This window comes from Eutrigla gurnardus (genome assembly GCF_963514095.1).
Source record: "Eutrigla gurnardus genome assembly, chromosome: 3".
NCBI classification, from domain to species: domain Eukaryota; kingdom Metazoa; phylum Chordata; class Actinopteri; order Perciformes; family Triglidae; genus Eutrigla; species Eutrigla gurnardus.
In genome coordinates, this window is record NC_139917.1 from 17104841 (window position 1) to 17334954 (window position 230114).

Sequence of the window (230114 nt, forward strand, 5' to 3'; positions counted from 1 at the left end):
CGGCTCATGTTAAATTGTGAGGTCTTTTTTTTCTTTTTTTCTTCTTGAATGTGTTCCACTTTTGAAAAGCCCATGTGCACTTTTACCAGCAGTGGGGTTTCTTGCCATGCTAGAAGACCACTTTGGTCTAGACTGAAAGTGTTCAACAGCTATGGGATGGGCGTTGATGACTTTCATGGTGCCCAGAGGATGAATCATTGATTACTTTGATGATCCCCTGATCTTTGCTCTATAGCATCACTGTGAGGTTGACATTTATTGGTTTAGGGTGAGATGTGTGAGGTATTTCTTGAATAGTGCTCCTTTGTTTTGCAACCAATTACCTTAAAAAATGCCTCAGCTGTACTCAGTGTTTAATCCTACTTAGCAATACATGCTAAACACTATGCCGGCTTAACACCTGCATATTCAGTCATTTTTAGCATGCTAAAAGCTCAGCAACCCATCAGTTAAATCTAGTACCTTGTATACATTCAAATCCACAAGCAACCATCATACTTTGGCCTCCAAGGCCCAACAAATGTCACACTCTTAACTAAACTCTACACTCAAAATCACTTTATGGATATTTCTGATATTATTTATGTCACGCTTGAGGAAGAAGTTTCCATGTGACACTGACAGCTATGAGAGAGCCTCATGGTGAAACGTTTTTAGAAGGATTCCTTTGCTGTTCCAGCTTCATACTGTAGTCCGTGGTCCATTGTTCAAACACACACTTTGTTTGGACAAAATGATTGTTGAACAAGATTATTATCTGGATCATTTTGTTCAAACAAAACTTAGTTTGAATTACTGTTCAATCAAATTGCCAGGGTGCTGAATTAAGGAAACTAGTGCAGTTAAAGGAAGTTAGTCGGAGAAGCAAACGCAATAACACATTTACACAGATGCAATGGAAACGATGCCATCGCCGCTGGGAGTGATATTCTGGTCTTCAGTGACACTATGTCATGGTGTTTGGTGCATGCAAATACAGCTTTCACATTACATTTATCGTGTCATTTGTTTCGTCTGAATACCAAGGATGGACCGTCTGACAGCACGAAGGATGATAGTGAGTATTTATTGTGAAAGCTGTGACATTGTAGTCATGTGACCAGGGACATTTAAATTCATTGACACATTAAAGTAGACCCGAGTGACTCGTTGTTAACAGTTAATTTGACGCTGCCACACTGCTGGGTAGCTGACTGATGTGGGATCAGTCCAACGGGTGTTTGTGTTAGCAATACTAAACTAACTTCCGACAGAGAGCCACTGTCAAATATTAATGTAGACACACACTCTTCTTCTGTGAATGAGATCTAATTTATTATTACAGAGATTATAACCAGATTTAATCATGGAGAACTATGAATATTCACATATATAACAGGCTGGGTTAGGGTTTTCTCCTTCCCCCTGCATTAAAAATACAACTAATAATAAATATCCACCATGCACTCTGCTCTGTCTGAGCAACACATTGAATTAAGGCGCCTCCTGGTGGCTTTTTCCAGTCACTGCAGGGGATAATTAACCAGCACTTTTATTTTATTCTTAATGGGGTTTTGGGCTAATGCGTGCTCACCCAGCTGTTACACATTTAATCATGTTTCTAATTCATACAATGCTGTTATGTATGAACAAATTAGCCTGCAATCATTTCTCCTAACCAGAGCTGTGTGTTATGAGGATGAGCTGTGCTTTTAATTTGCAATTGGTCCATATTTTCCAAAACACTATCTCTGCATTTTGCAGCTGAACAACTAAGTGATATGAATTATGTATTTCTTTTCAAAGACGTTTTCATCTGTAACGTCTGTGGCTTTAAAAAGGAGACCAAGCCTGTAGATTTTTCATTTTGTTCTTTACTCAGAAGAAATCACTCAAAAACGAATGACAATTACAAACAGACCTAAAGGAACAATGAAAATATTTCATTTTTACAGGAAATGCCCATGTGGTATGCAGCCGTGTTGAGGTAAGACTACAGTTCAGAGGGCTGAAAAGGCTGCGGTGACATTAAAGACACGCTTTAACAGAAAGCTACAGTTAAATGTTGTTTTGAGGAGAACACCGTGGTTGGATTCAGTCCATTCAGTCCTCAGTGCAGCATGGAGAAATGTTTCAATAAAATGTATTTCTATAATGAATGAAGATTTGTACAATAAAAGAAAAAAAATGACAGTACAGAATAGGGTAGTGCAGTACAGTACAGTGACTGAACATGGTTGAACCCTTATTTCTATTTGAATGTGCCACTATTTGAAAAATAAGCATCCTGACACGGCGACGATAACCTTTACAGGTTTAATTGTAAAAACACAGCACGGCAGTTTGAAATCTCAATCTTCAGACTTGAGTGGCAGCATTCACCGCATCACTACATCGGAGACATACAACCGCTGCCAGCATCTTCCTCTGAAGGAGAAACCTTGAATAAATAATGTACAAACTTGAAAACAGTGAGAAACAAGAAAACGTTAATCCTCACATTTCATTAACGTGGAAGGTGACATAGGAAATAGGCGTCTTGCAGACAGCAAATGGCTTCAGATGGAAAGTTGACTTCAAGCCTCTATTTGTGTCTACCTACCAGACCATAGTAAAAAAGAGAACAGCTTTGTTTTGACCCACCGAGAATGTGTCATATAGGACAATGTGTACCAGAGAACTGTTGTAAAACTAACCCATGTCTGCTTGGTACATCTTTGCACATTTTCAACTCTCTTCCCCTCATGCTCAGTCTCTCCCATACCCACTTCCCACGAAAATCGCCGCACTGAGGATTATGTCAGGAAACCCTCTGGCTGCTGCCGCCATCTGTCTCCTCTGTTCCTTCTCCTGAACCCCCTCGCCTCCATCTCACTGCCTCCTCCAGCGATTCTTGGGTTTCTCCTCACACCCGGGGCCCTCACAGGTGCCGGGGAGCGGAGGCGGAGGAGCGGGTGCAGCCTTCGCCGGGGCGGGCTTGTCTGCGGCCTTGCTGGTGCTGCTGAGCAGAGCCGGGAGCTCGTAGGAGATGGCCCTCTCTAGCTTCTCCAGCAGACATCCGCCAGTCCAGCTGCAGTGGGAGGAGAGCTGCTTGAAGCTGGAAACGGGGTTCACGCCGAAGAAGTCCTGGTAGGCCTCCTTGTTGGGCAGGTCGAACTTGCTGACGTTGGTTTTGGCCAGAATGGATTTGAAGATGTAATACTTGTCCGGGTCGTTGACGATGTCCTGGAACACCTCGGAGGGGTCACTGAACCAGCCCAGCTTGTCGTAGTAGGTCTGGAGGTAGCGGTCCACCAGCAGGGCGTGGATGCGCACACGGATGCCGTGCTGGCGGATGAACGCAATCTTGTTCTCCATCTGATTCTCAATCACCTGCAGGGAGAAGAGAGAGGAATGATAGGAGGTGTCGGGAGAGAGATAAATCATAGTGTCTTTTATTTAGTATTAAAAGAAACTCCATCGTCAATCTGTCAGAGACCTTAAGTGTTGTGAACTCTTTCAACTGTGGTTAGCATTCATGTAACTAATAAAGTCCCAAATCCACATCTGGGTGTCGAAGCGTCGTGAACAATAAAGGTCAAGAAGATATCAGTTTATACCTGGTTGAGGTCCTCCAGCAGAGAGGTCTCCTCCTTCATGAAGAGCTCTCGACTGGTGTCTGCAGTGTAGTCCTGAGGCCAGAAGGAGCTGACGTACACGCGAGGAGGCTCCGTGACGTTGATCAGGGGCGCCATGCTCCAGAACAGGGCCCCGTAGACCCTCATCAGGTTCTGGGTAGAAAGACTGTCGGCCTTGTTGAGGATGAGGCGGATCTGGGACTCGCGGCCCTTCATCTGCTTGAAGAGCATCTCCAGCTCCCCGCCCACGTCCAGCTTGGTGGGGTCGAACACTTGGAAGATCAGATCGGCTCGGTCGATGAACCACTGGCACACCTCATTGTAGGGGTAACCTGAGGAGGAACATGAAAAGGTGGAGGTTTTAGCTGCGTGGACCAAGTTTGCTTTATTTCCATATTTCACGTATTTTTTGGAACAGCAAAAGCTCATGTTGTAAATGTGTTTCTGGTTCAGGAAATGGGTCCCTACACACACTTTTGATTCATCTGCATCATTAAAAATGTGCCACTTTAATATCTGGTGGTCAGTGTCTCATCACCGTCTTGATCCTTAAGATGTTGTTCCGGAAAGTCTACAAGTCTGCTGGTCATCTGCAGCTTTGATACGAAGACGTCTCACCCACCTCTCTCCTGCTGCTTGCGGTTTTCGATGATGCCGGGCGTGTCGACGAAGGTGACCCTCTCCAGCAGCTTGTGGGGCATCTCGATGCCCACCAGCCGCTCCAGGAAGCCTTGGCCGAACTTCTCCAGGGGCGAGAAGGACCGCGAGCTGTCCGCTGCCATGACGATGCCCTCTACGGACCGATGCTTCTCCCCGTGCATTATGACGGTGTACTCTGAGGTGGTGGGCTCAGCACCTGGTGGAGGGATGAAGGGGGGATGATTTGATCTGATGCGTTATAGTACACTGTTGCCCATAAAGTTTGAATATTTTGTTTTCAGACACAATCCTCTGTTTATTCCTATTTAAATGCATCAGTTATCACTTTTGACCAGGTACAGTGATTACATTGGTTTGGCTATATAAGACAAGAAATTTGCAAAAATTCCAACTTTATGGACGGCCCTTTTACATAAGGTCATATTTTAAAATGTACTTTTATAAAATAATGCTACTAAATAATGAAGCATTCATTTACAATCATACATGCATATGTCCTCTGTAGTGGCAACAAATGTTTAGCTAATGTTTAAACACTATCAGTACATGAATTCAATAATGAACTGTCTGTCTTTACAGATAGATAAAGGTACAATTCATAAGAAGTAGTTATTACGGATCATTATTTTGTATTAATTTAAGATTAATATACATTTTTCTTGCATATTACTATGCATACATCACTACATTAGTCGCAGTCCAATAAGCCTTAAAGCAACACGATGTAACTTTTGAAAGGCGATAACACATCAGTTCTCCCATGTATACAAAGTTTAATTAATTAGCAATAGAACACACTTATGATGGATATTGCTGTGTAACTGACTGCATCATTTTGCCCACTTTAATATGTTTAAGCATGCCGTAGATGAACCTCACCAGGAGACATTTTTATTAATTGTTTCCTATTTGTGGTCCCTCAGTTACACACCTGTGGAGATACTGGAAATTTGCAATTGCCACTTTAGGACTTTCTGTTCATCAAATGTTACAGAGTCTCACTTTAAGCCGTTAATGAATAACCGTCTAGTTGTAATATATTCACATGATGATTCTTCATCCCTACTCTGGTTTACACTTGTAATAACAGGACAACTGGCCTACTGGGTCACAAACAGTCATCTTTTATCAGTGTGGACCTGTGTAGAGTTCGTGGGCGGTGCCGTGAAGACCCAGCAGGTAGTTGATCATGGAGGACTTGCCAACACTCCATGGTCCCAGGAACAAAACCATGGGCTTGGAGGTGATCTCGCCATCTGCAGAATTTGTGACCAAGACAAACAGAAAGAAAAGGTGTGAGAGAAAATTATTTAAATTCAACCACAGCTTGCCTATTAAGCATGAATATTCATGGTCCTCAGAAACGAAATGTCTTGCTCGCCCCTGATTTGTTTGTCTTGTGTCATCTGGAGGTTAAAATTTCCACTAGCAGACAGGAAACTACCAAATGAAACAGAGTGAAAGGAAATTTCCTGAACACATTCATGCTCCCGTGACACTGCTCAACACGTCTTTCCATTCTACACCACAAGGGGTCCCAGAGACACGCGCCACAGTTTGAAGACTTCATCCTGGTCCTCAGCATAAATAATACTCCCTGCCCTCAAGAGCAATGGAACAACGTTGTCGGGAGTCTGGCCCACACAAGGTTCCCTTTAATTTCCAGCAGACAGAGTCCTTATTGTGCTCCTCTGTGCGCCTGGTTTAAATAATGTCCGGTCCTGGCTCGATTTCCTCTTAATTATAACTGTATTTGTGCAACTCCAGTTTATTAAACCGTATACTGAGCGGTCTGTTGATCTGATAGAGGGGCTGTGAGGTGCCATGTTTCTGATGGTAACATTAAGTCGTGGCCGTGTGTGTGCCTACAACTCCACACTGTACACAGGGGGCAGCTATGGCTCAGGGGTAAGAGCGGGTCACCTGGCTCCTCCAGCCCACAAACCTTAGGGCCTCAAAATGTGAGGTGTGTGAATGGGTGAATGTTGACGTATCGTGTGAAGGTGGTGCTTAATAAAGGCAAGCGCAGGTGCTGCTGTTAACACGTCACATGACATGTTTTTTTTAATCTAGGTGTAATCTCCAACGGAAACAGGAAGCTGGTTTACCTGTGACTTCATGCTGCCTGAGCTCGTTGTACTTGTAGACTTGCTCCATCGGCTTGATGGCAGTGTGGTAGATGTTTAACAGCTTCTTCATGGCAGCTAAAGTGAGGGAGGGAGAGAGAGAGGGGGGGGGGGCAATCATTCGGATGTAATGGCGAGAAGACATTGTGGACAAGAATATTATTAATGCTCTTGCTACCATTACTGATTACAACAATTCCGTCGGCCGTGCATGATGAATTGCCCTCATAAAGTTTATTGAATCGAGCCGAGGTGATTAGAAGAGCGGCTCCGCTGCAGCACTTTGGCCTCTCTGAAACGAACCAATCTGGTTTAAGGGAACAGAGAGGCTTTCATGGCCGAGGACAGACTTACACATTTGCGCTGATTAATCACCTGCCTCGAGTCCTGTCTGCACCCTCACACGCGCACACACATGCATACTGTACACAACATACACACACACACACACACACACACACACACACACACACACACACACACACACACACACACACACACACACACACACACACTCTCTCCTGCTTAACAGGACCCAGGACCTTGACATCATGAAGCAATTAACCCGAATAGTTTCGACTGAAAATCCCCCCAAATTGTCTCAAACTTCCTTTCATTCACATGCAAACACATCTGTTTTCCTCTTCCACTGACGAGGTTGCTGTAAACAACCTTCATTTCAATACACAACTTCAGGCGTTTCCACAGCAAAGAGTCTGAACCACACTTGAAACAGTGGGCAGCGCAGCCCTGTGAGCTTCCTACTTTGGATCAGTGGGATGTGTGTTTCACTGTGTAGATGTTCACTTTGTGCATGTACGTGCGCTGGTGGGAGTGAGGTGCTTTATGCACTTTCATTGCGTTTCAGGCAGAGAGACGTCTTTGTTCCTCACCTGAGAACTCTGCCGAGGGTTCAGTCGTGCCCAGTCGCAGCGTGTCCTCGATGTGGGAGCGGTCCCTCAGACTCGCTGCCTTGGGCTCTGCTTTGGAGGATCAACAGTCAGCTGTTAAGGTCAACATCCATTTAGCTGTGACTGCAGGGACGTGCAATGTGACAGAGGATGCCTGGAACACAATGTTTCATACACTGCTAGTTGATGAACAATGACTGAAAACTGACGAGATAAAAGTGCTCGCCCAGGTTAATGTCTTCCTGAGTTGTGAGTGACCAGACCATCTGGTGAGAGGACATGACCAACTGTTATATCACACTGTTGTCCATCTAACTGACTATTCCTTTCCACTGCTATTTTGGTTTGTTTATTTTTGTACCAGGGGTTGTTGCTAATTCCCCTTTAGCTACACACTGTGTCATATTCGGGGGGCTCTGGATGCCCGAGATAGAAATATACCCAGATGCCCAGTCACGTAATATCATCATTTCTTCCACTTCCCAACAAGGCATACTAGAGCTTCATACATGGTTTTATATGAACAGTTTAGTCAGTAATTGGCCATTTGTAAAAACAACTTTTTGTGTTGACAGGTTGTGAAAAATCCTTTTGGCTTTAAGTTAAAGTGTTCTCTTAAAAGACAAAGCAAGTTGTGCTAGATGAGGATCAACACCAGCAGCCACATAGGGTTTTTACAATGTGACAACCCAAAACATGTCTGCATGAATGGCCTTTTATTGTGCTTTTAAACATTCATCAATGATTTATCAACCATTGATAAAGCCTTAGAACTTAGAAGTAACTTATGAAGTGTGCCTTATTAAACAGTAGATCCAAATCCCTAAACAACAGGTTCTTTTTTATTTCCCTGCCTCTTGATATTGAAGATTGTTGTTCTCTCATTTTTGTGCTCCACTGTTTCTCTTCTTCCTGTGAGGTATTATTCTTTATTAGCTTTGAATTAAGATTGCTATTGCAGTTTTTAGTGTTTTATTCCTTTTTGTTGGTATATCATTCCTATTACTTTACACTGTGCTTTCTTGATATGTATGTTCTTCCTTCAAAATATACAGTAAACATTTCAAAACTGCAAAGTTTAATAAAAAAAAATTGCTTCATCATCTCAAACTCAACAACATGCGCCATATATCACAGGCTTTCCCTGACTGTTGAAATCAATTACTGTCGACATCCAAAGAACGACCCGGTCAAAAAGATAACACACATTAAACCTCCAGTGACACCCACACAAGCGTAATGAATGAGATGATGAAGTGGGATCATAGTAAGAGATGGGAAACTCTTTTAAGACTCAGCCATCATCATTTATAGCAAGTGTCAACACCCAGACATCATATAATGGCGTGCTTCCTTAATTACTGAAGCAGCGACTGGATGGGCACAGCTCACCTGTAACAGGACCCCTGTAACAGGACCCCTCTAACAGGACCCCTGTAACAGGACCCCTCTAACAGGACCCCTCTAACAGGACCCCTGTAACAGGACCCCTGCTGCGCTACGTGTCACTGTCTTACGGAAAGAATGCAAGGTGTCTGCTTCCGATGTCCATAAAGATGTTATTTGATATTTTATGCTGCAGCGTCACTTGTGACATACTTAAAACCCGGATGATGCTATCTATTTTGTACCTTTGATTCGAGGCTGCACAGGCTCCTCTGAAGTCACCTCCTCCACTGTCACCTCCTCGACATCAACAGGTGACTCCTCCACCACAGGGGTCTCCTCAGCAACATCTACTGATGCAGCCTCCGCTGGTTCCCCTTCCACAGTGGCATCCTCTACAGATTCTGGTGCAACCTCCTCCACAACAGGCTCTGGCTCTACTTCAGGAACATCTGCTGGTTCTGGTTCAGGCTCTAGAATCGCCTCCGGCTCTGAAATGACTTCAGGCTCTGAAATGACTTCAGGCTCCGGCTCTGCAACCACTTCTATTTCAGGCTCTGCAGTCTCCTCTGGTTCTGGTTCAGGCTGTGCCGTCTCCTCTGGTTCTGGCTCTGCAGCCTCTTCTGGTTCTGGTTCAGGCTCTGCAGCCTCTTCTGGTTCTGGTTCAGGCTCTGCAGCCTCCTCTGGTTCCGGTTCAGGTTGTGCAGTCTCTTCTGGTTCAGCTTCAGCCTCAGATCCTGCTGTTTCCTCAGATTCAGAGTCTGTTGGAGGAAGCTCACCTGCTTCTGCCTCAGGTTCGGATTCAGCCATGGCTTCCTCTTCCTCAGCTGTGTCCTCCTCTTCCTCAGCTGCATCCTCAGCAGCTTCCTCCTCTACAGCCTTAGCATCTGCCTCCATATCCACCTGCGTGTCTTCCCCCTCTGATTCCTCAACTGCTTCTTCGGCAGCAGCATCTTCCTCCTCGGCAACGTCCTCCTGAGGCTCATTCACATCTCCTTCCTCATGGGATAATTCCTCCTCTGCTTCTTCCTCACCTTCCTCGATTCCCTCCTCCTCTTCCTCATCCTCAGCTACCTCCTCCTCCTCTTCAGATGATGCAACCTCCTCAGCTACTTCCTCCTCTTCCACACTTTGATCCTCAGCCTCCTCCTCTGGTGTCTCCTCCTCTTCTTCCTCCTCTTCCTGGGAAGCTGCGTCCTGCTGCTCTTCCTCTCCATCACTTGTTACCTCCTCAGTGGAAGCATTCACCCTTGCGGGAGTTGCCTCTGCCTCCTCCTCCTCTTCATGCTCTGAGGTGGACGCTGACTCTTCTTCAGCATCTACAGCTGGTGGGGGTTTGCAGGGCGGGCATATGGCCCTCTCTGGGGCCGGGGTGTCGTTGGAGGAGCTCTGGGTGGCGTGCTCCTCCGTTGTGTCACATCCACAGGAGAAGAGGTCTCCCTCTGGCTGCTGGAGCTGCAGATGCACCACGGGCTCCTCATCGTGGATGGAGGATGCCGTCAGGAGCTCTAAGAAGAGAAAACATGTGATTAGACCAGATAACTCCCTCTGCTGTTGTATCCTTCCAAAACCATTTTCAATGTATGACATTTTTGGATCGGAACCAATCAGGAGAGGTCATCGTTATCTTTCTAAAGGAAAACGTGGAGAAATAATCAGACTGCATGGTGCAAACTAGCTGGACCTCTGCAGACCAGTCACCTTTGTCTGCTGAGCTGAGCTCAGTCACTGGGCGAGAACAGAGCAGATCAGATGTTCAGCACCTCCCGGATGACTGACTCACATTTCAGCTCCTTGAATGGCGACACTAAAGCGTGGACTATTTGAAGTGCGGAGGACAGTTGTGTCGAGGATCTAAAAGAAGACAGCTGAGTGGACGGGGTGGCTTGGAATAGAGTCATGTATTTACGTCGTTGTGTACATTTGTTACTGTTGTGATGTTTTTGATCTAATTGAGAGGAGTTTTCTGGAGCCATTTCTGTGTTCAGGTACTGAAAGAAGTGGTCCAACATCAGAAAACACAACAACGCCACCAGCAATAATTCTAATAAATATACAACAGATGCCAGACATATGGACACTGAGTTTCCTCCAAGGCAAAGCCAAAGATGAACTCCTTCTTTCTCTCAATACAACACAGAACAAGACATTTACAAGCTGCTGGCGAACACAGTCCAGATCACATTCCTCAGCATCGTACATTAGGTTAGTTACTATGGCTTCAAAACAATCACAGCTCAAACAGGGCTCTTGCATAGCTGTACATTAGATACTCTTTACAGCCAGTGCGTACATGGTGACCTCTATCTAGTTAGGACTGCCTGTCAGTCTGAAGTGAGGGACACAAAGTGGTACACGGCGTGATTTTAAGCAGCTCGATGTATGTCCACAGTTCATGTTACTAGATGGGCTCAGCGTGTGGGATGAAGTTGTAGGCAGCTGTCACAGATTTTACACCTTTGTGAAGCTTCTGGATCAACACCCTCCATGAGCAGACAGGCTAATGCTAAGGAAGAAGCTAACATTCTGCGATATTACACTGTTAAAGCGGCAATCATTTTGGCCACTTGGGGGCAGCAGAAACAAGTTGTTGAACACATTGTCGTATCTCATTTATGATATGAGATCGGGAGCATTTTGATTGCATCTCAATGGCTCTCAACATGGTGACACCAGAGCTGGCGACTCGTAGCTAACGGTGCTAACGGTGCTAACGGTGCAAACTATGGCAAACGTGCTGGCAGAGCTGTAAACAGTGTTATTGCCAACCAGAGTGTGGTTGCTACGCTTTCACAGCACTTTCTTATTTTCATACTTTTGTTTTAGTTGATATGGCAAACTTTTAAACAAGATATGATTATTGCTTTATTATGACAGTTACAGCGTTATAGAGAGATTTTTACATTCGTTTTGAGTCGTGTTTCAGGTCGCCTGATGAGGTCCCACGTCATCAGGCGACCGTTTAGTTCGGTTCTTGGTTTTTTCAGCTGCTAAAAACGTCCTTATTTTCACCGTAGTCTCTATCCGTGTCTGTCTGTAGTTTGGAGTGTACAGTGACTTTTTTGAGAGCGGTTTCACTGAAAAAAGATGCAATTGGAGCAGCAAGAGTCAACAAAAACAGTGAAATCACAGCCGGACAGCTTAGCAACGAGCTAAACTCAATGTAAATCTCAGTAAAGCTGAGGGGAGCTGTGGATTTTTGCGATAATTCTCTGTAGGTCATCTCGGCGAGTGACTTATTAAACTGACAATAGTTACAAGTAATGATGTCTAACCAGTAATTTGACCAACCGATCCTGAACCTTCAAAGGCCCTGCAGACGCACACAGGTGTTTTCAATTACTCTGACTGGACAGGTCAAAGTTTATACTGGATATTACATTATAAAACACAAAAGGCTGTAAAAAAAAATAACAGACAACAAGATAAGTTGTTCGCCCTTACAGGTTTGATGTGGAAATGAGTGGATGTGGTAAAATGAATACAATAAACGATGACTAATTTGCATTAAGGTGCTTCAGTTCCACGGTTGTGCTATTGTGCATGCTGCCTCGCTGTCAAGGCATATATAACCATGCAAGACGAAAAGAGCCCGTACTACAATAGAAAAGTCTGCAGCAATGCATTACTTCAATCCAATTATCCGGCTACTATCATGGCGTCTTTTATTTGGAATGATGGCACCACAATCGGAAAACTATACGAATAATATGCTTATATGACAGGACAAGGTTGGACGTCACACGGACAGTAGTTTGACTATCAGCTGCTCTCTGTCTTAAGTGGGGATGTCAAAGTGCAAAGCCTTGAAGCTGCGTCCACAAAACCACGATCAGCTGCTTCTGATTCAAGATGCATTGATATTTTAGGCCAGACGGAAGGCTTGATGCTCATTTGGACATCCTAAAGGATGCTAGCAGGACGCCGTGCACTTTGCTTATCACGCACCCTCCTCCATGACGACTTTTTAAGCTCTATTTTAAGGGCCTGAATCACACATCAAACAATTTTATTCACATGATGTTGCTTGTCACCTCGTATATATGGAAGCTTTGTTAGCTTGTCACCTCCTGAGGGGATTGTCAGCATTAGCGACCAGAGAACATCACGTTTATATCCCCAGAGCATCCGTGCTGCGTGCAAACAGTGAGGACGAAGGCGTTTTGTTCCATAATGTTTCCGACATTGACATGACATTTTTTATTTTTTTTTTACAAAAGGTCTGGCCCCATTCACGTCAAAGGCCAAAGATAAGAATCTGGTCAGATCACTGTGTTCTTGTGTTATATGAACCCTGGGAAACTGCTTATCTGAGCCATCACTGATCATAACGCATTCTGATTTGCTAAACAGTTCTAGTCCCAAAAATCAAAATCATCCAAGAGAAGAATCCAGCACACCCATCAGCTCTATGACATTTGCAGTGTGGAGCTCTCGTGATCTTAAAGAGAGAGTAACGTGTTCATGGCGTAGGTCGAGGTTTCAGCCTCCACTGTTCTGATCGAGCCTCCGACGGCGTTGCAGAATCTCCAGCAGCCAAGATCCTGAAGTGTGTCGGCCAAGACATGCTGCCAAAGTTAAAGGTGTGATGTGTAACGTTTGTCGGTTGCTGTTAACAACAAGTCGGCCAAATCAGCTAAGAAAATGGCATTTAAAAAAAATGTCCAAAGAGAAAATGTAGGCAGCACCACCACACACTTAAATGGACCTGCATTTATATTGGGCCTTTTCAAGTCCTCCGACCCCTGGAAGCACTGGAGACACACATACACACACACACACACAATGTGTGTGCACTTTTGCATTCACACACCAATGGCACAGCCTTCAGGTCTAGTTTGGGGTTCAGTATCTGCATGCATGAACGTGCAGGCCGGAGGAGCCGGGAACCGCCGATCTTCTGATTAGAGGGACTCAATCATCACAAGTAGCTGGTGGTTGAGAGGTAGATACATATTACACCTTTAAGTGACATAACATAACAAGGTCGGTCACTATTCCCTAATGACCATTGGTTTGTTGAAACGAAGTGACTTAATCAAGTAAACGGTTCCCTGATTTTGTTCTCTGCTTTTGATCCATTAATTGCCTGGTTTACGTGAGAAGTACGTTAGTGTGAGGATTTAGATAAGACCATGACAAATAATGAAACCGTGAAGCCTCTACAATCACATGAGCTGAATGTAGTCGACTGGCTTTCCTCCACACCGAATGCCTTGAGATAGTTACAGAGATAAAGAGGAGAGATCATTTTCTGCTGCAGTGGCCAGCAATGACTAAATTCAATTAAAGTTAATATGGTTAGGAAGAGAAGGAGAGGAAAATATGAGAGACAGAAATATAAGGGAAGAGAAAATGGAGAGATCTTTGAGACATATATTATGTTACGCCTGACATTATAAAGAGGGGGAATTGTAGCAGACAAATGCACAGAACAATACATTACTGTATTATTTGGAAAAGTTCCCCAAGTAGGTTTTCTGTTTTAAATCACAAGCTCTGGAGATGTAGGGGTATGGATGGAGGGTCTGTTGGTTGGTTAGTCAATCACTTTGTTCCAGCCTGAAATATCTCCACAATTACTGGATTTATTGCCATGACATTTTGGACAGAAGGTCCAAAGAGGAAGATTGTTAATCCTTTTTTTAAGCAACACATGATTTATTGGCCGATACGCTGATAAATGCTCTTTCACGTTATAATTTAATTGAATTTAATGTGTTGTTAATATAACTATATATCACTGAAATGTGATATTTCATAGTATGTTTTAGTATCTGCAATGCCATGGTTATAATTGAAATTCCCTGAAGCAAAAAAAAAGTATGTTGAACATGCAGGAGAACTAAAGTGTGCACATACAAAAGACAGCACATCTAGAGTGGAGAGTGGTCTTTTGCTCGCTTCTACCACCATTAAAGTTCGGTGCAATGTGCCTCTGTGGTGGTTCCTCAGCCAGCTGTTGCTGCAATGAGGCCTGGGAAGAGCACAGTGTCCCAGGGACAGAGTGGGACAGGTGTCTGGGTGCTGGACGGTACATCTTTGAGACAGAAATAGCCCCACAATGAGTCAGAGGGTGAAAAGAAGGAGGGATAATTCCACTTCTATTTCCAGGAAGTGTGGCGCTCCTCTCCTGCCGGTGATTGTCATGAGCATGGCCCGTAACCCTGCTGCACTATTGCTCGCCTTCCCTGCAACAGTGTGCGGCTGCGTGTGACTCAGTATCTCTTTAAAGAGTGCATCAGCACTATAGCACTGATGACATGCGCCCTGCCTACTGTGTAACTCCGACCGCAGCCTCGATGAAAGGAGTTAAAATGCTCAAACACATGCAACATTCTGCTTCCTAAAGCCAGAATGCACAGGGACGTAAACATGCAGCCGACAGTGGCTTTGCATTTCTGGCTAATTTAAAAATAAATAAAACCTCAGTGTGTTTCCATTTACGTCTTTTAACCGTACTTGATTGTCTAGTTGTGTAACTTTAAACAGTCATACTGCTGGGCTACTGAACACCGGTCCTACATGCCCTCTGCTGTGCTCCCTCGTGCCTGTTTTAGCCGGGACATCCCCTGGACGTGGACCCTGCTGACTGGAATGACAGATTAGCAGCTCTGCAGACAGACCAGAGCAGGAGTGATGAGACATTTAATGCATCGCTGGCTTTAGCTGTAGACACGGAGTGCATTTGCACTAATGTACGACTCCCGATTGTCTTGTCATGTGTGCCTCAACAAGTGTCCACTGCGTATGATGGCATTGGTGTGGGTGCATTCCTGAAAGTCCTACGTGGGATGTGTATCGGTGAGGTGACCGCAGTATCTGGTGACTTCGTGTGACTGTCGCCTGACCACGGCAAATTGCAAAGGCCAAAATGAACCAGTGGAAGGACAGACAAGGGTATCTGTGCCTTTATGTATCACTAGTGCCTTCGCTGAAATCACATGTATTCATTAACTTGACGTGGAATGAAAGGTAAGCCTGCAAACATCATTTTGATGAAAAATGACAAAACAAATCCTCACTTGAGAGCCGACTGAGTTGCACACAAACATGCAACTGCTGTGAGGAGACAGTTAAACCAAAATAGATCCAGTGGGAAAACTAATCATTTCTGCCAGTTTTTGCTTTGGCCGCAGCAGAGAGTGTCTCTTTGTAGTGAGTCCAAGTCAGTCCGTCACTGCGTTTCTCTCCAGGCCAGAGAGAATAAGCAGCAGGAGGCAGGACAGTTTCCATCAGCTGGTGCCACCTTAGCCCCTGACTTTTTCACTCGTACAACCACGAAGCTGCACACTGCAGACAAGATCGCAGACAGTACACTCTTCCTGCCCAGTCAGCTGTGTTACACAAGCTGTGGTGTGTGTGTAGATGTTGGTCAAAACAGATTTCAATCCAACTCTTGCCAACCGAGGAGGCAAAATCTATTAATCCATAGATAACGAATGGAAAGCATTTAGCTGCATATGTATACTCATTCAATCAAACAACTCAATAATGATATTTTCAACATTTACTTCATTACTGACCTCGAAAAACATCGTCCAGCAATCACCAAGACATACAAAGCTCTGATGTGTTCGAAGACAGAGCCGTTGCTTATGCAGATATAAGACTGCAGTGCATTAGCATTTCCATTTTAAATACAACACCTGCTTGAATAACTCTAAAATGCATCCAGCAGCATTAAAACCCCTGACCATTTTAAATATATAATAGAAACGCATGCCCTTCACCATACCTGCAGCAGACAGGGCCAGCAGAGACAGCAAACAGCAGACAGACAGCAGAGACTTCATTTTGGCTGCCAGAGGCCTTCACTTCATCTTCCCTGGCTATATATACGGCTCTGGCTGAAGGTCAGAGGGCATGCCAGTGGAGGTGGTGCTCAGAAACTGCATCCATGTCAGCCATTGTGTGTCAGAGCAGCTGCTGGGCCCCATCAGGAATGCTGGGAGCAGAGAGAAGCAGGAAAAAAAACTGTCTGGGCACGCTGTAGTCTTGTAGTTTTATCTCTAACTGTGTAAGAATTGTTGATTTTAAATTAGCATATATATACACACACTCATATACACACACACACACCTTTTTTTCTCTAAAACATGCACACTTCTGACAGCTGATGATCTTCAATAATGGAATTTATCCTAAAAGGAGATTCATATGAGGCCTGTGTGCCACCTGTGTTTATCAGAAATGTTAACTTTTCTGCTGCCAAAATAGCTGCTCAATGTCACCTCCTGGTGGACTAAGGGGTTCATATCATGCATAATTGAGGTAGAGCTGAGGAAGCAGAGGGGTGTAATAAAAAAAGTACAAATTTTATTATTTTTTTTTTCATCTTTACAAAGGCCTGTTTACCCAAGTTTTTATAAACAAAATATAACAGCTTCTCATCGACCTGGACTGATGGGTAAAACGACAAAAACAAAAATCACAAAAATATATATAAAAAAATGCTTGTCACCAAAAACAGAAAACCGGACAAAAAAAAAAAAAAAAAAAAGACAGATGAAAAGACAAGAAAAGCAGAACACAATAAACAGCTGTAAAGTGTCACAGCACAGAGTTTACGAAAAAATAAATGCCAAAAAAATAATTCTTCCTCATCATCGATTCAGGCAGTACAGAACAGCAAGTGCTTCATATCAAATATCTCAAATTCCACCAAAAGACAGCAGTGCTGCAACACAATGTACAGAAACGTTTCAGGGGGGAAAAGGGTTCCGCTGACCAATCAGACCTCGGCCTGTGGATTACCATTTGTCAACAAAAACACCAAACCCTTAAGCAAAGTTTCACAAAGAAAATATGAAAATGTCCCACCGTGTTTGACGTGAGAAATACTAATCTAACCAGATATAAAACTGATGTCAGTTAGTGAATAGTGCCCACACATCTCACACAAGACGTTTTACACTGAATGCATCAGTCACATGTTCATGGAAAAAAAGGAAACCTGCGTTAAAAAAAAGAAAAAGAAAAGTCAAGCCTGCTTTAGACAAGAGAAAACAGCAATTAGTAACATGCATTCAATTGGCAACAGAACATATAAGAGATCAATAGACAGATACAAATCCAAATAAAAGGAATGTTTACAGCATCAAGTCAGCGTATCAAATTGATATAACAGGAGAGAGGCTCCAAACGGGGGTATCCAGTCAAATTCCAGAGGAACTATAAGCAACGCAACATGAGGTGGACAGACTTGGTGTGTTTAAGAGAGAGAAAGCGAAAGAGAGAGCGAGAGAGAGAGACTCTTTGTGGAATCTAACGCACTGAAAAACGTACATGGAACCACGGAGCGGCCTAGTTTTCTAACTAAAGCAGCCGATCTTCTAGAGTTCTCTTTGATTCATTATTTTCCAAAATTACGTTTGTTTTGGGGGTCGGAGTTCAGTAAGATGTGACCAACCTACATTTTCAGCAAATATCACAATGAGATAACACAAAATCTGCTGTCATTTGTAACCAGACACAACTCCCTCCCCCTACTCTCCGAGCGATGTGTAAATGACTCGTATCATTTCACAAAGGATTTCGGACATGTAATAAAAACATGACCAGATGTGAAGTTACGCAGAGGTTACGGGACTCGGCTCGCCGCTGGATGACAAAGAGCACCTTGCAAGCTGAGACTACATTCTGTGATACGAGCATGTTACGTTTCATACATGCTGTATACTGTAGGTGTAATGTACACACCCATCAACGGTGCATAGATAACTTCACCTCATGTATAAATGACACCAACAAATGGACTGATGATGGAATTGCATAAATACCAAAAACTAGTGCATAGTCACTGAAATCAACAAACCAAGACCAGAAGATAGACCGGAAGTCTTTGGAGGAAAACCGGAAGCCTTTGTGTAAATGGAGCTCGTGAATCACGTCAATCTGATTCACCGTTCCATATTTTCATATGCAAGGACGAAGTTTGATTAAGTACAACCGTCTTGGGATCGACTGAATATTAACAGCAGCCACTAAAATTCTGTTTGTTTTCTGGTAATGAACCAACATTTGGTTGCTTGTTTATTTCATCGTTTGTTACGTTGGGAGTGCGACAACCACTGCCAGTAGATAAGAAATGACAAAATTGAATTCAGATTTTCAGAATTCATCTCAAGGCCTCCGGGTTTCTGAGAAAACCTGACAAACCTCCAATGTTAAGTTGTTAATCTCAATATAACATAATGTTCACCTTCGACATTCAGTAACCCTGACAGGAAAAAAAAAAAAACTTAACAAAAACACGGAAAACATTTAAACCAAAAGACGATTCATTGTTCAACAGCTTATTTTTAAGGGCTTATTTAGATATGAAAAACAACCTTTCAAGTAAATCAGACAGAATTTCATTCAACATCTATCCTCAAATTAACTTTGCAATTAATTTAGAATTTGTTCCTACCTTTTTAATTTAGAAATGCCTTCTGTTGTAGTTTTAAGTTGGGTTTTGTGGCCACTGGCAATAGATTATCACCCAGCCAAGCAGGAAACGAGGAGAAACAAACCAATTAAGACTAGGGAAGAAATAACTGCAACTCCATATCCCTTTTCAGATTCAAGAGCTGCTTATTTGTGTCATTACATTCAACTCTCCACTATACTGGTTCCATCAGTTTGTAGCACACACAGTCAGCGTGCCGGTGACAGCAGTGACTGTGATACTGCGAGTGTACGTAGAGCACATAAACGCGTGTGAAGGACGGACCGATGCTGAGAGCTTTGTTACACGAGGAGACCCTCAAGTTTTCAAGTAGCCACAGACCGGCTCTGACACTGAAAAACAGCCTCTAGAAATCCCTCAGGGCCTCCTCTGCACACTGACCATTTTATGTTTTCAATCTTCAGAGACTTTACAGTACAAGACTGACACAGAGCTTAACCACTGGATTTAGGTTTGGATAATGCCAAAGAAAGATTTTTTAAAAGTAGTCAAGCTCCTGGAGGGAATCTTACAGTGAGTAGGTATTTTTATGTGTTTGTGTGTGTATGTGAGTTCATGGGGAAGGGGAGGGGGGGGGGTCAGTTCATCGAACAGTCCTCGCCCTCTGTGTCGGTGTCTGTGTCCGAGCAGGCGGTGTCCATGGCGACGTGAGCGGGGCTGACGATGACGGCTCGTCTCTGCTCCTCCTCGGCACTCGCTCTCCTCTCTTGAGCGCGTTCGATGTGCTGGATGGCCTGAAAGCAGAGGGTTGAGGAAACAAAAAAACTTGAGACCGGCGACTTAGAACTCACTCAACCAGGATTCTCCACGCAAAGTAAAACAAACTCCTACCTGCACAATAGTGTCCAGGTTCTGTCTGGATGTGGACACGGTGCTGGTCTGGACAGAAGGGCTCATGGTCACCACGGTGACGTGATGGGGGGGCTGCTGGGTTAGTGTCGGGGCCGGAACAATGACCGTCGGGTGGTGGGTTGGGGCAGGAGGAGTGGGAGGAGCCAGCACCTGTAGGACAGACAAACTATTACTACCTCTGTAGTTACTTTTAATGTTGAGTGCTGCACGACTTATAGCGATTTAAAGGGCCAGAATGCTTCACTTCACAGCCTTTTGTGCAAACTGCGGAAATGTCTACTCTATTTTCGGCGGGTGCGTGTCTCTGACCTGTGGACTGTGTGGTTGTCTGTCGGCTGCGTGGATCTGCTGCAGCCGTAACAGAGTCTGGCTCTGGATCAGCGCCTGCTCCTCCTCCACCTGCTGAGTGATCACCTTCAGACGCTCTGGCTGCAGCTGAGTGTTCAGAGAGCGGACCTGCACACAAACAGAAAGAGCATGCAGGTTAGCATGCAGGCAAATTACAGTAAGGCAACTCCAAATATAGCCACTGCCTTCACATTACCGTGGAAGTTTAGTATCGAAATCACAATTATATAAAAGAAACCATGAATGCTTATGTGTGTAATTGGCTTGATTTTAAGTCACTGCATCTCCCGACATAACACCACAGTTAGGGGGACTGTTGATGGTTTGAATCCCTGCTCTCTCAGACACCGTGATGCAAAACTCCACCCTGAGTGGAGTTATCTTTAATATGAAAGTCTTGATCGATATATCTTCATTGATAGATACTGTATATATGAGTATGTATGTTTAATGGTGTCAGAGTGGCTTCATGACACCATTAATGCCTGTTAATTGTAGAATAGCCAAAGCAATATTTGTTTCCAATTTCCTTATTAGACATTTTATGCAATATTTGCTTTTCTATTGTACTATATTATGCAGTATTGTGTTCAAAAGTCATTAAACAAAAGTACTGGATTACTGCCCAGCTATATCTCAACCCTACATCTCCCCTGTGGTTAACTTTTCTCTTTCACTGTCTAAGTTTGTTTGTCTCCACCACCTGTTCAGTCCCCATTGTCTTAACCTGCTGTTCAGGTAGATCCAGGATGTGAGTTTATCAAGAACTGGCCAGTAAATCTGCAAACACCACCAGCCACCACCTTGTTAAGGCCACTGATAATCCTGATAAAGGACCACAATACTGACACCCTTGCTGAATTGAGCGTGCTTCTGCTCCTGGCGAGTCCAGGCTTACGTATCCGTCTGAATCTAACTTTGCTTGAAGTCGATAGGATAAACTTAATGCCTGTGTTTTAAGAGTGGAGGGGAGCAAGTAGAAAGAGAAAGTTAAAAAACAGAACTAGCCTAAGATGCCATATATGTCAAATTAATTTGTTCATTAACAAATTCAGAACTATTATTCAGCAAAAGAGGGGCTATTAAGAGAATGATTTAGAGATGTCTGCGAAATTCTTCAATATAGACACGGGTCTTGACTGGGAAGATTTGTGTAAATGTGTTAAATTTTAAAAGGTAGAAGATTCTCAATGTAATGTAAAGAGGTGGCAGACACAAACGAGGAAGGCTGGAGAAGGTTAGAGAAGAGGGACCATGATACGGCAACAAAGACGCCATGAAAGAAGGAGCTATGCCAGAGTCTAAGCCCGTAGCAGTACGACGGGGGCCAATGAGACATTTGGTAGTTTAACCGATTTAGAACAGCCTCGATGGCAGCGCCAATGATTCTCGTCTTCATCAGTCTCTGTTGTTGTTGTTATTATAACTCCTCAGTTCCACAGACAGCTGACAACGCTTGACAGCAGGGTGACAATGACGTTCGTCCCACCCATGACGTTGATTGGCTAATTGTTAGTCCTCCCGTGGTTTGATGATAATAATAATAAAAAAAGCCAGACAAATCAGTTGATGTTAAATACTGTGGAGTGGGTGGATACCAATGCCTGGACCCAGGCAAAGCATCTGATTATACAAAACGGTTTTAAAAAAATACGTTTTACCACTGAAATCAATGTCGAGAACGTTTTCGGATAAAATAAACACAGCGACGATCAGGGAGATGTCCTTTTGTCTCACCTGCTCCTCCAGCTGCATACGAGCCGAGCGTTCTTTGTCCAGTTGCTGTCGCAGCTCTAACATCTCCCTCCTCACCTCCTCCACTTTCTCCTCCTCCAGCGTGTCTGGAGACCCAATCCCTTCATCCTTCTCCTCTGCTCGCCTCCTCTTCGGTGACGAGCCGCTGAACTCCTGGAATGACAAAGAGGTCACATAAGATTAAATGTAAAACATTACATTAAATAAAAACGTGTACGTCAGTGAAGCATTCCACCTTTTTTTTTTAAAAACAACACAAGCTGCTTGTGTCGATCCATACAAATGAAAAACAAAATGCCAGGTGGACCAACAGCGTGCTTAATAAAGGAAACGGGTAAACACATTTCTCACGTGGCAGTACGGAGAAAGTACTACACTGTCTGTGCCAACACGTGCAAGCTGTCCAAATATGACATTTTGGACAGTTTGGCTGAATGATACTTGCATAGGTTACAATAACCACACATGTCAAATAATGCCCACATTATATGTATGCCCTTCTGCTAGAATTCCGAAAGTGATCTGTTTATTTTTGTTTCTAAATGTATTTTCGTGCGCAGAGAAAAAAAATGCAAAGCAGAGATCTCATTGCAGTCGTTCACTGTAACTGTAACTAAAATCCAAAATCATCCCAAATATTAATTCTCATCCACCCCGATCCTACTCAACTTCAGCCGCAGAATGACAGAACAACTTTAAGTTTGAACGTGCACCACATTACCGTACTCTACATAACAAGCCACACGCATTACCTAGTGACGCACATTCTACAGAACAGGGATCATTTCTGGAGGAAAGCATGTGGCTCTATGGATCACAACAAACACGTCTATACCTCTTCTATAATATACTAAAAGGAAGGGAAAGCTATGGAGGCCTGAAAGATAGGAAACCATACATCTTGACATAGTGGACTGTTAGTGGTAATGTAAGGTATAAAAGTTCTATATAAAATGGCGTTGACATATTTGTTATGAAAAACAATGGCATGGGCTATTACCTGGATGAAGCGTTTGAGCTGGTTGTTCTGTGCCAGCAGCTGTGTCTTTTCCTGCTCCAAGGCAAAGATGTAGTCTGACGTCTGCTGCAAGATGGCCGCCTGGCAGACATGAACCGACGAAAAGTGAGACACGGGAAGAGCGCATGGGCAACATAACTCAACATTCACACAAAACGGTTGCACACAGATGGGCCCAAATTGCATTTTGTGCTGTAAAATCAAACAATCGGCCCAATCATTTAAAGCTCAATCACACTTTGTCAACATCAGAGTCTTCACAAGAGAGTTTTCTGCACCTTGCTGAGTTTTTCTCCGTCTGTGTGGGGCAGGAGTGTTTTTAGAGACTGGAAGCCAGCATTGATGCTCTGCATGCGCCGGCGTTCGTTGCTGTTGGCAATCTCCCGCCGGATTCGTCTCTCCTGGTCCTGGGCAGTCTCCGGACTGAGGGGAATGTTGGCCAGGCTAAGGGAGCAAGGTCAAAGAGAGACGATCATTATTCTGTCCGTAAGGGCTTTGTGTCCAATGACAAGGCTCCCTTCAGACGCACAATTCATCCTTCTTAGTCTGGTCTTAGGTTATATATAAAAAAGACGGAAGTTTTATATTTGCACAATCAGCGAACAACACACACCTCTTGAATGCATCTGCTCTTCTGGGCCAAAGTTTAAATAAACAGCAACGATACAATTAGCGATGAGCTGATCTCTGACACGGGGACCTTAAACCTTTAACCTGGCACCCTTTAAAGCCTTTAGAATCGACCCTACTACATTCCTCAGTCTAGCTGCTCGCTGATCTTTGAGTTTGGTGAGCCCGTTTACTCGAAAGGGCGGGTGGTAATACTGAACCGATTATGCTGCCAAGAGGACAACAACCTGAAGAGCCAGATCTGGGATGTTTATGAAAATGTAAGAGGTCAGACAGAGGTCACGGCCCACATGGCTCTACATAGTTATTTTCAACAAAGGATGAGTGTGTGTGTGTGACCATACTCTAATGCTCAGAGTTGAAGATAGTCTGATTTGATTTCAAACTGTGTTTACAAGGCAGAGCACAAACCGAAATAAAGAGCTGTGAAAACAAACCAAAAGAAAGAGCTTGATGATCTCATGATGTGTGCAGTTTCTTAATTTCATGCTTATTTTGAAACAACATCTTGAATATATCGTTTATCTACTGGCTTGATTTGATCCATTTGGATTAAATTATTCATATATTCAATAGTGATTTAGTGTACAAATGATTCATTTGAGATGTTAACAAGGCCTTTGAAGAATATAATGAGGGCACGTTGTCCGCAGCTGCTGTCTAACGTACCAAACGTGTCTGGTGAAACAATTACCTGCATAATAAAACACAGTCTTGTAAATGTCAATCAAAGACCGACTTCCTTCCGTTGTAATCACGCGAGAAAATCAAATAGTGCATCCAACTTAATGTATTACAGACCCGAGTAGTTACGATCATGTACGTTCAGCATGGCAGCAATATTTACTATTACCAATCGATCCGATCCCGGTCAGAGGACCGAGTACGTGTTTACCAACCAGCCGGAACGTGTCGGTGTTGTTAAAGTTTACAGAGATGAAATCAGCTGTTGTTGCCAGGAGCTGCGGACCTCCAACATGGCCGCCGGAGGGCGCGTCGGGTAGTCTGGACGGTAGCAACAGTGAAATGTGACTCCGCCAGCAGCAGCAGCAGCTGCAGCAGGCCCCCTGGCATGGAGAACAATGCTTTCTACCGTTAGCACCTAGCGAGCACGTACTCTTTCGTCTGCCGCTAAACGATGCAGATGCTCGGCCACCGTTACAATATATAAGACGACGTGTTTCAGTTCAACAACATAGCACATACGGGTTACGACGAGTCTGCACACACAACGCGCTCACGAAACGAGCGAGTTGTGGACAGCTAACACGTTAGCCGTGCTAAGCTAATTTTAGCACACGACGCAACCATGGCTACTGCGCAGAGTGTTATTCAACGTCGCACATAGCGTAGCCTAAGCCCCGAATTCAAGAGTCCAAGTTTGGCACATCAACAAAGAAATTATGATTACAAGTGCTTCAGCTAAAATAGTTACGGGAGTGAGAAACTATGTCCTTACAAACATGTGATTTTGGTGTGTAGCAGCGAGGCGGCGGGGAACACGTTAACTACCACGTGGTTGGCGTTCAACTGGGAGCAAATTTATCGATTTCATGTCGCTTATTTACATATTTCTGAGCCGAAGGACTGCAAACGCGCCCTCTGGGTTACTACATGTATTTAGACCAAGCGGCGTAGTAACAACAGGTTAAAATATCCCCCGTATCCTCAGCAACGAGCTGCAGCCTCTGGCCAGCAAGCTGCTAATTTCTACGACCACGCTCCTGCTTGCCAAGACATCGCTGCGAAGCTAGCAGCTAGCATGCTAAGTGAAGTGAGGCTGCATCTCTCACACACACATACACACCGCAGCGACACGAGGGGGGATTTGCGCGAACAGTTTCGCATCAACAAGAAAAATAGCTAGCTACACACCTGCAGAGACCCCCAATAACATCCTTCTCCGTCTTCTTGAAGTGCTGTAAGGACGGTATCTTGTCTGTCGGCATCATGAAATATTCCATGCTTTCAAAAGCCACCTTCTGTAGTCCGTGTTTCTGTTTTTTTCCTTCTTCTTCTTCTTCTTCTTCCTCAACCGCCGTCCTTGTTAAACAATAATGATGCACGTTGTTGTTGTTTAGCAACGAGCTCTGGCTGTATTCCTCAATGGCGCATGTCTAAAATACGCCTTAAAAAATCTGCCAATCTGAAGAATAGACTCAGAAAAATAAAAGTAAGTTCAGTCTGTGTTGCTCTCCACAGCTGATGGGGTTCCCTCCAATGTGTGTGTGTGACTCCTTGCCTCCGCCTACTACGTGTCCGTGTGTGTGTGTGCGTGTGTCTGCTGCCTCCGCCTACTGTGTGTGTGTGTGTGCGTGCGCGCGTGTGTGTGCGTGCAGCTGATCTGTGTGAGGCGGGAAACAGCTGGTTGGAATCAGAGCCCGTTTTCCGGAAAGCAGAACAAACAGAGCAGAAAAGAGAGTCACTCTGTGTAACTGCAGCGCGGCGAGCAAAGCCTCTCAGAGAAAACGAACAAATAGTAGAAGCATCACCAGCAACGGTGGATCACCCGTGGGTTAGATAGTTCTCTAGTTACCTTACATTAAAGATGTTCTCATTATGGTGAATTGTATTGTCATGCAGGTCTTGGTAATCCTTGAAACCTTTTCTTTATATTGCAGGAAACTGGACTTGCTAACTGAATAATGATATGTATATATATATATATATATATGTCATATATTTAGTAAACGAAAATAAAATAGTCATTTTCATGATGAAAATCATAATTAAAAAACACACTTCTTCTGTTATTTTAACTGTATAAAAATACAGTTTAATAAGACAAGAAGACCCTGACTATATGTCAGACACAAGCATCCAGACATCCAATGAATAAGACATATTTCTGTATGTAATCTACTATAATATAATACTAAGCAGCACTAAATCTCCATGGTCCATGAGGAAACAACCATTACAAGTTATTTACAAAGTTGTAAAGTAAATAATTGACAGGACATACGGATGGTTTCACCTACCAAGTTGGATAACAGTCAACTATGCAGGGAGATTATGACGTAAAAGTAAATGTATACATAACGTATCCAGTAAATAGTCCAACGTGGCACAGCAGGTGGCAGTAATGCACCGTTAGTTTCCAACTATTGAATAGAAAAGCAGAATGCTGCATTTACATGGAAAACATGAGTCAAAATGGTAGAGCTGTAAGCATGTAGATCTGTATAAATAAAGTAGCTTTGAATAGCTGTATAATAAGGAGAGGGTGGAATAAAATTGCATATTATGGAATAATGGAAAATGATAAAGCTTATGGATCCATAATTGACGATAAAATGATTGTGTTCGGTTGTCAAACGTTATGAGCAAATACCAGAGTTACATTTATACAAGTTATATTCTCAAGATGTATATCAAACTAGTCTTATATTCTCAAATGTGCCTCAAATAGAGAGTAGAGTCAAATCACCACATACAGTAGTGTTTCTTAGGTTTTTTATTTTTTCTGTGCAATAAAAGTTTGCAATACAGACCATAAAACAACAAAACATAACTTTAAATATTGTACAATGTCAAAGATAAATATTTGGTCCTTATTATGCCTGATAGTTAAAAAAGGCAGATCATCTCCCCTTTTCCCCAATATATCGCAAGTATGACTAACACTAACCCAAATGTACAACCATTCACCTTAAAATAGGATATATTATGTATTTTTTGAGGGGAATAATACAAACCTGTAGTGTTAGGGTACTCTTCATATAAGAAATACACCATATCCGACATTTTTATATTAGCGTATCTAGTGAGTTCAGTTACACATCTGCAGCAGAGGTCATCAACCAATGCTGAACATCACAGCTCTGCTTAAGCTATTCTTAATGATTCAAATGATTAAAAGATGTGCATCACTCAAGGGTATCAGGTAACATACAACAGAGCCAGTAGCACACATCGTAAATAGTAAGCGCATCTTTGTGATCTAATATAGCATTTCTTTTGTATATAATTCGTCTAAGTTTTGAAATTGAGAATGAAGTCGGGTTTACCGCTGCAGATGAGTAGCCCCAAACAGCAGATACTCTAAAGATTTGTAGATTCATGACATCTTTAACCCTGTAACTCCATTAAAAGCTGGACACTCTGAAGATATAAGACAGCATCATTACAAATATGGGCCTTCCCTTTGGCAAATACACATTTAGAATAAGCACAGACTTGACCTGATAGGCGAGTAAAAAGGAATGCAAGAGAAAACTCTGAAGCATGATTGTCAATCCCATGTAGAAGGGTCACGCACCCATGTTTGACCTTCAAATAAACAGTAACGATAAATAATTTCCACTTGAAGTCTTATATTATAAGCCTACAGTGTACATGTAGGCACGATTATCCTTCATCCGTACCATGATGCAAAATGTCATGTCAAATGGACTTAGTAAAACCCACAAGTCTGATAATGCAGCTTTGTCAAAGTTCAAACGTCACTGAGCTGATGGGGCGCCTCCTCCTCCTGCTGATGGTCTGGTTCTCTTGCTGGCAGATTCCTCGACGGCAAAAGTGTAGTTATACTGAAAAAACACAACGAAGTGAGTATATCCTTTGAGAGAACGTGTCATGTTCTTAATTGTAGAAGTGCACGGCTGAAAGTGAGAGTCAGATGTGGGCCCTACCTCATTTTCAATGTCTTGGAGAGACTTTATACGAATGTTGTTTAGTTGAAAGTTCAGTTGAAGGGCCTAAACGAGAGAGACATGGTAAAGAAAGGTGAATACATGTTTGTATTAGAGGCTTGGGGTTGTTGAAATCGCCAAACATACCTTGCCGTTTGCGTGGATATCAAACTTTGGGTGCAGGCTAAAGGGAACTCCATCCAGAGCTGCAGAGGGTGAAGGTAGATAATAGTTGAGTGAGCTTCCTGCAGTGAGAAATAGGACTTTGTTTTCTGTATATGAGACTCGGCGTACCTGTGATTACATGGAAACTGCTATCAGCAGGTTTGTCCGAGTTGTCCTTGGTGGGGAGGCTGTGGCGTCTCTGACTCAGTCTATTATGTGGCAGCGGAGGAGGGGGGTTGCTGCGGAGACAGATAGATAGGTATTCACGCCAAGGGTAAAACATCGGCAGAATACAAACTGTGTTATACTGTCGAGTTATAAAACAGCATCCTTTATTTTATTTATGAAGAGAAGCACAAAATGATGTCTCATCTATATGAAAACTAGTTTTCCAAATTGTTACGGTCATGTGAATTGGCTGTATTTACACACCCGTGTACCAGAAGAGCCACAACATGGCCCTGAATAAAGGACGTACCTGGGTCTGAGGGGCAGAGGAGCAGATGGCAGCTCCAGCGAGAGTCTGCGGATGTCCAGGCTGACACTGCGGGGCTTTGCTTGGGGCATGGGGCAGGAGAAATGACCCTTTCTGCACCACAGCACGTAGCCATGGACGTCCCTGGGGAAAAGAGACATTTGATGACACATGTACACACATGTAATTACCAATCCAGCAGTGAATTAAAATAATTCATGTCTAAATACAGACCACTGGTCATTGGATTTAAGAAATGCCTTGATAGAACAGGTGCAAATCAAAGGTTTGCCTGAGTGAATGCTACCAACCCCACGTATGTGTAGTGCTGCAGCATCATCTTGCTTTTGGCTGTCACTTTGATATCCAAAACAGCTGTGTCCACACTGCCCACTGGGACGACGCGAACACACACACGTTTCTTCTTCCAAACAGAGGCCTCTGGATGGATGGATGGATACACACACACACGCACACACAATACATCAAATATCAGGGATTTGTGTGGAAGTTGGTGGCGGGGAAAGACACAGTGGCTCCTTAGAAACACAATTTCGTTCCAATGAATGTATGCAGGATAGCTTGCATTGCTATCTTTGCAAGGACCAAGTTGAGCTTTCCATACACGAGCAATGCTCGGCCACTTTTCAGGTTAAGGTTAGAATTAAGCTTAAGGTCAGGGCGAAGGATGAGTTTAGGTATTTGGTTGAGTGGATTCGGGTTAGGTGCAGGAATAGAAAGACAAAAATGTGAGTGAGTGTGTATGTACTCACTTGCTTCGAGGTGCTCTGCTATATAGCAATAACCATGAGGAATAGATTCCTTGTCTGAAATAAGCCGGATATCAGACACCACCATGCCGCCTGCCAAGTCCTACGGAGAGGGACACAGTCCATTTATGGAAGACAGAGAACAAAGGGTTGGTGTGAAACATGCAGGAAGTACTGTGGTAATATGAATACACATGTAATAGAGTTATTATATCATTATTAAAAGTATGCAAGTGTCCGTGATCTGATATCCGTCCGTTACCTTGCTGTAACAGAGGTAATATCCAGACTTCATTGCAAAGCTGCGTGTAAAATTTGCAGCTGATCCGTCTTCTGTGATGCTGATCTGCAGAGTGACAGAGAGATTTGTGAGGTAAAGTAGCACATTTTATATATATATATACCACATCTGACAACACAAAGGTTAACACCTTGAGGAAAAATAGGCAAGTAAAGATAATATAAATAATATAGCAAGTTGAGGCATAAAGAGAGCGGATATTGTTAGCAGTGGCTTATGTTCAAAACCACACAATTAAGAGCTTTTTTGTTCAGTTGGTAGTTTACAGTATTTGACGTCACTTCTAAACCACTCTGTTTCTAACTGTTAGGTTTACCGCTCATAAAAACACTCAGTCAGCATTCAATTTTACTCTGATGCTGTAATTTGTGCCATTTTCTTGGTTTTGGACTCTATAGTCATACTGCACAGTGTAATGGGTTATCTGATGATAACTAGAAGGTATCCTTGCTGAACAGCTACTACTTTATTCAGATGAGGACCTAACACTTGTTTCTATTTTCCGCTCTTACTTTAACAACAATGATATGTTGTGGTTTCTTTCATTCGACAAAATGTACTTATTGTAAGTCACTATGGACAAAAGCGTCTGCTAAATGCCCTAAATGTAAATGTTAACAATATGGCTGCATACATACATGGTCCATCCATTTTTCCTCCCACTGATTGCATCGTGGATATACATTACATTTATACATTTAAATCTGAATATTGTTTGCAAACTACTGTAGACAAGACTAATGCAATATTATTTCCCTTAGAAATAATCCATGCATTGCTTTCAACTCACTGAGGCCAAGGAAAGAGATTGCTAAACCTTAAATCTACCCATAATAGGTTTGTATACCAGAGTGAAATTTTTGGGACAGGTGCCGGAGTTGGAGGTCCATGCCACGGCTGTAACTGGTCTGATGACCACGTGATCCATCAAAGACATCTGAGGAAGAGAGAAAGGAAAAAAATGACCACTGTGCATCTGGAGGAGAGGGTGGACATCATCATAAATGTGTCTTTTAATGGTGGAGGCAAACATAAAATCTTGTTGGTGCTCACTTGACTTATTTTTTATAGAAATTACACTATAATGTGTGTGTGTGTGTGTGTGTGTGTGTGTGTGTGTGTGTGTGTGTGTGTGTGTGTGTGTGTGTGTGTGAGAGAGAGAGAGAAAGACAGAAAGAGAGAGAATTTTATCTTGGACTGACTGGCACTGTGAACCAATGTTTTGTGTCCATGTGACTCCCATTCAGTCCAGTAATTTCGGTTATCCCTAGGCTACATTGTCTCAGGCAGAAAGTTCCTATTCAGTGCAAGAATGATGCAGAGATATTAATGGGAGCGCTACCACAGCATTCACAGCAGGGCAAAATCTCTGATTGTAGACACATTACTGTTGTCTCATGGTATGATATCATCATATTGCATACCCTTGGTACTCAGTCAGGAAGTCATCAAGCATGATGGTGATTTTTAACTGAACAAATGCCAGACTAATTCAGCTTCTAAGTGCGAAAACATAAAATGAGGACAAAGGTATTTATGTACTTACGTTACTAACAGCCCGCCTATGTACGTAAGAAACTGGTTATTGTTATTATGAAGAATATTTGGTATGAGGGCAGGACATCGATACCTGTTAACGTTTGAAATCAATCCAGGCTGAGATTTGACAGTTTAATTGCAACTTTGACACATTCGCAAAATGATCCCACTTCCTTGTCCTCTAACAAATCCACGTATATTGTAAAATAGTTACTAATGAGACAACCGTAGTACTGTTTTAATACATGTTCTAGTACAAGTACTTAGCGTTACCTACATGACAAGCCGAGCTTACCTCACAATAGTACCGACTGTTCCATAGACAAAACTTCGCTGTTTCTTGTTCAAAATTAGCTAATTTGCTGTTGTTTCGGGAGGCGACTGTTAACACCGTAAAAACACATACGTACTCTGTCTCTCTGTCTGTGTCCACTTCTGCCGGTTCGAGGGGAAACGCTTTGGCAGCCAAAACAACTTTTCAGTTTAACAGCCGGAGCTTCTTGGTCGTTCTCTTCAAAGCAGGAAGTGCCGAAGCCATTCCGACTCCAACTCCCGTCAGTCCACGGGGCACGACGTCACCGCTAAACGCTGACTCGAGTCTGGACACAAGATGGCAGCATTAGAACAATCAGAGAAACTGCTGGACGATTTCACACAATACACGCTGTGAGACGGGCTTTTCTTCTTTCTTCGCTAGACGTGTACACGTACTGTGGTATTTGATATTGCGTGGTTCTCGTCGGTTTGTCTTGCTTGTGTACCCAAATAACAGGAAGAAAACAAACACTTGGTCTATTTCAGCTCGTTCACAACAAACACACCGGCTACTGCGGATATAACTAGGTGTGGACGGAGGGGTGCAAAGAGAGGGATCGATTCTCATTTACATGAAAATGAGGGTGAGCAGGGCAGACTGAGGTGGAGGAGAGGAGAGAGTGAAGGGGGGATAATGAAAAAGGGTGACAGGAGGCGGGTGGCGGGGAGTGGGAGATAAAGAAGGGATGAATTGTAGGGAACAGAGGGGGGGTTTTCAAAGGGCAAGGAGACGCTGTGAGTCCAGACTATAGTGATGAAAACTACGCTTGGTTTAAAGGATAACATATTTATTGAACATTAGAGTATATTGAATCCATCTCACATACACTTCAGTAAATGTGTTGAAATAGCACCCAAAAAATGCATCATTTAGACAAATCCTCACTGATTTTTTATTTTTCTTTATTGCTATTTTAGGAAATTACTCTTTAAAAAAAGGAATGAAATCTTTGGGACCCTTTTTAAAAGATATTCATATTGGATGGAGCGGAGTATAGCAAGGCACACATTGTTTTCATAGTGACAATATGAAAAATATACAATAAAATCTGTCTTATCCTTGAAAGTGCTGTTTTAATGTAAAAACATGCACAAAATACTTTTCCCAACAGCAGCAGAGGTGGGGTCAAGTCCTTCCCATAACTCTGGGATGTTGAAATCTGTTTTGAGTAGTCAAGTGAGCCTAGATAATGTGAATAATCCAGCAAACAATACACAAACACCTAAATAACTCACTCTTAACCTTTGCTTAAAACGTGTGTGGCTTTTCAGCACATTTTTTTAATCTGAGCCTGAGCGTGATGGTCGTTTCTGTCCTGTGGAAGACATCATGCCTATTCCTGTGCCCTAGAAAAAGCAACCGCACACCCTCAGGGACTACAGGCTAGTGGCTTTCAAATGTGATGAATTACGGGAGACGCTGGTCCTGAAACACCTACGTTCATTAGTCGAGTTATCATTGGACCCACAGTTCGCCTGACAGCCCTGCATTGGGGTGGAAAACGCATTTTCTTTGTGCTGCACAGAGCTTATACTCACCTGGAAGAGGCAGGCAGCACTGTGAGAGTCATGCTCAGGACTACCTGACATGCAGGTGGATTCACTAGTAGATCACCAACTACTTCCGAGGTCGGCCACAGTATGTGTTCACACTCGTACTTCGTGGCTCGCAGTCCTGTGGGCTGTATCAGGGGGTGACAAGAGGCCGGGAACAGGAGTGTGGTGGGCAGCTTTATGGAGTAGTGTGGCGAGTGGTGCAGAAACACGCTACAGATGTTTTATTGCTCGGTAGTGGTCCGCGTCATCTTCTACACTGTGGCGGTGCTGGGGCAGCAGGGTGAAGGCAGCTGATACCAATACTCTCAATAAGCTCACCAGGAAAGCTGCTTCCATCCTGGGAGTTGAACTGGAGTCTTAGGTGGAGGCGCCAGAGACTAGAATGCTGCGGTGACTACTCAGTATTATGGACAATGTTTCTCATGCTGGAGTCACTTCACAGCACCTTCAGCCGTAGACTGAGACGACCTGGGCGCCACAGGAAGTCTTTTCTACCAGTGGCCATCAAAACTGCTTAAGTCCTCCCCCTTCCGCAGCAGTTGAAACATATTATTCTCAAAAATGTGCAATATTATATTACCTTTCAATATCATTGCTTATATTACTTTATGTGCAATATACATTATATTACTTTTCTACATCATTGACAATAATACTCTCAATAACATGCACAATATTACTCTTATATCTCTAATTTATTTTACTATTTGGCACTAGTGTTAGTACTTCTTATACACTGAATATATAGCATCATCTTATCGTATGCACCATGAAGGCACACGGTTTAGGAACAGCACAGCTACAGACAATAGACTCTCATAACAGGCAACGACACTTAATCAACTCGAATGTTGTGTGTACATGTGTGTAAATGAGAAAAAGACACTCCATTGGAGCAGCCAGAGGTGCTCAGGTCCCTGTTGGCATGGCAACATGCAGAGCAGACCACAGGGGGTGTTTGTAGAGGGGGGAGGGCTGGAGCGGGTGGACTGTTCCATCTTGGTGAAAATAGGAGATCAATGTTTATTCCGAGCATTTAGCTTTATTGGCTGATTGGCCAATTAATGAGAATGAGCCAGCTGTAATCTGCAGGGACTAAAACAATAGGGAGATGAGGCAAATTGCCAGCGAGTGCATCCATGTGTGTCTGAATGCCTGTACATCTGTGTGTCTGGTGGTTGGGGGGTGCATGCAGCTGCCGGTGTGTGAGCAGTAGTAAATAAAGAGAGTGATAGACTGAGTGAGAGAGTACGTTCAGACGCTCTGGTGCTTCTTACAATTCATTCATCTTTTCCATTAAGTCAGCCTCCTGTCCAGAGTGACAGCAGTAGACACGCGTGCAAACAAACACACACTGCAGTCTCAATCCACCCCCCACCCCCCCCCTCCACACACACACACACACACACACACACACACACACACACACACACACACACACACACACACACACACACACACACACACATGCACACGCACACACTGCTTCCCCACAGACAGGTGGTACGTGTATGGGGGTATTTTCGGACGTCTTTCGGACACACGCACGCACCCACACACAGTTTGCATGAGTATTGGCATCGTCATCATCATCGTCAACGTCAACAACAACATTGTTTCCATGGTGAGATGATGGCCTCCTCGCGGTTTCAAATCAAACTGCAGCATTCCCCGGAGCCCGCCGACATACTGATGGAGAGCTGCGTCAAGGGAACCAGAAAAAGCCAGAAAGAGGCCGGAATTGAATCATCGTTTCTTTCAAAATAAAAGTACTAAAACTCCTAAATTTGACCCCATTTTAATTCGTTTATGATAAAGTGATCTTGCAACGTAGCATCCCTAATGATGTTTCACAAATTTAAATTTTATCAATGTTCTGCAGCTTGTGACCGTATTATTCTGTTGGGACTGACATTAGATATTAAAAATAATTTCACAAGTCTACAGAAGACTACACACCTGCATTCTAGAAGCTCTGCTCTATTAGACATACAACATAACATTCACAATTACAGATTATAAAACTGGTGAAGTAGACCAGATGTGCATACAAATGTCCAGATTAATGTGATTACCCTGCCGGTATATATACACAGTCTAAATGGATCACTGACAAGTAGAAAATAAAGAAATCCAGAGGTAGACTCGCAGCAAATGTAAAAATGGTGTTACACAACAATGGGACCCTTTAGACAAACAATGCTTTTTTTCCACATAAGGTCTAACCCCCAAATGTAAGACCATAACACAGCATGACCACTGGTTGGACATTGTTTTTTTTAAATTTTGCATTGATGTGTATACTGTAAAAAAAAAAACATGGTCCATTGTTTCATCTCGGTCTTCATTAAACATACGCCGTTAACAGCGTTCTCGGCGTTAGGGTGCATTAGTGTGAAAAGTTTGGGCGGAAGTAGTCGGTTCTCGCGCTTTGTAGTTTGACGGAGGGCGGCTTTGCTCCATGGTGGCGTTTTTCTGGGAGGAGTTGGACAGCAGCCGTGCAGGGAAAGAAAACAGCAATAAGCAACAACTAAGGGTACAAACTTGACGGTGTGTGACTTGGACGGAACCGGATGGATGCGGTTCCTCGGGGGGAATACTTTTGCTCGACCGTCTTTTAGATTAACCGCGTCCGTTCTCACGTTTAATTACCGCAGTAGCCTTTACGGGACTCATGGATAGAAGGAGAGCAGGCGGAGACGACGACATCAAAGGGGCTCCCGGGTCACTACATACAGCCATAGCGCCGTTCAGACCGCTATTTAACAGGCGAGAGCCGAGCAGCCTCTCAAAGAAAGGAATGAGCGTCACAACAAGCCAGTTTTGGTAATTGTCTGGAGCCTCCTGGTCATCTGCTCAGGGGAAGAAAAGACGTCCGTACGTCGCGCCAGGCAACTCACAAAAACAACATTATCGTACGAAAGGCTGATTTATCGTTTAGCGTGCCCTCCCATGCCAAAGAAGAACCAGTTTCTACAGTTTTGTAGCGTTTTCTCCAGACAAGTTAATGCTACGGCTGCTGCACTTCGGTCTCTTTTGCTTTGTTAGTCGGACCAGGACAAGCAGGCAGCTCCAGCCGAGCCAACACTTCTCTCAGTTTTGAGCCCTGCTTTTTTTTTATGGGAAACTTTTCAACCTCTCGATTTTCTTAAGTGCTGAAAGTTGGAGAAGGAAACCCCTCTTGTAGTCCTCCTCCTCCTCCTCCTCCTCCTCCTCCCATCCCTCCCTCCACAATAAGAGCCACATTGTAAGTACTGAGGACCAGGCCCGCATGATGTTGGGTCATATTGGACTAACTGGACTGTCCCACGAGGATGTGAGTGATCCTGACAACATAAGGAAACATCACAACCTCGGTCAGCCGCAGCGGGACATTGGTGACATCCTCCAGCAGATCATGGTCATCACAGATGAGAGTCTGGATGAGGCCCAGGCCAGGTAATAACATGACCGGATAAGGCCTGGTAGAAGGCAGAACGTGTTTAAGATTTAGATTTTTGTGTGCAGGGGGGTGGGGGATCCTCATCACAGGATCCCCTCAAGAGTGCATGGTCTTACACACACACCACACATTGTAATACACTGTAATAACACCCCCGAAATCCAGAATACTGAAGGGGTTTGTGTGGCCCCTCTCCAGCTGTGCATCACCACCTTTCACCTCACACGCCTTATCAATATAATACACAGCTGAGTAACTCCTAGAGCAGATTGATGATTAAGTATTATTAAATATGTCATCATGTTAGCATCACACAAATTAGAAATAACAAAAATCAGTTGTACATATGAATACTTTATTTTACATGTGATTTTGCTTATATTTGTAATATTGTTGTATACACTTAAAGGGTAAAGTATCCTTATTAATATTGTGACGGTTTGAATCACATCAGCCAATTCTTGTAACTCACAATACAATATTACTGTGGTTTGCTCAAAATACTATCACAACACACAGACAATATAGTATAGCCAATGAATCTATGAGACATCTTATTATCTTTGTAGCTAAAATTAACGTAAATGTTAAAAAGACACATAAGCAAAGTTTAAATTTGCCCAGCCTCATATTTGTGCCCTTAATTCTTATTATTATTACTCTAATGCATGGATGAACTTTTCCCCTCTTGTGCTCATGGTTTCACACTGCTATCTAATTTTCACTTCTTTCCTTTGTTTTTTTTTGTATTTATTCACTGCCTTAAGAGTTTTAAAAAGCAACATGGACGTGCTTCAGATCTGAATAATCATAAACTGGTAAACAACTGCCAGAAAACAGCAAATCTTACATCACGCGTGCAGGAAAACAATGAAAAATTCCTGGCTCATACATATTATTTATCAATATCGTATGGTAGAAAACAGTATTCCTTTGTATTGCAATATTATTTGTGGAATCCCTGCTGCACGTGGATACAGACTTTAAGTTTCCGCATGATTGTACATTCAATCTCTTCCCTTGTCTTTCTTCACTAAGGAGTTAAGTCCAGGTGAATTAGACAACTATGTGCTCAGGCCTGTTTTCACTCAAAGGCTCTAACAGGTCTGGTTGCACACTCACTCATCTGAATCGAGTCTGTTCAGCACAGACTTGCAATGTGTCTACATGATCTATTGCTGATGGCTGTCAGTGCCTGTAACCAATAGAGTAGAACGTCTACCAAGGAGTGTTTAGTAATTCACAATCTCTCTCTCTCTGCCTTTCACTTTCCATAAAAGGAAACATGCTTTAAACTGTCACAGAATGAAGCCCGCCCTCTTCAGTGTCCTGTGTGAGATCAAAGAAAGGACAGGTAAGTTATCTTTTTGCTTCCTCCGTTTTTTTTTTTTTTTTTTTAACTTTATCCACACCAGCCAACAAAGAAATTATTCAATTTGCAATTGTAGTGGAAGTTAACCCCACAGTTCACAGACATTACTTGGAGCTTTAGGCTTATTGCATTTTTCATTCTGGGTCAAATAGAGAATATAAGGATATGGATTTTAATGGAGATATAAGCGTGTTTTCCAGCTACTTTCCCAAGCTTTCCTTCTTCATCTACCGCTACGTTATTAATATATTGTCTCACTTTCTTCCTCTCTTGCTCAGTGTGTCACACTCTTCCGTCTTCAGTTCATGATGGTCTTTTTCTAAAACTCATCCTCTGATAGATGGTCTCCTCCTAAAGGTCTACCACAGGTGGAGCGTCAACAGACGCTTTTGACTGAGAAATGTATGGAAGCAACAGGGCCGTCTAATCTGGCTTGTTAACATTAGGAATGTGCACCGGCTGCATAAAATGAGTAGTAGTGGGATGGTGGTAACAAAGATGTTATACCTAAATATTAGATCCTGACATTTAATCCCACACCACTGATGGAGCAGTTAATTTGTACAGTGAAGGGCCTGGGAAGAAATTAACCTTAGCTTTACTTTTGAGCGGAGAACTCCTTCCAGACACAAAACAGTGAGAAGTGTGAGCAACACAGCAGCCCTCGTTATTACCTCATTTCATTCACTTAGTTTGTAAACAGGAACCCTGAGGTTGGCAGCAGGCGGGCTGCAGAGTTTCCAAGGCAACTACTGTAGTTGTCTCACCTACTCACTGTCATTCAGCTTTCCCACACTGCTGACAGCTTCGGTGGTACATTTCTCACACCACAGCTCTGACTCAGAAGGAGCTGATCTTTGCCTTTGATGTGAATGGATCAAGATGGGTAATGTGCTCAGATCTGTCACCGATTTCAGTCAGTGCTTAGCTTTGTTACGAAAGTGGGAATGTTGACTGCTACCCCTCTCTGCCATAAATCTCTCAAGCCCATCTGTTTCTACCGAAGACATTAAAACAGGTCAGAAATGTATTGTTTAATTAAAAAAAAAAAAGGCTCAGTCATTTCCAACAACAGCAGGGCACTGTAGTGCTTGGCAAAAGTTACTCAGACAGAGGTAAACAGTGCATTTGTTAGGCACTTTTTTCAGTTTTGTATTAATAAACATTTGGTGCTCTAGAGTTTTTACAGCAGCATGCAGGATTGACTGGAAATAAACTCATAGTAAATACATTAATTGAAATGAAGGAACTCGTCACCCAGTACAACACTTAAGATATGCATAAGAATGGAGCTATAGCACAGAAGAATAAGGTTCATCAGGATTTGGCTCCAGATAATACTTGTTAGCAGGACTGATACATTATCGGTTTGGTCTTTTTGACAAAAGAAAACTCAAAACAATATCTTGAACCTTAATCTTTCAACATAATTGAATGTTATTGCATTGCCACCGACACAGTTATATATAACTATTATACATGCAGTTAGAAACCAGGCCTGTGTGAGTGATGATGGCCTATATTTACCCTTAAACAATAATCTGCTATGAATGGCCAGTGTGTTTTGAACCCTTGGTCAGTATCTTGATTAGAGCCCAACCGATAAAGGATTTTGAAGGCCGATAACGATACAAATGTTTGTTGATTTAAAAATCCGATATTCGGATATATCGGCCGATTCTTTTTTATTTTTTTTATTTCAGAAATATAACAAAACATTAACAGATTTCCCTAACATTAGTTATTTGTAGTTATTTATGAGTCTTGACTAAAATAATATGATAATGCAGTTTAAAAATAAACTTGTTTATTTTATTGTCACAACGGAACAGAGGAACATCAAAATATATTAAAGTTCTGATAAATAAAATGCATAAAAGTGCAAACTTAAGACATAAAACTTAAAGTCCTTTGAACAAAAACACAATAACAACAACAACCAAACACAAAGTTACCAGTATTAAAAGACTTGGAAAGCTTCATAAATATAACTTCGAACAAGACTGGAGACAAATTCTGTTAAGTTCTATAAGGGTGTTTCGTCCGTTTTTATTTTATTTTTAAAATATTCATTTATCGGCCATTATAAATGCTGATACCGATAGTTTGGAAAATGCCTAATGTGCCGATATATATCGGTCGGGCTCTAATCTTGATTCAAACACAGCATTTGCCAAATAGCTGATGGACAAATTAATTCTACTTTTCAATGGTGTGTTGTTACTCCGTCACACAGATTCAACCAATTCTACTATCCTCAATAACTGATGAACACGCTTAGAGAAACATTGCTTTGAACACATCTTTGTCTGTAAGTAGTTTTCTGGCCCTCCAGGCAGTCTCAGGATTATTGTGGACGTTTAGAACATATATATTACTCTTCTCTCTCCGTCTTTACTGAACTCATGCTGCCCTTCTATTTCTGCTGTCAGTGTTTCGTTCTCATCCTCTATATCCCAAGTTAGAAACATTAAAAATAACTCCTCACGCGACACAAACACTGCTGTTTTCTTGGGATAGCCTATGCACTCCTCTGAATATATATATCTGCTCACTTCTCTGTTATCCTATATGCTTGTTTTCCCTTCCATCATGCTATTTCCGATACAAAACTTTCCATCTTTATCATCCCTATTCTGTGGGAATCACAGCACACAAAATAGGACAGAGGCAAAGTAAGAAAACCGAACACATGACGAGAAGGGGGGTGGGGGGGACATATTGATGGATGAGTTGGAGAGAGAGAGGCAGTAACGCTTGTGTTTCATGGATTGGCAGATAGTTGATAATTTCCAGACCCCAGATTCCTCTCAGCCTTCACTAAAAAACAGATTCTCAGCGGGGGACAGTGTGCCACAACTGGGCTCACAAAGCTGGATTGTTTGAAAATAGATTATTTTTAGGGCTTTTATGAGAGCAGCTGGAGAATGACAGGAAAAGGGGAGAGAGAGGGGATGAGATGCAGCAGAGGGTCAGAATCAAACCCAGGCCGCTGCCAAGGACTACATGACGTGCACACTGTACCGCGTGAGCTAGAGGTCGCCCCAGATTCACTCACTCTGTTCCACAAGGCGTCATAAGTTGTAGCTCATCTATTTATCCTATGCACTGTGTGCACAGAGTCAATGGGCAATCTGCAAAGCTGGCCCAAACTGGACTCATTATTAAGCAATTACCAGTAATGAGACCTGAACACATTTCAATATGGTTTTGTCTTTTTCTCTTATCCACTCTGTCACTGTCTTTCCTGCTTTTACTCTTTTCTTATTCAGTTGTCGGTTTATTATAAACACCTAACTTATCCAACATCTAAGTCTAATACAATACAGTCCTGCAATATGTCCTACGTTATAATATTCAGCTCTGGTTGAAAGTTGTTTTTTTTCTTCAAAAAAGGTGCCGATTAAACTAAATGCTCATTTTGTTGGCCTCTACTCTAATATAAATGGCAGTTACAGTGAATTAAATTCCATTATCGAACCCACTTATCTTTCCAAATTAAAATGTTTGTATATATTTTTTTCAACTTTATATATCTCTCAGAATATTTCAGGATGAAAAAATGATTTATCAGAGTCGTGAAAGAGAGAAATTAAAATTGGAATGAGACAGGAAGAGAGAGAGAGAGAGAGGTTGGGATGTTGCGCATACATAAATAGGGGAAAAATGGAAAGGGGGGGGGGGGATGCAAATGTTGAGAAGGGTTCTCAACATTGATCAAACTGGTGATCATGCTTCTTTGTCCATACTTATTAGAAACAAGTAGACCCTCTTTAGTCTCACACGAGCATGCATGACTTCAGGAGCAGTTGGATTATTTTGTAATCTAGTTAATCTGGCACATCAGTGATTTAAATGCGGTATACTCATATTTGGATGTAATATTACATACATATTTCACTTGCTAATAATGTTACTGTACTGTAACATGGTTTGGGAAATTGCTAGCGTGTCCGATTGGCAAAACGGGGGGGCCATCGCCGATTGTTAGTGTTTATAGATGCGTGTCTAGATGCCGTTAGCCAGATGCAGGGGCTGTCATTGCCCTCGTTGCGGGATTATGAATGTGATCTCTGGAACTACCTTGTAATTGCCACCAAATTTGCATAGCTGTGCAAATTAACGACCTCTCAAATGAGCCTTAATTTTTCACTGGGTCTTTAGTTGCTCCTTAAGAGCTGGTGTTAATTAACAGCTGTGTGTGTCTGTGTGTGTGTGTGGGTGTGTGTGTGTGTGTGTAAGGATGCTCATGTATGTGTGTGTGTGTGGGTGTGTGTGTGTGTGTGTGTGTGTGTGTGTGTAAGGATGCTCGTGTATGTGTGGCTGTTTTTGTGTGTGTGTCTGTGTGGGTGTGGGTGTGTGTGTGTGTGTGTGTGTGTGTGTGTAAGGATGCTCGTGTATGTGTGGCTGTTTTTGTGTGCGTGTCTGTGTCTGGGTGTGTGTGTGTGTGTACGTGTGTAAGGATGCTCGTGTACGTGTGGCTGTTTTTGTGTGTGTGTCTGTGTCTGTGTCTGGGTGTGTGTGTGTGTGTGTGTGTGTGTGTATGTGTGTAAGGATGCTCGTGTACGTGTGGCTGTTTTTGTGTGTCTGTGTCTGGGTGTGTGTGTGTGTGTGTGTAAGGATGCTTGTGTATGTGTGGCTGTTTTTGTGTGTGTGTGTGTGAGGATGCTCGTGTATGTGTGGCTGTTTTTGTGTGTGTGTGTGTGTAAGGATGCTCGTGTATGTGTGGTTGTTTTTGTGTGTGTGTGTGTGTAAGGATGCTCGTGTATGTGTGGCTGTTTTTGTGTGTGTGGGGTGGAGAAAGAAAAAGGAAAGCTGGTATCACTATTATAGCAACAGCTACTGTATTTTTCATGAAAACCTCCTCCTGGCAGTGTTTTTTTGTTGTGCGTCTCCATTCCCCCGCCTCTTTTTCTCACTCTAGTTGCCCCATAATATTTGATATTTTTTAAGGAAAATGAGTTTTCACCCTTTTGGTGTAAGATATTCCATTGATAGGACAATTCAGGAAAAAATGTAAGGAGCACAAATGAAAGAATCTGAATATGGTGTGTAAACGTGCTTGTTTTGGGTCTTACATTGTGAGATAGTGCTCTCTGCTGGCTGAACCTTAGCTCTTCTGAAAAAGATGTTACAAATTGTGCTGCATACTGCATGAAAAATGCAAACTGATTACACAAAGAAAATAATATATTCAATGCGTACACCACATTAAAAAAACAAAATGGTCGTTGGTCTAACAACACCTTGTTTCTGGTGATTATTTACTTTAACATCGCATGGTTGCAAATCACAATACAGCATTTATTCAAAAATAATTATTCAAAAAACAGTAAGATATTAAGAAATTTAAAGTTGACATACTGAAACAGGCTAGAGATCGGAAGGAATTACAATTTGGAATTACAGTTTGGGAGCAGCTCCAGTTTGACTGAATGCCAGCAGGCTGTGTGCCTCGTGTCTGTCGAGGTCATGTAGTCGTTTGCTTTGTATTTGTAGTTCTACATAGCTGAGTCAGAAATTCTGAATGAACATTTCAGTGTTACATGAGCAGGCTATACAAACAATCAGTCATCGAGTATGGTAAATAGAAATCACAACTGTGTCTGTGACGGTTTGTAACCATCTCCACAGCCCTGAGCATCCGAGGCGTCCAAGAAGAAGACGGTCCAGACCCTCAGATCATGCGACTGGACAACATGCTGTTAGCAGAGGGAGTCGCGGGTCCGGAGAGGGGCGGGGCCTCTGCAGCGGCGGCAGTGGTCGCCGCGGCAGCCGGAGGATCCCCTAATGAGGGGAACGTAGAACACAGCGAGTACAAAGAGAAGCTCGCTCAGATACGACGGATGTACCATGCCGAGCTGGAGAAATACCAACAGGTGAGCAGTGATTTTATGAACAGGAAATGTTTGTTACTGTGACGCAGCATGATAATGAAAATTAAATTACATATTGCAGTTAAGTATTATGATGTCATGTTATAATGTCATCATAGGCTTTTGACATAAGTGCAGTGAGTGGCTCATAAAACCAGATTACGTTTAGGTTTAAGCGGATTTGATAGAGAGACAACATCTAATGTTTGAGTTTGTTTGAAATCCTCCCATACAGGCATGCAACGAATTCACCGACCATGTGATGAACCTGCTGAGGGAACAGTCCCGCACGCGACCCATCTCACCCAAAGAGATTGAGCGAATGGTGGGAATCATCCACCGCAAGTTCAGCACTATCCAGATGCAGTTAAAGCAGAGCACATGTGAAGCTGTCATGATCCTACGCTCCAGGTTCCTGGATGCCAGGTGCGTTTTACACTTGTTTATTTTGCTGCCTCCTCCTACAACATCATGAAGATGAGTATTTGCTGACTGTTGATTGTTGCAACTCACCCTTCTCTGTCAGGCGGAAACGAAGAAACTTCAGCAAGCAGGCGGCAGAGATTTTGAATACATATTTTTACTCCCATCTTGCCAACCCCTACCCCAGTGAGGAGGCCAAGGAGGACTTGGCCAGGAGGTGTTCCATCACTGTTTCTCAGGTCAGGAGGTCAAAGACACAATGGGCAAAAAGGCACTTTGGAACAAGTTATTGATAAAGCACTATTAACCTATAGTTCTTATGTATGGGTTGTCATAATGAAACCAGCTGAATTTCCTGGCTTGCTTTTGACATTATTTTCACCTCTCTAACCCTCTCAGGTGGCCAATTGGTTTGGAAACAAGAGGATTCGGTATAAGAGGAACATTGCAAAGTTACAGGAGGAAGCTAACCGGTATGCTGTGAAGGCAGCTGTGGACGCTGCCAGTGTATCTTCACAGGCAAGCCAGGCCAACTCCCCAGCCACACCAAACTCAGGTACACACAAACGTGCTTTTTGTCAATTCCCATCACTTGACTATCATTCCCATCATTTTGCCACGTGTAAACTTTAAGTTTAGTGGAGGAGGGGTTATGGTGTAGGGTTGTTCTTCAGGAGCTGGGCTTGGCCCCTTAGTTCCAGCGGAAGGAACTCTGAATGGTTCAACATGCCAAGAGATGTTGGACAATTCCATGCTCCCAACTTTGTGGAACAGTTTGGGGATGGCCCCTTCTTGTCCTCCTGATAGAACACTTTTGGGATGAATTAGAGCCGAGACTGAGAGCCAGGCCTTCCCGCCCAACATCAGGGCGTGACCTCACAAATACGCTTCTGGAAGAATGGTCAAAAATTCCCACACTCCTAAACATTGTGGAAAGCCTTCCTAGAAGAGTTGAAACTGTTGTAGCTGCAAAAGGGGGCTGACTGACATCATATTAAACCCTATGGATTAACAATTGGATGTTACTTAAGTTCATATGCGAGTCAAGGCAGGTGAGCAAATACTTTTGGCAATATAGTGCATCTCTGACTATAACATCTGTTGATGAAATAACTCTTCCAGAAGTTAAAGTACTCTATAGCCTCTAGTTGAACTGACTTTTAAAAGTTGATATGGTGACTGACCACCGGGCTCACATATGCATAAAAACAGCCATGCCTGGGAGGGTGAATATTAAAATGAGTGTTCCCTGCACGCCAACAGGAGGATACCCAGCCCAGTGTTACACTCCTGAGGGGAGGTTATGAGGACTTGCCTGGAGGAACTCTTCCTTCCCCTCCGTGTCCATGAGTGAGTAGCTTTGGTTACACACGGTTGCTATAGTTACACACTCTCCAACTGAGTAGTCATGGTAACAACCTTTCCCCGTGTCAGCCTATGGTATGGTGTGACACGTTTTGCAGACCCTATTGATGTAGTTCCTTTACTGACAGCACCAACTGAAGTTGGACACTAGATGTCACACTAAAATGTAATTTAGCAAAAAGAGAAAAGGGTAATTACAGTGCACCTTGCTTTTCAGTTGTTGGTTGGAGTGTTTTTGGTTATTGTTGTAGGGAAGTGGCCAAAATGAGTGCTATCACAATTTAATAAATATATTTCAAGGGAAGCTACTTTAGTGTTTCATAGCATAATGTTTAAAATATCTAGACATGTTAGAAAAGATCAAGTGTTAAGTAGTAGACTTAACAGTTTTTCAAATTTAGACTTTTTCACATTTACTTGACATTTCAAGATACATTAGAAATCTGTGAATAATCAGATTATGGGCAAACATAAAATGGGATAAAAGTGGATGTGAGTAAGTTGGCTTCTATAAATAGTTGAACTTCACAAATCCATATTAATCAACAGGGTCAGTGTGTCTGAGGGTTTTATTTTCCTTTAAATCCCACTGTGAATGTGTGTTACTCTGTAGGGTTATGACGACTGGCAGTACAGTGGTGATTCCTCCTCCCATCTCCCAACCCAGAACACCAGGGAGCAAGCACTACGTCACCTCCAGCTGATGCTCCACCTTCCCCCTCCACTCCCCATCCTGCTCCTCAGACTAATACAACCCAGACTGTAGGTTGACGTCCAGCCAAGCCACAAACAGAGCATTACCAAAACTCTGCAACTGTTTTCTTTTCTTTTGCCTTGTGATGCTGATCTTTTTGTAACATCTCTGCATGTTCTTTTTTTAACCCCACCACTTTACGAATGTGTTGACACATATATATTTTTTCTTTGTTTTACTATTACTCACATAATTCTTCTTCTATTTTTTTTAAGACAAATGATGAAAAGAACTTTTTTTTAATGTTCTACTTTACCTTCAGTGATTCATACACTGTATGAAGGTTTAGGGTCTGTATGTGGCCTTGAACCAGTCATCATTTTATTTCAAACAACTAAAAAAAAAAAAAAAAAAAAGACAAAAAGAAAGCATGTAATCATTTTAGATGTTGAGCTATCATTTTATTGTTTTTTCTTTGAAGTTTTTTATGAAAAATGTTGTCACTGAGACAATATATTGAAAGAGTCCTACAAAAAAAATCTAAATGTCAGAAATGACCAAAAATGAATAAAAACATTGTCACTTATTAAATTTTTCTTTGCTTCAGACAAGAACTGGTTTGAGTTTCTATTTCTGTGAATGTAAATACAAATTGCTTTAAACAGGTAATTATATTTCTTAAATGCTGTTAAAACAAACAAACCAAGGACAATTTAAAAGTCATATTGATAACATTTCTTTGTAGCTGAACAAACATATTAATAAAATACAATATTTCCCCAGAACTTTTAGAAAGGTGCAAATGAAAATATTGCTTTTCCTTAAAAAAAAAATACAAATAAATAATATTGTGAATTAACCATTGAAAAAATGTTGTAGGCTTGAAAATGTATGTTTTGATTATCTCTGTGGGAGATAACTGATAACTTTGATTGCCGCTTCTAACAAGGCTAGTGAGCATCAGTGATGAAGTTGCCAGTTTTCATCGGTCAGATTGTCAAAATGACAAAAAAAAACTAAATCTCTAAGGAGCTACTTTAGCATTAGTGACGGTTGCGTCCAGTCAATTAATGTATAACAAACATGTGCAATCGAAGGGATTTAGAAGTGGGTACCCAACTGAAAAATAAGTAGGAATATGCCGTGTACGCTCTGCACTACAGATGGGACTCTATAATTCTTATACTCACAATAAATTGATCTGGCAAATTTCCATTATCCGGATAATCATAAATATCGTCTCGAGTGTCTAGCTCACTATCATGGCAGAAAAGTAAAATATAGAGCCCAATTAAAAAAATATAGCATACAAAAATACATGTTTTCTTTTATTTATCTTTATTAATGCAGGGAGACCTTTGATGATGTATGATCATCTTATTTAATATTACTTGATTGTTTTGCGCTTAAAAGAATGTTCACTAAAAATAGATGTCTTATCTGTGTCAAATAAAAAATGTTCTTACCTAAAACTGCAGTAATACCAGTATGTTTAAGTGCCACTTTAAGAGTTTTAAGCATATTTTGAAGATTATTGGGGTAATATGGTGAATTGCAACTATTGTGGCCAGGATAATTGTTACCATGACTACCCTGCACTACACCCCCGCTTAGATGACAAGCGAAACAAAAATGAGCCAAATCAGAAACCGTAGAACAGGGTCCAGGTTCAGTGTGTTGGGTTCATGTGCATTTCTGATGTCATGTTCAGTTTCAGATCATACTGTACCAGTTATTTTGTATTCATCAGTCCCCTCTAGTGTTCATAAGACATATTCTACACAACTCAGTAGTTTGTTTGTGTGATAAAATGCCCCTCAGTTGATCAAAAATGTAAAAAAAACATCATTCCAAATTATTCCAATAAATTGTGACTACAACTTGACAGGATGCAACGTGCATATAGGAGGATGATATATATCCTGAGTCTTAGTGGTCTGGTATTCAATTAATTAAACTACTTCAACACATTAACAGATTTCATTCCTCATGCAAACCATTAAGAGTATTGACACAAACTATGATAAGAAATTATACAGACCATGCTCTCTTCAGTGATTTTTTATGGGTCTTTATGGGTGTTTTAATATAGTCCATCCATCGTCTACCGCTTTATCCTGTATTCAGGGTCGTGGGGGGGCTGGAGCCGATCCCAGCTGTCATTGGGTGAAGGCAGGGTACACCCTGGACAGGTCGCCAGTCTATCACAGGGCCAACATATAGAGACAAACAACCATTGATGCTCACATTCACACCTACGGGCAATTTAGAGTCACCAATGAACCTATCCCCATCCTGCATGTCTTTGGACTGTGGGAGGAAGCCGGAGAACCCTGAGAGAACCCACGCTTACACGGGGAGAACATGCAAACTCCACACAGAAGGAACCCGACCCGGGAATCGAACCCAGGACCCTCTTGCTGTGAGGCGACAGTGCTACCCACTACACCACCGTGCAGCCCATCGTTTCATGTTCTCCAGCTTTAAATGCAGTTACTCACTAACATCCCCAAATCAGTGACACAAAAGGACAAAGGACTTTGAATTCTGTTTCATCAGCACTTATCACTATTGGCTCACTGGTCAATACAACACCAACACATGGACTGTCTGACTGGTGAACAATCTTTTACTTAGAAAGCAGATTAACACTCAAGACTAAAGTGATGGAGTCAATGTCTCCATGTACTGTAGTTTTCCACCATGTATCCTTCTTCTCTCCAAGGAATATCATTAACACAAGTTATTTGTTAGAATTTACTGGGTTAACAGCATGAAAATTGAAATGTCACTGGATAACATTCAGAAATATCAGACTATTTTGAAATCAAACCGTTAATAAAGATAAAATAAGATTGCAAATTACAATGTGGCAGTGAAACCCAGTCATGTATGTGAAACTCATACATGACTAGCACGCATGAGCTATATTTGAATAGGAGAGGGGGTAAGTGGTATCCTAGGGGTTAAAGGTTGAAAGTGATTGTATAAAAAAGAGTCCGAGAGACGGTGAGTGAGATTATTCACGTAGGAAGGGACTGTGGGACTGTTCTCTGTTCATCATGGATTTCTCAAATGGGATTCTGATCCTGTGTTCTCTGTTATGTTCAGGTAATCAATCAGATTTTGTTTTCTCCTGTTAAGTTGTTTGATGTCTGGAGATATGGATTTTATTTTTACACTTCTAAAGCGTCAAACAAACTGTTGCTCACACTGCAATATGAAAGAATATATGTATAAACATAAAGTAAACAGTAGTGTTGTTTTAGAAGCGGTGTCCAGAGTAATGGGGAGATTTCTGGAAAAACACATTGTTGTTATGTATCAATGCTGTGAGCAGCACAAACAAGGCAGAATTCTTAACATCACGGGAAATCAAACGCAAAAAATCTGCAATACCATTATTTTTTTACACCGATCCTTACTTTTTTTAAGTGAAAATATCGTAATATTCTTCTGACACTATTTTACAAAATTTGTGTGCATTTTCCTTTGTTTGCTTTTTGATCAAAAGCACTTCTGTTCAATCTGTGTATTTGCTCAGCGTGTTTGCTTTGGGGTGGCGTGTGTTTACACTGCATTTTACCCAGACCCATCTGAAGGTTCACAGAGTTGCATTGTACACACGTGTGTGTGTGTGTGTGTGTGTGTGTGTCTGGTATCACCAGCTATCTCTTTCTCTGAAGTGGCTGGTCAGGCTCCTGTCGTCTCTGTGGTGCCCCGGTCTGCTACCGTGCGCCAAGGGGAGTCTGCCAGCTTCAGATGCCAGGTGGGGAGAGGTGCACAGCCAATCCAACTGGTGTGGAAGAGAGCCAATAACGAAGCGTTACCAGGTCAGGAGTAATTACATGTAAGCATTGTTCATACAATATAAACATCCTTGAAGTGTCTCTGTATTCTCCTGTGTCCTTCTAGACAATGTTAAGACCGGTCCTGATGGCTCTGTACTGACAGTTGCTAACGCTCAACCTGAAAACCAGGGTCAGTACCGCTGCATAGCATCCAATTCTGCAGGACGCAGCACTACCGCGGCCGTGCTCAACGTCAAACGTAAGCTTCTGTTCACAATTTAGTTCAGCCCACACCTTTACTGTCCAGGTTCACTTTCACATTGTCCTTTCCTTGAGGCAGCACACAGTTAGCAAACATTAGCAAAAAGAGACAGCACATCAGCATGGTGTCCTCTCCAGTATGGCACTGAGGCCCAGACGGAGCAACACATTCCTGGCCGAGGGATGATGAGGAGGAGGAACGACAAGCCTCAAATCTATCCATCCTCTTAGATCATTTCTAAAGAGCAGCCAGAATCTCATGTGTGTTTGAGAGAGGTCACACGTGAAAGAGCACTTATGACCACGCAGTGTCTGGAGAGCATTCCCCCTACTGCACATCAGCACAGAGATGCTTGGAGTGGCTGGTAGTTGACCCTGATTTTGTTTGTTTTGTTCTATTATTTAGAATGAGAAGAATGAGGCAGAAATAGATCTGTTTGATGAGTAAAATAAACAAATATGTCAATAACAATTTTGCCAAACCAATGTAAATTATGTAAGTAATCTGTTCACAAAAATATTATTGAAGGTTAGATATGTCACTCATGTCTGTGTCCTCTGTCAGATGCCCCTAAAGTGCACCTGACACCTGCAGGGCCCCTGCAGGTAAGGATGGGTGACCCTTTGTCAGTGGAGTGTCGGGCAACAGGCAGGCCACGCCCCACACTGACCTGGAAACGCCAAGGCTCCACCCTGCAGCTGGTTACCAAGGAGACAAATGATGTCAACACCATACAGGTGAAATATGAAGACATGCGTCGTAATTCCTTTAAAATGTACACAATTTAAAATGACAAATTTAATAATGGTCATCTCTTTTGTCAGTGGCCTGCAGTGCATCCAGAGGACTCAGGTGTTTATATTTGCCAGGCTGAAAACAATGAGGGGGTGGCAGAGGTCAAAGTTGAGGTCATTGTCCAGGGGCAGCCAGGAGCCCCAGTGGCTTCAGTGGGTGCGAGAGAAATGACAGTGGTGGAGGGACACACAATCACGATGGAGTGTCAGGCCAGTGGTAAGACATCTGTATGCTTGTGTGTGTGTGTCTGTGTGTAACTCAATATATCTGTGCTGCTCTCACTTCTTATTTTTCACTTTATTCTCCCTTTCTCTTCCTCCTTCTAGGGTCCCCCCTTCCCGTCATCTCGTGGTCCAAGCTGAGAGCACCATTACCATGGAAACACACAGTGGCTGGTGGAGTTTTGACACTGACCAGCGTGGGGCGCCAAGATTCAGGACAATACATCTGCAATGCAACCAACATACATGGCTACAGCGAAGCATACACACAGATGGAGGTGGAGAGTGAGTTGACAACGCAGATGACAAAGACAGATACTGTACATCCAGATTGTCACTGCTCATGATTTTTCTCCTTCATGCAGGTCCTCCATATGCCACCTCTCTACCTGACCAGGTGAGGCTCCGGCCCGGAGATGCCCTACATGTGCAGTGCCTTGCCCACGGCTCTCATCCCATTCAATTTGAGTGGAGCCGGGGGGTCAGGGCCAGCCTGCCTCCAGGAGCAGTGACCACAAAGGACGGAAAGCTGCTCATAGCCCAAGTTAAACTGAGCGACAGCGGAATGTACAAATGTGTGGCCACCAACCACATTGGTTCGAGTCAGGCACTTGCTAAAGTCGTCATAAAAGGTTAGCTAGCGTTTCGGTTGAGGCAATTCAAAGTCCATCCAAAATAACTGATCTGACTTTCTCTGCTTTCTTTACTCTCTAATCTTGTTTCTTAACCTCTTTTTGTCTTATGTTTACAGCTTAATCCGTTGTGGTCTTGACATACCATCTACACAGCATCTTCTGCAAGCTGGGGTTGTTACTATCAAGACAGCTAATGCTGAGCAACCAGAACAAATATATTTAATAGATTCCTATATTTTGATGTATGACGTGAAAGATACCAATGCTGTTTAAACTGCTTGGTTTTATTGTACAAATAGTTAAGGTTGTACTTTTATAGAAAACTAATGATGTTTCCATTGTTGCTCGGGTCTCATTGCGAAAGCTTTTCTCCTGAACTCAGTGTGGCCTGATATCCTACAGTATGTGTGTGGGAGTTCCTGCTTCTGGAATGCCTCTGCACACTGTCGGCCTCCATCATGTCATTCGCTAATTCGACACTGCTGCTCTTCCAAAGTTGAAAGGTGGGAAAATAAAGAAAAGCCTGATTTAATATATGAGCCCTTATTATGCCATTTAATATCTAAACAATAAAAACAAAAAAATATGTCTAAAGTTTGTTGAAATTAGGGACCTCACAAAAATGATTAGGAGGGAAGGGGGTTCAGAAAAGTGGCAATTCTACTAAAAGGATAGTTTTCCCTTTTTTTAAAGAGCAGGGAGAAGGTCTTTTTTTCAATATTAACAGACAAGTTAAATTGAAATAATAATTGAAATAATGATTCCTAAAATATATACATTGTCCATAAAGTTTAACTATGAAATATGGCCATAGTCTATGTGATGTCACCTAAAGGTTTCTGAAAAGCCAAAGTGAAGCTCATCCTGGCAGTGACGCATTCAGCTAATCTAACATTTTTGGCAAAGAAGTTGAGTGTGGAAGAAGCTAAGGGAAGGCCGAATGAAGGCTTGTTGCTGAAAAACGCCCACCTAGCTCAAAGCTAACAAGCTAGCTAAGGCTCACAAGCTAGGCTATATGTTACTCCGTGTTAGCTAGCGGGCTTACGTTAACACCGTGGTCTTGTTGCTTTTGGTTGCCAACTTGTAGCAGTGCCAACACAAAAATAAAAACACGAACATTAAAATTTCACTCACCAAAACATATTTGATACTACTATTTATTTCTCACATGAAACCATACAACGCAACGATAAAACTCCAGAATTTGTGCATTAATATTATTGACCATAAAGCACACTCCTTTCTTCTTGCCACCATCCTCCGTTTTGTCTTATGACCTACTAGAAGTGTGTGGTGGTGTCTGTATTTTGTCTTTTCTTCTTATTTTGCTGTGTTCAGGACTTTTCTGGGAATAAGCCCTGAGCCAATAAGCATTGTGTAAATCCCTGCCACTTGGTCATGTCCCTCTGCTCACAGACCTCACAGTCCTGATACAGACACAGAAAGAGAGCAGACAAGCCACAGAAAGATGAGCATACCAATACTTAACACAACTTCCCCAGGAGCCACATATTTAATAACATTATTTTTTTGCATTAAGATATCAAGGCTTAATGTGTGTTGTACCAGTTTAACATTATGCTATTGTCTTGAGACATTTGAGTGGAGAGCATTGCCATGTTTCCATAGTTTAACAGCTCCCCATTCCAGTCATTTTCCTACATTCTCATTATGTTTAAAACGTGTTGTCTACTATATGACTGGTGTCTAATCTGAGCATTGCTCCACAAAGTAACTTCTTTAACCACATGGTGGCAATATGTTCCTTTAAGAAAAGGCACACACCCATATCCATCAAGCCAAGAGCAATTTGAGCCTTCACACCCTTAACAACTGCTGGGACAGATGCAATGCACAGTCAAGCTATTGTTTTCCAAATCCCCAAGTTTAAAAAAAGCAAAAACACTTGGCTGATCAATGCAGCCCTCTGTGTAAATACGAACTGTAAACTCCTCTTGAAGAGGCAAAGTTCAGTTTGATCAGACAAATGACGCAATGACAGCCATGTTATGAGAGACAATTTAAATCAGCTTTGACTAAATGAGGTGTAAGCTCGATATTTATATATATATTTATAGAGTTTGTGGCTACAGTCGAAGGCAGAAAAGAGGGCTATCATTTCCAAAGCTGCTGCCAAAACGAGCCCTGTATCTGCCGTTTGTGATTGTGGCCTCTCTCTTGTGAAACGCCCAACCTCCACGCAGAAACAGGCTTTACCCTTTCCACTATTCCTCCCCTCCATCTTTACAAGCATCTTCAAAGCTGGGAGGAAACATCTGCCCTCTGTCACCTCACTCCACCCCCTCACTTCACAGACAGTATGTAGGAGGGAGGGAAGACGGTGACAAAACAACTGAACTACAGAGGATATTAGAGGAGAGAAATGTACATACATTTCACATTTTTAATAATAAAGAGCTAGTGTGCTAGAAAAGAGGGGCAAATGTATCAGAGAGAGAGAGGAAACTCATTCATTAAATCTGATCCCCCTCTTTCAGTGTGTAAGCCTTTGTATACATATTAACTTGTCATGGACCTATGGTCTCTAATGGAGTCAGACATAAACAGCAAAGTTCACAGGAGTACAGATGACATACCAGAAACGGATGTGCGCAAACACACGCACAGACAGTTTGTCAATTTCAGAAGCACTGCATTGGTTTACATTACAACAGGAGTACACAGCAGTGTTGCATTTATGCTGGACCACATATTGCTTACGTTAGTCTTAAGAGGCGAGGAAAGAAAAAGAAAACAGGCAATCAGTCACTTCCAAATATTCACTTTCCTCTACGCCGTATAAACCATTACTATTAAAGATCAGCGTGACGTCCGTGCAGTAATATCGGAAAAAAAAGATTATTCAGGAAGGAACCAATGAGGTGACAGCTTCCTCAGGATGTTATAGGTGGAAAGGGGGCGCCTGTCAAGTCTGTTGCTATGGTTTCCACCTGCAAACTCAGATAAGCTGTGGCGGGGCAGCAGTTTGTTTCTTCAGAAGGCAAGCTGATGGGGTGATAGGGAGCGGGGTTCCTGTATTGCGTTAGCTGCAGTGCCAAGTTCACTACCAGAGTGCACAATAGCACACACAGCCTGCGCTCTGATCTCACATTGTGTCAATGAAATATTCCCGTTTCTAAGTGTAACAAGAGGTCACAACATTTCACCCAATGACGCTGATCTTAAAAAATGTCTTCATATCAATCAATTGAAATGTTGTCATGCTCAGAAAGAGTTAGCAGTAATCACTGTGAGAAAAAGTTTAATTGCTCATAAGAAGGGCTAGTTACGCACATTAGTATTGATAAGGGCAGGCAACAATGACATTTTCGTCATTACAGCTGATAGTACTTCCTCCTTGTTTGTCATGCTGTTTTCCTCATTCATTAGAATTTTATTAGCAATCAATCTAAGGGCCTTAAAATTCCTGCTTTAAAAAGTTCAAAAGTCTAGAATGTTGGGAACCAAATTATTAAGTCTGTGTTGTTTTATTATACCATGGTCTGGGTGAATACTCGATTCTGATTGGCTGGAGGGTGTAGGTTAAGAAGTGCTAATGTACACCTAGGAAAGACGTTTCGTCATATTGCCTGAAAACAGTTCTAAATTATTGCGCTGGCTCAAACGCTAGATGGTGGACAATATTTGCTGTAATAAAAACGATTTAGGAAACTATCTGTGAACTTTGATTCTTTGAAACAACAGGCGGTAAGTAGTGCACTGGCCTTCAGAAATGATACTTTGTATCACGCGTAACATCAGGTTACGCCATCATCTCACTTCCCATCACTGATCAACTGCTGCGGTCGGGTCGCTATGGCCACGTTGCTTGGCAACACCCTTACGATTTTAACTCTAAAAATTAAAGTATTATTAATTGATTAAATATTTCTTTCTTTCATAGGTGACCATGGTATAACCGGGATAATGAATGGACTTCGCGTCGTCCATTCATTTCTGTTAATGGACACCTCGTCTGGCATTATCCCTTACTTAACTTCTAGGTTCACCACCAATGAAGGGTGGTACAAAGCAAGTTGTACAGCCTCGGTTTGACACTTTGCATCCGACCTCGAGTGTGAACTGAAAGCATCTACACTTTGCTGCAACTGCCGTTTCTGTTCTTGGCTGTAAATGTGCACATTTTCACACTCTTTTCATACCAGAGATGCAACCTCGCTTGACGCAGTAATGGCGACTAGCTACTGTCTCTGCCTGAATAGTGTTTTACTAGTTTTAACAGTGAAGCAAATGGCAAAGAGGGGTTTTAAACATTTAACAGGAGTTTGTGGAATCCCAGGAGAATAAAGCCTTCTAAATGTAGACTGAAGAGTCGGGTGACTTACTCTGCCACACCCCAGATGACCTCAGCAGACACCACACAATTAAAAAAAAAACTTTCCCCCCTGATATTTGTTTAACAGCAATAGTAGGGTGGCTGTAGGTGGAGATAACACATAACAACAGCCCTGTTTTTCAGTAGCATCCAGCGGTGGTTGACACAATAAAACACAGCCAGCTACATCTGGTTGTAAAGGCGCTGCTGCTTGTTGCTGAGCACTATAAATACAAACCAGTGTTACATCAGTGGTGCATCCTGCGATCGCAGCTTTCTCCTCTTCACTTGAAATTCAAACCACATTACGGGCCATTAATTACACCTACACGTATTCACAACTCTGTTCTGCTTTTTACATTGCATATTTCTTCTGATGCCGGATTCAAATTCATCTTTGAGAATCTCAACCGCAATAGCACATGTGGGCGTATGTGTACCTTGCCTCCTGACGGTGTTCTACTGGTGTTGTGGCGTCGGAAGGAAACCACTTTAGGTTCAGAAAAAAGTGCATGCAGCACTTCTGGTTAAAAATACAGGGTATAAAAGCAGAAGACCAAGGGAGGCACACAGCGATCGAAAGCCACAGACCCAGCGAGTGTAGTACAGCACTTACAGTACATCACGTTGTAATACTTACTATTTCAACCAAAGAACATATAGGTCTTTCTTGACAGAATGTATTCTGTAATTGTGTTGATAAAACAACAGAAGGCAAATACTAAAATAGAACTGAATTAATTAATGAAAATATTGTCCTTGCTATTATTGAAATTAAATAAATAGTTTTGCAAGGACTAGACATTAATAATAATGACATATGAAAACATATTTGCTCATAATGGACCATTTACAGTAATTAAACTAAAAAAAGAAGAAAAAAAGAGCGATGCCGAGTCATTTCTGTACTTTTTCCACTATGAGCAATTATCTGCTACCCCCTAATCTGTATGAGTTGTGCTGTTTGTTTCTTATCCAGTTTGATGAAGTTGTATTTTGCTTCATGTCGTTGTATGACTGTAAGTTAGGACTCAATAAATATAAAACAGAGTTGAACATAACGAGACCAACGACAAGTGATGACACTCGAGGAAAAAAAGTGAGAAGAGGTGTTAAAAAAGGTGTCAAAAATGCATGCAGGTAGCTGAATAAACGATCACAGAGGAAAAAGTATCTGTTTAGTTATTTTTAGTTAAAAAAAAGCAAAAAGCTCTTTTCTCAAAGCTTGCTTGTATGTCTCTGTGTCGACTGAAACTCAGGATGTAAACAGCGTCTTCAACTGTATGATTATGATCCATTTAGTCCCCTCTGTTTCCATATGGACAGATCCTGTTTCAGTGTGTGTGTGTGTGTGTGTGTGTGTCAGCAGCGCTGGGCTCTGAAATTTAGTTATCCGTCAATATTACAAGATTTGATTCCACATCTGTAACATTAAACAGAAACACCATACTACTGAGATGCAATTTAAGGCAACTAGTTAATATATATTTAATTTATTGACGACCCCATGGGAATACATTCTTTTCCACGATCCATAGCTGGCTTGTGATGCTAACTTTGAAAAACAATAATATAATATGCTGTTCACTGTAATGTTAAAGAATAATAATCTTATAAACTCTTTCAGTCAGTTTTCGTTGAAGAAACAGAAACAAGCCGTTACTGAGCACGCCTTTGAGAATGAACTTAATCAGCAATCATGAATGGAATTATGACAGTAATTTAACTCAGGGGCATATATGCTTATGCTTATTTATTTTTTTAATTAAATCTGCTTCTCTGGTGACGATTTAGTTTTATTCTCCCAACACCTCTGCTGGGCCTTCATCAGTGTGTTGTTGCTGCTTTGAAAAAGCATTCAAATTATGCTTATATGTAACATTCTGTTACAAAAAATGCCATTTGGAAAAAGGATAGTTAGTTGCAGGGTATATTTTGTGACACAGAAGTGAGATGTTTATCTCCACATGTCTTATCCGGCTTGTGTGTAGAGTTTTGAAAGATGAGGAGATAGTCTGCATGACTTCTAGTCTTCTGATGTTAAATACAATACATCCTTTAAAAGCCTCATGATAAAGCTTACACAAACCAAAGGGTCCCACAAAGAAAAACATTCAGGTGTTTTAAAAGTTAAGTCAGGACACAGGATGTAGGGGAAAGCTTTCAGTTATGCCATGTTTCTCCAACACAGCCAGATCTGCCCAACATGTGTTACATGTCTGTGGTGTTGCAGGTAATTGCCGACATATGGATGTATTTATGCACTCTGATCAGCCATTTTGTGTACTGTTTACATACAGGACTGTGTCAGTATGGAAGGATTTTCATGAAAGCGTTTCAGTTTAGTTTTTTAATCAAGTGACAATGTGTCACATACAGTTCTAACCCCAGGCTTAATGTTCAGCTTTGTCAATGATCCCTGCTAATTGTTACCATCTTATAAACCCCCTACTGTTTTTGCTTTCGGATGACTAATTGTCATAATGGACAGACCATTTTACGCAACACTATGTTAGCGACGCATCTGCTTTTATTCAGCCTTTTGTTTGCTGGAGATGCTGAGGGGACATGAACTTGCATTCCCTCATCCTCTTCCTGCCTACATGTGTGGGTGATTTGTCTGTCTCCGTGCGTCTGCTCATTTGTCTCCGTATGTCGGCTCCTCTGTCTGCGCGATTATGATGAAAGATTATGACAGAGAGTCAAGAGGATGCTTGAGAAACCGAAAGAAAGACACAATGAGACACTGAACGGAGAAAAAGAGGCCATAGCAACCAGCTTTTCTCTCCCCGTGAACAAGCTGAGAAAGGCTGATAAAACAGAAGCGCTTTGTTATGGAAATTGCTGACACTGTGTGCATCAGCATCCTGTGTAACAATTGTGTATGTTATGCTCAGAAACAGAAGGGTGTTACGTGTGCATCAGATAACCCATCTACACCTGTCATGGTTACCACACCCTTATGAGTTTGACATAAATTGACGACATGTGGTGTTGTTGTTTGCTGCAACGTAATCATGACAACTATCATCTCACACCTGGAGAAAATATGAATCTACAGTACATTATGTACCACTCGTTCTCCCCTCCCTCCCACTTGGGTTGCTGTCCTCTCCTTCATAGCGGCTGGGTTTCACATCTGTGTTTTTGTGGCTTCCTCAATCAGAAGTAGAGCAAAATTCAACAGACCACTTGGAAAAACCACTCCGTCAAACTGTAAATGCAACCTACTGCATGGTAGGCCTGTCAAGCTTTGGCTTTCTCCACAAGCAATTTACAGCTTTTAAAGGGTATGGACAGTGGCGTCTTATTTTAAGCTGTTAGAACCAAAAACACAAGAGAAAAAGTCTGAGAAATAGATACAACAAAGTTGGATCCTAGGAAAGAGAAGCCTGTTTTGTCCATGATTTGAACTTCTGCTAAACTTACAGTCATCTCTGTAAACAGCATTGCCGTAAACCAAGAGTAACCGAGGAGGATGGGGCGCAAAGGTTAAAGTTCAACAGAGTTTTTGTTTCCATCTAGTTAGATTCACTCAGCAGTTGCCAGAACCAAAGTAACCAAAGATTATTCAAATAGTCCTGACATATTTTTTTTATTATTCCTAGAATGGTTGTAGTTGAGTCATTACAAAGCCTTATCTTGATGTAGAAATATATTTCAATGTTTGTGGAATGCTTTAGTGCAGAGCTTCATGTCATTAGATGATAAAGTTAAAAAAAACAAAAACAACTATCAATGATATACAACCCCGTTTCCTCTTAAACACATCATTGTGGTCCCATGGAGGACTTCACTTCAATAGGGGTCATCCTTCATCCGTCTCCGGTGTTTTTTCTTGCCGTCGAGGGGGTTGAGAAAACGCAGAGGATTTGTCACAGGAATTGGGTGAAGGGCTGAATATTTAGTGGGGAGGATGAGGCAAAGTAGGAGGAGGTTGAGTTGGTGAGAACAGATACACGATTACTTGCTGGCAAAACTCAAATACAGCAGCAGCTGTTTAGATTGAGTGTTAGTCATCGGCCTCTCTTCGGTTCCCCCCCCCCCCTTTCACAGTCTCTCATGAGAGCGTTGTGAATAGCTCCTGAAATAGAGCCGCTGGAGCGTAAAGGAAAATGTGAAAGACGGCGTAGACAGAGGAGGGGTTTGTGCAAGCAATGTGATACGGGACCAGTGTGAGAAATGTGTTCTCATGGAAAGACACGAAGTGAAAGAAAAGCGCAAGAAAGAGTGATGTGAAAGAGACGAGGCCACACAGATCCTTGTGTGTGTGTGTGTGTGTGAGGGAGGAAGGGGGGGAGAGAGAGAGAGAGAGAGAGAAAAGAGAGAAAGCGCGCGAGAGAGAGCGAGACCACGAGAGCGAGAGAGAACGGGGGAAGGAAATCAGAGCGAGGTATGCTGTGACTAAAGTCTGAATCTGAGAGAGGAAGAAAGCTGGTGAAGGTTCACTGTTATTTTCCCTGCTATACAATTATCCTCCACAGAAAGCCTTTCTGTTTTTTACTCTCGCACTGGATTTTATGAAGCTTTCTTGAACATTGTGAGAGGATCTAAACTTTTTTTCTTTTTACAGACCATCAAGAATTTAAGAACAAATTCATAGTTCTGATAAAGTAATCGGCTGTGTGGGGGATATTGGATTGGCTTTGACATGGGGTGTGAGAAGGAGCTACTTATTCTTGGTAAGTCCATCAATGACAGCTCTGTGAGTGTATATAAGTGTGTGTGTGTGTGTGTGAGGGTTGAGAAAAGGCACACCCATTTTATGAATATATGGCAGCTATGGAAACATTTTGAAGAAATGACTTCTTTTTAGTCCAAACTTCCATTTCTGAATTTCTAACTTTTAAATAAGCTCAACCACTAAAATTGCGTTCTCTGACCAGTGGTCACCACGCATCAGTAACGTTAACCCTGTCAGACAGTGCAGGGCTGGTCAGTTAGAGCAGCTCCTCAACCTGTCAGAGTAAAATAAACCCGAAGGCTGGATGAATGGCAGCGTGCAGAGGTCTGATGGCACACAGTGACTCACAAGAGGAATAATATGAGCCTGTTCCGAGTAAATCACAAATCATAGGATCGGCATTTGTTGTTTATACATCAGGCAGATTTCAAGCTCACCAACATTGATTATTTTTACTGGTTACACCCGTAAAACCTTTCTAACCTGCCAATTATAATATGATTTTTATTGCATTAAATGGGAGTGTCGGTCAAGCAGTCAGACTTATCGACTGAACTGTGTATTTATGCATCTGTTTTATTGAATGATCAAATTACTCTGTCTTAACCAGTACCAAACATGTTTCCTTCTTGTAGCATTGGTTCATTTTAGCAGCAAAACCACTCAATACGGCAAACTAGTCATTAAACTGCAACCCAACAGAGCAGTTTCCCCCATCTCTACGGAGCATATAGGCTTTTGCAGTGTTTCGTTTTTCTTGCCCAGAATTGTATGGTTTTGGTTTTATCACTCTCATTGACCTCATTTCCTGCAGCAGTAGGCAGTCAGTATTTCTGTTGGACATTGGTGGAGACCAAAATAGAGTTATAAGTAGTGTAAACTAACTTTTTCCAAGTTGCCTGAAACAGGACTTCAAATGCTAATGTCGCTCACTGTCTGATGGATGCTAACAATCATGTAGCCCATGACAACTTTATAAAAGGGGAAATTTCTATTTTGCTACTCTGCACCCACAAGGTAAAAAATCCCCCAAACAATGAATGTAGTTATAAAGTGGTCCATTATATGATTACATATTTTGGATTTAAAGAGTCATTTTGGCAGTGGTTTATAGGAGGCAGAGTTCTAAAATACAAGAGGGTCAATGTCATTCAAGTGTTTAAGTCTAAATGATTTTGAGGACAGGAGCTATTCCATGATTTATAACCCAAAACAATGTTCGAAGAGCCAGAACAGCTGCGCACAATATAAGCCTGAAATCATGTGCCAAAAAGATGTCACAAACTAGAGCCCGTCCATGATTTGTTTTATTGGTAATCAATAAAATCCTAATCTTCATTTTGTATGTTTACTGAGCATTAATGTATTGAAACACTTTTTTGCAAACATTACAAACAGAAAGAGAAAACCTGTATGCAAAAAGGGTTGGGTGTGTTTATAACTTCCATTTTCTACCAGGCCAGAGGTAATGCAACAGGAAGAGAGAGAGAGAGAGAGAGAGAGAGAGAGAGAGAGAGAGAGAGAGAGAGAGAGAGAGAGAGAGAGAGAGAGAGAGAGAGAGAAAAAAATGCAACATGAGCTAGAAGAAACGCACAAAGAGGACAGTTTGTTAAGTAATCTCATTCGCCACTATGCTTACTGGTAAAAATCAGCTGCGAGCTGAGCACAAAGTCGCTCTTTGTATATGCAGGCTTTGTTATTGTTGACAGTAATTTAGTCACAAAGTTAGAATCAGTCACACTGTTTCACATACTCACTGCTAAACACTCTGTTTTTCATAAAAGGTGTAACTGTGGGAGACCTACTTTACCACTGAATCCTGAGTCAGAAAATGTGACCGACATGTGCCTGTGTCGACATGTGGTGTGTAAGTAATATGACCAGCAGGCAGTGGAGTCATGGGTGGAGTTTAGCAGGAGGAAGGCAAAAAAATACATCATCATTACTCTGAACACTGTTTTGTTAAACCAAACAATCAATGAAAACACTTCACTGAAGGATCAGGCAGATATATTCATCTTGAAGTCACAGCAGCTACAATGGATTCCCATGGTGACCCATGTCAACAAGACCAAAAATCTACAGCCATGCAGGTGGCTCTGTAAGCTGTGCATTGGCAATGTAACAGCATGAAGTGTTGCCACAATACCAACATTTTAACTTTATATTCTGCAGGGTATTGCAATGTTTTTCTAGTATGGGTATACCGTGCAACAAGAGGGTGTGGCACTCCACAAAGGTTTACTTGTTTTGGATAAAACTTAGAATACCCTCAAATTTAGCAGTATATCTCTTCAAGTTGGTGTTCTCTATTTTAAATAACTGAAACCAGAGAAGTATTTGGAATGAAAGGGGACGACAATTTACTGACCTTTTCAAATTACCTTTTCAAAATGTACAAATGTTTTTTAGATTAAAGAAATGTAAATATTAAACAAAATTGCCTCGACAAAAAATAGCAGAACAATTAATTTGCAAAATGGAATTGGCTTATAAAAATAACTGTAGCTGTAAATGAGGAAGTTCATGACCCGACAGCCAACAGTTGAGCCAAGTACCACCTACCAGCCAAACTCATTTTACAGCCTCCATTACAGTCAAATATGCCTCTGAAAACATTTCAAGCGAGAAATAGGCAATGCAATAACAGAATCTTGATTCATATTTGTATAGCACTGACTAGTGTGACAGTTTGATCGGAACGCACAAGCAGTGATAGACAGTTGTGTTCGAGAATTGTTTTTCTTAGGGCGCGGTGGAATCACGCAATTGCATTTAGGCAGGGTTTTCCAGAAGTGCTGTCTGTTGGCCGGATGGCTAGACATTAAAACATTTCCAGCCGGCTACATTCTTACTGGGGCTTTTTTCCAAGTTGCTTCTCGTCCTATCGATTGGAGGTGCATTACATCCAATTGAGCGGAGTCTAATTCATGAAATTGAGAGCCATCATTGACTGCTCGTCTGTGATTGTATGCTTGTCATCCAGTCACACAAGAAGTAGGCAGGACGAATGCCCTTTTCCCGATTTGGCCATTCATACTCGTCAGACCCAACTCTGATCAGTACCATTAAGTGCATTGGCTAGCTAGCATGATCAACAATGCAAATTTTGACTTTCACTGAATCAGTCGCATTTACCCCACAATACATTTTGAGATTAGCTAAACTAAAAAGATAGCTGACTGCAGAGGGGAGTGACAGCGAGGGAGATAACTGTTAGTGGCAGAGAGCAGCTCCCGTCACATACCGAGTTGACAGTAAGTCGACGGAGTCTCGACAGAGTGCCACCATGACTGTGGTGCCACTCAGCTTGGCAGCTTCGGTTTCGGTACGGGTGCTGGGATTGGCCAAAAAGGGACAAGAAGGAATCATATCTCAGCGATTTCTCACATATATCAATGTGACGATATATCAAGTACTAAAAAGAACATTTAATTGCACGAAATAGGAAATATTTTCCCTCTTACTGCATGTATAAATGACTTCATGCATTTATCAAATAGCAATGAGCAATATATATATATATATATATATATATATAGAGAGAGAGAGAGAGAGAGAGAGAGAGAGAGAGAGAGAGAGATAGAATCTCCCTGCTTAATAGAGTCTCCCCCCTGCCTGAGTCCCCAGCTGGACATTATATGCAGTAGTGGAAAACCCTGTCTGGGAACACTAAAAGGAGGCAGAGGAACCCGAGATGTCACAGATAATCTGTCTCATTAACTGCTGAGTTTTTTTTTTATTATTGTCCTATAACAAATATATATACACACACATATAATAAGCCCACACACACACACACACACACACACAACAAAACTAGAGCAATTACACAGAAGGTTAGACTCACGATTCGGAGCCAATCCAGAACAAACGGCACATGGAAAGATTAAACCAGACGGTAATCTTTACCGGCAATAAATGACGTTATCCGACTTTGCGACGTCTGAATGTCCAACAAGTGTCTTCATCAGAGGGCCCACAGCTTCCCGGTCACCGTCTGACCTTGAATGCTGGGTCCACGCTCCCACTCAGGTCCTTAGTTACCGTATCCACACAAGCTAACTTAGAGAAACCGCTGCTAGCCGATGCTACACACTTAACGCTAATTAGCGGCCTGTAACTGACGCTCCCGCTATCATAGCAGCTAGCTGTTACGTGACTTCAGTTACTTAAATAATTCAGGCTTGTGCAAACACACACAAAAAGTAAGGCTCAGGCTAATTAACCGAGATTAAATAGTAGTGTTGTTACATGCTGTGCCGGGACTGCCAAGTAATCCAGGAAGATTTCTGTGTAGCGCGCGTCTAGGGTTGTGTCGTTAGACCAATGACGTAATTGATGACGCTCAACGCAGAAACGCGTTTAGAAAATATTGTCCGTGACTAAAAAAATAATAAAGTTTACCCTCAACATTCTTTTTTTGTTACACACATTCATTGCCCTCTGCCACGGCCTCTTTCCAGTTTTAGAACATTAAATGGCCTCCTTGCCATTATTATGAAACAAATATCGATCAAATTATTGATTTAGCCTACACACATTTGATTCATAACATAGAGGCCAAACTAAAAGCTTCTCTCAAGTACTGCTGCACAACATCTACAGAAGCTCCAACCACAACCAGAAATGTCCGAGCTGCATCTATAACTATATACATTTTTGTCAGATGCGCTTTCTATTCCAGCTGTACAATAATAATAATAACAACAATAATAACAACAATAATAATAACAACAACAATAATAATAATAATAATAATAAACATCATCATCATAATAATATATATTATATAATTGAATTTATATAGCACACTTAAAAATACAAGCAAACTCTCAAGGTGCTACACATAGGGTAAAAACAATAACAATAAAACGTTATAACCGAACACTTCCTCATGCTTATTGTTTTGCCCTTGTTGGTCCCAATTAATCTCCTTTGCTCTCTTTGGACAGTAAGCCCCCCATGCTGCATGATTTCCTCTGCAAACCAGACACTCTGACTCTTTCTCACAGTCTCCTTCACTCTCACTCTCCACAAATTTACCACAGACGGCAGAATCACTCCAGCACACAGACTATGCCCAAAACTTCCAAATACGTTTACATGGTAACGATTTGGGAAAATACTGCTACATGCTCCAAAAACATTATCCAAAGTGAAGCATACATTATTTGGTCTCAAACTCTGGCGACCATGAATGCCTGGACAACATTTAAATAATTAATTAGCAGCACAGATATTTCAGTCTGGACTTAAGTGTTGGACTGACCAAACTATCCCCCACAGACTGATCCTCAGAGCACTGGAGGTACCTTTTAACATATAAATGAAAGTCATCGATATTAAAAATCATGTAATCACTGTAGCCTGGGGAAGTTTTGTCATTGCAATTCGAGCAGTACTCAAATAGGGAACCATGACTGTGGGTTACAATTTTTGCACAGATGTTGCACCATCACCAGGAAAATTTCTTTTGAGCCAACTAGGGGTTCTTGAGCTGTCAAAGTGCTTTCCGGGAAGAATTAGGATTGGAAGTTTCTCATAAAGGCCTGTCTGCCTGAAAAAAGTCTGAAAGAAGGACACAATGCTCAGGTGTTGTCGCTCTGCCTTATTGTTATTGTAAGATTTTGATTTAACTATGCAATGAAACCAAATGGGCTCTCTTTCTCCCCCAGGTTTGTTGTGCATGCTGGGGCGATGTTCCTCTGACTGTGGCCAAGGCTTCGAATCAACAGGCCAAGAATGTGTTGGTAATACTCTGCCGTGACCTCTAATTATAACCCTCTCTCTCCACCGTCTTGCTTCTGTCCAACAATACTTTTATTGTGGCTTCTACTCAAGACAAGAGCTCTCAGAAAGATGCAGTGTTCCCGTTTTATTAAATACCTCTCCGTTAAGTTTACCAGGAAAAGCATTCTTTTTTGGGTGACATTCCATTTAGTTTTTCCATTTTAGGCATTTAAGCAGCTCATATCCAGATTGGATTGCAATGAAAACAACAGTAGAAGATGTTTAAATTCTTGCAAAAAGAATACAAGTGGACAGAGGAGCTAATAAAAAAAAAGAGCTACTAAGTAATATTGCTTAAAGTCAGAATGACAAGTTCACTATTGCCAGTGAGTGTTTCCTTATGTTTTGACCTGTGATAACTATCACTATAACTGTATTATACTTGTATCCATATTCAGATCTGGATGAGTGCAAAGAAGAGCAATGTGTCAACAACACAGAGTGCTTCAACACGATTGGCAGCTTCTACTGCCAGTGCCTTCCGGGCTACAGAAACACTTTACCAGAGGTTAACGTCACGGGACATGGACAGTGCATAGGTGAATGCGTGAGTGTGCAAGATCAGTGTCTCTCTCTCTCTTGTCCAACAGGCCTAACCCATCGTCACTTGTTTTTCAGATGTCAACGAGTGCGTGAAAGTTACCGACATCTGCGGCAACGCTGCTAATTGTTCTAACCAGATTGGGAGCTACACCTGCACCTGCCGCTTTGGTTACACCAACTCCTCCAGTGACCCTAGAAACCCGAACTGCATCGGTGAATAGTGTCTGTTTGTTAATGTCTACACTTTTCTTCACTGTGCTGGTTGTTTGCTGAGACCACGAAACAATATGCTCAACAGAATCACAAAGGTGTGTGTGTGTGTGTGTGTGTGTGTGTGTGTGCTGCTTTTTTTTGGTGATTTTTGTAAATATTTAAAAGAGCCAATCAATGGATGGATGGATGGATGATGTAACAACAACACAAGTAGGAAAGAGCAAAGGGACACAGTAATCTCTGTTATACAGCAATAATGTAACATTAGCTCGCAACTACTTCTCATACCAGACCAAATAAGGTTGAAGTAGTAAAACCCCTGAGAGTATTGGTGCTCTCTACTGCAAATCATTTCCAACTTTCAATGTATTATTTATTCATTCAAAAGTCGCTTTGAGCTGAACTGAAGTGGAGAGAGTGATAATGTCATCTTTTGGGAAATCCTAGATTTTCTGAGCAATTATGAAACAATCAGAAAGTTCTTTCCACCTATAAAATTTCCAAAAATGTCCCGGGTTAATCTTGAAAAGATCATACATGCTTTTGTTTCATCGTCATTCAACTATTGTTACTCCCTGTATTCCAACCTAAACCACAAAACCAACTCTGGCCTCCTGCTCGTAAAAATTGCAGCTCAACATCTCACGACACCGGTTGCCGGGAAAGTTCAAAACTCCTTTTGCCATCAATGAAAAGTGTGAAACTCAGCCGGTGAGATGATAATCTACTGTTTCCCTCTGTTTCATCTAGAGCTCGACTGTGCCAGCTTCAATGGAGACGGAGGGCCTTTGGTAAGCTGCGTCTTTACATACAAAATGACTGCAACAATTCAGAAATTTGTTAACGACGGTTTATTTTCCCGCCCGTCCCTGCCAATCAGCGAGCAGGGTCAGTTAGAATCCAGCGCTGAAGAACATTTCATCCGGGTTTCATCTATTTCCTCCAGCAGACCTCCCTACAGCCCTGTAGGGTTGAGCTACAGGATCAAACTGAATAGTCTCATTATTCCATCTCCCTGTCTCTGTCTCTCAGTCGCCCCCAGGCCTGGCACACATTTTGTCTATGATGAGAAACAGCTGCTTGGCTCTCTCCAACCCAAGCAACGCCGGTGAAAGGAAGACTGATGGGGAGGCGCTACTGGAGGTCAGAGCAGCGGGTAACGAGCGCACACATTCTTACAAATACGAGCCAATGCAGTGTTCTCAATTCCCCCCTCTCGCGTCCTGCAACTTGGGCAGAAACTTTTTACGGCGACTGAGGCCCTCCTGTCCCCCGGTCACCTGGACAGCAGTGGAGGTGTGAGCGGACTGCTGGGTACTGTGGAGAACGCTATCATGCTCATCGGCCCACAGCTCAAGCACAACTTCACCAAGCTGGAGACCAATGAGACAGGTAACACTGGCCACCAGCTCAGCTGTGATTTGCATGCTTGATAAATGGATGAGGATGGCTGTATGCATAGTTTAATAAGTGATGGACGTGAACTGTTTTGAACTCAAACAGCGGCAGAGATTGCAGTGCAGAGGGGAAAGACTCGTCCCACTGGACCAATCCATCTGATCAATGAGAATGCAGCACTTGACACCGACTGGACAACAGCAGCTGGGACGGGATCATACCCTGGTGAACTTCTCTTCCGATAAAAAGGCTATAATTGACTTCTTTTTTTTTTTTTTTTAAGCAATGATTACTATGATATTCCTTATTGTCCTTTACAGGTTTTGCTCTGGCTGCGTTAGTGAGCTACAAGAACCTTGAGAAATCGGTTAACTCGTCCTTTGACAAGATCACAGGATATGAAAAGGATGGTGTGACTCCCACCTTTCAGATCTCCTCCAAAGTCGTGTCTGTCGTGGTCTCTAACCCATCCACTCAGGACCTGAACCGCCACGTGCAGATCACCTTCAAACATCTACAGGTTAGCCCCACCCGTCGGTTCTCTCCGTGTGGTCCGTGTGTCCTACTGCTTTTGACCATTATAGTAAAAAAACAGTACCGGTATGGAGAAAGAAATACACGTATTGGCCTTCCTTTTGACAAGTTGGTGTTGTTTTGTGCGTAGGACACAGAGAATGTGGCTAAAGGGGTTTACATCTGTGCTTACTGGGATGAGAGTGGGGCCTGGTCCACACATGGCTGTACCCAAAAGAACACGAGTGCCACACACACTGTGTGTACATGTGGACACCTGAGCAGCTTCGCTGTGCTCATGGCACTCTACCCCGTAGAGGTAACGCACACACACACACACACACACACACACACACACACACACACACACACACACACACACACACACACACACACACACACACACACACACTGTTATGAATAAATGGTAACCATGGGAACTTATGTGTCTTCTACTAGAACTCCTTTGAGCTCCAGGTGTTGACCAAGATAGTGCTGACCATCTCCCTGCTGTGCCTCGTGCTGTGCATCCTGACGTTCCAGTTTTGTCGCTCCATAAAAGGGACCCGCACCACCATCCACCTGCACCTCTGCATCTGCCTCTTCATGGCTGACCTCATCTTTCTGGCTGGCATTTCACAAACGGACCCTGTGGTATGTTTGTCAAGCGGTGTCTGCAGCTACACGTGCCGCAATAACCTGATTCAAGTCATTTGATTCAAAACGTTTACACTGGGTTGAACTGTTCACTTCCCGTTTACATGCAACAGCGGAACATTACCACAATACTAGACCTCAAGCCTGTCTTTCTGTACAGTTGAATAACCCCGTACTTATCTGAGGCAGAAATGCAGAAAAAAACATCACAACATTTCAACAGACTCTTTCGAGAAGTCCGGCGGTGGAGGAAAATCGCAAAATTACTAAATAGGAAGTTTTGTCTGAAGTTACTGTTAAAAAGCAGAGCACACTTCGAAAATGACCCAATACAACACATGTGTGTTAATCAGTGGTGGGAAGTTGCCGTATCTACAGTTTTGGGGAATTTATGCTTTCCATTTTCATGCAACCCTACTCCACAACATTTCATCAACACATTTTATGTGCTATAGTTACCCTCTTAAAGTGATCACTGCAAATCTGATATTATCCTTCTTTATGTGGTCATCGTTACAGGGCGGCTGCAGGTTCGTTGCAGCGATGCTCCATTTCTTCTTCTTGGGAGTTTTTACCTGGATGCTGTTAGAAGGGGTGCAGCTGTACCGCATGGTGGTCCTGGTCTTCAACGCCAACATGCGGACCCTCTATCTATTGGTCTCCGGTTACGGGGCACCCCTTGTTATCGTCATTATATCTGCCATCATTCGACCCAGCGGTTATGGCACCGACGATTAGTAAGTGTTACAGCACGTGTGTGTGTGTGTGTGTGTGTGTGTGTGTGTGTGTGTGTGTGTGTGTGTGTTTGAATACTGTGTGTGATAGCAATGACATCAGTGCATTGCAACGACCTGCTGTTATGTCTCTCGGTGACGTCAGAGAAACCACATGTGTGTCCTTCTTCCCAAACCAGCTGCTGGCTGTCCCTGAAAGACGGCCTCATCTGGAGTTTCTTTGGCCCCGTGTGCATCATCATCATCCTCAACGTCTTCTTTTTCATCGTCACCGTCTGGAAGCTCGCCCAGAAGTTCACCAGCCTCAACCCGGACCTCACCAAACTAAATAAAATCAAGTCAGTGTGTGTGTGTGTGTGTGTGTGTGTGTGTGTGTGTGTGCTTGTTTGCTTGCAACAGCATGGTTTTGTGTGTTGGTCTGGTCTTGCTGTTGTAATGTGTGAAGCAATGTGAACCACACGTCCACTAGTACACCAGTACGTATGTTGGCCAGACAGAGCCGCTATGGGGAATTAAAAAATGCATGGAAAGAATGTGAGAGTTTTGTGAGGGGGAAAATGTAGTGAATGTTTAGACAGTAACGTACAAACTCTGCTCTCTGTGTTTAAGTGCTACTGAGGCCCCCCCCCCCCCCCCCCCCCCCCCTCCCACTCCATCTATGCATGGTCATTTTTTACTCCACTCAGTGCATCTGTAGACAACGCTGTATAAACACGAGCAGCTGCAGAACGCATCTCAGCTTTGATGAAAGAAAAAGAAAAATCCATCCTGGTTCATCAATCAGGGGTGTTCGCTTTAGTCCAGGGAATACGAATGAGAACTTTCTGTGCTTTAAATCAAGGGAGCAGTTCTTCAGTTCGGAAAAAAAACAAAACAGAGAGCATTAGATTATAATCAAAGGTTTTCTGTGGTTTCACATCACAGATGGATTTGCTCCAGTTCTGAGCGACTGGAATTAACACTGGGTGTTTTTAGATGGTTCAACTTTTATATGCCATCCATCTTGTCTTTATCACGATGTGGATTATATTTGAAATTATTAGAAGGAATATGTGTGATACATCACCATGTACTACAAAAGGGCCATGCAGAGTTGAAATAGTGTGTATATATATATATATATACACATATATATGGAAGAAGGGTGTGTATATATATATATATACACACCCTTCTTCCACCAGCTGTCAGTAAAACCTGCCGTTCCTCTTTCTCTCTTCCTTTATACTATTTAGGGGTTTTCCAAACACTGTAGTAGTAACTGAGTCATCCATGTGTTAATCTTTCCTTTCATTCTTTATCTGTTGCTGCCCCCCCCCCCCCCCCCCCCCATCCTCAAAACCCCCTCACACCCCCCTTTCCTCTGCAGAGCTTTCACAGTGACAGCTATTGCCCAGATGTGCATACTGGGTCTGATGTGGGTGTTCGGGGCCTTCTTGTTTCAAGAGGGGACCACAGCGCTTGCATACATCTTCACTATCCTCAACGGCCTGCAGGGAGCGCTGGTCTTCATCATGCACTGCCTACTGTCTAAACAGGTTCGATACAGTAGTAGGCTATGTGTGTGTTTGTATGCGTGTGTGTGTGTGTGTGTGTGTGTGTGTGTGTGTGTGTGTGTGTGTGTGTGTGTAACTACGTCTGTATGTGTGCGGGTTAGATATCAACATGGAACAACAAGAGGAAATGTAGCGACCAATATGAGCAGTGGATGTTTTTTTTCTCTGATGTTATGCCGCCCTCTGCAGGTCAGAGACGAGTACGCCCATTTCCTCTCCTGCATCTGCACACCACAGAAGAAGAGGTACTCCGACTTCAGCAGCACCAATCCCTCCAGTAGTCAGTCACAAGTAAGTATGAAGTGACCTCACGCACAGCCACGTGACTTTAATGTTGACACGGTGCATCACATTTCTTATTCCAATAATATAACATATAGCATTTATTTTGCACACTGTTATATTATCAATGTTTAGTTGCAGTCCATTGTCTAACATTGTTTCTGTTCGTGTAGGGTACTCGGAGTGGGCAGCACACCGGAGAGTCCCAAATATGAAACATCTTTCATTCTCTGTACCCCAAAGACAAAACTATCATACCTTAAACTAAACTGGGCTAATTTACCCCCGTTTTTCAAGCTTTAGATGACTTTTAAAACAAATCCAGTCATTATTTATTCACCATGATGTTAATTGAAACTCCATTTCAGTTTTATTGTACCACTTCATCAATTGTTTAATGGTACAACTGGTACAATTAATCAGGCATCATCTGACAATCCATTGCATTATGGGACAGGAAGCCTACATTTACCTCTTAGTTTTGCTTATTTTCCTCACTGATGATGTTCAATAATGCTGTAAATCGTGGGTCAAGCTGTACTGATAGTGACTGAATTTTTTCTCTCTTTTTTTTTCATTATTGTCACAGCAGACAATAGCAAACAAGTATTTTCTTCAGGAACTCTTTAAGTGGAAGTGAAGATATTTCAGCATCTTATCAGTTCATCCAAAAACATATCACAATCGAAATTTAAGCTGTATTTGTCTTTGGAGGGATTACAAGTGATACATAATCACTGATGTAGCCTATTTATTTTCAAGTGCAGGCTATAAAGTTTACGTTATGTAGGCGACAAGAAAATATGTGTGATGCTCTTTATGCTTGAAGCATGAGCAAACGGTTTGTGTTATATTTTATATAAAGGTTTTATGTAAGAATAAGGGTGGGTGTGCTTTGTGTTCATGGGATCTTCACAAAAGAATATTTCTTTCCATGTACTGTATTTAACAGTATGTCATAATAGCATATGTCCCAAAGTGCCTCCAATGTTCCCTTCATGATCCTACAAATCCCACATGTCTGCTGTTTTTTGATTTGAAACAAAATAGGTGACATTTTTTCATCACTTGTGGCTATTTTTTTTTTTAATAATAATAATATTTCTTGTTTTGCAATTGAGCTGTGCCTTTTGTCACTGGTTTATGTGAAGATATAGTTCTTATTTTTAAGAAGCAAACAAGTAAACAAATCCAACCCAAAATAGCTGCTTGGGAAATTCAGGGAAACGGACCCACCCTTCTGATAAGCATGCGGCTTCCTGCTATCAAACCGTGTTTATGGGATACAATTTTATACTGTTTTCATGTTATGTTGTTATAGCTGTAAGCTAACACACATTGTTAGTGACTGTAAGGTATCACATCCCTGAAATGAGAACTTCAAGCATCTGGATGAGGTCTAATGGGACTGGTACTGCCCCGTGTCTGTTTATTATTGCACTTTTCTGTTGTAAAAATGATAATCCAGCACATCTTCGCTCACATGGTGGATGAGATCATCATAGAACACTTGAGGACCAGCCTCACTTACAAAACCTGAACGGTTAATTCGTTGAAATAAAGCTATCAGTTCTATATTTTTATATTTTCTATTAAGAGAGAGAGACCTTTTGGATTTAAATGTTTTTATGTGATTGGTTTTGTCCTGTAACTTATGTTATATTTAAATAGCTTCTCTCTTTCGAACCTGTGAGCCTAGTTAAGACCACACGAGTTGGTTAAACAACGTAACTGTGTGGCTGCACTTTTTTATTTGTGGTCAATGATGCCTTTTATTCATGCATTGCAAAATGTATGCTTATGTGAAATAGCTATGTGCATTATACATCAATTTGTGAATGTAAGAATCTTACTGTTAGAATATGTAGGCCTACTATTGTTCTAGTTGAAATGTACATGAACTTATTTTTCTACTTGTTTTGTTGTTTGGTACTGTTTTCCTTAAAGAATATGCACCGCAGTTTTTTTTTTAATTTTATTAAAGCTATTTCTTCTGAAAAATCTCTGTGTGCTTTATTAACATTAGTCCAGAGTTAATACCATTATTCTGTTGTGCGTTAAGCTCTGGTATGATACTTCTTGTTTAAATACTACATAATAAATGTGTTGTATTCCTCCACTGTACATGTAAATGAATCCCCTGCAGCCATCTACGATTATGTGGTTATACGTGAATGTTACTCATGAAACCAGACATTTTATAATGTCACAAATGAGCCTCGACGTGTGGTGCTTTCCGCCGGGTGTATGAATCACCGCTCAGGGAGCAGCGCTGCAGTGACGCAGGGCTTTAAGAGCTTGGCGCTGCGCTGCGTTCAGGTCCAGTCCGTGCCGCCGCACATCGCTGCACTTGTGTCTGCCTGCGGCTCCTCTAAGTGAAGTTTTACTGAAGCCTCTTTGGACTTGTCTAGGAGCCAGATTGGACTTCTCGGACCCGTAAGCCTCCTCTCACCAAACCACAATTCTCTGTGTTGTGAATAGTTGTGCATTGAGTCTGTTTGTATGCCCGCAGATTGCATGTGATGAGTGTTGTCGCAGCGTGCCTCGGTTGGTTAGGGGCTGACGGATGGCTCTCCCTCCCCTGGCTCTGCAGCCTGTTGGCGGGGTTGGGGCTCTGCATGGTCTGGAGGGGGACCTGGAGGTTCATTCTCGTCGCTCTATGCACTATAAGGAGAGACCTGATGTAAGGACTGTGCATGCATGTGCATGTTCTCCTGTCATAGTTATTCATCGCCCTGGGTGCCTTCTCCTTTTTCCAAACTTTCTTTCATTCCCCCCCATCTTCTCGGTCTAAACAGGTGTCTGGTTGTTATCCTGCGAGTTAAGTTTTCCATCTACCTTAATCTGCGGAATAGAAACACTATCCCTGCCCTGTTTGCCCAGACGGCGGCAAAGCACCCAGACAAACCCGCCTTGATCTATGAGTCTACAGGAGAGGTGAGGACTCACAGAGCACCTTCACTGAGAAGGATATCAGATCTTTATGTAAATAATACTGTTGTCAAAACTGCATTTCCATCTTCATATTATTCCAGGTTTGGAGTTTCAGGGAGTTGCAGGAGCGGTGCCATTCTGTGGCCCACTGGGCGCTGGCACAGGGGTGGGCTGAGGGAGATGTGGTGGCCTTGTACATGGAGAGCCAGCCTTTAGTGGTGGCCCTGTGGTTGGGTCTGGCTACCATCGGCGTAGAGCCGGCACTCATAAACCACAACCTTCGACAGCAGTCGCTGCTGCACTGTGTCAGCGTGTCCGGTGCTCGGGCTCTGGTGTTCGGGACAGAGTTGACAGAAGGTAGGAACGCGTCCTGGAGATACTGACTGGGGAAGCAGACAGCATTTGGTAACAGGGCGATTTTGATTGTCTCCCAGCCGTGTCAGAGGTGAGCGACTCTCTGCAGCCCCACATGGTTTTGTTCAGCAGTGGTGAGCCGGACGATGAGGGGAAGCCTTGCAGTCTCCAGGTCCAGAGCCTGAACACCCTGCTGGACCAGTCGCCCAGACACCCGCCGGGGCACACGCTGGGGAAGGACTTCAGCGGTGAGGCTCTGCTGGGTGTTTGTGCATATCTTGTCCTTATGTTACATGATATCCAAAAAGGTTTGATTGCGACACCTTCTTTGCCTTCACAAGTCTTTGCCTGCTACACTCAGATGCTCAGATTTCAGTCTCCTTTAATCCACCCGTTGGAGCATGCTCATTCACAAACACACACACACACACACACACACACACACACACACACACACACACACACACACACACACACACACACACACACACACACACACACACACACACACTTCTGTTAAACAAATCATCAACTCACTTCAAAGAAATATTTGTTCAATTAAATTTGAAAAGATAGTTTTGCTTTTATTTGTTATAATATATTGAAACGCCCCCTAAACTTCATTTTTATAGTTATTAGGTGATCTCTCCATGCATTCACTTTGCCCTTATTGATTTTCTTATCATCTGTATGGTATGGTTTTTACATTTATTATCACATAACATTCCTAGGTTAATACTCTTCAAGTCTTAGCTTGCACAGCCTGTCAGCCATACAGGGGCTGTGGAAGGAGAGACAGAAACGTCTCGAAAGGAATGATGGGGGAAGTCTGGGTGCATACCACACACGTCAAACACTGACAATCAAACAAAACACAATGCACGACGGAGAAAGTAGAAGTTTTGAACTGTAAAAATCCATCTCCGTGGGCACCCATGTAGCACACCTGGTAGAGTGGGTGCCCCGAGGCTGAGGCGGCGGCATGTTGTCCTCCTTCTCTCCCCTTTTCTACTTTACTTCATAAAAGGACAAACTAACTTCTCTTTTCGTACCTCCTCTCTCCATGCAGACAGACTTTTCTACATCTACACTTCTGGTACAACAGGAATGCCGAAGGCAGCTGTGGTGGTGCACAGTCGGTGAGTGGGTGATCCCATCTGAACTGATGGTGGAGTCTTAACTTTATGCAGGGAACTAAAATGAGTTTATTCAGTCTCGAAGGCAAGTTTTTAAAGGACCAAGCAGTGGCAAGTTGATGGAAACGCTGCAGGACAACTGTGTCCGATTGCATCGACTCACGATTTGCCCACACACATCTGACAATCTTTTTGCTATGTATCTCATTTGTCATCATCCAGTTAGTCACTCTGAATTGCAGTTACACACGTTTCAATTACAATCAGGACCGTAAAGGGTTTGTTGTGTAGATGAGGTCTCATCATGATGGATGTCAGTCAGTTTATTCCACCTTTCTCGTTAAGGTATTATCGCATCGCTGCCTTCGGTTTCCACTCCTTTGGCTTGTGTCATGATGACATCATCTACAACTGCCTGCCCTTGTACCATTCTGCAGGTAGGCATCAGCCATAACCTGTTTTTCCTCTCTTCAACAAGACAGCTCGTTATGTATTAAAATGCTTAATTAAAAAAAAAAGAAAGACCATCCCAGCATCATCTCGGCTTTCCTTCTATTATACTATCAAAACATAACACCAAACTAATTACACCGTGATGCTACTGTGATCATAATCATACTTAATAACTTTACAGCAACTGTTCGCATTGTTAGTGTTATACTACGTCAGCACTGAAACCAGCATCACACCCATCACCATCATTGCCTGTCTGCCGGGATTCTCTGCTAATTACTCATAATATATAAAGACTGTTTCTTTCTGAATGAATGTTACCAGCAGTCAATTTTCAATTTCTCGTTTTGGTTAAATCACTGGTGTTGATGTGCAATCTTATTATTAGTCCTATTGTGGTGTATTTTACTACTGACGTAAGTATGAATACGTTGTAAATGTAAATGTAAAATATGAACGTTTACAGGCACCATCATGGGTGTCGGCCAGTGTTTGCTCTTTGGTCTGACTGTCGTCGTCAGGAGGAAGTTCTCAGCCAGTCGTTTCTGGGGCGACTGTATCAAACACGACTGCACTGTGAGTACGCAGCGTCATCAAAGTTCAGTTAATGAGGAGAGTCCGGCTGCAGGTCAGCTGGCCAGTTGGGTTCTCTTGGAACCAAACCTGACTGATCTCTTTGTTTTTTTTTGTCAAGGTAATTCAATACATAGGTGAGATTTGTCGTTACCTGTTGGCCCAACCCGTCCGTTCATCCGAGGCACATCACCGGGTGCGTGTTGCCATTGGTAACGGCCTCCGTCCTTCTGTGTGGGAGGAGTTTGTCCAGAGATTCAGAATACGACGGGTCGGGGAATTTTATGGCGCCACAGAGTGCAACTGCAGCCTGCTCAACATAGATGGAAAGGTGCGTGTTGGGTTGAATGGTTTGTAAGGTAGAGGGGAGCGTTTTCCACACTGCATTCCATCTCATGCACATATCCTACGTGTCCAGGTGGGGGCGTGCGGCTTCACCAGTCGTATACTGCCCAGCTTTTACCCCGTCAGACTGATCAGGGTGCAGGAGGAGAACGGAGAGCTGCTTAGGGATTCACAGGGACTCTGTATACCCTGTCTGCCTGGTGAGAACACACACACACACCTACACAGAAGCCACAACTGGATAAAAATACAACTTATCAAAGAGATGTCTCGTCCTGTCCCCGTCTGTCTCCGTAGGTGAGCCAGGCATGTTAGTAGGACACATCAACCACACTGATCCGCTCAGGAGATTTGACGGCTACGTTGATGAGGAATCCACCAATCAGAAAATAGCTCACGATGTCTTCAAGATGGGGGACTCGGCATATGTCTCGGGTATGTGTGACCGAGTCTCACCGGGAATAGAATAATGATGATGGAACATGTTTCCTCCCACAGTCTGAAGACATACAGTGTAGGACAGCTGGATTGAAGACTTTTAATATAAAGGTGAATGTTGGTGATTCACTGCCTGTGATGACTGATGTTTGGAACCTGTCCACCATGTTTCCCGCCTTCCACCCAATTTGCATGCTGGAATGTATCCCAATGCTGGGATATATTCCAGATCCCTCTGTGTGAAAAAAAGCAAAAGAAACAAAGAACAAATGATGATGAATAGAGAGGCTACACTCAAGACGTACAGAGGACAGATACAAACATCTAGGAGACGTGACGTCTTTTTATCTTTTTAGCAAGTCCACTATTGCCACATTTACAAACGGCACAGTCGAGCACACAGAGAATCATCACCGTGTCCGATCAAAGTCAAAGCTGCACCAGTGAGTCATCGTCGCAGCAGGCTTTCCCTTCGTCTTTGTCCTCTCCTCTGTGATCCCCTCCAGGGATGATGATGGTGATCGTTATTGTCTCTGTCTCTGCCTGTCTGTCCGTCTCTGTCTCTCAGGTGACATACTGGTGATGGATGACTATGGCTACGTGTATTTCAGGGACCGTAGTGGCGACACGTTTCGTTGGCGAGGGGAGAACGTTTCCACCACAGAGGTGGAGGGAGTCCTCAGCCGCCTGCTGGGACACACAGTTGTAGCCGTCTACGGAGTTTCTGTGCCAGGTAGAGATGAGACGAGACGATCGGGGGGTCTTGAACGTTAAAAGTCTTATGTTTATCACCTCACCTGTCTGTCTGTGCACAGGTGTGGAGGGGAAGGCCGGTATGGCAGCTGTGGCTCACACACAAGGCCAGTTTGACCTTGAGGCGTTCTTGCTCGGCGTACAGAAAGCCCTGCCTTCCTACGCACGCCCCGTCTTCCTGCGACTCATGCCATCTGTTGACACTACAGGTAAGACAGTGACACAAGGACGGACACACACACACACACACACACATATACACACTGACAAAGTTGCACATAAAAGTTTCCACTTTTGCCCTCAGGTACCTTTAAAATCCAGAAGACACGGCTGCAGAGGGAAGGATACAAGCCACAAGACTCGAGTGAGGAGATTTATTTTCTGAACGGTCATGCTGGCCGTTATGAGGCTGTTACTGATGAACTCTATAATGCCATCCTGGAGGGGGGAGTACATGTGTGACAGGAGGAGGCTGAGAAGAAAACAGACTGTTGAAGAAGATAGTTTGTTTATTTCAAACAGTAAAGAGAGAAAAGGGATGCATATCCAGACAAATACATATCTAAATACTAATGCAGAAATATTAATGTGGAACTGTTTTTTAATTATTTTTTACATCAAATGAATTATGTATTTTTGTTACCAATTTAGTGCACATTTTTTTGTATTGCATCTGAACAGAATATAACATGAAGACTTATACATACTGTATATCTAAAGCCAGCAAAACCGCATAAATGGAGCTCAAACTCATTTTGAATTTAAAGGGAAAAAAATCACATTACCAAAGGGGATTACCAAAGTCACCAGGATTCATCCCCTGGGGACCATGAATGTGAAACAATTCATGGCAGCTAAGAGATTTCAGCCTGGAAAAATGGTGGTCTCCCTTTCTTTAAGCCATGCTATGACTAAAAACTAGGAATAACAGCATTGAACACATGATAATGATAATAAACTGTATGATCATCGTGATTCCTCTGGATGTGTTTGTGACGGTGAGACTCACTGCTGAGCTCTGTTCAGGGAGACGTGGTAGGTCACACTGAACCTGGGCTTGTTGCTCTGTGTTTTGACAGCGGGTTTGTCACTTTTTGTCTTTTCCTTTCCTACGGGTTTTGTTTTAATCAGCTGGTTCTTCGAATTGCATCTCTGAGGTTTGGCTTTCTTCTTCTCCTCCCTAATAGAACAAATAAGCAAGCTTTTGTCTTCAGTCGCACATACGATCTCTGATGTCTCCTTGTTGCTTTTGGCCAAAGCAGTGTTACTTTTCACCACCTGATCCTCCTCGGAGACGGCCGTGTCCTTCGCAGGCACAAAGTCTGACGCCACGCTGACCTTCACTCTCTGTGCCAACACAGTAAAGCCCCCACACGACGCTATGCTCTCAAAGTATGGGTACACCTTTTCAGCAAAGCCATGTCTAAACATGAAAAGATGCGTGTCAGTATCGGCGTCCGTGAATTCCAGCGTCCCTTCATCCCAGTCCAGCCTCACCCGGACCCTGCAGAGGTGGCGTGAGTTCAGGGTCTGAGCGGGAGTGGTCAGAGCTAGGTAGCTGCCTCCTCGCAGGCTGATACACCACAGTCCTTCCTCCGGACAGGCCTCAAACTCTGCCCTTCTGGACACGGACTGAGCAGCCACACCGACTGTCCAATTGTTGGTGTTGCCAACCTGTAGAAATAAAAAGAGGAGTCAATACGCCCTCTCTCGTACCTCAAAAAAAGGTAAAAGGATAAAATGCCTAAAAGTCTCAAGCCCAAAATACCCCAAAAGCCAAAAAACCTGATCCTTTGTTGTGTCTGTTAACACCGTTAACAACTGAATTAACACCAAACTATTGGATAATACTCTTATGCAGCATCGTACACCTCCTGTCCTGCCTGGCCTTCATTCGTGGAGCCTCTCAGCTGTCTAACAGTTGCCATCGTTGCAGCCTGTTTCCTAAATACCAACTCTGATGATGATCAGGAGTTGTCTATTCAGTGAATATATCAAAGCAAATTATAACATATTGACCGATCAAATGAATATCACGTACAATATCGTCACTCTTATTAAATGAACACTAAGTATGTGAATACCTCAATATCCCAACAGTGCACTCCCGATTCAAAGCCCTCTCTGGCCAGGATGCAGGAACACGGGTGGAAACGTTCGGGGTTGGCTGGGACAGTCCGACTCTGTGGGGGTCCAGGGGCGATATGGACGCTGTTTAACCCAGGAGACACCGTGAGGCACTGGCCTGCTGTCCTGGGGTCAAATGTCAATGGAGCTGGAAGATACAGAGGGGGGGTCAGAGGGTACTGAGGCAGTAAGGGGAGAGGAGGCATGCATGCTTAGAAAGAGACTGACTGTACGGGGCGATGCGTTTCATCTCCTCCCACTCAGCATACTGGAGGTTACCCAGGTGTTTGGCCACATCTAGAGGTCTGCACACCATCGGACCATCTGTCCATGTACTGCAGTAAATAAACATGAACAGACAGTTATACACTTTCATTTGCATATTTATATATAATCTTTATGTGTGAAAAATACCCAGAAATCTCACATACCTATTCATGGTGTCTTGGCAGTGCTGTAAAAACAAAAAATATCTGCATGGTTACTTTATTAACACAAATACTTGTTCCCATTCTTTGACTAAATAATGTGATAATTTAAAAAAAGATTTGATTGATGTTACCTCTAAAAATCCAACCCCGTCTCCTCCCGCATCCAGCTCCTCTTCAACTAGTCGGATCTTCTCTTCCAGAGACGTGATCACCTGATTGGTTCTGTCTATCTGTTCGTCCGCCTCCCTCTTCTTCTCCTCCCGTTCCCGCCCGAGCGCAAGTAGCCTGGCTGCTTCCTCGTCTCTCAAAAACTGGTGAAGACTCTCAAATTCCTTCTTCATGTTTTCCTCTGTGAGTTCGGCCTCAGCCTGGGAAGAGAAGAAAAAGCACATGTGAGGAAGAAGCAGGAGGTCCTAAAGCAGCGAACCCAACATGAAGTTAAAAGTTCTACCTGGTTATGTGTATATGCATCCTCACAGGTCTGAGTGACTTTCTCAAAGTGAGTCATCTTCTTCTTCAGTGTGTTGAGTGATGTTCTGAGCTCCTCCTAGTGGTCGAAAGGTCAACGACTTTGAAATAGCACTCTATTAGTAGATATGTTAACAGACATGTGTTGCAAAAATATAGAAGTGTAGCCAAAGATGAGTAGTAAGTAGAGTGCTCTACTTAAGCCAACTGCTTGTTGTTTATTTGAGGAATTTATTTGGCAGTTATCAGTTACTTTGCAGATTAAGGTTTTATGAAAATCATAAAAAATAAAACGTATGTATAATAAATTATGTCACGCTTTCGTTGCTGGTTTGCCGTCATGTTATTTATTGGTATTACTATGAAAAAGGTATTAAGTTGAATTGTCTGTGGTATTAAAAAGGCCATAAACGTAACTAAATTTAACTAATTATCCTGGGAAAAGTCCTAATCAGGCAAAATAAGTGAAACCACCCGAAGGGTTGGCCTAATGTGAAGATTACCAAATACACAATTACATTTAAATGTCACTGACCAAACTACAAAACAGTGTAATGAGATGTGTTCTACTTCAACCAGCTAAAACATGCTGCATACACTCTAATGATCAGCATTAATAAATCAGTAATATGATGAAAAAAACAGACACAAATTTAACATAATCCACCAGCTCTTAGCGTTTTTCGGTGAGTTTGTGCCAAATTGCATGTCTAATGAGATCCAAACATTCATTCATGACACATGTGTGATGATAGCAACAATAATTACCAGCTTAGTTTCCAGCTCGCCGCCTCTATAAACTTCGCTCTAAATTATGCCTGTGCACACTAATCTTGGATTAACAGGCGGCATTTGTTTGTGCAGCAAATACATATTTACAAGAGATGGAAAAAAGGGAAGAAAATACAGCCTGACTGCCTCCTTGTTGAAGTACTGCTTACTGTGGTCACAAGAAGCACGTTAATGAAAAAGTGCCAAATGGTCATGATGGGCTACACTTAGTCTCAGCAAAACATAGGGTTCAAATCTTGGTGTTGCTTGATGTCTTTGTGCCAGTGTTTTGTTTGGCTTTGTGGCTCCAACTGGAAAACCAGCAATCAAGCCCTCTCGTTTGGCAATCATGTGCCCTGCTCAAGTGTCCTTGAGGATAACAGTGAGATTTCTGCCAGCTGCTCTGCTCTCCAACCCTTCAGCATGATGCTTTATGCTTTCTCTGGCTGAACAAGGAGGCATATTTCAGGCCTTTTACTATAATGGCTCCCTGAAAGTGGTCCCAAGATAAACCTGGGGGTTGACGAGATGAGCGAATCTAAAACAGCTTTACAAATATATTCTTATTTTATTTGTCTTTTTCAATAATTCAGTCAGTTGCAGGCTCATTAAAATATACCACCCACAGCTTGAGAACGACCTATGCAAACCATATTTTTCTCCGTTGTCAAGACCTCCAACATCAGTTGTAGTTTGCAATGCAGTTAAAATGTTGCAGAGCCAGAACCTGATTCCTACCTTGCAGTCAGTTGCAGCCTCCGTCAGGAGGTAGACCCTGTGTCCTACGTGGCTCACCGCTACACATTGTTGACATAAAGGCTCCAAGTCATCCAAACAGAACATGGACAGCCTCTCTTCATGGTCCTCACACTGCTCCGCAGAGTCAACCGACCGGGGGATCAAGGCTCGGTGGAGGCAGACGGGGAGGATGGATTGGCAGCTCATGGTGGTCTCCAGATTTGTAGCCAGCTGGGTCAGACTGAAGAAGTGAGTTCGTATGAAAGTTGGGAAAGTTGGGAACATGGGAGGGCATTAAAGGGGAGGGGGGGTATCAGTGTTGTACAGTATGTGCAGATGCCAGGCGCCAGTCCACATGAGAGGGACTGAAGTTACTTGACATAGATCTGCTTACATACTCCTTACCAAACTTGGAGCTTAGTGTGTGTGTCTACACCAGATATCACTCAAGTTTGACTTTTCATAACCCTGTGATTTATGGTTCATTCTCACATCCCAAGGCCAAATCCATTCCTGTGCCTTTGCTTGTTACTTATACTTCACCTATTCCCCCCATAGAGGTATAGCACTTCTTTCACTGAACGCCATACTTTACGAGCAAAACACAAGGTGTAATTGTCAACTTTTGTGTGCTGAGTTTTTTTTTTTTACTTTCACATGTAGTATTAAATGATTGTATATTTGTGGAGACATATGCATCCAATTTCACTGACCTTTAACAAGTTCAGCTGCTCAGATCCAGAGAACATGTGAGAGCAGATCAGCTCTGGCAGGTGAATCACATTTCATCAAATCATGTATGCTCCAAAGTGAAATGAGACATACAATCTGTTCATATTTAATTTGCAACAGGTGGTGGTATATAAGACAGGCATGACCATAAGTACGTGTCCGTGCACCTTTAACCCTTTATTTGTCTTGTCGGCACATTTTAAGCTGCGATATCTTGATGAAAAATGAGTGAGCGTTTCAGAACCAGGCCCTTTCCACATGGCTTCCTTCCTCCCAGGAAGTTCACCATTAGCATGTTATCTGATGTATTTGTGGTGAAGAAAAGTGTTAGAGGGCTGAATGATTTTTTTTTTATTAAAAAAAGAACAAACCCTGTTTCATGTTTATGTCATTTATAACACGTTTTATTCCAGGAGTTGCCTTTTCCATGCATTTACATGCCTTCTTTTTTACACTAAAATTCAAATATAAGATATAAGACGTTTGTAATAATAACATGTCTTGTATTTCAACGTCACAGAGAAACGTTCATGCTATCTGTTTAAACTGTACTGTTGGAACCTATTCTCTACCACTGCTCATATTAAAAACATTTAAATATATGTATTTTCAAAACAAAAACACATTTTGCCTGGGTGGGACCACTAAAGGGTTAATCAAGAGATAACAGACAAAACCCTCCATGCATATTGATACCATGTGAACCATGTGGCTTTGAAGCTGAAGTCTCAAGCAGGTCTAACTGTTATCATAAACATACCCATGTCTGTTAATACGGGTGCTTCTGTGCACGCATTGGATTGAAGGATTTCTGCGACAGATTTGGTCACACACCTGAGCAGCAGGATCTCACACAGGCTGAGACTAGATAAAACACATCACACTAGCTGTCTCTGCACATTTGTTTGCATGTGTTTTCGGTCATGGTTTTGAAGAGCTCTCCTTTCCATATTTCCCTCCGTCTGCTGTCCTCCTCCACGGCTCCGATAATCCAGACAGCTGAGCGTTGCACCTCTCTCTGACATGAAGAGTGTTAGAGACAATGATGATGCTTGGTGAAGGTAAAAGCTTCACTGTATTGCTCTTAAAAGTGCTCCGATTGTGCAGCACACAGTTTTCCCTCTCGACTGCACAGCTCATCGGTTATCTCAGTCCTGAAGTGGTCCAAAGTGTCCTCTCTCCATTTTTCTGAAATCAGTCTCCACTGCGATCACCATTTTATTAAAATTTGGAGAAGAATGCAGTTCCTTGTCGTGGTTCCACTGTTTAACCTGCACAGTAAACTATGAGGCCACATGGGGTTACTTTTGTTTGTCTCAAAATAAATCACTTTTATTGAGTCTGCCACAATGAAATGACATGCAAGTAAAGGACGAGGTGGAGTGCTGTGGTTGGATGTGACTTTGAATGCTCCAGGTATGTGAAGGCGGTTGGGGGTGTAAGATGGAGCTCCTGGCTGTCAAATCTGCACCTCCGTACAAAACATGTGCCGACACGTCAAAGGTATACGCTTTTAGATTTCAGCTGCTTTTTTCTGTCTATAGGCAATCCACAAATCTGTTTTACTCGAGCAAACGCACTTGAATGCGTCTTCATGTCTTTGCTGCTGTGTGCATCTGAGCTTCAGGTCAATCAGGTGGTAAACTGGCATGCTGGGATTGCCATTCCTGTAAGCACCCATACGTTGCCCCAGTGTCACTCCGATGAACAGACACGGCAGGCTAACATACTACGAGCCGCAACACGAAATCAGAGCTCCGGTAAAGTTCGCTTCCCAATCATGATGAGCCGGCACAGTCTCTGCGCGCTTTGTTGCTTACGTTTCAAGTTATTCTCTCCCCATACGTCTCCTTGATCATATCTGGTCTGTTAGCACTCCTTCTCAGATGCTGTCTTCCTATAGAAGCTCAGAGGAAACTGGGGTACATCCAGTGGGCGATGAGGGGGAGGCGAGCAACCATCAGACAAACATCATCCTCTGAACCTCTGACTCTCACATCCTCCTCATCTCATTCCTGTGTACATTTTAAACCACGCTACTTTTTGTTTGCCTTAATGTTGAACCAAAAGATTTGGCATTTTTTACCTGTTTGTATGATGAAACAGGTCAATGATGTCATGTGTTAGAGGATTAGGGCTTGTCGTTGGTCTTGTCGATTAACATCTTTCATCTTTCCACATCTTGGTGATGGAAGAAGTGATGTCCTCCCTCAAGGATCAAGTATTTCCCAGGATTATTGTACATCACAGCAGGAGGAGGACAGCCTGGATCAGAGTGAATGAAAAGGGACAAATAACGTGTATACAACACATACAGGCAAACACATGCTCAGGTAGAAACCAATGGAGAAATGCATCATGCCTTGTCTTTCTCCTAACCTGCACTATATGCATATTTTGCATGCCTGCAGCAGTTACTGTCTGAAGTCTACAGTACAGCAAAGCAGCAGGTAAAAGTTGCCACGGCTGCCCTGAAGGAGGAGTTGTCACTATATGGCGCTGATGTGGAGCAACAGATCTCTGCAGGACTGCGACAGGCCGGTGTGCTGCAGGACCACGTCGCCCACGCGATCACAGGTGTTCGTGTCTGTGAAGTCGCAGGATGTAAAATGAGACTGTGTTCTGCATCTTGATCCTTTTCACTGCCGCTCACCTTAGAGGACGCGTGTGAGCCGATGTTACGGTCTCTAGGCGATCACCCAAGGCTAGACTGTACTCTGCAGGAAGTGGCCATGCCTGCCTTTGATGGAATTGCTTGTGATAACATCATAGAGTTGGCATCAAAGAGCACAGCAGTGAAAGATATCAAAAAAGAGGTGCATTTGTGCAAACATGCCCTTTTTTCTACCCATTTCTTTTCCATTTTCAGTTGTTCCCATAGGACGTCAGGACTCAATTAAAATCTGAGTGGTCCCAAGTTGAGTAAAGAGATATGAAACTAAATAATTCAGTCTTACATTGCTGTAAAAAAGGTTTAAAGTGCCTGAAACCTTCAGCTCCTCAGGCCTCCCTTCAAAGAAAAACCCCTCTTTGGTGGAACTGCAGACAACTCGTGTCCATTTTAAGGCAATAAAGTAATCCGTGATTAGATGTCATAAATAGCATTCCTCCATTTTGTGTCAATCGCTGTATTCGCCTCAAAGGTGGGTAGCTGAAGATTGTGTTTGTCTAGCACAGTAACAGCAGAAGGAGGATATATGATCAAAAATCCCCTCAGGCGACAGGAGAGGAGTTTTTATAGTTTCTTACATCACTTTTGACTGGCAGCCATTGAATAGCGTTATTATGTGGTGGAATGTGAGGCCTGAGGCTTGTGATATGTTAATGGGAGCTCATGTCATTGTTTATTTTTGAAATATTTATACGTCTTTTCTAAGAGTAATGTATGGAAATACAATGTGGCTACCCAATCAACTATCTTCTGTTAAATCAGTGTGGATTATATATGATCTAGTCAGCATTTTTGCACCAAATCCAAGGCTTGAACAGTGACTCTCCAATGTGAACTGGCAGCTCATTCACTATATCTTCCACTCCATCCTGAGAGTGTGATGAGGGATTGTTTAAGTTTCTGGCAAAACTACAGGTTAGTAACAAGATTAAGCGCTTAATGTTCATCCCCATTTGAAAAATATCAGAACTCATCATTGCTGTAACTTTATTGTATTTGTTTGCTACGTTTTCATGATTGCAGTGTCAAGATTAGATCTCTGTGTCCTGCAGTGATGAGGTGCTCCCTGCCTGCAGCGGTTTATTCCTCTCCCCATCGTGCCCAGCAACCCCTGCAGCTGTTAGTACCACGAGCTGCAGTCTCCTGCTGACGCCCAGCAGAACTTCTTCTCTGAAGGCTCCACCTCAGGATCCGAAACACTCACACCAAGCAGCGCTGCTTCTGGCCGAACTCTGAAAACCGCACGCCCTCGCTGCTTGATGCAGAAGAAAACATCCATCTCTGACCCTGGAAGGATCGCCACAACAACACCGTATGCATTTTTCACAACAGAGATGCAACTTCAATAGAAAGGGAACACATTGGCAGTTATATAGTGAAATTAGTGTAGCCTTATCAACATGCATTTAAAGCCTAAAATGTGTTCTTTATTAAATTGAATTTCAAGGAAAAAAGAGAACATAGTAGACAAATTTATGAGAGGTGAAGTAATGATGAAATCAATCCAAACATTAGCTAATTAAAGCTTCTCAAATGTGAGAATTAGTAACTATGCTCCACATTACATCAAGAGAAATGAATACCTTTGGATTTCTGGGATGTTGCTGAGAAAAGCAATCTGAAGATATACTTTAAACCTTGTGAAATTATGACATGATCCACTATTTATTTGACCACAAAACGACTCATCAATTATTATTAAAAATGTTCCAAAGATGAAACCATTATCAATATAATGCATTATATTTCTCACTTGTGTTGGTTTGAGCTAATCACTGTTGATGCTGAGCAGTTTTTAAAATGTGGTTTTGTCTTTTAGTACATATTTTCAGATATGTTTTGCTCAATTTCTTGAATTGCGAAACGTGCATTTGAAACTATCTGAGAAATTAAAAAAACAAAAACATTATTTGACTGAACTGAAGGGTCACACATAGACAGTTAAATGTTCCACAAGCCAAAACGACTGGGAGCTGCTGTGCCCATAGGGTCGGCACATAGGACCAGTATGACCAGTTTGTAGGAAGGCCTGGGACCGAGCCTGCAGTATGTTGAAGACGTGGACACGCCCATGCTGCTCTGTCTGCGTCCTGCAGCTGGATCTGTTCTTAAAGGGGAGGACATCATATCACACGGGGAGGTCTAACAGTATTATAGGGCTTTATAGGATACAAGAAGATATTAATATACAGTACGATGAATCTTAAACCTGGCAGTAGCTTCCCGTTATGATTCATTTAATCCGTCTAAACGAGGCACTGACATGTGAACCCACCACCGTCATTTGAGAACGCCAAATTCCCCTTAAACCAGTCCAGACCTGCCCTTTAATTCAGCCAGCTCCTCCGCCATGTATCCATTGTCGGCAAAACACAACAGGACCCTCATCCTCCACATCCTCCACATCCTCCGTGCCCTTCTCTGTCCGCCGCGTCTCCAGCGAGTTCCTCTCCCCCTGCCATGCCCCGGGTCACCTCACTGCTGCCCGCCCTGCTGTTCGTTCTCCTGCCGGGCCCGAGCCGGGGGTATTTCCCCGAGGAGCGCTGGAGCCCCGAGTCTCCGCTCCTCGCTCCCCGGGTCGTCGTCGCGCTGGTCTGCCGAAACTCGGCGCACTCTCTGCCGCTATTCCTGGGAGCCGTCGAGCGCCTCGACTACCCGAAGGACCGCATCGCGCTGTGGTGAGTGACCCCGCTGTCATGTGGAAACTTTGTAAAGTATATTTTTTTAAGAATATCAAGTTGGCCATAAAGTGTGATTCAGCATGAGACACGTCAAGCACATGTAGACATTACATTATAGAGGAAAACTCCGTGCGCTTGCGCGTGCGATTGTGTGTTTTGGCCAGGTGGGGTCGCTGTGTTATTATCAAGATGTTGGGGAAATGCACGAGCGCTTTATCTCGCTCCACACTAGGCAAATCAAATTGGCGGTGAAATGAGCGACAGTGAGAGGAGCGTGGGTGAAGAACAGCCGCTATACACACGCCGGAGCACTGCAGGGACTCTGCCCCGGCAGCGGAGCTCGGAGGGCGGGTCGCGCCCGCAGCAGAGTCGCGAAAAGTTCCATGGAGTCACAGCTCCTCTCCCTCCCTCACCGCCCCCGTCTATGCCCACCCTTCCATTTCATTTCCCCTCCCCTTCCTACATCTTGCAGACTCGACTGGAACAAAACTAGTGTTGCTGTAAAACAATGTTTATTTTATATATATATATAAAATTGGCACCTGAACCGCAAAAAATCTCGTTCGTAAATGAAACAGTGTGTGTGAAGATGGATGAATCTTCCTTTAACCTGAGTCAGCGTGTTGTTGCGTCAGCCAGCCCCCAGACTCCCAGATAGGTTTTTAGTCTCCAGCACTGCTCACTTCCTTCTGTCATTTTGATCTCCTGCCAGCAGATCTGTTTTTCAAGATTAAGTGAATCTTTTAATCAGCGTGCAGCCCTGACAGGTTAGATTATACATCCTGGAAACCCAGTGACCCGATGAAGGCAGTAGCCTCGAGCAGGATTGTGTTTAATGTGACTAAACTAAACATCTTTCACTAGTGTGAATTGATTGTTTGATCCGACAGGGTGCCAGGCCTCGTCTGCAAATCTTGTTTTTTTCCATTTGGAGCTGGAATGAGGGATTCAAGTGGGCATGTGTCTGTTTTAACAACCCAGTCTGGGTGTTGGAGCTTTTTTTTCTCCCTTGTGTCCCAGCCAGCAAATTCAGCCTCTGTGCCTGAGTCTAACTAAATGCCCATGTGGCATCCCGAGCGGAGTTTTCTGCGTGGTTGCTTTGATCTACCACATATCTCTACGCTCAGTGGAAGAACGGATTTAAAGAGGTTTTGAAATGCAGCACCAGAGACATAAACCAGGCTGCTTGCTGGCCCACCTGTCGATACCTGCAGTTATCAGCCTGACGGGTTAAGATGGTGTACTTGGCAAGCGGCAACATTGACACACATGCATGCAGACTGTGTGTGTGTGTGTGTGTTCTTCAGGGACACCTATAAATCTTAAATTTGTATCCATCTGCCTCGTTCTCAGCTCTCTCTCTTATCCTTTAGGCATAGTTCTTTTGCTGGCATGCAAACTGATCCCAAATAAATCCTCCATAACTCCTTTTTTTTTATTCGCTACCTCTGCTCATTCAAAATTTTACAACAGTCAGAGAGGAAAGTAGAGATGAGAGAGGAGGAGGAGGAGGAGGCATAAGAAGAAGATGGATTGGTGGAGTTGGTCACATGTAGGTGCCGGGACAGCACCACTGTGTTAAAACGTCGCAGACAGATGGGAAACTAAACACCGGCAGCAAGCCCACCGTCACTCACTACAAGACGGGACTGGGAAGTAAATCCGTTTCTCTCATATTTGCACATTCCTTCCCCCTCTCTTGCTTTGTCCATGTCGCCGCCCCTCCCTGACACACAGCCAGATTTGTTATGATAACACAGACAGCAGACGGATGCCGCCGCTCCTCTGCTCGGCCCCCGTTGTCCGTCTGAGCTCTTTGTCCACACCTGACATCAGTGGTGATGTGCAACTCGGCTCTAACGGCAACATGACCCCCGCAGGACAAAAGTAACATGAATCAATATTATATCATCTTCTGGGATTTGGTTACATTGAGAAAGAATGTTTTCCAGCGGAGGTCATTCATATGTTCATATAAATGGTTTAAAATGGCAACTTTATAAGGTTATAATCGCAACAACAACCTGATTGTGCTTCCACTAAATAGCTCCCAAAAATGCATTAATTGCAGCTTCAATGCTGAGACTTTTCTGGTCGTATTTGAGTGTAGTCGCTCACATAAATGAACAAGCATCATTCTATGTCATTCTGGTCATCGCGTCCACATTGCAGATGGTTTCCAGTGTTTTCTAAGACACAAGCAGTGACAGTCCCCAGAGTTACATTACCTTCATGTGTTGTGGCTGCGATCAACATTGAAGCACTTAATTAATCAATCCTAAAGTCTGCAAAATATCAGGGGAAAGACAAACGCGTTATATAGCGTTATGTATGTAGAGGCATTAGCTCACTGCAGTAAACGAATGGACTACATGATACAACGGTGGAGCTCTGTTGTGAGACGCCGTTTGAGTGACAGAATAATAACGGCCGTCAAGTATTTATGAATATGGCATCATCGTGCACAGGCATTGGTTCTCAAATGTCATCCATAAAGGTGGAATCTGTGAATTTTAACGACATTGGCCAAGAAACAGTTTCTATGAGGAAGAGGTTGGTTAGGACAGTATCAGGACCAATACCATTCTAGTGTATCTGTCAGGCCCTTGAGGCAAATTTACTTGACTATCGATTTCATCCATCGATCTGCCCCCAATACTGGGTCGTCGAAAATAATATCTTACACAGTTGGTGGTACGGTTGATCACGGTGCTAATGCTCTCCCCTCCCCTCCTCCCCCTACAGGGTGGCGACAGATCACAACACAGACAACACCACAGCCATCCTGAGAGACTGGCTTGTTAAGGTGCAGAATGACTATCACTATGTGGAGTGGAGACCTCAAGATGAACCCAGGTACTGTTCATATATCTGTGTGTGTGTGTGTGTGTGTGTGTGTGTGTGTGTGACGCACATGAATTGAACATTGCTTAATGGGTCCGTCTGTGCATGTCTCAGCGCCTTTGAAGACGAGACGGGACCTAAGCACTGGAATAATCTCCGCTATGAACATGTAATGAAGCTCCGTCAGGCAGCGCTGGAGACCGCCCGCGAGATCTGGGCCGACTACCTGCTGGTATGTTATCATCCACTCAACAGCTTCACAAGCCTACTCTTATTATGCTCTCTGTGATGTCTCTGACTCTCGGTCAGACGTGAGCGTAGACATCCATCTTCTGCGCCCGATTACGCCTGTTCAAGGCAACGGGTGAAAATACAAAGCGCTGATGAGAAAGCAAAGCTTTGACATAGAAAAGAGAAGGAACCACATCAAGGAGGGGAAATGTATGACCAGTGAGTAAACCACGTTGTAGACTCAATGACTACTCAAAGGCAGATTTATTTAGTGTTCTAATATATATTTAATTCTAAACATACAGTGTTTCTTTGTCTTATAAATGTGCCATTTTGTTACAGCGATAACAATGAAGTAACGTAACAGTGCACAATGAGCTGTGCTGATGAAAGTAATGGAGGCGATGGGGGCCACCATAGGCGTATCTAACCCGTTTGCTTTAGCACCCATAAATTGAATCCCAGCACCCCTAAAACATATTGCATAGATAAATGCAATATAAAAATAACAGTCATGTCGTATTTGACAAGCTTAAATATGGTCAAAAAACATAGATGGTTTACTTTAAACTTAAAATTTTAACAACGAAAATGCGGAACGAAAACTAAAGTTCCTAGAATCGCCCCCGGGGGCCACAATGTGAAGGAGAGTAAGAGTCGATGTAGAATGAGGCCTTAGTTTTGTTGCTATGGTTACCTGCATTTTGTTATAACATGCACTGATTTAGAGATTGTCAAAATGCTCTCCTCAAGCTTTTTAGCTCCAGAAAAAAAGTGAGAAAGTATATTTATATTTCATTCCCGAGCTGAACAATAAACTTTGATGTTTATTTTTTAAAAAAGTGCTGCACAAAGCTCGCAACATAATGTAAACCGTTTTCCACGGGTCAGTAAAGAGTGATGCACACGGTGGGCACATTCCGTCGTTTGGGGATTAATGAAGTCAGCCTGCGGTCAAAAAGGCAACACATGGATGCTGTTGACATGGGTTTGAAAGATGGACTACAAACGTGCAACTTACATTTCAGCCGGTGTTGTTTCATTTTAATTTATTTAAAAACCGTGTGCTGCTGCCTGGCCCAGACGGGCTTGTTTTAAAATCCATGTGCTGTGAGTGAAAGCGGGTAAGGAAGGAGCTGCTTGTGCTCACAGTCCTCCGTGATCCAACCATGTTGCCGTGGCTCATGCAGTCATTTAGCGAGAGCGGGCGATGCTGTGTCTGTGCTTGCATGCTGCACGCTTGTGTGTGATTTCTGTGGATCTGTCCCTGCAGGTGGCCGACTGTGACAACCTGCTCACCAACAGGGACACGTTGTGGAGGCTGATGAGTGAGAACAAGACGATTGTAGCGCCGATGCTGGAGTCCAGAGCTGCGTACTCGAACTTCTGGTGCGGCATGACGTCACAGGTACTGCAGCTTGTATCTGTCCGTACAGATAACACCACACTCTTTTTATATAGGTCTACATATTGTTTTTTTTAGGATTTTTGTGCATATTATACCCTTTTTAACCACTTGCAATACCTGTAACTGAGCTTTAGGTAAACCTCATAGTTCCTACATATCCGTTATGTATCTGCTGCAATAAGAATATTGTGAAATACTTTGGTGACATTAGAAATCAGATTACACATTTAAAGTGAGGCCACTTACCAGACACAATCACTGTGTTTACAGATTGCGTGTCTCAATCTCTAAATCCCTAAAAGATTATTACAAACATTTTGTGTGAATTATGAACAGTATGTTGTAGTACAGCTTTTTATCCCATAGGCTTTATAGGGTTACATTACAACACATGGCACCTCTTTTATTCTAACACCCAAACTGAACCAACGGACTATAAAGATTATTCATGATCAAGTGTTGCCTCTTCATGACATCTCTACACGGAGTCTGCTTCTGCCTCTGTGGGTTAGTGATTGTGGATAAAATAACACTGTTCATGCCGTCCTGCTCAATAATAGAGCAGATCCCGGCACCTTCATAACATATCGATATGATCTAGAGGCAGTTTTACTTAATTGATAAATGCTTCATATTTCATTCACAGTCATTTTAATAAACATCATTCTACAGTGTTTTTTTTTATATTTAGACATTCTGTCATTACTTGATCTGATATCAGGCATTTTGGACTTTATGTGTATGTCCTGGATACAGTTATGTCTGTGATCTCTTGAGACAGGATGCCTCACATATTTGCTTCTTTTGAAATCAGAGTAGACACATGAACATTATCTGACCTCCAGCACAAAAGGAGCCGACTCCAACCAAGAGTCTGCATCTCCGATTCCTTCAAAGAATATTTTCTTCAACGACCGTTAATAGGCTTTTGGCCAAAGGGCGATAATGTAAATGTAAAAAATGTAAATCCGCTTTCATTGTCGCACATTGTACAGCACAGTGAGATTTAATCCCTCCAACCGGGGAGCAGTTTGGGGGCTCGGTGCCTTGCTCAAGAGCAATACCCAGGAGGCAAACTGGCACCTCTCTTTATTACTTTATTATTATTATTATTTTTCACAGTTAAAACAGATATTGTTTTTAGTAATTTAGTAGTAAAACTTCTGAAAGCTTCTTCCTGTAACTGACACACACACACATGTAGACTCGTAGACGTTGGGCAGCCAATCTTCTCAATCAAGTCAAATGTCTCGGATCAAGTTCCCCTTGACGAATTTGTGTTTTTCTCCCCAGCTTTTTTTATTTCATTTGGAAACGGACACAGGGAGATTGTGTGTAACCATACTGTGTCTGTGTGCGCTCGCTGCAGGGTTACTACAAACGAACGCCGGCCTACATGCCTATCCGTAAGCAGGAGCGTCGTGGCTGTTTCGCCGTGCCGATGGTCCACTCCACCTACCTAGTGGACCTTCAGAAAGAGGCCTCCCGTCAGCTGGCTTTTTATCCACCACACCCGGAGTACAGCTGGGCCCTCGATGATGTCATCGTCTTTGCCTTCTCAGCTCAAATGGCAGGTGAGACCAATGCGACTGTGGTACACTTGTTATCTGGAGCGCTGCTAAATGTCTCTCTAGACATGTTTTTTACATGTTTGTAAGCATGTTTCTCTCTCTCGCTTTTTTCTTCTTAGATGTGCAGATGTACGTTTGCAACAGAGAGACTTATGGGTATTTCCCCGTTCCAATACGTTCCCACGGTACCCTGCAGGATGAGACGGAGAGCTTCGTGCATACTCAGCTTGAGATCATGGGTGGGTGAAGGACCAGAGTTATTCCTTTCTCTCAGTAGCGTTAAGTAATGAATTAATATTAAGTTGCAGAGTTACGAGCATCTACCATAGCTACACAATATACTGTACACCTCTGCTTAAAAGTGCCATTAAAAATACAGTGGTATGTGTAACTGTAGTCGTGTCATTTGGGGACTCCGAAAATGTTCATTCCCCGGTTCATTAAACACTCCGTGTTATCAGAGTTAAGCTCGGGTCCTACTGAAACTGTTTTTATTAAATATCACTAAATTGTACTCCACTATGAAGTATCACATGTGTGCAGCATTACTGTATGTATCATGTTAAACCTCTCCTGAGCATTCCTGAAACCCTGTTCCACCACATCTCACATTCTCTTTGCAACCTTCTCCTCTTTTCTCTTTGAAAGTGAAAAATCCACCGTTGGAGCCCTCCGGCTTCCTGTCTCTTCCTCCCAAGCAGCCTAACAAGATGGGCTTTGATGAGGTACACACACACGCGCGCACACACACACACACACACACACACACACACACACACACACACACACACACACACACACACACACACACACACACACAATAACCGAAGCATGTGTGTGAAGTTTTGCATTTGTGTGCAGGTGTTTATGATAAATCTGGTGCGGAGAGCTGACCGTCGCGAGCGAATGCTAAGAACTCTGTATGAGCAGGAGCTCAGCTGTAAGATTGTTGCTGCCGTGGATGGAAAGTACGTTTCTTGTCTCCCCCCCCCCGCTGCCTGTGTCTTCTTGATTTGTGCCTCTGCAACATGCAGCGTAGATTGATGTAGGCGGGTCGAGGTGAGACAAACAACCAGGTGAAAAGCAGCAGGTGCAGCTGCCCATTAAATCATCTCTGAAACACACAGTTTTGGTTCATCTGTGAGTAAAATATCATTTCTGTATCAGCTAGCCAGACAGTAGGCAGCATCATGTTTTACAATACTGTCTTGGGTTCCAATGTAGAGAATGGATAGAAAGAGAGCTTGCAACAAACGCATGCCTTGGGTTATATTTGTATTGCCAACCCTTTGCACACACACACACACACACACACACACACATCACATCACATCCATATGATTTATTGTTCCCACCTCTAATCTCTTTGTTTATCTCTTCTCTTTACCTCAGAGCTCTGAACAAGACTGATATAGAGTCTATGAGGATTAAGATGCTGCCGGGTTACAAAGACCCTTATCACGGTCGGCCTCTCACCAAAGGCGAACTGGGTTGTTTTCTCTCTCATTACAACATCTGGAAAGAGGTGAGATGCACGGGCAAGTGTCAGGCCTCTGGGTCTACCTGTGGGTCCCCCTGTGCCCGGTAGATAGGGTTTACTACTGAAAACACAGTAAAGTTTGTGTGAGGAGAGGCAGATTTGTGAGAGTAATGAGCTGATGTTTCAATAAATGTACAGCCTTTTGTGGAGTAAGGCTTTTCAGCAGAATGTGTGTGTATACACACACATACACATTTTCACTGTAAGAGCATGTGTTATTATATTGAACTTAGGCCTCGAGGATACCAATAAAGGATTTAAGAAACGTTTCCATCCCATAGATTGTTGATCGTGGTCTGCAGACCTCCCTGGTCATCGAGGACGACCTCCGCTTCGAGGTGTTCTTCAAGCGGCGTCTGCAGGCGCTGCTGCAGGAGTTGACGACACACAAGCTGGACTGGGATCTCATGTGAGTGATGCAAAACACGATGTAATAAGCGGAGGATTATCGCCCCCCCCCCTCCAATGAAATCCGTCCATCTGTCACACATGGTACCTCAGACGCCACTGAGCACATGCGGAAAACGCTTTTGGGAATTATGCCCCTTAGCATTACGCTGCTGAGCTGCTCCGGGATTTTCACATTCACAGAGACTGGTCGTTGTGTGTAGACATAGGTGACAAACTGTGTATGGTCATGAATTTCACCGCTGAGCTTAATATTCTGCTGCTCAACTTTATATGTTCAATTCATCAATTCTGCTTAAACTGATGTCAGTCATTGATGGCTCTTCTTTATTTTACACACTAAACACAGTTACATCGGGCGGAAGCGGATGCAGGTGGACCACCAAGAGAAGTCAGTCCCAAACATCCACAATCTAGTGGAGGCGGACTACTCCTACTGGACACTCGGCTACCTGTTGTCGTTACAAGGAGCCCAGAAGCTCCTCAGGGCCGATCCTCTGAACAACTTGCTTCCTGTCGATGAGTTCCTCCCCGTCATGTACGACAAACATCCAGTGTGAGTACAAATCCACCCGTCCCTTCATTTTCTTTCTCCCTTATCTTATCTCTTTGATTCTGTGCCGTCGGACTCTTGTTAGTCTCATCGCACCCCTGCTCCTCTCGCTCATCAGATCCGAGTACATGGACCACTTTGAGAGTCGGGACCTGCGTGCGTTTTCTGCGGAGCCGCTTCTGGTGTATCCAACCCATTACACGGGAGACAAGGGTTACATCAGTGACACGGAAACGTCGGTGGTCTGGGACAACGAGACCGTCCCGACGGACTGGGACCGAGCCAAGTCGAGGAAAACGCAGGAGCAGGGGGAGCTGAGCTTCGAGGCCCAGAACTCTGACGTACTGCAGTCTGAGCTGGAGAACTGGAGTACACGGGACGAGCTCTGATGAAGAAGAGAGGACGTGAGGAGGAGGAGGAGGAGGGAACTCTGGCAAGCAGAGATAAGGTTGAGGGAGATAGAACAAAGCTGTGAACGGAAAAGAGACGAGGGAGGAAAAGAGCAGATAGCCACAGAGTTGGTGAGGGGCAAATGATTTTCCTTATACGTTTCACCCTCATTTCTAGATCGTTCTCCTCAGAGATGAGATGTAGAGTTAGCAAGCAGCTTTCGTTTTATTGATTGCATCCAACGCACATCCCTTGAATGCCACAAAATATAAGAACAAACAGATTGGGAGAAGATGCAGTATTTAGCCCAACTTAAACATGTCTCTAAATGACTTCTAGTCACATTGTTACTGTCTGGCACAACTTCACATCGCCTGATTACACGTGAAGGCTTTCTGTAGAGTGTTAAACTGTTGGTGGTTCCCAACTTACAGGAGCTATGTCTACTTGCATCCTCCCATCACCAGTCGTATATGTCTACGAGCTCTACCAAAGGGTTGGGAACCACTGCTGTCTTCTTCTCTTCTTCCCCTTGAGTTTAGCCAGAGTCTTATTTAAGTCAGTTTTATACGGTTGTTATTTAATAACCTTACATGTGTTTTCACTCATGAATGTATCTTTTATTTGTTGCCGTTTTAACCCAAACATGCAGCTTTTGTTGCATTAAGTCTTTTTGAATATCAGAAAAACAAATGAATAAAGTTTTTTTTTAGTGACTTTTCATGTTTTGCTCACTCTACAAAGTGTAATTTTTAACCAAAGATTGAATAAAAGCTTTTATAATGATAGGTTGTGTTGTTCTCTACTTAATTGAGCATCAGGTCCTCACATTCAGTTTAATGGCAGCATGGACATCGCACAAATTGAGGCTTCAGCAGCTTTATTTCAGCACAGACATGAACTGAACGTCCCACAACCCGGTTGAGACGTTTATTTCAATTAGTGCCGTCTGGCGTTTGCCTGCCCAGTGCATAATGGTCAGTTTGTGCAGCAGACCACCATTACTCCTCCTCTGTGTTCACTCAGACAAACCCTCATTAACTCGTTAACCTGCCAAGCATCGGCCTGTTGCACAGTTTCATCTTATTTACATCCAACACAAAGATTTTGTCAAGAATTTAATTGGATGCAGATATTGCAGATTAGAGTAATCATTTATCAAAAACATGTCTGGTGTTTATTTGATCCTTTATATAACACATGCTTTGTGTTTCTCTACGTTTACCAGGAAGTTCAACATCTTGGTCTAATTGCAGCTGATGGGAATGCCATCATATTTGCCACCATAACTCTGCAACCAGAGTTTGATGAGCACAACATGAACAACGTCAACACATACAGCCAATAGTTGTTGAGACATTTCAGTCTTGTCAGAAGTGGTGGACTGACAGTAGAGGCCTGCTGCTAAATGTCATGGCTAAGAAGCTTTAACTTGTGTTGTGTCTGTTTGCTCACATGGCCGCCGGTATGTTTAGGTTAATTGTGTGTGTGTGTGTGTGTGTGTGTGTGTGTGTACATCCAGTCCCATACGTCTGTGGGAATCAGACTAATCCTATTAGATCACTCTCTCCCTACACCTCTATATTTACCTCACCCCTCTCTGAGATTAACTCGGGTAATAAGGTATTTTCTGCAAGTGCCCCTGCAGATCAATAGTCACTTTTCTACAGTAGGACCTGCTGGGCTTGACTAGAACCAGGCTCGACTCGAGCTATCGACTTTCCCAGTTAATTTCCTTGAAACTCTGCATCCTGGCTGTCAAATCACCTTGGTAACAGGATGCAAAAGAATAATCACGCTCCAAGGGGGTAAATGAGTGACATCAGTAATTAGACTAAAGCGTGCAACGTTTAGCTGTGGAGAAAAAAGCTGGAGCAGGTTAAAACAACTCATTTGATATAAAGACATGCCTTTCTTTTTTCTTTGTTTCCTGACTGTCTGTCTTTCTACCATTTTACCTGAACACGAGTCCTCCCTTTGAAATCCAATTTATCCATTACTTCATCCTTCCTTTCCACCCTCCCTTCGTCTCTTTAAGTAATAAGATTGCTTCTGTTGAGCTGGAGTTAAAGGGCCCACAGTGTGCGCACACAAACACACACACAAACACACACACACACACAGAGAGAGAGAGAGAGAGGCAACCTCTGCCCCTGAATTACAGCACTGCCCCACCTCCAGCTATCTGTAATCTCCCTCAGTGGACCACAGAGCGCAGGGTTAAGAAATTGCAGAAAGAGGGGGTGAAGAGGCAGTGAAAGGTGTCACTAACTTAACACACTTCACGGGATTTAAAGGAAGGATGGAAACAAATCAAAGAAAGAATACAATGGCTTGAGGAGAGGAGGAACTGGTGTTATTTCTTTCCTTGTAGGAGTCGAGGAGTTTCAAGGTGAGGTCAATTACTTCTGGTATATGCAGCTTGCACAGCACGCACAAAGATTGATGACGAATTAAATTAGCAACTAACAAAACAAGGCAGTATAAGCTCGTATATATCGATCCGCTTCAAAAAAAGTGAACGGGATTATTGTGAAATCACTTTTCCAAATGTAAGATTTAAGCTCTGGAGTCTTCTAGTAAATCCTCTATTTTCGTCCAGGTAAGATGCAATGCTGCTCAGTTTCAAACATATTTTCTCTTCCATCAGCCTTGGAAGTTTTCCGTCCGGAGTTGTAGACTCAAATAGATCTGGCACAGCTCAGAGCCAGAGAGCCAAATCTAATTTGTGAGGTTATCGCTGTCAGTTCACAGCCTGCAGCGACGACTGCGACAGTGAAATACAGGCTGCTTGAGATAGATAAAACACATTTCTGAGATGTTAGGCCTGAACTTTATTTCTATATATGAAATTTATTTCTCATGGGCTTTTTTTTCCTTCTGTGCCATAAGTCTGCTTTTGGAAAACACCACTCAACAAACGGCTGATTCATCCTGGCTGGGCTGTTGTGTCTTTAGATTACTTTTGTCGTTATTGTAGTTTATAGACTGTACGTCCTTCAGAAGGTCGCAACACAAATGAACATCAGTTGGTCAATGAGAAGCGTCACTTAAAGGGCCGTTTGGGAATCTGTTAGCAGAAATGGAATATAATATTCACCATGTTTTCATTAGTGTATAATAACTTGAAACAAAGTTGTGTTTTCGTTACCGTCATATCTACATAAGCAGCAGGTCGTCATGGAGATCGCTGTGTTGCATCGGCACGTTTCGGGGGCCACCCGAAGTTACCACCGTAGTTCTCCGACGAGCTTGTGGAAATGCAGTAATGTGAGCCGTAGAGTGCAAAACTATGGCAGAGCCAGTCGCCATCAGACCTCCTTAGCTCCTGACGTGGTTTTATTATGGAGGGTGGCCTCTGAGCATTACGTTTAGCAGCTCAGCCATGGGCGTCGCTAGACACTTTTTACTGGGGCACGTGCCCCAGTATTGATCTGTGATCTGCCGTGCCCCAGTAAAATCTCCCGTTCGAGTTTTAACGAGCTACTATATTTGGCAGTGGATTCATTTATATTGATAATAACGTTAAAAGAATGAATTTTCTTTTTCATCCACAATCTCAAACCAACGCAGTTTAACCCAAAATACAAGCTGAGGCGCGCACCTTGTGGTCCAGGTCCGACAGGCACATTACGTCCGTGCACGGCAGTGTGCATGTCGTAGCCGGTGCACCGCTCTTTTTTGTGATTTTAGTAATAGGGGGCCTGTGCCCCAGTAGAGCTTTATGTCTAGCAACGCCCCTGAGCTCAGCCTTGGAAAGGGAGGCGTGAGCAGTTGGGTTTTTAATTGGTTGCAATCTGCAACCTCACTGCAAACACAGCGTCCCTTTAAAGGGAACATTCAACCGATTTCTTTTTAAAATAGGTAGTTGCATTTCTGTGTTTTGCACACTCAGCCAATCAAACTATTTATTTTATTTCATCAGGGTAATCCACCCAGTATTAGTGCTGAGTGCGGGAATCCTGTATACGTATATTAAAAACAAATATAATACAATTAAAAACAGTCTGTAGATCAAATGTACACGTTTCCAGATGTTGACTATTTGTCCTTTTTTTAGACGAAGTATTTTCATCATATTTCACCACATCCTGGCCATTTAAGGACATTTATTGAATGGATATTTTCCTTCCATTTATAGCAAATGATCACCAACAAATTGTGGTATCAGACGCTCAGCAATTACGAGTCTCTCTACTACACTGAGTCATAGTTTTCCAGAGAAAGAGGCAGCTCAGATACCATCATTTATAAATCACTATTTGCTAATTGCGATCATAATGAAAGCTACCTTTGTTCTGACTACCAATGAAGAGGTTCCTCTGCTGTACTAATAATTACTTATTATGTGAAAACAATAATCTTTTTTGTTGTTGTTGTTTGTCAAAATATAACCTATAAAATATATAGTAATCGTCCCCAAAAGCAGGGACCACTCAGATTTGAACTCTGAACAAATCTGTCTTTCTCCTCAGAGGGCCTTCACCCTTCCTGTCATCATGGTGGACCTGTTCCTGAACCGAGTTCTGGTGGAGAACAACTGGGACCAGGATGAGCTCAACACAGAGCGCGAGATCGTGGGGATCCTCGAGAACCGCATCCTACTGCTGTTCTTTGCGTCTGCCGAGTGCGGAAGGTGCCAGAAGTTCCTGCCGGTTCTGAATGACTTTTTTAAGAGACTGAAAGATCCGGCGTACATCGAATACCCCAAACTGCTTGCGCTCGTTTACGTCAGGTCTATCTTTCCTCCTCAGTATCTCCTTGACGCACTCGTGTAATTGCACTCACATTCACGCTGTTTTTATCACCTTTCATGCAATTCCCATCTCCATCTTTCCAGCTTGGATCAATCGGAGGCGCAGCAGGATCGAGTCCTCAAAGAGCTGCACAAAAAGGTTCTGTTTTTGGCCTTTGAGGATCCATATAGAAAGTAGGTGAAAAGAAGAAGAGATTATGTTTAACCTGTTTGAGTGTGTTTATCAAGTCAAACATTGTCTTCTCCCCCCGTCTGTTAGAGAACTGCAGACCATGTTTAATGTGAAGGACGTACCGACGGTGGTGGTCCTTCGTCCCGACGGCTCCGTCCTCTCTCCAAACGCCGTGCAGGACATCAGGCGCTTCGGCTGTGACTGTTTTAGAGACTGGCAGGAGTCGGCGGAGCTCATCGAGAGGACCTTCATGCTCAACGAGGACTTTGAAGACCTGAACATGCGAAGTGCCACCGACCCCGTGAGGAGACTCAAGTACAAGACGGAGGACGACAAGAGGCAAAAGAGATGGTGGAATTTATGGGGGAAGGGGAAAGAGAGAACTGAGGTGGAGCAGGTGGATGAGAAAGATGGAGCATGGGATACAAAGAGACAGGAGGGAGGCAAAGGAACATGGAGGAGAAGATGAAGAAGACAAAACAACAACACATACAAACATACATTATCTTTTGTGTTGATTGTCTTAAGTCTTCAAGTCCGGCCTCCTAAATACATAATCCTTTGTTACTGCGTTCTCTTTGCAGGCTCTTTAAGAAACACTCTGCCTGCATGTGCAGTGGAATTTTAATAAATGCACACTGAAAAGAGCTCTGTTGGGTTGCCGGAGGTGTTGGCATGAAGAAGCATATCATAGCTGTGCCTCTCTGCAGAGATTACACAAAACTTTGAAAGTAATCTATCTATCTATCTATCTATCTATCTATCTATCTATCTATCTATCTATCTATCTATCTATCTATCTATCTATCTATCTATCTATCTATCTATCTATCTATCTATCTATCTATCTATCTATCTATCTATCCATGTTATTATTATTATTATTATTATTTCATGATCCAGACCCATCTTATTGTTATGGGACTAGATCATAGTCACATCTTATTACAGAAGCATACGTATACACCTACAGTAGCCTTTGTCTCCATAATTTCTCCATATATAAGCATAGATGAGCCCCAGAATACCAATGTAAAGATCCACAAACAATGTTCATGTGCAGTAACAGTGGATCAAATGTCCGTGGGTAGTGAGCAATGGGTTACTATGGTGATGTTGTAATTCAAGTTATGTCCAGCCCATTACCAGCAGGATCAGGAGCTGTTTACAGCACAAAAAAATTGTATGTTACCTGCCCAGCAGCAACAAAGTGCAAGTGAAGAAAGTCAAACATCCTGCAGCTCGACGTGTTTTCTCAGGAGATGGTGGAGACCAAAACAGAGCTAAAAGCAGAATGACTTACATTCATCGGGTGGCCAGAAACACAACTCCAAATGAATGATGACGGTGGCCCGTGTCAGCTGGATGTGTGAGAAAACAAAAACAATGCTTGTTAACATGTGGCGATAATATGTTACATCTGTGTGTATTTCAGTTTGTTTGCCCCCAAGTGGCCAAAAAAACCTCCCCATTATTGCAGCTTCAGACTAAATTTAGGCGCTGGCGCCTGCTGGTGTTTTGAGATTGAAATCAATATTGTGATGAACACTGTGTGCATGTTAAGCATTATTTTTACCGTGCTAATATGGCATGTCATTATATTTTGATATAATATGAGTTCTATTTTATCTCCAAAAGCAATAAAGTAAATATCCTGCTTAACACAAACCCTGGTGTGTGTGTGTGTGTGTGTGTGTGTGTGTGTGTGTGTGTGTGTGTGTGTGTGTGTGTGCTGTGGCTTGTTGGCCATATCGTGCTGTTCCCTGTAGAGTGAATCAAACTATCAACAAACCACATTAACCATATTCCCTGTGGTTGTGCTTCTCCATAAGTTACAGAATAATAAAGGTCTCGCTGTGGCTCACATCATTAAGCTCTTTTTTTTTTTCAGCCACTGCCTTCACACACACACACACACACACACACACACTGAGCCCTTCGTGTCTCCTGTCCCGCTGTCACCTTGTCTTTCAATCCCTCCCTCCCAGAAACAGGAGAGGAGGTGGAGCGCAGAGACACAAAAGAAGAGGGAGTGAGCAGCTTCGGCCGTCAAGGTGAAGGAGACACCGTCAGTGTGAACGTGATGTAACCTGACAGACCGGGGACTGATTCAAGTAGGAGTTGAAAAGAAGAAGAAAAATAAATATTTTGAGAGCTGTTTTCTTTTTGGATTTGCGACCTCGAGGGGAGATAATATTTGTGAGAGGTAAGCAACTGTGAGGATTATCCGATTTAACAGCAAGCGAGATGGGCTCATATGATTAAAGGGAGGTTTGTAATTCTGACTGAGTGGAAACATACCGTCTAATTTCTAGGGCAGACTCATCAAATCATCCGGTATGTAAGATAAACCTTTGCAAAATGCCACAAATGCTGTATTCTCATGTGTGTGATGGTTGCCAGTTTGTGCTTTCTTCATATTCGGCGCTGTGCATGTGGGAAGTCCTCATAACGATCTGTTTTTGCTCATTTCCTTTCACTATATTTGTTGTGCCTGATAGATTTATATATATACATCATGTTGTCATCGTCTCCCTGTGCTTCCTGAACCTCAGTCCTCCTTCCTGTGACACTTCATCATGGTGGACCTGTTTGTCGACCGGGTCCTTGTGAAGAACAACAAGGACTGGGAGGAGCTGGACACAGAACCAGAGATTGTCCTGCGTCTGCAGAACCGCATCCTGATGCTCTTCTTTGCCTCTGCTGCTTGTGAGAGCTGCCAGCAGTTTGCTCCCATCCTCAGCGACTTCTTCAAACGGCTGACGGATGAATTTTACGTGGACCGCGCAGCTCAGCTGGTTCTCCTGTACATTAGGTACGACACACACACACACACACACACACACACACACACACACACACACGGTGAGGTGTTGTTACAATTTGCATGCGACCACAATTATTCCTCAACAAACGCCACCAAAAAACAAACTTTATAAAATTACTGTACAGGTTCTTCGCACATATGCAACTGCATACTGTGTGTATGTGTAACCTTGCACAAAAAATAATCCCGTTGTGTCTCTTGGAAAGGATAAGGAATATGATTTCCATATTCTCTTTCTCAGTTATTGCCTAGTCATTTATTCCTATTTTTGTGAGAACCAAATGTCCTCATAAGGTAGGAACACTCGTACAAACAAACATTTGGCTAGGTTTCTGAGTTTTCTTGGAGTCTATCTGTCTACGTCTCCCAGGAAGGTGATCTTCCTTTTTCCTTCATCTGTCAGTTTGGACCAGTCGGAGGAACAGCAGGAAAGCTTCCTCAAAGAGCTGCCCAAGAAGTGCCTGTTCCTGGCCTACGAGGACCCCTACAGGAGGTATGTGGGTTTGGCCGGTTACTTGTGTGCACAACCTGCTGGGGGATGATTGTAATGTAAATATACCTTGCTATAAATCCATTAGCTGTATGCCAGTGTGTGTGTGTGTGTGTGTGTCCACAGGGAACTGGAGGCCATGTTTAATGTGGAGGACCTGCCCACGGTGGTGGTGCTGCGCCCCGACTGCTCCATCCTCACCCCTAACGCGGTGGAGGAGATACTGGGCCTGGGCACAGACTGCTACCGCAACTGGCAGGAAGCCGCGGAGCTCATCGACAGGAACTTCATGATCAACGAGGACGTCGAGGGGAAGTCCATGCGTAGCTTCACTGACCCTCTGAGAAGACTGAAGTACAAGGTGGAAGATGAGGAGTGGAAAAAGAAGAAGAAGAAGAAGAAGAAACGTAGAGGGTGGGGCGGGGGCGGAGAGGAAAATGCGGAGGTGGATGGAGGAGGGTCACCATGGTGATGGAGGCCAAGAGGACAAGACTGTGTGGGTTTCGCCAGACGTTGCCACAATCAGTGGGCTAATTTAAATCCTAATCATAAAGTTTTCTACCGATGCCATCGATGTAAGAAAGTTCTCTTTATTCAAACAGAATCCTTTTCAAAGCTCAATGCCAGACTACGCAGATATATCTCATCTTATTCAAAAGGTAGAAAAGGTAATGTCAGACGTCTCTTTGACTAGAAAGGAATGGCCGTGGTCTGCCTGACTGCTGACATTTAAGTGGATGTGGGTATGCCAACAAACTTTTAAGTTATGTAAAACAAACAAACGAATACTGATAACCATTGCTGACCTCGGCTTAGAATGTCTTTATTTTCTTTGAAAGCTGCCAAGTATACAGTCAAGCCAAGGTTATGTCTGAGCAAAGTCTTATAATTACGGCTTGTTTTATTACACCCAAGAGGTTATTCCAACCATTTCCTCATTTTCAATGACACAAAGCACTGTAATACAATGCATTTTTTGTTTTACACGATCATTTGCACCGTCCAATTAAAACACATCATGCATAATCTGAAATCAGTGAATGATTCAACACCATTAAAATATTTTTGTTAGTGACTGTCGTGCTTTGAGTGTTTGTGAAGCATACGTCCACTTTGCAGACGACGCGAGAAGCAATCAGAGCCATTCAGAGGCAGTCAAGTGAAATGACTGAGAAACCCGATTTCCCACATAATCAGTGACTTCCTTTGACGTGACTCATCCTATTTCATGCTAAAGACTGTGTTATGTTGTTGCACACCTCCTCACACATGTAAGAGACATAAACGGTGCTTTTATCGGATCAGTCAGGGTGTAGATAAACTAGAGGAGGATGGGAGGTTATATCGTCTGTGTAACAACACTCGGAGACTCGGATGCAGAGACAGACTCCGGAAGGTTAAAAAAAAAAACAAGGTCTTTATTGGAGGCACCAAACAATACGAGGCTAGGAGAAGGCAGCGAGCCAAACAAAACAAGAAACAAACAGAAGATGAAGCAAAAAGTCCACAAAAATGTAACTGAGACTAGAACACAGGGATGACCAGAGACAATCTGGCAGAGGAGGTGTGAAACCCAGGGAGTATATATAAGGGGAGGGCTGATGACAAAATCAGGGGCAGGTGTGTAATTGAGAGCATGTGTGGACAATCAACGAGGACAGGAAGACAGAAACAGATGTGCACAAACACCAGGATCCTCTATCTTCTATCCTCTGACCTGAGCCTTCACTCTACGCTGCGTGCAAATACAACAAAACATGTTTTGTTTGCATTGGGCAAGCAATGAGAGTAATGGCAGCGGGAGCAGAGCATGCTTGGGTAAACCCGCTTCTGCAGAGAGAGATGATGCAACCGGAATGTCATCAGGTGTCATCAAGTTGTGACCGGTTGATTGGTGGGTTTTATAACATCCAGATCCATTATAGACCGATTGACTGTCAGGGGTGCTCAAAGTGAAGCTCTCCCTTTAACTGGGTAGCTTGGACCAGATGCCTGTGCTTGTTGGATGTGCAGCTCCCCTCCCCTGCACGCTCTTGTCAATGGGAGAAACAGAAATGCTAACCCTAAATCCGAACCAAGAAAAAAAAAGAAAAGACATAGAGCTCCAAATAAACATGTCCATCCCGTGTTCCTCCTCCTTCAGCCCCCACGGCAGCTTATTGTCGAACCTAGTCAAAACCCCCTCTCTCTCTCTCTCCCCCCGCCTCTCTATCTCTCTCTGTCTCTGCACACGCACGCGCACACAAAGGCACACACGTTGCGCGCTCTCGAGTGCAGAACGCGCAACAAGCGGACCAGCGGATGGAGAGAGAGAGAGGGAGAGAGACAAGAAGAAGAAGAAGAAGAAGAAGAGAGAAGGACGGATGCAAGGCGAGGCCAGGAGCGGAAAACCTGATCCATCCTGGTTATCCAGCTGTTGTCTTTTTTTCTTCTTCTTTTTTTTAAATTATTATTACGGCGTCATTTTCTAACACGATTCCTGCCTTTTGTTTTTTTGGTTGTTGTTTTTTTTTAACGCCGAGATATCCTCCCCACATCCGTCCTGATGTGCTGCTGCGCCTCATCACGATTCTTCAAGGATATGCAAAGCGGCTGTCATCGCGTCGACGTTATTTCCCACCAAATGCAAGGATGTAATATCGGAAGCGTTCGCACAACGATGTCAAACGACGCCTGGGCTTGACGAGCTGTATTTAAATCGACGGAGGGAGCAGCAGCTCGGGTCCGTGCGTTAATTTGCCTAATTATTGTTTTTTTTTTTGTTTGCGTGTGATCGCGTATTTTTCTTCCTCCCTATTCGCCCGTCGGAGTTATAAGGCCCGCGTAGCCCGCGCCGTCTCTGGCCATGAATCCCGTGGGAATTATGATACCAACGTGACGCACAGTCACACAGCGCAGCGGGGAAGACATCGAGCCTCGACAGGACGGAGGGAGGGTGTGAGGTCCAGCGGAGCGGAGCCCCGCACACTGATCACGGGAGGAGGACGCCCAGTTGTTGTTGGACACATCGCGCTAATGACTGCCGTATAGCCCCCGCAGGTATCGCCACTGATTGTTTGATTTAAAAAAAAAAAGAAAAAAAAAAGAGATTTTTTTTTTCATGCATCGGGCAGAGCGGAGCGGGAGAAAGGGAGGAGAGTACAGTGGGTGCACGAGGGCGCGGAGAGACGGGATGCGGAAGACGCAGTGAGCGAGGAGGTGGAGGAGGAGGAGGAGGAGGGAAACCGGAGGATTGACGGTAAAATATGGATATAGGCTATGAGGATGCACCCCGCCCCTCCTCTCTCTCTCTCTCTCTCTCTCTCTCTCTCTCTCTCTCTCTCTCTCTCCCTCTCTCTCTCTCTACATGCACACGCGCACATACATGATCAATGAGAAGACAGCAGAGGTGCCTCGCGCCTTTGCTGCTGCTGCTGCTTCTTCCAATGGCCGTGTGATTGAGGGACAGGGCTGCGATGCAGGGCCCCCATACTGCCGTCTGCCATTAAAGCTGGGTCAGTAGTATAGGAGTGTGAGGCACGTGTGCTGTGAAATATTCATGGGCACGTGACGAGGCCAACTCCCGGGCCTCAGAGGAGTGCAGGGAGAAGATGGCATAGTGACTCAGGGTGTCCCACGCTGGCCCACCGGAGGGTCCGTCACGAGTGGGCCCGAGTTATGTCATGTCATTTTACCCTTGTCACACTCCTTCGTGGCGGTGTCTAGTGTGCTGCTGCAGTGAAAAGTGGTGTAAACATGCACACACAAACACACGCGCCGCACACACACACACACACACACACACACACACACACACACACACACACACACACACACACACACGGAGGGTATAAATGCAAGGTTTGGTTTGAATGTGTGCCGGTTGGGTTTGCTGATTCACCACAGATGGGAATATGAGGAGAAAAGAGATGGAGGGAAGGAGGAGCACAGCCCGAGTGAGAGTCCATTATCAATATTTCAGAGAGGGGATGAGAGGACTGGGTCAGTGGAGGAGGCCAGGCAAGGAGGCAGGAGCGGTTCGCCAGCAAGACGACGAACAGGAAGAGAGATGCAGAGGAGTGAAAGAGAGGAATGGAAGAGGAGGGATGCTGAGGGAAGGATGGAGGGATGAGGAGAGTGAGGTTCAGCTCAGAGGCCGACAGGACACATACTCTTCTGTCAGGCTGAATTCCTGATACATTTATAACCTTGAGTGAGTGTGTGTGTGTGTGTGTGTGTGTGTAGAAATGTTAGTGAACATGCATTTTAATGAGGTGACTCAGTTGTGTGCGCGAGACTGCACCGTGCATGTTGGATGGGGAAGGTTTGTTTCCATGTAGGGATCATTTACATCAGCCAGTGAGGAGAAAAGCTAATTGATTTGCTTAAACCACTCAGACACGCACACAAGGACACGCACACACGCACACACGTTGGATGGATTTGACTTGTAAAAGGCCCGACATTTGTCTCTTTTCTGTTCGGACCACCTCACTCAGGTTGCTATCATGCCTCTTTGCACCAGTCAGAGACGTTGAGTCGGCGTCAGTGTGTCTGTGCTGCGAGCCTGTATGCAGGCCTGTTCAAAGCACGGCGGCAAGATTCATATCAGATATGAGATTCGACATCAGTTGGGATTTCACTTCTTGAAAGTTGGCAATTAATATTTCATTATCCATCAGTCCCCCCAAAATAATTGGCTAATTAATTAAACTATGAATGTTTTGTCGGTGAATTACAAAGGAGAAATAGTGAATAAAATGTTTCCCAGGGCTCAAGGTTGCTTGTTTTGTCAAATTTAAAACCATACAAATCATATGACAGCATATGTAAACCAGTGATTCCTCCCGTTTGAGCCCAGGCACAGAATCGTTTGGCATATTTGCTTTAAAGATTATTGAAATGAGTAATCACTCATCAACATAGCTGAAAATTGATTTTCCATCAATTGCCTAATTGCTGTGATTCTGCTGTCCAGCCTACAGTTGTTTTCTTGTTTTCTTGTGATCGGTGGCTTTCAGATAATAATAACCATAATGATATGCATATTATATTTCTTTCTTTCTCAAAATTGAGTATGTAAATATAGATATAAAAGCACAACGTTATATTACTCATTAGAGATCATTATACCGGTATGTTCAAATAGTATCTAGTAGGCAATATGGATACATTTCTATCTGTTAGGATTAAATAACTAAGATATAATAACCAGGCAGGAATGTCTGCTCTTGTTCAAACGATGGTGGGTCAGAACTACCACGTATGGAGACAGCTTCTGTCTTCTAAACGTTATGACCGGAGACACATTCCCACAGTGGGTTTGGTCCCGTGACCCCCCGACGTATTGACGAGCCCGTTCTGCCTTCCTGCGAACAAAAGCTGCCGGATGCACTCGGCTCTGCTCCGTCACACCTCCGTCAATGATTTCACCGAAAGCAGTCGCAGCTTTGGTCGTCACGTATTTTAGTCACACTTCAAGATCACAATCCCGTTCTTTGTCTACGGCGCCTTTGTTGAAACAGCTCATACGACTACGTACTACACACACAGACGGTGCTCAAGGTTGTATCTGCTCTAAATACGTGTTGGTACTCTCCTGACTTTGGACCTCAGTAAGACATAAAGATGATGCAATCGCCTCAAATGCTGTAAGAATAGAACAGGATGTGCAGTCCATCTTTGTGCTAAATTCTCAAACTCAACCATGACGAGACGTGTTCAAGCAGCACAACTGTAGACGTGTCATGTGATTAACATTAGCTATCCATTATGAATAATATTTTTTATGAATATTTAACCAACCCCAAGACATTTGGTTCCCGGCATCTTCGCATATATAGGATTTTACATTTTCCAGTAACTACAATGTCTTTTTTGACCTTTCCTGCGGCATTTCCCCGCTGTTTTATTGTGAAAACTACGAGCAGTGTGCAAGGCTTAATCACAGCAACACAGTGGGCTATTTTAAAAGGATGAATCACAGGTTTAGAAATATGTCATACAGTATCTTCATACTTACATACGTGCATTGAAAGAGTTATTTGTAGCTGTAATTGTTCCTCTTGTGTAACGTTGACATGGATACAATCCTTCATAACAGAATATGTTATTTTATATCGATATATTGATTATGTGATGTGGTGCCTTTCCTGTGAATTCGTCCTTTTAATGGATAAAATAAGCAGACAGGAATATCTGTTTACAGTGAATCCAATATTTCCACACCCCAGTTCTGCTCTTTGATTTACAGCGTTGCTCACAATAGCATAACACATCTAGAGATGCACTTATCGTGGCAAAATCTCTTACAGGCTCTATTCTTGTCCAAAGTGGCCAAGACAAGATCCAAGCTCCAATTTAAGACAAACTTTTGGAAGATACTAACTTCGTCTGGTCCAACATAGAAAATGAGATTCCGGTGGCTGACTTTGTGTAATGAGCTTCTGCATTGGCCCCCAGTTAAAGCAGGAGGACTGTGCGTGTTCATTCAGCTCCATCAGGGACTGTAGCAAACACCGTCACGACTACTCAGAGTATTTCGCTAAAAGGAAACTCAATAAAATAGCTTACAGTAATTTAGAACTATTAACAACAAATCACCTCAGACAGACCGCCAGACGCCGCTCCGGGTCAATACGATCCTGCTAGTTGGTCCTAGCCTCCACAAATCTATTCAAACATTTATTTGAAATGTGTCGGGACAAATTTGCATCACTGCCAGAATGAATAGTTTTGATGCAAAATATTTGCAGGACAGTATTTTACATGATTACCTCCGTTGTATAAAGGCCTTAAGATGGGAAGTCTTCATAGTATGGAGATGAGGCACAATTACTGCGACAAATAAGGAGTGGGAGTTGTGCTATAAGATAAAAAACACTCATTCAGACCAACTTGTAGTCTTCTGGGCCGTTTTTCACTGCGTGTTTGGTGACGTTAAACTCGACTGTTCTGCTCCATCCATAGAGTGATGAGGTTAAAACAAAACTGTGATGAATGACCAAACATTGCTTACATTTTCCTACACCCAGAAAGTGCATATAGTGCAATAAGAGCCAGTGTGCTTTACAGTCAGAGAGAGAGTGCTGAGGGCAGGATTACGATCTTGATGAATATGTGAGGAAACCTATCAATGTTTAATCAACCTTCCTGCAGTCTTACGAAGACACTCAATTCTTTAGGCGAAAGAAAATCATGTGACTTCTCACACAAAAAACCGTGTAGCTGCAAACATGTGGAGTAGTATCGGAAGCCAGCGACGGTTTTTAGCCGCCTTGGCCTTCCATACTTTAGATATCTTTATTTGTGTTCGCATTGTATTCAGTTTGGTCTTTGAGTAGATGACTACATGTGGAAACTGATGTCTAACATTATACAAAATTCAGTGGATGACTTTGAAAATGACTTTTAAAAACACGATCTGGATGTACCCTCATGCACTCTGCTCCCGAAGCCTAACGCTGCTAGCAATGTCCAACACGCACAGTGCAGGTCGTAATGCTCTGAAGTTGGCGCTGAGTGTCGCCTGTGTTTCCTGCCTGCAACAAGCGAATGATTGACAGAGGGCGACACCTCCATTCCCCAGAGCCACGCATCGACCAGACAAACATACAGGCTCTAAAACCCTGTAAGTGGCTTTGACTGCGGTGACTAGGCCTCAGCCCTCTGGGAGCTGTAGAGGTCAATGGTCTGAAACAGCCTCGCAGTCAGAGAAGGCACTGTAGTGTGTTTTAAAATCCTCGCTTAAGCCTTAAATATTATCGACAGCGACAAGAAAGTTCTCAACACTGTTGTTATTAAAAAAAGTATTTCAGCCAGTGAAGCTTTTGCTCTCGCCGTGCTGTCAGGACTCTAATCTGCCTCTCCCCATCTCTTGATTGCTCTCTCTCTCTCACACACACACACATTCACTCTTCCATTACGAACATAACACTACAAGGCTGTTGAAGCGATCTGCCCTCAGGCACTGATAGCTCTCTGACCAAAGGAGGGGGAGGTTACTCTCTGTTTCTCTGTAAATGTTATGGCCTCTGTCGTGGCCCAAAGAGGCTAATATACAGACGAGGAGGAACTCAAAAGGTGCAGATTCTAATGTAGTTTATTGAAATTCTCCTTCTATACAGATCACTGTCACAAAATAGGAGGTGGGGGCTCCACCGCTGGACGCCTGCAACTATTGTGCAATTACCCTCCATTAATCAAATAATCTTGTTTTCCAAACTGTTGCACAATTTCCTGGAACTAAAGAACATCACGACCCACACAGAAAGTCAACATTTCAGCAGAAGTCTAAACCACCGCACCAGATGTAAACCAGTTCATCTACAAGTCACCTTCAATAATGAAACAACATAATAGTGACATTATAAATGCAAATACATTCAGTAACCATTCAATAAACCATGTGATCTTAGAAGCATGCCTTATTTCACGTCACTTTGAATGATTTCCAAAAGGCTGGTATCATTTGCTTCCCACAGCAGTGAGTCAGCCTATTTTCTTTGTTATTTAATGCTTAAAATCTGAAGCCGTTTGACATCTCTGCCATTTAGGTGTGGAAGTAAAGATTATTATTTATCTGAGTACTTTTTGATTAACCAGTCATAGTTCTATTTTGTAGAAAAACTAAAAAAAAAAAAAAGAAAAAAAAAAAGAAATCTACTACAACATTTCCAAAGATACCAAATGTGTCAGGCTGAACATCAGATACATTTACATCAAATGATGCGCAAGACATGCAGAATATTCCCATTTGATTAAATGGTACAGCAATAAAAACAGATGGCGTCTTGTGTTGAATATTTCGCTTCATGGAGAGTTGCATCAAGCTGTTGCAGACAGAATGGAATAAGGTGATTTTAACAACCTCAAAGCTAATAGGACTTAAAATGGGAACACTCCACGTAAAGGGGCTAATTTAATAACCATAATAGTTGCTAATATGTAAATCTGTTGCTACTGAATCCCATAACATAGTTAGATATATGCAGATACATGCAGTGTTTCTGTGTCTACTGTATATGCACATGGTTGGGTGTATGTACGTACTATTCACACTCACTCCCACTTAGAGGAGGCTGCTCCTCCAAGTAGGCCGGCTGGTGGCCTGGGGCTGGATTTTGGTTACAGGCAGGGAGCATGGTGCTGCAAACAGGGGGACTGGGTGTGTGGCTTTGTCAAGGCCCATCAGTGTCCTTGCTCTACTTACTCTCTCAGAGAGAGAGAGAGAGGGAGGGAGAGTGAATGATGGTGGGGGTTGTGAGCAAAAGAACATGCTGCCATAAGGGTTTTGGAGTTGTATTTGTGTGTGTGTGTGTGTGTGTGTGTGTGTGTGTGTGTGTGTGTGTGTGTGTGTGTGTGTGTATGTGTGTGTGTGTGTGTGTGTGTGTGTGTGTGTGTGTGTGATGAACAGAAAGGTTCTCATTCTCAATCTGAGTCTTTTATGTTTCCTGCGTGTATCACAGTGGTCCTGAGGCCTTTATTACAGTCTTGTTGGTTCAGTGGACTTAAAGAAGGCAGAGGTCTCTCTTCTCTTTCAAATGTGTCTGAGTGTGTGTGTCTGAGTGTGTGTGTTTGTGTGTGTGTGTGTGTGTGTGTGTGTGTGTGTGTGTGTGTGTGTGTGTTGGCGTGTGCCTGGTGCAAGTACGCGTCTTTGAATGCATGCTGGACATTTGTTGAGGAGTGACCTAAATCTGTCTGCCATCATTACTGCACAAGAAGACGGAGAGAAAAGCAAGTCACAAACAAACACGCAAGCAAGCACACATGTATTTTCTCACACACACACACACACACACACACACACACACACACACACACACACGCACACACACACACACACACACACACACACACACACACACACACTGGAGACCATCATACTTGATACCATGCACATGCTGTGGCAGCAGATTGGAAAGCTAAGCAGGGGAGTAAAAGTAATGCCATGCATGATGCAGTTCAGCCTCCATCCTCCCTTCTGTCCGGGGCCAAGAGTTCAGTCTATATCAGGGAGTCGTATTACTTCTGTTCTCTCGTATCTCGTCCGCCTGCGTCCTGTATGTTCCCTCGTGAGGCTCCACGGTGGAGCAGCACCCTCGGATCACCTGCGCCATCGCTCAGCTGTTTACCTTGTTACCCTCGCTGGGGAAGAGATCGTCTCCGCGACATCGTTTATTCAGGATTACTCAAAAGTGGCCTAAGCTGAGCCCAGCCCTCTGTGTGTGTGTGTGTGTGTGTGTGTGTGTGTGTGAGGATAGAAAGATTAAGACTCTTTTATGGGTCAGTGGCCACTGTTGCTCCTAGCTAATTACGGACTTAAAACACGTACTCACATGTGTGTGCTTACACTCACAAACACGCACAGATACACACACACACACACACACACACACACACACACACACACACACCCAGCACTCTCTCTGTCTCTCTCTGTCTCTCTGTCTTTCTGTCTCGCTCCCTCAGACTGCACTGTGCTATCACCATGGTAACAGCAGATTGAGGGACTTTTAGCTGCGCCGAATGCTCAATTGTTATCTATTTCTCTCTCTCTCCTCTCTGCCTGTATTATTCTATTCAACTCCGACTCTACTGTTTTTTTCTCACGTGCACCCTTTCGCTGTTGGCATGTTGTATAGACCATCCAACACACACACACACACACTGATCATTCAAGGTAAGGGTGTACTTCTTCACTCTCAATCTTCCACTTCCACTGCTTCCTCCCCCAGGCTCTCCCAACGCGGCTGGTGGTGTGACGTCCTAACTCTTCTTGCCCAGCATGGCTGTGTCACTGTGGTTCCTGGGGGTGTGTGTGCTCGCTCTAGCTCACGTCGCCCCCTCTGGCCAAGGTAAGCATCACAGCACCGAGGTAGTATCACGTCAAATCATGTTGATCCCGATGCAGCAATCAGCTGAGTGAATCACAAAAATGAATAAAAGAGTGAGCGATCGATGATGTCAAAGTCGTCGTGATCGCAGCCCTCTGCCTCTGAAGAAAGGCAAAGTCATCGCGTGACCTACATAGACGGCTTACTAAAAGATGTGAAGGGTGCAGCTTGTTGCTTCAGAAGCCGCCTGTGGCTTCTAGTTAATAAACAATCAGCACACCTGTAGCATACTGATCACACTGACGCTTCAAACCTGGGTTTAATCCTTTCATGTGCACACGATACTCAAGATGATGTGAACAACCGGATTAAAGTTATGGCAATGAGATTTTCTTTAATAACCCTGGTTTACATGGATTAAAATGGCAGTCAGGTGAGTTAGAGATGTGAGAAAGTGAGATCCAGCCTTCAAAGGAAAGAAAAGAAAACAATTAAAATCGCATTCTTGTCAAATTGTGTTTACCGAGCATTTGACAGCCAGACGTATGAGCTTAAACCACTCTTACGACACTGAGAGATGCTGAGATGTGCCCGTGCATCATATCACATGCAGGTGTCGCGGTGGAGGTGAAGCGTGATTCATCTCAACAATCACACTCTGTTTGGCACGTGTCTGCATTTTAAAGATTTAATTAAATCACATGTGAGGTGTTAACAGCACAAGAAATGTGTGTTAATTATGTCACGCTTACATCAAGTACAGCTTAGACTGAGGGAATCAGAGTATACATATTTTAGTGATATTTGTTGTAATTAGGAAATTAGTGTGTATATCAACATCCTGCCGATGGCTATGTCATCAGGCTTATTCCAATAGAACAAACGCATACAAGAGAGGATATCATCTTAATCTTGGCAACTTAAAATGTTACCATTTCTTTAGTGGCGTGGCTCCTTGGACGGCAATGTTGACCACCCCTTTGGTCCAGACTGAAACTCATGATCAAACTTCATGATCCCCAGGGGATGAATCCTGACTTTGGTGATCCCCTGACTCAAGTGAGGTTTACATTTGTGGTTTTCATTGTCTCAACAACTGTTGGATGCAGAGCTATTGCTGGGAAATTTGGTAAATGTGGGGCCAAGCATCAGCATGTAAGCATCGTCACTGTGAGATGTTGGCAGGCTGCCACTTATGTCTTCCCCAACTTAACGGAAATGCAATATTAAACTGGAAGATTGCCCATTTAGCTCCCCTGGGACTGAAAAATGAAGCCAAGTCAGAAGTGCCAAAAACTCCCAAAACTCTATAGCTTATTTCCCCTGTTTATGATAACTGCATGGGGGTGAATTTTCATATATCTCACCCATTTAAATTATATTAAAACTTAAGGTTATGCATAATTTAGGGCCTTGGTGGCTGCCATCACCGGTTTACCCGAGTCTCACACCTCTTGGCTGCGTCAGGCCTGGCACCGACACAGAGAGAGCATGCTGACACCAGAGGGATTATGTGAGCCTTGTCCTGCTTTCATTCAAAATCCTTCCTGTGGGTTTGTGATGAGGTGTGGATGTGTTTATTTGTGCTTTGGAACGTAACCGCTGCGCAACAAAATAATGTTTTCTCATTCTGAGTCACCGCTTTGTTCCCTTGACCACCGCTGTGCTCTCTCTCTCTCGTTTGTTGAGCCCGACAGAAGGGGCGAATTCAGAAAGCTGTGTTCTCAAACAGCGACCAGCAATATGACGACATATTATACCTTTAACATATGTAGCCAGTATCTGCTCTCATTATACCTGGGTTGTTAGCTTAGCTTGTTGCACTAAAAGACACTTGAAGGAATCAGCTTTTCGTGTTTGTCCAAGTAGGACAAACACGTTCAGGTCCATTACAAACAAGCCTGTTTTTCACGAGCCAAAATTAGCATCCCAATGAATATCACAGTTGTTAATGTTAATAAGGACGTACCTTGCTATACAAAGCTAGCGCTAGCGTTAGCTGCTGACTAGTGTTAGCTGCTGACTAGCGTTAGCTGCTGACTAGTGTTAGCTGCTGACTAGCATTAGCTGCTGACTAGCATTTGTCACGCTAATGAGCTACACGCTAACGAGCTACACTCACCGAGGGTCACTTTTCCCCAGTACCACCTTCTGGCCCAAATATGTGGCCCAGCCACTTTGAGCTCAGAAACCTACAGCATGGCGTCCATATTTTATAGTCTATGTAGCCGTTCATACAGGCAGCCACAAAACGCATTATTCCTGAATTCCTACGAAGATCAGATTCATTTGCTTTCAACTTTAGCATCCCAATGATTAACTGGATTTTCCAAATAATTGCAGTCTGTAGACAAAGTAAGTGCTGACTGTTGTTAATAATTTTTTTAATCTTTTCCTCCTGCCTCCACCTTTACCCTCCGGCTCATCTTATCCCCCCCAGCAATGTCCCGGGCTGCCATGCCGTTCGGGCTGCTGCGCAGGGAGCTGGCATGCGAGGGTTACCCCATAGAGCTGCGCTGCCCAGGAAGTGACGTGGTCATGGTGGAGACCGCCAACTATGGACGCACCGATGACAAGATCTGTGACGCAGACCCCTTCCAGATGGAAAATACACAATGTTACCTCCCTGACGCGCTCAAGATCATGGCCCAGAGGTGCGTATTTGCCGCGTTAGGCATCCTGCTGACCGTGTCCATGTAAGAGCTTAAATTGTACAGCAGAACCTGGAATGTCATTGTTGTGCTCTTTGAGTACGTGCAAACATTTTGGGAAGCAGTTAAACCAATCGATGAGAGCATCTACTGTTTCGTATATAAAGTATGTGTGCGCTGGCATACGGCTCACGCATGGATTCATGGAGGAAACGTTAGACAAAGCCAATACTTGTGTTGCGCGTCCTGTGTATGTGAGCATGTAGTAATCTCTCCAGCTGAGGCTGAGTGCCTGGCTGCGCCATTAGCTGTGTACTCAGCAGTGTTTTCCTCGAAGAAGTGATCAATATTCAGTGAGAGGGAAAAGGGAGAGAGTAGACAAATGGAGTGTCCTTCGCTTCCCCTTTCCTGTCTGTTAATCACTCTCCTTCCCTTCATTGTTTTCTCTTTCCATCATCCCTCATCCATCCATCCATCCGCTGTCCTCCAGGTGCAACAACAGGACTCAGTGTGTGGTGGTCGCAGGGGTCGACGTCTTCCCAGACCCCTGCCCTGGAACATACAAGTACCTGGAGATCCAGTATGAGTGCGTCCCTTACAGTAAGTATGCATATACTGTATGTATATATATATATATAAACACACACACATTCACACACACCAACATGATCACAAGCAAATATGAGATTTAACCTATTTTGTCAAGCTGCATTGTAGGTTTATTGTGTTTTCCGTTTGTTCTTATAACCTCTGATGCCAACTGAGAGATTGATGGATAGAAATATTATTTTTTTTTCTCAGGGAGTTTGTGTGTGTGTGTGTGTGTGTGTGTGTGTGTGTGTGTGTGTGTGATTGTGAAATACATAATGGAAGTTGGATGTAGAAAGTACAGGGAGGGAACATAGTGCATTTGCATTCTGTATGTCTTCTGTACGTGTGTGTGTGTGCGTGTGTGTGTGTGTATGCGAGAGTGCACATATGCACTTGCGCGTGCATGCGTGTGTGTTTTCTTTTTCAGATTCAAGCCACGGGAGTTCCTCTCTTTTCTCCACAGGAGCCTGATTGAGGGAAGGAGAGATCAGGGGAGGTGGTGGGAGGGGGGAAGGGGGGAAGGGGGGAGGCTGGGGGTGTGAAGGCGAGGGGGGGGGGGGGGGGGGGATGCTGGATCTCTTTTGTGCTTCTTCTTTCTTTTATGTGAACTATAAAGCTTGTGGTGAGAATGAGTTCCAAAGTCTTTATCTGTGCAATTCTTTCTTTCTTTTTTCTTTCTTTCTTTTTTTTCTGTCTTTCTCTCTTGCTTGTTTTCTTGCTTTTCTTTACTTCCCCTTCTTTCACCCTCTGACTTCTCTTTCTTTCTCTCCCTCTTTTTTTTCCTATGCTTGAGTAGAAGTGGACCAAAAAGGTAAAGACAAAACATTGTAGCATCTTGATCTCTTATCCCCCGACCCCCCCTCTTTTCTCTCCTTCTCTTCCTCTCTCTCCTACCATCTCTCTCTTCCTCCTACCCTAGGACGTTGTTTCGTAGTCATGCTGGATGTTGCCCCCCTTTTTTTCATTTCCTACTCGGTTACTCCACCCCTCCCCATTTTATCCATCTCTTGTTGTCGAAACCCTTCCTTTTATTCAATTTTATCCAGGTTCTGCACCTAGTCTCTCTGCCTCTGTTCTCTCTTTCTTTCTGTCTGCAGTTTCCTCCCCCTCTTCCTCCTCTCTTGCTCCTGGTCGATCTCTCTCTGTCTCTTGTATCTCCCCCTCTGTCTCTTCTGTCCACACACAAACATAAACACAACTCCTCACACAGATGTAAACATAATCTCCCTATCTTTTCTCTCTTTCACTCTATAGTTCCTTTTTTCACACACAAGCACCTTCTCTTTCTTTCTTGCAATCATTCCTCCCGGTCATTCCTTCCTACTTGTCTGATCATCCTCTTCATGCTTATTTTCCCTTTTCTTCCCTTATAGGAAGAGCCCCTTATTTATCTTCATAGGAAAAATAAGACCAAATGTGTGTGATTGTTTATCCTTCTGGATGTGTGCTTACCAAGCACTGCTTCTGTGTGTGTGTGAGTGTGTGTGCATGCCTATTTGCATGCCAGTGTGAGACTGTACAGTATACATATGTGTCCATACAGTTCTTGACATGTGGGTGGACCAACCGTTGTGCTCGGCGTAAACTAACCAGCCCTCTCATTCACTTCAAGGCAAAATTTAGCCCTGCCTTCTGCGTCCCTGATTCTACCTCACACTCTTTTTCACTCTTTTTGCACTAACCCACACATACACGTACACACGCACAAACACACGCACACACACACGCACACTTCCACAAAGCACATAAGTACACTCACACACCTTTCATTGCAGTGTCCCTGTTGTATTACTCACCACACGCACACGCTAACAGTGTGTGATTTTCAACACTTTTACGTCTCTTCTGTTGCTCGTCTCGAGATCAGCACAGGTGTTTTAAATTCCTCTCTCTCTCTCTCTTCTCTTCATTCTTTTTTTTCTCCTCGCTGCATCAACTACATCTAATTCGATCCATTTTTCATGCATCCATCCTTTTTCTCCCCGCCTCCACTATCTTTTCAATCTTTTCCTCTTCCTCACTTCCCTACCCCGCTCTTCTTCTTCTTCTTTTTCTTCTTCCTACCTCTTTTTTTCTCGCATCCTGCTGTCTTACCCTCCTCACACCCGTCTTGCAGTTTTCGTGTGCCCTGGCTCGCTGCTCAGCATCCAGCCGGCCTCCTCTCTCCTGGAGGCGGAGCATCAGTCGGGCGCGTGGTGTAAGGACCCGCTGCAGGCCGGCGACAGGCTGTACGTCATGCCGTGGACGCCATATCGGACCGAGGTGCTGTATGAGTACGCCTCCTGGGACGACTACCGCCAGAACAAAGTCACCACCACCTACAAGTGAGTTATGTCTCTCTGTGTGTACACTACAGAATACAGAGTGTTTGTGTCGGACCTGTAGGATCTTAAGACACTTCGTATTTTTATCATTCTCTGTCCTAGGTTGCCTAGCCGCGTGGACGGCACGGGGTTTGTGGTGTACGACGGCGCCGTGTTTTACAACAAGGAGCGAACGCGCAATCTGGTGAAATATGACCTGCGGACGCGCATCAAGAGCGGCGAGGCAGTGGTGGTCAATGCCAACTACCACGACACCTCGCCTTACCGTTGGGGAGGGAAGTCAGACATTGATCTGGCGGTGGACGAGAACGGCCTTTGGGTGATCTACTCTACTGAAGCCAATAATGGACGCATCGTGGTCAGCCAGGTACAGGAGGAAGGAAAACAGATCGATGATTGGGAAGAGAAGATGGGTTTTATTACTGATTTCTCCCCCCCCCCTGTTTGCAGGTGAACCCGTACACTTTGCGCTTTGAGGGTACATGGGCCACTGGCTTTGACAAGCGTGGTGCGAGCAACGCCTTCATGGCCTGTGGTGTCCTCTACGCCGTGCGCTCGGTCTTCCAGGATGATGAGGGGCAGGCGGAAGGCCGAGTCGGCAGCGACATGGTGGTCTATGCCTACGACACCAGCCGCGGACAGGAGCTGCCTGTTCAGATACCATTCCCCAACCCGTACCAGTATATCTCCTCCATAGACTACAACCCTAGAGACAACCAGCTGTATGTGTGGAATAACTACTACGTGCTGAGATACCCGCTACAGTTCACACCACCACCGCCCACGAAAGGTTCGTGGAACAAGCGCCCTCGTGTATCTAGACATACTTGTGAGGAAACTAGAGAATCAACGGTGTTTTCCTCCCTCAAGGTCCCCTCTCCTCCCTGATGACGACCGTCCGCTCCTACACGGCCACCGTTGCGCTGACCCCAGTGCGGCCGTCAGCTTCTCACCCCATCGGCGTCATCAACAGAGGACCCTTTGACCAGCGGCCGATCACAGCCATGGTCCCTCTGACGCCGCGCCCACCGCTGCGTGTCCCCTTGGCTCCCGGGGGCCCCGGTCAGGTCGGGGGATGCGAGGGCCGGGTGGCACGAGGGGTGCAGTGGCCGCCCACGCTGAAGGGAGAGACAGTGGAGAGGCCCTGCCCAAAAGGGTCCCTGGGTAGGTGTGGCGTGTGTGTGTGTGTGTGTGTGTGTGTGTGTGTGTGTGTGTGTGTGTGTGTGTGTGTGTGCAGATGTGAGCATGCCAACCTGTGTGTTGCATGTGTGTGTATCTCGTTTCCCTTTGAAATGTAGTCGGATGCCCCCTCTTTGAACTTGCCCTCAGATGAGAGAGAGAGAAGAAGAAAGAGGTTACAGTGTCAAGAGAAGCTGGGTTCATCAACTCTTCCTCTCGCTGTGCAGCTGTCTTCCTCACTCCTCTGAGCAAAAGCTGTTATGTGGATTATGTAGATAAGCCTGTGGTGCATTTTGCCTTATCTTCATCATGTTGAATGATTTTTTTTACGTTAGTACAGAGGTGACGATTCCTCTGGGGAATAATCTAATATCAAATTATCAGAGATCAACAAAAACAATGTAACAAAGTAACAAACCATCTCAGGTCCTGTAAAACCTGAGCTGTGCTTTCTCCTTCTGACAGTCACTGTCATGCTGTCTGTCTCTGCAGGTATTGCTTCCTATCAGTGCATGCAGTCTCCAGTGGGCTGGAGCTCCAGAGGGCCTGACCTTTCAAACTGCACCTCTCCCTGGGTCAGCCAAATTGCACAGAAGGTTAGTCACACATTCACACAAACACACACCCACGCAAATCCCCTAAAGCCAGTCAGCAAGCAGTTCTCTCTTAAATGTCAAAATATTTGACATTACAAACACCCCCGCCTCACTCCAGATTAAGAGCGGAGAGAACGCGGCCAACATCGCTGGGGAGTTGGTCAACCTGACCCGAGGACGGATATACGCCGGTGATGTCAGCATGTCCGTCAGGCTAATTGAACAGCTATTGGACATCCTGGACTCGCAGCTCCAGGCCTTGAGACCAGCCAATAAAGAGTCAGCGGCACGCAATTACAACAAGGTAAATTGTTCCTGTTGTCGGTGCAGACGTGTACCTGACCTTTGTTGGAAATGAGAGCGGAAATGTCAGTGATGACGACTCTAACAATAGATGTTTTTCTTCTTTTCAGCTGCAGAAGAGGGAACGCACATGCAGAGCTTATGTTCAGGTAAGATGGCTGGATGGATGATGGATGGATGGATGGATGGATGGATGGATGGATGGATGGATGGATGGATGGATGGATGGATGGATGGATGGATGGATAAAGGGGTAAGAAAGTAAGTTAACTCTCTCTTCCCCTCTGTCAGGCGGTTGTTCAGATAGTGGATAACCTGTTGGGTCCGGAGGCTCTGGTGTCCTGGGCAGATATGAGCGGCGTTGACCAGTCCCGCTCAGCATCGCTGCTATTGGACGCAGTAGAGAAAGGAGCATTTCTATTGGCCAACAACCTCTATGAAGGCCGCTTCAGTGACAGGGCACCTAATGTCGGTATGTGGTCTCTCTCTATCTCTTTCTTTCCTTTGCTCCTCTGAATGTCTAAAACAAACATTGAACAGCAAAATGATCAGCTCTTCTAACCTTCGCATGTGTCTGCTGCCGTGTGTGTGCACAGATCTGGAAGTGTATGTACTAAATACAGAGGCAGACATACAGGACCTGACGTTCCCTCACTCCTACGACAGCGACAGCATCCTGCAGATATCAGCACTGGCTCTGCAACAGTACAGCAACAATGGTTTGTGACACACACCAAAACGTGTTATACAGCTCTGTGTAATAAAGTATATTGCCTGGGTTGTGCCAACCATAGGTGGGACAAGTATTAAGTAGTAGTAAAGTCTCGGGGTGAATGTGCCCTTTCCTCTGCAGGCCAGGTGAAGCTGGTCCTCTCCCTCTTTAAGAACCTGGGATCCTTCCTGACCACCCAGAACTCAACCCTGCGGCTCGGATTGGGGCTGAGCCAGGGATCGGAGGCCGGGCGTAGGAGCCTGGTGGTCAACTCCCATGTCATCTCCGCCTCTGTGCACAGAGGAGCCAATCGAGTGTACCTCTCCGAGCCGGTGATCTTCACACTCAGGCACCTGCAGGTCTGTTTGGAAATCTGTCCAGCTTAATACAAGCAAATTCCTTTTTCTGCAGAATCTAGTCACAAAGTATACGTCTAGGCACTGATATATGTGTGGGTGTGCTTGTCTCTCCACAGCTGGACAACCACTTTGGGCCCAACTGCTCTTTCTGGAACGGAACAGGGGTTTCTGGGAGTGGGAGGTGGTCTACACAAGGTTGCCGCCTGTTACACACCAACAATACGCACACCACCTGTGCCTGCAATCACCTATCCAGCTATGCCGTCCTCATGACGTATCAGCAACCTGCCGTGAGTAACGCACCTAATTGTGTTCATTTTGTTTCCTTTTCTCTGTATATTTAGCATTCGTGTGTATTTTATGAACGGTCCTATAACACATTATTACTGACACTACTGCTGCTTTTCAGTCGGCCAGGTGCCAAACCTTAACTTTATACCATAGCTCCATCCTCAAACAATAAAGGCTTCCTGTTTCCACCTGCTGGGGACTTCACCCCCATCCCGCTGTCCAAAATGTTGTTTAAAAGTCACGCACAGAGGGGGGGTGATAATTGTGGGTTGCAGCTGTAAGAGAAAGAGAGTGATAAATGCTGCCGGCTTGTTTGTCCTTCCATTAAATTGAATTAAGTGTTTCTCTGAGAGATATTCCCTCTTTGTTTTGTGTGATTTCATCCAATCGGATAGATGTTATCCAACACAGTGACACACAACCAGATGCAAAGACACAGGAGCACTCGACACCACAAAATACATGAGAAGACATGCTCACACACACCTCTTCCTGTGCTCATACATGTGTACCCTTTATGGTGAGTTATATAATGTTCTTTAATCTCTCTGCACCTTCCTTCCCGTCTGCTTCTCCATCAGTCCGGGGTCGGTGTAGAAGAGCTTCTTGTCTACGTGGTTTCCTGGGTCGGCATCTCTGTAGCGCTGGTCTGTTTAGCCACCTGCCTTACCACCCTTTGCTGCCAGGGGGCGCCCTGGCACACAGACCACAGCACCATCCACTGCAACCTGTGGGCCAACCTGCTCATCACTGAATTGCTCTTCCTTGTTGGTGCCAACAAGACGCAGTACACAGTGAGTGCTCAGGCATTACTGCCGTATTTAAACGCGTGTTGTTTAAGGTTTGGTGATTCAGTCCTCCTTCTCCATTTAAAACGTGCAGGTTGTGTGCTCCATCATTGCTGGCCTGCTGCATTTTTCGCTGCTCTCGGTGTTTTGCTGGTTGTGTCTGGAGGCGGTGGAACTGTACTTGCTGCAGCGGGAGGTGTTCGAGGGACGGAACTCCAGGAGGAAGTATTTCTACCTGTGTGGCTACTCTATTCCTGGGCTGGTGGTGGCCGTGTCGGCAGCCATAGACTTCAGAGGCTACGGCTCAAAAACTGCGTATGTTGACTAATGTGTGTGTGTGTGTAGGTCTGCATGTTTTTGGATGAAGACAGTTACTGATTTTGAGATTCTGATTTTACTGTGATTTGTGTGTGTGTGTGTGTGTGTGTGTGTGCAGATGCTGGCTGCGAACAGACAATTACTTCATCTGGAGTTTCCTTGGACCTGTCGGCGTCGTCATTACGGTGAGAGTTCATGAACTCGTGCAACCTTTTCATGCATTTTCATGTATTTTTAATCATCCGTGCATAATAACATCACGTCGTGTCATTATTCATGAATACACAATGAATCGTGTTCGCTGTTTGTTACCTTTTTTTTTTTGCCTTAGTTGAACCTGGTTGTCCTGGTGATGACCTTACATAAGATGCACAGCACTGCTGCGTTGAAGCCAGACTCCAGTCGCCATGACAACCTGAGGTAAGTGTACAGTGTCTCATGCTGATTTATTGTGGGTGAATATGTGTCATTGTGTTGCAGTGTCAAATCACACAGTCATTTTTTTAAATAAAGTAAAGTAAATAAATATGATAAATGGTGAAGTTGATTTTGGAAACTGAAACACAAACTTGTGTTTGAATGTTTTCTCTTCGCACACCAACCCTCTTTTTGTCCACGGTCTGTCCACGTCTCTGCCATTTAAAGCTACAGTTAACTAAAGCTTTCACCTGTAACTCCAAAATCAGGGCCCTCTGTCTCCTTTAAATGCTCCTGATGCCATTATGGAAGATTCCACCATGCTAGAAGAAAAACAGCCAATCAGGGCCGAGGACTCTCTAACGCAGCTGTCAGTCACAGTTTAGCAGCTGCATTAGAGGCTGCTCGACTCTGATTGGTTGTTTTTCTGGAGGCGAGGTGGTATCTTCCATATGGCATTATGGGCACTAAAAGGAGGCAGAGGAACATGATTTTTCGCAGGTTATGTGGCTCACACTGGCAGGATATCATGAGCAAATATGACAAAAACATATTGTTTTAACCAACTGTAACTTAAACCTAACATAAAATCAAATGAACAGATTCATGTGAGCGAACTCTTGTTGAAATCTCCTGTCAGAATTCAAATGAAATGTGATTTCCAGGGCGTGGGCGGTGGGCTCCCTGACGCTGCTCTTCCTGCAGAGTGTCACATGGTCCTCGGGCCTGATGTTCCTCTGTGCTCCGTCTCTCCTCCTGGCTTACCTCTTCTCCTCCCTCAACACCGCCCAGGGCCTCCTCATCACCATACTGCACTGCACCCTCGCCAGGAAGGTCTGTCTCTGTGCCATTACGTAACTCCAGACCCAATCTGTTACCCCATCATTTATGACTTAAGACTAAAGACACATTGCATGCAGGGTCAGAAGGACTACGGCCGATGCCTGCGCCTCTCGCAGTGCTGCGCCACTTCCTCGTCCAGCTCCCCGGACTCGGTGAAGGGTGCCGCCCTGCGCTCCAACAGCCGCTACACCAGCAGCCAGAGTCGGAGAGCTACCGCTAACAGACAGGTACATTGCCATACAGTGGATCTCTAAGTCTCTCGCTCTTTGCCTCTCTCTCACTGTGACCGTGTTTGATGTATTTCTGTGCCAGAGTCGTATCAGGAGGATGTGGAACGACACCGTTCGCAGACAGACTGAGTCGTCTTTCATCGCTGCAGACGTTAACAACACACCGACTCTCAACCGAGGTTAAGATTTGACCTCTTTTAAATGTCAGCGTCGGCTCCTCTGTTCTTCAGTGATATTTATCTCTCTCATTCTCTCTTCAGCTGCTTTGGGGAACCACTTTCTCACAAATCCAGTGTTGCAGACTCATGCTGGGGCGTCTCCTTACGACACAATGCTGGCCCAGGGATACAACCAACCCTTCACCTCAACAGGTACATTTCATCACAATGGATTCTTCCTAACTACAATGTTTTCTACACTTACTCTCCCTCTTTATGTTGGTATTTTACTGTCTTTAATTATATGTACTCGTACTACCTTGCAAAACTCTTACGTTATTGCCACAATTTTCTGCACTTAGTCTACTTTTTGGGGGGTTTGTGTGTCAATAGTTATGCTGGATTTGTGAGGGCAATATAGACATCATGATGGAGATGTTTAAAAAGCCTGTATATCTGAAATATGTGCAGATTTAAAACAATTTTAACAAGATAACAAAAACAATTATAATTCAATCCAATCCACTGACTGATTTAAAAAAGGTCTCAAGACATTTCTTTTTAGCAAAACTTTTGGTTCCCTCTCTTAGATGTTTAAAAAAAAAAAAAACTTTTTATTTTTAACAAAACTGCTTTAACCTGTAGCCCTTTGAGATCTTCGGATGAAAAGGGCACTATAAATAAAATGTATTATTTATTTATTATTAATTATTCTGGCATACATTCCTTATAGCTGCTATCTATGTGATAAAGTAATATTGGCCAATAATATCTGGGGATTGATTTATCGCTTGGACTCCTGAAGTGGCGTAAGACATTTGCCCAGTACATTCCCTGTTTCTTTACATTCTGAATGTTTGCAATTAAAACATTTAAAAATATGTTTTGGTTTTTCCCTGTGTGGTGTTATGTTTCTATATTTTGATCTGGAAATGTCTGTCTTTTAAATGTTTTTTTGACACTTTCCCTCTCTGTCTCTCTGTCTCAACGTGGACCAGTAGGAACCTTCAGAAACAAACAGAGTATGAGCTCCCCTTTGTTGTGCTCACTCGAGTCATCGAGCGTCACTTCCCTCTGCAATTCATAGATCGGCTGTCAGTAATTATTGACAGACCATGAAGACATAACATACATCTCTCCCATGTGGCTACATAACCAAACATTTCATAAAACAATATTCTCAATATCGAAATCTTCTTGGGGAAGCCGAGCCCTCAGTAGGCAGATGAACCCGAAACAATGCTCATCCATTCATAAGTTCATTCATCTGATTCTCTTCATGTAAATCTGTTATGATATCCCTGTTTGGTAACTGTCGTCCTGTTTCCCCCAACAGAGGGTGTAGTGTCCCAGAGCCAGGAGTCCTGTGGGTTGGACAGCGTGTGTCTCAATGGAGGCTACACCCCCAACACCTTCACCCTGCACGGTCTGGGAACCACTCCCGGGTCCCGAGCCGGCGTGGTGGGCAGCACTGACCTTCTGCGGGAGGGAGGAGTCGGGATAGGAGGTGATGACATCTCCCCAGCCCTCCTCACCCCCCACGGGGCCACAGATCTCGGCAGCGGTGCCGGGATGCGTCGCAATCTGTCCGACGCAGCCGCGCTGGAGAAGATGATCATCTCAGAGCTGGTGCAGAGCAACCTGAGGCCCTCGGTTGCCATGCCTGTTCCTCCTGAGCGCTACGGGAGCCTGGCGAGGCCCCACCACCATGACAGGGCGGCTCTCACGCACACTGCCACTTTGACTCGACACGCACAGCCGCCCCAAGAGGGCTGGGCCGCCACCATGCAGCCAAACGCACGGCACAACGCCCAAGAGGGCTGGACACACGCTCGGCACCACACGCAAGAAGCTGAGACGCATCCCACGACTCGTGGACAGGAACACGCGACAACGCCACGCTTGCAAGATGGCTGGTCACACGCACGAGTTCCTGGAGACCCTGAGTCCCGCGAGCTGCTTAAGGATGGGGACAGGTCGCTGCAGGGTACTCTGAGTCGCCGCGGGCTACAAGACAGACAGCAGGCGCGCCCCCCCGATGTTCAGGCGCGGCCCTACTCCACCCTCAGCCGCACACCTGGCACCCTGTCCCGCCACCGCGGCACGGTGGAGCCGAGCGGAGGGACGGACAGGGAGAGAGACAGGGAGCGTTACCGGGACAGGCCCCTCCCACCTCCTCCTCCCCCTCCCCCGCAGGAGTCTGAGCCCCTGTACAAGGCTCTGGAGGAGCCGCTGCTGATGAAACAGAGGGAGGCAGGTGTGGAGGCATGGCGAGGCGGCCAGGACAGAGAGAAGGACGAGACGTTTCTCTTAAAAAGAGACGAAATGATGGACGAATGGAGGGGAGCGACCGAGAGGGGGAGGGACGAGAGTTTTACCTCTCAGACGAGAGATGGAGAGATGGACGAGTGGAGAGCTGAAATGGGGAGAGGGAGGGAGGAGTCTCACCTGCTGGAGAAGAGAGGTGGAAGGATGGAAGTGTGGCGGGGGGAGACCGACCAGGAAGAGACTTTTATAACGCAGAAGAAAGACTTTGCGGTCGACGGATGGAGAGGAGGGATGGACAGAGAGAAAGATGAGTCCTTGTTTTTAAAGGACAGAGAAGGATGGAGGGCAGGGATGGAAAGAGAAAACGAGAAACAGAAGGATCGAGTGCTGGATGTGTGGAGAGGAGGGATGGATATAGACAGGGAGGAGTCATTCCTGTTCGACAGCAAAGATGGCGGTCTTGACGGGAGGAAAAGAGGGAAAGATAGAGGGTCTCTTCGGTATCACGGCGAACGAGAGGATTCTGACAGCTTTGCTCTGCCCTTGACCCCTGACCTTGACCTTGACCCCGACTCCTCACCGATCTACGCCAGAGATTCAAACCCCTCCCCGCTCTACCCCGGAGACCGCCGCTCACCTCCGCTCAGCATCTTCCCCCGAAGCTCGCCCCCGACGAACATATTTGCCCCTCGAGATACACACTCTCCTCCAAACAATCTCTACTCCCGCCACTCGCCGCAGGTGTACAGCCGAAGCAGCTCCCCGCCTCGCTTCTACACCCGCACCTCCCCTCCAACCCTCTCGTACCCGGACAGCAGCCCTGAAGGCCCAGAAGAGGTCAGCAGCCCCACTGGCCAGCCCCAGCGGCCCGCCCTGGAACTGCCCTACAGCCTGGGGCGACCCCCGCTCGGCCCACGGCCCAATCACCTGCAGACCTTCTACCAGCCGCCGCCGCTGGCGTCCAACGGAGAGGCAGTTTACACAGCAGAGCCGACCTCTGAGGGAGACGACGGACAGATGCAGCGGGTGACGAGCCTGTGACTAGGGCGGTGGTGATTGGGGCATAGAAACCAGGGACGAGGAGGAGGATGGCGATAATTGCAAAAAAATAAAATGATGATCCTTCTGGATGGAAGTGATGAAGATTATGATGACGAAGAGGATAATGATGATGGATGACGAAGGTAATGATGACGACAGCGATGGCTCCTCCCTGCTTCTATCTCCCGATCACCACGAGACTTCCCCCTTTTCATGTTTTGTTACTTTTCTATGACTGTGATCCATTTATAACTCTTCCTCCTCCACTTCCTCTCCTTAACTTCTCCTTCCCCGAACCCCCTGCTGTGTCTTCCCCGTCTCATCGGTGCTCATCCTTATTGGCCCATTGTCTAAGATTCTGTTGGTTCATCGGCCGGCGGTCGCCCCTTCCCCGTAGCAAGCAAACAGTGTGTCAAAGAAGCACTTGTGTGTTGCCAAAAAATCCTTTCAAAGAACATGTGCATGACTTTTTAGTGGCTTTACAAGGTTACATACTGTAGGAGGAAAGTGCTGAAGTGTGTGTGTGTGTGTGTGTGTGTGTGTGTGTGTGTGAGCGCGAGTGTGCGTGTGTAGCTTGATGAGCATGCATGTGTGCAAGGAGGAGTGTGTGTGAGCGCGTGTATATACATCATTCTTGTATAATTAATGTATTACAGTGAAGCATTTTATCAATATCAACTGGGGGGCCTCTTACACACATCCCCCCCCCCCCACCCTGACTGATTTTGAACTCTTGACCAATCCCATTTCACATCCAGACGTTTGACCCCACCTCCACCTCGGCCCCCCCTTCCTCCGCCCCGCCACAAACTGTTGGTGATGGCACGCGTTGCCATGGAGCTTGTCATAGCAACAGAACTATTGACTCTAGAGCCAGAGATCATATGAAACCTCAGAACTTTTCTGCAACCCCCTGAGATCCTTGTACATATCGACCTCAAGTGTTCTGATTGTCTTGTATTGCTATTGAAGTTCAAGTAAACATGTGAAATAAATGTCACTGTCTTTCTCTTTGTGGGGATGTACAGAGAGAGGAGGGGGGGGGGGGGGGGGGGGTACTGTTGATGCATGTAATAAACAGAGACTGAGTTAGACTGATAAAAAATACTGTTACAGACTGATTGAATGTAACGAAGTCTACTATATGTAAAGTAATTGGATTATATTTCTACTCCACGACACTTCAGTGGCAAATATTGCACTTCTTACTCCACTACTTTTATCCGACAGCTACACTTACTATGTTGAATACGATTTTATAGACTGAACAAATCAATATGATGATTTGAAAATATGAAACGGTAATTAACACCATTAATATTGTATATAATTATGTATCTCTGACGGAGGCCACTGGGCTTTTCAATGAGTACTTTTACTTTTGATACTGAGGCATACTTTGCTGATAATACTACTATGTAAGTGCAATTTTGAATGCAGGACAGAGTATCTTCAGATGGAGGTGCTACTGGATCGGAGTACTTCTTGCACCCCTGCAGACAGAAGACAAGGATATTTCATTTCAGATGAATACTATGAAGAGTTTTATCAGCTTCGACTGACTGGTGCACAAATCATATTGTTGGCAAGGTAGAACGTGCATCACAGTCAACACAGGACTGAAATGTATTTCTTTATTAATATTAAAGCTAATAAATTATAAGGAGTTGAAGTGCAGTTGTGTGGACTACTTTTGCTCATCACAAATAAAAATCACATCTTGAAAAACTTTTAAAAGTCACTGCTGTGAAATTTAAACTGTTTAGTTTCTTAAGCTATTTATTAATAATAAATGAATCTGTATATAAACAAGTCACATGACTGTGTGATGATAAACTGACAAAAAGCCAGAGAAAATCACCTGATTCTGTGCATCTTTAGCATCGTTATGCTCATATTTCAGTGTAACAGCATCAATCATCAAATATTTCGCAACCAATAGGCTGATAATGTTAACGTTCTGGTGTGGGGGGGAAACCACTCTGTTTGTATTTCTTTAAACCAATCAGTGTCGTCATCATCGTTGCTAAATAGAAAGTTCAGATAGGGGAAGGAGATTAAATATGCAGCCAATGGCAGCCCTACATCCACAGTCTACATCTGTGAGTCAGACTTAAAATTTGATCTAAAAAACTGAACAAACTGAACTTAAAGGGACACATTTTTTTTTATATAAATCACATTTTTATTTAATCATCTGTGTGCTCTTGGAGTGGTAAGTAGTCTAGCAACATACATTAGCATTAAACAAATCTGAGTTAGTAGCATCTGTAGTTTTTCAAATGTTAATATTGTGTAGACATCTTCATAGTCATTCTCTCATTGTTACACTCTGTAAACGACATCCTGCACACATCACTACATCTAAATGCTACATCACTACATTGCTTTCTGGCTGTTTGTGCTTTTCTTCAACGCCATTACATTCATTGAGTTTATATATAAAAAAAGAAACAGCTACAGTACAACATATATTATATGTTTGTATAAAATATATTACATCCTACATATGAAATTATTACAAAGTGGTAATTAATAATACTAGCATGGACATCAAAACTTAATTTTACAGTACCGTTCAGGTTGTACAAAATCTGTATATATGTACAGGCGACGTATAAAGTCGTAGTGGTTGTGGTGTGTTGAAGGATTCAGTCGTCTCATCTCACAGGTAAGTATCACACCTGTGAGGTCACGTGGACATAAAGGTCGAGCTGCTTACACAAAAGCTCCAGCCGAACAGCCAGTATCGTTTTCAGCAACCTCGCATCCTGTCCCAATACTGAGGTATGTGGTTTGGCTTCACAGGAAATGGTCTCACATTCTTCAAAATTTCTTTCCGAGGTGAACTACAAGGCAGCAGGTGGACGCTGGTGCAGGGTTGGTGGAGGTGAGGTTTAGCAGACAGTGTGGTGGGGCGACAAGGGGCTGTCCAGGGTCTCAGTCAGAGGCAGGTGTGAACTCGAGCTTTTAAACATGGACGAGATGTGGAAGGCCTGTGGAGCACACAAAACGTGCAGAACCGTAAGATCCTTACCAGACGCTGACGGGCGTCGCTGCACAAACACAAGCCGGAAAACGTTATACTGACCACCCAGTAAGCAGTGAGCGCTCCCTGCACGTAGCCCGTCAGCACGTCGGACGGGTGGTGCCTGTAGTCTGAGATGCGGGTCAGACCTGTGTAGACCGCCAGCAGAACCAGGAAGAACTGCAGGACTGGCCTCAGCAGCCGAGCCCCACGCCATGTCAGCCGCGCCTGCAGGTAAAGCTTCATGACAGACATGAGCATGGTGTTATTTAGTGCGCAGAACAACAAAGTCACCTGTTACTGTAAAGAACGACCAGGGAATACAATATCCTTTAAAAATAATAATAATAATTCTTACATGACCTCCGCATTTAATCCATCTTAAGCATTTTAAGGTGCAGTGGGCTGCTGTAAATCACCGGGGGGGACCAACTTGGGGTTGACTGTCTCACTCAAGGACACTTGGATATGTGGACAGCGGGAGCCAGGGATCGAACCCACCGTACTGACTGAACAACAGCCGCCCAAAAGAACTGCTGAAATCCTACATTAGAAGGGAATCTGGAGGTAGGAAGGCTATTTTATCTGTCTGTTGTAAATATTTTTGCATATTTTACCTGAATCATGGCTAATTTCATCTTAAATTGGTGATCATGTTATGGTTCTTTCGGACTCTTCTGTTGGGCTCCATGTTCTTTTCAGTCCTTTTGGTTTGGCTTCTTAGGTTTTGTCCACCCGAAAACATTTGCACTGTTTGTATACTGAGACTATTGAATATGATGACTATATGGATTTGTTTGTAACATCTGCTATATTGGTAAATTGTCTGTCAGGGGAAAGTTGATCTTGACTAACGAATGGGGAGTTGCTCACAGCTTACATCAACCAATCACACATGATCTCTGAAGTTAGCTGACAGGTGCTACTCATAAGTACGGCTGTTGCTAAACATATTTATAGGGCTCGACTTCAACAAAATAACAAACATGGATACAACAACAAACGTCAATAAATGATTGGCTGCTGGAGGAAGAGGAGTAAGGACCGTGGGTTGTCTACGTTTTCAGTTTTCAGTTTTTCTCAATTGCTTTGGCTGATTTCTTGAACCATTCTGAGGCCTGAGGTGCATTTGTCAAAATAGCTTCTTTGGCCCAACACAACACCATCGTTCACCTGCAAAAGGTCAGAACTCACTCAAAACATTTAACTCATGCTCCAAAAGAAAGTCACTGTCCTCAAAATGAAAAGATCATTTGGCATTGTGTGAACAATGGTGGTCAAAATGTTTGGATGTTATTGCAGTATGGCAGTGGACCCTGAAAATGTTCCTTACATCACATTTCAGGTTTGTCCTATTTTTTTTAAGTTGACACTGAATGTTTACTGTATGGAATGTTAATTTGTCAAGCGAACTGAATGCTTTTGTGTATCAAACTGAATACTATCCAGATGTCGATTTCAACAGCACTGCACTCACATTTCCATAAATGTATTTCCATAAATTAGTTAAATGTTTTCAATGAGTCAATGAGTCTTTTGCAGGTGAGCGATTGTGTTGTGTTTGTGGACCAAATAACGTATTGTGACAAATGCACCTCAGTGTTTCTCTCCTTATTCTGGTTCCCTGCCCACTTCAGTTGTGTCTTATCTTGCTCTGCATGTATTTACACTTGTTTTTTTTACATTTGTTGTCATTCTCAGGTTTGAAGTCAAATCGTTGCTTCTTGTGTTCCGTCTGGTTTCGTTTCCCAGTGTTTCTACTCTTTCCTAGTTGGAAAATAAGTTGTTTATCATTTAGTTTCTGTCTCCTTCCTAGCACTGTCTCTGCATTTGGGTCCCACTACCTTCTTCAAATGAGACAGCCGTTGCCAATGCAATCTCAACATGTTTACCAAGTTTGCATTATGTAGGCTACATTCCCACAGCACCAATCCAACAGTAAAGGAGGTGGATGTAGTAGTTTCTGTGCATCTCTTTTCAACCTGCAAAACATGCTCCGTCTGATCATGGCTGTGCCTGTACGTGTGCAGCCTCTTGCACACGGACACACATAGGCCACCATAAACACATATAAATGCAGGAGCTTGCACACACAAACGCACACAATAGAGGAGAGCAGTGAGGCGGTGAGGCGAGGTCACACTCCTCCCACAGCAGAACAAAGCTGTCTCTGTTTGCCCCATTTCTCCTTTTAGTCCTTCTCTTTCTCCCACTTCTCTTTCATTCACTCGCTTTCTGCTGCTGCTAACTGGACTCATGATGGTTCCCTGTTTCATACATTCTCTCTTTGCATTTTAGAGAGATGGTAATTGCAAATTGAAGGGACAGTAAATGTGGGGAGGTAGCAATGGATGTATGTATGTATGTATTTATGGATGGATGGATGGATGGATAGATGGATGGATGGATGGATTGATTGGTTGGATGGATGGATTGTATTGGATGGATGGATGATTGATGGATGGATGGATGGATGGATGGATAGATACATGGATGCATGGATGGATGGATGGATAGATGGATGGATGGATTGATTGGTTGGATGGATGGATTGATTGGTTGGATGGATTGTATTGGATGGATGGATGGATGGATGGATAGATACATGGATGCATGGATGGATGGATGGATAGATGGATGGATGGATGGATGGATGGATGGATGGATGGATGGATGATGGATGGATGGATGAATGGGTTGGATGGATGGATTGTATTGGATGGATTGGTTGGATGGATGGGTGGATGGATGGATGGATGGATGATGGATGGATGGATGGATGGATGGATGGATGGATGGATGGATGGATGGATGGATGGATGATGGATGGGTTGGATGGATGGATTGTATTGGATGGATGGATTGGTTTGATGGATGGATGGATGGATTGGTTTGATGGATGGATGGATGGATGGATGGGTTGGATGGATGGATGGATAGATGGATGGATTGGATGGATGGATGGATGGATGGATGGATGGATGGATGGATGGATGGATGGATGGATGGATGGGTGGATGGATGGATGGATGATGGATGGATGGATGGATGAATGGGTTGGATGGATGGATGGATGGATGGATGGATGGATAGATTGTATTGGATGGATGGATTGGTTCGATGGATGGATGGATGGATGGGTGGATGGATGGATGGATGGATGGATGGATGGATGGATGGATGGATGGATGGATGAATGGGTTGGATGGATGGATGGATAGATGGATTGTATTGGATGGATGGATGGATTGGTTCGATGGATGCATGGATGGATTGATGGATGGATGGATGATGGATGGATGGATGGATGAATGGGTTGGATGGATGGATGGATGGATAGATTGTATTGGATGGATGGATTGGTTCGATGGATGGATGGATGGATGGGTGGATGGATGGATGGATGGATGGATGGATGGATGGATGGATGGATGGATGGGTTGGATGGATGGATGGATAGATGGATTGTATTGGATGGATGGATGGATTGGTTCGATGGATGGATGGATGGATGGATGGGTGGATGGATGGATGGATGGATGGATGGATGGATGGATGGGTTGGATGGATGGATGGATAGATGGATGGATGAATGGGTTGGATGGATGGATGGATTGGTTCGATGGATGGATGGATGGATTGATGGATGGATGGATGATGGATGGATGGATGGATGGATGGATGGATGGATGAATGGGTTGGATGGATGGATTGATGGATGGATGGATGGATGGATGGATGGATGGATGGATGGATGGATGGATGGATAGATGGATGGATGAATGGGTTGGATGGATGGATTGATGGATGGATGGATGGATGGATGGATGGATGGATGGATGGATGGATGGATGGATGGATGGATGGATGGATAGATGGATGGATGAATGGGTTGGATGGATGGATTGTATTGGATGGATGGATTGGTTCGATGGATGGATGGATGGATGGATGGATTGATGGATGGATGGATGATGGATGGATGGATGGATGGATGGATGGATGGATGGATGGATGGATGGATGAATGGGTTGGATGGATGGATGGATGGGTTGGATGGATGGATGGATGGGTGGATGGATGGATGGATGGATGGATGGATGGATGGATGGATGGATGGATGGATGGATGGATGGATGGATGGATGGATGGATTGTATTGGATGGATGGATGGATGGATGGATGGGTAGAAATACTCACCGCTAAATAAAGCATTGTGTACATCGCAAAGGAGGCGTGGCCAGAGAAGAAGGACTTCCTTAAAAATTGGAGAAGTATTTTTAATAACATAGGAGAATATAATAATAGTACGTAACACCCATGAATTAACACACACACACCTGGCCTCCTCCTCCAACCGGTGGTCGGGCTGGTGGCAGTTCACTGTTGCAATGTAGGTTCCAGGTGTGCAGTTAAGGGACGCATAGGTGACACCGCACACAGACAGGAAGTGCGGTCGCAGCCGGCCAACACTCAGCTTGGCCATGTTGGTCAGTGACTGGCCGACGAAGCAGCCAAACACAAAGCAGCCCAGCTCCTTGTACAGACGGGACACATACAGGTTCCTGATGAAGGCCTTAGAGCTGATTCCTCTGAAGCGAACACGGTAACACTCCCCGAGCGCAATCTGGAGGAGGAAACCCAGTCAGAGCTGTCATATGACATCCCAATCCTCACCCTCACACCTTGTTAAAATGCATCACTGAGTGGCTGCCATGACAGGGATGATAAAAAGTGATGAGTACTCACAGTGACGCCTGTGATGATGATCCCACCAGTGATGAGTAATTTGTCTGGTATGGCCTCTCGGTGCAGATAAGGATAGGTGATGCTGGGGTCCCCACAAATGAAGCCCCTTCTGTAAGGACTTAGTACCTTCAGCTCACACGCAAAGAAAGGAATGGAAGCTAACCGGATGGAGGAGGAGGAGGAGGAGGAGGAGGAGGAGGAGGAGGAAGGAGATGATTAGATATCCCAACAATCCCCAGTGGGAGTATAGACATTCCTCTTTGTGATGGGAAAGCCAAGATGATGCGTGGGAAGAGAAAAGGGGAGCTAAACTTGAGGATGAATAGGGGCGATTTTAGAAGAACCTTAAACATGCTTGCATGTCCTTCCAGTTCTTAATCATATGACGTTCAGCGTTATCCATGTGCGTGCTGACAACAAACAAACATTTACGGTCCGCAGACATCAACATTTTAATCTGACCAACACTATAAATAAAACCAATGCCATTCCCCTCAGCCTGCTTTGCGTCTAATCCTAACTAGTAAATATTTGCATGCTTGAACCCTAAACTGATATGTGACGTTGGACAATTGCCTGCTAAACAACAGCATATTTCAAACCTTTATTTATGGGTTAGGGTCGTAAGACATTGAGGTTTCCCTCATTTTCAATGACGACGAGTTTAACACTGTCATTATGAGCAATGTTAGCATTTAGCTCAATGTACAGACTTCAAGGGCGTGACAGTTTTTCATACTCTGATTTATTTTTTACACCATTGATGTTGGATACCCAGCATCAGTGCAAATAGACACACAACGTGTCTCCCTCAATACAAGTAATAAGGTGTAAAATTAAAAGAAAGAAGGAGGTAACAGAGATCCAAGCCTATAATAAAACTAACTGGGAATTTAACATGAGGAGACTGACTGGGGGATACCATTACAGGAAAATAAGGGTGGGAACCCTGACATTTTTCTCTGGAAAGCGAGGAATGAATTGCGTGAGTGTGTGTGTGTGTGTGTGTGTGTGTGTGTGTGTGTGTGTGTGTGTGCGTGTGTATTTCTGTTGATGAGATGAGAAAGGGGGGTTGTTTGTGACTTCAGTTCAACTCTTCCCTACAAAACAAAGAGCAAATGCTGCAGCAGACCCGAGCCAGAACCAGCCTCAGACTGTCTCTGTTTCCCCCCTCCTCTCTCTCTCTCTCTCTCTCTCTCTCTCTCTCTCTCTCTCTCTCTCTCTGTCTTGCATGCCTGTACACATACAGAGGACAGACAGACAGACAGTCAAACGGAAAGAGAAAGATACACTCCCTGCCTTCTGCTCATGTCAAATCTGTTGTTACAGACTACCTTTCCTTACAGCTTTTTCCAATTAGCCACCATTATAAAACCTCCTCCTATCACATATAGGGACCATGGGAGAGAGCGCGTACCCACACACCCACACATGCAGTGGATCGTGCATGCACTTGTTTATATCAAATACAATTCCCCTGGCCCGGCTCTACCCTGAGAACTGTAGGTTGTCATGGAAACTGTAGAATTCCCTGGGCAATGCACAAACCAGCTGGCACGGAGCGCTCGAGAGTGTGCATGAGTGGGAAAACGAAAGCCAGGGATAGGCTATAGATGGGGAGAGAGAGAAAAACTTTCTTTCTTTCTTTCTTTCTTTCTTTCTTTCTTTCTTTCTTTCTTTCTGTCTTTCTTTCTGTCTTTCTTTCTACTTACAAACTTGTTTTAATTTGCTGCTAAAATTCTGGCCCACATGCCTGATCTTCAAGCCTGAATGTAGCCACACTGTCTTTGTTGACTAAATAAAAGGGGTGGAAACAAAGCAGAACAGCCCTCAACATGGTTCAAGTTCACCCTCACCCTAGATCGGAGGGAATAACAATTTATAAGGGAATTCACCTGTGGTGTTCAAAGATAAAAGGGAATGGTTAATGTATGAACAGATATGCAACCAATGATTACTTTCACTGTTGATTCATATTTTGTCCAACACAAAGATTATGCACATTAATTATCACACCAGAGATTAGACCAGCAAATCCTAGAGCCAGAGAACACTTGGCAACAAAACACCTGAAAATGAATTAATTTCTACCAACAAACTCACTGATCATTCGGATTTTCGTTGTTGTTGTTTTTAAGAAGTTAAAATTGACCTTATATAAGCATAAATAGCAATTCCGAAAATAAGTTCCCTATTAATTTAACCTATACTCACACAATTTATGACAAAATAACAAAGCATTTCATTGCAGTCCAATGCAAACAATTCAACTACAAATGGCCTCAACGTTGACCAGAGAGTTGTACCAGCAATCTAAACAACAGATATATTGTAATGGCACTATTTAGAATTATATTTCTCAGGTGCCTTTGTGATTCACTCCCGGTCAACAAAGTAGGCAACTTCCCCAGCGATGCATTCAACAAGTGACACGTGAAGTATCCCCCTATATGTTTTGAAATTTACCCAGGAAGAGGCAGAGGAAGTCCAAGCCGACCAGAAGTTTTCTTTTGGATAAAGCCGGGCCGGTTATCTCCATGAGTTTCTTCCCCGTGCCGGTCTCCATCCCCATCTCTGCCGTCGCCGGGTTGCTCTTGTTGTCCGTCAGTTTGAGTTGCAGCTCCGCGCCGGAGAGCGGCACAGCGGCTCTCTGCGGCCCGAATGTGTCCAACATGACGACTGGCTGCTGCGGGAGGAGGCTCGGAGGAAAACACTTGTTGGCATCAGAAACCTGGGAACTTGAACTTCTCGTGCGCAGCGCTGCGGATAGGCTGGAAGGAAGTACGTCCACAAGTCCGCGCTGTCACAGAAAAGCGTCTTTTCTACGCATTTTGCATTTCATCACAGTCTGCCTGCTCGCCCCGACTCGTTGCAGGAGATCCGTCACCTGGAAGCTATGCACCACGGTGAGCGGAAAACTCCAGGCTCTCCAAGCTCGTTGTGCAATCCTCTCTCTCTCTCTCTCTCTCTCTCTCTCTCTCTCTCTCTCTCTCTCTCTCTCTCTCTCTCAATTTCCGGTGCTTCAGGGAAATGGATCAGCCAGGTGATGACAGTTGACCCTGGGTGTTATCTTGGAGATATTTCTCCATCACTATGATTCACCTTTTGTGAGACATTCATTGATATAATCTAATCGACAGAATAAGGGCCACATGTGAATCATTTTTTCCTCCAAATTTTGAGAAAAAAAAGTCAGAATTCTGTTTTGTGACTTGAATATTGCTGTAGCCATACTATGTTGATACTGTGTGAGTCCTCATGTCTGTATGTCTGCTTACGCCAATTTTCATCTATTTTCTGGTTGTCTAGAATAAGCAGAGGCCTACGGCACATATCCATCAATTCATTATTTCCTTGAACTGGTTGGCACACAGACTAAAAAAGTGGTCAAAGAGTATTAAGATTGTCACATATAAATAATGTTTAATAAATACATTTAGTAATGCTTTGTAGATAAATGATAAGTCAATGCTATCCTTTATTTGGTAATCACACAGTTGTAGCTAAATGTTGGTAATCCATTTATGCAATTGCTTTTCAGAATTCATTTTCACAACCTGGCAACTCAAAAGTCTGTAAGTCACTGCCTTTCGCCGAATGAGGTAGCACAATGGTGATTGAGCCTATAGTTGACTGATGAATGCAGCATAGAGTGCTGCAGGAATGAGTCCTAAAACCACAAAGTGGGTTAGCATTGTTGCTCTTCCAGTTGCCTCGTCTTGAAGTCAATGAATGGGGTTTTGTTAGTTGCCTGAAATACACAAGTTTAAGATATTTTAATATTTGTTTCTATGGTCTAAAATTTGGCAGAGAATACACTAAAAAACGTTCAAGTGTTTACGTGACGGTTGCTAACAAGCGTCTAGATTATTTTACAGCCTTGTTGTGTATACTCATGCTCATTGGACTGTGATTAAGTTTTAGGCTTTTTGCTACCAATAGCATTAATGATTCAAGGCCACTAGCCTGCTGTTCGGCTAATTTTCTGTTACCAATGTAGCACTAAAGCATGGCGGAACTAGCAAGCTAACTTAACTAGCTTGCTGTCTGCTAGTTAGCCGAACAAACTTGTCACTCGTCTGGCGATAGCAATGTGGTTTCTGACACTACGAGAGAAAAGCTGTTAACTCATTTACTGGTTTTTAACATTGGTTAAGCTTCTTACAGGACTTGTCTGTTTTCTGGCTGGTGGGCACAGTACCCTCCTGGGCTCTTCACTGCTTTACAGCACCCAGCCAAGAAATAATAAAGCCATTTATTAAAAATGACAAAATCTTTATAATGAAAAACGAACATCAAACTGTCAAGTGCTGAAATTATGTTGGTATTGAAACCTTAATTCATGAATGAAACAAACCAGAGACAACAGAAAGCTTGTAATTATCATTTTTTAGAGCACATTTAAGGTAACAGTTACAGTATTATTACCACTCTTTGCTAATATGTACATCAGGAAGTAGTTTGTGTCGTTTTCCACAGCAAAAATTTGCACATTACAGTAGCCTAGCCAAATCAGAGCAGGAAGTAAAGTAAACAGAGAAGAGGACAGGAAACGAAGCAGTCCTATTTGATTGTGTATTGCCATCTACCTGAGCTAACATGAACTGGTTGAGGATCAATATGATGCCAACAAGTGCTTGTTTTCTTTTGTTCTATCACATGAACATTTAGTTGGATAGTGAAAACACACACACACACACACTCACACACACACACACACACACACACACACACACACACACACACACACACACACACACACACACACACACACACACACACACACACAGATACTAAATACAGTCGGGGATTCCCGTATGTTTTTGCACAATTGCAAAATTCACGTTGATTTGAAAGCAGCCACGTGGCTGTGTTATAATTAGGCATACAAAGCTGGAAGGGTTTCATGATGAAATACTACGCTTGACTAATGCCCCACCCTGTTTCATTGCAGCAACGATGTTCTGCGGGGATGAAGAGAAATATAAAACTCCAAACTGGTTTTGTATTATTATGACCCTGTCAAATAATAATCTCTTAATAACATGAGACTTGAGACACAAGTGTAGTAAAGTAAAAGGAAACTGGTTTTTAATTTAACCCTGTGCTAGGGGGCAGCAAAAGCCCTGCCAGGGGAGATTTCGGTCATCTTCTGCTGAAGCTCAGCAATTTTGTTTCGTTTCAATACGTAGAGGCAAATAAAACAGAGCATGAGAGAGAAAGAGAGTGCTTGTACTTTTCGAATCGTGAAGTGAAAACACGGACCGCGACTTCCCTGTGAGAAAAGCCCAGCGAATCACAATGGTGGTATTTTTTTTTTCTCTGAAAGGCCCATATGTAATCCTGACCACAGCAAATCCAACTCTGGATATAAATACAACATGTGTGGTCATGCATGGGGGCATTTTGTGTGTGTGTGTGTGTGTGTGTGTGTGTGTGTGTGTGTGTGCTTGCACAGGATTGTCGATTTATAATTGTAAATATAGATCGTCTTGTTCCAAAAATAACGTAATTTCTGTTGAACTTCTTTCTGGTATTTCATAATCTTCATTAAGGGAATATGTATCCATTGATGAAAGGGATACGTACAACATGACACATACAGCAGCTCTCTGAGTAATGGTGTCACTTCCTCCAATGACAGGTAAGAGGCCTGGAGAACTCCGATTAGTGGATTTACCCAATACAACCAGCATTCCAATACTGTGTGCACACACACACACACACACACACACACACACAAACACACAAACACACACACACGCAGGAGTTTCTCCGTGTTCGTGGTTGGTGTGCTTATGTTTGAACCACATGTGGTTAGTTTCATTAAGGAACAGAAGAGGGTTTTGCCCCGCACGAGTATCTGACCTTCTGCAAACTGTATGTCATACTTGTAATGCTAAATGCTATATTTCTCATTTTCTGTGTTTCATGCTGACTTCCCCATATCTGTCTTGTCACCAACACACACTGAAACCTCCCCCACATTTTTCCCATCATACACACACTGCCTTTTTCTGACATGTCATTTCTCATTTAAAAAACTGAACTGTGGAAGGCATATGATGATGATGATGATGATGATGATGATAGATCAAAGCTTGGAGGATGTCCAGTTTGATGAAAGGCAGGAAGCCTCGTGGTGTTTGATCATGCTGACATAAAATAGAAATAAATACAGTCGGATATCATTGCTTGACAGATATAATAAACGTATCAGCTGTTCTTTTTTACTTGTAGTTTACCTGCAACCAGACAAACAATACACAATATACCTAGATAAGAAGAATAAAAGCATGAAATATGTTACACAATAATAAATATATACCATTAACAGCACTGACACATTATTATTGTTGTAGGCATTTCTTTGACATTAAAGTCTGTGGGTTTCATTGTTTAGTGCTTCAAGTATTATTTTGTTGTGCAATTGTAACATTCTCCATGGGCCAGCAAGACACATGTTCACGTCCTGCTCTGATCGGATTCGTTTTTCAAGACTTGAATATTTACATAACAATACACTTATTGATTTATTTTTTGGAAAGTTGTACTTCATTGCAATAATTACTTCATAAGTAATACTATAATATAAAACATATTACAATTTTTTAAAGGAAAACTGTTTTTCCAATAGGATTCAGAGTTTATGGGGAATTATGCCCATTTTCAATATTCCTACATGTTATTTGGTCTAAGGTAGTCCAAAAATATGACAATGAATTGGGAGAGATGTTAAAGATTGTTATTATTATGAGAATTATTGTTTAAACCGCAGACAACATTGCAATCAGAGTGATGAGCATGATGAGCAACACACGGTTTCCTGCTTGAACCACTGGTTCCTTAAAACAACACGAATGCATTGATACAACTATGACACAGCAGTCATATCTCATTTAATTTCACAACTTTTCTTGACAATGCACTTTTCTTCACATTTTAATTCAGTCCAATTGTATGTGATGTTATAGATGTATAAATGTACAGTATAGTATAGTTTTGTACATTTCCAGAGAGAACCTTTTTATAGCAATTGACTACTGTTTAGTCTGAAGATTAAGTCAGCTTCGACGCGTTTACTTTTTTCAGCAGTGCAGTCACCTCAAAGCTGAACCATATCTCAGGAATAGAATGACAGACACTTCCCGTCTCATGTCTGTCTTAATATAACCATGCGCTTCCCTTTCAGGAACAACCACAAACATTTCCTTGGCATTTTCTTTCGTTGAAAACGGATCTGATCAGCTGATCGTGTTTTGATCAGCATGGAGCATTTAAGTGTGATTACCATAAATCCCAGTGTAAACTTTCCTGTAGGTCAGGGCTGTGTGGATCGCCACCTGATGTAGAAAGATGTGGAATATCCTCAAGTGTAGTCGCACTGTGACACACTGGGGACCATCCAAAGACACTAGAGGGGTACGAAGAGCACCCTGTTGAAGCTTTAGAGGACTGACCAAGCTGCATTATTTGACACATTGCTATGAGAATATGTCGCAACGTTTTGTGATGTACTGCATCTTTCAGTAAAATTTGCTAAATATGGCTGGTGCATCAGCTCTGCTCACCTGGAAGAAACAGATCATCTCATTATATATTTTTGCATTTACAGTTTAAACGTCACCACCTGTCTGTCTGGCTCCATTCACTGACCAACAAAGAGTCTACAGCCATGCTGGCAGCGCTATAATTGCTGTGCTCACACACAGTGGTGCTCTTAATGCTCACGACAAACATTCTAATTGGCACTTATCAGAAAGCACAACTCGGGCTGTCATTCATTCTACATGAACATGGGCAGTATGAAGGCATACTAATATTATTGTATTGCTGTAGCTTTAAAAAAAATGTCCTTAAATGAAAGTGGTGCAATTTGGCATCCTACTTCTTCACACCTTAACAATCACTTGATGAGTCCCATAACTGGAACTACTGCCTTTTGTCCTGTTAGGAGACGCAATCTGTTTACACAGGAAAGTGCACAACTCACTGGAAAAATTATCTAAACGATTGCCAATCATTAAATCATTAAAACGTACGTAAATGTAAGTGCGACTTTATGCAACACCAAAGTGCTTGTCTTCCATCTTTTGTTCATCATAGGAGCCTCTCTCTCGCTCTCTCTCTCTCTCACACACACACACACACACACACACACACACACGCACACACACACACACACACACACACAGCGAAGACAGTCGGGATTCCGGGATTCCCGTATGTTTTTGCAGTAACCGCAAAAATTCACATTGAGATTTGAAACCAGCCACGTGGTTGTGCTATAATTACGCAACCTATTAAAAAAGCTGGAAAAGCTTGATGATGAAATACACCGGCTACTCTCGCCAAATGCCCAACCCTATCATCCCACAGCTGCTCGGACACGCCCACGCTGACTTTTCCAATAGAGTACGTTATGTTTTCATTAACTCCATTATCTTTTTCTATTATCTCTTTTCTTTTTCTTTTTGCCAACGGTGAGTTTCAAGGTGGGAAGAGGGGAACAGACGAGACTTGTGACTGTGTCGGAATGTAGCGAGGCTGGAGGATGAGCGTCTTCTCTCCCTTTCGTTTTCCGCTCCGCGCGCTGCCTTTGGGGCACACTTGCGCAACCAGAGGGAGAGCCGCGGAAAGTCTGCGTGTCGTTTTCTCACCCTGCGCGCGGAGGGGGCGGGGGGGCGTGTGTGAAACACCGAGAGGGAAATCCATGACTTCCGCGTTTTTCCTTCTGTGTACACGCTGCTGTAACTTAACTGTGGCTATAAAAAGCCGCCATGGTGCGCACAGACGCGCCATTCACATTAAGACGCGGACCTGAGTGTTAACAAGATTCGTGTGGAGGTAAACATCCGCGATCACCTGGCGCTGTATAACTCAACCAAAGCCTTTGATCCTGCCTCCTATAGAAGAAGACGAAGAAGAAGAAGACACTGGACCGTCTCTCTGACGCTCAGGCATCCTCCCGTGGATTGATTGGACACAACGATAAAGTCATGGACGCAGAATCTCTCCGTAAGAGCGACCGACGCCGCGGAAGCTGCCTGGACGCTTTTCTCGTCGTATCGGTCATTTTTCTGTTCGTGGCGGTGACGGCTCTGACGGCCGGCGGAGTGATGCTTGTGCTGCGGCTGCGGTCCGAGCTGGAGTCCGCGCGTCCGTCTGTAGACTTTAAAATGTCAAGGCTGACGGGAGACACTCCTGCCCCAGCATACAAGGTAAACTCATCGGTCCGATTATTCCAATAATGACCCGCTTGTTGTCTCTGCTTATTTGAAAGTTTCACCAACGTCTTCCTCACATTTTTAACTCACTTCATGGTTGTCGTTTTTGTTAACAGATGGAGAACTTTGTCTATCTGGAAGCCGCCTCAAGTAAGTCTACTGCCATTTGCTAAAAGCACTCATAACATACATGATAAGGGACTGAGTTATGCAAACATGAATAGAAATAAATAGTCAGCAGATAATAATGCTGTCTTCCTTTTAAAGATTTCAAAATCCTCTATTTGCATCACTAAAATGATGTCATTCGATTTTAGGTCAACATCATTTTAATGAGTTGTGTTTGTCCCTTCCTGCAGGCGAGTTGAAGAACTCCACCATGCCCTGGGCTCGGGTCAACTATGCTGCTGGAGGGTCCGTAGGAAGCAACTTCCTGTTTGATGCAGAGCAGCACACGCTGAAGGTCAAACAGGCAGGGAACTACTTCATGTACATTGATCTCAACTTCACCTGCACCTACACGTGCAAAGCAGGCCTCCTCAGAGTGCACGTGGGCGACAAGCTCACCTGCGACGTGGAGCTGCCGGAAATGGCCGATGTAACACCCGTGAGCAGGAAGTGCTGGACAGTGAGAAAGCTGGACGACGAGAAGCTGGTCACTCAGATGACCGTGCCGGAGAACGGACTGCCGGACTGGAGACTGGAGCTGAGCAGCTCAGGATTCGGGATGTTCCTCGTGGACTAGCGCGGACACTGTGGTGTCCAGATTCAGAACTCTGACCTTTGGGTCGTAACTAAAGAACAACACCACTTTGTGTGTTGTGTGTTACAAGTCCAAGTAAGTGAAAAAAGGACAGGTGCCAGTGCCATCTTCAAAGCTATGACAGCATTTCTCACAAACTAAGATGATGAAGTTTGGCAGGACTTTAAAGTGAAATCTGAAGAGAGGTTGCATGATAATGCAAACTGCATATGGAAAAGACTGGACCTTCGCCTGATTGTGTATAAATGTGCATACAGTATTTTACTTTGTATATTATTATTATTATTATTATATTATTGTATATTATTTATTTGATATATGGAACTATTTATGTACCGATATTTATCTATTTTTATAGACATTCGTTTTGATGTAGATATCACTACATGAATGTTAATGTGCAATACATTACAAGTTAAATCAGCCTACACTGAGTTAAATGTGACTTTATAGCTCTGTTCATTCATTTTATAAATGGCTGCGGGCATAAAGTAGAGGCTTACAAACAAATGTGTGATTGTAATTCTGTTCCCAACTCCCAACAAGCTCCTCTGGGACCTCATTTAGATCTAGTTAAAGTAAAGTCATTACATCCCTTTTGGCAAATGATGAGTCACAATGATGAGTGACACACACGCAATTGAATCAATTTTTTTTACAGAAACAAGGTCCCATAGGAATGACCCTTCTGCAATCCAAACATGATTAAGATAGATTTAATATGTGGACTCGTGAATTGAGAAAATGTTTTGGTTTCGAAAGTCTATGTAAGTCCTATGGACAAACTTCACAGTGTTGAATATATATATATATATATATTTAACTGTAATCCATATTAAACATGGATATGGTGAACGCTGAGATAATTTCCTTGTGAAAAGTAGGAAAATGACGAGTGTGAAAGTGATTGTGAGAAATGGAATATGTGAAAAGTGCATAGGTAAGGGAAAGTTCCCTGTTACGCAGCTTGTACCGGGAACTGGATGTACGTCACTTCCTGTTTATTTACCAAACAGTGTGGCTTAGAAAAAAAAACCTTCTATGTGGGCCAGCAAACAAACGCAATCACCTCTTGTGTGATACAAACCCAAGTGAAAACATCGTGAAATACCAGTTACGGCATTCATCCTGTTGGCGCACACACAAAGCAGAAGGCGTGATCAAATATCTAAGAGGAAATGCTGAATGTGATTTGGAAAAATTAGAGCTGGTTTGATTAGATGATCACTTCTGAAGAGTGCCTTTGTGCTGTTTAAAAAAAAATTCTGCTCATCATCTGGTCACTCATCAAAAATATTGAGTCCCAACTGAGAAACATGCACGAGGTAATTCATTGTTTATATGTTCAAAGCGACACACCTGTGTAATAAGTTTCCTTTACATTTAGGTCATTTAGCAGACGCTTTTGTCCAAAGCGACTTGCAATAAGTACATTTGTCAAAAGAAGGAAACCAAGAAACCACAACGTATCATTGCCGATAAAGTAAGAGCTAAAAATAGAACAAGTGTTAGGTTCTCTTCTGAGTAAAGTAGTAGCTGTTCAGCAAAGCTACTTTAAGAGCAACAGTGCTATGATCAAAGTGCTATAGGTAAGGGTTTTTTTGGGGGGGGGGGGGTCATGCTATGTAATTAAAGTGGCTATAATCAATTTTTTTATTTTTTGGTAACAATGTATCAAATGAAAATTGGAAAGGGGCCGTTTGGATGAACTTTTCAAACTTTTAAAAACCCACTATAAGCTACCTGCTCTGCACCAATCAGCAGACGGACACAGTCGACGACACAGTGGAGCATTTAGCAGCTAAATGATTTCTATCACGAGGCGGTGGAGACCCAAAAAAAGCTAGAAGAGAGTGAATATTGGACTTCTCATCAGGTGCACATGACCTCCAAACCTTTAAAGTGTGCATATACAAAAGTAAAGGTGCATAAAACATTTGCAAAGACAATTTAATTTTAAAAGTATTTAAAATAGTGGGCATCCCTGTTTATGTTCTGCTATTGGTCTATTTTGGTGTTTCTTGGTGCATAACCACCACTTGTTGACCAATGTGGTATAGTGTGAAAACCATTTGGTAGGACTGTAAATTGTGCACACATGCACACAAACACTTGTGAAATGAAATGTAATGGATTAAATGCATAAAGTGTCGGAGAAACAATCAAGTAAATCACAGTTGAGCAAATACACTTGATACAATCCAACAAGATGTGTTTTTTTTATGTGCAAAGCGTTCACGCTCAGCTTGTTTTGCATTTGTTTCACTTCGATACACAGATGTTTATCTGCATCTTCAAGCAGGAAATGACCCAAATGGCAGCTGAGGTCCATGTGGCATGCATTTGGTTACCTGTCTGTCTACCTGTCTACATGGTTTCCTGGCTTCGCGCTATTTTTGTGTGTTTCTGCGTAACTTTCTCAACCCTGATACTCTTCGCTCGTTTGTTGCCAAACTCTCCATTACTTAATTTCTTAATTGTGCCTCCATGTCTTTTTTCTTTTCGATACCGTGCTGCAATGTCTGCAAAACGTTCCCCTGTACTGTGAGAAGCGCTGAGTCAGTCACATCAACCTCAGCACCGCAGCTTCTCTTTCCTGCTCTTCACACACACACACACACACACACACGCACACACACACACACACACACACACACAGATGCACACGGATGCAGATGTATCTATGCATGTATCTATAAATCTGCTCTTATTCTGACGCAGAATATCAGTTCACATTGATCTTGTTATACCTGTCCAACATAGCGCTTATCAGGAACTGGTGCCACCACATAGTCGTTTGATAAGAAACAGTCTTTATTCACACAATGCAACAAATGATCAGATAGGCTTATACAAACTGAATATCAGATACTTTTTTTTTATGATTTCACAACCATTTGGTGCTTTTTCATAAGGGATTCAAATACATTAATTTAGTTTAGTATAATTTAGATTATATATATATTGCATATAATAAATTCCACCACAACATGTGGTGTGCCTTACGTTAAACACAGAGACATAGAATCTGGTCACAATGGGGGAGAGAGAGGCATTATTGCGGAATATTGCCTGGAAATATCATAAAGGCCCCCATGAGATTGTCGGTAGGTCCCGGACGGATCTTATTTATGTTCTCCAAATTGACAAAAATTTTATCTCCACTCTGCAGGTGGAAGATCCCAGCCAGAAAACTGTTCCACAGATCCTCCCCGTCTGAACCATTCACACTCGAAGGTTTCGGGGTGCAGCGGGAACTAGAGGGAACAAGGCCGAGGTGTCAGAAAGTAACTTTACATAATGTGACGAAGGAAGCACTGATTTCAGTCTTCCTTCTAATAAACAGATGCAAAGCTACAAACTGGCTGCACCCAAGTTGTGAGCACATGTGCAGCGACAGAGGAAGGAAGTAAGGAGTGGTACACTGACTCACCTTTTTGATCTCATGAGTTCTATAGATTTGCCATAGGCACTGATGTCTTTCATAACCCTGTGCTGAATAACCAAACAGTCCTCTACAGCATTTAATGTCACTTTGGAGTAGAGGTAGTAGTAGCCGTCTTTCTGCACCAACAGCCGGCCGTTGTGGTAGCCCATGTTGTGGGTGACGGCTTCGCCATTTTTGTTTTCCCATAGAACCACATTGTTATCCCCTTCTGGAGTGTTGGAGCCTGGGATTAAGGTGAGATAGACGAGAGAAAATAGTTGTTGTGACTGAAGAAAGGGAAGGAGATTAGTTCAAATCAACAGTGAAGGTACACTATTCTGGTTTGAGTGCTGAGAAGCCTCTTACCTATCAGGTGAGCAAAGGGCCTCAGTTGGTCCTCACCCAGATTTGGTGTCACTGTGCGAATCTCGTTGGACTCTGTTCAAGAAAACACTTTCACATCAACCGATCGATCATCACTGGAGGTTTTGCATCAGAATACATCACGTATTTGTGGCTAATCTTTATTGCTTACGATAACAGAGAGTTACTCAATACCTTTCGGTCCCACTTGACGCATCGTGCCTCCCTGAAACAGAAAAAACAAATTTAATTCTAAAACTCAAATGCGCATCTGACAGTGTAACAAGTGACACAGATATGGGTACTGGACCCTCACACTTACCTGCTGGCCAGATGTTTGGGGATTGGACAGGTTATGGCAGAGAGGATGAGACTTACAGAGGGAAAATCCCTGCAGTTAGAGGAAGAAAAAGTAATAATGAAATTATGTAAAGAAAAACACGTTCAAGAACAAGTCAGAAGTGTAGTCTTGTGAGTGAGCTACACTGGCTGGTGATGGAGATTTATTTTTCCCGTTTACTAAACATACAAGTGTACAACATAAAAGAGGCAGGTGTTTGAAGAACATTGTGAAACTGTAAGAAAAGTGAAGTTGTATTGTAGGTTCGCACTTGAGAGACAAAAGAAAGGGAAGTAGAACTAGAGAAAGAGTCCATTTAGCATGTTTGTCATGATTGACCCGCAACTTAAAGAGCAAATGACGACCCACGTACAAATGTGTTCATCTGTCCGCTGCGGTGTGTCTGCTTATGATGTAATGGAAAGTAGGGAAATTTAGAGAAACAGGAATTTCCATGTTGCTCCAAAAACTAAGGTTTCTCCTTTCACTCAGACACACACGTACAATCGCATAAGGGCATCAGCCTCACCTCCGTTTTTTTGTAAAGATTGTAGATGAAACAGCCCTCGATGACAAGCCCCAACAGGGTGAGTCCCACCAGCAGGAGAAGAAACTTTTGGCCTACTTTCATCCATCTCGGTTTCATCTCCCCGGGCTCGGAGATGTAGCAGGCTTGGTTGTCGACCACAAACACCTGGGGGCACGTACCCGCGCCACTCTCTGCCATCCCACCAGGTCACTCTCCAACTGGGATGATAGGGCTAAAGGTCAAAGGGCGAGCGCACCCCGATGTGTCGAGGAAGGGATACTGAAAGGGACAGCGTTTGCGGTCAGACAAAGCAATGAAACTGGGAACAGAAAGGCATTGAAAAAAACTAAGAAATAAAAGACACAAACAGACTGAGACAGAGAGACACACAGATGTGGCCTCATGCAACCAATGCGATGCAAACAGTGATTTCTGTGTGCCCTGAATACGGCAAACACCCAAGAGACAGCTTCAACAACGTCCAGTGAATCAAACAGAAATGTCTTCAGTCAAACATCCAGAGGGCACTTTTCAAAAACTGTTAAAGTCAAAAAATATTCTTAAACAATATATACAAATTAAACATCAATGATATTGTCTGACACACCACTGCGTATTCCGACTCCTCTAGCCGTCTCACCTTCTGAGAAGAGGACAATCCTCCGTCTGCACCTCGAGTGTACGGATCTCCCTGCTCCCACAACTCTTGCGTTTGCTCGCCTGCTGTCAACTATCAGCAATATTGCTTAGCAAGCAAGCTCTCGTAAGGAGGAAATGAAGATGACACGGGGCAGAGCGAGAGAGAGAGAAAGAGTGACAGTGAGTAATGTGCATGTGAGCGTGCGTGTGGGTGGTTGTGTACATTGGACACTCCCTACGAATATAGTTATCGTTCCTCAGCTGACACTTCCTCTCTCTCTCTCTCGCTCTCTCTCTGTCTCTCACTTCAATTTCTCCCTCCTGGTGTGTCGTGTACCGCTAAACGCTCCTGGCCCGTTTCGTCTCAGTTTGTCTGCAGCCATTTTCTGCCTGTCAGCCACGTGACGTCAAAGTTTAAACAGTTGGGTTGGATGTGAAGGCTGAGCGGAGTGGGGGTCAAGTCGTTGAATTCACACCCGCACACTTTTGACTGCTACCCGCTGCTGCTGCCACAGCCTCACACTATATCACCCACGCAGTCTAACTCATCTGCACCCTAAAGAGCACCGCTGTCACCCTATACAGCTGACACTTTCAAATCATGGCCACGGCTCTCTTTCTCGCTCTGGTGTGTCTCAGCTAAATATTCTGCAGTGATTGAAGATGACTGATGTGTTGCAGTGAAGAAAAGCGGCCTGTGTGCCAAACGCTTTCTTTTTCTATACGGTCACTGTTGTTGTCGAGAGTTGCTTCACTCTTTTAGACTCTTCCTTTTTCCCCTAATACTTGTTATTGTGGGTGATTAATCAACACTTGTTTTCTGTACTTTTGCTTGCTTTGCTGCTCTTGCAACATCCCGTCAATGCAATTCCACCTTTCATGTGTCTTTGCACAGCGAAGCAGAAGTACAGCAACGTGTGGAATCTGAATCTTTCTGTTTTGTCCTTCCTCTTATTGGGTTTCTTCACATTCCTTTGACAAAAGTATTCTGAAAACCACTTTCATTTCGCTCTTGTTATCAAGAACATCTTTTTCATGTGCGCGGCATGTTATTGATGTTTTCTTTGTCTTATCTGCGGTTTAAAGGTTGCACGACGGAGCACCGATGAAGTATTTGAATTATGAAAACAGATGATTCCCACTTTGTTCGGTTACAAAGTGAAACTGTGTTTTACTGAGGCGTAGGAGGGGGCAGTTTGACATGCATGTTGACACACTACATACTCTGACTGACTTGCTTCCCACACACTGTAACGCATGCACAAAGACTGGTGGGGGACAGACGGAAGTCAACAGTGTGTGTGGTTGTTACTTGTTAAATGCATTTATAGAGAGAGAACTAGATGGACGTGGACACGAGGAACCCCAGAAGTGACACTGCGTAACTGATTTCATAAATAATACATTCGTTAATAACTACATCTTTTGGGCTACTGGCTCTTTTTTATATATATATATATTTTTTTTTTTGCCAAACAACATTTCTCATATTGCTCTCGATTCCCATTTTTACACACGTCACTCGTGTCTTATTAGTATTTCTTAGTTTCTTCATATTTCCTGTTTTCTCGGCTACATTGAGAAAATAATGAGACTGCCGTGCCTTGAGCCAAGATGTGTTGAGGCTGTGGGAGTCTGACATTAGTACAAAAGACGAGAGCCACTGATAGGTGTGCGTCACGAACTACGTTTTATTTCAATCATCAAAATCTCTCATTTTCTTACAATGGTTCTTATAATAATGATAACAAATAATGTCCAAAATGTGTTGCTCATTATAGAGTCAACTGTAGGCCTTTTTGCTGTCACATTCGGAAATTCACAGGCAAAAATAATACCAATACTGGTGAATTCCCTTCAGCTCTTAAAGTGAGAAGTCAGAATGCTATGAAAAATTCATGGTGGGTGTTTATTATTTGGATGATAATAAATGAGTGAACATTCAAACACAGCTCAGGGAAAAAAAGAATAATAGTGTGAATCTAAATAATGACTTTACAGAAGATACATGCAGTTGTTAACCCAACTGACCACAACAAGTGACACATGTCATAGCTGCATAGCTACTTAAAACTCAGGCGTCCATCCGGGACAGGTCATCCATCTATTTATTCATAAACTGTACAAGGATTTTCTGATTGGACACTTTTTCATCGATGCAGCAATGAAAATGAGTAATAGGCCTGTTTTAGGTGTGCTAATTATCAAGCGTCGACAATATTCGCACATTTACTTTCAATGCTTGCCAGCTGACAAACCTATGAGGATCATTAAGTTTATTATACTTGCAGCTGTGTCTGCCCTGCTGTGATAGGAGAAAATCACGTATCGGATCTTTACTAAATAAATGGAGTGTGACAGTGATAAATTACCGCTAATTAGTTTCTTGCGTCCTCCTAAAGTGTGTGTCGAGGAAGTACATCAAGAAGGAACTGTCAGGCCCAAAGTAAGGAATGGAAAAGCAGGCCTGGGACACGCGACCCAAATAAACAGGCCCCCTTCTTGAGGTCTGAGGGATCAAGCCCAGCTTCGCCCAGTAAGGCTCTGCAGGTGACCTGCTGGATCAGTAACAGTCATAACATACACAAATAAACACAAATCATAATAAACAAAATACCAATATTAGAAACATGGCAATAATGGTACAGAGATGATGTCAATCGTTACAAAAAGTAACAATGGGACTGGCCCTGCTGACATGTCCATGTCCTAATCAAGGATTGTTCAATTTTACATTGGAAACAGCAGATTTCTACGGAGCCCCCCTGGTGACATTGGATAAAAAAAATAATAACGCGTGGCCACGAATTACTATCTCGTGGCCACGCGTTATTATCTCGTGGCCACGAGTTAATTATTGCAGTCATTTCCATGCAGAGACTGTTGATTGTTAACATGGACAAGTTTGAGTTAATTTCATTTTATTTTATTATAGGAATGAATTAATGACATAGCCTTCTTAAGTCACTTGCGGTTAGGCATGGAGTAATTCTTAGCAAGAGACACTTAATTCGGCTGCTCAAAATGCATGGACTTAAACGCAAGGAATATGCTGATGTCGGGGAAGGGATGCTAGTAATTGGGACTAATCAAGTTTACATATACAGTGGGTCGCAGAGGCGTGTGAACTATACTGTACCTGGCGAATTACTAGCCTAACTAGCCTAACTCGGAGAGTAGCCGGCATGTCCGGCTTCACTTAGACGGAAGCTCCTCCAGCCTGTCATAGCATTATTATTGACATTACAGTTGCCATGACAATAATAACAAAGCTACTCTTGAATACAAAAGCAGACTATTGCCTTTATTAATGAATAAGCATCACTGACAGGCAGCTCCATATGGATAACCATTCCGCTACTGAAGGTGAATTATCTCGTGGCCACGCATTGACTATCTCGTGCCCACGAGATAATAACGCGTGGCCACGCATTACTATCTCGTGGCCACGCATTACTATCTCGTGGTCACGCGTTACTATCTCGTGGTCACGCGTTATTTTTTTTTAATCCAATGTCACCAGGGGGGCTCCGTAGTATTCACTTATTAGACACACACTATAAGATGCTTCATTAAAGTTTATTGAACACTTTTTAAAAAAAAACATTTTTTTGACCAGCAACACAATGAAAGCACTGTGTAGCACCAGCAAGAGGGATTTTTCACAAACTCACAGTCATAGTCATACATAAAAATAATATATTCTTAATCTTTTAATTATGTTTTTCTGTCTTTTATGACGTTTTTCACTTCAGGGACCTGCAGTGGGTCACACGCGCACAAACGCACGCGCACATGTAGTATGTATAGTAGCATCAAGAGACGGTCCCGAGTAAAGTCCTTAGCCCTACAGTGATTGGAGGAAGATTGCTACTCTTCCCCCTCTGATTGGTCCGCACTGTCGCCCTCGTCCTGGGGTCTCCCTCCAATCACAGTGTCGCAAAGTTCTGCTGCGGAAGAGGGATGCGAAGGAGATGGCTGAACTTAGATAGCCCTGTGTGCTCGGGAATATGTTCACCATGGACCTTCTCTGGAGGAAAGAGGGCTACGGAGGACGACTGCTTGTCCTCGCAGTGGTGTTCGGGTGGTGTTTGGGGGCTGCGAGCTGTTTCGGACAGAACCTAGACAGCGAGTTCACGTTTCTGCTGCCCGCCGGAAGGTCCGAGTGTTTCTTTCAAACAGCAATAAAGAATGGTACGATGGAGGTCGAATATCAGGTAACTGTGCGTGTGGTCAGCAGACATAACCAGCCAGTGAGTTCACGTCACGTCACGTCTGTTAAAGGCTTACACCAGCGATGCAGGAGTACGATGTCGACGGCTAACAGTTACCGTTGACTTTGTCTCTTTAGCTAGCTGACGTGCTGGACGTGTATTTGCATACTCTAAGCTATGCATAGGGGAATGTAACCTAACGGCAGCTTAACCACCTCCATTAACCTCATATCACGGGAGCTAACGTGACCAGTCTAGCAACCTAGCTCACATTTTCCACAAACAGCGAAACAAATGAGACACTTCAAATTGAACTTCATGTATGTCACCTTTTTGTGCAACGTTGCAAGATTCCCGAGTGCTACACTTAGAAAGATCAGTGATAACACAAATATTGTACCGGAAATTAGATAATACACACATTGCTTGCTCCTGTGATTTTGAATTATTCACTATGTAAATGTTAGACTGTACACTTATGTTAAGCTTGGGATCCTGGTAGCCTCGGGTCATCCAGCAGGTTGTTCCTGAAGGGAAGTCCTGACCCTGATCCTGGCTACAGCTAACAGTGTGTGTGTGTGTGTGTGTGTGTGTGTGTGTGTGTGTGTGTGTGTACACATACATATACACCCTGTACAGGATGAGTGGTTGATGTAATAAAACTAGAGAATATTGATTAATATAACTATTTCAGCGTTACTTCTATTCTATAATGAAATCACATAAAACCGCTTACATGCAAACGAACACTTCTTACAATGTACAGTTCTATCAGGCAGCAGTGTGTTTGTTTAGTGGGTGAGGCTCAATTTAAGAAACGACAATGCACACTCTCTTGAAAGGCACTCCTAATCTTTCTTTTAAATGTTTGTCCTGGGGACACAAAACTGTCTTCCTCTGTCTTCAAGAAGAATAATCTTCAAGAAAATGTCTGACTTCAGTGTGTATGTATTTGTTTGTGTACATGCAGGTGATAGCTGGTGCTGGTATGGACGTAGACTTCACTGTCATCTCCCCAGAAGGCGTCCGACTCATTGTTGAATCCCGACGTTCTGACGGAGTCCACGTGTTAGTGTTGCCTCACAATTCATGATGGGTCGTATTTCACATCGCTGAGCCAGCGTTGTTGGAACTGTCTGTTTATCTTTGACTTTATTCCCTGTTATTCTAGGGTGGAGCCGACGGTGGACGGAGACTATGAAATCTGCTTTGACAACAGCTTCAGTCGCTTCTCAGAAAAAATGGTGTTCTTTGAGATCATCATCGAGGGTCAAGGAGGAGATGTAGGGGGAGATGAAGAGTGGCCAGGATTAGAGGAGCCTGATGGAAGCCTGCTGGAGTACAAGCTGGAGGACATCCGGGTGAGATGTTTGTTTGGGCGTAAGAAATGAATTCACAAAAGGAAATCTAGTTCACTATGCAGCCGACCTCTTAATAAGTTGGTATATACTCAATCAATGTCTACATTATATCCAGGGAGTAGGAGAAGAGATAGTTGTAACGGGTTTCTTGTGTAGGAGCAAACCAGGTCAGATTGCAATCATGTTTTAATGAAGCATGAATAGTATAAACAGCTTTTTTCAGCTGATGATCTGTTCCTGTAGGACTGGGCTCTGGACCAAATCATATCAAGTAATTCCCAACAAATGCACCATTTGATCCGGTTTTAGTCATGTTTGCTTAAAACATCATTGACCAGCTGTTTATAAACCGATTTAGCCCCTTTTTCTTTTTGAAACTAGTTATCTCGGATCCATTTCCTTTGTGTTTGGAGAAAAAAATGTAACTTCAGGCTGAGTGCCACAGACAGGCTGAGGAAGTGGAAAAGTATAGAAAGATGCTGTTGTGGTTTCGGTCTTTTTCTGTGATCTGCTGACAATATGGAAGATTGGGACTTTTTGGGTTTGACGATGCTTTCGAAGTCAAAGTCTCTGTGGTTTTTCCAAATAACCTATGCAACCTTTAACTTTTAAGTAATATGTGTCTTGTTGAGCATTCCTAACAGCTGGAAACTACCTACTAGACCAAACCACAGGTAGTTTCATCTATGGTGTGAACACACATACACAGGCAGGCTGACAGGCCGACATCAGACCTGGACCTGAATTTCTATAGTGCTTTTCAACCATTCAATATAGACAATCAGTCTACATTTACCCATTCACACACAATTTGGGGGTCAGTGTCTTGCCTTAGGACATGCAGACCACATCAAACCACCGATCTTCCGATTGGAGGACGACTTGCTCAACCTCTAAGTCAAATCTGCCCCAAACCTACAATTAAAACCAGCACAGAAAATGAACCTGAATTTGTCTACGACTTTTCTAAAACTTTCCTCACTATTTCCTCAGGAATCCATGGACTCTCTTCACAGACGCTTGGAGCGCAGCCGGCAGATGCAGACGGTGTTGCGGGCTTTTGAGGCGCGGGACCGAAACCTTTTGGAAGACAACCTGTGGCGGGTCTCGTTCTGGTCCTGTGCAAGTGTGCTGGTGATGCTGTGTGTGGCCCTTACCCAGGTAAATGGAGTGCTGACGCACCCAACCGCACTGTTTGAGCCAGCCACATAGCTTGAGTTGTTTATCCAAATCCTGCTAACTCTGTGTGTATTCCTCCGTTTTCAGGTCTACACGGTCCGTAAGCTGTTCGACGACAAGCGGAGGGTCTGCACATAGAGGGGGTAGTGTGCGCTGGTAAGAGACAGCCTACGAACGAGAACAATCCAATGCAAGATGTTCAGCTGGTTACCCATTCAGACTACGCTCCATTATTTTTCTTTTAGTCTAGATGAACAACAGCATTCAACATCAGTTGTAGTGGATCCTTTTTTTTTACTTTTAAAATCTTGTTTTAAATCAGCTTGTGAGCAATAATGAAATATGATTTGATCATAAGGGGTACCCAGATGAGGAAGTTGTTTTTTCATTTAGTGCCTTCAATGTTGAATCTTACCACAAACCAATGAGGAATTACAGTTTTGAAAGACACCGCCTGCATCGACAGAACAATACGTATTGTAGCATAACTGGTCTGAAACATGTGAGAGGGGTTTTTTGAATTTTTCATGAAAGGTGAAATCATCCATACTAAAGGTTAAAGATCAGGTTGTATGACATAACTTAAAAGCTAACGAACAGAACTCCTAGTCTGCTGGTTTACAAAGGATAACAAAGTGCAATAGTGTTGTTGGCGTTTGTTCTTCCTGACTGTATAAGATCTTGCCATTGTATTAGTTTTGTGTCCATCTGACCGGGTGTTTTCCTCACGACCGCGTTGATCATCTGGTCTTTATTTGATGTGATTTTCGTGTGCCAGTTCATGTCCACGCAGATGTGCTGACCAATAGCAATGCAGTGAATCATAATAACAATATAATATGAGATAATTTACAATGCGTCAGCACTCTTCCAAGCAAAATACGCAGTAAGTGTGTGTTTGTCAGTCCAGATGTGCCAGGATAATTAAGTGTGAGCATACTGATTGTTAGATGTATGTTTGTGTGTCCATGGATTCTGTTCCGGTTCTTCTAGATGATAAAACTTTCTTCTTCTTCTTTTTTCAAATGTATGTTTGCGTTAACAGAATGTGACATGGTGATTCTGCTCAGACGGCCACTGAGTGTTTTTAATACAAAATAAGAAACGGGCTTTCATAACATTTCAAAGAGAAAATCGGGTTTACAGAAGAGTTACTGATATTAATAAATGCATTTTTTACACAGGAAATACTTGGTTTAATGTGAGTTGTCTTTGAAGAATAAAAACCGGTGACACATTGAATAATCGTTTTAAAATGTCTTCTGTGATGCATATTGCATGTTTCCTGATCCCATGATGGCGCAGCTTTGAACCACAAGAGACCAGATGTATTTGGTAAAGACATAACCTTCCTCGTCAACGTGCAGTGTTTTCCCGAAAGCCATCAAGAGTCTCTGACTAAACGTGTCTGTTGACGCGCCTCGTTCCTGCTTTTGTAGCTCCACCTAAAGTCTGACCTTAAAAACATTCAAAAACAACTTTGACATTAAGTCGAAGTTGATAAAAAAAGGTTAAATATCAGGTATATTTGATCAGATATCTTAACAATATGCATGAATTAACTATACTTAAGCGAGCGCTAATATCTGTAAAATATTGGATTTGTTGGAATTGCCCTAACAGATCATATGTTATACTGTCTAGCAGTATAACATATTAATGTGTAGCAGGAGTGTAAATTAATTTATTCTTTTGTCTTCTTTTATCAGGAAAAAATAATACTACACTGGGTGGTTTGTTTAAAGCTACATTTTCTTGATGTTTTCATTCCTTAGATGAATCCTCCATCCCCAGTTTTGACAGACATTTTAAATGAGACAAAGTATATCAGTAGTACGTATTGAAAAGAGAAAAACATGACCATCATCTCCAGTATACATTACAATACAAGCTCAAACATATGAACAGAGGTGATCAGTTACGCTGTGGACTGACTCAAGCCCATCACAAACCAGATGTCAGCTTTCATCCACTGTCGTAATTCTGCATCTTGGCCTTCCTTAAATGTCCTTAAATAAGAAACAAAGCATCAACAGTGTCAGAATGAAGATGTGGGCTCTAATGCAAGACTCTTCCAGCTTGTGGTGACTGAGTCCAAGTCTGAAGTACTCGACATTTTCACCAGTGGTTGGGACGAGAGGGGACTTGTGGAGGTCGCCTGTGTGAGAAGACCATGAAGAGGTTTTTAGGCTCGGTCTCTGTTTATAAGTGGATCAGTAGCAGCTGACGGACAAAACGGAGAAGGGAAGGATCTCTGGAGAAAAGGAGCAGGACTGCATACCTTCAGTCATTGCTATCTCGCTCAATGGACAGCCCAAAAGCATTGTGTAACACTGTCTTCACTGTGTTGCCACTGGCAACCACGGTTACCATAGTAACCCGCAGCTCCATCAAACAGTAAGGAAGGAAGGGAGGGAGGTCATGCCAGGCTGCACACAGAAAAGTGAAACGTTGTTCTGCATGGTTGTCTCCGTTTTCCTGTCACGCCAGTGAAAAGGTCTTGACCTGGACTCCGTTGTGAATGAACCGTACGCTGGCAACACATACATGTACTACATGTTTGCTGTCATAGATGCAGCGAATCCTACGCCAACATAACAAAGAAAGGCTTGGTGGTGAATGAGAATATAAGAAAAGAGTGTCTAACAGCAAGAACAGGCACCAGCCGCCACACCTTCTTTTTCTATTTCTTTATTCAGTCCGGCACTTAAAACACTTCCTGGAAGCCCCATTTTTTCTTGCATGATCATTTTTTTTTCTTTACATTATGGCTTTTTAAGGGGCTAAGCGCTATCATTTTTGCTCAAAGCACTTGGATACAAATGTCCCTGAGACTGAGCAGCGGTTGGAGGAAACCGTCTAGAGGCTTTGCTGTTCCAGGTCACTTTGACCTGAACTACTGCCTAATTATCAGTAAGACACCAGAAGGCACCTGTGCTTCCTCCCAGCACCCTTCCTTCTCCTCTGCCTCCATTTTTAATTGGTCCACAAACACCAAAAGCTATTACCATAATATACTTGGTAAAATATTGTAATAATTAGCCAAAAAATACCGATGCGTACAAATTTGATTGGTCAATCTGATTTTAATAAGCTCGTTTGAAGGCTTTAAAAAAATCAACCAACAATGAAGAAGAAAAAAAAAGGACTTTTTGAAAAGTGCTGCTTACTTGATGAGGTGCTTAGTGTGTAAGATTACTGACAAAACATTAGCAAGTATAAAACCCACAGAAACATTACTTCTAAAATTGTTTTCCTACTATTATATAAAAGTTAAGACTCATGTATCATTTGATACACAGTTGACTTGCTGGATCATTACCTTTACGTCAATTAAAATCATCAAATGATTCCCTTTTTTTAATACTGAATGCAGAAAAATTCATCATATCCTTGTTACAAAAAGCGACCTACACATTACGTCAAAAGTACATACATAATTTTTCTGAAATGCACAGACTGGAACAGCATCAGATTACCAGTTACAGTGGGGCAAAGTTTGAAGTTATAGGAATATACATGGAAAAGAAATGATGACCATCTCTGCTCACGAGAAAAATAAACGTGTAAACAAAAAGAAAAGGTGTGTTTGTTTCTAGTCAAGCAGGGAGGGCTCTGAAGGACGTATGACAGTGGGTCGGTTGGGAGCAGCCGGGGGTCTTCTGCTGCAGGAAGAGAGAGGAGGGATGGGGGGAGGGGGAGGAGGGGGGAGAAGAAACATGCAAGGCCAAATATCATCAGATAGTCATGCACCAAAGATTCCCAAAACACCAAAAGCCAGAGCATACAGTACAACCCATCACCAGCAGTTATTCTCAATTTTCCCAGCAACTTCCACCAACACCGAAGTGTGTGTGTGTGTGTGTGTGTGTGTGTGTATGATTTTACCTGGGAATCCCGGGCGGCAGTGCAGGAGGCACACGGGCCGGCCTGGAAGGGACAAGAGGCACAACACCGGAGTTGGGATCCCCCGCATAGGCCGTTTGGCCCGGTGGTCGAGAAGGCACGGGTGGTGCTCCGAACGCTGGGGAGGGGTTGAGGGGTGGCGGAGGACCTGGGGTGGGCCCCCTGACCGCTGGGGGGCGGCTGGGAGGGGGTGCTGTTGCCGAGGCAGCGCGGGACGCCGGCGGAGGACTGAGACAGAGAGAGAGAGAGAGAGAGAGAGAGAGAGAGAGAGAGGATGCTTTTGAGTGAAGCGTTATGTATATTTTTGATTCACAGAGTGTGCAAATATGATGGTTGTAATTAGGATTATATGCTTTGAGTTTGAGTCCATATGATTTATTTTATTTCATTAGGTGGCAATATTGTGATGGTATTTTGGTGTCCATGGTTAAGGGACAGGAGTCTGCTAGCTGACTGTAATGATGAATGTAACACAGTTTGACTGCAGCCCAACTGCAGCTCGACTCCATTTCTTTTTTACCAGAATACAAACCAAGCAGAAAAATCAACATGTCAGTGGCCTCTGGTGGCCAAAGTATGTAATGACACTGTTTCTAAAACACCTCAAACCTAGTTTGGGCATGTCTTAAATTACATTCATTGTCGCTTACACAGATACCACTACATCTGCAGTAAGCTCATATTGGCCGACATATTTGTGTTTGATCATATGTTCTTACCTCGGCTCCTTGGGAATCCAGGTGTCATCTACTGGTGGAGGCACTGGGGTAGAAATAGTGGTGGTGCTGATGTCTCCGATGAGGACCAGGGCCTCTTTCAGAGCATGATACATCCTCAGCATCTCGTCTCTCCTCTGAGCCTGCTCTGCTGACTCCTCCATCAGACTGCCCTGGTCCCCGGCCGAGTACAAGTAGGCCAGCAGCTCGGAGTGGATGAAGTCCTTCGCCTGGAGACGTAAAAAAGGAAGTCAATACAGCAACGACATTGCTCATACCTCTCTAGATCACGAGTTACGACCGATGGAAACGGACAGATCAAGCGGAACGCGTACGCTGTTGATCATGAGGTGCATGATGGTCTTGGGCATGAGGTCTCTGATGGACTTGTTGACGATGCCGATGTACGAGTCCACGAGGTTGCGGATGGTCTCCACCTGCCGCTCCAGCTGCGGGTCCATGGACACGGTGTCACTGGGATTCATGGCGTCTTCACTCTCGGGCTGGAGGAGACGAGGACAGAGAAGGAGACGTTTGGTTGTCTGCTTTGATTGACAGGTTCCTACATCAACACATTATTATCATTTTGATTATTTCACATGTGAGCAATCGGTTTTTTGTTTGTGTGCTTTTCACTGTCAATCAAGTCAAGATCAACGCCCACACATTTGTGATGATCTTGTGTTTTGTCTTGTTGATTTAAGCTTTGATCTTGTAGTTTCTGTCTCTTGGGTTTTGTCTTGTTGAGTTTTCCTCTTTCATCTTGTAGTTTCTGTCTCTTGTCAGCCTTGCCACCTCTCCCTCCAGTCCCCCTTCAGTTTGCCCACCTATGTCTCCCAATTAGTCCTTTGTGTATTTATTTGTGTTTTCTCTGTGTGTGTGTCAGTTGGTCCTGTGTTGTTTTTTTTCATGATCCTGCCTGTTTATCTGATCACCTGCTGTTCTCCCCGTGTTCCTGACTCTTCTCCCAGATTTTCTCCCGTGCCCCCGGCTCTGTGTTCGGACTGTTCTCTGTAAGTTTACTTTTTTTATTAAACTTTCGCTCCAGTTACCTCTTTGCCTGCAGCTGCTATTGGGTCCTAATCTGTCTTCCATAGCCGTGATATACCTAAGATTAGAAGCAGTGCTCTTGGGTGCAGCTCTTCCATCCACACTCCATGTGTTTTAGTATGTTTGATCATGAATAACAGATCTGGTTGGACACTCTATTTAGTAAATGACCTGAATATACTGGAGCAGAAGGTAAACTGTGGGTCGCTATGGCCTGGATATTGGATCCCCTGTGCTTCCTAAACAGCAGCCGTGAACGTGAAGAGAAAGGGAAGAAAAATGTACCTTAAAACAAACTATTCCTACCCAAATACATGCAAACAGTTGATCAAACTCTGGTAAACATACACTTTTAACTTGTTAACCACCTACAGTGTTTAAATGTGAGCACACTCTGAGTACCTGGTCTTTCTCTGGGTAAACACCCGCTCTCAGGAACGAAGCCTTCCAGCTGTCCACGTCCTCCTGAGTGTCACATGCCAGCTCGATCTGCCGCAGGTCTTTATACACGTTCCTTTAGGACACATTAACCAAAGATGGCAGTAAAACAGATGAACACCTTTTGAACGTTATTTGCTCTGAGAGGATCATAACATCCACACCTCTGTTCAGTATTGAAGATGGCAAAGACATGTTTGCTGGACATGAAGCCCTTCTCCACGTCTCTCAGCTTCAGGTTGTCGAGAGGCAGCATGTACTTCTTCTCTTTCTCCTGATGATAAAACGCAGTCATGTAATGACTAGAACAAATAAAGCAGAGCAACTTCAAGCCAACTTCCTCTCTAACACATCTATTTCATGCATTTACGGCCCGATAAGCATTCGTACCTCCTCGTCTTTGTACCAGGAGAGGGATTCAGCCGTCAGTACAAACCAGTATTCCTTGGATCCTCCCTTCATGATACTGATGTTGATAGTGAGCCAGCCTCTGCGGATCACCTGCGCACGAGAGCCCAACAGTTGACTAAACTACACACCCCACAAGAGGGGTAATATTTATCCACACAAAGCAAACAGAGGACTAAAAACAAATGAGACAAATATATATCTATACATACAGTATATACAGAGACTGTGCATCAATGTAGAGCACAACAGGCATGCAAGTACAGAAAGAAGAGCACAGTTTAGTCAGGTAAACCCACACTGTATGAAAAGGGAAAAACCACCACAAACGTAGAGACTGAATATAAATATTGCTTCAATGCTGCAATGAAAGGTCACCTTCTCTGCTTCCCTCTCTCTGTCAGACTGATGGACAAAGTGAACGGACACACAGGGACAATCAAGGCTGGAGGTAACGGATTACATTTACTCTTGCTACCGTTAAACACATGAATAAATACATTTTTGGAGTGTTATGAAAAATCCCTCTCTGGAAAAGAAACCGTACCAATGCTGTTATAAAAGTTGACCCTCACATCTAGACTGTGGTGATAATTGTAATTATTGGATGTCTGCATAGTCGAGAAAAAATGGTGCAGTTACCGTTAATAAATGGATAAATTAATGTGAAACCTGGAGCTGTTGACATACCCACGGTGTTTATGACCTGTGCCATAGCGACACGCAGGGTCGAGCTAAAAATGCTAAATGCTAACACACTCATGTGGGTCCTCCAGGCGTGACGTTTGAGCTCCTACCGGCAGTGAGATGTGTTTGAGGACTTTCTGCTGTTGAATGAATGTTAATCCCTGATGTGACGGTACAGAGTCACTCGGCTCGAAACGTTTTGAATTCAAGGAGCGAAGTGGGATCAGACAGGACAAGTGGTCTGATTTTATTCTGCTTTGAGAATGAACGACTATTGATGTTGAACCTGGAGCAGATTGTGGAGGGCTTTTTTTTTTTACCGTTCAGGTACAAAAACACACTGCTGAACGTTAACAACCACGACGAACAACATTGCAAAGCAGCAGAGTTGCTCTCTTGCTGGATTTCATATTGCTTCCATGTCCACGTTGTCTGCTTTGAAGATGTTTTATCCTGCTGTCGGTTCTAAAAGAGGTTTCAGGCATCAGGCTATTTTTATTTGTCCATAATTCTCATCTAATTGTCTTGAGATTTGTTTCTTTTCTGGTTAATTCGTGTGAGGCTACATGGTGGAAGGCAGTTAAATATTTATTATTGATAATCAGTTGTATGCGCAGACTGCCCGTCTGTTGGTTTGGATATAAGCCATCTCCCCAGTAGGAGCGGTGCAGCAATTTGTCTCAGCAGCAAGCTGTGGCGCTGGAATAAAACATTCCCTGCGGCCTAAAAATAATTTACTCCATAGAACCCTTTTCTAATGAGGACTGTTTTAAGTATAGATGAGCTAGCTGCCAAGGAGGAGGAAGATGACCTCCCTCTCATGTCTATCCACATATTTCAGAGTTACATAAAGTAAATGCTCATTCTATAATATACACCACATCTGAAAGGTTGACTGTATATGGGAACAATTTAATGAGGGCTGAAGGGTTCCATCGTATCTTTCAAACTGCTGCCTGTCTCTTACTATGTGACTCACGCAGGTTCATTTGCAGAGTAAGAATCAGAGACATGGATAACAAGACAGGCTATTTACGTTCCATCCTCTCCCAAATATGATCAAAACAGAACAGAATCAAAACAAGATTGGGTCTTTTGGCCAATTTGCTGGATGAGAAACTTGGAAAACGAATGACTGGCAGCCCTCTTGACAGACGGCATCCGGTCATCATGACACATCCATGAGTGAAACGCTTTCGCTTCCCCCTTCTTCATCAAGGAGCTCGAATCTGGTTTCTCGACATGGCCCGAGTGACCGTTGACTCCCCCACCCAACCAATGAGGAAGTGTCATGTGGACGTGCAGTGTGCTAGGGTACTTACAAGAATCTCTCCCTAGGTCATAAAAAAGCGGGAACAGAAGAGAGGAGGGAGAGGAAAGGGGAAATAAAGAGAGAGGACAACAGGGGCACAGACAAGAGTGTGTAAATGTGAAGCGACAAAGGGCAACAATGACAGGAGAGACGGGCTGAGACGACGACAGACAGGAATAAAAGCACAGCAGGAGAAAGCAGCCGCCGTGACGCTACAGTGTGAATAGTGGATCTGTTTAAACAGGCCAGTTACCTGATTGGGCATGACTCTCTTTTTGGTGGCGTTGGCAGCAGTCCTTTGCTGGGCACTGCAGGAGAAAGTACCAGAAACGCTGCTATAATATCGGAGGATGAAGGGGCAGCTTAACAAAGGCACATTACATTATTTACATATTTCTGGGATCACTATTTGATTATTCCCATTATTCTGCCCATTGCTTAGTTTGGTCTTTAAGATTCCAAACAATTATGAAAAATCACAATTTATTAAAGCCTGAAGTGTGTTTTCATGATACTTTTTTTATCTGGTAAATAGTCTAAAACCCACAGACATTCAATTTATCGTCACATGATGATCCTCTCAAATGAAAAACTGTTATTTGATTATTAATTTTCTGTCTATTATTCTACGAAAAAGATTGAGTTAACAAAAACGGATTTATTATTATATAGAACAATTGTCATATCATTAATTTCCTTCATGTTTTTGTGTAGCAAAAGCCACAGACATAGAATAGAGAGACTTTAAAAGAAAGTACAAACTATTATACAATCAGTGTTTCATGTGTTTACAGTAGGTGTCCCTATTGTTGAGAAGAGCTGCTCGTGGAAAGCTGACCGTTCAACCACACAAGTCTGAAAGAACAGAGCCGCCCCTTTAAAGCACTCCTAGAACAGCTGCATTGTGCTTCTCAGTAATGTTGACTTTGCTGTTTTGAAATACAAACGGTGGAAATAGTCCGACTGCCCAATATTGGCTTAGTGCAGATATATTCTTACTGGCATATAATGTCAACAGATACATAAGAAATAAGAAAAATAATGCAGCACAGAAATGCTAGAAAAAATCTGAAAAAAATTAATATTGGTCTCTCAAATGTCGATATTCTCATTGGCCTCAAAAATCTAGTATTGGTAGGTCTGTAGTAAAGGTGATAAAACTTATTTTTAACTGTATCTAAATACTAAAATGTTTTATTTAATTTGTTTTCAGCATTACCTCACATTTTGGTCTTACATTTGATATTTGATTGATCAATCCCTACGCAATGACGGGCTGGATGTTACAGAGAATAACGCAGCACATCATGATTATTTTTGTCTGATTTATTAATTATCTGCTATTTTTTTATTGAACATTTTGTCCACAAAATATTTGAAAATGGCAAATAAAAGCATCAAATATGCAGATTTGAGAAGATGTAACCAACCAATCTTTGTGTGGAAAAAATAATAATGAACAGAATATCAAAAATTACAGATTGATCGATCGACTAATCATTTCAGGTCTAGATCATTTTTAAACCTCTTTCTGGGCTGCTAAATAAACTCCTGAATACGTGTCTTGTTTCTTACTTGGCAAATCCAATGAAGTCCTCATGGTTGGTGTTTATGTACGAGAGCTCAATGTCAATCAATAGCAGCACCTGAGCAGCAAAACATCAAACACGTTAACTGTAACGATGGGCTCTGGGCTGCATCTTCTCACACACACACACACACACACACACACACACACACACACACACACACACACACACACACACACACACACACACACACACACACACACACACACACACACACACACACACACCTGGCTTTTGGTCTTGCTGTCTCTCTCCCTGACGTAGGTTGTGACGATTCTTTCCGTCTCTTCTCTCAGTCGGGGGTAGGATCCCAGCTGTAGACCACACACAGGAAGCACACACACACACACACGCGCGCACACACACACACACACACACACACACACACACACACTGCTGCAGGCACCATGATTAAAGGACACACACACACACCGTGTCGGCTTACGCATCTCTGCAAACACCGTGTGTCTTCATGAGCAGCTACACCCAACCACTGATGCTAAATAAACACACAAATACTGAGCAGGCATGCACTAACGAGCTCCATATCAGCTTGAGATTTCTTGTCAGCTATCGAGGTGTGGATCACAATTAAGGAAACCGGTGAAGGAAAACTGCTGTGATGTCGGAAATGCATTGACTTTGAAAATCATGAGCGTGTTCGATCGATTCTGGTCCATGCTCTGCGTGTAGAGTGTCCTGAATAAACCTTGTTGTGATTCGACACTAGAAATAGAATTGAATAACAACATCTCAAGCTGATCGTGGCTCTGAACAAATCAGGGAGGAAATGGAAAAGAAGATCAGGTTAAAGTCCAGAAAGGGATGGAGATTGGGTACGGTGTGGTGGAGTGGGTTTCATTATTTGTGTCAGTGGTGCGGAGATGGGTGTAGCATAGGAGAGATATGATTTACAATCGCCCTTGACAAGACGGGGTGGGGTTCTAAGCAGCCACATTTCTTATTGTGAGAGCAGGGATCTGATTGGATAAGTGAGGCAGGGTATGGGATTGTTACGTAAATCACCAATTACGGTGCTCATGGGGTGAGTGTGCTGGGGGAGGATCAGAATGGGAAAGGGCACTTTTAGATTCATCATTAAAGAGGGGAGGCAGGTGGGACGTGTGCTGGGGGGGTTCAGGCAGCAGTGAGGGGGGGGGGGGGGGGGGGGATCGACAATAATAGACAGTGACAAGTTAGTTGCTCTCTATCACTCTCTTCCCTTCTCTCTCTCTCTCTGTATTCATCTGTCTCTCCGCTTCCTATTTACCTTTTCGGTGCACTTCCTGATCAGGGCGACAAGCTCGGTGACAACGAGGTCGACGCATTTCAGACAGGGGTCTTTCAGCTTAATGATCTGCTTTTTCACTATGGCCTCAAACGCCAAGTCTGGGGTGAACAGCCCTGTCCTGTGGTGAGGCATCATGGGAGACGGAGGTTTAATGTCGGGGCGAAGGAGGAGGCGATGTAGTGTGGGCCATGATGACGATGATGGAAAAAGGGGAAACGGTGGCAGGAAAATAAAAGTTGGATGGGGGGGATGATGAAGATTGAGGAATATGAGGGGAAAAAAGCATGTATTTAGTTAGTTCTACTTCATGTACAGAACAGAAACAAGCTGCAGGTTCAAATGTTAGGAGCCCACAGCATGGCAATGAAGGCATGAGGTTTTGTACAGATTAAATCCTTATCAAGCGCCACCAACTGGTCCAAATTTTCAACTTTTAACACTTTACTTTTACAGTAGCAAGTGTTATTACCTGCAGACGGTAGTATTTAGCTTGAAGAACCGCTGTGCATGGCAGTCTGGTTTTGTTCCAGCTGTAGCCTATAACCAAGCCTGCAGCTTGTTTGTAATGAACCTGTACAGGAACATGTAACAGCCCGTCTGTTTCCAACCACACAGCCTCTCAGAGACACCACTGCAGCCAGGACATTCAATATATCCACTGGTGTTCATGCAAGTGAACTTTAAAGCAGGACTGTAAAAAAAACAAAACTGCTTGGAATTCATGTCCAAAAGCGCGTAGCTCAGAACTCAAAACAGCTGCTTTTATACAACTGTTGGCACCAAAGCTGTGCCTGGCAGCTCTACCGTCGGCTGGTCTCTGTGGTGTATATGTACGGGTGTGGTCGCCAGGCAAGAGACCATGCAGTGATACCTTATTAGTGCACTGTCTGACTGTGTTGATGAGCTCCTGGATGACCAGGTCGATGCATTTCAGACAGGGCTCTTTCAGCTTTATGATCTGCTTTTTCACTATGGCCTCAAACGCCAAGTCTGGGGTGAACAGGCCTGTCCTGAAGGACATACAGACAAGACAGACGTGGAGACGTGGAGCGGGGAGAGAATGAGACAGGCACAGAGGTAGAGGAGGACACGAGCAGACACAAACTGACAACCGAATGAGGAGTGGTGGAAGAAAAACTGGACCGAGTGAGGTGGAAGGCGGCCATTAAGCTAACGAGCAGCCAGGGAGACTAAATATAAACCGCTCAAAATAAAAGACAACAAAGACTGACAGAAGAGACAGCACACTGAGGTATTTTTCAACCTGGACCCTATCTTCCTATATTTTTTAAATTACACAGCAGCGGCTAGACGCGTTGCAATGTAATGACACCTCAGATTCGAGAGTGTCTGACTCACATCACCACATCCAAATTTGAATCTCAAACAGATCTGTAATTTTATAACATAAAACAACGTCTTTTTCTCCCATAATCAGGACATATAAAATGATAGAATTTCTTGTTTAGTAGCTTGTGTTTATATAAATATATTAGGGCTGTCAATCGATTTTAACATTTTAATCAGATTAATCACAAGGTAACTGTGGATTAATCACCATTTGTAAATATATATGAAAAATTCCCATTTTCTATGTATATTGTTGCGGGAACGGAAAGATAAAAGACAGAAGGCGTGAGTATATATATATATATATATATATATATATATATATTTATACAAATAGAGATGCACTGATACCACAGAGTGCTACTTAATAATACCGTATATTACAGTTCTAACAATAACTTTGAAAACATTTAACTTTGTGTTTTCCTGATATAAACAGAGCAGAGTTTGCAGTCGAGATATTAATAATTAACTGTTTAACCTGCTGTCAGTTACAGTTTTTTTTTTTGTTGCTTTAAAGCGTCCTCTTGTGATTTGAAATCACAAAAATGACCAACCGTCCACAATCTTGCTCATCAGCCACAAACTTAACAAAGTCTGCAATAGGCTAGTAGCTGTACTAGCCAATCAGCAGCAGAGAAGCTCTTTCAAATGTTGGTGAAAGAGGTTGTTCAACCCCTTACAGAGGATGCCGGGTTACCGGGCCTAAGGTTGCCTACCCTTAGAGAGAATCCTACAGATTGCTCATTATTGTGTCATGTGACAACCATGGAAATGTGAGAGTTGGAGAGAGGAGTGATGGCTGAATATTCAGCTGATTTCAACAACCCGGATGCAACGTGAGATTTCAGAAGGAGACTTCTCCCTGAGAGAGACACACGATAACAAACAGACCGGATCAAGCTAGATGTGAAGGAGAATGTCTGCCGGGTCCTTTCCATAACGTTGAGAAGTTTCCCTGAGCGGTTATACTACAACCTGTTCAGCAGCTGCAAGCTGTCGCTCAATACCACATTTGTTAAATAAACACAAAACACATAAAACAAATAGGATCCAGGTTAAAAAACACCAAAGTTATGTGAAACGGGAAAAACCAGATGGACATTAACACTTGAAAAGACTCTGTGACGCTGGATGGACACAAACAAACAGACAGATGAGCAGACATAAGGACAGCAAAGGAAAATGTGTGCAACGTGTAATGTGCTGTTTGCAGGCTTGCCTGACTCCGTGGATGTTCTTGATGGCATAACTGATCTCTTTCCTCAGCTCCTTCTCATCAAACTCCATCTAAGACGCAGGGCCAAAAACAGAACAGCTGGAATCCAAAGCAACAGCTATAATACGCAAATAATAAGCAATACCAGACTAATAAGTAAAAAAAAACAGTCACCTTCACCAGCTCAAAGGGAAAGCGCTCATGGAAGATGCGGTTGATCTTTGCACCACCTGACAAGTTGGAGGTGTCCACTTGATCCCCAGATCCCTCGATGCACTTCTCAAAGTCCACACCAAACTGCTGCACCATCCTACGGATTGTACATAGCAATATGAAAACACTCTTTGAAATAATGTGTGTGTGTGTGTGTGTGTGTGTGTGTGTGTGTGTGTGTGTGTGTGTGTGTGTGTGTGTGTGTGTATCTCTGTACTGACTGGAGCAAAGCCTTGGTTTTGCGTGTGGGGTCATCAGGGCGGAAGTTCTTGTATTCCTCCACCTCCTTCTCCAGTGATAGCAGCTGGCTTTGCAGCTTACTGCGTAACCCTGGCAACGTGTCACGGATGTGGTTGGTAAGTTGCTGTAGAGGCACAAAAATAATTCAGATTTGACCAAAGTTAGAAGTCACCTATATTAACTACGACGTTCCCAACGTTAAAACATACAAACTAAACGGATTTGAGTTCATTGTAGCACCACAGCACAAACAAATGAAAACATGCCAGAAACAGTATATTTTTCACCCCAGATGTGACCAAATTAATTTTAATTAATAGTATCACTCTGTGAGCTTTGCTAAAGGACCTCCAGGGCATCTGCATGTATGTGTGTCTCACCTGATTGAGCGTCTTCTGCAGGTGTGGCGTGCCCATGCGTTCAGCAATGTGTCTGTATCCAGGGTGGGACAGGAAGAACTTCCTCTCAGCAGCCAAGGCTACGCGGATGTCTTTCTTTCCGTCGATGTCCTTCTGACTGCGGTTCACCACCCCGATGTAACCTAAAGAGAAATACAGACAAGACAAAGGAGTTTTTTATTTCATCTTCATGGCTTAACAGTAGGCCACCACCCAAAACCATCATCTTTCCGTTTCTGAAGACCAGGCTGAACTTAAAGCTGTGAACATTTCGGGAAATCAGAGACTTAATATAGTATTATCGCATAGAATATGCAACCAAATATTAAATTATCATGACATCTAAAATTGCAGAACTGCGTATAAGAAAGGCAGTTCATCGACCTGACAGTCAATTTCAAAGCCAAAATGTAGCATTACGGAGCCAAAGTGTGCGGCGTCACCTCTGCGGAGCGGCAGCAGTTTGTTTTCCAGGATGTCTCGTGCGTCCGTCCCCTCATCCATCAGGTCCAGCTTGGTGATCACACCAATGGTCCGCAGACCTAAAGACAAAGGTCTTTGATTATACTGATCTTCTTATAGTCACACATGGAACAGTATTTTGCAGTCTATTACAAACGTACATACAGCAACACTGTATGTTAACATGTTTAGCAAGTTAAAAAAATGCACCATCTTGTTCACCCTCTTATTTCAGTTTTTCTTATTATTTTGCTTACATGAAACACAAGTTACAGCTGAGACTGGTTGAGAAATCGCAGGTGTTATTTTTTTATCCGACGATCAGATGAGTGTTAAACTAAACCGCTAAACTGTAGTTATTTTCTATTCTAGAGTAACAAGCGCCAAAGGTGGGGATGATTCAATCTAATTATATCTCTGCTAATCTTATTCAATACACTTACGCGGAACATTTTTCTAGGTGGATTTTGTAGTCCCATTGGCAATGTTGTAGAGCACACTCAGCTGCATATGTGTGCCAAATGTCATGTTAATGGAGATTCGGTGTGAGGGGCGTGGCCTAAAAGGCGTTGGGGGGTGCTAGCGAGCCACTTTTTTGTGGCCAACTATGAAACTATGAAGTCCACATGAGCACAACAATTTTAGTCAACTTCTGAATATGATGAGAATCCCAAAAAGGCAGTCCAACTTGCGTAAAATGACACAATTTCAAAAGGGCCTTGGCGGCCCGACGTTGTCGGTGCCCGGGCCCTTAAAGTACCCAGTGACAAGATACCAAAAGAAATGCATATTAACATGATCCTGAACACAACGCAAGCTTTCCTCAAGGTCCCGCAAGGTCCCCCTTACCTGGAGGGTCCACCTCCTTGGAAATCTTGAGGGCATCAGAGTTTGCCAGGTCCATGTTGGCCGGGGTGACGGCCAGGATCAGACAGCTCTCCTTGGTGATGAACTGCATCAGCATTTCCCTGATTTGGTGCTCGATGTCTTGAGGCTGGTCTCCCACGGCCACTTTGGTCATCCCCGGCAGGTCGATCAGGGTCAGGTTCAGCACTGAGAGTGGTTGACGGGGCAGCAGGCAGGGAAGGTATCAATCAGAGGTTGAAAACGTGTGTGTGTGTGTGTGTGTGTGTGTGTGTGTGCGTGTGTTACCATTAGGGGAGTAGACACGGAGGTTGATGGGGATGGAGGAGATCCCCTTGTTGGAACCGGTGATCCGGTCAGTCTCTGCTTCAATCTCCAGACGGACCTCATCGAAATCCACGAACTTGCGTCCCTTGCAGTGCAGGAACTCTGCATACTCTACACGGAGAACATATGAGACCAGACATAAGAGAGGGCTAGAGGGGTGGAGAGAGATGGCACAATGTAGGACAGTGCAGGAACTTGCCTGCTTTACTGTTAACCAGCTGAAGGATCAGAGGACGGCGGGTGACGATACCAGATCCTCTGGGCAAGAAGTCCCTGAGAGAGAGAGAGAGACGGAGAGAAACTTAAGCACACAGACAGCTTGGAGACGAGGACAACGACGGACAAATGGTCGTTCGACTGACAGTAATCTCACGTTAAATGTGAAAATAAAACAATCGCCGATTGATTTTTCAGCAGCATTATGCTTTTTTTTTCTCAGTAAATAAATATGAACCAGGGGAGGAAAAGCCCATAAGCCTTTTTGCCTTCAAACATTCTCACACGGTGCTGAAAACGTGTCAGTTTCTACCAAAATAAGAGCACGAGCTCTAAGGCTGAACCCCAGCGTCTACGAGTGTGCATTATTGATGCGCGGCAGAGATTGACTTACAACCCTGCTCATTATAAATAGTGCAAAGAGAAAGAAACGTGTCTCGGTTTCCCCCTTCTCATCCCATCCACGTTTATCAGAATGGAAACTCCCATTCAATAGATTTGTGATCGTTTCCAGGTCACTGGATGCCCGTCTCTCCAGGCTACGATGAGAATATGTCTGTCTGTCTGTCTCTGTGTTTGCCAGGTCAGCAGCTGAGTTGAGTTTCAGCGTAAGCAGGCCACACACACACACACACACACACACACACACACTTAAACATACACACACACCCTGTGCCTGTTGTCCACTGCTGACAGAGCAGTCAGGATGTTGCACAACAGTGATTCCCATCCTCTTTCCTCACCTCTTCCTGTCACTTATGAAAGCGCAACATGAACAATATGATTACCAACAAGGCAGTCGATCAATTAAATGGTTGTCTCCTGTATCCAGTAAACATCCCAGAGACACGTTTGCTGGTTACAGCTCTTCAAATGTGAGGATTGAGTGCTCAGTTTTCCACACTATAGCTTCGGCATTCATCTGCAAGAATTTTGAGTATTTATGAAATGTTTCAGTCAAAACTGACATATTTTCTGGTTTCAGCGCCTTGACTGTGAGACTTTGGTGATTGTCTCCGTTTTCTTTCATTTTCATACTGGAAATGTTTTCATTTTGGACTGTTGGTTGGGACAAAACAAAAACTTTGAAGGTGAAGACATTTGAGGAATAACCAATAAGGATTATTGCAACCCTATATCCCAACCCTCCTGATGTTTAGTCCTTTGAAACCAAGCAGTGACTGTTTGCCCTCACAGCTTATACATGACCACAAAAGAGAGATTATGTGTATATACTATATATATATATATAATACATATCCTCAGATTAATCCCATTGGAGGGCTTTCCACCCATGGGAAGTGGAAAACCATAAATACATTGATCAATAAATAAAATAACTCATAGTTCCAGCACTGACTGACTTAAACGTACCGAGCTATTTACAAGTGAATGAATAGACTGACAAGCCGATGTCTAGTAGGCTAGTTAACAAACCCGAAAGCAGCTAAGTAGCCCTCTGTGGGTATCTGGTACCCAGTGTGTCATATACACATGACAGTGCAGCTGGTGACATCACTGATGACCCCGGCACAAACACATCAATGCCCCTACTGTCTCCCCCAGCCACTGCTTGGGACTCGGAGACAAAAGGCAACAGGAAAGAAAGGAGACGTGGCTAGCTAATCAACATTCCCTATCTCTTGGACAACAAGTGGAATCATTCTGAGACGCAGAAGACTTCCCTTTTCTGGGCACCTTCGCTTGGAGATAGAAACGCAAACGCTGCCACGGATATCTTCAGTAGATTAGGCCTCCGTAGCAGCCACACAGCCCATGTCTTCTTCCCCTTCCTTTTCCTTACAAATAGAGTTCCTCCTGAGGTTTGTTTTAACTGGCCAGGGGACTATTTTCTCATATGCTGAGCTGGTTTGCCACTATGTGTCATCAAAGAGGGTCCACACAACACTCATCACCCAAATTCCTTTATGCTCATTCATCAACCTCACAGGGCAGCATGGTGAGCAGACTGCAGGCCTTTTATTTCAGTACTTCATCATTATTATTATTAATATTGTTGTTGTTGTTGTTGTTGTTATCTAACAATGACCTCATCAAACCTGCCAACAATCTGTTTATAGCCACCCTCACCCTTCAAAGTAAAACATTGACTTGACCTGTGTGATGTGAAGTCTATAAAGACACATTTACAACCGCGAGCAAGCAGTCTAAAGGGAAAAGCAGCCTTTGTAAATGTTTGACAGAGTGGGCCTGAAATGAAGCAGCGGCTGCACAGACCAGTCATAATATAAAGTCCATGTTTTAAATAGACTCAGGACGCGGAGCTCCGTTTTTTGTCTCTTAATCAACAGCTGATTTCTTTTGCGTAATACGCGTAGTTACGGGTCGTGAATAGCTCAGCTCCAAAATGGAAAGAATCCGTTGAGAGAGAAAAAAAAAAAAAAAAACCTTAGGAACTGGGAGGCACCGACACACGGAGCGCGTAACCAAGTGCTTAGTTGGCGACTTTTACGCAACAGCTCGGCGTAGTTTGTCTAAAAAGAATCAACGAGCTACAAGCACACACTTAAAAAGAAATCACATTGTCAGATTAACCCGAGGCTACGTATAAACGTCTACAACCTCCCGACGAAATTCTCCAGCACGGAGCTCTTCCCTGCGCTCTGGCCGCCAACCACCGCTATCTGCGGCAGGTCCAAGTTGCAGCTCTGGCCGATGGAGCTGAAGGCGTCCTGGAGCTTGTTGATGAGGGGAATCAGGTCTTCCATCCCCCGGTTTCCCATGGCAGCACCTCGGTCAGCCCGACGGGCTCTACCCTGCTCTGCTCCCCGGGCAAATAAGAGCCAAAGGGTCGCTCTTCCAGCACAGCAAAAGTTCCCAGATGGCACCGCGGTCTCCCACCAGTCCCTGTGAGTTTATCTCGTGAAAGCACGAGGCGGTTTGGGAGTCAAACTGTCCCGGCTGCGGTCACAGCAAAGGCGAGGTTCTTAGCTGGGTGTCTTGCATGATAAAAGTAGCCACATTAAACCGAAAACTTCTGTCATCATCCGGTCAGGCGACACCCAGCCTCCGCCGGAGTAGGTGGCTCCGCCTCCAGCGCTGCTCTCCTCTCTCATTGGTCAGCTGGCACGTCTGTCATGTCAGCATTTTTACAATACACTTTTTGAACTTTTCTGCGATGGACTGGCGACCTGTGGATGGACTTTTTGATTTTTTTTTCATATTATGACATATACAGTAAAATATCATAATGAGGAATTTCTGTCCCTCATTTTTTAAATGCATTCATAAAAGGAACGATTGTGTGTATTAATAATATTATAAAGTTACTCTCAGTGGTCATTGGTTTAAATAAATTGAAAAACCATTACATATAATGTATTATGAAACTTGACCTTATTAGACATTATAAAATGCTTTATAATGTGTTGTATTTGAACAGATTATTATGCATTATATGTATGTTTAGGGTTGTTGTTAGGGTTGGGGTTAGGGTTAAGTTCAGGGTTGTGAGATGCGGCCCCTCCCGACTTGGACTGCTCCACTTGTTCAATCTGATTGGCTCAGCCTCACCATCGGCCAGGTCACTGACTTTCCTCTGAAGTTACACAGAGAAAACGAAAACGTGTTAAAACGATAAAAAGATGGTGGAGATGACCGTGGATAATTTAAGTAGCTGAAAAAAAGCCTAGTGTAAATAAAAAGTGCACTCAGATTAATGATTAGGCTATCATATATTAAATCAACCATCTTCGTCTTGTGCAAAAATGTAGGCGTTTATCAGCAGACACCATTAGACAAATAACAAACAACTGTCTGCCATAGTTACAGTCCGCATATGTATCAAATTCCTTAATTTAGCCTCAAAACACCAATGAGAACTGAATATAAAAAGACAAATGCTGTTTTTATCTGTATCAGACGGAGGTTCTAGTGGATGTTCAGGAGCCAACCTGCAGATCACCTGCTCAACCAGAAGAGGGCGCTGGAAAGCAACAAACAAGGTAAAGAGGATATGTCCTCATGTGCTAGATCTACTGTGATAAGTACAAATATATCCTGTACACACTCACTCATAAGATGAAATGGATCATGATGAACTGAAAGTGGGGACATTGGTGGAAATTAATACTTTCTGTTATCATAGATTAAAATGGTCACAGAAATGTAGAAACATGTTTTTAGTGAAGACTAAGATTTAGACAGCAGTATCCCCAAACAAGATTTTAATTATCGTAGTCAGAGCACATTCATATTCACATGTATATGTTGTATTATTAGCTACACAGTCATGATATATATGCTAATTAGCTAACTGCTAAACTCTAAATTGTGTCAAATTATAGGGTCCATCACTCAAAAATGTTGCCACAATCACTTTTCTAAATTCTGGGTTGTATGTAGGCCTACAAATGCAAATCCCTCACTGCAGGTTCACCTCTATCTCTAAGGGTAGAACAGAGTCTGCTCATGCAGGAGGATGGGAACCCCTGATGGAGGAGTAATCACAGGCTGACGAGCTGCTTTTACATGTGTCAGGAAATGCATTTGCGTCTGTCGGGCCAGTGACCCAGTCCTCCTGGAGATTAACGCTGGCGTAGTGGAGCTGGTCTGCAGGAAAGTTGACTGTTGCATAAACGGATGGCAGCGCGTCTCCTGATCTTGCCTGCTGGTTAAACATCTGCATTTCGTCATAGTGGTGCTCGCTATGATTTCCCTGTAGAGGAAGAAGGGGAGCAGTGTGATAGATGCAGCTGTTGTGTACACACACACACACACACACACACACACACACACACACACACACACACACACACACACACACCTCCGTGTTATGTTCAGAGTTTGTCCTCTGCTCTGATGATTCCCCTGCAGTAAAAACATGTAAAGAATATCATTTGAATAGATGGAAGATATTTATAGTTAAGCCTTGCATTTATGCATTTTCAAAAGTTTTTTTCCCCAAATGTCGCTCCCTCACCTTGCGTTCTAGGGAGCTTGCATCTGCACAGTACACATACATACACAAGTATCAGTGTCAGTAACAGTGCCACTGCCAGGCACAATACCACCACAATGGTAATCATATCTGCAACCAAGAGACAAGAGTAGAAGCTGTTAAAGAATAAATGCAGTCAGCAGAGTTTTGCCATTCTCAGGTTTGATGCGTGGAGGAAGAGGTTGTTTTTAGTGTTTGTGTGCTAGAAGTGTAATATGTATTTAGGGAGGCATGAACAGCGACTGTTTGCTACCAGAAGTTGACTAGCGAAGGTCATGAGGTCACCTGAATTATGATCTCTATGGGTTGTTGAGGACTTTGTTGGCTGCAGAGCTGGAGCGTCGGATTGTCTGGTTGTGATGTGTCCTTCAGCTGCGTGAGAAGCTTAGAGATGGGACAAAAGGCATAAGAACCACACACACACACACACACACACACACACTCATACACATCATTCATAAATAGTCAGTGGTGGCTGAAGTCTCAGTGTTACAGTGTTAAATTACATTATTTTTGTCGTATTACTGATGTTTTATAATGTAAGCAGCAATAAAATAGCTGCTCAACTTTAGTGTTGTAGCCGCTCAAAAGGAGTTCTCATATAACCTAAAGTATATAAACTGATAAATAATTATATCAGTTTTACAGCAGCAAACAGGATATTGAAAACAAAACAAAAAATATAATACAGAAGTAAAAAACTATACATTAAATATAATCTCAGACAGACGGAGTGGTTGATTATTATATTATTGCAAATATGAAACAGGAGATGTGAAATTGTGTGTTTTCTAGGTTGAATCTTAATTATGAATGTCATCAAGTGACTGTAGCTGTCAGTAAATGTTGTGTAGTAGAAGTATAATCTAGTAGAGTTGAAATACTCAAGTAAAGTTCAAGTATCTCAAAATTGTACTTAATATCAAATGTTTCTTTTTTTATAGGCGATTCATATTAACCTGCAAAGAAACGCTGCATCTTTTCATCACCAGCAGAACAGACATGTGTTGATAAAAGACAGCTCTGCTGGACTCGTAGACACGTGAGTGTAGAAGTTCCTCACCGACAGAGAGGAGGACGTTGCCATCATGCCGACTCCTGCTAGAACCGCACCAGTAGGATCCAGAGTCATCTGTTCTCAGGTTCTTGATGTCCACATAGAAGTACTTGTTTCTCTTGTTATCCCGTATATGAAATCTGCCTTTTACCAAATCTTTCTCCTGCTCTGTTGTTTGTATCAGCTTCTCACAGCTGGAAGGACTCTCCTCTTTGCACAGGAATTTGATGTTTTCAACATGGCTGGCTGGATAGGTGCACGCAATATGGACAGTTTCTCCAGGGCTTTTATTTGCCACTAGTGTAACGTTATTCCCGTCTGAAAACATAAATTATAATTACGTTAAATTTTAAACAGAAACACAGAGCTTAAATAATAAGTAATTGATTTAAGCAATAATGACAAAGCTAACTTTAACCATGCAGCTGGATAGTTTGATCTAGCTGCATCATATCCATTATATTAATTAATTAATTAACTGCAAAGGAACTAATGTCGTATACTGCCCTACAGAGCCTAACTGCAGTAATTACATTTTTGGTCGAATTAGTTATAACTAATAATGAACTCCTTGATGTCTGTTTTATGTTGTGACAAACTTTTAGATTTCAATTTTGAGAAATAATTATAAAAAAATCCAACTCAAAACCAAAGCAATCATTGTGTTGAATAGTGAAGACAAGAATAATAGAAAGTATTAGTCTATTTGATAGGGAAACTACACTCAACAAAAATATAAACGCAACACTTTTGTTTTTGCTCCCATTTTTCATGAGATGGACTTAAAGATCTAAAATTCATTCCAGATACACAATATTACTATTTCTCTCAAACATTGTTCACAAATCAGTCTAAATGTGTGATAGTGAGCACTTCTGCTTTGCTGAGATAATCCATCCCGCCTCACAGGTGTGCCACATCAAGATGCTGATCTGACATCATGATTAGTGCACAGGTGTGCCTTAGACTGTCCACAATAAAAGGCCACCCTGAAATGTGCATTTTTTTGCTTTATTGGGGGTCTGGGGACTCAGAACCAGTCAGTATCTGGTGTGACCACCATTTGCCTCATGCAGTGCAACACATCTTCTTCGCATAGAGTTTATCAGATTGTCAATTGTGGCCTGTGGAATGTTGGTCCACTCCTCTTCAATGGCTGTGCGAAGTTGCTGGATATTAGTGGGAACTGGTACACGCTGTCGTATACGCCGGTCAAGCACATCCCAAACATGCTCAATGGGTGACATGTCGGGTGAGTATGCTGGCCATGCAAGAACTGGGACATTTTCAGCTTGCAAGAATTGTGTACAGATCCTTGCAAAATGGGGCCGTGCATTATCTTGCTGAAACATGAGGTGATGTTCATGGATGTATGGCACAACAATGGGCCTCAGGATCTCATCACGGTATCTCTGTGCATTCAAAATGCCATCAATAAAATGCACCTGTGTTCTTCGTCCATAACAGATGCCTGCCCATACCATAACCCCACCACCACCATGGGCCACTCGATCCACAACACTGACATCAGCAAAGCGCTCACCCACACGACGCCACACACGCTGTCTGCCATCTGCCCTGAACAATGTAAACCGAGATTCATCCGTGAAGAGAACACCTCTCCAACGTGCCAGACGCCATCGAATGTGAGCATTTGCCCACTCAAGTCTGTTACGGCGACGAGCTGGAGTCAGGTCAAGACCCCGATGAGGACGGAAATTGTTTGGTTATGCAAACCAATTGTTTCAGCAGCTGTCTGAGTGGCTGGTCTCAGACGATCTTGGAGGTGAACCTGCTGGATGTGGAGGTCCTGGGCTGGTGTGGTTACACGTGGTCTGCGGTTGTGAGGCCGGTTGGATGTACTGCCATATTCTCTGAAACGCCTTTGGAGACGGCTTATGGTGGAGAAATGAACATTCAATGCACGAGCAACAGATCTGGTTGACATTCCTGCTGTCAGCATGCCAATTGCACGCTCCCTCAATGCTTGTGGCATCTGTGGCATTTTGCTGTGAGACAAAACTGCACATTTCAGAGTGGCCTTTTATTGTGGGCAGTATAAGGTACACCTGTGCACTAATCATGATGTCAGATCAGCATCTTGATGTGGCACACCTGTGAGGTGGGATGGATTATCTCAGCAAAGCAGAAGTGCTCACTATCACACATTTAGACAGATTTGTGAACAATGTTTGAGAGAAATGGTAATATTGTGTATCTGGAATGAATTTTAGATCTTCAAGTCCATCTCATGAAAAATGGGAGCAAAAACAAAAGTGTTGCGTTTATATTTTTGTTGAGTGTATTATCTAGATTGTGATTAAGTAAAAAAGTGAGAGAAAAAATGATTAATATAAAAAACTAATTAAGACTAAAATAAAACATAACTTCATAATATCAAGTCTGATACACAAATATTTTAATAGAGTTGTTAAACCCTTATAGATGCAAGTTAAATGCTGTGCAGTAAAAATTACCTTTTGATCTGCATTATAGTCGAGAGGATGAAGTATACAAAATAATACAAATTCTTAAGTAGAATACAAGAACCTCATCTTGGAGCTGCCGGGTGATTTATTCTACACGGTAGTTTATTTTGACATCCATGCTAGCCTGTCTTTATATGAGAATTTTACATAATGTTTTTACACCTAATTGTACTTACAGTTTATTGCGATGCGTCCTCCTTTGTTTCCTGTCACAAACAGGAACCTGACACTGGCTGTTATTTAAAAAATTAAAGAAGAAGCATCAAGAAAAGTAAAATTACGTTTTTTTCATCATTAACACAGTCAGCAGGTTTTCGCCAAAAAAAAACAAAAATCACATGAGAGAAATCACAAACAGAAGAATATAATTACCTGTTATTAAGTAAATGATGACTTTCAGTGATATTCTCATTGTCCCAGGGAAGCTTATATTAAATTATATTAAATCTTAAGCTCAATTTCTCGACTGTCAGTCGTCACAACACTTGCATACTTCTGACACACTTTATATCTCTTTGCTTAAAATGAGTAGCCACTTCTCTTATCCAGCACATGACTAGAGACATTTGAATTTTAAAATGAGGGTGTATTTTTATAGAAAGAGTGGAAGAGAGACAGAAAGGGAAAAGGAGAAGTGACAGAGAGGGGTGGAGAGTGTTAATTCATATTGAGAGTAATTCTGCACCTGCGTCCCATGAGGTGATGATATACTAATGTAGTTTTTCAGAGGGAGGTATAGACAGCACAAATCTATACTCAAAACTTGCTTTAATGTACAGTTAAAAACCTGAACATACAATTATTATGTGTATTCAGAAGAATCAAAGAAAAACACATTCACATTTCTTGAAATAATATCCTATTTCCGTAAAGTGTGGGTATACATATATACAATGCTGTTTTAGGACTAATTCCTGCAATTTTCAATTCACAACCTGTGAATTTAGTTTGACAGAAATCTGTGAGTAGTGATGACGATCACATCTGAGTTACGACATTGTAATAGACTGTTGGTTGGTCTGCTGCTTTGTGTTGAAGAGTGGAGTAAGTAAGCTCTGCAGAACGAGGTGTGACAGCGCCACCGCCAGTGTGTTTGTTGAAGCTAACGGTGGAGTAGAAGAGGTCGTCTGCTTGGCTCTGAGACTCTGATGAAACAGACGCGTTGGAGTAAATATTGTCTGAGGGATCTCTTCTGGTGATCTGGGGTCCTTGTTTCTGACTGAACTGTGTGGTACAGGCCGTGTCACAGTCCTTTCCTGCACGGAGAGTGATTTGCAAAGTTTTAGCTTTCAACTTTTCGACTTTCACTTCCTCAAAAACATTTTTTGGACTTTCCAATAATGATGCATTTAAAGCAGTAAATGAAAATCATTAAAAACACAATAAATTGCTGCAATTTTCTGGAAGTTTAGTCGTGTCAGTTCAGTTCAGTTAGTGTAGGCTACTTCTGGGTGGTTGTTAGTGTATTTCTGGGTGGTTGTTAATGTACTTCTGGTGGTAGTTAGTGTATTCCTGGGTGGTTTATGGGTGTATTTCTGGGTGGTTGATGGGTGTATTTCTGGATGGTAGTTTGTGTATTTCTGGGTGGTTGTTAGTGTATTTCTGGGTGGTTGTAGTGCATTTCTGGTATTTCTGGGTGGTTGTAAGTGTATTTCTGGGTGGTTGTTAGTGTATTTCTGGGTGGTTAGTGTATTTCTGGTTGGTTGTAAGTGTATTTCTGAGTGGTTGTTAGTGTATTTCTGGGTGGTTGTTAGTGTATTTCTGGGTGGTTAGTGTATTTCTGGGTGGTTGTAAGTGTATTTCTGAGTGGTTGTAGTGTATTTCTGGGTGGTTAGTGTATTTCTGGGTGGTTGTAAGTGTATTTCTGGGTGGTTGTAGTGTATTTCTGGGTGGTTGTTAGTGTATTTCTGGGTGGTTGTAAGTGTATTTCTGGGTGGTTGTAAGTGTACTTCTGGGTGGTTGTAAGTGTATTTCTGGGTGGTTGTAAGTGTATTTCTGGGTGGTTAGTGTATTTCTGGGTGGTTGTAGGTGTATTTCTGGGTGGTTGTTAGTGTATTTCTGGGTGGTTAGTGTATTTCTGGGCAGTTGTTAGTGTATTTCTGGGTGGTTGTTAGTGTATTTCTGGGTGGTTGTTAGTGTATTTCTGGGTGGTTAGTGTATTTCTGGGCGGTTGTTAGTGTTTTCTGTGTGGTTGTTTCTTGGTTGGTTTGTTGCTAAGTGATTGCTCTGGCTCGCTGGGCAGTTTGAGGGTGGTCATTAGGGGGTTCTAGACGGTCGCTAGGTGATCATGAGCTGTTCTTGTTGTTGGGTGTTGCTCGGTCATTGCTAGGTTTTATGGGGTAATTGTTCAGGTGACTCTGTTTTCTACCATCAAATTGCCATTATATTCTGAATAAAATATTATATGAGTGTCAGTTTTATACCAGATGATGCTTGGGTGTCTCTGTTTCGATATCTGAAGAATATCAGAAGGCCCATCGCCAGAGCCAGCAAAATAACCCCGAGACTTGCTGCAATGTAGACCAGCTTCTCTGAAAAAGAGAGAGCATCGCGTCACGGTTATGATGTCGAGTATCACCGGGGATCTTGTCTCTATCACATCTATGCAGATGGTTCCTTACTAGATGAAGTGTTTGGCAAGTCAGGGTCATTTGTGTTTCCTGAAAGAAAAAGGAAAGAAATGTGTTACACCATCACAATTGATAAGCTATAGTGTCTCATTTCTTTCTCACAGTCAGCCTATTGTCTGTTGTGAAAAAAAGAGAAGATCAGTTAGAGAGAGACTGTTGTGCTGCAAGGCGGTGTGGTTAATACTGTTGCCTCACAGCAAGAGGGGCCATGGGTTCATATCCGGCGAGTCTTCCCTGTGTTGACGTTAGGTTGTACTTCTTCAGTTCCACATGCCAAAGACATGTAGGATAGGTCAATTGATAACTCTACATTGCCCCTTAAAAGGATAAGAATTTACAGGAAATTGATGTATGTTGTAAAATTGAGCATTTTCTAGTAAATAGGAAATGCAACACAGGTTTTCATCCATGAAGTGATGAATATTCATATACAGTGCTGAATCAACTTACCCGCTATGACTGTGAGGACTACCTCATTGTACGTGTCCAGACCAACTCTGTCTATTCCACACCAGTAGGTTCCTGAGTCGTCCTCCGTCAGACCAGAGATGGTCACGGTGAATTTGTTCCCTTCATCTTTTATGCCATATTTCCCATCATTTGAATCTTTTATATTTTTACTGCTACGTATTAGGATGTCTTCATTTGCACACGGTCCCTTGCAGAAATATTTGATATTGGTAACTGCGTTGGAGTGAGAGCATTTTATTGTGACGTCCTCTCCCAACACTCCTGTTACTGACACGGCTTCGGTCCGTAATCCTGCACAAAACACACACACAGCAACAACGGTCAGATCTTCATCCAGATGCACTCATCCTGCTCTTTAAAGCCGGGTTTCCCAAACGTTTTTGGTTTCTCACCCTTTTGCTATCCGACCCCTGACATAGGTTGCATATATGTAGGTTGTTTATGCTGTTTCGGTTGTTTAATTTGAATATTTTTACAGGATGAAAGAGGTAAAACTATGCAGTGTCACATGAACAAAAGCAGATACAGCAGAACTCTTAATTTTGTGTACTACAGTTTGTATTATTTAACCCTGGCAATCATTTCACAAGCCTCTGGAGGTTTTGGAAAAGCTACTTTGCTTCCTAATCTTGTTACAGCTCACCGCAAAACAAAAACAAAAAAAGTCCTAGATCTGAAGTTTCAGAAGTCACCAAAGCTTAAGGTATAGGTTACAAAACAACAGCAAGGAATTACTGAGAGTTGTTGAGCCCTTAAACAACATCAGGAAGGTGAATTAATAAAAAAGGCTAAACAATCAGATAGAGGAAGAGAGACAGATGGACAAAAGAGTTTGACTTACCTCCCAGAAGAAAGACCAAAATGAGGGAAATCATCTTCATACTGCTCATACGATATGTTTCCTTTGCCTTTACTTATTATTGCAGATGTTCATACTTTTCACAACAACTCTGCATTTGTTCCTCTTTAGTGTTGCACTTCCTTTGTTACATCAGCTCCGTCTGTCTGCATCTCCTTACCAAACCACTTATCATGTGAGAAGCACCAAAACAGCCCTCCCATCTCTTAGAAAGTACAGATATCTGTTTAAAATGTAGAGAATAAAAGTAAAAAGTGAAATACTTAAGTAAAGTACAGATACCTGAAGATTCTTCATTACTTCCCACCTCTGCTCATAGTGAATGTTTAAGATCAAAGAGGCCAGTAAATAATGAACACAAGGACACCCTCCGATATTCACATTTGGTTTATTTTGGTGAAATCTATCAGAAAGCATGCAGACTGTTCTTCTCAGACTGTGGTATTTCTTTTCAGTCTTTTTTCTTTTGACATTTTTTTTTTTTTTTTTCTCATCCAAAACAATTTCCTCAAATAACAAAACACAGCAATAATGAACACGATAACGACATGATTTACTAAAGATCCTTAATGACTAACTTTTGAATGGGCTAACATCCCTTCCAATCACAATGAAGGATTGGTTTATTACAACCCCACTATTGCTATTTTGGCCAACATTCTTACATATAATAACAACAATAATCTTACCAGGATCTGGGAATGCAGCAACAATGAAACAAAGGTTAACATACTGTGACAGACTTTCAGTCGGAGGTTATTGACCTGGAATTATCCTTCAACCATAATTTCCTCCTTGACTCCCAGAGGTCCATCTTTAGGATCCCTTGCATGAATGTTGGAATAGATGTGCTTCTCTAGCTGGCTGAGATCCAGACATTCGTATTCGGAGCTGTGCTTCAGTTCATCCATATCAACGTATTCAACGTGGCCGAGAGTGACAGTGGACAGCGGGCGACAGAGGTCGGCCGATGGCGGTGGTAAAGCTGACCAATCAGTGCAGTCTGCTTCCGAAAAGCTGCAACTGAGATCGGGTTCAGTTGTCGGGCCGGGCATCATTGTCTCATAGTCCGATGATGTCTGTGGGACGAACAGAAACTAGATGACAGTGAACTGCTTCTTGCATGAGAGATCATGCTATTCTCTAAATGGGAATGTGTTTGTGTTTTGTGGTACTCGACAGCCGTGCTAGCAACTCCGTGAAGCCGTTCTAAGGCACGCTGTTGATTTGAGCTGAAATGCTAACATCAGCATGCTAACATACTCGCCAAGACAATGCTAATATGCTGATGTTCAGCAGGTATAATGTTTACCATATGGTCATCAGGTGATCATCACTGGGCGACAGCTGACGCACAACTCAAATCAAACCTCCAATCAAATCCTGTGAAATCTGTGGGCACCAATGGAGGACGCCTGTTGAATCAACTACAAATCCAGCTCAACTTATACTTATTGGCATTAAATACAGTCTGATGGGACTGTATTTAGTGTTGCAGGCATTTTGACCTGATGCTGCAGCATTAAAGGTCAGTGGATGGCCAAACGTATTACAATTCATCCTGATGGGAACACCAATGCACCAAAATTCATCCATCCACTACTTAGATGAGATACTTCCACCCTGACACCAGTGGTGGGCCAACGTTGCCGTAGCGACGCTGCTAATGCGGTTTGGACCAACCTCTCTGTTGTTGCGCGGGCCAGGTCTTCGGTGGTTGACAGCCAGCAGGAGACAAAGTGTGAACAGACATATAAAGAGGATTGCTCCCAGGCACATCGCTGCAGTCACAAACAGCGACAGGTGGATCTCTGCAGGAGGGAACGACAACTGAATTGACTTAGATTTACTCACACACATACAATTACGACACACACACACACACACACCACTCACTGTTCACTGTGAGCACCTCTGGAGGGATGGGCGATCCAGTTACTGGGAAGCACAAATACATAAAAACTATTAAAGTACAAAAATAGAACAAACGCACTCGTACTTGCTGATGTACACAGATGTTACTTACTGGGGTGTGTGAGATAATCCAGAGGGCAGAGAATACAATATAGTTTACAAAACACACATATATGCAATATACAGTATATAGTTTATCTTGCAGCCAAGCAGCAGTAAGGTACTTTGCCACTTAGTCGTGGTAATCAGCATGGGGGGGTCCCAGCTTCCTCTGATTTCTATCTGCTGTTCTTGGGGCTTGGGTCTCAGAGTGCGGGGGTGATGATGACGCCCCCTCTCTGACCTTTCCTGGCTCCCCCTTGCCGCTGCATCGTTGTTGTACCTCATTAACCTCTAGTCGTCATAGCGGTTTCTGTTTGCTCACATCGGAACACTGAACTAGTAGTTATTTCATATCTTAGATGTTGGGTTTCAAGCGTCCACTGATCCCACATCCTCTACATATATCCCCTCTCAGTGGGATTGCTCTCACAGCAGCAGTGCAACAGTTCCACATTCTCTTCCCTCGTCCATGTATGTCTTGTTCCAGTAGCCCATTAATCATCAGGTTGCCATGGTTTCCTCAACCCCTGAGGCCAGACCCTGTTGACCCAGGTGAGTCCGAGCCCGGTATGACCGTATCCGCTTCAATCAATGCTTGAGGTAGATGTATGTGCATGTATATACACACACACACACACACAAATTGAGCACATGATTGGAACGTGCAGAAAAGAGGAAGATGCATGGGAAAACGCTACTTCCAGTGTATCACTAGTTCCAGTGTATCACTACTTACAGTGTATCACTACTTACTTCTCATTTATAGCATGAGAGACCTGACATTTTTCGATTGAAACCCCCGGTTGGACAGAAAGTGTAGCCGTAAGGCCCCGAACCAGAACGCAGACTTTGTGCACATAACAGAAGATGAGCAGCCAACACAGTGATCCTGTGCCGTGACATGACGTACTGTACCTTGGGAAACATTCAGCTGTATGAAACTGATCACGGAGCTCACGTCCACCCCACACCGGTACGTCCCGCTGTCCTCTAAGGCGAGTTCGTCCACGCTGACGATGAAGAAGGCTCCCGTTGTGTTGTCGTACAGAGAGAAGCGTCCACGGCTGTCCCACTGGTCGTGTTTTTCTGTCCGTATCAAGAGGGTGTTGCACATTTTGTCTCCACTGTCATAGCAGAAGTACTTAGTATTGTTCTGCTGGCCGTTTTCATATTTACACTTGAAGACATACCCCTGGCCTTTCACACCGGTCACAGATGTGGTCCGGACACTGATGAGAGCTGCCGGCCAGAAATAAAGCTGTAAGCTGCGTTCATCACATGTCATCACATGTTTTGATGAAGAGTTTAGCCCACCTTGAATTTGTAGCACAGTAATGATGACAGTCACACTCCATGAGATCCAGTTTGCTCCCATCTCTCCCAGTTTAGCTTCCGTCCACACGCTCAGACTCGTCCCGAGATGCACAATGAGGCAGCGACCTGTACTGACGACCGCGTCCGTGTGTTCAGTCTGGTGCTTTCATGTTCACGTGTTTGAACCTCTTCCTCTTTCATGAACGAGCCGGTCCACACCTTCACGTAACCTTCAGCCTATGAAAGTGACATTAAGGCGGCTTGGGTGTTTCAAAAAGTGACCTTTGTTTCTCCACAAACTTTTTTTTTTTTTTTGTAAACCAGCACATCTGAATATCACTTTTTTTGATGCAGGTTTAATTTGCTAGTTACTTCAAGGCAATTCCATCCTCCTGTAATCCTGTTGAGTCCAGCACTCCCGTCTGTTAATGTAGAGCTTCCTCATACGTAGGAGAGAAGAGATGTTTCACAGAGTGCTAAACCAAGAGTTATTACTGATCTATAGAGCATTAATACCTTATTTAACAATTTGATGGTTTCTAATGTGAATGAAGACTGATCACCAGACTGTAGTTAACAGCTCTTTGGAGTAGCTGATTCTTTTGACTCTTTTTACTGTCTTCAACTCTCACTGCTCTCATCAGAATTGTGTTTTAGCTTTATTTAATAATGCAACTGTAATTTAACTGCCCAGCACTAGAAAGTTAACCGACACAGTAACTAGCTGGTGAACGTGGTGGATTAAGCTTCCATCCACCATGCCATCATCTATATCTTATATTATTATTAATAACACTGATCTCTGTGACAACAACAGGCTTCAACATGTGTTTTTGACCTTCCTGACAAGGTCCTGCAAGGTGATAATAATAACTAAGCAGAATTCATTTGATCACATTTATTGAAACATATGTATGTATCCGTTGACAAATGGCTTATTTTCGCCCCACTTTTTGGTGAAAATTCAAGTCTGGCTTTTGTTATGTTTTCTTTCCAGTTCATCATGAATGATCCATTTATTTGATCGAGTAATAATGAAGAAAAGATCAACTTATTATTATTATTACCGGTATTATTATTATTGTTATTGTCATTGTTAGTATTATTGTAATTACTATTATTATTATTATTACCGTTAGTTCAAATTGATAAGAAAGCTGAATAAACAAGCATATGCTTTGTTTGTAGATACTATATTGTCAGTTTCCTTGTACCCTCTAGATTGTTCAGTATATTCAAGTTATTTAAGTCTTGCTTTGCCGTCCTATTTTTGAAGAAAAGGCTGAAAACGACATACCCAAAGTAAAATGGTTACTGTTTTTGAACCCTTATGACTACAGGCACAAAGCTGAGCATTCCTGAAAGATAATAATAATACTAAAAAGAAACAGACATTTTAAAATGTATTCATGTTAAGCAGTTTGTCGAAGAGCCTTCAAGGTTCATAACCCTTTGTTTCTCAATGTCCGTTTCTTTACTTAAGCAAGTCTCACTCCTGTGAAGCTTCTGATGATACATTATTGTTGAGATCATGTCATAGAGGTTTCTTTTGTGCATACAGGTAAACACAACGCAAAACCACTAATGTTATAATTAAAATCTTTAAATACTCACTCTTTCAACAACAAGAAAAAATACACTTACAATTTACAATATATATTTTCTTTATTTCAGGACTGGAAGCATCAGATTTCATTATACGAATCTATGTAAGACTGGACTCAACACTTTCACTCATTCTTCCTTTCTCACTCAATCGTTTACTATCAAGTAAAGCCTGACAAATATTCAAAAGTGCATTAAGTAACTCAGTGAATCTAGGATAATATTTTCCTTTGTTTCCTTTTAAAGGAGTCATCACCTGGAAATCGCAATTTCTCTTGTTAAAACATGCATATCTGTGTTTGACCTCAGTTGAAACTTGCCTGAAAGGCTGGAGTTTGAAAGTGGCGCCGTTTTTTCGCTTCTGCTCTTTTTCCGAACAGGAATAGCACACAAGGGTGTGCATTCCTAAAGCACGAGATTTTGATTCTGCGCCTTCGGTGACGTCACCGTGGCGGCTACTTGCATAAGCCCACCCCTCTTTCACCACCCAACCCCGCCCCGTCCGCTACCTGAAATCGCCGAAGCGCCGCCATTATGTTTTGGAGTCTGCATGCAGGCAAGCCCCCCCGGCTCTGTCCTTCCTGCGGCGAATCAACGCGCGCCTCATTACATATTATACAATGCACATCCGGACCAGTCAAAACCTCGCGCGTAATCTCGCGTGATAAAATCGCGGTACGAAAAAGGGTCAGAACAAGCTCAATGTTTGATTAAAATTTTTTTTTTTTTTTCTAATAAGTTTTACGAATTGATCCAAAGCGATCCAAGGGGGGCTGGATACGTATAAAACCAGGTGATGACTCCTTTAAAAGCAATATCGTGGCCACACATATTGTATATAATGACTCTAAATCAACGCACTGACAGCATCTGCCAAGGAGACACATTTTCATTTAAAGCTAGAGATAAATGTTGTTCAGTTGTGTGTTCCTGATGGATCCAAACCAAAGTGGTCTGGACTGACAGGTGGATGCACTGCTTGTACAGAACAGGTTTGCTTGCTGCGTTTGCAGTCGCTTCTGTGTATCCTTTCTAAGACACCTCCAGTTCTGTAGATACACGTGGCAAAGGTTTGATGTAGATCCGAGAGCTGGTGTCATGCTTGCCCCGTGCGTTTGCAGCAGGCTGTCTTGAGTGTGCCGGTCGTTTGGAGCAGCAGATGTTTTCATAAATGTGAACGCTGCTTTCGGCTGCGATGGATGTAGTCGCTGGTGGATCCCGCTTTGGGTGTTGAGGAACTGAGAACCTTTCAGATATTGTTTTCATTGACTGCATGTCGATTTCACTGTTCTCACCGTCAACCTGAAAAAAACAACCTATTTATTAGTTCTAGTAATTTAATATTAGTTATATAAAGAGTGAATGCATTTAGCTGTACCTCTGTATTGAATCTACTAAAAGTAGATATATCATGTTTACTGATGCAGTGCAAAACAGCATAAATGATGGTGCTGTACATATGATTAAGTGTAGACTCAAATATAAAAAAAATATGACAACAATAATGAAAGGGATTTCTCCCCTCAACCCTGGTAATGCTGATTAGTTGTGGGTTCTAAAGCATCCTCATGCAAACCCTCCACAGATTAAACATGAACAGAGAAGTGGACTGGTGGACTTTCAGAAAACCCCTCTCTGTACTGTACATTAACCTCTGAAACCAGGAATGGAAACTCGATCGTTGTCAGACATTTGTCATGTTGTGAAGAGTCATCCTTTACATGTTAGGCTCCGGTTTGTGTCTCATACCTCTCTTTCCTCTGCACTGTTGAGGACTGTGCCGTTAGACCAAACTCGTCCTTGAGGTTTTGACTTTGACCTCACGATCACAGCCAGCATCAAAACAGCGAGCATGGCGACCGCCCCGGCTGTAGCGTACAACACGATGCCTGAATGCAAACAAGGGCGATGGCTCAACTTCTTTACACATCGACAAGCATCAGCTGATATTCATGCACCAACTGCACACAACAAATGATGAGAAACTCACCGGTGCTACTGTTCTGTTCGCCTCCAGTAGTGGTGTTTGAGGCTGTAAGATTATACTTCTTTATGAACATTTTTTGTATTATTGTTTTTATTATAAATATTTGTAAGGGTTCAAATGTGGTATTTTCTTCCTACCTGTTGAAAGGTCAGCAGGCTGACTGCTGTCCATCCCAGATGTTGATTGGGTTGAGCTGGTCTGATATGTCCATATAGGCATGACAGTTGTTTCATTTGCAACAGCTGTAGTGAAACAGTGGTGGAGAAAATATTCAGATCATATACTTCAGTAAGTAAGTACCAATTCAGCTATTAAAAAAAAAAACATGTTACACATCTTTAAAAAGTCCTTAATTAAAAAAAATGAAAAGACCAGTCTGTATTTAGGGGGATCTGGCAGAAATGGAAGACAATATCACTATGTTTTCATAAATCACCTGAAACTAAGAATTGATTTTTTTTTTTTTTTTTTTTTTTGGCTGCACGGTGGTGTAGTGGGTAGCACTGATCTTGGGTTTGATTCCCGGTTTGGGTTCCTTCTGTGTGGAGTTTGCATGTTCTCCCCTTGTGAGTGTGGGTTCTCTCTGGGTTCTACTCTAAATGTCCCGTAGGTGTGAATGGTTGTTTGTCTCAACATGTCGGCCCTGTGATAGACTGGCGTCCTGTCCAGGTTGAACCCTGCCTTCACCCAATGACAGCTGGGATCGGCTCCAGCCCCCAAAATGTGACTTTCTTGACATGTAAAATTATCTTTTAAAATGATATGCCTAATTCATGCCACAATTCATACAGGAAAAAAAAAAGATATGTCTCTTGCCAATGATTGCCGTACATATTATTTTCCAAAAAAAGGTCCCATTGTGGTCCACTTGGGTGCAAATTAGCCTCAATTCCGCATCCAATGTGAACCCAGAATTATACAAAAATGTATTGCATTTTAAAACCAATATTTTCTATGTAAAATATCACCTACAACATAGTATTTCCAAGTTGTTGTGCAGTTAAACATAAAATATTTCCTTCAGAAATGTAGTGGAAATGTACAAGTCAGAGTAAAGATACATCTTATTACAGGTAAGATTGATAAGACCACACACCTTCCTTTACAGTTAGCTGCACTGCATTAAATGTGTCAAAACCAGGTCTGTCCACGCCACACCAGTATCTCCCCATGTCTGACAGCTGGAGTTGACTGAAGGTCACAGTGAAGACTCCGTTTCCCAGGTCCACCAGACTGATCCTCCCTGACGCCGCTCTCCTACCAGGTTGTACAGTCACCAGTGTTTCTTTGCATGGATCCTTGCAGAGGTATTTATTGTTCCTCCGTGCGAGGCTGTGTGAACACTGGAACAAGACTTCTTCCCCCTCGAATCCCTCTGCATTGATGGTTGCTCCCTCTATCCCCGCAGCTGCCAGAATGAAATGATGTGACAGGAGGTAAAGCATCTAAGAGCTGTTTACCTCGATGGATAGATGTTCTTAACTTACCATAGAGAAGACAGTAGAAGATAGAAATGGTCTTCATTCTGATTGATAAAGTGCCAGTTGTTATTATTAGTCCCTCCAGGCTCTGTGTATTGACTTATGAACCTATTTCATCATGCTCTACCTCTGCACGACCTTGTGCAAATGAAATAACAGCAGGGTAAACTCTTAATGTCTACCTTCCTGTGGTTTTGGCTGTGTGACAGCGGAGAGGAAGTCGAGGGGACCGACATTGAACCCAAGAGAAGAGAAACTTGCGTGGGCAAAGGTGAAGCGAGAGGTTCCCCACGTCTCCATCACTTAGTTTCAGTGCTATCGGTTCCTGGTATTGTGTGTATTTAACAATAAAAGAATCGAAAGCAAATCATTTATGTACCTCACTGACCTACAATAACCTACCAAATTACAATCAACAGCTGATCTGTTGACAAACTGCAGCGTTCTATTTCAGTGCCAGCATCGGAGGACATCTAAAAGTGAGCCCTCGATGATTTCTATAAATGTACCAGACCACAACACTCACCGAGTGGGCCTTTAGCTGCTCTACGTGTCAGTGTGAAAGGCGGGAAATGATTCTGATGCCATTTAAAGAGCAGGTGTCAGACTTTTGTAAAGTTTGAAGTGTAAATATGTCTGGATGGCTTGACGAGTGGTGGGCTCAAGTGTCAAAACGAGGCTGTGTATTCATCTTTCTTCAGCAGAACTGTGCATTTACATGGAAATTAGAGGAGGGTGTATTTTCATGGCCTTAAGATGAAAAAAGTTCTTAAAAGCATTGAATTATATTTCTATGATTTTTATTGCCTTATCAGATTCCAGACTGAGATGACGTGTGTGTAGCGCCCTCTGCAGGTCTTTCTGCAACACAACTCATGACACTCAGCTTCGCTAGCAGCAGAAATACTCACTGATGAGGATCTATCAAGTCAAGTAGTGCTTTCTGTGCAATGTGCATGCTTTTGTTGTATTTCTGTTTTTATTCCATTATCTTATTGACGGTAAATATTTTTATTTGCAACACCTTTTCATGTATGCATTTACTCAATGAAAACATTGCATGATCCAAAAGAAAACGATCATTTGCACCTTTAAATGTGGAGTAGGTGATTCTATTGGGAAACACTTTCTGTTATATTACTTGAAAGCCTTGTGACATACTGATAGCCTTCAATACATTAAATGCTCTGACATAAAAAAAGAAAACAAATGTAATCTTATCTTTGGCCGTGACAGGACTGTAAAAACCCCGTCCAATCAAAAAAGTTGGGCTGGAGAAAATAATTGGACGGCCTGCTTGTCTGTCAACGCTTACTTCCTGATTGCCGCACTCTACCGATCTCGAGTACTCGCTTGGCGTTCTGGGGCTTTGAACAGAGGTCTTAACGAAGGGGCGGGACTTCAGTTCAGTGATGTGTTCAAAGTCAAAGTTTCTGTGTTTTTTCCAAATTACCTGCTCAACACTGAAATGCAACACACCTTTTCAATTGGTTTTCTGTGTTGTGACCATAGTAGGTGGACTATAGTCATCATCCTGGACTAAGGCTTTGAAGCTCAGGTTTGGCATTTTGGCGGTCACCATCTTTGATTTTTTGCAAACCCACCTACCCCACCCACCCAGCTCCACCGACGATCCACCTGCATGTAATACAAGATTTTCCATTTAATTATGATAAATTTAATGCATACATAAAAACACATTACATAGCACTTGTTTTAAAATGATATACTGGTAACTGCATGCACATATCAGCGTTATCCTGCAACACTGCAGGCCAGCTGTCGGACTCAGAGACAGAATGAACCCGGCTCAGTCCTGAGTTTTGGGATCGAGTGCCTGATAGGCGGAAGCTTACTGGGAGGCACTGGGAACACTGGACTCAGAATGTGGTTGTACAGACTGCAACCTCACTGGAGCCGGACTAGAGGCCACATCTGCATTTTCCTCACAGTAATCCGACTGGAAATACACAAGAATCACCCATAATAATGATTTTTATCTCAGCAGGAAATGTATTGAACATTTCAATCAAAATGAAAACTGATAAATGACAAGTTGTCACTCACCTCACCCTTGTTCCGGCCTCCTGAAACAAACAACCAACAAAATGAATGAAAACACATGTGAATGCACCGTTTTGGTTTCACCACGTCGTACACGTATGTCTGTGTGCATGAGCCCCCTCACCCGCTTTACTCCAGCAGTGTCCGTAGAATATTAGAGGTATGATGGCACAAACCAAAAGAGCCAGGCTCACCGAAACAATGATGACCACTGTGGTGTCTGCAGAAAGAGGCAGACACGTTTGTGTTGGTGACCACACAGCTTACTTTACAACAACACATCATCCAGACAAAATTACACGATATATTCCTTCACATTTACATTCCTTTTGACTCCTATTTTCTGCATACTTCTCTGATACTCAGTTCTTCTTCAAGTGTGAAATTCAAAGAGCAAGACGGCAACACATTGTTTCCAGTCGTGGAAAATAAAACACGTCTAGCCCCGTTCCACTGAAACGCTGCCTCTTTTACAAATGGAAACAATGCATGGTTTGATGATATTACATGATCGCCATTTACAAATTCAACAATGTTTTTCCATGACTACACTTTTTGGTGGAAGCATGTTATAATAGTAAAGCCTTTTCATCCATTCTAATAGCCTTCTATGCAATGTATACATTTAACTACCTGGAAAAAAAACAGTAATCAACCACTTCCTGACAGTGAAATGTAATATTTATTCACAAGATTTCTGTAAGATCTAACAGCAATCACCCTTGAACCATAAAGCATATGGGGTCTCTTTAGTCTTTACTAATTTTACTCAATAGATGACTTCCAGAAAGAAGAGGAAGCATTGATTTAAATAAATGGTAACAAAATCATCCGTAAGATATTCTATATATAAAAAGGCTGCATAGAGCATAGCCCTTAAATAAAAAATACATCTTTCACAAACAATTACAATTACAAAATCTGCTCCTGACATGTTTTAAGAGACATGCGTCCATTCACAAGTGAAAAACTCTAGATGAATTAAATAGCACTTATACTCTTTCTCCTGTATTTTTTCCCCAATATTTTTGCCTTTAATGGAATGGGAGGGAGAGCATGCTCTGTAACTATGAATATACTTTATGAATATGCAAATGTGTTTAATTTTCACAAGTTTAACTGTGTTTTCTATTTACTGAAAACTCCATTCTCAGAGTGACCTGAAGGCTTTAAGTTTCCACATCATCCGTTGGATGATGAGATGAGAAGATGACCACAGAGAAACATTGGAGGGGGGCTTTAGGTTATTATCCAACCTGATCAAGCCTTTATCATTTAAAACCTAAAACCCTAAAAGGAGAACAGCTGATAATGTGGCTGTAAAATACCTTTGAGGCTGTTTGCTGCTGGCTGGTCTGTCTTGTCCTCTGCAGCGGGCTGGATTGATGCTGCCGGTGAAGCTTCAGTGCTGGACGCTAAGTGGGGCCGAGTTTCTGATTCAGGCTGGAGGGTGAAGGTGGAGGGAGGAGATCCCAGAGGAACAGTGGAGGCTTTGGAATAACAGGACACAGGATGAGTGGTGAGTGGGAATTATGTGCTCATGTGACATTGTTGCATCACGAGATATGCAGAACATAGCCTATAGTAATGTCAGACTTCCCATGCAAAGCAAGACCAAACTGGTTGGTTTTAGCCAGAATTGTAGTATTTATAAGGCGAGGTTAGGTTTAATAGTCCTACAGTAACATGACTGAATCATCTAAGAACGTCCCATTACCCACAGGCATCTGGCCATCATTACCATCTTCCACTATGAGATTGACCTCCTGGTGCAACACTTTCAAAGTTTCCTCCACTCCACAATGGTACGTCCCGGTGTCCGTCCTCTTCAGCCTCTTTATGGTCACGTTAAAGGCTTCGTCTCCGCTGCTGACCTCCATGCCGTATCTCCCTCGCCGTGTGACAGCCGACCCCTTCCTCTGACTTTGAATGAGAATGTTTTCTCCGGAGCAGACTCCTCTGCAGAAGTACACGTTGGCGTGTTCGATGCTGTTGCTCGTGGTCCGGCTGCCAGAGCAGTGGATGGAGACCTCTCCACCAACGTGGCCGCTCACCTCCAGCACCCCTGCGCCCTCCACACACGCAACTGCAGTATAAAACAAAAATGGTCACAGCCGTTGATTAAAGTACCATTTTTATAGTTAACGCTATATAATATATATATATATATATAGCAGCAACTGCTATTAATGTATCACCCAAAAAAAACACTGAGTCAATGCAGTCTTATATCTAACTTGTTAAATTCAGCAGACTGGCTGTTCATTCTGTCAACAAAAAGTCATTAAAATAGCAGATCAATTAACCACATATTAAAAAGAGACAAATAATAGACTATTTTAGATGGAGTTGTTGAAGATATCCACCGCTATTAATAAGACCAAACATACTGAATCTTATCAGTGGTGCTCATCAATAAGATTCCACTTTTACAAAGTTATTTAGCAATAACTTATTTACCATCATAAGTTTGAAGATTTCTTCTTATTCACATGTAAGTCAATATTTATTCAGAATGTAACGTTTACAAATGAAACATATCTCAAAACTCACCGGAGAGGCAGCAGAACATGACACCGTGAAGAATCCTCATTCTTCACCCCAGTTAACAAGCAAGGAAATAAAAAATGAAGACCAGTGGTGGTGAAAGATTGCAGCGGTTTGTGTAGAATTTGTCATCTGATTCAGTCCCTTAAGGAACCGGAAAGGCTACAAGGCTGTGATTGTGCCGTCCCCCTCCCGTCATAGCTACATTCAAACAAACAGGCAATGTGGTCCTCCAAGGCCTTTCTAACCAACTCATGGTTAAGTATCAGCGATTCCTTATTTACCTTTATTTCCGGGCCCTTGCAGCTGTTGGTGTGCATCTGCAGCACATGAAGCTGGAGGTCATCGGACTAAACAAGCTGAATCTGTTGACTGTGTCACGAGTATCACAGCCTGAGAGGAACCTCCGCAAATTGTTGTTTTCTTCAGACATTAAAAATACATTGCAGGGTCGAGTTAGTAGCCATAAAACAATATTAGGGGAGTTTTATGAATATGAGGAGGGGAGCTGAATGGATGGCTTGTATTATAGGTTCCTACTAGAAAATGCTTATTTGCTTTAATTAAAAAATGCTTTGCGAGGCAACAGGTTTAGCTTTTCTTCCGGTCAGCTTTTGTTACAATATGGGACCTTTAAACATGACGGTTGAAAGCAATAGACGCATATTTTGGGATTTAGATGTGAAAATGAATAACACTTTCATATCAGTCCATTCAATACGAAGCTGGAGCAAGCAGCTGGTTAGCTTAGCATAAAGACTGAAAGTGTGGGGAAACAGCTAGCCTGGCTATGTCCAGTGTAAAAAAATAATAGGAGTATCTTTAAGAGTTCACTCATGAACACGTAAGATGTTGATTCTTTAATTCAGATATAAGAGAAGTAATCTTCTCATCTCATTCCTGACAAGAAAGGGAATAAAGCATATTTCTGTCAAACATTTCTTGTAAGACACGCACTTACTGGCATGATTTTGAGACATCACAACCAGTTTGGAAGCTAATCACAGTCCAATATGCAACATACACAAGTTAAAGTGTTAACTTTCCAGCACCAGGTTTCATTTCTTTATTGTTCTTTCATAACAATAAACGAAAATTCAGTCCAACAATACATTTTAACATCAGTTGGCCAACACATTTTTTACTTGAGTGAAATGTTATCATTAGTGCCTGAGCTGCAGAAGCCGCAGCCACATGTCACACATCTACACAGAGGTAAATAAATCATTCATTTTTTTTTTAATTATTAATTCATTTTCTTTTAATTATTCGTTTAAATAAAAATGTTATCAATAGGACCTTTAAGTGCTCTGTCTATCTTTATGTTGCAATTTTTCTCAGGGACAATCTGAAAATGCCAACGAAACAGTTTCCACAAAATATACGCATATATTTTTAGAATAAAACAAGACAGTCCATTAAATGTATTTTTCATCAAAATATAATCTTATTCATTAAACCAAACACCAACCAATACCCATCATATTTACATAATTTTTCCTGTGAAATGCTGCCATCATTCAAGATGAGCATTTCCCCCAAAGGTGGGTTTTCCCCCACAATGGTTGACAGCTTATACAGGTCTGTCTCAGGAATCTGTCCTTTCCTGTCTCGTAAGTTATAAGCCATATGTGTATCAATGCAGTGATTGACAAAAAAAAATGGCAGCTTAGTGTGATAATTATAAAGATGTCCGTTGGTCCTATTTAAGATCGCGGGAGGACCTGAGCAATAGTGTCACGGGCACTCTGGCTGAGCCTTTCCGGGAACTTGATCTCATAATCTACCAACAGGTCGCCTCGACGATCGGGGCGTTTGGGATATGGCAACCCCTCACCACTGATGCGCCGCTTCATCCCTGGCTGCACAATATCTGTTGTTGACACAGTCAGAGTTCTGCTGTCCAGTGTGGGTGCGTTGACTGTACAGCCACACAATGCCTGATGGGAAATTAAAAGAGAAAAAAACCCATTAAGATCACGAAAAGACACTGATAGGAACTTCATTCTATTAATTTCCAGCTGATGACATGTTTGTTTGTCTAACAATGGTTTCTAAGAACAATAAGTGACTTCAAAAGTCATATGTAAAATTTACTTACATCTCTGAGTGAAATTGTTGCTGTGTAAATGATGTCCGAGCCGTCCCGTTTGAACTTTGGATGAGCCTTGTCTTTCAACACAAAGACCACGTCAGCTGGAATGTTTGTGGGAGTCTCATCCCCCTCTTTGGGAAACGTGATTTTCGTGCCCTCCTTCCACCCCTTCTTTATCTGCACCTCCAGGATTTTATCCTCTACCCTTAGCGTCCGCCCGTCTGGATTCAGCCTTTTACGAGAGATCTTCATCTTCTTTAAGCAACCCGACAGAACTTCCTCCAAGGTCACCTGGAGATCGTAAACCAGGGGAGGGTCCTGATGCTTCTTTACAATGCTACTGTGAGGGCCCATCCCTCCCATACCGGAGCTGAAGGAGTGAGGGAAACCGCCGATTCCACTGCCCCCCATCCCAAAGCGGCCAAAGGGGTCATCGGTGTCCATGTCCGCATCCATGCCTCCATTGCGGGCACCAAAGAACTGTTCGAAGGGGTTACGTCCGCCGAAAAACTCTGCAAAAATGGCATGAGGGTCGCCCTGGAAGCTGTAGCTGAAGGCACCAGGACAGCCACCACCTCCTGGAGGGCCTCCGCCTTTTAGACCTGATTGAGAGAAACAAGCAATTAATATATTTATTACTAAAAAGGACTGAGTCTGAGTGCACTTAAATGCAACACTTATTGTGGCACATTTCATGTAATAAGTTACACTTTCTCACTGGCAATAAGAAGGCACGTTTTTACACAAATTGTTCTCGTTAGGTATACACATTTATTTCTCAGTTTTTGATTTTGGACACACGTGACACGAGTGAGTGTGTGTGTGTGTGCGTGTGTGTGTGCGTGTGTGTGTGTGTGTGTGTGTGTGTGTGTGTGTGTGTGTGCGCGTGCCCATACTGATTGCTGCCCAAAACGAGAGAAAATGTGCATAGACTGCTATGGAAACCACTCAACAAAATAACGGGCACAGCAATAATACATAGGGTGTATTTCCTAAGACGTTTACAAATAAATTAATTGAGCTTCATCTACTCGAGTCGAGGTCCTTCCTCAAGTTACCATGGTTACTAAAAGGTAACAGTCACAAAGGTTAAGTATTTCTGTAGCGCTGTCGTCAGGTTTCCATGCACCAAAATCGACAGTGACAACACCATTCAAACATCCGAACACAAGCGCAACCCACGGCAATCCCAGCCCCCCTGCTGACGTCACACACCGCGCCTCTCCTGAAATCACGTTTACTGTATTTTCAATTGCACTTTGTCATTTCTCGGGGAAACAAGCAGCCAACGCGGGGTGTCCTGCGTGCAGCGCCCCGCCTTGCTCTCCTGGCTCAGAGATAAGCTTACTGAAGGGCAGAGGGGAGCTGGGCGCGCCATGACACTCAGGAGAACTAAATGTTTGCTCCCATGTTGTTAGACATCGCTACGTTTCTCCGCTTGTTGACAGCAACAGAATCGCGAGACGCGGCTAACTCGCATTGAACAGCACTGTCTTAACGATTCATGAGTTAAAAACCTTACCTTCTTCACCAAAACGATCGTAAATTTCCTTTTTCTTCGGGTCGCTCAACACGTCGTAGGCTTCGGCGATCTCTTTAAATTTGTCCTCGGCTCCCGGTGACTTATTCTTGTCCGGATGAAATCGCAATGCCTGTTTACGATAAGCTTTCTTAATGTCGTCCTCTGACGCTGCTTTTTTAATTCCCAAAATGTCGTAGTAGTCTTTACCCATTTTGACCATCCAGTGGTCTGTTTAGTAAAAGTCACAGCTGTTTATAAACGTCTATGAAGTCCAGCAGAGCGTCCTCGGTCCGCCCTCTGCGTCGCCTCTGACCGCTGCCCCCCGAGTGTTTTCTTTATAATACCTCGTGGAAACTTCCAGAGTTTTCCATAAACAGCCCGAACAAGCTCAGCTGTGACAGTTTCGCCAAGACACGCCCAACGGGACGTCACGTCGTGCTGCCTTCACGGACTGTCGGGTATTGTTCTACAGTGACATACCTTGCCTTATCAGTCTTTCAAACGGTGTGTGTGCCATGAACATTGATGGAAGACGGTTTAGGATCCTGACGTAAAAGTACCCATACTGCGGTGTCAAAACCCCCCATTACAAAGTAAATGCCCGTGTATTATCATCTAAATTATATATGTATTATTAGCTAAATGTAGCTATATGGCACTGATAGCTACTAACAAGTGAAAAAAAACTTGTTTTGCCCTCATGGCTGTTATTTTATTGTAGGACATTTTTAGATTGTTGCAGCTGGAGACGTTTGAGCTAGTTTTAACACGTTTCTATACAGTTTTAGTTCAGCAGGTAGTTTAACCATGTCTGACGTTTAGAGGGAGAATCACTGCGAACAACTCCCATCCCACACTGTTTTATTGTAAGTAATCACAAGCAAGTAGGTTGGGAAGTCCTGTTTGTGTGTTGTACTTTATTAACTGATCAAGTGTTTTTTTTTTTTCATGTAAAATTGAAAAAAATGTCAGAGGAAAAATAGAAAGTAGCCTTAAATGTAAATGATTAAGTAAAGTGCAAGTACATTAACAAGCTCATGCCTATATTTAACAATGAATAAACAAACGTAAACAATAGGCTTGGCATTACTTTTATCCATGTGCAAAATTAAAGTAATTATATATATATATATTTATTTATTTATTTATTTATTTATTTTTTAACTCACTGAACCCCTGCATACCAAAATGACTCAGAAGATAACACTCCCATAGCTCAGGATTGGTTGCAAAAACAACAAGCAAGTGTATGAGTTGCACTTGAAGGCAGCATGTCATATTCAATGTGGGCTACAACCACATGCTTCAGCTCTTACACACGTCTGAGATTTTTGGGGGCAGGAAACACTGCACCATCAGTGTTCACGTTGAAAATAGTGCCCACTCATTTACTGAGAGCAAATACAATACTGAAGCAATCACACAACACTGTACACTCTTTGGGTAAGGTGATCAGAAAATATGTTCAGTACACATCAGTACATTTAAAAGCATTTGTACTATTACCTCCGTAGGCTTTCTTCAGTTTGTTTGATTTTACTACAATTCTAGTACTTCATAATGTTTTAAAAGTATTCACTAAATAACAGTTATTGAACTTAGCTGTTAAAATAGTGACTACAGCATAGTCTCTGTCAAGTTAAGCTAAACCTGTTTTTCTGGAGAGATAGGCGTTGGCCGTTTAGATTTCAAATAGCTCTGCGGTGTTAACAGTTCCACAGACAAAACTGCAGCAGAATGTTTAATGGTGGAACTCACAACAATATTCTCTTATAGAAAGGCCATTATTTTTAGTTGCACCTCTCACTTTTTGTATTTTTAAGGTCATCAATTCAAAAGGTTACATACACCTGTAGCCCTGTGTATGTAAATGTATGGACCGCAAGAGTTGAGACAATTATGGCACCTTTGGATAAAACCTGCTGGCCAGGCTTATGTATACAACATGTATGGAAAAATAATGTAATGTTTGGGATGCCCCAAATTGTTATCCCTTTAAATGCATTTTAATGTAATTTCAAATTGATGTGTCCTCATCATGTTGTTTTGTTACTGTACAAGAAAACTATTTGGGGTTATGTTGCCTGACTAATAAAAGCATCCAAGCAACAATAAAACTGATACTTTCCCTTAGAATAAGTGTTGCCTTTGGTTGAGGATAATAATGTGACAACAAACCAGGCAAATAGCAAACTTTATTCATGTAGGACAATGTCTACACAAGGAAAACACAATGCACACAGACATGGATTAAAACAAAATGGAGAATAAAAGAGAAAACGATGACAGTGTGGTATTTAGGTTGAAGAAGAAATCATTTTCTATAAAGCTCAAGAGAAGTGGTCCACAGTCTGCCGTCGCCCGTTGGATCAGTCAACAGACAGAGCCTCTACTTAAAGAACAATAAACCCTAACACCCGATACATCTAATTATGTTAGTGGTGCTACGACCTCTCCGTTTGCTTAAATCTCATTGGCTACGGCGCTGATAGTGGCCGTGATTTCGTGAATGTCCCGCGTTTTAATTGGCTGCGGAAGGCGTCGACCCGCCCACAGCAGCCTCAGCAGACTCGCATTACTCCGCCGATTGGAGACGGCTCTGTCACTCATCCGGGATATTAAGGAAGGGGGTGCAAACTGCCAAGATGAAGCACTACGAGGTAAGTAGTGTCTGTTAAACTCTAAACAGTCAAAGGGGCGTTTTATGGACCCAGAATGTAATTATCAGACACATTTGGGATTTTTCCTGTGATATATTGAAGGGAAAACTGCATCGGAACTGCCAATATTACAGCTTTAACACATAAGCAGCGAGGATCCTATACTGCAGCGACGCCGCCTGTCATGGGCTGTTTGCTATCACCGGGGATTTGTGACCTCTCTTTCACGGAAATTAACGTTTTTTCTCGACTAAAATCTTACGTGAAAGTCGAGCTGCTCTCGAGTTATACTCGCATTGTGTATATATATATTTTTCGACGTACGCTGAACGCCACTGTCAAGTCCTCCTCCGTTTAGGATAACGCTCGGCATTAGCGCCATCTCTGGCCGGAACGGCGCTTCTTATCTTGTAATTGCCCAACAATGCAGGTGAACAGTCAGTCAGACCTCTATACTAGTAACAAAGTAGAAAAAAGAAAAAACTGAAACAATTTGTTGGCTAATTCTCTCAGAAACTTCCACAGAAACTTGTTTTTACTCTTTTACCATGAATGTGCTTATAAACCAAATAACCATTGTTAGGCCTTCTGCTTTACATGTTAACACAGAGTATTTTCAAGCACCAAAACCCACCAGACAGCATTTGTGGTAGTCTTGTCAGAAACTGAACCGACTGGCTGCTCCGGGCCCCCTTCCAGTTGTTGATGACTGATGAAGCTGTTGCAACCATATGAGCTGAAAAAAAAAAAAAACTTAAATCATGAAAAATCAATAATTGGTTGCACACACATGAAGTCACAATTTTTTATTAGCAGTTATCAAAATATGGTATGTGGCCATGGTACAACATTATGCAGTCATTATACACCTAAGGTGCCCAGATCAGGGAATCCGGTCACAGAACATGGTGTTACACCAGTATGCAACCACGTGGCTGCAAAGATATTTGTACTTTTGCACATGTTAAAAGAAAACCACTCACACCAGTTCAGACATTCCTTAGTGGTTTTATCAATATCAAATGAAGCTAACATTTTAAGAATAAGTTTATGAATTCAATCATATTAGTTTTTTATTATTATTATTTGTACTGTGTATTACTTTATGCATGCTTTACAGGGCAAGACATCTGAAGAGATATATTCACTTTAACCAACTAAAAACACAGAATTGTTACATATTCTGTTGCAGTGTCATTAGGCACCAGATAGCACCAGAGAGCTGCATCACTTTCACAGTCTTGCTCACACACCGACCGCCCATCAGTGTGTACAAATACACTTATATGGATCAAAGAAACATTTCCATATCGTCTCTTATTCTGTCGAGACAGGAAATCTTTTTGGATTTTAAAAATGGTCTCTTACCTTGGGATAGGAGATCCAGACAAAACCAGTAAAGAACAGCAAAACTCCACTGTTGCAATTAAAGCCTATTTCTCCCTGCTTTACCCTCACCCCAGAGTGCAGTACCAGGACAGACGGTCACTGCCAGACAGAAGCTTTATATAGATGAGATGGGGGAGGTACAGTGGCAGTGGGTATGCCTGGCACAGGATGGGATGGGGTTATTTTTCAGAAGTCTCAGCTGCAGTGTCATGTGTCCTGCTTGATTTAAAAGCATATGTGAATTATGTGAATGTAACATTTGTACAGTCATAAGGCAGTTCAGTTCATTTATTTGAGAAGCCCCGATTTAAAGTTTTAGAAAGGCAACTTGTCTGTTGCAAATTAGATTTAAAAAAATAAAGAAATGCATGCCTGAGCCAAAAAATAATAAACAAAGAAATAGATAAACAAAACCAGATTATCTCAGGCTACAAAACCAAAGCACCAGGGCGTGGTCACCAGCTCAGTTTTACTTTTTTGCCTCAGATAATCGTTATTTAGTGGCACAGTATGTCCAAAAAAACATACAAATATGTGGCAGGTACACATAGTCCAAGCCCCTCTCTAATTTGATGGATGCAAGGGTGAACGTAACATAAAATATTTCATATGTCATGTTGCCACTTGTGACTATATGTCTTTCATTCATTATGAAAACGGCATCCTGTCTGTTCATCATTAGGGAATGGAAGGGTGGGGGTAGGATTCACCAAGGGGAATGCCCCAAGTAAGCCCTCAGAGGGTCTGGAGGATTATCACCCCTTGGTGGCAAGAGGGTGACTCCCCATGTGACGGATTGAGAGATTTGGCTGCTCAGTTTGGTTTCAAAGTATAACATTGTGGAAAAAGCATCACTATATTATTATTATTATTATTATTATTATTATTATTATTATTATTATTCAGGTGTCTGATGAAATGTTGGTGCTAAACAGTTGGTCAGATGGACAGTACTCTAAAAGTGTCTCAAACAGTGAGCCCATGACATCACCACAATAGGTGTGGACGGGTCTGTTGGGAGAGGGTTGGTCATGCAGTTAGTGGTAGACATTTATATTTAGCCGGGGAGTGGAAGAGAGGGGAACCAACTAGGAAAATGGCGTTGCTGTTTGTCATAAAGCCTCTCCTCACTCTTCCCACTTAGCCGGGAGTTAAGAGGTGTCAGGGATCATCAGGTGGCCTTTTTTTAGGGAGGAATTATGTTTCAAAACCAAGTCACGTCTACACGGAAATATAGCTACTGCGCTCCGCTCTAGAAGTTTCCCCTCGATGAGATACACACAGATGATCTACTGCAGACAGTTTACCAGGGAGATGCTGGGCATTCCTGTGTATGCAACTGTGCACACACATGTGGTATACGTCCACGCTCCAGGGGGTCGGCTGGCAGTTAAATAAAGCACCGCAAAAGAAGTGAAGGAATGAGAGAGGGGCAAAGAGGGAGGGAGAATCGAGAGAATGGGGAAGGGGTGGGTGGGCTAGAGGAGCAGGGGAGAGACAGATTTATTTCCACAGCTGAGTGCTGCCCCCTCTCCTCTATGGTTTCTCGTGGAGCTTGGATAGACAGCTGAGGTGTGTGGAGTGACAGGAGCACCGAGAGGAAGAGTGAGGGGGGAAAAAAAACCGAAAATAAAAGTGCAGGAGGAGGACTGTGGACATGGATGCCCTAGCACTGGAGGCCACCAGCACTAAAAAGCCAGCTAACGGGGCGGTGGCGGCTGCCCCGCTCCTGGCTCAAGCCCCGGTCAAACGCAAACCTGCCAAAAAAGCTAAAAAGGCTGTTGTTTTCTTTGAGGTGGAGATACTGGATGCCAAGACCAAGGACAAGCTCTGCTTCCTGGACAAGGTGAGAACACGTTTCTTTTCTGCATGTCTTAGTAACAGGTTTCATCTTCAGTTTAACTATACATTTACAACTGCAGCAAGACTTGCAAAACGTCATTTTAAATGCTGTATGACCACATTGAATTGTCCTTGTTTCTATATGTTTACTTCATGCAACAGGTGCAGGATGCCTGCTCCGGTGTTACAGTAAATAGCCTCTGTGTTTGGGAGTCAGGCGTTTTCTAGAACATTGTCGAGCCGCTGTATTCCTTGCTCTCAGTCAGTGGGTGTGTAAATGAGACGCACTCCAGAGTGCCTTTCATGCAGGCGACGCCGCCGCTGTCTTCTGTTATCTGTGTGATGAAGGGGTTTTTGGATTGCACTCGTACGGGGGATTGACAATATCATACATAACTGTGCAGCTGTGTAAACCAATATGACGGCCCTTCGACAAAGTTTACAATGATGACTTTTCATTACGACTCTGTTGGAGAGCTGCTGATTCAGCTCTGGTCATTGTATGGATAGACATACAGTGCAGCTCAACTTACATAAGGTTTTACAACACCACCACAACCTCTGCCATATATATATATATATATATATATATGCTCTTTTCAATTTGAATAATTTAGAAAATATAACAAGTAACCTCACCTCTCTATGTGAAATGATGAAAGGTTGACAGTTGATCACGCTATTATCTAATTTGGTGCCATTTATTTGTTATGGCTTCCAGAAGTTTGTTGACTAGTCGGGCTAGCTGCTCCTGTTCAGATGGTCAGACGAGGAGGTGCGGTACAGAATAGGTAGGAGTCCCAGGGTATTCCCCTCCCTGCACTTACAGCCAGAAGCCAGCACAGCTAGAAACAGCTCTCATTTGACCCTTCGCTAAGTCCCGCCCCTCAAACGCAGATTCACAGCAGAAATAAACATGTTTACAGCCTGATACAAAAAACGGTTTTGGTCTCGATAGCTTATTTCACGATAATTGTATAGGCGGTGAAATTTTTGTAAACTTACCTACGTGAATTATATTAAGACACGGCACTATTTTTTTCATGTGGTGGGGTAAATATATATGTATATTTAAGAATATGTAATACAACAACAGTCAGTATTACTGTCTGAAGTGCTACTGACGGGCCTGACAGTCAATGCTGTTGCATTAAGAGCGTTAAGTGTATTATAGGTGTGTGCATTAGCCAAGTTTATAGTGGTGTTAGCCTGTTAGCCTCAAGACCACCACATAGAAAGTGCTATCCCTGTTGGATTATACCTTGTTGTCGGCTTAGTTTCCATGGTGACAGCATGCAGTGTTAACACCTTTTTGGAGAGGGCATTTCACAGGTTTGACAGATATAGATCTGGATCTGGACAGAAGGCCCTTTTGGAGAGGGGGGGACTGGTTTCCTAAAGTAGGCTGACAGAACTAAACTAACAGACAGAGTTAGAAATATAACTCAAGTCCTGTATCATGTCTGGGTCAGGGTTTATAGGACAGACTCTGTGATCTCAATACGGAATGAAGCCTGTAGAAGACGCTGGGGGAAGGGGGTCTGCAGGGGTTCGAGAGGTGGTTTCTCAGTGATGTCATCCTGCTGAAAGTGGCTTGTGTTCCTCTGTACAATGTGAACAGAAGCCAAGTCTATTACAGCAGCAGTGTCATTAGACCTCTTCAGTCTGCTTCAGATGGGTCACACAATGTTAGTGTGCGCAGCCACAGAGCAACACGTGTAGAAGAATATGCTTTGATACGTTCTTGCAGTAGTCTCTCCTCCTATGTCACGATAAGCTTGAACAGTGTGATTGCATAGAGGTGTACATTTCACAAAGGTTCTCAGATCCCCTTATCCCAGCTGAAAGTAGGCTTACTGCTAAAATGTTCTGGGAAACTTGTCAAACATCATACATGTCAGAGGCCTGAGAGATATAGATCCAGGCAGTACTAATAGAAAGTACTACCATGTATAGCAAATGGGCTAAAACATGCAAAAACTTTGGCATCGTTTTATGTTCTTAGCATTGTTTGATAACTGAGGTCAAAACTATATTTTAAGGCCTCAAGTAATGGGCGTCATTAGGAATACACCAACTTTTTTCTCCCAATACCAGAAGCGTACTGATCCAATAGCAACAAATCTGTAAACCTCACTGCATGGAGATTATTGGAATATGTTTTGATGTAAGATTAAGTGTCGTCTTCTGGCTGACCCAAGTGTACCCACAGGCAGCTGAGGAGCGCTCCAGCGCTCAGAGTGCTTTTTTTATGCTTCTATGACAACAATCACCACTCTAACCACCGTTCTATTATTAGATTAGCATCACCCTTTGCTTTTTATTATTCATTCAGAGCACTATCTATTTATTTAACATTGTTTTTGTTTACCAACCGGAAGATGTTTGCTTCATACTTTGTAGGAAGGAGCTTAATCTGACAGCTGTAATGTCAGAGCAAGGAGCACCGTCTGTTGGCCACAACACGTACAGCGATAAAAGCACGAAACTCACGAGGAACAGTGTCTATCTGGCTAATCTGCTCCCACAAATGGGCTTTTGTCTTTGTGACATATCGCTGCCCGTAGACGAACACATTTCCCTCAGTGTTCAGGACACATTGGGAATGTGGTTATGGCTTTCAGTTACCTGACTCACTGTTCCATCGTCTAACAACTGTAGATGCCAAGTTTTGCCTCGTTGTGCTCTTCGTGTTTCTGTTTTGTTGTCATTGTGTTTATATTTGGGGTTGTTGTTTGGGACCATTGCTGGCAGCCTGGTGTGTGTGTGTGTGTGTGTGTGTGTGTGTGTGTGTGTGTGTGTGTGTGTGTGTGTGTGTGTGTGTGTGTGTGTGTGTGTGTGTGTGTGTGTGTGTGTGTGTGTGTGTGTGTGTGTGTGTGTGTGTGTGTGTGTGTGTGTGTGTGTGTGTGTGTGTGTGTGTGTGTGTGTGTGTGTGTGTGTGTCTTTAAATTTTAATTCCAGCTGTTAAATAAACCATGGTCACATGGTGTGTGAGCTAAATTTACCACCATCATGAATGGAAAACAGGGTTATTATGTGTGGGTGTGTGGGTGTGTGTGTGTGTGTGTGTGTGTGTGGGGGGGGGGGGTGTTTCTTTCCACTTATTTATTGTGGTGTTATTTGTAGGTCGAGCCAAATGCCACCATCGGAGAGATCAAGTCTATGTTCCACAAGAGCCGTGAGTGCCATCTCTCTGCAGGCAACAGAGCCTAATAAAAATCTTCAAGCTGCACATATACATGCACGCTTTTATGTCCTGTCTTAAGAACCCTGTGGCGTATTTATCTGTCTGTTTCAGATCCTCAGTGGTACCCAGCCAGACAGTCCATTCGCCTCGATGCCAGTGAGTCAGCCAAAGTGTGAAAGGCTATCAGTTTACCTGAAGTGATCGCAGTACTACTTCCCTCCACAAGCAACTCCAAATTGACTGTACATCTCACTCAATACATCTGTGTGTTTCAGAGGGGAAGTCTCTGAAGGATGAGGATGTTTTGCAGCATCTCCCTGTGGGAACCACGGCAACCTTCTACTTCCGAGACCTGGGAGCCCAGATCAGCTGGGTCACAGTGAGTCCAACACGACCGCCGTCCAAGCGGCAGGAACATATCGTGCTGTCACGGTCTTAACAGTCCTGACAAGCCCACATACGCCAGACTAAGAGCAGGATCAAGCATAGCTATATTGAGATTTTCCTGCTACTCAGACTAACCCTGTCCTATTTTCTTTTTTCTTTTTTTCCAGGTCTTTCTGACCGAGTATACCGGCCCTCTGGTCATCTATCTGATGTTCTATTTCAGAGTTCCCTTCATCTACGCACCCAAATATGACTTTACCACCAGTAAACACTGGGTCGTACAGTGAGTGTCTCCAACACACCATCACAAACTTTGCATAGTTCAGTTGAGCTGTCTTTTCCCTCAAAGTAGCTAGTAACAATAGCTGCCAAATAAATGCATAAGAGTAGAAATATAAAGTAGCATAAATAAGTAATTTATTAATGTGGAAATGGCCCCCAAGATTGTAAAAGTATCAGTGCTTCATTGGGAGGATATATTTGCATCTCATCGTGCAGCTCACTCAAATGTTTTTGCTCTTTCCAGTCTCGCCTGTATGTGTCACTCATTCCACTTCGTCAAGAGGCTGCTGGAGACGCTGTTTGTGCATCGCTTCTCTCACGGAACGATGCCATTACGCAACATCTTCAAGGTGAGATACCTTGAGGTGCTTTGATACCACTCGAGCTGTGAGTCTCAATCACGTCGGTTTTTCATGGAGTAAAAGGTGCATCTCAACCACCCAAGGAAGTCTGTGACAATGTTGCTGTCCCGTTCCCCATTTCAGAATTGCACCTACTACTGGGGATTTGCAGCATGGATGGCCTATTACATCAACCACCCGCTGTACACACCGCCCAGTGAGTACGCACGCACCATACCCTCAACACTCGTGTACCAATGTGTCACTGTAACGTCTCTGCATTCATCATTACTCTTGTTGCAGTTTACGGGGAGCAACAAATCCGACTGGCCCTCATCATATTCTTGGTGAGACTTATTCCATCCATGAAAAAACATGTGATTTACATCATTTAAATGGTATTTATATTGTATTTTGCTCTACACGCTCTCTATTAAATCACTTGTGTGACTGTTTTTCTTCCTTAGTTCTGTCAGATCGGCAACTTTTCCATCCACATTGCTCTGCGAAACCTCCGTCCACCAGGTATACACTGTAAGGCCTGTACATCTGACACCTGAACATCCGTCACACACAATCAATTTTGGCCACAGTGAATATTTTATATTTTCAGGGATATTTAATATATAATTGTCCCTGAATTGAATTGTAAAAAATATGGTTTCTAATTAATGCAATGAAATATTATGATATTTGATGTGATTAATGTAGTTCTTGGGTTGTCATGCCACATGAGTCATGATGAAAGATTCAAAAAGTTATACCTATAATTAGATGTTCATGACTAACACGCAGAGATCACATTTAGTAACAGGACCCTGATTAAAAATAAAAATGGCCCACAGAAGTATGTGACATCACATTTTACAGCTAAGCCTCAAACCAGCGAGAGGAGATATGAGCCATGCCCACAGTCTTTGAGGAAACTTTGAGGGCCACAGAATCACAGAATCACAGAATTTGACAATGAAAATTTAATCAAATGTAAAACGCGGAATTTCGTTTAATTTATAAAAATCGGGGTTCACATTGTGGGTATATTGTGACTCCTCCCTAAATGATTGCACTACACATTACAAGTCCATGTTCATGGACTTATAAGTAGAACTACTAGAATGTTTCTTCATTTGTTTCTCATATTTTCTTCTTGATTTATTTAATTTTCTTGTAATTCTCTTTAATGCTATAACATAGAACATATGAAAAATCTCAACGGAAAACACGGAATTTGGGAAAAAAATCTAATGGAATCTGGATAATGAAAACTGAAGTGATTTTTTTTATAGACAAAGGGGGGGCCCTGCAGAAAAAGTTTGGGAACCACTGACTTAGACGTTCAAAATTGGCAACAGGCCAAAATGTAAAGGTCATTATTAAAGCGCCACCATCTGGCCAAATTGCACCACATTGGACAAAGTCTCCCTTGGCTCCCCAGTAAAACACCCACCAAGCGTGAGGTAGATCGGATGAACAGTTCTCAGGATGTACGAAGCACACACAGACATGATTACTTTTGATATCGGACACAACTGTAAGCACTAGAATGAGTAGATGGGTTTTAAAAATGTAATTTTCTTTGACATGCCCTTTGTTTTACTACCTTCATCCAGGCTCTAAGACCAGGAAGATTCCCTATCCAACCAAGAACCCCTTCACCTGGATCTTCCTGCTGGTCTCCTGCCCCAACTACACCTATGAGGTAACACCGCCTTATCTTGCCTCACACCCAAAGCCATGGCCAGAGGCATGACGTTGTCGGGTTGTTCATCTTTGTACTTCTTCCCCGAGGTCAAGGTCACTGTGACCTCAAATCTGTCCCATTCTTTTGATTGTGATATCTCAGGAACACTTGAGGGAATTTCTTGAGTTTTGGCACACACCTGGATGACTATCTGGACTGAACTGATTCGATTTTGGTGGTCAAAGGTCAAGGTCACTGTGACCTCACGTCCGTCCCATTCTCGTGATATCTCACATTTGGCACAATGTCTACCTAGACTCAAGGTTGTAGTGACTAGAATTAGGTGGTTAAAGGTCACTTTGAAGACATATGCTTATTATGAATTAGCATATGATGCAACTCTTTTTCAGAAATGTTTAATAGGTGAAAAAGTAGAAGAAAAAAATGTGATGACATTTTGGATGGATGTGAGTGGAAACTGCAACATGAATGGTTGCCAGAGGCATTCAATGACGAGGCAGTAATTCTAGTTAATTTAGTGATGGCTGATACGTTTTCTCTGCATGAAAATAACATTAATTGCAAAGCTGAATGTTTTAACCACCTAATTACATCGCTCCATGTCTTCCTATTTTGATTGTATTATTGCATTGCACCTTTTTTTTCCTCTTCAAAAGCACTGAAAATTTGGGTTGTTCATATTTGCAGCTGCTGCCCTCTTGTGGTGCAAGTGTGTAACATCTCTTCTTTTTGCAGCTGGGCTCCTGGTTCGGCTTCACATTGATGACCCAGTGTCTGCCGGTGGCCTTCTTCACCTTGGTGGGTTTCATCCAGATGACCGTGTGGGCCAAGGGGAAACACCGCAGCTACCTGAAGGAGTTCCGCGACTACCCTCCTCTCCGCTCCCCCATCCTGCCCTTCATCCTTTAGAAGACTGCTTGACCGCTCCCTCGCCCATTCAGTTCTGCCCGCTTGTAGGAATCAAATACATCCCCCACCCCAATCCATAACTGAGAGTGCTCTCCTGTTTTTTTCAACCTCAAATCTACACTGGAAGTTAGAAAACTCGCTGACTGAATCCTCTTTCCACCTGCGACTTTTCTTTTGCATCCTATCAACGATCCCTGTTCTATTGAGTGCAAATTTAAAGCAATACCCTATTGTTTTTTTTTTTTTATTGCCATCAAGCCCATTCTTTCTAGTTGTGTGTTTGAGCTCCCAGAGCAGTCCCAACTACCCAGCGTATACTGAATGACATAATGTACACAAATGTGAAGATGTCTAACCACGGTCATCTAATACTGTTTTGAGGCTGAATCTCGCGAGGTTTTAGAAAAAGTTAAACGGTTTAGTTTTTGTATCCATTCATCTAAATTTGAAATCATGACAGCATGTCATTTTGTTGATGTCTGAAGTAATTTATTAAAAAAAAGTAAACCAAACTGTTTGTTCTTGCTGCGTTATTATATATATAATATATATTATTAAAGGCGCTACCTCTGTAGACTTTACAGCCACCAGTCTAGCTGAGGAATATTGGAGCTTTGCACAAGAATGTATTGTCTTGGCTTTAAGGTGCCATCAATTATCACAGGCTCTATTTGGTTTGAAATGGGCACTTCAGCTAAATTTGGTTGCAACTATGCATGTTAAAAATAGAGGGCAGTGTAACAAATGTGACGGGCAAAATGTGTAGAAGGAGCAGGGAAGCAATCTTGAGGGGTTGTAGAGCTTAAACAATATTGTTTATTGTGAACCGCAGCACATATATATACAGAGAAGAAGTATCAGAGGATGCACCGATCATGCAGCTTCAGCCTGAGCCTCGATTCTCTTCTTCCTCAGCTGGAGCCTCCTCTCTCTCTCGTACTCCTTCATGCGCATCACATAGCTGGAGTTGGGAAGGAAACGACAGTCAGTAATTAATGACAAGGGTGATGTAAATTAGATTAAAGTTTAGTCGTCAAATCTGAAATTGAGGGTCTCCAATATACTCCTGTGCCATTACAAGTTAACAGCGTTTCTGAGATTAATTATTAGTAAACTCGGCCCTGTTATTAGAAACATGAAGGGTTTCTTTTTTAGTGTTTTTGGAATACTAAATATTCAAAAGGAAAATTAGCTACATAGTCAGCACAACCTTTGAATATTAGACATTAGGCTACATATAATAAATCCTTCAAATAACAAAAAAAACTATGGATAAAATAGGAACATAACGGCTACTAACGATCTTGTGAGAATATTGATGACATAAATATACATTTAAACCAATGAAGTTGGACTGCTGAAAGTTGTTCTCAACTTTTTTTTTTAAACTTAAAAAATTCTGAGGACCACCTTCCAACATGAATAAGAATAAACATAACATGATGAGAAAAAGGGTGAAAAAAATCAAGGTCATATTTCCCATACCCCATCTCCAACATTCATTTTTCATTTTAAAACCTGATCCATTTTGTGTCACTGCATCGGAGGGTAAGGCAAAACATCATAGGCTACCTGATGTGTCGTGATTGGCTTGGTTATATTCAAACAAATCATTGAAATTATACGTTATTTTTTTTAATGTGAATTATTTTGCTTTTTAAAATCACAAAAAAATACAGTTTTCTTTAGTCAATCTAACCATCTGGTAATACTTTTGCCGCCCACTAGATGGCGACATGAGGCCCACCAGCAGGCCACTGTGAGAATAGCTGCTGTAGCAGAGTCAACGACCAACTAAAGCCAAGCTTTCAAATGTCAATACTTACTCCTGGTGTTCGCAGTAGTCCCAGTCATGTCTCTCATGCTTGCAGGCCAGGAAGTTTGGCCAGTTGTCCCTCTTGCACTTCATGAGTTTCAGGAGGTGCTGGGCACAGTAGTCCCTCTGCTCCAAAGGCAGCTGGGCCAAGTTCATCTGTTCCTGGCTTGCTACCATCTCTGACAAAGGGAAACAAATGATCATAATCATCTTTCAATGTATAAGGACACAATTAGGGATACAAGCATGACTAAAGTAGCGGGAATTGGTGACAACAGGGTCAGTTGAATTATGTGTTTATATCGTATATACATTGTATAATTTAATTAATACATTTCTGTTTAAGTTTTGACCAATGCATTGCTGTATTAAAGTCATTTAAACATTAATAATTTTGAAGGTTCAATACTAAATAATTACATTAATATGTATATTACATTTTGTTTCACAAAGTAAGGAAAGTAATGTCACATAAACTAATTATCTCAGTCACTTCCACACATTGAGGCATACAGCTTATTAATTGGTATCATATTGGTACACTGTATCAGCTGATATCCAAAACCCAGGTGCTGTTATCGGGACTGAAAAGGACCAGATCAGTGGATCCTGAGACCTGATGTTACTGTATGGTTGGCTGTGGGAGTCCTGTAATCTAATAACTTTCTAGATGTTCCAACTCTTCTATACAAATATTAGACAATGACTTGACAGACAATGTTTTTATGGCACTCTGACATACTGAAGCTTAAGCTTTTGTAGTGGGGTCTACTGAATCAGACTTCCTGATGTGTTTTTGCTTGATATATGACATCCAAATAATGCTTTAATTGAGTTTTAGCAATAGTGTATGGTTTATCTTTACTGTTAAGACTAAACACTTGACGAAAATATGTCAAATGAAAATTCGCTCTCCAACCTGTATGTGCGCTGTAGTTTTAAAGGTGGATTTCACCTTTTACGTGTACACGGCATCTACCCTGCGCAATATCATACAGAAATGCACCTTACAGTTCAATATGTGTCGTCTTTTGAAACAACCGGGGATATTTGGTAGTTCTGGGCATTAACGTTAATATATACACGCATATGTGCATTGCTTTCTGGATATATATACACAGAACAGGCACCGACAACTTGGAGCCCATGGTTCAAATAAACAGCAAAACGTAAACACGTAGACCATGTCGACAGTAACACCAGCTCCCTTTGACACCGACCTCCTCAAACACTCGTTCGTGCTAGCTGGTAAGCTAACTGTTAGCCCAAAGCTAGCTCGCCCGACGCCTGACGATTGAAACTAGCACGGCCGATAACGACATGAGGTGGTTGTAAACACACAATAGGTTGAAGTTAAAAGCGTATCTGCCAACTAACCTCTCTCGTTTCTCTCTGGGAAGCCAAACTGAGGGTCGAACTCGTATTTCTTCGCTGGGTCCGGCTCGGTATCCGTCTCGGTGACATACCGTCTGGCCAGGTGAGCTCCCATGGCAGCGACGATGTTTATACACTCACACCACAATATATGTATGTATCTATAGTTTGCGGCTGGCCCGTGCTAATCTAATACTTCCAAAATGATTCTCTGATCTGCCATTCGGTCACCTCCACAAGCCCCCTGTTGCCACTTCCGCCTCTCACCGGAAATAAACAGCCAGGCGGAACTTCAGAGAAACACCACACTAACAAAGGTTCCGCTGGCACGTTGCTGGTGTTGTTTGGTTGTTTCCAATAACTTTTTTAAATACCGGTACAACTACTTATTCCTTTTAAAATATTTGATGGTGTTAACTACACATAATTACAGCCAAAACACAATAAAAAGCACACAGGCTCAATATGTGGCTCTTTTTTGGTTGTTGTTTTTTTTGTCAATGGCTTTTACATTTATCTTGGGACGCTTCATTTAGAGTTGTTCAGTGGGGGTGTGTTGGTACAATACAATTTAGCAGATGAAACTGAGTACTACGAAGTAGTAGTACAACAAGTTATATGTGGGAAATATATTTTGTGTGATTTGTGTAAACTTCTGTCATTGTGTGTGTACAAGATGCACCTTCATATGTGTTCAATGGACTCTTTTCATATCAGGTATTTTCACAGTAGTAAAAGCACAGGTGTTACTTATAACATTAACAATAACATCAAGTTTCCCTATAAACCATGACAGTGTGACAGTTAACCAGCGTTGCACAATACTAGTACACAATTACTGCATTGAACATCCCAAGATAAACGAAAGAGTGATGGCATGTGAATACTTTTATTGATCACATTTCAGAGGTGCATAACACAGCACTAACAGTACAAACTAACAAAGAATGGGGAAGCTCTGAAAACATCACAGACTGAGGGAACGTGACTTCATTCTCTGCTCAGGTAGACAATTACTCCACTGTATCTTTACATCTTGCAAATAGTTGTTTGATTCTATTTCAATGCTCTGAATGTGGTATATGCCCCCCCACACAAACACAATTTACACGACTTTCATGATGCAAACAGATTACAGTGTGACAACCCAAAGCTTTGATGTTGTGGTTGACTGATTTATTTTTTTGTCTTACATGTGTATTGGCTTTTACATTGAACATGATAGCATCACTTTGAGATAGGCATTTTTTTTGTCAGATTTCTTGTTTGATTCATGTTTTTAAAAGTCTTTAAAAAAAGATTCCTTATGATTATAACAACTGTTATATCTCAATTTCCCCCCTTTGTATCTAGCTGTTTCCACTCCCATTAGTCCATTCCTCCAAGGAAGCCAGGTGGAAGAGCTTGCAGCTATATATATAACTATATAGCGGGTTTTTCTCATTGATAGAGATCATCATTGCCTTCCTCTCTGTACAGGCCTGGCCTCCCTGACCCAGAGCCTGACCCCTGACCTCCAGATTGCGTACCAGTAGCAGAGGGGAACCTAGGTGGGGGAAAAAATAAAGAAATTACCTCTAAATACATCTTGAAGATATTTTGTGTGACACTTGTACTTTCATATGTATACCTGAAGTTTCCGAAACCTCGGCTCTGCTGCAGAGTTTGAGCAAACATTTCATATTTACGGATGTCGTTGTCACTGACAGAGCGACGTGCAAATCGCATTGCCTCTTCAAAGTGGTCCTTCCTGATCTCTGGGACCGGATCAACGTCGTCATCCTGCAAGTAGAGAAAAACATTATGTGTGTGCATGTGTGTGTGTGTGTGTGTGTGCACGTGTGTTCCCAGTCCAAATGCTGAGAGTTACAAAACCCACAGCCGCCCTTTTGGGAACTTTTTTTATCTTCCAGTCTCTTTCTGTACCGAGCACTCACACAGCCCAATTATCAGTGTCCTGGTTAATACATAATTGTACGGTGTACGTAAGCAAGTATGCAGCGCAGCGGTCGCCTAGCAATCTGACCATGGGGATGTCTGGTCTGTTCTGCCTCTGACGCTCAGCCTTGATCTCGGCCTCGATGGCCTCACGGATGGCCAGCTTACAGGCCCGCTGGCAGATCTCCGTCAGGTCCGCTCCGGAGAAACCCTCTGTGATGCCAGACAAGTAGTCCAGGTTCACATCCTACAGGAAGGAGGGGAAACAGAACAGGAAAAGTCCTCACATTGATTGCTTTTACATTTTACCTCTGTCATCTAGAGTATAAAGAGACAGACCCACATTTCATTTTCTGCATTTTTCCTGCAGACAGTAACTCATGTCCATGTGTGTCACTTACTCGTGCAACAGGTGACTTGCGTAGGTTGGCGTTTAGGATTGCTGCACGTGATGGTTTGTCTGGAAGCGGGATGTAGATGAGCTGGTCCAGACGGCCCGGACGCAAGATGGCCGGGTCTATGATGTCTGGTCTGGTGTGACAAGAGGAGTGAGATGAGAACCGCGTATTGCTTCTCACAAACCACAATCGCTTCCTACTAACTTATGCACCTGTTTGTGGCACCAATGATGAAAACGTTCTTTTTATCCGACATGCCGTCCATCTCTGTGAGTATCTGGTTGATGACTCTGTCCGCTGCACCACTTCCGTCTCCGGCTCCGCCTCCTCTGGATTTGGCAATGGAGTCTAACTCGTCGAAAAACAAGATGCAGGGGGCCGCCTGTCTGGCCTGTAGGAAGAGAAGGTCAGCAAGGTGAAGGTGTGAAACAGATCCTCTCACAATTATTCATGTTTCTTCCCTTTCTCTGCTCTCACCTTATCAAACACGTCTCTCACATTGGCCTCCGACTCTCCAAACCACATGGTGAGCATCTCAGGCCCCTTGATGGAGACAAAGTTTGCTTGGCACTCGTTGGCGATGGCCTTAGCCAGCAGGGTTTTCCCGCAGCCAGGAGGACCGTAGAACAACACTCCACGAGACGGAGTCATACCAAACTTCAGGAACTTGTCCGGATACTCTACAGGGTACTGTGGAGAGCGACAGGAAGACGGGCTTGTTGATGAGGCTTGTGTTTGTAGGTATGATCAGAGTGTGGGTGTGTGAGTTTCATCCACCTGAACAAGCTCTTGCAGTTCTCTCTTGACCTCGTCCAGTCCTCCCACGTCCTCCCAGTTCACCTGCGGCACCTCTGCAACAGTCTCTCTCAGGGCTGATGGGTTGCTCTGACTCAGAGCCCACTGAGGGAGGACACGGTGAGTGATCGGGGGAGGATATGAATCTCTTCATTTATGCATTCATTAAGACAGATTCAGTCTAGGGTTTATTACGTGGTTACAAATGATGAGATGCACAGTTGTGTTCGTTGAGGCATTATTACACCCGCATGCTGCCTGGAAGAGCAAATGTGTGTATTTGTGTGTGTGTGTGTACCTGGAAGTCATCCATGGTGACAGCCAGTGAGTTGAGCAGGTCGGCATCGATGGATTCGTCCTCCAGGTCTATGAGGGTCAACTTCTTGCGGATGGCTTGCAGAGCAGCTTCTGAGCACAGAGCAGCCACGTCGGCGCCAACATGGCCGTGGGTCTCTGTGGCGATCTGCAATGTGTTAAATAGCTCAGGGACATTCATATTAACTTATTAAACCACACACATGCGTATGAAGGTTGGGATGGATGCCATCAGAAGACAGCATGTTTGCTGAGTGTAACATTTTTCTTTGTAGCTCACACTGAAATTAGACACTGACAAAATTCGATGGCAATTAATGTTTATAGGAGGGAGTGAATTTAATTGAACATAATTTAATTGGTTGTTGTCTCTTGAAGGTGAATATTTATCGATCAGATATATCATATTTTTACAAAGAATACATACAGGTAGCTTAATTCTCTCTCAAATAATGAATAAGTCATATTGTTTATCGTCTAATTATATTATGTCAAAGTTACGGAAATACAATACATTTCATGTACTTGTAGTGATCTCCAAAATAAAGACATTTACTTTAATTTAATTTAGAAAAAAAACATATTTTAAATCCACTCTGATCACTTTTATCTCAGCGAACATAGTTTTAAACATTTATAAATCTCCCCCTTTATTTTCATAGGGAATATGTTTAAATATATAATAATAATAATAGTTCCATCAAATGGGAGCCATTTCAGCACACCTTATTAAAAAAATTCCATTGGAGCCAATTATTTTCATTATCATTTAATCAGCCAATGACTTTCTCAATAAATAGTATTCATAAAATAAAATAAAAAACAGCTTTAAAACTGTCTAAAACCCAAATATGCTCAATTTGCTGTCAATTTATGCTACATATTCTCACCTTCTCCAGGTTGATGTCGTCAGACAGTTTCATGTTTTTGGTGTGAATCTGCAGAATCTCCAGTCTGCCCGTCGAATCAGGGATTCCAATGTCAATCTCCCGGTCAAACCTGCCTGGAGAGAGACGTCACCCTTTGTGAGTGTGTGTGTGTGTGTGTGTGTGTGTGTGTGTGTGTGTGTGTGTGTAGATGCAGGTGTGTGTGTGTGTGTGTGTGTGTGTGTGTGTGTGTGTGTGTGTGTGTGTAGATGCAGGTGTGTGTGTGCGTGTGTCCTGACCAAAGCGTCTTAGAGCAGGGTCCACGCTGTTTGGTCGGTTTGTGGCAGCCATGACAACCACATGAACTCTTTGCTTCAGGCCATCCATCAGGGTCAGGAGCTGGGAGACTATACGCCTCTCCACCTCACCGTGAGTCTACACACACACACACACACACATACAGAAATATTTTTTTATTTCCTTCTTTTGTCTGTATTTTCTTGCATTTACAGAAAAGAAACAGACATTTGATCACAGATACAAACAGTTCATGCTAA

At 43.1% G+C, this 230114-nt stretch overlaps 26 protein-coding genes across 44 annotated transcripts in view; 11 read left to right on the plus strand and 15 right to left on the minus strand.

The window, feature by feature from the left end:
* Positions 1-1841: 1841 nt before the first annotated feature.
* LOC311011466 (sarcalumenin) lies at positions 1842-16500 on the minus strand. 2 transcript variants are annotated; one of them, XM_084006415.1, is made up of 8 exons: positions 16418-16500; positions 8925-10187; positions 7276-7362; positions 6365-6460; positions 5396-5512; positions 4219-4452; positions 3579-3928; positions 1842-3351 (listed from the first exon to the last, which is right to left on the minus strand). In XM_084006415.1, the coding sequence occupies exons 1-8, from the start codon at positions 16473-16475 to the stop codon at positions 2851-2853; spliced, it is 2706 nt and encodes a 901-aa protein (XP_083862541.1). In that variant the 5' UTR covers positions 16476-16500; the 3' UTR covers positions 1842-2850. The 2 variants fall into 2 exon arrangements, with proteins under 2 accessions (XP_083862541.1, XP_083862540.1); XM_084006414.1 differs by having other exon boundaries at positions 7276-7365.
* A 476-nt stretch (positions 16501-16976) lies between these two features.
* Positions 16977-25963, minus strand: LOC311011195 (transcription factor AP-4-like). Its single transcript, XM_084006001.1, has 7 exons — positions 25611-25963; positions 23384-23549; positions 23088-23186; positions 22070-22240; positions 20294-20440; positions 19964-20134; positions 16977-19866 (listed from the first exon to the last, which is right to left on the minus strand). Exons 1-7 carry the CDS (start codon positions 25697-25699, stop codon positions 19711-19713), a joined length of 999 nt encoding a protein of 332 aa, XP_083862127.1. The 5' UTR covers positions 25700-25963; the 3' UTR covers positions 16977-19710.
* A 1214-nt stretch (positions 25964-27177) lies between these two features.
* mvb12a (multivesicular body subunit 12A) lies at positions 27178-32149 on the minus strand. 2 transcript variants are annotated; one of them, XM_084005130.1, is made up of 10 exons: positions 32030-32149; positions 30928-31017; positions 30042-30125; positions 29783-29882; positions 29321-29450; positions 29013-29153; positions 28664-28773; positions 28517-28575; positions 28370-28435; positions 27178-28267 (listed from the first exon to the last, which is right to left on the minus strand). In XM_084005130.1, the coding sequence occupies exons 2-10, from the start codon at positions 31015-31017 to the stop codon at positions 28181-28183; spliced, it is 867 nt and encodes a 288-aa protein (XP_083861256.1). In that variant the 5' UTR covers positions 32030-32149; the 3' UTR covers positions 27178-28180. The 2 variants fall into 2 exon arrangements, with proteins under 2 accessions (XP_083861256.1, XP_083861257.1); XM_084005131.1 differs by having other exon boundaries at positions 32026-32044.
* Positions 32150-35958: 3809 nt separating this feature from the next.
* On the plus strand, positions 35959-47090 carry LOC311011074 (pre-B-cell leukemia transcription factor 1-like). 2 transcript variants are annotated; one of them, XM_084005794.1, is made up of 8 exons: positions 35959-36929; positions 38214-38287; positions 43940-44184; positions 44417-44607; positions 44708-44843; positions 45004-45160; positions 45868-45954; positions 46583-47090. In XM_084005794.1, the coding sequence occupies exons 1-7, from the start codon at positions 36763-36765 to the stop codon at positions 45909-45911; spliced, it is 1014 nt and encodes a 337-aa protein (XP_083861920.1). In that variant the 5' UTR covers positions 35959-36762; the 3' UTR covers positions 45912-45954; positions 46583-47090. The 2 variants fall into 2 exon arrangements, with proteins under 2 accessions (XP_083861920.1, XP_083861921.1); XM_084005795.1 differs by lacking the exon at positions 45868-45954.
* Positions 47091-49648: 2558 nt separating this feature from the next.
* Positions 49649-52899, plus strand: sid4 (secreted immunoglobulin domain 4). Its single transcript, XM_084006398.1, has 8 exons — positions 49649-49774; positions 50350-50496; positions 50579-50713; positions 51281-51453; positions 51541-51727; positions 51838-52017; positions 52098-52364; positions 52484-52899. The coding sequence occupies exons 1-8, from the start codon at positions 49726-49728 to the stop codon at positions 52486-52488; spliced, it is 1143 nt and encodes a 380-aa protein (XP_083862524.1). The 5' UTR covers positions 49649-49725; the 3' UTR covers positions 52489-52899.
* Positions 52900-61029: 8130 nt separating this feature from the next.
* Positions 61030-75071, plus strand: LOC311011454 (adhesion G protein-coupled receptor E5-like). 2 transcript variants are annotated; one of them, XM_084006396.1, is made up of 17 exons: positions 61030-61146; positions 61277-61385; positions 67066-67140; positions 67579-67719; positions 67799-67936; positions 68687-68727; positions 68969-69079; positions 69175-69328; positions 69440-69559; positions 69655-69854; positions 69999-70166; positions 70307-70501; positions 71024-71241; positions 71418-71576; positions 72608-72776; positions 72984-73085; positions 73250-75071. In XM_084006396.1, the coding sequence occupies exons 2-17, from the start codon at positions 61355-61357 to the stop codon at positions 73289-73291; spliced, it is 2064 nt and encodes a 687-aa protein (XP_083862522.1). In that variant the 5' UTR covers positions 61030-61146; positions 61277-61354; the 3' UTR covers positions 73292-75071. The 2 variants fall into 2 exon arrangements, with proteins under 2 accessions (XP_083862522.1, XP_083862523.1); XM_084006397.1 differs by having other exon boundaries at positions 61053-61096.
* A 304-nt stretch (positions 75072-75375) lies between these two features.
* LOC311010427 (long-chain fatty acid transport protein 1-like) lies at positions 75376-80708 on the plus strand. Of its 2 annotated transcripts, XM_084004911.1 has the most exons (14): positions 75376-75512; positions 75589-75759; positions 75875-76013; positions 76112-76367; positions 76445-76612; positions 77434-77503; positions 77846-77937; positions 78420-78529; positions 78648-78857; positions 78945-79071; positions 79169-79306; positions 79878-80042; positions 80125-80271; positions 80367-80708. In XM_084004911.1, the coding sequence occupies exons 2-14, from the start codon at positions 75599-75601 to the stop codon at positions 80522-80524; spliced, it is 1941 nt and encodes a 646-aa protein (XP_083861037.1). In that variant the 5' UTR covers positions 75376-75512; positions 75589-75598; the 3' UTR covers positions 80525-80708. The 2 variants fall into 2 exon arrangements, with proteins under 2 accessions (XP_083861037.1, XP_083861038.1); XM_084004912.1 differs by lacking the exon at positions 80367-80708 and having other exon boundaries at positions 79921-80042; positions 80125-80262.
* A 141-nt stretch (positions 80709-80849) lies between these two features.
* Positions 80850-84804, minus strand: LOC311011541 (zinc-binding protein A33-like; the record flags this gene model as incomplete). The annotated part of the gene is made up of 7 exons (XM_084006575.1): positions 80850-81736; positions 82147-82337; positions 82418-82524; positions 82621-82643; positions 82752-82988; positions 83072-83167; positions 84598-84804. 7 exons carry the CDS (start codon positions 84802-84804, stop codon positions 81068-81070), a joined length of 1530 nt encoding a protein of 509 aa, XP_083862701.1. The 3' UTR covers positions 80850-81067.
* Positions 84805-90062: 5258 nt separating this feature from the next.
* LOC311011650 (procollagen galactosyltransferase 1-like) lies at positions 90063-100412 on the plus strand. Its single transcript, XM_084006716.1, has 12 exons — positions 90063-90678; positions 93427-93537; positions 93640-93757; positions 95030-95164; positions 96534-96738; positions 96855-96974; positions 97384-97460; positions 97597-97703; positions 98128-98260; positions 98557-98684; positions 99033-99239; positions 99355-100412. The coding sequence occupies exons 1-12, from the start codon at positions 90461-90463 to the stop codon at positions 99623-99625; spliced, it is 1830 nt and encodes a 609-aa protein (XP_083862842.1). The 5' UTR covers positions 90063-90460; the 3' UTR covers positions 99626-100412.
* Positions 100413-101873: 1461 nt separating this feature from the next.
* Positions 101874-105284, plus strand: LOC311010995 (nucleoredoxin-like protein 1). Its single transcript, XM_084005680.1, has 4 exons — positions 101874-102018; positions 104102-104361; positions 104467-104556; positions 104642-105284. The coding sequence occupies exons 2-4, from the start codon at positions 104126-104128 to the stop codon at positions 105021-105023; spliced, it is 708 nt and encodes a 235-aa protein (XP_083861806.1). The 5' UTR covers positions 101874-102018; positions 104102-104125; the 3' UTR covers positions 105024-105284.
* A 1270-nt stretch (positions 105285-106554) lies between these two features.
* Positions 106555-108606, plus strand: LOC311011012 (nucleoredoxin-like protein 1). Its single transcript, XM_084005700.1, has 4 exons — positions 106555-106760; positions 107110-107369; positions 107785-107874; positions 107998-108606. The coding sequence occupies exons 2-4, from the start codon at positions 107134-107136 to the stop codon at positions 108341-108343; spliced, it is 672 nt and encodes a 223-aa protein (XP_083861826.1). The 5' UTR covers positions 106555-106760; positions 107110-107133; the 3' UTR covers positions 108344-108606.
* A 1727-nt stretch (positions 108607-110333) lies between these two features.
* Positions 110334-134758, plus strand: LOC311009176 (adhesion G protein-coupled receptor L1). 2 transcript variants are annotated; one of them, XM_084003190.1, is made up of 26 exons: positions 110334-111109; positions 118587-118706; positions 121126-121339; positions 121827-121936; positions 122724-122738; positions 124044-124251; positions 124354-124618; positions 124702-125041; positions 125122-125415; positions 125923-126026; positions 126145-126330; positions 126440-126478; positions 126621-126801; positions 126926-127048; positions 127183-127400; positions 127517-127690; positions 128273-128485; positions 128574-128794; positions 128916-128982; positions 129129-129217; positions 129880-130048; positions 130135-130284; positions 130370-130466; positions 130548-130658; positions 131444-131467; positions 131782-134758. In XM_084003190.1, the coding sequence occupies exons 2-26, from the start codon at positions 118637-118639 to the stop codon at positions 133752-133754; spliced, it is 5655 nt and encodes a 1884-aa protein (XP_083859316.1). In that variant the 5' UTR covers positions 110334-111109; positions 118587-118636; the 3' UTR covers positions 133755-134758. The 2 variants fall into 2 exon arrangements, with proteins under 2 accessions (XP_083859316.1, XP_083859317.1); XM_084003191.1 differs by lacking the exon at positions 122724-122738 and having other exon boundaries at positions 131447-131467.
* A 1180-nt stretch (positions 134759-135938) lies between these two features.
* On the minus strand, positions 135939-144441 carry LOC311010395 (phospholipid phosphatase 3-like). Its single transcript, XM_084004867.1, has 6 exons — positions 143998-144441; positions 141532-141689; positions 141123-141409; positions 140983-141040; positions 136846-137022; positions 135939-136750 (listed from the first exon to the last, which is right to left on the minus strand). The coding sequence occupies exons 1-6, from the start codon at positions 144203-144205 to the stop codon at positions 136652-136654; spliced, it is 987 nt and encodes a 328-aa protein (XP_083860993.1). The 5' UTR covers positions 144206-144441; the 3' UTR covers positions 135939-136651.
* Positions 144442-150246: 5805 nt separating this feature from the next.
* Positions 150247-153625, plus strand: LOC311010707 (uncharacterized protein). Its single transcript, XM_084005295.1, has 3 exons — positions 150247-150752; positions 150875-150908; positions 151118-153625. The coding sequence occupies exons 1-3, from the start codon at positions 150531-150533 to the stop codon at positions 151501-151503; spliced, it is 642 nt and encodes a 213-aa protein (XP_083861421.1). The 5' UTR covers positions 150247-150530; the 3' UTR covers positions 151504-153625.
* Positions 153626-154314: 689 nt separating this feature from the next.
* LOC311010411 (tumor necrosis factor ligand superfamily member 14-like) lies at positions 154315-156959 on the minus strand. 3 transcript variants are annotated; one of them, XM_084004894.1, is made up of 7 exons: positions 156821-156959; positions 156181-156459; positions 155628-155702; positions 155507-155537; positions 155315-155386; positions 154955-155192; positions 154315-154778 (listed from the first exon to the last, which is right to left on the minus strand). In XM_084004894.1, exons 2-7 carry the CDS (start codon positions 156376-156378, stop codon positions 154577-154579), a joined length of 816 nt encoding a protein of 271 aa, XP_083861020.1. In that variant the 5' UTR covers positions 156379-156459; positions 156821-156959; the 3' UTR covers positions 154315-154576. The 3 variants fall into 3 exon arrangements, with proteins under 3 accessions (XP_083861020.1, XP_083861021.1, XP_083861019.1); XM_084004895.1 differs by having other exon boundaries at positions 155634-155702; positions 156181-156499; positions 156821-156953; XM_084004893.1 differs by having other exon boundaries at positions 156181-156499; positions 156821-156953.
* A 3805-nt stretch (positions 156960-160764) lies between these two features.
* On the plus strand, positions 160765-164818 carry tmed1b (transmembrane p24 trafficking protein 1b). Of its 2 annotated transcripts, XR_014596886.1 has the most exons (6): positions 160765-161036; positions 162004-162101; positions 162205-162394; positions 163388-163555; positions 163661-164431; positions 164479-164818. XR_014596886.1 is itself a non-coding variant. In XM_084006319.1 (5 exons), exons 1-5 carry the CDS (start codon positions 160830-160832, stop codon positions 163709-163711), a joined length of 714 nt encoding a protein of 237 aa, XP_083862445.1. In that variant the 5' UTR covers positions 160765-160829; the 3' UTR covers positions 163712-164818. The 2 variants fall into 2 exon arrangements, 1 of the variants encoding a protein (XP_083862445.1); XM_084006319.1 differs by having other exon boundaries at positions 163661-164818.
* Positions 164819-165483: 665 nt separating this feature from the next.
* Positions 165484-183266, minus strand: dnm2b (dynamin 2b). Of its 6 annotated transcripts, none has more exons than XM_084006316.1 (20): positions 182843-183260; positions 180243-180316; positions 180005-180154; positions 179702-179905; positions 178834-178932; positions 178373-178533; positions 177974-178116; positions 177714-177849; positions 177543-177610; positions 175842-175980; positions 173907-173993; positions 173666-173736; positions 172344-172398; positions 170074-170184; positions 169848-169957; positions 169648-169759; positions 168531-168698; positions 168199-168425; positions 167462-167707; positions 165484-165731 (listed from the first exon to the last, which is right to left on the minus strand). In XM_084006316.1, the coding sequence occupies exons 1-20, from the start codon at positions 183001-183003 to the stop codon at positions 165692-165694; spliced, it is 2562 nt and encodes an 853-aa protein (XP_083862442.1). In that variant the 5' UTR covers positions 183004-183260; the 3' UTR covers positions 165484-165691. The 6 variants fall into 6 exon arrangements, with proteins under 6 accessions (XP_083862442.1, XP_083862441.1, XP_083862439.1 ...); XM_084006315.1 differs by lacking the exons at positions 165484-165731; positions 175842-175980 and adding exons at positions 166241-167235; positions 174950-175088 and having other exon boundaries at positions 182843-183262; XM_084006313.1 differs by lacking the exons at positions 165484-165731; positions 175842-175980 and adding exons at positions 166241-167238; positions 174950-175088 and having other exon boundaries at positions 182843-183262.
* Positions 183267-184439: 1173 nt separating this feature from the next.
* LOC311011608 (uncharacterized protein) lies at positions 184440-189393 on the minus strand. The gene is made up of 7 exons (XM_084006645.1): positions 189138-189393; positions 188942-188998; positions 186283-186594; positions 185505-185603; positions 185202-185309; positions 185046-185089; positions 184440-184937 (listed from the first exon to the last, which is right to left on the minus strand). The coding sequence occupies exons 1-7, from the start codon at positions 189175-189177 to the stop codon at positions 184689-184691; spliced, it is 909 nt and encodes a 302-aa protein (XP_083862771.1). The 5' UTR covers positions 189178-189393; the 3' UTR covers positions 184440-184688.
* Positions 189394-189572: 179 nt separating this feature from the next.
* LOC311011609 (uncharacterized protein) lies at positions 189573-192871 on the minus strand. Its single transcript, XM_084006646.1, has 5 exons — positions 192708-192871; positions 191846-192157; positions 191387-191425; positions 191189-191296; positions 189573-190021 (listed from the first exon to the last, which is right to left on the minus strand). Exons 1-5 carry the CDS (start codon positions 192754-192756, stop codon positions 189744-189746), a joined length of 786 nt encoding a protein of 261 aa, XP_083862772.1. The 5' UTR covers positions 192757-192871; the 3' UTR covers positions 189573-189743.
* Positions 192872-193032: 161 nt separating this feature from the next.
* Positions 193033-196204, minus strand: LOC311011607 (uncharacterized protein). 2 transcript variants are annotated; one of them, XM_084006644.1, is made up of 5 exons: positions 196056-196204; positions 195657-195980; positions 194622-194663; positions 194409-194536; positions 193033-193804 (listed from the first exon to the last, which is right to left on the minus strand). In XM_084006644.1, exons 1-5 carry the CDS (start codon positions 196114-196116, stop codon positions 193496-193498), a joined length of 864 nt encoding a protein of 287 aa, XP_083862770.1. In that variant the 5' UTR covers positions 196117-196204; the 3' UTR covers positions 193033-193495. The 2 variants fall into 2 exon arrangements, with proteins under 2 accessions (XP_083862770.1, XP_083862769.1); XM_084006643.1 differs by having other exon boundaries at positions 193034-193804; positions 195657-196204.
* Positions 196205-197964: 1760 nt separating this feature from the next.
* LOC311011202 (uncharacterized protein) lies at positions 197965-201289 on the minus strand. Its single transcript, XM_084006009.1, has 6 exons — positions 201135-201289; positions 200744-201055; positions 199785-199889; positions 199651-199692; positions 199410-199549; positions 197965-198962 (listed from the first exon to the last, which is right to left on the minus strand). The coding sequence occupies exons 1-6, from the start codon at positions 201169-201171 to the stop codon at positions 198693-198695; spliced, it is 906 nt and encodes a 301-aa protein (XP_083862135.1). The 5' UTR covers positions 201172-201289; the 3' UTR covers positions 197965-198692.
* Positions 201290-202980: 1691 nt separating this feature from the next.
* On the minus strand, positions 202981-205897 carry LOC311011542 (uncharacterized protein; the record flags this gene model as incomplete). Its single annotated transcript, XM_084006576.1, has 6 exons — positions 205746-205897; positions 204934-205278; positions 204521-204682; positions 203317-203412; positions 203196-203215; positions 202981-203088 (listed from the first exon to the last, which is right to left on the minus strand). Exons 1-6 carry the CDS (start codon positions 205783-205785, stop codon positions 202981-202983), a joined length of 771 nt encoding a protein of 256 aa, XP_083862702.1. The 5' UTR covers positions 205786-205897.
* A 903-nt stretch (positions 205898-206800) lies between these two features.
* LOC311009253 (dnaJ homolog subfamily B member 4-like) lies at positions 206801-209683 on the minus strand. The gene is made up of 3 exons (XM_084003303.1): positions 209357-209683; positions 207841-208436; positions 206801-207679 (listed from the first exon to the last, which is right to left on the minus strand). The coding sequence occupies exons 1-3, from the start codon at positions 209574-209576 to the stop codon at positions 207446-207448; spliced, it is 1050 nt and encodes a 349-aa protein (XP_083859429.1). The 5' UTR covers positions 209577-209683; the 3' UTR covers positions 206801-207445.
* A 2234-nt stretch (positions 209684-211917) lies between these two features.
* tecrb (trans-2,3-enoyl-CoA reductase b) lies at positions 211918-222547 on the plus strand. Of its 2 annotated transcripts, XM_084006648.1 has the most exons (12): positions 211918-212016; positions 215201-215251; positions 218374-218425; positions 218546-218590; positions 218710-218813; positions 218989-219104; positions 219348-219453; positions 219589-219661; positions 219748-219791; positions 219912-219978; positions 221055-221143; positions 221882-222546. In XM_084006648.1, exons 1-12 carry the CDS (start codon positions 212002-212004, stop codon positions 222053-222055), a joined length of 936 nt encoding a protein of 311 aa, XP_083862774.1. In that variant the 5' UTR covers positions 211918-212001; the 3' UTR covers positions 222056-222546. The 2 variants fall into 2 exon arrangements, with proteins under 2 accessions (XP_083862774.1, XP_083862773.1); XM_084006647.1 differs by lacking the exon at positions 211918-212016 and having other exon boundaries at positions 214920-215251; positions 219912-219969; positions 221882-222547.
* Positions 222548-222840: 293 nt separating this feature from the next.
* ndufb7 (NADH:ubiquinone oxidoreductase subunit B7) lies at positions 222841-225531 on the minus strand. Of its 2 annotated transcripts, XM_084006651.1 has the most exons (4): positions 225477-225531; positions 225249-225381; positions 223882-224050; positions 222841-223016 (listed from the first exon to the last, which is right to left on the minus strand). In XM_084006651.1, the coding sequence occupies exons 2-4, from the start codon at positions 225358-225360 to the stop codon at positions 222929-222931; spliced, it is 369 nt and encodes a 122-aa protein (XP_083862777.1). In that variant the 5' UTR covers positions 225361-225381; positions 225477-225531; the 3' UTR covers positions 222841-222928. The 2 variants fall into 2 exon arrangements, with proteins under 2 accessions (XP_083862777.1, XP_083862776.1); XM_084006650.1 differs by having other exon boundaries at positions 225249-225522.
* Positions 225532-226125: 594 nt separating this feature from the next.
* Positions 226126-230114, minus strand: part of LOC311011498 (transitional endoplasmic reticulum ATPase) — a 7397-nt gene continuing 3408 nt past the window's right edge. For both annotated transcript variants that reach the window (XM_084006473.1, XM_084006472.1), the window contains exons 9-18: positions 229857-229992; positions 229582-229694; positions 228675-228839; positions 228359-228481; positions 228059-228271; positions 227794-227972; positions 227585-227714; positions 227272-227430; positions 226876-227027; positions 226126-226791 (exon numbers count right to left, since the gene is read on the minus strand). In XM_084006473.1, coding sequence (XP_083862599.1) covers positions 226686-226791; positions 226876-227027; positions 227272-227430; positions 227585-227714; positions 227794-227972; positions 228059-228271; positions 228359-228481; positions 228675-228839; positions 229582-229694; positions 229857-229992 — 1476 coding nt within the window. In that variant the 3' untranslated portion in view covers positions 226126-226685. The remainder of the gene's footprint in view (positions 226792-226875; positions 227028-227271; positions 227431-227584; positions 227715-227793; positions 227973-228058; positions 228272-228358; positions 228482-228674; positions 228840-229581; positions 229695-229856; positions 229993-230114) is intronic.

Excerpts from the sequence above, each read along its gene's own strand:
- LOC311010427 (XM_084004911.1), top strand. The coding sequence starts at position 75,599 with ATGAGTGTTGTCGCAGCGTGCCTCGGTTGGTTAGGGGCTGACGGATGG. Across the intron at positions 78,858-78,944 it reads TGCTCAACATAGATGGAAAG|GTGGGGGCGTGCGGCTTCAC; the intron begins GTGCGTGTTGGG and ends CTACGTGTCCAG. Across the intron at positions 79,307-79,877 it reads GGACTCGGCATATGTCTCGG|GTGACATACTGGTGATGGAT; the intron begins GTATGTGTGACC and ends TCTGTCTCTCAG.
- ndufb7 (XM_084006651.1), bottom strand. The coding sequence starts at position 225,360 with ATGGGAGCTCACCTGGCCAGACGGTATGTCACCGAGACGGATACCGAG. Across the intron at positions 224,051-225,248 it reads CCCAGAGAGAAACGAGAGAG|AGATGGTAGCAAGCCAGGAA; the intron begins GTTAGTTGGCAG and ends TCCCTTTGTCAG. Across the intron at positions 223,017-223,881 it reads GACTACTGCGAACACCAGGA|CTATGTGATGCGCATGAAGG; the intron begins GTAAGTATTGAC and ends TCCCAACTCCAG.
- dnm2b (XM_084006313.1), bottom strand. The coding sequence starts at position 183,003 with ATGGGAAACCGGGGGATGGAAGACCTGATTCCCCTCATCAACAAGCTC. Across the intron at positions 180,155-180,242 it reads GCTGGTTAACAGTAAAGCAG|AGTATGCAGAGTTCCTGCAC; the intron begins GCAAGTTCCTGC and ends TTCTCCGTGTAG. Across the intron at positions 172,399-173,665 it reads GACTTCATTGGATTTGCCAA|TGCCCAGCAAAGGACTGCTG; the intron begins GTAAGAAACAAG and ends TTTCTCCTGCAG.
- sid4 (XM_084006398.1), top strand. The coding sequence starts at position 49,726 with ATGGATTTCTCAAATGGGATTCTGATCCTGTGTTCTCTGTTATGTTCA. Across the intron at positions 49,775-50,349 it reads GTGTTCTCTGTTATGTTCAG|TGGCTGGTCAGGCTCCTGTC; the intron begins GTAATCAATCAG and ends CTTTCTCTGAAG. Across the intron at positions 52,018-52,097 it reads CACACAGATGGAGGTGGAGA|GTCCTCCATATGCCACCTCT; the intron begins GTGAGTTGACAA and ends TCCTTCATGCAG.
- LOC311011012 (XM_084005700.1), top strand. The coding sequence starts at position 107,134 with ATGGTGGACCTGTTTGTCGACCGGGTCCTTGTGAAGAACAACAAGGAC. Across the intron at positions 107,370-107,784 it reads CTGGTTCTCCTGTACATTAG|TTTGGACCAGTCGGAGGAAC; the intron begins GTACGACACACA and ends TTCATCTGTCAG. Across the intron at positions 107,875-107,997 it reads TACGAGGACCCCTACAGGAG|GGAACTGGAGGCCATGTTTA; the intron begins GTATGTGGGTTT and ends GTGTGTCCACAG.
- LOC311011608 (XM_084006645.1), bottom strand. The coding sequence starts at position 189,177 with ATGAGAATATCACTGAAAGTCATCATTTACTTAATAACAG. Across the intron at positions 185,604-186,282 it reads CAACGTCCTCCTCTCTGTCG|CTTCTCACGCAGCTGAAGGA; the intron begins GTGAGGAACTTC and ends CCCATCTCTAAG. Across the intron at positions 185,310-185,504 it reads CCATAGAGATCATAATTCAG|ATATGATTACCATTGTGGTG; the intron begins GTGACCTCATGA and ends TCTTGGTTGCAG.
- LOC311010395 (XM_084004867.1), bottom strand. The coding sequence starts at position 144,205 with ATGTTGGACACATTCGGGCCGCAGAGAGCCGCTGTGCCGCTCTCCGGC. Across the intron at positions 141,410-141,531 it reads TCATCATCACAGGCGTCACT|ATTGCGCTCGGGGAGTGTTA; the intron begins GTGAGTACTCAT and ends TTCCTCCTCCAG. Across the intron at positions 136,751-136,845 it reads CGCTCACTGCTTACTGGGTG|GCCTTCCACATCTCGTCCAT; the intron begins GTCAGTATAACG and ends TGTGCTCCACAG.
- tmed1b (XM_084006319.1), top strand. The coding sequence starts at position 160,830 with ATGTTCACCATGGACCTTCTCTGGAGGAAAGAGGGCTACGGAGGACGA. Across the intron at positions 162,102-162,204 it reads CGTTCTGACGGAGTCCACGT|GGTGGAGCCGACGGTGGACG; the intron begins GTTAGTGTTGCC and ends CTGTTATTCTAG. Across the intron at positions 162,395-163,387 it reads ACAAGCTGGAGGACATCCGG|GAATCCATGGACTCTCTTCA; the intron begins GTGAGATGTTTG and ends CTATTTCCTCAG.
- LOC311011074 (XM_084005794.1), top strand. The coding sequence starts at position 36,763 with ATGATGTTGGGTCATATTGGACTAACTGGACTGTCCCACGAGGATGTG. Across the intron at positions 38,288-43,939 it reads TGAGATCAAAGAAAGGACAG|CCCTGAGCATCCGAGGCGTC; the intron begins GTAAGTTATCTT and ends CCATCTCCACAG. Across the intron at positions 44,185-44,416 it reads AGCTGGAGAAATACCAACAG|GCATGCAACGAATTCACCGA; the intron begins GTGAGCAGTGAT and ends CCTCCCATACAG.
- LOC311011609 (XM_084006646.1), bottom strand. The coding sequence starts at position 192,756 with ATGAGCAGTATGAAGATGATTTCCCTCATTTTGGTCTTTCTTCTGGGA. Across the intron at positions 191,426-191,845 it reads AGTCCTCACAGTCATAGCGG|GAAACACAAATGACCCTGAC; the intron begins GTAAGTTGATTC and ends TTTTTCTTTCAG. Across the intron at positions 191,297-191,386 it reads CTTGCCAAACACTTCATCTA|AGAAGCTGGTCTACATTGCA; the intron begins GTAAGGAACCAT and ends TCTCTTTTTCAG.
- LOC311010995 (XM_084005680.1), top strand. The coding sequence starts at position 104,126 with ATGGTGGACCTGTTCCTGAACCGAGTTCTGGTGGAGAACAACTGGGAC. Across the intron at positions 104,362-104,466 it reads CTTGCGCTCGTTTACGTCAG|CTTGGATCAATCGGAGGCGC; the intron begins GTCTATCTTTCC and ends CCATCTTTCCAG. Across the intron at positions 104,557-104,641 it reads TTTGAGGATCCATATAGAAA|AGAACTGCAGACCATGTTTA; the intron begins GTAGGTGAAAAG and ends CCCGTCTGTTAG.
- mvb12a (XM_084005130.1), bottom strand. The coding sequence starts at position 31,017 with ATGTCTTTGATGGATCACGTGGTCATCAGACCAGTTACAGCCGTGGCA. Across the intron at positions 29,154-29,320 it reads CAGCACTACACATACGTGGG|GGACGTCCATGGCTACGTGC; the intron begins GTTGGTAGCATT and ends TCTTTTCCCCAG. Across the intron at positions 28,774-29,012 it reads CCTCTGCCCCTCAGACCCAG|CAACCCCCCTCCTCCGCTGC; the intron begins GTACGTCCTTTA and ends CTGTCTCCGCAG.
- LOC311011607 (XM_084006643.1), bottom strand. The coding sequence starts at position 196,116 with ATGGGAGCAAACTGGATCTCATGGAGTGTGACTGTCATCATTACTGTG. Across the intron at positions 194,664-195,656 it reads ACAGCTGAATGTTTCCCAAG|TAACTGGATCGCCCATCCCT; the intron begins GTACAGTACGTC and ends TGTGCTTCCCAG. Across the intron at positions 194,537-194,621 it reads AGAGGTGCTCACAGTGAACA|AGATCCACCTGTCGCTGTTT; the intron begins GTGAGTGGTGTG and ends TCCCTCCTGCAG.
- LOC311009253 (XM_084003303.1), bottom strand. The coding sequence starts at position 209,576 with ATGGTCAAAATGGGTAAAGACTACTACGACATTTTGGGAATTAAAAAA. Across the intron at positions 208,437-209,356 it reads CGATCGTTTTGGTGAAGAAG|GTCTAAAAGGCGGAGGCCCT; the intron begins GTAAGGTTTTTA and ends TCTCTCAATCAG. Across the intron at positions 207,680-207,840 it reads CAACAATTTCACTCAGAGAT|GCATTGTGTGGCTGTACAGT; the intron begins GTAAGTAAATTT and ends ATTTCCCATCAG.
- tecrb (XM_084006647.1), top strand. The coding sequence starts at position 215,063 with ATGGATGCCCTAGCACTGGAGGCCACCAGCACTAAAAAGCCAGCTAAC. Across the intron at positions 219,454-219,588 it reads CATTACGCAACATCTTCAAG|AATTGCACCTACTACTGGGG; the intron begins GTGAGATACCTT and ends TCCCCATTTCAG. Across the intron at positions 221,144-221,881 it reads GCCCCAACTACACCTATGAG|CTGGGCTCCTGGTTCGGCTT; the intron begins GTAACACCGCCT and ends TTCTTTTTGCAG.
- LOC311009176 (XM_084003190.1), top strand. The coding sequence starts at position 118,637 with ATGGCTGTGTCACTGTGGTTCCTGGGGGTGTGTGTGCTCGCTCTAGCT. Across the intron at positions 125,042-125,121 it reads ACCACCACCGCCCACGAAAG|GTCCCCTCTCCTCCCTGATG; the intron begins GTTCGTGGAACA and ends TCCTCCCTCAAG. Across the intron at positions 130,285-130,369 it reads GAGCTACCGCTAACAGACAG|AGTCGTATCAGGAGGATGTG; the intron begins GTACATTGCCAT and ends TTTCTGTGCCAG.
- LOC311010411 (XM_084004894.1), bottom strand. The coding sequence starts at position 156,378 with ATGGCAGAGAGTGGCGCGGGTACGTGCCCCCAGGTGTTTGTGGTCGAC. Across the intron at positions 155,538-155,627 it reads CATCTGGCCAGCAGGTAAGT|GGAGGCACGATGCGTCAAGT; the intron begins GTGAGGGTCCAG and ends TTTCTGTTTCAG. Across the intron at positions 155,387-155,506 it reads GCGTCAAGTGGGACCGAAAG|AGTCCAACGAGATTCGCACA; the intron begins GTATTGAGTAAC and ends TTTCTTGAACAG.
- LOC311011202 (XM_084006009.1), bottom strand. The coding sequence starts at position 201,171 with ATGAAGACCATTTCTATCTTCTACTGTCTTCTCTATG. Across the intron at positions 199,890-200,743 it reads GCAGCTAACTGTAAAGGAAG|CTGTTGCAAATGAAACAACT; the intron begins GTGTGTGGTCTT and ends GTTTCACTACAG. Across the intron at positions 199,693-199,784 it reads GCCTGCTGACCTTTCAACAG|CCTCAAACACCACTACTGGA; the intron begins GTAGGAAGAAAA and ends ATAATCTTACAG.
- LOC311011454 (XM_084006396.1), top strand. The coding sequence starts at position 61,355 with ATGGGGTGTGAGAAGGAGCTACTTATTCTTG. Across the intron at positions 67,937-68,686 it reads TAGAAACCCGAACTGCATCG|AGCTCGACTGTGCCAGCTTC; the intron begins GTGAATAGTGTC and ends TGTTTCATCTAG. Across the intron at positions 69,855-69,998 it reads TCACCTTCAAACATCTACAG|GACACAGAGAATGTGGCTAA; the intron begins GTTAGCCCCACC and ends TTTTGTGCGTAG.
- LOC311011650 (XM_084006716.1), top strand. The coding sequence starts at position 90,461 with ATGCCCCGGGTCACCTCACTGCTGCCCGCCCTGCTGTTCGTTCTCCTG. Across the intron at positions 90,679-93,426 it reads AAGGACCGCATCGCGCTGTG|GGTGGCGACAGATCACAACA; the intron begins GTGAGTGACCCC and ends CTCCCCCTACAG. Across the intron at positions 98,685-99,032 it reads AAGCTGGACTGGGATCTCAT|TTACATCGGGCGGAAGCGGA; the intron begins GTGAGTGATGCA and ends CACTAAACACAG.
- LOC311011466 (XM_084006414.1), bottom strand. The coding sequence starts at position 16,475 with ATGAAGTCTCTGCTGTCTGTCTGCTGTTTGCTGTCTCTGCTGGCCCTG. Across the intron at positions 7,366-8,924 it reads TGTGCAGCCTCGAATCAAAG|CAGAGCCCAAGGCAGCGAGT; the intron begins GTACAAAATAGA and ends GATCCTCCAAAG. Across the intron at positions 6,461-7,275 it reads ACCCTCGGCAGAGTTCTCAG|CTGCCATGAAGAAGCTGTTA; the intron begins GTGAGGAACAAA and ends CCCTCACTTTAG.
- LOC311010707 (XM_084005295.1), top strand. The coding sequence starts at position 150,531 with ATGGACGCAGAATCTCTCCGTAAGAGCGACCGACGCCGCGGAAGCTGC. Across the intron at positions 150,753-150,874 it reads CTCCTGCCCCAGCATACAAG|ATGGAGAACTTTGTCTATCT; the intron begins GTAAACTCATCG and ends TTTTGTTAACAG. Across the intron at positions 150,909-151,117 it reads CTATCTGGAAGCCGCCTCAA|GCGAGTTGAAGAACTCCACC; the intron begins GTAAGTCTACTG and ends CCCTTCCTGCAG.
- LOC311011195 (XM_084006001.1), bottom strand. The coding sequence starts at position 25,699 with ATGGAATATTTCATGATGCCGACAGACAAGATACCGTCCTTACAGCAC. Across the intron at positions 20,135-20,293 it reads GACAACCACACAGTCCACAG|GTGCTGGCTCCTCCCACTCC; the intron begins GTCAGAGACACG and ends TCTGTCCTACAG. Across the intron at positions 19,867-19,963 it reads ACCTGGACACTATTGTGCAG|GCCATCCAGCACATCGAACG; the intron begins GTAGGAGTTTGT and ends CTCTGCTTTCAG.